A 257,306-nucleotide genomic window follows, 5' to 3' on the forward strand; every position below is an offset into this window, starting at 1 on the left:
TGGAGACCGATAAGAAGGGAGGAGCGAAGGAGTGAGCGAGCGTAAGAGCGAGAGAGATATAAGACGGGGCAAGTGGGTGCTCTTCAACGGCAGTGATTGTGAAGAGGGGGAGGAGGGGAGGGGGAAGAAAGGCTGGCGATAGGGAGTCAGTCACCAGGGGGATAGGGGGAGTTGCAGGAGCAGCAGAGATAGGTAGGTATCAGGTAATGACGGGCGAGAAGGTATTATAGAGACTGGCAGGGCAATAGGATTTCGGATAAAAATAACAGAAAGGAGATAGAACCAGAAAAGAAAAAGTTAAATGGCGATTTGAAGATCCGATATCTCGGCCAGAGACAGCGGCAACAGTAGTAGTAGTAGCAGGTTGGCAAGCGTTAAATGCAGAGTGGAACAAGGGGAAGAGAGAGAGACGCCCGACGGACAAGATTAAAACGCTTGACCTTTTCCCGCCAACGACGCCATCCAGAAAGAAAATGGGTCTGCAAGTCAGTTAACGGGGAGGGTGTGGGGTGGGCGTGTGGATGTGGACTAGACTAGACCGAACTAGACACTCAGACAGACAGAGAGACAAGAGAGACCGACAGACCGACAGACCCAGACAAGAGACGAGTCAAGAGGACATAGACATAGACACAGACACAGACACACAGACACACAGACACACAGACACACAGACACACAGACTGAGGGAGGAGGGAAATGCACCGGAAGGAGGATAATTCAAGCAGGACAAGAACCACCAGGGCGCAAGAGGAGTAAGTTACTGGATGTATGCAGGCTGGAGGCTGGCTGGGATCATGCGATGGCGTAAGAGAGCGAGAGAAAGAGAGAAAGACAGAGAGAAGAGGGTCAGGTGTAACTATTAGTCCCTGAACGGTTTAGTGTTGCTCAGGGAGGGCCCGAAGACTGCCAAGTCCAACTGCAACAGGGGCCACTCATGTTAATTTGTTGATTGGAACCTGATCTATGGAGAGCATCATTGGTATATGTGCTCTCTGAGTCTGAACATGTACAAGAAGCACTGTGCATGCACAGGTACAGTACAATATGTCCGTGTTTCGACTCATACGTATGTCCAGTACGCCTGAAATTCCGCTCCCTGCCTTCTTCTTCTTCTTCCTCTTCTCTTTCCCCCCTCCTTTTCTTCTGCCCCTGCTTGGTCCAATCGGTCCTTCTCCACCATGCGACTCGTCGTTTCCCATGCGCCTTGTCTGGAGGATGTGAACCCCTGCCTTCCCCACCCTACTTTTATGCATGCGACGCACCAAATACCAGCCAGAGGTAAATGCGATCTATCAGCCACCCATTACTAGAATGCTCAGATGAAGAATATGAACAACAGTTTATCACTCAAACGGCTTCCGCAAGGGCTGGCAGTGTCCCCTCTGCCGTTTGAATGTAAGTGAGAACAAGATGAACAAGATGAAGCTTCAACAACCTACCACCTCCGAAACAAAATCGATTTCGTCCAGAATCAGGGTGAAGATGATACCTCCCTGATTACAAATCCGCTCTCCTCACATCACCCCCCCCCCCCGGCCGCAACTTGCCTGCAGACAGGATGCGACCTCTCAGCGTTTAGAGAGATCAGGATAAGGGCATCTGATTAGAGATATGCTTTTGTCGAGCCCTTGGATGCAAGTCGGCAGGATCTGTCCTAACAAACCGTGGAATCGGGATCCCAAGCATGATGCGAACTTGCCGAAAGGTTTCATCACTTTCCCATCATACAAGGGGAAAGGCTGAACATGATTCCGGTTTCCGGGGGCCACCCCTCAGTAATTCCGGGACGATCTTGGTGCGTAATTGTGACCGCGTCCAGCTAACACATGCACTAATGACAACTACTATCGAAAAAATGTATACAAAGTGACGACACTCATATGCAAGGAAGAGAAGCGGGAAAATCGCAGCACCTTTTCTATACCAGAATATAGATCGCAAGCATATCGTAGCCTCGAATAAGGATACTCATCCCAGCAGCAACATAGTCTATAAAAGCAACACGACTCCCTCAGAGCAATAGGAGTATAGAGTTGTCTGCTCAGCAACGTCCTTTGTCGTCTGATCATGGGAAAATTCTTCAAACAAGATGGAACTGGCCAAAAATAACGCGCAATGAATGGACTCTGAGAAGTCTTTCTGACTAATGAGCGTGGCCTATTTGCAGGAATAGCGGCAAGATCATGCCCACAACAGAAGCTATAAGATCTCTCATAGACTTATCGTGCTTTGCTGGGAGATCTCGGGGATCACCATACCCATTCACGGGCGACTCGCGTGAATTGCTGGGGCTGTTCTCCTGCATCGTATGCATGGCAACATATCTGTAAAAAAGTTAATGCTTGTTCTAACCGGAGATCGCGCCCGCGAGGAAAGACTTACAAGAAGGTACCAGCAGAGAACAACAGCAGTACACCTGTTCTCCATCGAGTACTAACTTCGTCGCCGCTGGACCCCGACCCCATTATTTGCACAAATAAAAAAGTCATCAGAGCTCCCAAGGGGGCCGCCAGACTAAACACTAAGAGATGAGCTCTAGCCGTGCGGCTAGAAAGTCCTTGTTTTAGCAGCACAGAAGTAAGGCCGAAAGAAGCCGGTGCTTTATGGACCATGATCGCAAGAAATATAATAAAGCTTAGCCCAGAGTCGGAACTGGAAGCACCTAGAGCAATTCCGTCGGCGGCAGCATGGATGACAAGTCCGGTGGTTGTAGCGAAGCTGTGACTACTCTTGGGGACATTTCCAGCATCCAGGAGACCCCCCTCTCGAGAAGGAGATGAGTTGCGTCGCAGCCCCGATCCCAGGTTGTCTAGCGATATGTGGTAAGGGATCCTCTCCTGTTTGTGTGGTGATGCCAGGACAGGAAGTTTGTCAATCAGATACATCAGTATGAACCCACTAATCAAGGCAACTCCAATCCAAGCGTGAGGCGAGCTCTCTCCCTCGTGAGCTTCATGATCAGTGTCGCCTGACGCCTCCTCTTTCCGTTCGTACATCTCGTTTTGTCCATCGCGAGTAATATATAGCGTAGGTGAAGTCGATACAACATCCGAAATAGACGAGGACACCTCAGGCGTGTTTGCAAGGCCCAATGCTTCCCTCGACGCAATGAAATTGACCGCTGGAGATTCTTGAGTTTGCCACTTGCCAGTGGCTATATTTGATGACCGAGTGCTGATGCTGTTTCGGGCGGCAGGCAGGCTCGCGCTGTACAGGGTTTCCACCCCTTCTGGTATAATCACAATCAAAGATGTTCCAACTAATACTCCCATGCCAATGGAGGATATGAGCCTCAGCTGGGAAGGGGAAAGTGTGAAGGCGAGCGGTAATGAGCCCACGACAAAAGACCTGCAGGAGTAGCAGAGGAGCGGTTAGCGAGGGGGTTCGAGAAATTGAGCAATGCCTTTGTGAAGTGACAGAAACTCACGTAATTGCCATCACAATGCTCAAAACGAGCAAAGTCAATAGTCCCTCCATGGTTTTGTCTCCGCTCTAGTAGGTTTCAATCATGATGCCAATTGCGAAAGTGATATTCTCGGCTCGCCCCTGATCCTAAGTCAGTTCGCTGCGATGTGCGTATATACCCGACGACCAAGTGCGTGGGGGTGTCAGGGGACGAATGAGAAGAGAAACAGGGAGACAGGAGGGCAAGATCGGGGAGAGAGTGGAAGTGTGTATCTCCAAGGCGGTCGGAGGAGTTAGAGAACTGAAAACGTGGCGGAGGTGGACAGTCCTGGGTTAGGCCTAGTCTACTCCGGAGTTGACCGAGTTGGATTATTGCGATCCGCTGCCGCAGTGGGAAAAAAGAAACTTGAACCTTTCAACCTACTGGCTAGGAACGTCGGGCCCCAGTCACAGACACGGGAAGACCCACTGCCCAGGGATGGAATGACGGAATTGGATACGCTTTTTACGCTTTGGATATATTTGATCTTGAAGATACTTAGGCTTAGTTATACACAATACACATTAGGTCTGCGTGCTGTACGGAGTAGTGAACACAGTTCATCTGAGCTTTTTTTGAAGCACGTACTCTGTCAAGGCAATGGCCATGGAGTTTTTATCAATACGTCAGTTGAGCATAGATCAGTAAGCTATACTCCTTTCCCATGAGCTCCCATACCTTTGGGTCTGCGTCTGAAGCAGATCCTTCAAGCGTGCTTCCTTCTAGTGAGCTTATTCTGTAGTCAACACCCCATATGCCTGATTGACGTGAGAGATTACCTTTTCCTTTCACTCGGAACATTTTACTCTTCGCACATTAACCCGGCCCAATCCATCCCATATCTCCTGCATCGTCCCACCCAGCTGTCAAAAAAAGGCTCCAATGCCCCCTCACCACCTCCCTGCTGGTAGCTTTCGAAGACATCGTTCCCAGATCTAGGGCCTAGGCTGGCCATCTATATCGTGTCAAGATCCCACGCGTCAACGACATCTTCCTGCACGAGATAACATGCTTTGCGTAGTAGCGTTAATGCCAGTCGGTTACCCACAAAGCCCGGTATCTCTTTCCGAATCACCACTGGCCGATGTCTTGAATCAGACACAGAGAAATATGTGCGCGCGAACTCAATCCGCTCAGGCAAAGTGTCGGAAGCAGGGACGATCCCCAAGAGTGGCATAATGTGCGGGGGGTGGAAGGGGTGAACCACCAACAACCGAGTCTTATGTCGCATCTTGACTTGTTGAATAGACGCGGCGATGCCCGACGTGCTACTCAACAGGTGGGCGGAAGCTGGAGCCGCTGCTTCGACTTGAGCCCAGAGAGCCTGTTTGAACTCCACACTCTCTGGTCCTTGTACCTGAATGATGGAGGCTGAGGCGCATGCGCTTACGAGGAAGAATGGATTCGCAAGCGACCCCTGGAGATGAGCGACTCTACCACAGATGTCGAAGCCCTTTGCTCAGAGTCAGGCGGTTCAGCTGCGAGTGAGTGCTGGCTTAGATATCTATTCGAAGTCGGGCCTCGTATCAAATACATTGACCACTCTGTCTTCACGAGAGAGATGCAGAGCTGCCATGGAGTTACCAATAGTTCCGAGACCTATTAATGCGACTTGCTGAGGGTCGTGACGAGGAGACATTTTTGCCTGATGGTTCGTTCTTGAGCTTCTAATAGTCCTTCTTTCGAGACTCTATGACTCGCATAGTTTAAAGCTCTCAGATGAATTAGTATGAGGGGTGCAGCCTGCCAATGAATTATTTTGAGGCTGTTCCCCGCCAGCGCCACGATGGAGTATACCCGTAGAACAGTGGAAGCCGAGGTTGATCATTTTGGGCTATGATATTGATGAAATCGGATCTTCTCATTTGTGACGTTAGTATTGATGTGAGTCGGACGCACAATTCGACACTCTGCGACCCTGATCTCTTGGACAACTACTCCACACTGTACAACTTTTGCGATGCAGCAGTTGCAATCGAATTCACTTTGGCAGTGGACGCGCTAAACCAAAAGCGGTTATACCCAGCTGCGCCCGCGCAACGCGATCGATGTGAGCAACACGCGCCGCCTTCCAACGTAATTAATGAAGTCCTGCAAGAGACTGTTTCTATCACCCATCTCTTGAGCTCATCTCTTTTCGACAATCTTTCAACGGCGTATCTGTCATCATGGCGAGCGACGGCGACTGTAATGAATGCCCGCGGACCCCCTTTGCATCACATTTCACTCTACTGACACAAGCCGGCTTCTACAGGGACATGCGACGCCAACGACGCCCTCCACCTATCTATAGTCCAACCTGCCGAGGAAGCGAAGCTTAAGACTCTCTCCAGCTTTCAACCTCAATTCACATATCCCATCTTCGGAGATGAAGAGCAAATTTTCGGCTACAAAGGCCTAATTATCCGCATGCGATTTGCCGCCCACGACCTTCGCCCGCATATTCACATTTCTTACGATGAGAAATTCAAGCCGGTGGGAGATGTCGCGCCCGTTGATCTACTGAAGACTCTGAAACCATGGATTTCTGAAGGTACATGAGTTGCCAAAAAGCCCCTACCCCCGCGCTCACGGGTGTCGTAGCTGCCCATAACTCCATCGCTTTTGTCTAATCTGACTGGCGATTCTACAGAGGCATTCATTGTGCTCCCCGATTACGAGAAGGCAATTCTGGAGGACCAAGACGCCAAGGACTTTGTACCTCCAGGCAAACTCGTTCACAGCTACATCACCCAACAGAGAAAATATGAGGTTTGGGCAGGATCCTTAGCCAATCCAGAAGTTCGGCAACTATTGAATCGTGCGCAAATCTTTGTTTCACTTTTCATTGAAGCCGGAACACCGCTTGTCACGGATGACCCTGAATGGACGCTAGAGAGGTGGACCGTCTACTTTGTGTACGTTTGGCTTTCGATCTGTCATACGGTAAAAGCGACGCTGATCACATCGCAGATATGAGAAGGTTCAGCCACCGGTGCCCACTGCTTCACAGTATTCCATTGTCGGATATGCAACAACATATCGCTGGTGGTTCTATCAAAGGGACAAGTCCCAGAAACCCGCAATTCAAGATAGCCCGTTCCCCCCGCCTGAGGTGATAAGACCTGCTCAGCTTCCGTCGCGCTTGCGGATTGCTCAATTCCTGATACTTCCCCCTCATCAAGGCTCCGGCCACGGCATTCATCTGTACACGACTATTCATAATGCCTGCATCAGTGACCCGACGATCTCGGAATTGACAGTTGAGGACCCGAATGAGGCTTTTGACGCCCTTCGCGACACCGCAGACTATCACATCCTGCGCCCGGAGTTCCAAAAGCACGCATTGAACATAAATCCGGATCCTTATGGAGTACCGGCAAGGAAGCCCCGTCCTCGACGCGTGCCCACATCTGCCCTCATCCCAACCAAGCTGCTTCATGAAATTCGCTCGTCATTCAAGATTGACTCGACTCAATTTGCTCATATTTTGGAGATGTATCTTTTGAACCAAATCCCTCTCAAGAAACGGTCGGCTGGCGGGACCAACATGGCCCGACTCTTGGTCAAAAAGCACAATGCAGATGACCCCGATGATCGGCGGTACTACTGGTGGCGCATGCTCACCAAACAGCGTCTTTACAAACGCTCTCGGGATCTCTTGATCCAGCTGGATTCGAGCGATCGTATCGAGAAATTGGAGGAGACGGTCACCAATGTCGAGGAAGGTTATGAAGCCCTGCTCAAAGCATTCAACGCTCGCGAAGACGAATTGAAAGCTAGGGAGGAAGAGCTGGGTGACGCAGCAACCGCAGAGTCGACTGTTGTGCTGGATGAATCTAGCGGGAGCTCCAGGGAACAGCGTAATAAGCGAAAGCTCACGGTGGAAGATGATGAGGATGAGGAGGAGGGGGAGGAGACGGAGTCGCCAAACAAGCGCCCGAAGGCGTAAACAGCGGAGCGTCTGCGCACGACTGGATATCTGGTCGATACATGCGCAACAAAGTCAATGTACCAATAAGCTTTATGATCCATCCAAAACCATTTATGCAATGTGCTATTGCCAAGTACATGATCTGTCATTCCATCCTACTGTAGGTGCAAGGGACAAGTGCATGTCATGATGTGTAGCAAGGTGGAGGGCCCAAGTCCATTGTACCAAGTGATTTGACCGACTATGAGGACCCAGGTTCATGGCTCATTTGACTGCTAGTCGCCGTGAACGTAATGGTCGATAAGCCCACTGTCGACGTAGCGATAGTCCCGGAGGACATGCGTCGCTCACCATGCAGGCCTCCCACCTTATCACCGTCTACTCTGGCCGGATCCTGCTACGCTGCACCCTTCGCATTCTCCGATCCAACCAGTTCTCCGACGCATGCGAGCGTATCTCTTAAGTTCTGTAGCTCATCTCGCATAGCTCCGGGCAGGGAATTCCCGTCTGAGCCCACCTGCATCCGACACGGCTCCTCCGGCACGTCTATGACGAAGAGCTCATTGTCGCGTTCGAGGGCCTGTGGCACGGCATTAGAAGGCTTCTTTTCCCACCAGCGGTGCCATCTTAGCTGTCGTGCTGCAGCCTTGTAAGCCCGGCGGGCTTTCCTTTCTTCGGGACTGTGCGGCCCGATCCACCCGGCGGCGCTGACAACACATCGTCTTCAGACAGATCCTGTAGATCAGGGCGTATGCGGCAAGAATCACGGCGAGAATGACTAGCTTCGTCATGGAGACGTGCTGTTTGTATTCAGAGATCTTCCGGAGCAAGCCGCAGCTGCGGCCGGACTCTTCGTTCAGACATAGCGACCGGATCAAAATCTCGTCACGGCTTCGTTGTCTACGGGGCGATAATTCAGAGCCAGTTATGAGCGGCGCTGTTGTGGTGGTACGGACTACTGACTGAGATGTGGTGCAATGGGGTGGTCTGCGCGAAGCCGATCAATAGGCGCACCCTCCACTAACAGGTTGGAGATGAGGGCAAGTACTAATATCGGCCACAGGGAAATGTAGCCCACAATGAAGATACACCGCCTGACGCCCATGAAGTATTAAGAGTCGATGGTGGGAAACAAGTTCAAAGGTATTATATTCATAGAATGAGACGGGTGATATGAAAGAGCAATATCAACGGCCTTTCCACGGAGTATAAGCATCGCAGCTGATAAAAAAAAGTGCATCCTCTCCATAAATCGAGAATCGAGGGGGAAGATGAACTGAGTAAGGGCACAGACAATTAAGTCAAGCCAAGGTCACCGACACCGTCTAACTTACTGTGATCCATCAAGTTATTGTCGCCGACAAGGAGAAACACAGACTGGCCGGCCAATCGCGGGCCGATGTTTTCCCGCACATCCCCGGTGCTGCCATCACCGCCACAGCATGGAAGCTCATGCGGAGCCTCTTCCAGCCCGCGCTCATTACCACATCTTCCTTTCACGTCCTTGTTTGATTTTACTTCACGAATCCTTATTCTGCACCCTTGAACTGATCTGTTTCGGACTCCACGGTCTTAGAAAATTTCGGAGATATATTATCAGCGATTGCGCACCCGCATACTTCCTCCTACCTACCAAGCCAATATCTCACCTCGTTGATCAGTTCTCGGAAATGGTGAGCCCCTCCAGTCGCAATCAAATACCACGGCCTTTTCTGAACCATGCTCATTTTAAGAAATAGCTGCCTCTAGGTCTCTTGACGGCCGCGCAGGGCCATCCTATGCTTGTCGAGCTCAAGAACGGCGAGACGCTCAACGGACATCTTGCCAACTGCGACAACTGGATGAACCTCATACTCAAGGAAGTTGTCCAGACGAGTCCAGAGGGAGATAAGTTCTTCCGCCTACCCGAAGTCTATGTCAGAGGAAACAACGTGAGTTGCACATATGGGAGCCAAGCGGTCCCAATTTCTTTCCCGTGTTCTGCTTGTCTCTCTAACTAGGTTACCCCTGCAGATCAAATACCTACGAATTCCCGAGGAGATAGTAGAGATGGTAAAGGAACAACAGCAGAAGCAACCGCAGAACCGGAACCGTGGTCCTCGCGAAGGTGGCCGGGGCGATAGAGGTCGTGGTGGAGGCCGGGGACGTGGCCGCGGTCGCGGTCGGGGCGGTAATTAGAGATATTGATCCTCAATCCCCCTTATTTGCTCACGATAAGAATGAGAAGAGACATGAAAGATACCCCGGGGTTGAAGTTGTGGAGGAAGGTAGCTTATCGCTAGGGAAGTCCTTTTGGCGGATCAAGTCGAGCATGGCCTTGGCGTATCTGGTTGTATTTGTCAAATGGGAATTGCGCCGTCTGGGCTTCTTTTTCTTATTTCATTCCTGTCTAATTCCGAGCTTATCGGATTAGAGAGGTAGTAAAAAACCGAGTCTAAAAGGGAATAGCCCTCGTTTGTCTCTATCGTAAGTTGCCGCCTCATCGTCCGCATAGTATATGCGATTAATATTTGGATCACGTGCTCTCCCGTAATTTGTTTCTTGAGCTCGAGATTCGGATTCCACATGCCACTGCAAGCGCTCGAGATGTCACGAACGACACTTGTTCTGGATGGACTTTGGTTTTGCCTGTGTCCATCTTTCAGCATCAGTGCCCTCAATGGGGCAAGAACTGCTTTAGGAGGAGGATCCAGACGGTTTCCCAACCGAAGGTATTCATCATTCGGCCCCAAAACGATCACCACCCCGATTCGCCGAATTCTCAGCAAACCAGATGCCGACTCGAATGAACTTGATACGTCAACATTGCGGGAACATGTGAGCGACGGAGAAAGATCTCACTCGTCTGGCCCGCAAAGACCATCTCAGCAGCATCGAAATGACCGCCCCGAACAGCAGAGCGCAGGTCGCTCAATAGACCCGGCTACAACAATTGCATCCGACGATGCCCCCGAGAGCCTTACGGGTCAGAAAACCCAAACCCTGGAATCTAGACTACAAGAGATCACAGTCAACAATCCGAGAATTCAAAGCGCCACGCAGATACTACGCATACTCATTCGCGATCGGAAGATTCCACCCGAGACGCGGCACTACAGAGCTCTAGTCCTCGCCAACTCTGATGCGATGCGCGGATCGACGGAAACGGTCCGTAACTTACTCGAAGAGATGGAACTAAATGCAATACCAGCGGATTCGGGTACGCTTCATGCGGCGCTTCAGGTATGTTCCTGCAATACCGCGCAATGTCCAAGCGAACTCGTGCTGATGATTTCCGCTCTACGCTCAGGTATCCGCCGTTCACCCCGATTACATCATGCGTCAAGATATTTTGCGCACGCTTCGAGAACGATGGCTGCCGCTAAGTCCGAGTGGGTGGCACTTTGTGGTGGCTGGTCTGCTTCGAGAACACCAGTTCGAATTAGCGCTAGATCATTTGGATCAGATGAAGCTGAAGGGGGTACCAGTCGAGAACTGGCTGTTCAACATGCTCATCTACTATCTCTGTGATTTTCAGGAATTCGACGAGGTGCTTCGGCTGCTGCGCTCTCGGACAGATCAACATCTTGACATAAGATCGGAGCTGTCGATGTATGTCTTAGACGAAGCAAGCAGGGCTTTGCACTACGAGACTTGTCGGTTCATCTGGAGGACCATGGTGGAACTGCAATACTTGCATCCACCACATGACATTTGCAGCAAAGTCCTAGCGGTTGCGGCGCGCACCGGAGATGTCGCCCTTGGGACATCCGTATTTCGCTTCATGGTCGATTCCGAGTCGCCAATCACTCTTGCGAACTATGAAAGTATGGTGGAAGCATATGTGGTGTCCGGAGATCTTTATGCTGGGTTTGAAGTTCTTTGCAAGATGCACAAAGCAGGCGTTGCGCTAGAAAGAAGCTCTACCCGTGCAGTGCTCGATGCACTGATTCAGAGGGATATCAATCCTCGTGACGCTTGGACTATGCTCAAGAAACTCAAGGCTACAAAATTCGAGGTGCCCCTTGGCTGCGCGGCGGTGATCTTAGAGAAGTGCGAGCACGAGGCTCTCCACAATGCAACCGCCGTCGAAGACGGGGTCGCCCTTTACAACGAGTTGTATGACCTTTGCTCGGAGAAGGCGGATGTTTCTACATTCAACATGCTTATTAGCATGTGTCGGCGCGCGAAAGACAGTGACCACGGCATGTTTGTGGTCCACGAGATGGCAGCGCTGGGCGTAGTCCCTAACGGGTCCACTTTCGAGCACTTAATTATGATGTGTCTGGATGCGGGCAATTTCGAGTCAGGTTATATGTACTTCCAAGACCTACTCAATCGGGGTTTCAGCCCCAGCGAGGATACTCGCGCAGCCATCCGAGCGGTCTGCGCTGACTCTCGGGACCCGTATGCGACTCAGTTAAGGTACCATCCCCGCATTCAGGATGGTTCTGTCCGGTGCCTTGTTGATGAAATCACCTCTGTCCACGAATATGGCCGACGGCTCAAGGAAGATTCGACGACGGACGTGCCCTGGCGAGAATCCCCTCGGTATCCCACTCTGGCGTGGCAGCCCTCCTTTATTAGAGAAACTTGGTCCAAGAAGACGAAGGAATTGTACGCACAGGCGCGACGGCAAGCATCGAAGCAGGCACGTAAGAGAAAGAGAAGGGCGATTGCCATTCAACGAGGACAGGAGGAAGAGGGCTGGCTGGACTACGAGCCGGGAGGTCTCATACCTGAGGACCAGCTGTTAAGCAGAGGGGACGATTCAAAGTCGGATTAGGTTGGGTCTCTTTCGCGACTAACCCCAGAGGTGGATTGGCAACTCATTCTCTATGTACTTCTAGCTAGACATGCCATCCATGCACAATAGTAGGGAAGGCTTACTTGCTGGCCCCTTGAAAGATGACTTGATGTTCTCTGGTCTAGTTATATGCATTGATTATGAAGACCATTTGGGATAACAACCACAACAGTCCAAAATGCCATTGCATGCACGTAAGCACCGGCACGGTGCATGAGACAGGAGGTCAATTAGCTGACCACGCTAGGGGTTTTATCCAACATGAAGTTCCCGGAGACCCGAAGATTTAAGCTTGCATGTGAGACGGCGGGCGCTTCAGGGTCAAACCTCCATTGCTCGCGCCCGGAGTTCCCGCCGGGACCAGCAGTTTGAGGTTTGGCTGTCGACTCCGTGGTTGAGATCATGGGTAAGTTGGTCCAACCTTGTATGATGCTGGTAACTATGATTTTTAAGGCAATCGGCGTTAGATTGAGATCGGCTGACCACCTCATCATAGATTGTTTGTTTGTTTGTTCGCAACATGTGCACCACTCTAATCCACCTGTGTGCAGGACATACACAGTACATACAGGGGCCTCACCACCTCCACAACAACATCAGGATGGAGACATGATTCAAGCATAGTCTTCTCCCTCACCGTCTGTTGTGCAACCATGGTCCGTCACACGCTAATTGAAGTAGAGATTCTTGTTCTTCGATTCAGGTGGGCAGAGCAAAAAGTCCCAGGGGATCTTCGCTCAAATTCCGCGCGATCAGCCACCCTCGGGCCAATGAGTTGCTCCTGTTGCCAGTGTGGTTCGTTTCAACGTTGGCTTCGCTCCACTGTTGGGGTCGAAATGCTCCTCCCGCCGCATCAGGATTGCTTTATTTTTGCAGCAGCTTCTAAGAAAAGCAACAGCTCCAGACGGAGTCGAGGGTCCGTCCCATCTGTGCTTTCCCCCTGCTGGTGTCGTTGTCTACACCAGAATTGGGAAGTTATATCAAGTCGCCCATCGCTGCTCGCTACATTCCTCTTTCCCTCCCCTTTCTGCATCACGATTTCATCATCCGTTTCCTCTTTTGCCTTTTTGCCTCTGCGTGTCATCCCATTTCCTCAGTACTCTCTGATAATACTTAATATCCCCGGGCTTGGTGCTCGTCTTCTTCCTGTCGGACATATCATCACATCCCATCCCACGTGCGAACATACCATACATACCTCGTTGTCGCCAGGCTCCAAGGACACAACTCAATTCTATCTTATCAACCCTAATTTACCCGCTCAACCTTCTACTCTCATCAATATGCAACTCACGACTCTTTTCGGTCTTGCGCTCTCCACCCTGAGCCTCACCTCGGCTTCCCCCATGAATTATCCCAGCCGCCGTGACAGCGCGGCGTTGACCTGGCATGTGTCCAACTTCACCACCGGCTGCTCGCCGGGAGGCTGTGTCTACAACTTCAACATCCTGGGCATTGCCACCAAGTACACCCCTGGCTTCAATACCAGCTGCTCCGGTACCACTGAGAGCTCAGACGACCTCGTTTCCTGCCAGAACCCGTTGATCAAGTCTCGCGTCAAGGCCGAGCCGTATCCGCTATGGAATGTTCGCGTCGAGCACGAGTGGATTGAGACTGGCGACGCCGAGTTCTATGCTTTTGGAGAGACCAATGTCACTTCCTCCACGCCGCGGTTCACCATCCCCGTTACCGAGGAGTATGGCGTCGCCTAGAGGCTGTATCATATGATGAGCAAAGTTCACCGACTGTTTGATATTTGATAGGATGAAAACATCCCCAGGAGGGTAATGCAACAGACATGTGGGATACCGGGAATGCTTTTGTATCATATAATTACCATGTGTGCTTTTCTTCTTTTGTTATTGTGGATATGAATGGGGCCAGGATGACTATTCACTCGAACGGCTACTGTAAGTTATGGGGGTTTGTTTACCTAAATAATGTCTGGTTACATGATGGGCAACAAGTGGCTAGATGGTGACTGCAGGACAAGATTGATGACTAAATTACAAATACAAAATTTCCAACTTAAATTCACTTTGAACAAAGGGTTGACTGTGTGCAGTTTTGCATACAGTGCATATACTGATTGTTGATGGTGGCGGGAGTGACATCATCGCTCGCGTGGTTCTGATCACCGGCGTCTCTCTCTCTTTCTTTCACCACTTCTTCTACACCCAAATTGCACAGCCCCTTGTTGCTTCTACTGTGGCAATCTTCAATGGTTTGACTAGTTGTATGGACGCCGTCATAATTTGCAAATCTTTCTATCTCTTCTGGGTCGTGAGAGGATCCCCAGGTTGAGAGCCCGTGCGTGGTGCATCCCTCTCCCATTAATTACCGCGCTGCCAATGACGAGGTCAGTGGCGCGCGCATGTTCTCTTGATCATAGTCAGGAATCAATTTTCGAGCAAGAAGTTTCTCTTACAAGAGCATAGACATTTCTTTCGAACTCTCATGGTACGTCTCCAACCCGGACAATAGCTTTTCTCACCCCCTTGCGACTGTCAACACTGGACCCTGACATGACATAATTCCCCCGGCGCAGGCGTCGATCCTACGACAGATTGTTGCCGGTCCTCGACAGCAGCATCCTGAGGCAGGCCTGGATCTCTGTTATGTGACGGACAACTGTATGCTCTCCGACCCTGACTACTTCCACACTAACCACTAACCTTCACTTCGCTCCGCGCAGTGATTGCAACATCCGGTCCATCCTCCAATTACCCGCAACGCGCATACCGCAATCCCCTTGACGCACTTGTAAATTTCCTCGATTCCAAGCACGGTAGCGACTGGTGCATATGGGAGTTCCGTGCAGAGGGCACAGGATACCCGGACTCCGAAGTCTATGGCCGCATCCACCATTATCCATGGCCGGACCACCATCCACCCCCCTTTGCTCTGCTCCCTGCCATAACGGGGAGCATGCGCAATTATATCCACCGACTAGATGATCCCGAGTCCGCCAATAAATTGACAAGCGACAAGCCCGATCGAGTCGCCGTCGTTCACTGCAAGGCGGGCAAGGGCCGCAGCGGGACCGTCGCATGCAGCTACCTGATCAGTCAGGAGGGATGGAAGGCAGAAGACGCACTGCAGCGGTTCACGGAGCGCCGCATGAGGGTCGGTTTCGGTGCCGGGGTAAGCATACCCAGCCAGCTGCGCTGGGTGGGCTACGTGGATCGGTGGTCTAATCAGCTGGAGAAGAAGTACATTGAACGACCCGTCGAGATCCTCGAGGTGCATGTCTGGGGTCTAAGAGATGGGGTCAAAGTGGCCGTCGAGGGGTATGTGGACCAGGGGAAGAGGATTAAGCAATTCCATCGATTTCACAAGACTGAGCGCACGGTCGTCGACGATATGAACGTCTCGATCCCGGAGAGCAAGAATGAGAACGCGCATCCGCTGCAAGAGAAGGCGAACAACAGTAACAACAACAGCAGCAGCAGAAATAGTGGTAGTGGTCCGGAAGAATCGTCGAGATCGTCACCTACGGGCTCCTCCACCTCAGATATCCCGGTCTCCTCGGCCACGGTCGATTCGACGGCAACATCGCCACCATCATCTACACCCATATCGTCGACCAAACCCCAAAATAACCCTATCAAACACATTTCCAACGCCATCTTCCGGCCTCGACAGCCTATCATCGTCCCCACTTCCGACGTCAACATCGACTTCGAACGCCGCAGCAAGGCCGCCTACACGGGCTGGGCGATGGTCACCTCGATCGCCCACGTCTGGTTCAACGCCTACTTCGAAGGAGGCAACGAGCACGACTCCGGCGTCTTCTCCAGTGAATGGGACGCGTTAGACGGAATCAAAGGCACAACCCGCAAAGGCGTCAAGGCCCTCGACCGCGTCAAGGTCGTCTGGCGCTACGCCTCCTCCTCCTCCTCCACCACTAGTCCAGCCGGTGGTAATGCTAGCAAACAACAACAACATGACACCGAGAACAACGCGACCACCACCCTGCAAGAGGAAGGCCAACCCATCTTTGAGCCCAAACCAGGCGAACCAGCCCCAGAAATCCAGCCACCGGACTGGCACATTCACGCGACCGATTCCGATCAGCAGGAGAATCTAGATCCTTCAGAAGAGACCAGTAGGAACTTATCATCCTCATCGTCCCCTCTCAAGAAAGGACAGCACGGCCATATCAAGCACAAGCTGGGCAACGGCCACGGCCACAAATCCTCCACAGCATCAGACCACTCCATCGCCGCCGAGCTTACGGCCACGGCCGCAGCCTCGCTGCAGGACTGGGGTAAACATCTGGGGCTGCGGAAGCAGACGGACGAGAGCAAGGATGTGAGTTTGGCGGGTAGTGAGGATGAGTTGAAGACGGAGACGAAGAAGTAGAGATGTAGATGTGAATATTTTCCGTCGTCGTCTTTTTCTTGTTGTTATCATTATTCTTCCGTCTTCTGGTTTACATCATATATGTATACGAATTCCATACACGATGAATTTGTATGTAGTATGTATAGTTTGGGATGGATTAAGGAAGAGGAAAAGTGGGGGACGGGTGTTGTCCTGTATTTTCGGTGGACAGTTTTTCCTACTATTGGGATTTGGTTTCTTGTGAACAGAGATGAGGAAAAGAGTGGATAAGATGTGAGTATATGGATCCGGAGTTGGGGGGGGGGGCGGCGGTTAGTTCAGCTCGCCTTGTCGATCTGAAAACAGCGCATTCTTTTTCATAGAGCTTATTCTTGCGTCCAGGTTACTACGGTACTCTATCTTTTCTCTTTCTGTGAGGATAGATAGCAAATATCAAGTTATCCATGTCTGCCAACCGCAAGCAATGCACAGGGGAAAAGAAGTATATATGTCACTTATGTACACTTAAGCTACTAACAGGTATCTTTTCCAGAATAAAAAATATGTCAAGATGACTGATGTTTAGTAGAACCATATGCCTTCACTACATGCAACAGTCATTCAACGTCTGCGCACATTAACTCCGATTCCAACTCACCCTGTAAATGGTCTTCGTGGACCAACCATGCCGCGAGCGCTTTAACCAATATATTAGACGCAGCAAGTTTAGATCGGAACAAAGCCAGCCATGCGCTGTCGGTGCTCCTGCTCCTCCCGCCGAAGCCTGTCCGACTTCTTGCGCTCGTACACCGCGCGGACGACGCGTTTGACCTGGTCCTCGCCCTCGGCGAAATTGGCCTTGGCGAGGCCGACGACGGAGTCGATCTGTTCGGGCGTGTAGACGAAGTTCCAGGTAGAGAGGAAGTCATCGACTTCCGGGTTAATGGAGCCCGGGTACGGGGTCAAGGGTTTGGTGGGGTCGGAGACCTCGGTGGCGGATGTGGTGTTGGTGGACTCGCGGGCCGGGGTGCGCGAGGGGTTCAGCGAGGAGGAAGCGGGGAGGCGCGGGGCGGAGGGGTTGTGGAGGAGGGGGAAGTAGACGACGGCGATGCCTGCATCGGGCCGCATGAGGTGGAAGTCGGATTCGGAGTGGTCGCTGTCCGGGTGGCCCGGCTGGAAGAGCCGTTTGGATGGTGGGGGCTCGTGGTCCGATAACAGTTCCTGCTTCGTGCCGACCCAGACGTTGCAGTAGTCGAGGTCCGTGGTGGTTGGGGTGGTGGTTGTAGGGGTGTCTTGGTTGTTGGCAGCTGCTGGGTCGGCGGTGGAATCGGCGCTCTGCGCGAGCCCTGATTGGATTCTGTCCGACATGGAAGGAGAACCAGAGGGAGAAGAAGAAGACGGCTGACGGCTCTTGTCTTTGGCTTCGGCCATCCTCTTGTTGATCTCATTTTCGGAAATTTCTTGCGGCTCGCGGAGCGTCTCCTCGGTGATCTTGGGCTCTTCACTTTCGCGGGGCCAGCCGGCCCCAATCGGCCAGCCCTTGATGCCTCGTTGACGGGCGTAGCCGTCCACGACGGAGAGCCAGTTCTCACGCTTGATATCGGCGGAGGCGTCGAAGGCGATGATCACATCAACGTCTCGGCCGGGCCTGAGTAGCGGGTAGATGGGAAGGTTGTTGCTCATACCTGCATCCATGAGACGCAGGTGCTTGCTCTGAAAGATCGAATCGGGGCATGAAGCGGGCAGCTGGTCCTTCATTCCTAGGACATAGTTCGGAATCGCGGCTGGGTCAATGGGGTGAACACGGATGAGGTCTTTCGTCTTGCCCTGGATCAAGGAATCAATGCCGCCGAATCCAGTAATGCCCCTCACGACGGGTCTTATCTCTTTGTAGTAGTGGGACAGCGTAGCACAGAATGCGCTACCCCAGATCCCCATCAAGCCTGGAACACGGAGTTCAGGGATGGGCGAGATCTGTTCGCGCTTGACATTGGCTCCATTGTAGAAGTGTCTGCCCAGTGCCCAAGTGGGTATACCTGCACCGAGTTCCTCGCAGAAGAACTCGTATGGCGTGAATTCGAACCATTGGAACCAGGCTTCCTTTTTTGATTCTTGGATGAGGTCTTCGGCCTTGGAGAGTTTCCCATTCTCATCGTGGATATCAACCGTGGGGATTTCATGGCGAACAGCAGTGTAGATAGGAAGTGGATGGGCCCCATTGGTGAGATTGTACCTTTGATTGGACAATTTGAGGTCACGATCACAGACGCCCAGCTCGCCCTTCGGTACTAAGAGTCTTGCAGCCAATAGCATGCCGTATATATCGACCAGGCCGAAGTCGGCACCGGGGTCACCCTTGAGCTTCTCGACCAATCCGCTCAGAAGATATTTATTGGTGGGTGCGGTGGTGAGCAGCTTGAGAGCAGCGGGAGGAAATGCCAAGTGAATTCCCAACCGATTTTTCAGGTGGTCAACCTGTTTGTTGAAATTACGCCCTGTAATGGACGAATGGTACAATGTCTGTAGCCAGCAGCTTCCACTTACTCCAGCAGTGTAAGTCACGCAATCCCAAAGCCCGGCTTCCTGAGCAGCAAGATACGAGCCCGTGCCGGCCACTAGGGCACGGAGACCTCCCCCTGAGCCACACATAGCTATGACTGGGACATCGTCGGGATGAATGTCCTCTGCGTCGATATTGAGATAGGACGCAAGGGCTGTAACGGCATATTTCCGGCGTCTCTCTCTGTACGCCAATTCCTCATCACACAGAGTATCACCGACCCGGACTCTCGCTTTTCGTAAGATTTCAGGGTTGATGTCTGGATCGTGTGCTTCCTTCCAGATCTCGTCGGCAAGTGAGCCAGGGGCCATTGATAGCTCCCGTTGGAGTTTCTGTACCGATGCAGGCAGCAAACGGGTCCAATCGGGGATAATGTAGTTTTTCAGATTCTCTAACTCTATCCAATCCGGAGTGCCGACTGAGAGCTTGACGCCCTCAAACTTTCCCATGATGTTGGTCCAAATCGACCCTGCATCACTATGATGCGTATCTTGTTTCGAGCCATGTCCAGGCAGGTAATCGCTGAGTGACGAGGTCTTTTTTGAGTCCTTGTCCGAGAAGACGAAAGAGCTCGTAGAGAAAAGTGATTTCGGTTCCGCGTGCAGCAGGAGTTGCTTATTTGAGAGGGATCGGCCGCCAGCGACATAAAGCACCCCGCCGCCCAGGGCGATCAGGAAGGTAGGGGGAATTGTCCAGTGTAGGCGCGATGCCTTCGCAGCACCCATTGTGAGATGGGTACTCCGTAGGAGGTGAGGAACAGTGACGGGCAGCATGCAACGATAAAGTCCATAATGAGGGACAGGGCCAGACCGCGACGATCAGGTACTACTTAAGCAAATTCCGCTCTTGATTCCGACGGATTGCGCCGTTGGGCTGGTGGGAGGAAATGAAGTCGTTACATCATATCATGTGATCTTGTTCAGCTCCGGTATGCAGGACGGGCCGAGATTTCCACTTCGAGGCTAGCGCACATTGCGGACCCATCGCAGCAGCAAATGATAAGTTAGTAAGTAATAGCAGCAGGAAGTTTACCAGTTGGCAATTGCTCCCGCCCACCCAGTGTCCGGGGCAGATAAGTTAAGTTAGTTGGTTAGTGGAAGGGGCAACTTCCGATTAATCAATCAACTTCACAGTTCATCAATCCAACTGTCATGCTTGTTTCATGAGGCCAGGTGCCTCGCTGGCTAGCTCTGAATCTTCTGACGTGCGCCTAATCGTATTCCCCTTATCTTGTTGTTATCCTCCCCCTACCGTGTTGAATGAGCGAGGAATGACGTCTCTCTGTTATTGTCCAGTCCAGTTCATTTACGCATCCCTGATTGTCTGATGCTCTGTGGATCCGGCCGATCGAGTCCTCCTCTCTCACCATGGTTGCTCCTAGGAACGCCGCATACGCTGAGGAGAGTGCAGAGGTTGAGGTGCTTTACGCCAACCTCGAGAAGCTGAAGCTTCTCACGAAAAAAATTCAGGGCTCTTTAGTGCGCCTGGAGACGGGCGGAAATGTGGTCAAGCATGCCATCGGTCCTATCTACAGCAATACCCAATCCCTGCAGATCACCAATAGCAATATCGAGAAAGTCAATGAAGCCATCGAGCGCCTGCGCCAACCTCTCAGTGCCAAAGGTCAAGAAGAAGGCATTATTCGTTCTGAGTATGCACCCCCTCGCGGACCCCGCTGCCGCCTGCTGCCATCTTGCTGACCCCATACAAGTCCTCAGAGTGTCGGAGTCTCGCAGTATCTTTCGGCTGTAAGACGTGTGGAAAAGGCGCTAGAAGATTTGAACTCGACAAATCTGAGGTCCAACCAGAAAGCGATCACGGACTTCAACTCGTTACTAAGTATCGGTAATTCGCAACTTCAGGACTTGCTCCGCAGCAGGCTGGGCGAGAATGTCGGTGCTATTGAACCATTGCACTACTTAACAAAAGGTGAGCAATCATCCGATAAACTCGATGGATCAATCTGACATATCCTATTCTTTACGCGCAGAGCTCCCATTTCCTTCGCTGCCCGACGACGTCATTACTGAATTAGGACCCGTATGCGCCACCATTGCCTCTGCAGCAAGCTATGGACCCCAGCGAGACGGCGGAAACCCCGCGCTGAAGATCTATTCCGATATTCGCGGACCATATATAACGGCAAGCTTGCAGAACCTCGCCATAGCCTCTTTGAACACAGTCAAGCGCAGAGCTGCAGATGGTCCTTATCGACAAGGTACCAATGGTATCGGAATTTATTCAAACGCATTGGAGAGCTTCATATACACGGAACATGACATGATCGTGAGAATATTTACCGGAGGAGAACGCGGTCTGGCTTTGCAGGCGACATGTCGCTCGGCCTTAACTGAGTACTCACAAACACTTCGTGAGCTCAATCACTACATCCGAGCCAACTTGATGACGGACTGTTTCTTGGCTTTCGAAATTATCGAAATTGTCACTGCAATGTCGTATCGTGTCGACTCGAAGACAGGCGAGCTGAAGAGCTTGTTCATCGAAGCTCTCAGGCCAGTCCGTGAAACGGCCAAGTCATCCCTCTCGGAGCTCCTCGAAGAAACGAAGCGCAAGGCTGGAAGCATTTCTATGCTTCCTCCAGACGGTGGATCCGTACCTCTCGTGAATGAGGTGATGAGTTCATTAACTACATTGACTGGCTACTCCGGACCGCTTGCCTCGATTCTAACTTCTTTGGGTGACGGAAACTGGCATTCAACGGCAAACGCGGCGACTACCCCCTTGGATGTTAGTCCAGATAGTTCGACGCTCTTGTCGCATTTCATTCTTGACATGATCGAAGCCCTGATGATTGCGCTTGAGGCACGAGGTCGAGCGCTGCACCGCTCCAAGGCCGTACAGGGAGTGTTCTTGTCAAATGTCTTTTGCACCGTGGACCGCTCTATCAGGTCCAGCCCAGAGCTAGCAAGATATCTCGGTTCTGGAGACAGCATTGCACGGATCGACTCCTTCCGCAAACGGGCCACTTCAACATACCTCGATGCTTGGAAGGAAACTTCTCACTTTCTTCTCGACGTGCAGTACACTTCCCGTGGTTCCGGTAGACCAGCGTCTGGAGGTGCCGTTGACTCCAGCGCAATCGTCAAATCCCTGTCGTCCAAAGATAAGGATGCGATTAAAGACAAATTTAAGGCGTTCAACGCTAGCTTTGATGACCTGGTCGCTCGTCACAAGGCTCTTTACATGGAGCGTGAGGTGCGCGGCGTTCTGGCTCGGGAAGTGCAGGCAGTCCTAGAGCCTCTCTACGCGCGATTCTGGGACCGGTACCATGAGATAGATAAGGGGAGAGGCAAGTATGTCAAATACGACAAAGGAAGCTTGTCTGCGCAATTGGCAGCGCTGGCATGAATGCGGACAAAACCCGCATCGGTCACTGTGGGGTATGCCGTGCCGAATGCAGGAGACTGACAACATTGATGATCACGTCTGATCTGTCTGAGTGAGAAGGAGGGCGATTTGGCTGATATACACTTCTTCATAATGTCTTATTTTTAGATAGATTATCTCATGATCTGATGTCCTGAGATACTACCATTGTCAGTAACTAGCAGTTCATCGAAGTGTACATTGTAGACCAAAAGAATAAAAGGGGTCGTGCGTTTTCCCCCGCGCTGGGCTCGTCATGTGATGATTAGCCCCTCCTGATGATAACGTGACTGATAAGCGGAGACCCCGCTAAGAGTCATTCTGCCCGCTGTAAATTTTCCTGGCTTCACGCACACTTCTCTAGTCCCTTAAACCCTTTCACTTCTTCTCCACCTTTCAATTCCTGTGGAAACCATTTCGGTCCACTTCTGACAGGATGTCTTCCAGCAATGATGTCTACCAGACCCCTCTCAACTCGCGTTATGCGAGTAAGTCCCTCCCAACACCTCCTTGACGATACCCGCCAGCCGGAGCGATATCGGACTAATTGTTGTTTGGGTGTTCAGGCAATGAGATGAAGTACCTCTTCTCTCCCCGGAACCGCTTCTCTACCTGGAGACAGCTGTGGCTGTGGCTTGCCGAGTCGGAAAAAGGTGATTATCCTTTGCTGCTGTGCACAGCTCTCTCTCCATACCGCAGTCTGCGAGCTGCCGACTAATCGGAAGGCCCCTTCTCCCAGAACTCGGTTTGGCCATCTCGGATGAGGCCATTGAGCAGATGAAGGCTCACCTGGTCATTCAGGACGATGAATTCCAGGTTGCCGCGGAGGAGGAGAAGCGTCGGAGACACGACGTCATGGCCCACGTCCATGCCTATGGCCAGGTCGCTCCCGCTGCCGCTGGTATCATCCACTGGGGTGCTACTTCGTGCTACTGCACGGATAATGCTGACCTGATCTTCCTCCGCGACGGTCTCGATATCCTGATCCCCAAGCTTGCCGTCGTCATCGACAAGCTGTCTGCTTTCGCCAAGCAGTACAAGGATCTGCCCTGCCTGGGTTTCACCCACGGTCAGCCTGCTCAGCTCGTCACCGTTGGCAAGAGAGCTTGCTTGTGGATCCAGGACCTGCTCATGGACCTGCGCAACCTCGAGAGAGCCCGCGATGACTTGCGCTTCCGTGGTGTGAAGGGTACCACCGGTACTCAGGCCTCTTTCCTCCAGATCTTCAACGGAGACCACGACAAGGTCGAGCAGCTGGATGAGCTGGTCACCAAGAAGGCCGGGTTCGACTCTGCTTTCATCATCTCCAGTCAGACTTACTCCCGCAAGATCGACGTCGATGTGGGCAATGCCTTGGGCTCTTTCGGTGCCACTTGCGAGCGCATTGGTATCGATATCCGCCACTTGGCCATGCTCAAGGAGGTCGAAGAGCCCTTTGAGAAGGATCAGATTGGCAGCAGCGCGATGGTGAGCTACAGCATTCAATGTCGAGCTACTGAACAATGGCTAACCAGCTTGTCCTTTCACAGGCCTACAAGCGTAACCCCATGCGTTCTGAGCGCCTGTGCTCTCTCGGAAGACACCTTCAAAACCTCCCCAAGGACGGTTTGGACACCTACTCCGCCCAGTGGTTCGAGCGCTCGCTAGTAAGTTACAGTCCTTATTTCTACAACACGAAACCTCTCTAACAGCCAATGAACAGGACGATAGCGCCATCCGCCGTATCAGCATTCCCGAGCTCTACCTCTCCGCTGACGCCTGTCTCATCCTCCTGAGTAAGTTACAGGTTCCAGCCCCGACGACGTCAAGATGCTGACCAACAATCTTACAGACAACGTCACCTCCGGCTTCGTCGTCTACCCCGAGGTCATCAAGCGTCGTGTCAACGATGAGCTTCCTTTCATGGCCACGTAAGTCTTGTATTTTCTTACTCCCACAGTTGGAAAACCCCAGCTAACAAACCATCAACAGTGAGAACGTAAGACTCGCCCGACAAAACCAATTACCCTCACCCCAACACACTCCTCTCTTATCACAACAACAATAATACTAACAACACTTCAGATCATCATGGCCTGCGTCAAGAAGGGTCTTTCCCGCCAGGACGCCCACGAGGAAATCCGTACGTAACCTCTTTTTTACCCCATTTACACCTCCCCCTGCCCCTTCTCAATCTAACCCAATGGCCCCGCAGGCGTCCTTTCTCACCAAGCCGCCGACAACGTCAAGAAGCACGGCAAGGACAACGACCTCCTCGACCGCGTCCGCCGCACCGCCTTCTTCGCTCCCATCCTGGACGAGCTAGACCAGCTCCTCGACCCCAGCACCTTTGTCGGTCGTGCCCCGCAGCAGGTGGAGAAGTTCACCTCCACCGAGGTCAAGAAGGCCCTGCAGCCTTATGAGGCGCAGCTCGCTAAGGCGGAGACTGCTGCTTTGTATGTATAGATTGTTGACCGTATGGTTGTGAGTTGTTTACGGGGGTCGTCTCTGTGACGTGTAGACAAGGCAGCAAGAAAAGTTTCTTCTGGTTCTGGTAGCTTGTGCAGGATTTGCCGTCTTGATCTTAAAAAGAAAAACAAAGAAGAGGGAAGAAAGAAAGGCAGGGTCCGGATGTAGGGGTGGGTGTTCTAGCATGGATCAGAACTATGGAAGGATTGGAGGTCACGTTTCTGAAACGGGTTATGTATATACGTTTCAACCTTAATCATGATATGGAAGGAGTATTATCCGTTTGATTGTCGAGATGAGATATTGAGTTGAAAGAGCAGATTAGACTTTGTAATCTGTAGGAGCAGCGGGCCTTCCAGCAAAGAATTGAGATAGACACTAATTACACATTATATAATCCAAGAGTTGAGTAGATATGACCCCCCTGGACAAACCTTGAAAATAAGGCAAGCAGACGTTTAAACAAATAGAACGAGGAAGGGAAAAAAAAAAAGAAAAAAAAGAAAAAGTGAAGAAAAATAACAACTCGGAGAGAGAGAGGGAGAGAGCCCTTGTGAAACCTTCCCAGTGAGGAAAGAAAACCAACAAGCCCAGCCTGAGCCCAGTCTGGCACCCCCGAGACCCGGACCTGGACACGGGACCCGTGACCCGTGGACCTGACGCCAGGACGGGGCCTCGGGTGAACCGTGGACGGCACTGCAGTTGCCAGTAGATCAGTTTGAAAGTCGTAATGTCATAGTCTATCTATAAAATTCTTATCCGCCCACAAAGAAATTGCGCAACACGAAAATAAAACTGAACAGATGAAACAGATGAAACTAAACGAAACTGAACACAACAGAATAGACAGACAGTAAGCCGAACGCAAGGGTGGAGTATCAGCACAAAGGACTTTTTACCCCGAAGAATCATCCTACAAATGGGAAAGAGCAGGGAAATGGAGTCGAGATGTTTGCGAGTATGAACTTATGGAGAGGGTTTGAAAGAAGTGATCAGAGAACAGGGCAACTGGAGCGATGCCCTAGGATATGTCCGTGCTGGGGTGGAGCTACTGCTGGAATAAAAGCTCACGTTAGCAAAACGGCAGTGTCTGGTTAGGGTGTCAGGGAATGTAATAGGCCATGTGGTGAGGCGGGGATGACATGCATAATGGCATAAGTGGGTTAACATGCAGGGCAATCACGAACATGTAACATGAGGACTGTAAGAGAAACGCACCATGCCGTGGTCTTATATCATATGTATTTCCTTGCGTTCACTCAAGGTCATCCTCATCAGACCTTTTCACCAGATTGTGTCTCTCCCGCAGTCGAAAGTCGAATCAGTGCCACGGTTGGTGGATCCAGCAAATACTTGTTCAGAGAGTCGATAGCCAGTTGACAATCTTGTATCATTAGTTCCCAAGATTGTTCCAACCAAAAGTAGGAGCAGGGCGTGGCATACCATCATTGCTTGCACTAGTGCAACTTGCTCGCCATAGTGTTTTCCGTCCCAACTATCGGCCTGCAAGGTCGCATTATACACCCCTAAAGCATCCATGCCGCGAGCACGAGCTTCCTTGATAGTTTCTTGCGAGTATTGCCAGCTGGATGCGTAGATGTTGTCCCTGGCGTCCTTCCGGAGACCAGGAGCGGTGGGACCCACCCAGAGGAAAGGTGTGCTGTGTTTGGTTGCTTTGGCCATGGACATCCATTCGTCCATGCTCTTCTGGGCTGCTGGTAGAGAGTATGACGTTGCAAGCGAGAGACTCAGGATAACAGGGACAGGCTTGCTTCGGTCAGTCGCTCTTCCGGTCAGGCGGCGGAAGTGGTCGTGGGTGCTCTTGGAAGCCGTGGACCCATCAGCGGGGAGGAAAGCATGAGATACACCTAGAATTAATCCGATGTCAACATCTGAGCCCTAAATAGAGCCTGGAGCATCGCAAAACCAAGAGATTACTCACGGGAGGGGCACGAGTATGGAGTTCGCATGGCAGGGCCGCCGTTTTGTGCGTACACCTCCTCACTCGAGGTGATGCGCAGCGGTAGACAAGCAGCTTGAGTGAATTGAGACTCGCATCTACATTGCTGCCTCAAGTCCTTATCCATGTCCCAATCTTTCAGAGAGCCGGTCGCTAGGTTTTCTCGCAGAAGGATGTTGAACCCCGCATAGGCGTCGGCCAAGGCATCATCCCCCACAAATATAACTCCATCAAACCTGTGCAAGATCTCACACACCTCAAGGCTAGAGTACCAGTGATAGGCACAATCTAGATGATGTGAGTCAGCTAGAGGGTCCCGAAGGATAGGTTGCTGTCTGAAAGGATTTCCCGGACGGTTCCGCCTGACGGCGGGGTCACTGTAATCGGTTCACTTGCCTTGGGAGGTGTATGCAGCATCGAAACCATGACGACCCCCGTTGCTCATGGCACTGAGCAGTGCATCACGGGTGGAACAGTACAGGGGATGGGATGCACGGCCATCCCCGGTGGACGGGGTATTGTAGAGTGACTGCGAAGAGATGCCGCATTCTCGTCGACCCACATAATGCGCCAGTAAACTAAAGTATGTATCAGGACGGGCTGAATAAGTAACTCTGGCCATCAACTGACTCGCGGGAAGCCAGGGAAAAGGGACGGCAGGGCCCGAACTTACTCGGTCTGAGACTCGGGGTGGATGGGGCCCTTCGGCGAAGGAGTGAAAGGCAAATAGAAGATGTCTCGGATGAGCCAGACAATATAAAAGACACCCAACACCCATAGACATGCCATCAATTTGTATGTGGAGGATCGCCAGGTGACTCTACGAATCAACCTTCGTCCGTTGGGTCCCTCGATCGGACCCCGTCGTGGTGGAGCATTGTTCTGCTGCGTACCAGAGAACGGATAGGCAAACGCCTCATTCATCGCGGATGATAAGCCCATTGGTTCGCTATGAGAAGCACGTCGACGAGACATATTGGGGAAGGGGGAAACAGGATTTTCTTTACATGCACTTGCAGCTGGGGGGGAGGGATGGTAGTACAAGGAGAGGAGGGTTTAGGGAAGATGCATCTGCTGGGAAGGACAATGACTTTCTGGGGGAGGGGGGGTTTCCGTTTGCTTTAGGGTAACGAAAGACTGCGTGGCAGAACAGGAGACCGAGCAGACCATGAAGGCCCGCAACTTGAGGAGATGAGCCCCGCCAAACAGCCCGAGGGGTATCCGGAAGGAGGGGTGAGGTTTGATAGTCAAAGTACTGGAGACGAATCCAGGCGCGGCACAGAATGACGGCGATGCTGATGAGACCTGAGACCAAGGAGGGGCACAAAACGGTCAGGACGTCAGGCGCCTGTCTTTTCTTCGTCCTCCTTTTTGTGGCTTTTGATTCTGTGAATCCTCCGACTTTGTGACAGTCCCTCTTTTCCTTCTCACTCGATGTCCGTTCCCTTCTCCTCAGTTCTTGTCTCGCTCTGATGCGTTAGGCTTGTCTCTCTCTTTCTCGCTCTCTCTCTCTGTCTCTTTCTCTCTTTCTCTCTGTCAAAGGGCTGGCTGATAGACAGTCGTCGCACTCAATTGCCCCACGTGCAATTTCTTGTCCTCTATTTCTCTTCTCTCGTGACTTTTCCCTTGGGGGTCTTGCAATCTTCACAATGCCCCCTGCGAATTAACCAATACGAAGCCTCCAAGGTCTTAGCCACAGGCGCGCACAGTGGATGAACCGGGCAGAAATCGGCTTAAAAGGGAAAGATAGTAGTAATCATGGGAGGGGCTAATAGACTGGATCCGAGCCAGTTATGGGCTGAATTGCGGCATCAATGGTAGCATGAGCGCGGAAAAGGTAATGCTGGAGAAGTTGCGGATCCTCCCTATCGGGTCTTTGGCTGGTGATCAGTAAGTGCACGACCCAAGTTAAAAAGATTAGAGGCACAGCATTAACCATCAGAATGGAACGACAGTTGAAACCAAAACATTTTTCCACAGAAAGAAGATGGTGGGTAAAAAAAAAAATAGAGTGCAGTCCAGAACACCCAAACGAAATCTAGAAATTGAAGTAGAGGAACAACAAAAAGTGAAAGGCCAAAAAAAAAAAAAAAAAAAAAAAGACAAAAAAAAAATAAAAGCAAAATATTCGAAATAAAAAAATATTAGAAGAAAATACACCAATGGAGAAGGAAAAAACGAGGGTTCGATGTCATGCGGCGGCGCATTTTTGCATCATAGCCCACCCCATTTTTTCTTTTTTCCTTTTTCAAGTTTAAGATGTCAAGTCGCCCACCAGCCCGTCAAAATATGAAATGAACGACTAAAGTGGGCAAAGAAAAAGAAAACAGTCTAGGAAAAGATCCTCTGTAAGTCAACGAACTGGTTCGATGGGTCTCAAGATCCGTCCGCGTCCACAAACGGGTTAACTCATAATAACGGTAGATAATAAGAAATCCAATCCACCCACACACAAATAAACGGGCGCCTCGGAGTAAGAAATCGATCCGGCATATCAAATGGAGCCTCTCACTTACCTTGTATCAACAACGCAATCGGCCGGATGCGCGGAGCGCTCTAGGGTCGAGCAGATTGGTGTAGACTTGGAGTGCTTCAGACAGGAGAAAATCTTGCGAACAGGTCGGACGTTGAGAGCAAAGTAAAGATTATAAAGATTCCGGAGGAAGCTCCCCCTAATTGCTCCTTTTGTTGTTGCTCGAGTGCCCGAACGGTCAGTCCACCGCACGGTGCGGTGACAACCACTTATATGATCTGGCGGAATACTCTCAACGGACAATTGGTATCCTGGTTGGTGGGCCAGACAAGTGTCAAAAAGTTAACGAGACCTAACGAGACTCCACTATAAAAAAAAGGTTTTGGGTGGAAGCAAAACGAAGATTCATGGTCTGGTCTTGCTCAACCTTCTGCTGTAGTTATATGATGTCGTTCAGCGAGCGACGAGGAGTCTAGAGTCGGTCGTTGTCAGACCTATGCTAGGGGTGGTGGTGGTGGTAGTAGTAGTGGTGGTGAACAAGGATTGAGAGATCGCAGGGTTCCCTTTGCGTGGCCCTGCTTGCTCCAGGGACTTTTGTTCGACGGGTCTAAGGCATCAGTGCCGGCGTCGTCGAGCATGACGACGACATGATGAACTAGATCCAGTCGGAATAGAGGATCAGAGGTATGGTTGGGCATCGGCTTTAATCCTTCTTCTTTTTGTTTTGCCTTCCCAGCCCTATGCGACTGAGTGTGATGTCGTGGTATAGCTACCTCGATGCTGATCCTATCAACCCACCATTATTGGCACCCTGGCTAGATGTGATTGGCTCCAATCGAGGTCTTGAAAACTAAAGTAAGAACAGCAGTCCACGGTGATCACCGTTGCCGCGCCCTTTGTTTAAATAAATCCTTCGCTTGTTTTTTGCCATTGCTTTTTCCTGGTTCATATCGACCATCCGGGGAACGACAAATGTTCCTGTTACCGCGCGACGATCTCATCGGTGAGATCTCACCGCCGCGGTTACCGATAAATACTGGTTTTCTTGCCAGACGCGATTTAAAGTCGAGGGGAGTTACATGAGACTACGGTCATTGAACCGTTATTCCTTGGGGAGTTTTCCAGGTGGAGCGGAAATGCTTCATTCCCGGCAAGCTATCACCCGGGGATTCTAGACGATTGTTGTGTTTGTTTCGGAAACATGTGAGTTACTCAAAATAGAGATGACTTGGGAAGCGACCAACAGGGGGGAAAGGGAGGGGGGGTGGGGGGGAAGGTGGGAGGGTTAAAGGGGAAACCGGCTTCCAGTGTAGTGGTGACATTTGCATACTAAGAATCCGGGGGGACACGAGATGTACACAAGCTTGTCTTGAACCTTAAAGAACCGCGGGAAGCATGAACGAGAACCCCGGACGCAAGAAACCTAATCAGGTACCTCGACGGAGTGTGACGGAAGAAACCAGTGACCAGGGACACGGATCAGAATGAAGAATTAAAGAGAGGGCCGGGTGGTGGTGGACAGCGAGTCCTTCCTCTGTTTTTCCCTGAGAGTCAGCGTGGCTGACCAGTCGGAGTATGAGCGTCGTGCCGCGTCGAACCATCCTCGGACGAAGGGGAGATCCGGGACGTTGCAACGTGCAGCTCATTATTGCACCGGCAATTCCTCCGCACTGAGTGACAGGTCTTGGCGGTGGTGAATCGGTGGTGATGGTGGCGGTGGTTGTGGTGGTGTAAGCCTGTAAGGGAGTAACGTTTAACTCAAGCCAAGTCGAGAAATCGATAGAGCTAGCTTTGCATGGTTGAAATGTCAGACATGGTCTGACCATGGGGGGTGGTTGAAACTACTATACACAGTGGTAGATGAATTAGTTGGTTATCATCGGCTGATGACTCTTCCTCGGCCCATCACGGGACCGGAAGCGGTCTTTTCCCCCCACCATGACACGTGACTCCACCCCCCCGGGAATTGCACAGAATCTCCGCAACAACTGCTTGCTGGCAGTCCAGTCGTGCCGGAGCTTAGTTGACTAAACTGACTACTTACTTCCCTCTGCCCGCATTCTTCCTTTCCCTTTCCCTTCCCTCTCTTCTCCCCTCTCTTTTTCCCCAGACTGCTCGTGTGCGCACCTAGATCGATCTTCATCACCCCCCCATACATTCACAAATTCCTTGGGTTCTTGTGACTCATCGTCACCCCCCAAGGTACCATCCCACACTGAGATCCCACTCCGGGGCTTCTTACCGCCCGCCGTTCCGGAGCTCGCCTGCAAAACGGAGGGGATTCCCCAACCTCGGTAGTTCCCTTTACAGTCTTCTACATTCTTCTCAACTTTGCTTTTACTGACAACACCCTATTCTACTCGGTAGCTGTCATTGTGCGATAGTATTTTCCCTATCACATTGGTTTTGACCAGCGCAATCCCAGGCCTTCCGGCCTGATACCGTTACATCATGTGGAAGCCGTCGGAGAGACTGATGGACACCATCAGACACTATGCCAGCTTTCCAGCGACCGGCGTCTCTCTCCGACAAATGGTTCAATTTGGAGACAGACCTTCAGTAGGTGGGTATACATGTGCTCGCGCAGGCTGAGATGCTGTCCCGTTCTCACGACGCTGGAGAGATGACCGACATCGGCTGACCTCGTAATCGGCTACCCGCCTACAGGCACTCTGTTCCGCGCCTCGCAATTCCTCTCAGAAGAACTACCGATTCGCCTCGCACATCGGGTTCAAGATCTTGGAGAACTCCCTGACGGACTCAGTGAAATGCCCTCGATTAAAAAAGTTCAGGATTGGTACGCACAGTCGTTCGAGGTATGACTCACCCACCGCCTTCCGTAGTCCTGTCCGCCGGAGTTGTAGCTGACGTCCCCGGCAGGAAATCATTACGCTGCCGCGACCCACCCTCACCCAGGAAGTCAAGGCCCGCCTGCTGCGCCCGGGAAGACTGAATGGCGGGTCTTCGAGGATCCTCTCGGAAGTCACACAGAACCCCAGCATCCGCGAAGGACAGTACCGATCGTCCCCGTCATCTACGTCAAATGGAAATGGAAACGGCAAAGCTGCGGCCGCTCGAAGATATTATGCACCATCCGATGATCAAGGAAATTGGCCGCCGGAGCTAAATGACTACAACGAGCGATTCGCACAGACACTCAAGGAGATCAAGCGGAGACATGACAGCGTCGTGACGACGGTGGCCCAGGGCATTCTCGAATGGAAGCGAAAGCGCCAACGCCTGCAAATCGACTCGACTGTGCAATCCTTCCTCGATCGTTTCTACATGTCAAGGATCGGGATACGAATGTTAATCGGGCAGCATATTGCATTGACCGAACAGACTCACGTAAAACATCCACACTACGTCGGAATCATCTGCACGAAGACCAATGTACGGGAGATAGCCCTTGAGGCGATCGAAAACGCCCGGTTTGTCTGCCAGGACTACTACGGACTGTTTGACGCCCCCAAAGTGCAGCTTGTGTGCAAAGAGGACCTGAACTTCATGTATGTGCCGGGCCATCTGTCGCATATGCTCTTTGAGACCCTGAAGAACTCCCTGCGGGCGGTGGTGGAAGCCAACGGCGTGGACAGAGACACGTTCCCGGTCACCAAGGTCATCATCGCGGAAGGAAAGGAAGACATCACCATCAAGATCTCTGACGAAGGTGGTGGTATTCCCCGTTCTGCCATCCCCCTGGTCTGGACGTACATGTATACTACCGTCGAGCAAACGCCGAGTCTGGACCCCGATTTTGACAAGAGCGATTTCAAGGCCCCCATGGCTGGGTTCGGCTACGGTCTTCCGATCAGTCGTCTGTATGCTCGGTACTTTGGTGGTGATCTGAAGCTGATCAGCATGGAGGGGTGCGTACCAGATTTTCCGAGCCCAATGGAAGAGGGAGTCGAGATGATAACTGACAACATCACAGGTACGGGACAGACGTCTACCTCCACCTGAACCGCCTCTCCTCGAGCTCGGAACCCCTGCAATGACAATTACCAGTCATGAGGGATGGTCGTGTCCGGTTCTCTACTTCCCACAGACTGCATCCTTTCTACTCGGAACCGGATCCATCACCATCACCATCCCAAGGATTGACGCCCATGAACATCGAACGTGTCCGTGCCCGGATGCGCACTCGGGAAGTCTCCGAGCGCAAGCAAGTCGGCGACGCCGCGAGTTTACTGCACGCTGAAAAGCGGAGATAGCAGGATGAACGGCCTACGATGGATCCTCTTCTTCCAGCCATGTGCGCTGGGCGGGAATCAGACACCCATGGATTGCTTTGGGCATGCACTGCCACCCCTAGTTCTGCCTTTGAGCAAAATGTACTGGCTTCATCGGATTGAATCAAGCCGTACCCAACCGGAGAGCGACCAGACGCCCCCTCCCCAGCGAAAGAAACATAAGAAAAGCCGAAAAAAACAAAAACAAACAAATCATTATTATCGCATCTTTCTTCCGCGACGAACGGAAGAGATGAAATTCTTGATGCCGTCTAAGAAGAAAAGAACGGTTTTGGTCTATTAGATACCCCCTCCTTCATTGTCATGTTGGAAACTCGCCGGATTGTGGGTATACTTTAGATGATGGCCAGCAACCACCATATGGCCACTTGCGTTGATCACTTGCTTTGGGTTCGCCTAGTTCTGTGTGTGTGTGTATGTGTGTGTGTTTTTGTATGATAGTACGATTAACTTTTTTTCATGGAGTGATGGGTATCACGGGGATAGGTTTTTTCTTTCAGTTTGACTTTGGCAAAGCAATTGTATATGACGATCATTCTTTCACATCCTTCTCCTGGTGAACAAGGCATTCTATTCTGACTGATTCCCCAGGCTAAGGGGGTAAAAAAAGGTGGAGCGTATTATGGGATTGAATACTAGCTCCCTAGTACTAAATACTTCACTGAGTACGGGGTACGCAGTACGGAGTACATACATACACTTAGCCTACATGCAGTATACAGGACAAAGGATTCAGAGAATCGACCCCGCACCAACCAATCCCCTCCTCGTCCTCCCTCTCTCCCTTTCCCTCTCCCGCTGAGACCGCCCTTTAACCCTCCTCCCATTCCTCTCGGGCGTCGACCCCGCCGTAGCAGCAGCACTACTTCTTCCCCCGCCCTTGGCTCTCCCAGCCGACGAGGACGACAACGTCGACCCCGCCGGAGACCCCCGGTTCGTCCCTGCGCCTCCTCGATCTCGCTCCCGCTGATCAACAACAGGCCGCCTCCACCCCCCCTCATCCGTCTCACAGACGTCTTCGACGCGGCGCGGAACAATCAACCCCGTTGTCGTGATCGGTCCGCCAATTCCAATCCCCACTCCGATCCGGGATCGCCTTTCGTCTACCCCGGGAGTCGTAGCACCGGGCGTCGTAGCACCAGAGGGACCAGGGGTAGAAATGCCACCGGGAGTAATAGTAGTAGTAGTGGCCGATGCAGCGGCAGGGGACCCCGGAAGCGAAGCACCCACCGAGACAGAACCAGACCTTGACGGCGGTGAGTGGGATCGTGAGCGCGAGCTTCGCAGGGTCGGGTGCTGGATAATGAAGCGATCGGCTTGTAAGGTCGTGGCGGATTCGGGGTCTTCTGGGCTGAGAAGTTTGGCGAGGAAGCGGCGGCGGGTTTGGGGGATGGTCTGTTTGGTTTTGTGGGTGGGTTGGTGGTTAGTATGCAGGAGGAAAAGGGAATGAATGCATGGATGAATGGGGGGTTTGTGGAGCGATGACTGAGGACCCGGGACTGGGGACTGGAAGTACCTCATGCGCTGCTAATGCCTGAACAGTCAGTAGCTCCCTATCCATCAATACGCAGAGCGCGGCGTGGCGTTCTTCGCGGACTCGGCTGCGGTGCTTTTTGTCTTGCTCGAGGGAGGCGTGGTAGAGGGTTTGCGTTTCGGTGGTGGGATTGGTGTCGGTGGTTGTGCTCGTGGTGCGGGGTGGGTTGGGGGTGTTATTATTGTCGTTAGTTGTGGTGGTGATGGTAGTGGATTGGTTGGAGGGTCCTTGAGTTTGTGGTTTTAGTATGCATGTTGTGTGATGGGATTGGGAATGGCAAAAGGCAGACGAACTGTCATGTTGCGGCCATTGCAGCTGGGATAACTGCTGCTGTGCAAGGACATGCGCCGGCAGGCGGTTGCGGTCGTTTGGTCTGCTGCTGACCGATTCGGAGGAGTCGTCGGTGTCGGAGTCGAAGTGCGGCTCGAGATGGTTTCCTAGGTCTTCGTCTCCGTCGAGGACGATGGGGTCGTCTTGGTCGTGGCCGGGACGGGGGCCGTGGATGTTGGGGTTGAACATCATGAAGTGGTTCGCAATTCGTGGTTCGTGCTTCGAGGTAGGAAGAGAATAGTGGCTAGAAGCGAGTTGCGGTTGAGGCGCTGTAACCCAGTAGTTGATGCGACGAGTCAATCGGTCTGTCCACACTGAGATAGACCATATACCGAGGAGCCCGGTCTTTTTCCGTGTTGCGACCCACGAATAGAAACACCCGAAGCCAGAGGCACGACGGCGTTACGCGGTGAAAGGGGAAGAATGAAGCTGCAGAGCAGAGCAACGACTCGATATCTCAATCCCGACCAGCAGGATAGTCGTTGGATGCAACGAGTCGGAGGCAGATGGAGATAGCTTGAATGTGGGGGTGGATGAAGGGACGGGGATGCGGCGCTGGTTTGACTTGTTTGTTATGTTTGCAGACCAAACCGTCATCCCGTATTTAGTGAAGTAGCTGTAGCTCAAGTCTCATTCGTGCTATGCTATGTATGGTCTAGAAAGGTATCCTGGCAGCACTGGAGGCTCTCGACGTCTCATTCTCCTCCCCCATCTCCATCTAATGAGACCCAATATTAGAGATCAATATCCACACACAACCAATCACAGACGAAAAGAACAACAAAATCAATCTGCACAAAGATGCCAGCATGCGAGATTGGTTAGATGACAAAAGGTTAGAGACAAAATGACTCAACAGCAAATGGGGCAAGAGAAAAGAGAATCGAAAAGTACATCGAAAATATCTCTAAAGGAAATGAATGCAAATAGAAAATCCCAATAGCCCCTCCGTCCTATACCACAAACACAGATTCACAGAAGGAACGCCAGTAAACAACAATGCCGCTAAATAATCAGTCCGGGTTGCCCATAGGGCTAAGTTGACACGGCGGGGATTGGGTGAGGACTTATTATCATCAACTCAGGAGAAAAGAAGGTTCGTGGCGAGTGTGGTTGTCTAACATCCATGCATCAAGGTGTTCTTAGGCCAGTCATATCCGGCATCATGCCTGGGATAGGTCAGAAGGTGTCAATAAAGAGACAGGAGGTAATAACGTACCAAGTGGTTTTGTTCACGTTACGGTATGCTTCCGGGTGTCTTGCGATATAGTCCGTGGTCTCGTAGCCAGGTGGATCACAGGTTACGCTAGTGTGCTCTGGATCCTGGTAGATCCGGATATAGTCGAACCGCAGATAACCCGGCAGGTAGCTCATAATACTATCGTTAATCGGTGCAAAGTTCCATGCCATTCCCAGATTCGCGATAATCGACATCGGCTCGACAGGGACCAGTCTTTGGCCAACGTTCCCGTTGGGACCAATGGCTCGACCGTCTAGTGTCCAGGTTTTATCCTGACCCACAAACCAGGTAATGTCCCCCTCGGCGCCGGGCGTGTATTCGAAGGCGTATACCTGATACTCGGAGCCGTTGTACCAGTCGTTGTTGAGGTTGGTGAGGCCCGACATAGCCTGCTGATACGGGCCTCCACGGTAAGCGTTGAGCTGTGTGATTCTTGGATCATAGACAGCGGTGAAGTCTGCACCCAGTTAGAATGGTAGGGAATATTTGAGGGGGAGGGGGACTAACCATAATCAGGCATGTACCAGATGTCGAACGGCGCCATCTGCAAACTCTGAGACACCGAACCGATATACGCATTCTGATTACCATTTAAGGCAATAGTGTTGGCCTCAAGCACATCGATCTCAGGTGCACCGCGCGATCTCCCCGGGGAGGGATGATCTGAGCCGTCGCAGGTGCATGCAGGGAGACGCATCCCGGGCAGCCAATTGATACCATCCGGTGAACTTTGATTGGGCGTGATCCCAGCATCGCACTTGTCGTGGTAGCTGTACGGCCACATGCCCTCGGTTGTCGCAGCATACCCAGGTCGCCCGAGGTTTCCCATCGCCCAGAAACCAGGCCAGAACCCCGATACATCACCGGAGCCAGGTAGTGAGATACTTGCTTCCAAGCGACCGCCGGAGAAGCACAGCTTGTTCCAGCTCTGCAACATGCCCGAGCGGTATTTCACGTCGTGGTTGGAAAAGGCATCAAAGCGAATCTCCAGTACACCATCTCTAGTCGTGACTGCATCAGGGTCATACCACTATACGGCGAGTCAGTACGGTACCCAAGTTGGTCCTTCCGAGCAGTCAGCGAACCTACCTCCAAGTCCTGCGTGACACCATACCACAGGTCAACTGCTTGAAAGAAGGCATCATCATCATCGTAGAATGTTCGGCCCGGAGTGTTGAATTCATCCGAAAACTGCATAGCGAAGAATCAGCCACAATTCCAGAGGCCACGCCCGCGGTATGCTGGTGTGTTCTAGCCCCTTGGATATGCTTACCACCAACTGCCATTCCTTGCCGTTCGCCGCTTTTTTGCTCAAGGCAGACTTTGGCGTGTCTGGGTCTATCAACCCACTGCGAATATTGGCAAGTACCGGTTGCTCTCTGACATCGAGACACAGAGGATCTGTTTCGTGACATGATGGTCTCGACGGTTTTCTGAAGCTCTCTACCGCCATCCTGAGAAGAAAAAAAAGTAATCAGCATTCATTCTTCATACAAACAGTAAAAACAGTAGCGGGGGAGGGGGGGCTCTGGGTCTTTTTTCTTTTTTTTTTCCACCCCCTCCCCACGCAAATCAAAGTAGATTGCATCCATACATGACAGGGTAGCCGACAAACAACACCAAGAAGCCAATAGTGATCAGGATCAATCCCCCAACGTTCGCAATACCCCTCCTGTTCCAAATGTCGCACTCTGAATCCTTGTCGGCCGGGTCCGGGTTGTGCAGATAGTCATCCTTTTCGACATCCTCAGGGAACAGCAGCAGTCCCTCCGTGGGCATAATATTGTACTTCTCCGACACCGTCTGGGTGTTCACGTCCACTTCATCGCTACCCGCGCGTGACGGGGACCGTAGCTCTTCAAACGGTGTGTACACAAACCCTCGCGCGTCCGAGCTGGCGCCCTCGGAGCTCCAGCTTGTGCGCCGCGACGACCGGGTCGACAACCCCGCTGACCGCGTACTATCCATTTCCTCCCGGTGGCCACGGTAGGGCCGTGGCGGAATCAGAAACTCGGTAGATTCTTGGGGCGTGGGCGACCCCCACATCGTTTGCAGTGTGCCATCGGATGGGGACTGCACCATTCCCGGCGTCAACGCCCGTCCGATCTGAGGATGCGGCACTGATGCATAGGGGTCGTCGGAGTCTGCAAAGGGATCTTGACGTCCTGAGTTGAGCCGGATATGAGGAGTGCCACGCCCCGTGGATTTGAAGGACATGTTGTGCACTTTGGTCTTCTTTCCCAATCCCAGCGACTGTTCCTCCCGTTCTCTCACTGCACGCTCTCTAGAAGCCTGGTACGGGTCTATCGCTCCACTATCCGGGGGTTTAGTTCCTGGATTGGAATCTATTCGACTTGGTGCAAGGAGACGGAGGCTGATTCTCTAGCGGACAAGCTCTCTTCTGTTGTGGTTCCGCGCTCGCAGTAAAGACTAGGTCTCCATGAATCACTTAGCACGACCCTCTAGAGTGTTGTTTCGAGTCGTGTGGGTGTGTTGATCGGGCACGCAGTAACGACTGTAGTCGAGGCAAGGGCGAAGTAAAGAGCGGCAGTTTGACGCGTGGTGGATTATAAAAAGAACTGAAACCAACCGAAACCAAAGAGTGTAACCAATGCTCACAGACACAGATCCTATGACTGCGGCGACATGAAGAGATGCGCGCGCTGGGAAAGATTGGCAGGCTCACTCAGCAGTAGAGCTGAGATTAATGAAAGCGTGGTCGAGTCTGTCGCGCGCAGACAGTGCAGAAAGGAAGGGAAAGATGAACGAGCGATGGAGGGCAATCACAGAAGAATGGAGCAGGGAGACCAAAACAGGCCTTGGAGGGGAGGGCGCGAATGGAGGTCTTGGAAGCAATGCAGCCCGTCGCCCAAAGAAGGGGGTGGTAAGAGAAACGTGAAGAATAGAAGAGAGGGAAAGACAGACGAAGAGGGACAAGGGTACAGAAGATGATCACAGCCAATTCAAGCCTGGCTTTCTCAAACTTCTACCTACTGCTGGTTTGCTTTCCTTTGCCCACGTCCTGCAATAATGGCAATTGTTATTACATACATCGATACATGCATGCATACATACATGTTCAGCTAATATTACGGGACCCTGCCCCACTGCAGGTGCATACATACACTGCAGATTGACCTGACTGCTAGAGGGAGGAAGGACCTGGTCCGAACAATGATCAAGATGGAAGCGCAGGCATCCGTCGATCAAGGGACACTTTCTGGGCCGAAGAATGCTTCAATCCTGAACCCTGTGCACCCATTGGGTGGTGCAGTGGCAATGCTGGACCACAAATCGCAGTGCGTGCGACGCTTTGGAAAAAAGAAAGTGGCGTCTGCAGGAGAGTGCTTGCTGAAGCGAAATTGGGAGTTATACTTGGAGCTGATCGACTCTGCTGCTGCCAGGAACCATGTGATGGAGAACCACTTATGCATGACTAGCGTGCAGCCTCATTACTCTAGGTTGACAAGCAGCAGCAGCAGCAGCAGGAGTAGTTGGATTAGAGCAGCATGAACTCCGCAGTGCCTGCCTCCCATTTCGACTCCTTTTTTTTTTTTTTTTTTCCTTGGCTTGCAACATTATCAATCTCAGAAACAGGGAGCTGAATGCTGGAAGGAAGAAAGAATTTGGTTGCCCGCGACGATTCGGGAATGACCGCCTTGAACCATTGGGGGAGAGGCGGCAACCCTAGTCTATTTTCAGTATCGGCCAACCAGGCGGGCTGGAACGGCCACTAACCGGCCCCCGTCTAGCGTCGATCATCTTACAAATTGTTACAATACATACTGGCAGCATTCTTCCTGGCCTACAGTATTCTCCCTGCTACAACAACCACATTCCGTTTCAAACAGCTACTTACTGCTGATCCATTCTGTCCAATCCAAGTATTTATACCTACTCAGTCTTCCAGTTCCTCGTCCTCCTTCCTCTTGCCTGAGGGAGGAGAGCATGTCGCATCCCAGCACTCACCCTGCACTCGCCAAGCCTCCCTTCCCCCACCTGTAGATTCTAAGTTAGCTCCCTGCAATTCCAGAACTCTATAGCCTCCCCTGATCAGAGGCTAGAGATCCCGCACAGACAAGCGATGATTGTGTGTGCAATGCCAAAATCTCGCGCATGGTTCTACCGACTGCTCTTTCCCTTACCCCTAGGGTCCTAAGGTAGTGGCTGGTGATTCGTATTACAAGGTCCTGCCATACAAGTCAGGGGGGTGGGAGAGATGCAAAACCGCTTGACGTGCTTCATCTCGAACAACTCCCTCGAGTTGACTGCATTATGTATCGTAGATAACTTACTTGCAGTAAGTTCAGCTACTCTGGGCATCAACCAGTTCGTTCATCGGGAATCATGGGTACAGTCTATCGAGTAGTAATAACGTTCGCCACATTGAAGATCTACCGATTTCCCAAGATAGTAGTCTCATCCTACGATGACGAAGCCTGATGCTATGCTTATGAGGCAACTATCGATTATCTTCCTGACAGGTCCTATCTCACAATGACAGAGACCAGAATTGATGTACTAGCAAGGGACTAGGTAGTTAGCGTAGGGTGCGGATCTGCGAAACCAAAGGAGAAAAAACCCCCCAGTTCGCTTATCGGCCCTGACCACTCTATGCTCCCCCCTCCTTATCCGCGAAGGAACAAACCCCCAGCGGATAACCCAACGACCCATAGTACGGTAAGTTCGAGGGTTCACTATCTCAACCGAGCTGAGAGCAATAGTATTGCTAGTAGAGTAGGCTTCCTTGTCTTGGAGTATGTATGGGCGCTGGTTTGCCTCTTGACGATCCTCTATCTAGTGTGACGGGTCCATTTACCTCCCGCCGGCTGTAATTTGACTCAGTTCGATACTTTAGACTACGACATACATCAAAAGAGTGAGACATGATAGACCGGAGAAATATAGCTCGATGATTACGGAATAGCGAGTTACCGGTGTGTCTTGTATCGTTGGGTGGCAATTGCACCTCGGGTTGCTTTTACCGAGCGCGAAATACATTGATGTTCAAAAATATATATTAAACATATAGCAAAACGTATGTCTCGAACCAAGCAATCCATACCCTGCCATCAAGCTATAAACACACTGCAGCCATGGGCACTTCGTGTCTCTCGTCATAATATCGCATCGAAAGCTCGATTATATATCCTACGTCATGTACAATGCCTGGGTTCCTGGGGGTTGTATATCTATATCATACAGGCAAGATCTAGAGCTCTTCCGCGAATCCTATAGTATACAGATCTAAAGCTACATATTCCATTTTCATGCCATGCGATTGATATGGTGTTGACTCACCTCACTAGCGTCTCGGTTATAGGTGTGTATAGGCTATTCGTCGAGTGGTCCGCTGGAGATATACATTGATTAAGTTCCCCATCAGTACATCACCCAGCTGAACTCCACCCAAGCAAAATCACCCGCAAAATGTTCAAAATTCAACCGACCCACCACAAGAAGAAAGTAATCAGTAAAAAGTATTAATTCATCTCATCATAAAACACAAGACAAGAAAACTTAAGACTCAACCGCCTTAGCCCTCAACCCCACCAACAACCCTCCTTCAACATCCAACGCCAACACATAATACTCCACACGCGAGCTCCCCACCTCCACCCGATAGACTTTGACATCAACATCCGCCTCCTCGACGCCGGGCTCCCCGCCGCCCGACGCCTGGCTAGCGGCCGCCCGCACCGCGCGCAGGGCCGCCGCGTACTGATTCTTAGGGTCGAAGGAGGCTGCGGAGAGGGTTTCGATGCGCGAGGCGAGGTCGTCGGTAGAGGAGATGAGTCTGGAGAGGTGTGCTATATCGCCACCAGGATTGAGTTAGTGGGTGGATTGTTGATGGTGGTGGTGCTCAGTAACAAAAACAGCTGCGGGGTAGAAGAATGGTTTTAACTACGCACCAGCATCAGGCCAGACGCCCCGATTCGCGCCCTCCCATTGAAGCGTGACCGGCTCGAACGGCTCGTCGGTTTCGGAGATGTAGAAGGCATCGACGGAGGTGAGCGGCGCGGGGACGCGGACGCCGGCGTGAACGGTCTCGGTGCGGGCAGCGGCGCCCGAGGAGGTGCTGCTCGTCTGCGGGGCGTTTTTGGATTCGTTGAGGTCAGCGTTGGCCTTGTTCAAAAACGCCATGTAGGAGTCGTCGGACGACATGGTGCGGATTGTGGTTCTGGTGGTTGTGGTGGCGATACGGGCGGGTTTGCTGGAACGCGGAATGGGAGGGTTGGTCGCCAGGGAGGCTCGATAAAACTGCGATTGAAATATGTACCGTTGGTTATGAGATTGATGAGAAGTGGAGGAAACAGTAAGAAGTGTGGACACGGCGGAAGAAGGAAGTGAAGCCCAACGCGCGATGCCATCAATGACGCAATGGCCGCTGCGGCTGTGCGGCCACCGTCGCAGGGGGCCGCTCATCATCTGACCGGTGAGCCCAGGAAGAGGATTTTCCGAAAAAGCTTAGGGAGGTATGAGCTCGAAAAGGCAATCACACAAGAGCTGCAGCGGAGTATGTGTGATGAGAGTGCGGTTCTGGTGTCGTCGAGATGGTGTTGCAAGTCTGTTCGTGCGGATGGCAAAGTTTTCACGCACAAACCAATTGTGCATTGCATTACTCCGATATGCATCTTGAAATGCCCTTTACGATTGCTCAATACTGAAGAGTGACTGTTTCATCTACTGCTCGTGCAACATGTTCCAATGAGATGGGCATAAATTAACTTGTCATAAATGTGACGTCCGACTACGTAAACTAGACCAGAGGAGAGCCGGACTAAACTTTCCAGTCATAGGAGTAGACTTGAAAGGTATTCGCTTTTTATTGAAAGAAAATATAATTCGCACTACTCCATTCCATAACCCGCAACAACTTAAGCAGAGGTGACAAGGTCCTTCTTGAGAGTACCGAGGAAGGCGCGCTTCTCCTCGGCAGTCTGGAAAGCACCGTGACCGAACTTGGAGGAGGTATCGATCCACTTGAGCTCGACCTTCTCGGTGGCGCGGCGGTTGGTCTGGGGGTAGAGGGTCTTACGGAGGGTCATGACACGCTTCTTAACACCAGGGACGGAACCCTTGATGAGAAGGAAGTCGTTCTTGACCTCACCGTAGCGGACGAAACCACCAAGACTGTAAAAAGGCAAATTAGCTTGAAACGTCGGTGAATCACAGAATGTAACCAAAACTTACGGAGTGATCTGCTTCTTGGAGATATCGAACTCGGTGGAGGCGTTACCCTCATCGGAGCCCTTGCCAACACGGAAGACCTTGTGGTTGCAAGAGGTACGGTGGTGGTAACCCATCTGACCGGCACGGGCAACAGTCCACTGGACGTGGCTAGGGTGCCAGGCACCGATACAGGCGACCTTACGCAGACCCTTGTGGGTCTTACGGGGAAGCTTCTTGGTGCCCCAACGGCTGGTGACACCCTGGAAACCGTGACCCTTGGTGACGGCAATGACATCGATCATCTCATCCTTCTCGAAGATGCTGTCGATCTCAATGGGCTTCTCGAACAGGTTGCGGGCGAAGTCAACCTTGTCGGCAACGGAGCCACCGTTGACCTGGATCTCCATAAGGTGGGCCTTCTTCTGCTTGAGAGGGGTCTTGCGGATCTGAGTGTGGGCGAGGACACGGACGACAGTGCAGTACTTCTTGATGCGCTCGAGCTCGCGGGTGACGGAGGCACCGTTCTCCTCGGCGTGCTTCTTGGTGTACTTGGTGAAAGCCTTCTTCTTGCTCTTGTACCAGTTCTTGTAGAAGCGACGCTTGACCTCGTCGCTCAAGTGCTCAGCCCAGACGGTGGTGAGAGAGCGGAGACCACGGGGAGTCTCGATGTAACCGACAACACCGACGGCGACAAGAGGAGGAGTCTCGATAACGGTAGCGGCCTCAACAATCTCCTTCTTGTGCATCTTGGCACCAGGGCGGTCGAGGTCACGGACAACAGTGGTCATACCGGCCTTGTAACCCATGGAGGCGGTCAAGTGGACGGGCTTCTTGGGGTCATCCTTGGGGAAGCTGTCGCAATGAGAAAATTTTCAGTATACTGCCTCCCAAAAACATCGCGATTGCACGCAATGAAAAATTTTCTATCCTGGCGTGACTGACCTCTTGACCTTTCCACGGTGTCTGGCAGCGCGCTTGCGAGGCAAGTAGGCAAGGGAGCCTGTAGCGACGAGTATCAGTACCCAGATTCACGCAAAAAAAATCCTCATCATCTTCCAACGTCGAGCGAGTGGTGAAAAGCAAAGGTTGACGAACCGTGCCGAGGCGCTTCGTACTTCCGGTGACTCCTGTAAGATCAAAAAAAACATCAGCAATCGGATATCCTCTCAAATTGAGCAATATTACATGGCCGGTGAGGGCGACTTACATCTTGACCCTGTTGTCGTTAGTTCGTCGAAGTGGTGAGTGAGAGTGTCTATCTCTGAATTTGGCGGAAGTCGTATTTTGCACGCTTAACGAATGTGGGCTGATCTAAGCGAACTCTTGGCGTCGGCTTCCCAATGGGGCTAAGCGATTGATGGGTCCTAACCTGATTCTGGCCTCAGGCAGTAAAATGACCTTCCCGCCAATGCCGCCACACATGGATGGAGCATTGCGAGGCAGTGTGGCACATTATTATTCACCGTTTCTCTTCTTCCATCCGAGTCAAAAATTTACCGCAATCCACATCCTCCCATGTCTCCAGTCGGTGGGCCCTCCCCTTCCCCCCCCTTTCTTTTCCCCTTCGTTTTCTCCTTCACAGAAAGCATGACTGGGTCATACTATGTTCGGATGTGTCATCTCCTCCCCTCCCCCTTTTTCTATTAACAACGTGGGCCACACGGTCGCAATGCACAGAACAGAATATCAGTACTCGTACTCAGTGCCACGTCGCATTCCCTTCCAGCCCCAATTCATTCCACTAAGTAAAGTAACACTAAATAGTTCTCCACGCTGAAACGCACGGGGAGACTTGGCACGGTGTACTGTCCGAACCCCAGGCTTCTAGAACCACTCGGTGTGCTGCCGGGTCACTATGCTATATGTGCGGGTCTTCTCAAGTACTGGTTCTCGCACTGTTTGGTGATCCTACCAATGTTCTCTCAATGCCGAATGGCCTCCTACTTCTACCGATTTGGTATCAAGTAATATGGTGGATCAGGACTATTCGTTATGGATGGCTAAGATAGTAGAAATCAAGACAGAAACCGATGACCATCATACCGTCCCATGAACCGCCAAGACTACAATACAACAAGCTCTCGTGATAAAACAGATAGTGAACAGAATGGCCGGTGAGAATGGGAAGAAAATATATAGACGAAAACCAAGGAAAGGTGAGAAAGGAAGGGTAACGAGGGTGAAGAGACATCTCGGAGTAAAATAATTCATGGCGAACTAGTATTCTTAGTTTGGTGTCATATTCTGGTTGTCATTACCCTCAAAGGGCATGCAGGGACATCACACCACCAAGTTTTAAACTGCAGGAGTAGACTCGGATTTCGCTTGTGCAGGTTGACTGCCATTGCCCAGGACACCATTGCTGCTATTGTTGGCGCTAGCGGAGGGGCTCCCCTTGACTGCGGCAGACGCTCTCTTCTCATCATCACCGTCATCATCGTAGTTCTCATCCACGTCCATTTTGCGTGCAGCCGGCTCGTGGGCCGGGACTTGTTCGCTGCGAGCAGGCTCCTCTTTGACGGGTACTGTCGCGGACGGGGGTCCGGACTGGGGCCCGTTGGACACCGTGGCCGAGCTTTCCGACATGGGAGGGAGGCTAGGACCGCCAGAGGGGTGCGGGGGCATGTGCTGAATAGAGGGGAGCGTAGGAGGATGGTGAGCCGCCTCAGAAGGATGGTAATTTTCGTTAACCCTGCGCTGGTCCTCGCGACGAGCCTCTGAGGAGCTACGGCGCTGCATCTCCCCAGGGGAAGGCATGCGATTGGGAGGAGTAACGCGGCGAGTCATCTGCTCATCTAGGCGGGCACGGCTCTCCTCGCTGGCGATTTTCTTGGCAGGACCGGCCTCAGTATCCCACTCTCTGCCACGCTTCATCGCAGAGCCAGGGCGGTCCTCACGCTCGCGGGCAGCTGCTTCGGCAGCACTGATAGCAGAAGCAGGTGGAGGCGCGCCACCTGCGATACCGCTACCACTTGGCGGCACGCTGGGGCCATGGTGGAACTGTTGATGCGGGTAGGTGGAGCCAGGAGACGATGGCCGCTCGTCACGCAGAGGCCTGATTTCCGTTGGCGGGGTGAACGGGCGATGATAAGGAGGCAGAGTACCACCAGGGGTAGGAGCACCATTCGCGGCAGCAGGGGCGGGAGGCGCGGCAGGGGCGGGAGGCAATGGGCCGCGAGTCGCGGAAGAGAAGGCAGCAGAAGCACCAGGAGTGCGATCCGATGCAGGACCCGCCGGGTTACCAAGCTGAGGAAGAGTGTGACCACCAGGCCCGTAAGCACCTGGACCACCTGGCAAAGTGGTCTTAGGAGAGCGGACGGTCGGCTGAGGACGCACGGCATCGCCGAACACCCTGCCAGGCTCCTGTCGCGGGCTCGGTTGCTGCAGGGCGCCAGGAGCACGAAGAGCGTCGCGGTGATCGAATCCATTGGCGGCTTGGGCCTGAACTTGGGACTGGACTTCATTGATGCCACGGTTCCAGTCAGCAATCTGTCTCGGGGGAGCAGGAGCCTGCGGAGGTGGACCACCAGTGGGGGCTGGTGCACCCCATTGAGGCGCCGGAGGAGCTCCAACACCGGGTGCTTGATAAGCTTGAGGATGCACATCCTGAGGCTGAGGAGCTGGTCCGTTGTTTTGGCCGCCAGAACCTGACAACTGGCTTTGAAGGAGTTGCAAACGGGCTTTGATGTGGACGTTGGTCGGATCCAGGTCAGCGGCGCGACCGTAAGCATCGAGTGCATCCGCGATCTGGTTGTTGCACGATTCATACTGACGACATTGTTAAGAGCTTGACTTGAAAACACTTAAGACACTGCAACTTACTAGAGTACCCAGATCGTACCACACTTCGGAAATGTATGGGTTCAAACGGATCGCACGGGAATACGCATCCAGCGCATCGCGGTACTGATTGATCTGGTAATACAGAACACCAATGGAGCACCAGAAAGTCGGATTGCGTCCATCGCGATAAACGGCTTGTTGGTAAGCTTCGTACGCCTTGGGATACTTGGCTTGAGACATGTAGCAACGACCGAGCAGATACCAACTTTGCGCATCGGTATTATCTGTTGGAATTGGTCAGTATCGCATCGCGCGTAAGTCGAAACTTCGATGCTCACCTGCGCTGACAGATTTTTCCAAGTATTCAATCGCCTTCTCCTGACTAGCATAGTTGTTGCTTTGTTGGTGGTAGAGCCATCCGAGTTGCTGCAAAACCTTGGCGTGATTGGGGTCACGGTCAAGGACCCGTCTGTAGGCTTGTTGCGCAGCGTCGAACTGTACTTTGATTAGCTGCAAATTGATCTGTGCATATGGTGCATATTGTGGAAGACCTACATCTTTCTGCTGCTCGTGAACGTGGCCAATCTGGAACCAAATGTCCTCTTCGGTCAAGGGACGGGGAGGATCTGTCACGATGTATTTGAAGCACTGTGTATCGCTGGTCAGCACAAAATTTGACCCGGCCACACCCTTGCAACGCGGAATGCGATATACATACCTCGAGACTCTGGTTGAACTTCTGTTGTTGCTTGTATATTATACCCAGCCGGAAGTAGATTTCATTGGCCTTCTCAAAATCGGGCGCCATGCGCATGACCTGAGAAAAGGCTTCTTCGGCGTGGTCGAGAGAGCCATAACGATCATAGAGAATGCCAATTCCATACCACAGCTTGGGCTCCTGTATTGTCATTGAGGTTAGAGTCTGAAAACAACATATACTAACATATTACTAACCTTCGGATCGCGTAGGTGGTAGAGCGCTTGCTGATAGGAAGTGTACGCCTCCTGCAGGTTGTCCATCATGAGATGGCAGTGACCTGACGAGAATGTCAACTAACAGCAGATAGGATAAGCTGAAGGATTTATACACACCCAAACTGCCCCATGTTTCGCCATTGGTCGGGTCCAGCTTCAAGATGTTCTGCAGGTACTCGATCGCCTTGGGGAATTGCTCCTTGGTGCGTAGTATACAGGATATCGCATTCATGGCAGGGATAGACCATTGATTGTGTCGCAATGCTTGCTCGTAAGCATTCATAGCACCCTCGAGGTCGCCCATCAGTTCAGTAAGAGCTCCTTAAGGTGGACAGTTAGCGGTAGCCCAAGAGAGACAGCAACCGGCCCACTAGCCCTACAACATGAATGCCATTATAGATCTACGTACCGATTTGTAGCCAGACTTGTTCATTGAGTGCAGCAATCTTCTGCGCGGTAGTCAAGGGCGGGCCCTTTTGGCTCTGGGACTGCAGAGGGAGATGGCCATTGACCTGCGGATGAGCCGCGAGATGACCATGGTGCGGAGTAACACCACCCGTAGGGGATGGCTGTGTATGGGCCATAATGTTGATGGAGATTGAAGCCGAGACGCGACACAACCAAGTGATGCGGATGCTGACTTTTTATGATTCCATGCACTTTGCGACACGATGATGCAACGAGCGCCTGTGTCACTGCAAGGTCGCACAATCTAGCTGTAGGTGGTCGCGCAAATCAGAGCCAACCACCTTGAATCAGACCGCGACGGGATTCCGAGACAATACACGCAAGATGACTAGTACACAACCGAGAATTGTACTCAGGTCGGCGAAGGCGGGAGACGGTGATGGGAAGAGGCGGAATGGGCCGTGGCGCTGTCAAGCCAGACGTAGAAATGGAGTATGCAAGCGCTAAGGTGCTTGCACTGTCAATTCGAGTTCAGCACTGAGTAAAAGTACTGGATGTGATGAGTTGGTGAAGCGCGGGTAAGAAGGTAAATAGAAACACGTACGGCAAGGTGGAAAAAGGATCGAACGGCAGAACTGAACACCTTGGAACGATGAAGGCAAATGACACAAGCAAGGGATAGAAGGGGAGGGAAGAGAATTGAGGGATAAGGGAAAATAGATACAGCTGGGGTGAATTGGCAGGGGGGGAAGCAAGCCAAAGCAAAAGGGAAAAGGAGGAGAAAGAGAAGAGAAGAGGAAAGGAAGAGAGAGAGAGGAAGAAGAAGAGGAAGGGAAAGAGGGAAGGTCGAGGGGCTGGTGGTAGAGAGCGAAAAATGCCAAGAGACGCTAGTGGTTGTGCAGCTCAAGCAGTCAACGAAACCCGAGGAAAGCACGGAAAGCTGAGATGGCGGTCGTCCGGCGCCAAGCTGAAGACAGGCAGCTCGACATCCAGGAACGGTCTAGCGGGTGGAGACAATCTGGAGTCGTGTCCGCGGGTATTTACAGTTAATATTTTCCGGGCGCCGAACTTGAGGTCAGGACTGGAGGGGTTGCATTCGTCTCAACCCTATCAGTCCACCACCACTGTAATACTAGCCTGCATATATTTTGTGGGATTCTGCTGTGAGTGGTATTTGTAAGGGCAATCAATGATCAGAAATGCCGGAGGGTATACACCCTCCCCTTCAATCGACTACTCCAGTAGCTTAGACTATGTACTGTATTCCGTATTAACTGTAAATATATCTTCCCATCTTAAAGGCTTGCGCGCAACTAGCGACCGACTCTAGATGGGGGGTGAACTTACAGTAAGATTTGTATCGTCGCCGGGAGAAAGGGTTTGGTGTCAACTGTTGGCAGGCGGGGTGGAAATGTGATAGTGACTTACCAGTTACGGAGTACATAGTACCACTAAATAATCTGGGTCAAGTCAGACCAGAAACAGAATAATCAACAACGTTGATGTGCTAGGCTCAGCCTAACCGCATTGATTAATGAGTTAAGATCGTTAAGTGTTAACTAGAGGCTCCCCTCTAGACAGCAAGTGAACACTACCGAAAGAAACGGGGGGTGGACCTCGCGCATGGGGACGGGCGGAGTCAATGGGAAAGATTAAGTGGGTATGGAGTCGAACCGCCCCGAAACAGGGCAGTGTTTGACGAGGATGCAAGCGCCGGAGCCAAAAATGCACCTTCAGGGATGGAGGGGGAAAGTGGTAAGTCTAGCACGAACCCCCGGCTGTGACTCGCCGAAAGACTGCAGGTGGACCATGGTCAGCGAGACCCACTAAACCTCACTTCCCCGTGCCACTTTGCTATTCTATTTTCGAATAATCAGGAGGAATAAAGGAAAAAAAAAAAAAAAAAAAAAAAAAAAGGAAAAAAAGGTTTCCAATTTTCTTTTTGTTCCCAATAAATCAAGTGCATTATTAGCGGAGCGACGCCAATAATCTCTGCCCGCGTCTGTGGGGCTGCAACCAACATACATGACTGGCGTATGGCCACAAATGCATAAGCTCAACCACCTAAGCTCCCGGGCAGCCTAGTCAGGCATGAGGCATGAGGCGTACTCCGCACTCGGACCACCTGCAAAATCCTAAACCATCGCGCCCGCCTGCTGCCCGTCCCCCAATGGCCCAACGCAGTGCCATGCCAGGAGGGACAATACATATGCTACATATGAAGTAGCACCCGCTGTAGTCTGATCTTCATTCATGCTTGTCCATCCCCTCTTCCATGGCTCAACCTGAGTCCTCTGTAGTCTGTACCCTGGCAACGACTTATGAACGGTTGATCGGTCAGTCATCCCCCTCGAATGCAGGTAGTTAGGTCAACCCGCCAGATCCTCCCTTTTCAGCCTCTGGCCCCCTCTCCTATGTCAGACATGAAAGGTCAATCAGCGTCAGTGCGGCAATCTGGGACTGGCTGCAGAGTGCCGGCTATGCTCAGCCGTCTGACACATTGGCAAAGTCCGTGTTGACATACAGCTAGCTGTCTGCATGGGAGGGGGCGATGTGTCAATCTGAGGAGGCAAACATGACTGCAGTGCTATAGGTGCGTTACCTTCCGACAAACATCATCATCATCCAGAATCTGTAGCCGGTTCCATGTTCATGCCCCCTTCCGTCATGGACTGTAAGAGGCTTTCCAGTCGCGGGACCGCAGCAACGGGCTTACCTCAGCGCCATGATCCCAGATCCCATGCGTGGCTGCATGGTGTCTTAACTAATCACCAACTAATGGATGCCTCCGGCAACAGCCACGGATTCCTAACGGATTCTTTGGGGTGGGCCTTACCCGATGCTGATCCGTCGGCTTTTCTGTTGATGTCGATGATCTTGATACATCACCTCCAGCCTGGGTGTGGGCCGATCCTTTTTTCTGCTTCGAGCGCTTTTTCCCCCTTCGTCCCCCTCGTCTTTTCATCCCGTCTGTTTTCTCTTTTGGGACCTTTTTCCTTTTTTCTTTTTCCCTTCTTCAACCAGATGATTAAACATCCGGCCCTTTCTTCCTGATGACCTCACCACCCTTTCATTCCACTTTCGGAGCAGAATGCCACCTAGCACTTTGCTGATCTCCGAGCAATAACTAGTCCCCTTGGCTTATGCACACAGCTTCGGTCTGCGGGACATCTTAATTGTTGTTCCTACTCACCGCAGGGTCTTCCAAACCCACCCCAAATCCCCGACATACCAGTCTAGACTCGGAGCCAGCCGGTACGCACTGGGGATTTCGTTTTTCTACCTAAACCTCCTCCGGGTTGGTCGGGTTTTCCAGGCCCGGTCAAGAAAACGCCCCCTTCGTGACCATTACGTTAGGCCCCTTTTGTCGGCTCCGAGCATCGACCTTTTGGGTCTTTTAGTCTAGTTCGCACCTAATCGAATTCCTGATAGATCCCGTCCACAGATCGTGGCCATTGCCAACACGACTAAATCGGTATATCTCAGCCGCCGTCGGTCTGGGAAGAAAACTGGCATTGAATCTCAAACAGATCGAATCCCAATCAATCTGATGTTCAGCGGCACGGTAGCATGTCCGATGAAATTTGGCTGAATGAGGTGATAGATCCCGTAGTCTGTGGTGGAGCAAAACGACGGTGCGTGCCCTGAGAACTTCCTCCTGCACTCATTTTCTTCCAGCCCAGATCGAAGTACCCGACCGTCCGGAAGCTGCCAGTCAGAAGAATCCACCCACCCCCCCATTCTTCACACTTCATGTTCCCTACGTGCCCCAGTGCCCACTTAACCCACATACTGACTACGGGTCAAAAATTCCGCCCAACAATGCGAAGAGTATTTCAGGCACGAGAACAGGTGTGCGCACATTGCATCGGCAATCGGGTCGGTATGTGGTTTCTCTGAGAGTACAGAACAGAATAGTATCTGCAGAAGACACGAGTTCGTACTGACAAGCAGGTTCCTTCCGTGTGCCTTCGAGGGAAATTCCATTGTCTTACCGTGCAGATAGATACCTAAGCACAGGCATATGATTGTGGTGTGACGGCTGAACCATGGGACATGAACACACTGGGAGAGATGCGTTGCGTGCACAGTAGAGTTGGACAAGCATGGCAACCCTTCGAGATTGTTTATATTTATACTAACTCAAGTCATCCGGAGGGGAGGAGGGGCGACGAAATCTTCCTCATCATCCGAGTTTCCTGCTGAACAGATGCAACTCACCACCTCTGCACGGCGCCTATGGGGAAAACCATCCGGACAGATGTATTGTCCCTCACCCCTCATGTACTCGAGTTGTGACGGGGACAACACACAGACACGAAATCAGCCCAGCCCAGCCCAGCCCGGCTGGGCGGGCGGCGGGCGGGCGGGCGGCCAGCCAACCAGCCAACCATCCCCAAACCCTCCCTGTCAACTGTCCACAACCAACAACGATGAAGACAGACTGTCAATACTGTGATATTCGATCCAGCCCAGCCTTGACTTAACAATCTGGTTGTCTTCAGTTTCCCACAACCGCCAGGCTCCCTACTGTACTACCGTCTGAGTCCCTCCGCACAACGACTCCCGCGCCATCGCCCCCTGCGGTGTTCCCGCCTGTGCGACGAGGACCTATTCCTGACGGGCTGATCTGGTGACAGCAGCCCTGGGAGGGAGTTTTGTTGTGTACAATACTTCGTACTACGGAGTAACATGGGATGTGGTAGAATCTTGCACGCGTGCATAGCAACCAAGCGAGCAAGCAAGCAAGAGCCCTGTGTAGCATGCTGTAAGCTGTAAGCTGGAAGTGGTGTAACTACAAGGGGAGCGGAAGCAGGAGCAGAACGAAACAGCCTCCTGCCTCAACCCTGCTGTAGTGCACAGATGACCAGAGAAAGAACAAATCCAAGTAGACCAGTCACCAGCACTCGGGCGGGTGAGAATGTCTCGGTTTCAATAGACGGGCGGAAAGTGCTTTGTCCAACGCAAACTTTGGGTAACTATGATATGGTTGTGGTTTTATGTTATGCTGTTTTGTTGCTTCTCTCTCTAAAGGTTGAAGGCTTGTAGCCTAGATACAGGCAAAGGGTCAAGGGGGGTCCCGCCGAGGGTTACACAACATCATGCAATCCACCCTGTAGTCGGTAACCTTGTTTTGTTTCCAAGCCCCTTTGAGTAGAAAGAAAGCTGCCGGGCGGTGCGTGTCTCATTGTGGTATATATTGCAGCCCGTATTGTTTCCCCGTCTAGTATGGGGAATTGGATCATTGTTTGTTCTCTTAAGTTTATCTCCTGCTGCTGGGATTATGACAGCTGGTCAATCGCCGATATAAAACTAGAAGAACAAACAAAACCCGAAAGTCAGGTTAATAGTCAACTGCCCTAGCAAGCCAGCACTGCAGAAGGTGCACCATTGGTAGACGTGTAGCGCGTCACCCAGACGCCGCCGGCCCCGGCCGAGGAGGGGAAAGGGACGGCACACCCACATCCACACCGGGCACACCCACTGACAAGGAATCCCACACAAAAAACCCCTTCCATCATCCGCGTCGACTTTTTTCCACACATTCTTCCAGGAGAATTAATTGCCAGGTTCCCGAGGTCCTGTGGAGTGTTCCGGTTCGCTAGGCGGTTACTTGATTGCTGGCTTGCTTGCTTACTACTGTGTACTCTATAATTTATTGCGTGGTTGATTCGATTTGACTTTGCATGCGAAGTGCAGTGCTATTGCAGAGTACCGGTTTAAGTCAATCTATGACGGGACTTTGGTGGGAGGACGTTGTGGTCGGCCTGAGGCTGCGCTGCTCGAGCCGCGCTCGCTGCATACCCATTGCAAACCCGATCTAGTCGCCTTTGGTGAGAGAGGTGTTGCTGTTGATGTGATCGTGCTGTATGGGTCCTTCGTATTGTTCCTAATCTGGCTCTGAAGAGACAAGAAAGATAAACCGCGGCCGGCCAAGTTAACCTATCTCGTCGCTTACCTCCATAGAGCCAGCCATATTGAAGGCGTAATCGCGGGTAGTCTAGCCACATCCTTACCTAGTTGTACCCAACTACCGAAACATACCAAGCTGCTGAAGTAACAACAAACAGCCGGGTCTCTGAAAACCTGTTGCACAAATAGCCGCGACATGATTGGTCTTACCGTGATGCCGCAGCAAGAGCCGTGCTTGTGCTACCACTAGGTAGGTAAGTAGTTAGAGTACTAGTTAATGCACAGTACATATGTGCATAACCTGAGATAAGCGATTTATGCTGGGCTTTCTACCTTAAGGCATCAGCTAGGCAGCTAAGTGCAGTGCAGAGGACTGGGGAGCTGATACGCACGGGTCGGATTCTTGAGATTGCACTGTGATATAGCTTCGCACTGGAGTTGAGCTTGGAAATTGTTGTCAGACTTCTGAGTTGATGGAGAGGCAATATCAGTATATATCCGCGGCATTCCCAAACCAAATGAGACAACTTTTTAGCATTGAGGATCATTCACTCTATAAGCCTTGATTTACTTAATGTGAATGTATAAGATTAGCTTAGGCCGCCTGACACGTCAACCTCTTAAATTTGCAACCCAGAACTGGTGCATATCGATCCATAACATGATACAAAGGAATTATATTCCTTACTGGAAATAGCTTAGGACCTATATCGATGCCTAGTACAGGTCCATTCTTTGAGCATAGCGATGCATCATAATTAGGCTTGACATTCGTGCTCCGTTCATTGCCAGGTACTCCATGCAACCGCCGAAAGCTACGACGGGCCGGACCGTGATTGTCTGCTGGAGCCCGGGTCTTTGCGCTCTGGAGATATCTACAGCATTTAGCGTGTGCTACGTACCATCAGATATGCGAGGAGAAGGGGATTTTTTCTGAAGAAATCCAAGGTCAAGGACTAGGATACTGGGGTCTCTCCTTGCCCAGGAAGGAAGAACGAGGCGTGGTGCTTTCGCTTTTGGAAGTCGGGTGAGATTCAGTGGTCTACTCGAACAGAGTGAGCGATTGGGTCAGATTTTCCTGGTTGAGGAGGCGTTGAAGTTCAGTTTGGAGGCGGGAGGGTAGCTGATATGAACGTGCGAGGAAGGACTAGTGGTAAGTACAGTACTTTCTTCTTCCAGTAATTGAGATTGTAAGGTCATCTGACTTGGCTATTGATATATCGTGACAGTGGATCTGGTACTGAGAACAGGAACAGAACTGGAGAGACATCGACAACCGATCCTGCTAATGAGATATTATGAATAGTCTCTTGACGGTCGAGGTAGAGCAGAGGGTGTGCAAATGTATGGCCGTCGACGTGGATGGAGAAAGTTCGTACAAGTATCAAACTGGCCGTGTAAGCTGCTGTCCAAGCTAAGTTCAGCAATGTCCAATGGGTTACGACCTCTTCTGAATGGCCATCACAGAACATATCCCCAGAGGAATCCATTATATGACACCCTAATCTACCGCACAAGGGACCTTCCGAGAAGCCTACACCTCTACCTCAAAAAGCCATCCGGACCTCGAAGTGATCACTCACCCCACACACCCGAAGAAACACCCCAGCTGATTTCCAGATCGACGCATTTGAATCTCCAGACCAATGCAAACGAGGCAGTCCAGACGAGATGCACGCAAGTGCAACACTGGCTCGACCCTCCCCACCCAGTATCACAAAGTGACTCAAAAGACATGACCCAGCACGGTGATCCTTGTCCTTGCCATATGATCACGAGGATTCCTTGTGGCGTGGGACTTCATCCTGACCTCACGACACAACCCCGGCCTATTTCTCGTTCGCAGTGCTCCAGCTGGTTCTGGACTAGTGGAATCGAATAGTTAGATATCCTATGATGCCAATACCCCCTCACTGCTATGAAACTGAAGATGACACCATCTGCAGATGGCATAACCTCGAGAAGGATTATACCTCGTGGCCAGGGTCGGGAATCTGTGGTGTTGATGTGTCAGCCAAAGTCATATTTGGGTGATCCCGTGAGACTGTGCCTCTTGCGGCTGGGGGTTCTCTGTCCGAAGTCATGTGTGGCGGAGAGAGGGTGTTCTGGGTATCGCTGTATGCGAGGTAGTCTGTTGTAGCGAGAGGGCTGTTCGGGCTAGAATGTAGCTTCATGAGGTCGCGTTTGATGTCTTGTTTGAGGTGTTGGAGCTGGTGTGAGAGATATGCCTCAGGAGGATGCTCTCAGGCCGTAGTAAAAGGCTGTTGACAGTGTTGGGGTGAGTGGAAATCAAGATGCTCAGTCTGAGTGTACTTCAAGTGACTCTTTCGATTATGAACCGGTTGAGCGAGTCGGCAGACATATGAGGAAAACACAGAGATGTAGACAGAGGGTGAATCAATTGTTTCTTAGGATTGTCATATTCAGCGAGACTACATGCAATGAGACAAAGGTACGATATCAGATCACTTTCAATGAGAACAGAACACCAGGAGAAGACTCATGAGATCAGATAACCAAGGTAGTCAGATATCTGTGCTAAGATTCGAAACCATAAGGACTGTCACGAATAATGCCAAGACCGGACCATGTCAGAACAATGGATCAAGCACACCACAGTACCTGAAACCATGACTCAGACCGACAACGAATTTCCCCCTCCCAAGCACCAGCCAACCTCAATTGGAAGATTGCGTTCGCACCGGCAAACGCCCACTCGACGTAAACACTCAAATCACTGGCATGAATCCCCCGTGTCCTTCCAACTCGTCGCACACCAAGACACTCGATAGTTCAAAATTCGACCATTCGAAAAAGGGGGAGTCACCCACCCCGCCGGCGAGCTTCACATGCATGGCCTGCTGGGGCTTGATTCAGATTGCTGTATGAGCGATCCTACAAGGTGTGACGCAGATAGTCAGAGTGTGGCCCTCCCCCATGCAGCAGTTTTCCACCGGCGCACAGTAACACTCGAACAGCATCTTGTGCCCCCAGCATGGAAGCCACGCCCACCGCCAGACGGATCATCCTTCTGACCAGCAGAACAGTTTCGCAGGTTTCGCAGCCTAACGCTCTGGACATGGCAGCCAAGACTCGGTTGGATCTCCTGGCGGGCTTGGATGGACCAACAGGACTGCTTTGCCCAGGCCGTGATGCGCGGTGAAATTGTGCGACTTTTTTTGTTGGGGGAGGTCCATTTCTTGCTCTGTCGCTATTTCCCCTCCCTCGAAAAAAAAAACATCATCACGAGTACCCAGGATCCTGATACGGATGAGCCCTCGCCCAGACAACAATTTAACCCGGAGAGGCTCGGGATTGACGGATATATCCGCGCTGGTTTCCATCCGAGCTGGTTTCCATCGTTATCACCGAGGAAGAACGCGGTAGCCCAGTGAGGGGGATAAGTCGCTGGAATCTAGATTGAGGAAGTACCGTAAGCCAGATTGCGGTTGAGGAGAATGGAAGAATCGATCTCCGACCACCGCTGACAATCATAACAAAATACACGCTACTATAAGTAGGAAAAACGCCGCAAGGGCAGAAATAAGAATTGGTGGACCGCCACCAGGCGTCGGCGTTACCTAATTTATTGACAGATCGACCAAGCTGGACACGGCATTCCGGCAGCGACTGTGGCAGTTACTACCTACTCATCTACTACATTATTCTACTCTTCCATCCTGCCAATGCTCGGCAGAAGTCAATCCTCCCTCCCAATTTCCACGGATCAGAGCAAGGTCTAGGCTGAGAGGATCCCCCGGACGTCATCCTTATCTCTGTCTGGTTAATTATTTCTTGAAATTCTCCGCCTTCATCATTGACTGAACTTAGCCCAATCATCATGATGACCACCATCAGAAACTGCACAGAATCACACTCCCATCAATTTGGGCTGGAGGGGGGGGGGTGCCGCTGCAGGCGGTCGGGAGGTAAAAAAGAGCCCGGGCTCCGGCATTGAGACGATAAGTGCAGGGTGTCCTCGGAGTAGGGGGTAGTATTGGTTGATGGCCCCATTTCCCAGTCCAAGCTAAGCTGGAATCATCGCGCCAAGACCAACAATCCATCTCCGAATGCGGATCACGACCAAATGCCTCTCGGCCTGACTGGCCACCGCATCCCCCCGCAGAGCCTTGGCGTCTTGGCGGCTCAGGTGAAACGAAGAGAAGGGGGGGAGGGGGAATTATCTTCTACCATTGTTGTGTGTGAGAGAGAGAGAGAGAAAGAGAGAGAGTGAGAGTCAGTCACAGTGTCAGTGTGTACACACAGCACATGGTTGTGAATAGGAGACCAGACTCCGGTTTCTACCCGTTGTTGTATGGGGTGGATATGCTCGCTTGTTTCCTCTCTTCCTCTCTCTCTCTCTCTCTTCCCTCTTCCTTCTAGCTTGACCTACGGAGTATCCCGGTCATCCTTCGTCCTTCTCTGCTCACCTCCCCTAATCCATTTCTCATTCCTTTAATCTATCCCTCTTCCTCTCCGCGCTGTTGTCCGCTTCCGGGCTACACTGCACTCACTGCACAGCTTATCCCCCCCATCACCACTACCACATCTACCAAATTCCTCCTCCCTCCTCTTACTCCCTCCTCTTCCTCCCACCAACCACGCCATGCTGTTAGCCGTGACACACTTTTGACGTTGCTCATGCCAAGGGCTCGGCAGCTGGGCGTCTTGGCAGCAAAAAAAAAGAGTTGCTTTCAACCAGAACTACCTCCCTTTCCGCTGTTCCTGTTCGCCCTGGGAAGTTCGACATGATCATCTTTTCTTGTCGTTTCTTGGGAGGTTCCGCTCTGTAAACCTCGTTGTTGTCCATGGCATTCATATAAGTCGAAGGCCTTTTGTCTCCCTCTACTCCTCCTCTTTTCCCTCTATTCCGCTCTCCCTCCTCCCTCTCTCCCTCTCCCTCCTCCCTCTCTCCCTCTCCCTCCCTCCCTCTCTCTCTTTCTCTCTCTCTCTGTGTGTGTGTCTCCTCCTGGTACTCACATACTCTTTATCCGGCCAGATATACAAAGATCCCATACATCTTCTTCCCTCCCCATCCTCTCATTCCGCCGTGATCTCCCAACTGATAAGCCTCTTCCGTCTCTATACCCAAATCCAAGTGTCTCTCCACCCCCTTGCGCTGGAAGCCATGCGGTGAACTCATCCCTGTTGTTCTGTGTATGCCTTTGTACCACCCTGTGTTGCTGCCGCGGCATTCTGAGGGGTTCTCCCCGACCTCAATTGCGCCCTTGTTTATCATTGCCTGCCAATCACTCTCTCCTTGTCTCCCCTTGTTTGCAGTTGATAGCTAGCTACTCCTACTCCTACGTGTTCGCCCTTCCTTCCTCCCCTTCCTTCCCTCTTCTCCACCCACCATGAGGCAGCCAGAAATGTCCCATTCTGCTACCCACCACCAGGGGGACAACCCACTCATCACCGCTTATTTCCCCGATGCTATACCACCCGCCGCTCCTCCCGCTGCACACATCGTCTCGGACTCTCCTCCATTGTCGCCCACCCCGCGTCATCTCCACCACGCTGTGGAGAGCTCTCCACCGTCGGATCGCGACTCCGGCTACGACACTCTCCACCCTCAACCGTCAGATTCCCATACGCAACAGTCCCACCATTCTTCACGACGGCGGAGTATCCCTAGTCCGCACCAAGGGTCCGTGGACACGGGATATCCTTCCTCTGCGGAGCCCATCCTTGTGCCAGAGACGGTCGTTGCGGCGCCTTATTACGAGAACGCCTCTTTAGTGACCCGCGCTTCAATGACGAGCGAGGCCGTGCGCAAAGAAGGGCGTGGTTGGGGCAGTTGGACTGACCACTCCTCATACATGTCCGGTGACAATCACTTGAATGGCGCAACTACTCGAGTGCACAAACGAGCGATCGTGGAGGACATCACCCCGGAGGAGGAAGAGCCTGATGCGCTGCTGATGCTGGTATGTCGACTTCTGCCCCGACGCTACGTTGTATAGTCGCGCAACCGTGGCTGACCGCTTGCATGTATAGTTCCGACTCTCCGTCCCTGTTCCTATCTTCTCAGTTGTCGCATCCCTGTATACCATCTTCGGTCTGCTCTTCGTCCTCCTGGTGTCGCCCCTCCGTATCTGTTCCTGCATTCGATACCTGCGGAACACGTCTTTCCGTGCTCAACTGTGCGACCTCTTAGTACCGCAGCTACACATCCACGAGCGGATTATCTGCTTGCGCTGGTCATCCAAGCGATCGGCCTCCACCCAACCGATTTATGATCCGGAGGGTTCTTTCCTGGACGAGCCACTGGAATCATACACCATTGGCGGGTTGATCTCGGTGCTGCTCTTGTCGCCCTTCTTCTCGATCGCGATTTTGCTGCCAGCCTGGATCGCCGCTTTTTTCTGGATCTTCTCCATGGTCATGGGTAACCCGGACGGCACGGAGCGTAAAGACGACGGGCGGGCCGCGGTCCTCGGGGTCAGCCGCTGGTGGCACTTGTGGCTGGGGAAAGCCCGGAAGTCCCCTTCTTAAGGCTGCGTTCATGCTACCTCATGCTACCTGCAGATTGCGTCTTTGTTTTCTCTTCTGATTGTGTTCTACCAAGCGTCAACTCGTCTGGGCTGTTTCTTCGATGCATGCATGATACCAACGTTGGGATATGTGGAATGATTGTTTTTTTTTTTTTGGTGACTGGGCGCTTAGGATTAGGTTTCGCTTGATTCTCTCTTCAACAAGAAGCATACAATATTTACCTTGCTCAGCAGTCATGCTGGGATATTTGATTCAGTTGAGGGTCATCGTCATAGATGTCTAGGGTGTTCCTTCTGTAGATAGGGAGCGAAGTACAAAGGTACGAAGTACGCCAAAGAATTCGGGCTCGGAGTGGCAGAAAGAGGGGATAGGATGTCTCGGGAACAGGAGATGTCTTATACTCGTCGAGTACGTATTTGCTTTTTTGTTTGTCTGTTCAAAACCTTGCTTGCCTTAAGGTTCGTTGCCCCGCCCGCCCACCACTCCGAATTAGACGTGTGAGAGAGACGCCATCTTTCTTTGTTGATAAAATAGGTAGTAACTATACTATAGGTGGGAGAGGGTACCTTGTAGGTAGAAAAACTAACCCATCTTCGAGAGTGGTGGATAGTGTACCTTGTCTAATGTGTACTGTAGTTAGAGGATCAACCTGGAACAACCGATCTGCCGGGACTTGGGATTGATCAGCGTGGGGTAGGCACACACCACCACCTCCCCCGCGCCCGCCTGCCCGCCCGCCCGCCCCCCCGAATCCACCCACCACCCACCACCCACCACCCCCTCCTCCCTCTCGCCCTCCCTGCTGGAGCTGCCACTGCTGGTTTTTTATGCTACCAAACTTGAGTTGTAACGTATTCTGTATCTCTGCTCGCAGGATAGATAGTCAGTCACAGGGCAGTGGAAATGTTGACACTGTCACTGAACTCTTTCTCCGATGGATTTCGCTAGGGCTCTCTATCTATCTAGTATCTATCTAGTATCTATCCATACTAGGCATATGCAGGTAGACGGCCAGGGAATGAGTGTTATCAGAATGTTTGAAGTTTGATACAGTCCATTGAAGGCTATAATTCGGTGACTGAGGTCTGTGGGCACTAGTTGGAATCAAAGGATCGGATGGTTAAGTTATACACTAATCATTCCTATCGAGTATCTGATATCGATCCAACTTACTACTAATAACGACATTTACACAATCCGACCTCGAATAAGAGCAGGAAAACAAAACAGGAGAAAGGGTATACAAAAATACCTTCACAAAAAAACACAAAGCACAACACTAAACCAACAAACCAGACAAGACAATATAGATAGATAGATGTGCTTTTTGGGGTGGCATGAAAAGAACTGACACAAGTGAAAAGGGAAACTGGTTATGTGCTTTGGTTTGGTAAATGCCATATCAAAGATTTAGTTAGTTGGTGGTGAAGACGTGACATGACGAGCAATGATTCATCTCATTATGGAAAATAAGGGGAAAAAAAATTGAATGTCCTATCTCATATCGGACGTTATTTCCCACCCCATCGCCCCCTTGGCCTCCACCTGATTCGCGGGCATTATCCCATTCTGTTTTGTGCAATTGTCCACTAACCTATATATCATCTTCAAACAGCCTCAACTTTTTATCTTCTGCCACGGAACCCGCCACTGCCTCCACGGAATCCACCACTGCCACCACGGCCGCGGCCACCACCGCCGCCACGGCCGCGGCCACCGCCAGGTCGACCGCGACTGTCGCGACCGTCGCGACGCTTCTCGATACGACCACCGCCGCTGGGACCGTGCGCTTTGGGAACACCGAGACCGCGACGGCCGGGCCCGGGCCTCGAGCTGGTCGCCGCACCCACAGCGGCGGCATCATCGTCATCGAGATCCATGTCGTCGCCGCCGTGGGACTTCTTCTTCTGCGACTGGGCCATCTTGAGCTTGCCACGTTGGCCGCGGCGGACGGCGTCGGGCCCGCTGACGGCCTGGACGTAGGCGTTGATGCCGCTTTCGCCACCGCCGTTGTTGTTCTCATCCAAAGCAGTGGTGTTGTCCCCGTCGTCCTCCTCGCCCAGCAGCAGACGGCCGTCGGGGCCGAACTTGGCGTTCCGCTTCTTGCGCGAGCCAGGGCCCGTGTTGAGGAAGCGCACGCTGGGTTTCGTGGTCGAGATGCTGGCCAGGGCGTCGGGGGCGAGCAGGTCGAGCGGGTTGTCCTCGGGCGAGAGCTCGCGGATGTACTGCTCGCTCTGCTGGGATTTCCGGTTGTGGGTGGTGCTGCCGCCGCGGCCGCGGCCCTTGCGGGCATGCGTGCCGCCTTCTTCGTCGACATCGATCTCGCTGGCGTCGTCGTCCGAGTCCGAGAAGTCCGAGTCGTACACGGCCTTGTCGAAGGCGTTGCTGTAGGTGCGGCCGCTCTTAGCGTTGTCGGCCCCACCGGCGGGGCCGGCGTTGTCCTCGTCCTCGTCCTCGTCTCCCTGCTCGCCTTCCTTTCTCTTCTTCTTGCGGCGCTCGCGCAGCTTCCGGATGTTGACCACCAGTTTGCGGTCGGCCTCGCCGACGAGCTCTTCAATGGGAGCGGCGCCGAAGCGGCGAATCAGGCGGTCAAGGATGCCCTTGACCTTGCTGCGGAGACGGCCCTTGTGCTCCTTGCTCCAGACCATCAGGTTCGGAACCAGGTTGCTCAGGCGCGCGCGCAGATCCTCGTCAGAGAGCACCACAACCGCAACCTTGACGAAGCCAAGGACGGACCGGACGATCTCACGGTTGTTGCTGGTGAGGAAAAGCTCGACGGTCTGCACGAGATCGGTGCTCATGGAAGCCTGGAGCTGGGTGTGGAAGTCGAAGAACAGGCGGGAAAGAGCCGTGACAGATGCGGCAACCATGTGAGGAGAGCTACCGGCCAGACCAGCAGAAACCATGGTGAAGAACTCCTCAATGGTGGCCGGGGCATCGGGCGCGTTGTCCGGCATGTGCGGCACCAGAGAGTTGCGAATGACGGTGCCAGGTGGGTTGCGTTCCGAATCAATAGTCCGGTTCGCAAGGTGGATGAGCAAGTCGAAGGAGGCAGTCCGCGTCTTCTCGTTGCTCTCTTTGCAACCCAGAACCACCTCGGAGAGAACGGCGGGGATGAAGTGCAAGTCGGAAGTCGGCAGGTATGTAACAAGTTCGTGAACGGCCAGCATGCGGTCGCGGCGGGCGGACGAAGGAGTCTTGTCGGAGGTCGACAAGATCAGGGTCTGAAGCTCGGAGCTCCGCTCCTGAAGCGCGGCCTTGCCTGCATCGGTCGTAGCGAGACGGGGGATGAGCTTGTAAGCCTTCTTGATCAGTTGTTGATCGCCGGTCTGTCCGTTGAGGATGGCTGCAGCCATGGCGAACAAGCTGGCGAAGCTGGTGCGGGGCAGATAAATGGACATAGCAATGACTAGGTCAATCAAAGTGTGGGAGGTAGGGGGCATCTTGTTGCCAGAGGGGGGCTGCTGGTTGCCTTGCTTGGCTTCTTCCTGCTCAGAAACCACCGACTGTTCGAGCATGGAGGCAACACGCGTAAATGTCTCATTGAGCTCCTACAACATGGTCAGTCGACTTGTCGCAACGGATCCACAAGCATTCCTCTTACCTTCTCGGGTGTGATACTCAGATAAGCGTTGATGCACTGAAGAATGAAACCTCTGTAATGGGGCAGGGTTTGGCTGTACACGTTGAACAGGACCGCCAACAAGTTGCTGGCAAATCCGGCCAAATGGGCAATGTTCTTGGTAGCCGCAGCCTTGGTAATTCGGCGCTGGAGAATCAAGTCATCGCCCTCCTCTTCGAGAGACAAGATAGCCTGGTTAGACTCTACCAAGTTCTGCAAAGCCCGGCAGATGTCGACCCGCAGCTCGGTTTGCTTGTAAAGAACGTTGGAGAGAAGCTCTGCGAAGCTCTGGTCGAACGATTCGACCAGATCGAGAGGCAGCTCACAGTAACCGGGCAGGATAGCCCAAGTCTGCTGGACAAGAGTCTCGAAGATCTTCACTTCCACATCCTTCCCAGAGGAGCCGTAAGACATCACCTTCTGGTACAGAGCCTCACTGAGCGGAACGAACTCGGAGCGGAAGTGAGAAAGATTGGTGTTGGTGACGTTGTCGCGAAGGACAGGGAGGAGCCAGACACGACCGGGCTGACCGGCCTTCTGGACAATGATGTTCAGAGGCAGAATCTCCAGAACGGCAGCAGGACCCATAGCCTCAATAGCACTACCCAGGACATTGTCCGCCTCCTTCTTCCCGTGGAAAGACTCGTTGCTGCGGAGCTCACCAACCGTCTTGACAATGTCGTCGAGGTAGGGGCTTGAGCGCCACTTGTAGCTGTCGAACATGGCAGCGCAGACATTGAACACCTCCGCCCAGGCAGCCTGGTACTTCACGGAGAGGAGATCCAAGGCGGCCTTGGCGAGCTTTTCGAGTGTCTTCTCGTCGTAGATCGAGGGCTCGATGATAACGTTCTTGGGAATGCAGTTCGCAAGGAACGAGACCAAACACTCCGATGCCGACACACGGATGTTGCGTGAAGGAGAGGCGAGGTAGCCGGAAATCATGTTGAACAAGTCCGGGAGCTTCTCAAAGGTATCTTCGGGGCTGGTCTGGGCGGACACGTCGTAGCCGCGCGACAAGACGGCGATCCAGGGGGGCAGCAGCTGCGAGTCGTTCTGTGCGGGCTTGAGGTCGGTGATCGCCTCGAGAAGGCGAGGAAGCTTGGAGGACGAGAATTCGTTGGCCATGCTAGAGAAGATGACCTCAAAGACCTCGAAGGCGCCCATGGTGATATATTCGTTGGTCGACCGGGAAGCGTTCATCAAGAGCTCGCACAGCGGCTCAATCTTCTTGCTCGGCCAGCCGCCCGAAGCGACGGCAATCGTCTTAACTAGTTGCAAAGAGTGAATGACGAGAGGGTCGTGGCTGTCCCGATTCTGGGGGTCGTTACGGCCACGCTTCGACTTTGCTGCCGCCGTGATGCTGTCGCCCAGGGTGCGCAGAGCAGTCTCCGCACACATATCGGCAGCCGGGTGGTCCAAGGAGGGGCTGGGGGGAGGGGTCTTGAGGACCTTGATCAAGGCATCCTGAGCACGTCTCCGGACCTTGGGGCGGTGATCCACCGACAAACTCAGCAGACCAGCCATGGCCCGACGGGGACCGATCTGGGTGTGAGGGAGTTGCCAGGCCGCGACATCTTGGGCGACGAGAAGAGACTCGAGACAGCCGATGGACGGACGGAGGAGCGGGGCTTCGACTTCGGGCAGAGAGAGGGCGGGCGCGAGACTGGTCAGGATCTGCGAGAACTTGGAGCGAAGGATCGGCGCCGGGACATATGTAGCGGTGATGTCGAGCAGATACACGACGGAAGTAGCGAGGTCCTTGTTGACAATGCCTTGGGTAGCGGAGATGGACTGGCCCAGAAGCGCCAACAGCGCGGCGAAATATGCTGTGGAAGAGAAATCGGCTTTCTGATCGCGGAGGGTGTCTTCGACTGCAGAAAGCACAACAGCCGTCTATTGGGGTAATGGAGTGTCAATGAGGTTGTCGCAAAGAAGACTGGAGATGGGGTATCGCCCAATCGTGAAGCGGGAGAGATGAGAATTTGACGGGGGACTTACATGTTGCTGATTCTGCAGCTTGGGAGACTTGATCTTCTCCAGCTTCTCGGCCAGGGTCGCCATGGTGAAACGATCGACCAACAGGCAGGTGAGAAGACGGTCAGAGGATCTGGTTTGACTGGGAGGGGAGGGAAAGGTGAAAGAAGTCGGTGGATGCGGAGATTTTTTTTTGTGGTCCGGCGGGATCTTTGCGAAGGTGAAAAAAAGGTACGGGCAACTCTTGGCGCCGTTTATCGATAGAGACCGATAACAGATTCGCAGCGGAGAAATGCTCAGAGACCAGCTGCTTGATGGCTCTTTTCGACTTGTCTACACTGATTCTACCTGAATACTGCTTTCCTAATGTTTACAACCAAATTCCAGCGTGACACAAGTAGAGTAGCCACCGCGCCACTTTGCTTCGCTACGCGTGGGGCGACTCAACCGCATCACATCGCAAGAAATAACAAAATCGAAATAGTTAGGAAGTAGTTCTAGTAAAACATGAGATTCGTCAAAACATGACCTTCATCCACACTAGCTGACCGGAGTCAGAGACATTTCACTCCGTACTCGTCCGGTCTAACCCACACGCACGGCTGACGAGCCAGCCGACAGTCCTCGAACGTAGCAAATACCTCGCTCCGAGGCAGAGACCAGCCAGCTCCCACAACCCTGGAGTGACCCCTCCGTTGCCTTGGTATCTATTACAAAGAAAAAAAAATGGTTCAATCGCCAACCGGGCATCGGACCAGCAACAAGCGGCGGCTTGGTTTTTCCTGAAACGGTGTCTGAGGGGCAGCCGGGGGTCTCAACAGACCAAAAGCCAAGCCAGTGTTCGAGCTCCCCATTAAACTTCCCTCAGGATCAAATCTCATGTCGTGCTCTGATCTCTGGCGGACAGCATGGCAGACGCCGACCGCCACCCGATGCAATGCGATAAAACTGGCGGGAGTAGCACAAACATTCTAGAACAAAATCTCCCCGCTGTGCTCGGGCTCGAATCCCAAGGTTTGTAACTTGCCGTGTCGTTTCTTGTCACTAGATTTGCGCTTGATCTCCTCTTGCTTCTTGAGTTCGAACACTTCCTGGAACGACGCTCGTTGGAGGTGAGGGGGCACGTCGTCTTCTTTATCGAGATCCTGCGGCGATAAAACCTCTAGTCAGCGCACATGTCGAGATTGATAGATACCATCTTATCAGTGTAGCATTCCGAGCAACCAATGGAACAACAATGAGGCCCGTACAATTTCCCCGAGAAGCAATACGTTCTCGCCACGAACAAGAAAGATCCCGCGCGGGATATCGGCATATAGGTTTCCGGAGTAAAGGCGTTCGATGGTGTCCTGGAGAACGAGGTTGGCTGCGCGTGATGATAGTCAGAAAGCGCCATTCGCTACCATCATCCATTATTCAATGCATTCGCCGCCCCCGCCGAGTAAGCTCTGCATGCTCCGCCAATGAGCCCGAAAACATACCGAATTGATCCCAACTTCTCAACACACCGATCAATTTCCTTCCGTCACGCAGGACCAGTACGAGTTTCTCTGCCGCAGTTGTCAGTCGCTGTACACTCAATCCCCTCCCGAAATTTCTAATTTCTCTTTCAACGAAGCGCGGGATGTTCGAGTTGCGGGGCGCCATCAACATACTGTCGGTCAAATCCAATAACTGGGCCGCGGTGGTGAACATCTGCGGCGGCAACTGCGGGGGACCATGCGTCATGGGTCCGAGGGTGTTGTTCTGCTGCGGTGGGAACCCCTGCGGCGCATTGCCCTGCGGGCCACCAGGAGGAGCTTCGTTGAGCGAGAGGCGTTCCATTATTCTGAACTGTTACCGAAGTGATGAAATGAGGGGAAGGGTCGATGGGTTTGGGGGAGAGGTCAGGCCCGTCAATTGCGCGGTAGGCTCAACGTCGGAGATGTGGGCGCAAGAGGAATATCAATTCTCTTTGCACAAGCTCAGCAGAATAGATTGAAAGCTCTCATGCTGCGCTAGAAAAATATTCTCCAGTGTCGGAGTTGTAGACGTGGGGATGGAAAGCATGCAGCACTGCGTCGGCGAACTTGTTGGTGCGGTCGGGACGGAGGTGTTTGCTCTGTTTGCTCTTGATGCAATCGTCATGCGGAGTATACAGGGTGTGCGTGTTTGTAAGACAAAGGGGTTGCAACTTGTTGTTGTGAATCAAAATAATTTTTTCTTAGTGATGATTATTAGAATCTGACTACTCAAAGAGACCCCAGTCGCGTAGTCAAATCTTCATGCATTGTATGCTTGGGCAAATTACACTCATTGCTGGTCTACAAAGTAAAACAGTTGGGAGTACTATAGCACGGCCGACTACAACACCATTAGGGTATCATTAATCTCGCTGGAGTTCGTACATTACATCACCATCCATCTGTCCCCTAAAATCCAAAAGAACACAATTACAACCGTGGTATAGGCACAAGGCTTCATATGAAAAGAGGAAACGGGCACGCAGCTTCACGCCTCCTGTGCGGTTTCGACCTCTGCAGTCTCGGTAGACGACTCATCAGCCGCCGTCGACTCTGGTGTCGAGATCTCCTTCGTGGAAGCTTCCTCAACCTCTGACTTGGTCTCCACGTCGGCGCCAGCTGGCTGCTCTGGCCTCTCCTCAGATGTTGGTTCCGGAGCAGGAGCAGTATCCGCAGCAGCATCGGCCTTGCTCTCGGTCTCCATGGTCGTGACCTCAGCTTGGGGTTCCGCTACCGGCTCATCCTCGCGTACCTCAGCGACAGTGACTTGCGATTCAGGGCTACCGGGCGACGTCTGCTCAGCAGGCTGCTTGGGCTCCTCACTAGCCTGCGGTGCGGGTTGCGGCTTGCTCTGACCACCGGTAGCGGCATTGGAAGCGGCGGCAGCAGCCACTGCAGCCGTAGCCGCTGCCACAGCATGCTGCTTCGATTGGTCGTCATCCTCGGCACTTTCGCTAATCGAGCTGATCGACGAACTAGCCTTGTGGCGCCTCGTGGTGGCGGCCGTGCTGATCGACGGCGGCTCCATACCAGCAGAGAACGGCTCATTCTCCTTCCGCAGGATAGTCACCCTCCGTCCATCGCCATGATCAAAACCTGACGCTGCCGGCGCAGCTACCGATTGCTGCTGCTGTTGCTGCTGAACATTATCCAAGCCCTCCGCTTCTGCAGGCACCGTATAATTATCCTCCGGAATCAGACTGTACATGTCACAGACGGTCTTGAAGAAGATATAGAGTCCATCATGTCCCTCCACCTGCCAGAAGACCTCCCGGTGCTGGAACCAGGCATGCGCAAAGATGCGATACAGGCGACGGAAAATGTTGGTCAGGTGTCTCATGCTGGCCTGGGCGCCGCCCCCGCCCTCCGCGCCCAGCGTCAGTCGACTAGGAAAGTACTTGGGCGAGGTGAGAATGTTGGTGGCCCAGTCGAGGGTGTGGCAGCAGTAGTCGATGGCGCAGCAGGCCTTGGGTGGATCGTGGACGGCGCACAGATACTGCCACTCGGAGGCTCGCATTTCGGGACACGTTTGCGCGGAGCAAGGGGGGGAGTCGGCGAAGAAAGCGACGATGAGATTGTTAACTTTCATCGTCAGGAAACGGCAGAGCTCGTACAGCCAGAGCGAGCGGTCGATGCCGTCCGGGGGCTCCGCCAGCTGGATCGCGACATCGCGACTGATGGGGATAATGGTATCGGAGCCCTCGGGTCGCGTAAAGTGGTTGTAAAGAGCCTTTAAATGCTCCTGGAGTTGAAAGGGGGAATCGAGCTAGGACCGAAGGTAAAAGGGAGGCTGGGGGTCAGTGAGAGGGAAATAAGCAGATCGACCACGCGGCTCGCATTTATTGCATACCTGAGAAAGAGGAATCAACGGGGGACCAAACGCCATATCGATGGCTCGGGTGCCCGGACGAATGCGACGAGTTGAGCCATCTTCGGCGGCTTGCGAAGCGCCCAGCAGTTGCTCAGTTTCCGAGTCGAAGGACTCACCGACCGAGGGTGACTTGGGCCCAATTTGAACCTCAGTGAACGGGGGAGGACTGGGCAAACGCGGAGAGCTAGCTTGGGAAACTCCCGCAGCAGCCATGTCGAGGAAGGGCCAAAAGGAGCGAAATGAAGATATGGGGTCTTTTGAAGAAGAGAAGGAATGGACGGAGTTAGAAGAAAAGCGAATGAGGGAGTATTCCAGCCAGCTGGGAGGGAGGAGGAGGAGGAGGAGGAGGAGGAGGAGGAGGTTAGAGGTTAGGTAGACGTCGATAAACAAGCCGCTAGAGTACGTTTTAGATAAGATGCCGGGGCGGGAAAAAGAGAGGCCCAGCCAGCCGCCGCCGCCGCCGCCGCCCATGACCACCCCTTGCCCTAAGCCCTAAGGCCCAGCCTCAAAGGAGGAAACCCGTCATTCCCGGCGGGCTTCTTCAACGAAGTAGTTATGCCTGCCTAACATCTTTGAACTACATCCATCTCTGAAGTACTCCGTACCTTTATTATACCTCCTCAACAAATAAACAAACAGACGATCTTGACGACCATGGATGAGGAAGACGCCCCTCCCCAGCTGGTGGATGTATCCCAACTGCCGGATTCTGCGCCGTCGACGTCAGAGGACACTCCGGGTCAAGCCCGCGTGCCCATAACGCTTGTGACTGGTATGATGCGCGCGCTCACTCTTGTAAAGGAGGAGATGCGAACCAGAACTAGAACCCGTAGATTCTGATTGTTCCAAGGCTACCTCGGAGCGGGCAAAACGACCCTACTGAACTACATTCTTACCGAGAAGCATGGGAAGAAGATTGCCGTGATCATGAATGGTCAGTTGAAGTTGCCTTCTAGTTTTAGCTAGCGCGCATCATATACTAAAAAAGCTCGAGTAGAATTCGGAGATTGTAAGATCTAATCTTGACAGATGATGTGTCTTGTGTGCCCCATATGCTGCATCACATCTGTTTACCACCCCCTGTTTTGCTTTGAGGGCGTGAGATCCCCCCACCTCGCTAACATTGATGGATTCCAAAGCCACCGATATCGAGAAACCTCTCACAGTGAATCAGGATGGCCAGGAGGTGACCGAATGGATGGAAGTCGGCAATGGCTGCATTTGTTGCTCAGTAAAGTAAAACATTCATTCGACTCTTCCAGTATTCCACAGGCAACTGCCTGACGGATGGGTTGGCTGACCCATTCGGACCAGAGACTCCGGCGTCATGGCCATCGAATCCCTCATGGAACGCCGCGGCACCTTCGACTACATCCTGCTCGAAACCACCGGGCTGGCCGACCCGGGCAACATCGCCCCCATCTTCTGGGTTGACGATAACCTGGGCAGCAGCATCTACCTCGACGGGATCGTCACCCTCGTTGACGCCAAGAACATCCTGCACCTGCTGGACGAGCCCACGCCCGAAGAGACTGTCTCTAGCCACAGCGAAGCCAACCAGCACGACCACGACCACGATCACACCCATGCAGGTCCGGTCCTCTCCATGGCCCACATGCAAATATCCCATGCCGACGTGATCATCCTCAACAAAGTCGATCTGGTCACGCCCGGGGAGCTGGAGCGCGTCCGGGATCGCATCGTCTCCATCAATGGCGCCGCCAAGATCCATGTGACGGACCACAGCAAGACCCCGAAGATCGAGGGCGTGGTGTTGGATCTGCATGCGTACGATCACCTGGACGAGGCGGTTGACTTTGCGCAGAAGGGGCATAGTCATATTGATCCGGTCAGTTTTGTACCGTTTGGTGGATGCAAGAACCCACTAACCAAACCCACAGGCAATCTCAACCATTGCCCTCACCACCCCCCGCATCACCCCGGCGCAAGTCCCCCTCGTGGACGAATGGCTCCGCTCGCTTTTATGGGACTCCAAACTCCCCATCGTGGCCCAGAAGACAACGCAAGAAGACTCACCCTCCGCAAAGGAATTTGAGATCCATCGGCTGAAAGGCATCCTCGCCATTGAAGACGGTACATCGCGCATCATCCAGGCGGTGCGGGATGTGTTCGAGATCCGGGACCCCGAGCCCGCCGAGGACTCCAAGACCCAGTGTAAGATTGTGCTAATCGGGCGCGGACTGGGAGAAGATGCGCTTCCCTGGCAGCGTAACTTCGAGGCGTACATCTCCAGTGAGACTAGACACGGGGACAAGGTGTAAGATGGATAAGATGCTATCGGTGTGACGGCGGCGATACTTCAGCCCCAGTCGAGAGACTGTTTGTGCAGAGAGAGCAAGTGGCGGCAACCATGTACTGGATACACTCGAGGGTGAAGAGCCTAAGGCTTATAATGTCTAAAACAGATGAGCAATGATACTACGGAACCAAACCAGAAACAACACCAACGAATTTCATTTTCAGAATAATACAGTTGTAACCGAAGAGAGTATGAACAGCCAATGTACATGAATCGGCTTCCAATCCGCACAGAAAGAAAAAGTGATCCATCGCCCTTACCCCCTGATCGTTAGTCATGAGAAAATTTGGAACACATAGATATGAAAATCAAAGAAAAAGGAATAAAAAAAAATGCACGCAATGCCAAACGCCACCCAAAACCTGGAGCTGTCGTAAGTTCCTGTCGTATCTGATTGAGAGCCTCTTATGATCAAATGAGAAACCAGGCCAAGAGGGGCCAAGCCAGCGAGCGCTCATCACACAAGCAGCATGAAGAGGAATCGAAAAAAAACTTCGGTAGTAACAAAAATCACAGCGCAACGCCAGCTCGCCACGTGCCCGCTCAAGAAGAAAGGATAAAAGATCAAACCGTCGCTTGGAGGGAGGTGAATGTACTGTGCAAAACTACTAAGGGTATCGCGCGTTGGTGAGTCCCATGCCTGACCCACAAACATGAGTAGAAGCAAGTTGCGTCTTTTCTGTGAAGGGCTTATCTAGATGCATTTTACCACGTGTCAAACACACGCCGGAGTCTTTTCTTCGAGTGCTGGGTTGATTGGTAGATGGGAGTCACATAAATAATTCGTTGCTTCGTGAAGGCTCTGGCGGGGAGCATAACCTAAAGCGGACCGAATGCTGATGTGTGAGAATTGGTCAGCCTCGGCGTCTAGCTGCTTTTTCTCGCGAGAGGTGGCCGCAGGATTAATCGGTAGAATGGAATGCATGAGCGAAGAGACGGAACGCGAGGAGTCTTGCACGGACCAGTCTGTGTCATCCATGAAAGCACGACCAAGATCTGCCAATGGAGCCGGATACAGATCACTTGCTTGCGTTGCCGCCGAGGAGATTGGAGACTCCTGCAGCCTCCCGTTCTCAGAACAGGTGTTGACTGAAGGAGGCTTTAGCGAGTATGCCGAATGACCATCTCCATCTACCTCTTCGAGTTCGCGAAACAAGCGGGTCGTTTTCGAGGGCACATCATCCGCGTGGTCTGTAGCATATTTGGCATAGCCTTCGTCAATCCCTGCATCGAAGCCAACGTCGTTCTCATCAAGACTCCGAAGAGTGGTACCATAAGATTCTCGACCATTCTCCAAGGTCGTTGGGTAGAGAACACCTGCTGCAGTCGAACCCGAGTATGCATATCCACTTAGCCTCCGGTACTCTAACGGCACTGACCTGCCATCAGCAGCCACGCCCTCGTGCATTGAAGACTGCTCCCAATCTCTCATCTCGGCGTATGGCTCGCTGCGAGAAGGAGAGCCAAGAATTCTATTCTCATCTTGCGAGTAAGTGCGCCCTGATAATTGTTGGCTATCAGAGTTGTCTCTGCCACTATCCATCGGCAGACCTTGTCGGGAGAGAAAGGCCGCTCGAGCGTCGTACATCGGAAGAGCACTATTTGGGAATGCTACCCCGAAACCGGTGTGAGTCGGAGGTTTACGAGACACCGTCGAAGACACTGCTCCTCGCTCGCGAGGGAAAAGTCCCAGCAGCTCCTTTGCTGATAGTCGATGTCGAGGAACCGGACTCAGACAGATCGAAACTAGCCTGCGGTAGTAGTCAGGCACTTCCACATCCTCCCCTAGCATTAGAGGTCGTGGCTGACGCTCCGGCTCATCTTCCTCCGTGGCCAAGGCCCAGAGAGTCATTCCCAGCTGATAGATATCAGTCTTCACGCCAATATACATGGATATCCGCTGATTACTCTCGATCTTGGCTGCGATCTCTGGAGGCTCCCAGCCCACGGGGCAGCCTCGGCGATTGATATCAATGATCTTGGCATTGTCGTCCGCATCCACCACAATGTTGGACAGCGTGAAGTCTCCCTGCACGTAGCCAGCTTCGTGAATCTCGCATAGTCCACGGACGATTTGCCTTGCCCAGCGCTCTCGGCGTTCCCATGTTATTGTCCCCCGATTCTCATATAAAAGATCAACCAATGCTCCCTTCTCGGCGAACCCGATCAGCAACCCTTTTACAATTTCTTCATCATCATCCACCACCACCCCTTCCACCTGAACCACATCAGGGAATCCCTGCAATGCATGAAGTGCGTTGATCTCGTACAGGAATTCATCGACCGTGTCGGGTCCAGGAATCTCTTTCTTGATGTACGCTTTGCCATCTAGCTGCACATTATACACAAATCCAGATAGATGAGCCTCAAAATGGAGTTGATTCTCGGGCACGAGTCGTGCCTCTGGGAGGTGCCCAATACATGACACCGGCGGATAGGGAATTATCTCGTTGACATCCTCCGTGACATGCACATGCAGCCGACCGTCTCGAGTTTCCAGTTTCAAGTTGGTGACCGTGTCGTAGAACTGGATCTCGGGCAATGATTCGCGGAGAGATTCGTAAATGCGGGCACACTTGTCGCGTTGATAGCGTAATTCTCTAAGGTCGTGCTCCAGAGAATCGGGCGGCGCCCCGCGATAATCGCATGATATGGTGACTCTCCGCCAATGGTTGGGCGTCTCTGCATATGTGACGAAGAACTTTTCTCGTTCGGAGCGGTCCCGAAAGTGCATGCTCAAATTTAAAATCCAGCGCTTTTCTAGCTCCATCTCGAGCGAGTCGGCGGGTGGCTCCTCGGGGACATCTGGCACGTCAGGAGGAAAGGGGTTCCATTCGGAGCGGATCGCGTTACCCTCATTCGTCTCGGGAAGAAGGTCAACCGTGGGCTCGTCCGGGTCGACGCGCCACTGAACCTCGGGAGCGGACACTCTGGGGTTGAGGGTGGGCGGTGGAGATCGAGTAGTTCGTTGGGACTGAGAACTCAGGGGGCGACGTCGGTCGGCAGATACGGCGGATACTGTCCGACGGGGTTCAAGTTCCTCGGTGGGGGAGAGTCGGTCGCGTCGTTCGGAATTTTGTCGTTTGAATGTTGTTGCCCGCGGCAGTCCCACTCCGACTTTGCGAGACAGTCGACGGGTGAGATTATCATGAGGCCTGCTTGGATGAAGGGGAGAAGAAGATGACGATGCGTCATGGTGATTGTTGTTGTTGTGGTGACTATTATTGTGGGCGGTGGGTGAATTGGGTTGTGTGGTACTAGTAGTGGGGGGTCGTAGTCCCCCATGATGGTTGCCTGTGGGGGAATCTCGATCTTCGCGGCCCAGCCATCGACGAAGGCCCAGACGATGCCACATGCTCTGCTTAAGACGTGGGGGGTCGGCTTTTTCCTCCAACAAGAGTCCCAATGAACTCATCATTGGATTACAGGAACTGTCTGCAATCGAAATAGCCATCCGAAACGGTAGAGAACAACTGAGGCTCCCGAGAGGTGGTTGGGACGAAGCTGTCCATAAGATTTGCCGACAGGATCTTTAGCGACCAGCGGTGACGGTTCTCGACCACACTCACAGAATAAGTAGTTATGCACGGGCAATGAGTCAACAAATCAGAGCAGATACGGGGAGAGAGCGAACGAGATAGATGGAGAAAAAAAATAATTCCAACGGTCAATCTGTGGGTGTCAAGGCCGCAAGGGATTTAAGAATAGGAAACCAGGGGCCAAAAAGCAAAACCAGGGCGTTTGAAGGGGGACAAAACACCCACGGACTGCAGGGGATGACGATATGAAACGAGATGGACGAGAGAGGAGAAGACTCGGATGAATCAAATAAAGTGCCGGCAGTAGAGATGATAGATATGTAAATAAGTGAGAAAATCGATCACCCTGGAGAAGTCGGTGTGAATTTTGGGTTGCTGGCCAAGGTAGGCGCTGCCTTTGCCCAGTCCCACTGAGTGGTCACACAATGTCGTCGCTGGCGATCGTAACTACCTAGTGATGTTAAAAGTGGTTGCTGGTCCCTGTCGCGGTGGATTGATCAGCGAAGATCAACTGCACAAGGAGCGACAAGGCAATCAGAAACACCAAGCATAGGGAGGCGAGAAATAAATCGAAGATGAAAGGGAGAGGAGGGGGAGGGGAAGGAAGAACAACGAGGAGGAAGAGCAGAACAGACACAGCATGAGAGACTAGTCCGTCGTAGCTCGGCTGTCTAAGGCTGATCGGGCTGGGAATTAAGAGCAAAGGAAAAGAGATGAAAGGAAGACAGAAGGATTGGTTGAGTGATTGAACTATAGGAACTATGGAAACGCGTAGAGAGCTCATGAATCAGTTGATAAACAGATGAATAGCAAGTGATAGCATTATACAGAGCAAAATCATCACCTGCAGATGCATTAAACAAATTCGCCGCCTATAACTACTTAGGACTGGGGAAAATGCTAAGTTAAGTATGAAGACTGGTGGAGGAGGAGGAGGACTCGGCAAGTACGGAGCAGGCAAGTAGAAGAAGAAGGTTGATGGAACATCACATCGAACAACTTATCACTCGGTAACTTTCTCTACTTACTATGAAGTCACTCGACTACTACGGAGCACTCCTTACCAGGACCTGTTAGTACTAGTCATCAAACTAGGTAACTTACATACTAACTACTAATTCTTAATTTAGTTAATCTACTCCCGTACTAACAGAACAAATGCAACCATTCCAAGATCCAATGAACAACCTGAGGGAAAACGCATGGCGGCCTGACTTGACGGTGCCTGCCTGACTGATAAAGATTAGAATGAACCTGTACGGAGTACACAGGAAGTCAATCTCCACGGTAGCCTCAACCGATGATAGCCTCAAATCTTCATTCCATCGCACGGCATCCCACAAACTACTGCAGACGCACAGCCCAACTTCCTTCTCGAAGCCCGTCCCCGTTCGCTCGTCCATCGCCCGCGATTTCTCCGAAATTTCCCACACCAGACTGTTTAAGTACGGAGTACTCCGTATATGCCTCCCCCTCCTCCCGTCTCTAATCCCGGAAGGACTCATCTTCCCTCCCCCTCTTCTTTCCCCCTCCGGACTCAACAATTTCATTCGCAACTACAATGCCAGGCTTGGGTAGACACCATCGGGACTAATCGCAATGACGGAACAACGCGGATGTCCTTAGATTTGCAGCGTACCCGAGCGTATCGCGCAGGCACCAGCTCTGGGAACCAGCCACGCTGTACAAACAACCAACCGCCCCGGGGTGCAGGCCGAAGAAGAGCGAACATTTCCATCTATCTCACCTTGCGCCTGCTGGATGGTGTGTATGGGGTGTACACCTGGATCCAATCGCCTGGCCCAGATAAGTGACGGTGGTTCGTCTGTATAGTTCAAGCGGCCGGTTTCCCAACTTGAGTCTTCATCACCACCATTGTCGTCATCTACAGCAAACAAAGAAGCGCAGTGATCAACAACATCAGCCTCAGTGTGTTCAGTCCCCCACGCACGAACTATACTGCCTTGTTCTTGTTACTCTCAGACAAGCAACGAGACTTTCGACTTTTCCATCTTGATGTTGGAAAGTGAAGCTTCCACTCAGACGAGGAGAAACCCGAATCGAACCCTCCTGTTTGAATCGACGGGGCTGATGATGCAGCCAATCATGATCTTTACATTAGGGTCCCGGCAGTTCCATAACCTACTCCGTAGTCTCCGTAGTTATACATGGAATCTTGTTCAATAGTTGCCTGTGGACTAACTGGGTAACTATAGTACGGCAAGTAAAGCACCCATCTAGGAGTACGTACCATTACTGAGATGTTTTGCTGCAACTTAGTCCCGTTTGCTTGCCTTGTTAGTGCTTTGCAACGTCTATGAGGGCCTGATCGCGGGCGACGAACGATGATTGGTTAGCGCTTTGGAAGATACCTGTTTCTGAGTTCTGATTAGCTACTGCGAGTGACAGTAACGTGACTTGTAGTTAAACGAACCCACCCCCATATAGCCGCCCAAAGGGGTTAGTACACTTTGGAACACCTCTAGCTGAGGAAGACAGACACCCACAGACAAGGCCCTCGTGGCGGCTAATGCACTTCACAGGCAGATATCACCACTTTTTGTCAGAGCAGCACGTGAGAGCTTCTGTACTCCTGGGTACTCACTAGTCACTCACTCAACACGCACCAAGTGCTCTGACCACCTCCGAAATACACTAACTTAGAGAACTCACTGAGTAATCCCAGAATTCCAGAGTATTTTCTACGTCCACCATAGAGGCTGATACTAGTGTTAGGGGGGCGAGCGCCTCTAGAACAACTCGGCCTCAGGCACCGACCATGATGGCACCGACTTCACTCAAAGCAGGCCTCCTTCTGCGCCCACAGCTACACCTTGCATGGAGCATATATGGCCTTGGTCCCCTCGGCAGCAAGTCATTTGTAGCAGTACTGCCAGATCAGGAGATCTAATATCATCGTCATCATCTGCTTCATATCAACCGCAGCAAACGAGTACCGCCGCCAATTGCCGCCAATTCTGCCCTTTTTTTTTTGGGAATCGGGGACTCGTGCAGAAAAATTCAAGGCCCAGTTCGGTATCAGCACGACCCAGTTTCTTGAGTGGAATACACCGGTCAACTCTGGTAGGTTCTCCTTTCCATGGTGTCTGATCTGTGTCTGTGGAGCATGAAGCATAAACAGGGAAACAAATCAAAGACACCGCCCGACTGATGCCTGTAGCTGACCTCCAACATCCTGGCAGGAGAAGACTACTACTACTACTGTGTAGGTGACCGTCCCCAGCCTTTACTACTAACCGTTCCCGTGACCACAAACAGTCACGGCATCACCGTCGGTGATATTGAGCAGTGGAACCCTAAGGTCGGGTCCGCCTTGCACGGACGGATCTCTGGTCGGACGAGTCCTTTCGTGTTGGCGTCTGAGAAGAAAACGTATCATATCTGTAGGTGTTCAATCACCCTTTCTGGCCGTGTTCAACAATAATATGAACTCAACCCAGCCAGGGGCTACTTAATGCTTTGGAAGGCCACTCACGAATAACCTGGGGGGCGGGGGGGAATGCGGTGGAGTGTTGTAGACCCTGCATGCGATTTTGTCTTCTCGCCATTGTCACATCTACAACCACTGTTGATTTATGCAAATCTATGTTATGACCCGTGGGGTAATAGCATCCTGCGCTCCAGATCGTTACATAACATGGCCTACATATCACAGGGATAGAAAACTGGATACTAGCAGAATGAGATAGCCGACCGAAGACCCCACATAAGCAACACGACACGACACGACTCGTTTTACCAGGAAGAGTGACAACGAAGAATGAATTGAACAAATCGGAGCATACAATCAAGATTCATGTTGCACTAACAAACAACTAGACTGAAGAAAACGCCCTAATGCAAGATATTCAGTGATTCGTTCCATGCGTCTATCATACTTCATGATGACCCGTCCATCGAGATATCAACTAGGACACTGGGCAGGGCGTCTTATTTCCAGGCGTTGAGTCCGGCCCAGGGGTCGGTCGATGCGCTCGACTGGCCCTGTGACTGCGACGACTGAGACTGAGCCTTATGATGCTGACTCGTGCCGTATGGTCGCCCTTGAGCGTAGCCGCCAGGGCCGGAAGGGAAGGGCCCTGAAGCCGCAGGGTAGTTGGTCTGCTGGGGTCGAGGAGGCGGAGGAGGCGGGACGTAGCCCTGTGGTAGGAAGGCGGATGGAGTGGCAGAGGGTGTAGACCCGCTGTAGCTGCTGAACGGGGTAGGGGTAGATGAGTAAAACTGGGCCGGAGGCGGCGAAACAGCCGGGGGCACAGGGTACGCCATAGGGTTGTAACCGTCCGACAAGGGTGCTGCTGCCCCCTGCTGATATGGCTGTCCGGGGTGATAGGGCATGCCAGCGGCACCATGAGTCATATATTGCCCATAGGGTGCTGGCGAATGGGACAGAGGGACGCCATGCTGCTGTCCGGGTGGGAAAGCCGGTGAGTTCTTCGGAGAGGCAAGAGATGGGTTGTAGGCGGGAGTCTGCACCGCTGGAGGCGGCGACTTGGCTTTGGATGGGGGCGGGGGAGCCATTGCCCCTGCTGAAGGCGGTGCAGGTGTGGATGCCTTGGGCTCGGTCGACAGGCGTTCCATCAACTGCCGTAATTTCTCCCGCTCGCGGTCCTCCTGCTCGGTGGCACTGCTAGCGCGCTCGCGTTCAATCTGGCCTAGAAGCTGGGCACCTTCGGATCGACGGTTGTTGATGAAGGTTTCCACATTCTTCTTCAGGTTTTCCACCGTGTCGGCCATCTCAGTGTAGAATGTCCGAGCTTGTGTTGTTCCCGAGAGTAGACCATTGAAAGCATCATAGACTTTCTTGTACCGAGTCATGACTGTGTTGCGTTGACGTGTGATGGCTTCGTACTTCGTTTGTTCAGACCTCACTCTCTTGTCTTGGAGCAAATCCCCGTAGATCTTGGTCAGCTCTTTCATAAGTGAAGCTTGTTTATGGTTGGCCTGGAGCAGTCGATTCTGATGCGGGCGGAATTTCTCCAACTCAGCTTCGAAAAGCTGGGTTTCCTGCCCAGTGATCGATTTCTTGTTAAGGATCAAAACGTTGGAGATGTCATCGTTGTGAACCTGCATAACAATCTCAGCCCCAGCGCTTTGCTTTTATATTGATGATGACTTACCTTCTCTTTCAAATCCTTCAGAACTTGAGATCGCTCTCTCTTGACCAGATTCAGCTTCTTCAGGATGGCCTCCACCCGCGCGATCTGTTCCGATACGGAGGGGCTGCTTTCATCGTAGACATCATCCAGCAGGCTTCCCTCCTGCGTGGAGGCGTATGGGCTTCCCATTCCATTCTTTCCCTTGCTATGCTTTGACCCCGCTTTGATCATCGCTCGCTGAAAGAGCACGTCAGCTTCGTCGGTTTCTCCGGCAGATCGCATTTCATCGAAATCAGCCTCATACCGCCGCAGGGTAGACAGTAGTTGAGCGTCGCTTGCACTGGCCTCGTTGATGGTGTCCCGATATGATCGAATGTCTCCACGCAGGGTAGTGTTGAGCCTTGCACTCGGCTGCTGACTCCAATCGGCGCCATATTTGGAGCGCATCTTCTCGCAGACACTTTCTTCCAGGTCGAGTTTTTTCGAGCACTGGTCCAACTGCCCAAGAATCTCCGTCTTGCGGTCCTGTAGCTCGTCAAGTGCTTTGATGAAAGGCTGATGACCAGCAAGCTCTTGGCACCATCGCCTGAAATCCTCATCAACCTCCATCTCCTGATCCATTCCCCCTTTGAGAATGTTCAAGCTCCCGGGGAGTTTTAGATAATCCAAACTGGCAGCCATTTCTCCGTTCGCCATTTCGACCTTCTCGGTTTCGGCCCGAATCAATTTGGCTTTTTCTTCATCATAAAGGCTGGCTGTCTCGGTAACGGACATAGGCACCAGCTTTTGGAAGATATCCGGACCGATAATCCGTTGAATGTCTTGACCCTGATAGAGTTCGCTGACTGGGATGGCCTTTGCCGCTGGTAGTTTCGCGACCGCGGATAAGCCTGCCTCATTAGGAACGGGCTGGTGGTAAATGAAATCATTATCTTTCTTGAAGACCGCAAGCTTCGCCTGTACATTGGCTAGATGAAACTTGACCACCTCAAGCAGGTTGGTCCCGGACTCCGAACTTAAATTTGTGTTTGGCGAGACCGATGAGGGGAAGGACTTGGCCCACCCCAGAGCTGCTGTCGAGTTCTTCTCCGCGAATTGCAGACGAGCAATGGCCACGCCGTGGGAACCGCTTTCACTGTCCGCCAGAGCCTGGTAATACGACGCGACGGAGGCCATATGAGCGGCTTTGGTCTGGACAACGATGGACCAGACTTTGTCAAAGACCCCTTTGCAAAACTCTTGGATCGCTTCCGCTGCCTGGGCGTAGAGGTAGGCTGATTGACTGGCGAGCTTCGCCAGCAGCCCGGCCTTCTTGTCATCGGCGATCTGTTTCTCCAAGAAAACCTCCTGCCCCTGCGCGAGGGTAATATGGATCAAAGCCTTGACAGTTTCTCGGTTCAAGTCGGTTGAGGGTGCATGGAGGAAGTTCTCGTTGATATAGGTAAACATGCCAGCAGAGGCCTGGAAGGAGTGGTAGGCAGTCTTGAGGCCGGTATCTTCGGCGCGGTTCTGATTGGCTGCATGACAAGAGAGTACGGCGGAGATGTTGAAGATAATGGAGGCCTTCTCGTAGGCGAGGGAGTATTGAGAAGTGGGTTTGTGGGTGAAAGCGTCATACCTAATAAGCAATGCGGAGTTAACATCTTCAATAGTCGTTCACAAGGGATTTAGGGGGGGAACGTATGGCGGAGGGTCGCGATGCGTACCAGGTGAAAGAGATCTTTATATGGTTTTCATCGACTGGGAACCGCAGGTCCAGGAGCTCGAGTTGACCGTAGTAGCGATACAGCAAGTCGCGACCCGTCGCACTATCCTTCCCCGCGCCCCTCATATCCTGGCGCAACCGGTTGAGGGTGGCACATTCTTGACTGTAGCGATCGGGATCTTCACCATAACTTTGGCGAATGTAGTCCTTCAGGGGCCGAATCCAATCAATTTCATTGGTCTGCTTCAGCGGACACGAGATCATGGGCGACTGAACCATCTTGCATGTAGGGAGGAGCGGGGAGCTCCCATCCAAAGGCGGAGACGAAACGGGGAGCGAAAGGTAAGGGAAGGCAGCACAAGAAGAGTTAAAGGAGGTGTCTATCAATGATTGCGATGGAGAGGAAGGGGTATGGAGGAGTGGAGGAGTTGGAATGAGAGGCGAAAAAGGACGGGACTGTGGGGTACGTAGAATTCAGGATGTTCCTGTGGTGGCTGGTCGGGATTGTCGAGATGGTGGAATGGATGGATGGATTGGATGCCAGGCAGCACACGGCCGGGCAGTAACACCGCCCGATGACGACGGCGGTGAAGCCGCAGCGTTTACGCCCACCTGTCAATTGACCTGACAACAAATATGCACAGATACTCAGCTATAAGTATGAGAATAATCTGCTCGATATCGAGAATACTTCATATAAGACTAAAAACGATAATGAAAATACGCACTACTACTCCTCTCTTTCCAGGGCCCTGTTTGTTATGACTCAGATACTGATAGAGCGCTTCAAAGAGATGATGCCAGCGGAAATGATTGAAGTTGGTGTACTCCGTAGTCATACTTATATTGATACTAGATATCCTCCTCTTCCTTCACCACTACCTGTCTCTTACTAGTGATTTTTCCGAGCACAAATACAATACCTTAGGGGCTTGCTCAACCACTGCCTTGATTCTCAATTCCTGCGTTGCTCGTTTCAATCACTTTTCGATCACCGATGCTTCTATAGAGTCGAACTCTGTCCACTCTTCCACTGGGGATCAGAACTGGTAGTCGATGCATTGACTGCTCGCCAAAGCGCAGTGCTTTCCATTGAAGACCTCCCCATCCAGGCATTTGCTCCTTGATCAAGACACATTCATGCCCCGACTCATCCAGCTTGGTCCCATATGGACAGCGCGGCGGGCGATCGGCCACGAAGTGAGCACCGTCGAGTTTGAATCTGTTCTTGCACTGGGGCTCGGCTGATGATGCACCAGCCCTCCTTACTGGGGACCGCGTTATCGTGGCAATTAGGGCCCTTGGGCGAGAGACATTTGCCGCCATCGAAGGTCGTGTTGGACAGGCAGCTCGGCGGCGTCGTCGTGATACAGTCTTACCCCTTGAGCACGCCCGAATCGCACTGCCCGGAAGTTCTTAGCACGCAGCGCTATCCATCCCACTTAGCATGGTCTTTGCAGACAGGGGTTGTGACTCCGATGCAAAGGTCGCCCTCCAATCGCGTGTGAACCGGACACACCGGCTTCTCCCGGTAGACGCAATCGTCACCCACCACGATGCCGTTATCCGGGCACTTCCGGCTGATCTTCTTCACGCACTGGCCATCTTCATGATGCGTTGGGTCAGGACGTTGCGGTACCTCCTGCAGGACACATTGAGCTTTATCCAGCTTGTAATTTGGGGGGCAGTCGGACGGGGGGTTGGTCTGCTTGGTGCAAGGGCCGCGAAGAGCACGCTGTCCGTCGGGACACTTGCCATCCTTGTCCGGCGTCGAGGTGCACAACTCGCCGTCGAAGACCATGCGTTGCGGACAGTAGCGGACGGTGCCATTGCTGGGGGACCGCGAGACTTCGGTATTTTTGCTCGGACACACGGGGCCTTGGTCGAGTACGCACCGGTTGCCTTCCAGATGAGTCCCCTTAGGACACTCCCCGGGCTTGAATGTCCAGTCACAGGTTCGAGTGGTGGGGTTGAAGTACCTTGCTCGCAGCTCGAACCCTGCGTCGCCACGCAGGGACCACGGCGGTTGTCGTATTGGGTTCCCGGCTGACACTTAGGCGGCGCGTTTTGGATGCACGACCCGTTGTTCAATGTGCAATCATCCGGGCATTTTGGGGTACGATCACTAGCGCAGGCCCATCCGTTGAAATGCCCCCCGCTCTCACACTGATAGAGTTTCTTGAAGATGCAGATGTTGCCTTGCAGCTCGTAGCCCTCGCCGCACTTGGCTTCATCCTCGGTCCCGCAGTGATCGCCGCGGACGACAGTCCCATCCGGGCAGCTTGGGGGCTCCCGGCTTACACAGAAGCCGTCTTTATAGTTGTACCCGTGATTATAGTCCGGGGTCGATTCGAGGTGTACCGATCCCCGTGCCGTACGAACCCGTCCGGGCACTTGGATGCCGCAAAGACGCATTCTTCCCCGTCGTACTGGGTGCCTTCGTGGCAGCATCGGGTCTGTCCAGTCTTCTCGTCCGTGAAGGAGAGAATGTGGTCGAGAGTAAGGCTGTTACGGCCGCGACAGGAGGGAGCGAGGACCTCCTGGTCGGCCGCACAAATGACACCGAGCAGCAGTAGAGTCTGCGAGGGCTCTGTCATACTTGGGTTGCTTGGGTCGCCGATGTCATGCACACAGAGTCTGGGGCTTCCATTTCCGATGAAATCAGGTAGAGAACAGATGGGGAGAGGATCTCCTCAAATGCTACCTAACTTACCGTCTTGGTTCACCAGCATGTTAGGGATGTGTGTGTGATTCGGAGCCTACCCAAAATGCACGACTCGACGCTGACCGACGCCGCTGGCATTCTTACTTGCCTCGGGTTCGTCCCACTTCCAGACTACGTAACCTAAATGGTCTAATTCTTCTTGATCTTAGGGGAGAATATTCAGTTGTAAGCTTCCTTCTCGTATCAGCATTCGAATGCAGGCCTGTCCTACTCAGCACTTGGAAAGATTTCCAACAGATCTAAGGACATGGAAGAAACTGAAGTCGATTGAAGATTTGAAGGGTGTCAAAAGTGAATCTTCCCCGGGAACATCCACCCTCCCGGGACGTAGCCCTCAGCTTACAGCTTACTGTAGTAGAGCTATTAGTACTGGTTAGTAACCGCAGCTTAGCCGATTCAGCCCCCAATACATTCTTTTCCTGAAGATCCGCATTCGGGGCCGGACTTCCGTCTGGCTGTCATTGGTGAACTGTACGCAAGTATGGACCCACATATACCTTATTACCGTATGTTCGGTAACTGGAACAACGCCTCATGGTAGACGGTGGAAGCCGTAAGAAAGGTGGTGAGAACAAGAGTAGGCTTCATTTTTGCTGCACGACGTGTCTGAAGCACGGTCTGTCAGTCGAAAGAGGGAAACAGCCTCATAGGGGTTGCACAGCAAGATAGAAACTGACTGTAGGGCGGATAGAGTTGCACGCGTGCTTCAGATCTGAGAATATTCGAAGAGTTGCTGACTGGAAGGAGCTTTTGCACTGGGAGATCCCTCGTCCTGTATCCTTGTAGCCAAGCCTTCAGAGATACTGTGTCAGGGCTTGCGCAGTGACCTTTTCCTATAAGAGATGTGCTCTTCATCCATAGACTCTGCTGTTCTCAGTTCGCAACCTCGCAAACGATATGTCTAGTAGGAGGCTGATTTATTGTGTGTATTATAGCTTACCATCGAGCGTGCAGGACAATCTGCCGCAACTGTTCACCTCTTGAAAGGGCCTATATACTGTGATCTAAGATGAGGGACCTCGTCGTGGGGTGCATCCGCAGTGAGACTACCCGGACTCCTCTCAGGATTACTATGGGTGCTGTTCTGGGCTGTTTTCTACGGGTATTCCGGGATGTCCTTCTTGAGCACGCTGGTTCACTGGAGAGTAGTTTGGTATAAGTCTAACTACCACGGTATGACACCTGCATCGTATGTCTTGTTTGGATCTTGCCTTGTCTAGTCATTTGCGTTAGACAGCACAACCCATATACTTGGATTGTCACAGACCACATGCTTGCATGGCTAACAAAGAATACAATACTGGATCCTACGAAAAGCATCGACGGATTGCTCTGAAAATAAATCAGCGTTTACCTATCGGTGCTGTGATCCGTCAGAGATAGTATCAATCGCAATGAGCGACTCTAGAAAGGATCAATGAGGGTGAATCATTTGCCAGCAGAATGCATCAATATATTTTATCAGAAGCTCATTTCACGCCATGCTGTTTTATTTGCCTGGCGACATAATATTACTCTTCGGCTGTCCGAGTCTTCCTCGAGCTTCCCGTAAGAGTGCTTTGATGACAGGCCACGGGTCATATAACTGACTTCAAATTCGACCTTTTCAACTGCCAGCCCCGCCCCGTTGATCAGTCAATCATGGAGAAGGAGAGAGGGTCTGATATGATTTTTCTAGTCGTACAGTACAAATATATAATTACAGATCAGTGCGAAACGTGCTCTATCCACGTCCGCAACTGCAGCGCCACCATCCATAAAAGATGAAATAACAAAGAATCATCCCAAACATGCAGCATTGCTCATAAAACCCCAAATGTCGCCGGCGCTATGATGTCGTCCGAAATAAATACAAATAAGAAACGAAAGAGGTCGTCCGCGGGAGCACGACCTTCACCAATTGTGCAAGCGTTCAATTCGCATTGCGATTTCAGCTCGAGCCCGACTTCTTATCGCCATCGGTCTTGTTGCCGTCTTTGTTGTGGGTTGAGGACTCCTCTGATTTGGAGTGGTTCATAAGCTTCTGCCAAGCGGACTTGAGGAAGCCCGGGTGCTTGGAGTCGTCGGCCGAGCCGGTCGGGTTGGATGGGGCACTGAGAATCGGTCAGATGATACGAAACTAAAGACAATCAAGTCCGGCTGATATGCACTTACCCATCTTTATCCTTCGGGATATCCATGATGCGCTTGGCGGTGGTATCCCCCATTTCGTCCGCGAGCACCTCAAGGATCGTCCGCTGATTACTGGTCAAGTACTTAGGCATGAGAACCTTGAACTCGACTTTCAAGTCACCAGTGGGACTATAGTTGCGGCTGCGAGCACCCAGTTTCTTCATGCCCATACCAGACAGAGTAATGCGATCGCCAGTGCCAGTGCCAGTTCCGACCTTGACCTTGACCTCACCATCCAGGGTGGGCACCTTCACTTCACCACCCAGAAGAGCAGTGGTGAGGGGGATAGAAGCGGTGTAGAGGATATCGGATCCAGCGCGGCTGAACCGATGATCAGGAGAGACCCGGATTGAAACGTAGAGGTCACCGCGCTGCGTACGGGAGCCTGCGGGAGCTGCAGTACCGGTGGGTGGGGCATCGCCTTCCCCAGAGATCCTCAAACGCATACCATCCTCGACACCTCCCGGAATGTCTACCTGAACAGTCTTCTTGTCCCTGACCACACCGTTGCCCTTGCAGGTTCCGCACTCGGATCCTCGGGGCACGGTCATGCCCTGGCCACCGCAAGCGTCACATGTGGCTGCCACCTGGAAACCACCCTGCATCATGTGGACTCGTGTACCAGATCCATTGCATTGACGGCACTGGCTTCGTTTGGCGCCCTTCTTCAACCCTTCACCACTGCAGGTGTCGCACTCCTTCAGGGGTGTAATCACGATGTCCTTAGAAGTGCCCTTCGCAGCCTCCATGAAGGAGATGCTGGTTTGAACCTCAATGTCTTCACCGACAAGAACCTCCTGGAAAGGACCCCTACGACCCCGACCAGATCTGCGAGCACCGCCAGTGAATGCGCCAAAGAGATCTTCAAAGTTGATGTCGGCAGAGAACCCTCCACCAAAGCCGCCGCCGAAGCCATGGAAGCCTCCAGCGCCGGCGAAGGGGTTGCCGCCACCGAATGGGTTTCCGCCGCTGGGGTCGAAACCGCCATTCTGATCAAAGGCAGCGGAGCCGAACCGATCGTAGTTTTCGCGCTTCTTCGGATCAGACAATAGTTCGTATGCCGATTGCGCCTCGGCGAACTTCTCCTTTGCGTCGGCTTCCTTGTTCGTATCCGGGTGATATTTCTTCGCCATTCCATAGTAGGCTTTCTTGATTTCGGAAGCCGAAGCGCCTTTGTCAACTCCTAGGACTTTGTAAGGATCGGAAATGGCGAGCGGAGCAGTGGTATGGAAAACCTGCCATGGGAAGAGTTCCCGGTCAGTTCACAGTCCGCTTCACGAGAAGACTTCGCTGGTCAATGAAGGGACGACCTACCCTAGAAGAAAGAAATGCAGGCTGCTTCTTGCTAGAAACACCATCGCGCAGACGCTTGCTGCTGGAAGAAGCAGTCGAGACATGATAGGTCCGGGCGGGGGTTGAGGACCGAATGCTGGTGGACGGGTTCTGCTTGGAGTATTGCCGCGAAGTCCGCAGTAAACGAGCGGGGAAAGCCGCGGCTTTAGGCATGGCGGCAGATGTAGCGTTCATCGTGGGAGATAAGTGGGCATCAAATAAATATAAGGATGGTGAAATGAAGGTATGAGAAGGAGAAATTTGAAATCACGGAAGCTGATTTGAGAGAGAAGAAGAACCACCGGGGGAGACCTTTCTTGACTTGAAGCATCGACCGCCTCCTGATGGGGAAGACGTTTGGAAGCTTCGAGTCCTTCGGCTCGAAAAAGTTTCCCGACCGGAATAACTAAGATCCGATTGAGCATCGATGATGAAAGCTTGCTTCGGTAATCAATCACTCGATCATCGCCGCCGCCTCAGCTTCTCCCCCCCCCCTCATGCTTGCTACTACATCTTGCTACTTTTACCACCTTGCTCAACTGATTCTTTCCTTTCACTTTTCCCTGCCTCTAGCTCCACCTTCGACTAATCTCTCATTTGGTCAGCCTCAAGGCTACCGTACTTGAGCTTCCATTCTCATCTTTCCTTTCCCACTCCATCCCGTCTTCGTCGTCCGCGTCGACACAGTAGCATGCTCCGCGGCCAGACACTCCCCTGGAGAGCCGCGCTCCACCAAACGCCGCGTCCTATACTCCTTCGCCCTCTGCTCGCCTCCCCTAGACACAATGCCAGTGCTCGTTTGGTCCTGAATGCCGCCCGCTCCGGTCGCACCCTCCCGTCCGCCACTCGTCCTTTCTCATCGAGCCCGCTCCGCCTGAAAGAGAAGCCCCCACAGAACAATGACACGGAGGACACGTCGCAGAAAGAGCAGAAGGAAGTCAAGGAGGAGAAGGACTCTGGACGACGCGCCGATGCTCGACGAAAGGCGACTGATTCCTCCAACAGGCAGGGATCGTCACTAGAACCCGGAGCTCCGACATCGGGGCCGTCGCGACGGAAAGAGAAGACTGCGGTGGACAAGGAGCAACGTAGCTTGGAAGATGATTCGAAGAAGAGCGGCAAAGTGGTAGAGAGCAAAGAGGCCTCTGCCGATGAACCCTCCCCTATACCGGTCAGTGGTGGGCCCTCGGATTCCAGGCCTAGCGGCGCGAGCAACGGGGACAACGACGATGGCGGTAAGAAGGGCAAGAAGAGTAGTAGCGAGAAGGCTTTACAGAAGCCAACTGTCCCGGATATCTATCCTCAGGTCATGGCCATCCCTATCGCCAAGCGACCACTCTATCCGGGCTTCTACAAAGCTATTACTATCAAGGACCCCAACGTGGCGAGCGCTATCCAAGATATGATGAAGCGAGGTCAACCTTACGTAGGTGCCTTCCTGTTCAAGGATGAGAATGCGGATGGTGACGTGATTGAAAACCTCGATGATGTCTATGATGTCGGGGTGTTCGCTCAGATCACCGCCGCCTATCCTCTTCGTGGCGACACGGGCGGCGTGACAGCCGTCCTTTACCCCCACCGTCGCATCAAGATCTCGTCCTTGATTCCACCGAACGACCCAGCCAGGTCAGGCACAGCCGAGGGACAGGAGGAAAAGGTCCAGGAAAAGCGCGGAGATGTCGTGGCCAGTTTTGAAGAGGGTGGCGCCGAAGTTGCCCCCAAGGACCATTACGAACCAACCTCGTTCTTACGAAAGTACCTTGTCAGCCTTGTCAATGTGGAGAACATGGCTGAGCAAGCCTATGATAAGAAAAGCGCCATCATTCGTGCCGTAACCAGCGAGATTGTCAACGTCTGCAAGGAAATCGCTAGCTTGAACCCTCTTTTCCGTGATCAAATCTCTGCCTTCTATACCGACCAATTTCCCGGCAACCTTAGCGATGATCCTGCCAAACTGGCTGACTTCGCCGCTGCTGTCTCCGCCGGCGAGCTCAATGAAATGCAAGAGGTTTTGGAGCTGATGAATATCGAAGAACGACTTCCCAAAGCTCTCGTTGTTCTGAAGAAGGAACTCATGAATGCTCAACTCCAGTCCAAGATCTCCAAGGATGTGGAAGCCAAGATTCAGAAGCGTCAGCGCGAGTACTGGCTCATGGAACAGATGAAGGGCATTAAGAGGGAGTTGGGCATTGAATCTGACGGTAAGGACAAGCTGGTCGAGAAGTTCAAGGACAAGGCAGAGAAGCTTGCCATGCCGGAAGCCATCAAGAAAGTGTTTGATGAGGAGCTCAACAAGCTGGCCCACCTTGAGCCTGCTGCATCCGAGTTCAACGTGACCCGGAATTATTTGGACTGGTTGACTCAGATTCCCTGGGGTCAGAAGAGCGTGGAGAACTTCAGTATCAAGAACGCGATGGCAGTCCTGGATGAAGATCACCACGGACTTAAGGACGTCAAGGACCGCATTCTCGAGTTCATTGCCGTTGGAAAGCTTCGCGGAACTGTCGAGGGCAAAATCCTGTGTCTGGTAGGCCCCCCTGGTGTGGGTAAGACCAGCATTGGAAAGTCCATCGCGCGTGCCCTGAACAGGCAGTACTACCGCTTCTCTGTCGGTGGACTGACAGATGTTGCTGAGGTCAAGGGTCACCGTCGGACGTATGTTGGTGCTCTTCCTGGTCGTATCATCCAGGCCCTCAAGAAATGCCAGACAGAAAACCCTCTGATCCTGATTGATGAGATCGACAAAATTGGCCATGGTCACCAAGGAGATCCCTCTTCTGCTCTGCTTGAACTTCTCGACCCTGAACAGAACTCCTCATTCTTGGACCACTACATGGACGTTCCAGTTGATCTATCGAAGGTCCTGTTTGTCTGCACCGCAAACGTCACCGATACTATCCCTCGACCTCTTCTGGATCGCATGGAACTAATTGAGCTATCCGGCTATGTTGCGGATGAAAAGATGGCGATCGCTCAACGGTATCTCGCACCTGCGGCGAAAGAGTTGACTGGTCTCAAAGAGGTGGACGTTACCCTGACGGAGGATGCAGTCGAGGAGCTCATCAAGTCGTACTGCCGCGAAAGTGGAGTACGTAACTTGAAGAAGCAGATCGAGAAGGTGTATCGGAAGGCCGCCTTCAACATCGTCCGTGATCTTGGAGAGGAGGTTCTTGCTGAAGAAAAGGCGATCACCGACGAGGGTAAGGCCGTGCAAGCGGAGATGCAGAAGGAGGGCGAGTCGACAGACCCCGCAGAGACTCCTGTGGACCCAGAGAAAGCCACTACAGAAACTCCCCGGGTGGCATTGAAGGTCCCCGAGAGCGTGCGTGTCAGCATCGACAAGGACAGCTTGACTGACTACGTTGGACCCCCCGTTTTCAGGGCCGACCGTCTGTACGAGACTTTCCCGGCCGGTGTCACCATGGGTCTTGCCTGGACGAGCATGGGCGGCGCTGCCCTGTATGTCGAATCTATCCTCGAAAACGCTCTGACACCCGAGTCTCGACCTGGTATCGACATCACCGGAAACCTACAAAACGTTATGAAGGAATCAAGCCACATTGCGTACTCGTTCGCCAAGTCGGTGATGGCCAAGCAGTTCCCGGAGAACCGTTTCTTCGAGAAGGCGAAGTTGCACATGCACTGCCCTGAGGGCGCGGTGCCCAAGGACGGGCCGTCCGCTGGTATCACGATGGCGACGTCTTTGTTGTCCCTCGCTTTGAACCACCCTCTCGACCCGACCATCGCCATGACCGGTGAACTCACAGTTACTGGCAAGGTCTTGCGCATTGGAGGTTTGCGGGAGAAGACTGTGGCCGCTCGCCGTGCTGGAGCGAAGAAGATCATCTTCCCTGCGGACAACATGTCCGACTGGCTGGAGCTACCCGAGGTAAGTTCACACGCGTCACTCAACTATATCAACTATACTAATTCACTTGCTCTTGCAGAACATCAAGAAGGGTATCGAAGGTCACGCAGTTGGATGGTACTCAGAAGTCTTCGACATCTTGTTCGCTGATCTCGACAAGACTGCGGCCAACCATATCTGGCAGAAGGAGCTTACGGCCCAGCCCAAGAACAAGTCCGAAGCGGCAAGCGAAGAGGATGAGTGAACGAACTGAATACTCGTGCCATAATGTGGCATGTACTTCAGAATGAGACTCACTGTATTGGGTCAGGTATAGGGCGTTTCATTGGGGACAGCATGGGATTGGAGTCGGCTTCTCTCTTCTACTTACTTGACGAACTTTTCTCTGGATTTAGCAATTGACATTGAGTTGTGGTTGAGACCACAACCAGGGCTAGTGTCGTCGGTCTTTTAGGGACTCCGATTTCGATTTGGAACCTTATGGAAGCAAGCGGCGATACTCAAGCTCATCGTACAACACCACTCCGCTCTCGGAAAACAGGATGGACATCGGTCCATTCGACTGGCACTAGACGTGTGTTTGGAGGTTTGCAGACGAGCGGGACTTAGAGCGGTGGCAGCACTTTAGTTTTGGTGGCAGCCGGAGCAACAGCCTGCGGTCAGTCCTTGCATGTATGTATATACGAAGACTATGCCTGTATAACTTGGATAATAGAGGCTATCGCCTGTGCTATACTTATTTTTATGTATGACGTACGCTGCCTGTTGAAAACAGCTTCGGTTCCTCGACGACATCACTGCTTATTTCCCATCTCATCTCCCATGCAGGTGAATCATTCACTGGAATGGTTTTTTTGTGGTGATAACTTCACGGTGATCACTTATTTGCCTCCCAGCTCCTGGCTATAAAATCCTTCTCATCTTTCCTTCCTCTCTCTTCCCCTCTCTTCTTTCCATCTCTCACCCTCATTTACCTTTCCATCTCTACCTCTTTCCATGCTCATTGATCCAACTTCAACAGCTTCCACACTCTTTATCATCAGTCAACCACTTCTACTCTGTCTTTGACAAGATGAAGTTCCATCCTCTTTGGCTCCTGACCGTGATGGTCACCCTGGTGGCCTCGATCACCATCCCGGACGGCTGCAAGTGTAAGCCTCCTGACAACGATCAGCTCTCCCGCGAAACTGTCCTGGCTTATCTCAAGTGCATGCACGGCTGTAATCATCATCCCCCTGTGAAGGACTTGCTAGCCGATTACATCGATCTGTACTCTCACGGTATGTACTTGTGCTCGTTATCATCCACCATGAACCAATCTAAACCCTCACCCTCATGTCCAGACAACGTCACCGACCCGAGCATTTCTTCTGCGGGTGCTGATGGTGATGCTGGTGCTGATGCCAACGCCGACGCAACCTTCATCGACGACTACCTCGACAACGACGAGGACATCTCCGAGAACGACACCGCCGCCTCGGACACCACCGCTGCCGAAAACAACCCCAACGACCTGACCACCAGAGACCGCAAGTGTCACCGTCGCTGCCGTCAGACCAGCGACTGCTGCCACACCGACATCTGCTTCGCCCATGTGTGTCTGGGTCCGCAAAAGGGGCCTTAAGCAGGTTTTTTTCGGCTGTCTTGTCCAACAAACCCCTCCGATTCCTACCTTGTTGTGTGACCTTCCTTGCCATCATGCTGGTGGAAGCCTCTTGCGAAGGGGGTGGTGAAGGGTGCTTGGCATGTGTGTTACAGTATGATTATTCCCCACACCCTTCAGAGAACCTTCCTTGCTAATATTGATCCAATAAGGGAAGCTATCTAGCTGTGGTTCGAGGATGATGGATGAGCAACCATTGACAAGCCTGATAGGAATCAATGGCGGGGAGGGCCGGGGTCTCTCCTACTCCCGCTGCTTTTTCCTTTCCAGGATTTTTCTTTTCTTGCTGTGTGATTTGTGCTTTTGCTTTGCTTTGCTTTGCTTGTGTTACTTACCCTTCCTGGCTAAACTCGTCTCTTCTTCCCTTTCGGATGATCATGAACTGCTTACCGTGCTCCGGCTGGCTCTGGGGAATGACCGACCTCCCTTACTCTCCAAGTGGTTCTCTTTCTCTAGGATTCCTGGTTGTGGGAGGCCTTGATTGGACTGTTTGGTCCTCTGTTGAGGGGTTTGTTTCTCCTCTCAGGTTGGTAGGCTAGTTTAGTTATCTGTATAGGGAATTGAGATCTTGCTGCTTGCTGCTTGCTTGCTTGCTCACTTACCTGCTCACTCGCTCCAAAACATCCTCTAGAATCACCGGACATTGAGAGGGTGTTCGGGCTTTAACTTGCTCGCGTTGTAGTCAATGCATTCTTTTACCGGGGTGGGATTCAATTAATGGTTAGATGAGGCTCGTACTCTCCTCGCCATGACCAATTGTCTATGCTACGGTAAGTCTCCTGGGTAGGGACAGGACAGGACTTGACCCCCAAAGCTCGATGAGACTCATGAATCCCAGCTTGCATTAAACAACACTCCGTTCGGTTTCGATATATGGCAGATTCTATACACCGCCGTCTACGTTCTTGCATGTACATCTATATCAGGTTTGTACTCCATATTTTGATTAATACTTAATATACAGAAAATGTAGGCTAGCTAGGTTATGAGGAAGAATTCCAGCAAGGCAAGACACCGAGAATGAAACAAAGAGAAAATTAGTAGCAAGTCGAACCGGTCTATCGTGATTGCGCCAGATGATGTGTGGGGAGTGGAAGCGGATGAGCCAAAGAAGCAAAAGCGAAGCGAAATGGAGGTGATATGAATAGCAATGTAGGCAGTACCGGCGAGGATGGGGTGACGGTGTTGGTGACGGTCCTCTGGTAGAGCTCGAACTCGCATATAGGACACTCTATTTGATTGGGTAGTGTGAGGGGATTAGAAGATAGGTGAGGGAGGGGAGGAGAAACGAAGAGCGCAGTGGGCAAATGTCGCACTGATGGGTATCATGAGAGAACAAGAGGAACAACTGAGCTTCTGGTTGCCCGGTTTCGACAAGAAGAGAAGAATCTGTATGTGGTGTGTGCATCGGGTCGGGGGGGCGGAGGAGTGGAAGAAGGGAGGTGAATTGACGGTTGAGCACAGAAAAGCTCCTGTGACCAACCACTCAATGCGTCCCAAATAATGATCCCAGAACGCCGAGTATAAACAAGGACAAAGCACGGCAAAGTCGACCGGATACCGTACTCCTAAAGGTTGTATATAGCAAGGTAGATGTTCCGCAACGCATCGCAAGATCCGCGGAAATAGGAGAAGGGTTCAGGACGCGCGAACCATTAAAACATAACCACCAGCAGCTGTCTAAGGTTGAAACCTCAATCGGAAATGTCGCCCTCTTCCTTCTTCCCGAACTTTGTACAGGAAACGAGCGATGGCCTCCTGTTCCGCCAGGCCGGCGCTGTTGAAGTGCTTGCGGACCGACATCGCCAGTTGATTCTTGCTCACGCGATCCTGACCGATAATGTGCTGCAGAGCGTTCTTCCCGTTCACGGTATTCAAACCCTTCTTCTGAGTTTGGCGGTCTCTGTGTTTCGAGCTAATGCCATTCGGGACCGGGGTGGAATTGCTGGGCAGAGCTTTTCTCGCGGCCACGGCAGCGACGGTAGGTGTATTCGTAGCGGTGCTCGATTGTTGTGAAGTGCCGTTTGTCATCTGATTCTGTCGGTGAAGGTGAGCGCGCTGGGCGGCAATTGCTGTCGGGGATCGCAAGCCAATGCCCCTGGAGAGGAGGAGGTGGGAGTATTCGCTGGTGAAGGCACTGGGGGAGGAGAGTTTGTAGGCGTGTCGGTAGGAGTGGAGGAGGTCAAGGGGCATCTCGTTCCAGGGAATCTGCAGTTTGGACGATAGAATCAGCTTTCCTGGCCTTGAAAAGTAAATCTCAAGCAGGAGGTCCCAGATCGTATTGTCGGCGAGGACTTGAGACGAGATCGCAGGCCTACCTTCGGCACATCCAGAGCGTTTCCCCCAGCGGGGGCACTGGTCACATTAGCGAGATTCCCAGATACCTTGACCTCTCGACTAGTGACTGATGTCACTAGAGATCCATTGGCACCTTTCCGGGACTTCACGCTCGTAGTTTTGTGTTCTCTGGTAGTACTAGAGCCCTCCGATCGAGAGTCATCCTGAACGGCTGCCGTCCGTTGCCGCGGGGGAGCCATTGAGGTTTTGAGGACAGAAATTTGCGCAGGATCTGATGTGGGGTGTCAAAGACAAAAATGTATAGAATCCCTGGTAGTAAGCGAGCGATAATCTCTCCTCCAGACGCTAACGTTGGTTTGAACGGACTGTGAACGAAAGGCAGGCTGCTTTGTCAAAGAACATGTCTGATTGAACTTTTGCTTCGGCCGGCCTAGAGCGGCCAGACGCGGCAGAATACTGAAGGCGCGACATCATCGCGCCCGCATTGGGTAATATTGCCGAATATCCTGACGTGAGGAGATCAGAGCTTGGAATGTCGAGTACGACCCCTTGGTCTGTTCGGCGGGCAAGACTCGAAGACTGCGGACTGCTGTAAGATTGTCTTGGAATTAGATCACAGTGGCTCTGGTTTCAGTGAGCTCTTTTTTTCGTTCCAGCTGCAGACAATGTTGTGGTTGATCGACAGCAGCGCTGAGTTCAAGTTTCTGAAGTAAACAGCTTTGGATTAGCTTTTGACGGAATAAAAGAACACAGCACCACTAGTTCTAATAAGAGTGGCTCAAGGGTCTAAGACCTTATTCAGCTATGCAACCCTTCGACTGTTGAATACACCACATGGATGACAGAGCGAGAGCCATGCTGCTCAAGGGCCGCCTTTCACGGATACATAGTGCGACACAGGCATCACATCACCTAATTCACTTGGGCACTATCATATCGACTTACCTTGTCAGGCTTCTCGTTGTTCCTGCATATTTGGTGTTGTCATCGGATGCATCCATGTGTTGTTTTGATCTAGTAGCCTCCGAATTATATACTCGGGAGCTCGGGTGATCGCGAACTCTACTGATATTGGCATGAACTACGGAGTACATAATTATTAAACCTCAGCTGACCTATAAATTTTCCATAAAGAGCTTGGAATTGGCATCATCCCAATGCCACCAGAAGATTTGTACTCAACATATGGTCTATTTCATTTGTGCACATGAAACCACCATCACGAAGCCATTACACCCACATACCGCCCTCGCGAGTACCTCGGCCCTTATTAAACCGTCCCGCGAATCCCCAGGTCCAAATGGACAAAATCCACAGACCATTCGGCCAATGGTTAGCCCAGAGACCATCCGATCGGACTAAAGCGAGTGCTCACAGACGATTGGGGCCGGACTGAAGCTATGTCCTTTGAAGGATTTCCCCTCCAATACCGGGGAAGGACCAGGGGCGGAGGGGGGGGGAAAGCATTTCCCCCACAAAGAAGCATCAATATATACACAACTGTCTTATGCTACTAGTAAGTACCTAAGCAGTACCGGATATTGTAGGAACTTGATAAGCAACTCCACTAGTCAACGATCCCACAAGAGAAGAAGACCTTTGGGAAATATCATGTGAGCAGTAAAGACTGCATCCGAAGGCGGGGGAGAGGAAGGAGGGAGTTCGGCAAATTATCTCCATGACAAATCCCCACACGGAAAAGCAGCCCCTCCTCCTTTCCTCTGGCCGGGCCTCCCCCTCATTCACTGGCGGAAGAAAAATCAGCCGTGGAATCCCTCCGCATGGAGAAATATTTACCACTCCGTATGGTGCAACCCCGGTCACGTGGGGTTTCAGAGAAAAAAAGGCTTATCTCAGCTGTCATCCCCTGTTTGTCTTATCTACTGGGGATTACTGGTTATCATTGGTGGTACGGAGAAGGGAGAGGGGTTATTTCCACCAATTGAGACGCGGTCGCATACCTTAATCGTATGGTCTGGAGGGTGAATCTATATTGATAGTGAGGAGAAAGGAATATTACCTTGTTGTACCTTACTATGTGGTCTGTAGTAGATAACTGGTGATACAGTAATCCGTACTCCGTACTCCGTAACCTAAGGCAAATACTGCTTCGAGTGAGAACCGAGCCTGGAGATCGGGTAACTACACGTAAACTCGCTTATCGAACTAGGAAAAGGAAAAGCAAAAGTGAAGATGAGGCGGAGGTGGGTTCTGTGCCTGGCTGGAGAATGGAAATGGATCCTCGGCAAGCAGGCAAGCAGAACCTGAAGATTTTTCTGTAGCGGCTCACCGCTACAGTCAAGATGACAACTCAAAAATGCAACATATGGTGTGTGTGGCAGATGATCGGTAATGAAGAGCAGGAAAATCGGGTGGGCAGAGCAGAATTTTTCCTTCCCCCTCCGTATTCCATACTCGCCGTTTCAAGCGTACAGTACTCCGTACAACTTCCCACCAATGTCCCCTTGGCGATCCCCAGTTTTGAAGATGGTAAACTAGGTACACCCCTAAACCCGACCACTGCCAGAAGTGTCAAATGAGCCTGACCAATAGAGCTCCTGCACTCGCATGGAAATTGGCCGAGGTGGAAATTGCCGAGAGAGGGAGCTCAGCTCGTTCCTGAACCCTGACCTGGCCACCAACACATCACGACATGATAAGAATAGTTCTATAATTTCCCGGAAGGGTAAGCCAGTCAAGCCACCACCGAACCTGGGCACTTGCACGGCAGACACAGCAGGTTCAACCAACCGGGATACCTTCTGCCGAAGACTGAGAGCTGGAGGCAACCGCCCAGTGAGGACGGCTCAGACCACCACGGGATCGGGATAGATTCGGCGTAGAGACAGAGTAGAGCAGGACTCGGGACGGACATCCCGATAACTAGCCGGAAGAAAAATTGCCTCAGACCGAGAGGCTAGGCTAGCCTAGAGAAGACGGCGGGGAGAGGGGAAAAAGTCAAACCATGGCCACTAACCGGGAGCAAAGTCAGCGAGCGAGCAAAGAGGAGGGGAGGGGGTGGAGGGGGAAGGGGGAAAGTCCCGGGGGGAGAAAAGACCCAACCAAGGCCAGAACAGGCTCCAACGACGATGTCTGCTTCACCGGAACACCCCTTGGGGATGCGAGCCCGTGTGCTGGCCAGAGACTGGAGAGGAAGGGAAAAGTCGGGTTAGGTAAGAAAATTTTCTCTCTTTCTCCGCATCAATTGCCCGCCCTGTTTGGAGAATTGGGACTCGCAAGCCCTCCCCCAGGAAAGGAACAATTGGTTCAAGGGTAGTAGAAAGCCCGGGATTCTCCCGACATCACCCGATACCTCTCACACACACACATACATACATCCTCCGTACACCAAAGTTTTCGGTCACCCTGCACACCGTCTCAATCTTGTGGTTGCAGAGTTTTACTCTGGGGTCTGAAAATTTTTTTTTCGTTCTTCCTCCCATCTTCCCTGCTCATCCCGTTTTGGGGATGTTTGTCGTGGAGTTGTCTAGCCTGGATCATTGTACTCAGTGGATGAGTTTTCGGGACTTGGATGATGACAACGTTGAACAGATCTTAGGTTTTGATCCGCCAGGCTCTAAATTCATTTTTAATTTTGCTCTGTGCTGATTATTGTTTCCTGCCGAATCACAGCATGTGGAAGACAGTACCCCGGCCTCGGCCCGGTACTACCTCAAACTACTAGTAATCAGATGGATGTCTGCCTCACGCAGACAGTTGAAACCCACATTGCCCTCCCACATTCCCTCCCACATACAGCCCGATGTGACCAAGGAGGTAATGATGGCGACAATGATCAAATCATGAGGTCGACAGCATTACCTCCTAGTAGTCACGGCCGGAAGCACGGGTTTGTAGCAGCTTATCAACCATTGACGTGGCCGGCAATCAGAGCTGAGCTGAGCTATTCAGCCTGAAATACTACGTTGCATCTACTCTACAGAGAGGGTATCTTACCTCTATAGTGCACACTCTATTTCATCGAGGAGACGATCGAAAAATCTCAATCCAGGAACCTTCCCCTCAATCCTCAAGTCCAAACCATCGGCGAGAGAACTATCTACCGACCCACGAGTCACAATGCCTCCAGACACGGGAGATTGTCATCTACTCCGTAGAAGGCCGCGCACTAGAAGGCGATTGCCCAATGAAGGGAATCCTTCATCGAATCTTTGCCCTAAGGCATCAGACTCTAGCAGAACTTAACAGTAGCTGCAAATCATTTTGCTTTTCATGACGCAATGCCGACTATCTTCCGTTCAAATGGCTCGCCCTCTCCTTCTCCCGGGTTCCCCACTCCTTCACCCCCTTTCCCCCTCTCCCTGCCTCGTCCATTCTCAGTCGGCTCGGCGTTGGTCCCTTCTTTTGTTTTTTTTTTTTTTTTTTTTTTTTTCTCTTTTCTTCCCTTTTTTTCTTTTTTTCCTTTTTTCTTTTTTTTACACGCACACAGTATTTTCTTTTCTAGGTTTTCTTCCCTCTTTCGGACGAGAGACTCGTACTCTCTGCCCCAGCCTCCCCCAAGTCTGCCCCAGCCAGCCCTTACAGTAGGAAAGACGTGAGAGGAGGGCAAGGACAAACTGGGGCCAAGAATAAAAAAAACTCGATTGAGAGGGAAAAGGTTCGGTGAATCCTCGTTGCCTTGGGGGTAAATTTCCCCTTTTGGGAGCCTTCTTCTACACCAGCTGTTTCGGTTGCACGAGTATTATTCGCTCAATTAGTGTTGTGAAGTACAATGTCAGCAAGTAAAGCCTCTGGGTTTGTTGTTTTCTACTACTACATCTTCGTCTATATGTAAACCAGATCCATTGTACTACCACCACCACACACACACACACACATGCCAGTGATTGCGTATTCGTATACTCATCATGTTATTTGTTTAGAATACTAAGGCAGATCGGGGATAATCCGATTAGTTAGCAGGATATCCGGAACAACCATAGATCGGACTCAATTTACACCCGCAGCTCAACTTCTAAAGGTGGGTTGGATGGGGTGGTTTATTTGAAGTAGGTACAGGAGCAGCAGCAACAGCACGGAGTACATGCGGCAGATGAGCAGCGCGCACCCACCCCCATTCTCCGTTCCCATGTCCCTCCTCAACATTCCCCTGCTAGCTCCTGAATTTTTCTGTTATGCTACACTATGTACTCCGTACACTACTACGAGAGTAAATGTCCTATACAGTATACACTGATCCTCAAACAGGAGGCCCTCCCCCCAGGGCCAGAACTGAGGGAGGACAGGGGGGGGGCCGGCCGCGGGGTGGGATGTTTGTTCGTCTGATTCTCAATCGCAATGTCTTTGTGGTAATGTACATAATCCAGCCGACATTGCGTGATAGAGGGGTCGGGGCTAGAGCGAGGCCATCATATACTCATTGCAGACTAGACAAGCCAGGCACCGGGAACTCCGGAGGGGAAAACCCCCAAAAACCTCATAGCTTCAACTCCAAGGGAGCTATGACTGGGACGGGGGGCGGAGGAAGTAGGAGGGGGAGGGGGAAAGATAGGGGATGAATGAGGATGAAAGACGGGGCGGGATACGGACTAGAGGGGTTTTGTACTGTAAATAGTTAAAATGAAAGAGGGGGCAATTAGCATGTGCCTGATGCCTATAACTACTACGCAGTAACTTAATTATACTGCTCATATTGACCAACCGGTATAGACATGAGGATCGGTGGGCAGATTGCCTTAGCACCTGAACTTGGTTCAATTCTTTAGGCACCGGCGGAGGGGAACAGAACTGAAGAAGATGGCATGACAAGGCACCCACGGCTCAAGCAAGGCCCTCATCTCTGCTTTCTCCTGTCCCTCCAAGCTTCGCTCACAGTGCACTAGTACCTCACTAAGGCAGATAGGCAACCCTTAGTCTGGCCCGTAGTGAGGACATGGACAGGACCACGTCCCCCTTCGCCGAGTCGATCCTCCTGAACTAAGAGCCATAGTACGAGACTACGAGTATCAAAGCGACCTCCAGGGTCCACCACCAGATGTTTACCATGTCTTACCAAACTCCCGTATAATTATAGATACGGGGATGGGAAGATTCCCCCATCGGGCACCGACCCGACCTTGACCTATAGTGATTCCAGTCAGATAGTTAGTTGCGATTTGCAAGAGTTGAACTTTTGAAAATGGTGCCCCTGACTTCAGCCGGACCTTCCGGCCCCCCCCCAATTCTTTCGGGCGACGTGTCATGGTGGCCGTTTTTGCCCTGCGCCTTCTTCCATAAGTCCTCTCCCCGCAGGTACTTATGAGAGTTAGGAGCACTAGTTAACCGGGCAAATGCTATGGAGAATTACACGTTGTGGGGATTTGCCCCTATTGACCGCCACACCGAGCCTCTAGAAAGAGGTCAATGATCTGACTAGAGGGGCAGAGAGTGAGGCATTGCGGGGTGGCCAGAGGACAAACCTCGGGGATATCGCTTCCACTCGAAGAAATGGGGATCCGTGATACACGTAGGCCAGAAGAGTGATGCGACGAAGACAAGGAAGGGGACTGGCATTTGGTGATGCTGTAAAATGCTTCTTCAGATCGCTTTGGGGCTGCGCAAGCGCGGCGCTTTTCCCTTTACACTCCCTTCACTGGCAAGGCTGGCAGAGGTCTGTGGGAGATGTCTGGCTGATGCTATCTGGTGCCTGATAATGAGTGAGACGGTGAGACCAAATGATCATTCCACATATCCACGCACGCTGACAGAGACTCTGAGACAGCCACGCAGTACCTGCTTGCCTGCGTGTCTGCCTGCGTGTCTGCCTTCCCCGGCAGTACAGCAGGTACTGTACGTACATACGTACTCCGTACTAAATATGAATGCGTCCGGGTTCCGGAAGCGCGGCCCCGCATAACCTGGGGGCAGCGGGCTGTGACGCCTGTGAATCGACGACATCACCGTGAGACGATTCCTTCACCCTGATTGGCCAAGATGCTTCCGTTCCAGAAGCATGTGGATCTTCGGATCGCGCCTTGCGGAGGGGCGCTTGCAATGTGCGTGGCTTTAACTACCCACAGGGACGTGGCGTTTGTGCCCGACCGCAGTCGGTTACAAACCATACCACTGCCGTTGTACAATACACATACCAGGCGATGCGGGTGGGTGGGTGTGTCTGGGCATGGAATCTTGTTGCACCGGATGAGTCTTCTGTTGAGTTCGACTGATAAGCACCGCTTGCGCATTACTGGTAGACCGGGGATGAGCAGTGCTCGCTTCTTCAACATCGCCCAGAATTGTGTCTTCTATGGCGAGTCTGATAGGACAGAGTATCTCCGTGATGCTATGTAACTCTAGACGAAGTTCTCTGGAGATTCCCCAGGTTTCATCCCCGCATATTGCTGCCAAGCAACGGGGGTCGCCACCGGCCAGGATCGGCCAAAAGATAGCAGCACCCTGGAGAGTAATCCGACAGAATCCTCTTGCGTAAAAGATTGGACTTCTCACGAGCGGTACGAGCGCACTCCGACAATCGACTGACTTATTGGCCGTTTTGGAGAAAATCAGGGATCATGGCAATTCCAAGATAGCACTGAGTAAGTTAACCCTGCTCGAAAGGCTGAGTAATCGGCCGCTTGGCAGTAAGTACCGAACAGGACACACAATGGGCAGAGCATTCGGATGTATCATGCGCACTTCCCCGGATTGCCAGATTCAGGCTATTTCAGTCATATTTTTAACATATTTGCCTCTGGCACGTCATATCTCATCACCGCCAGTTTGACCAGAGGTGATAGAATGGTATTGGATGGGAACCAGATAAGGAGAGCTTTTCTGTCATTGGTGGCGAATCGAAAAACTCTACTCACGTAGCTTGTGTCATAGCCTTTTTATTCGCTGGAATGCTGAAGCGAAAGAGCAGTGTAATGTACATCACCCGATATCAATCATTCGAATTGATAATGAAGTTGATTTACTATGACTGAGAGCGCGCTGTGGTTGGTTCTTAATGGTTGTTGAAGGTAGCGCAGGGTTTCACATGTGAAACGCCTCCCGCAAGGCAGAGACGGAGTCTCGAACTGTCCGTCCGCCTGTCTGTCTACTAGTTGTAGTCAGTGCATCCTGCAGAGATGTCTTTCTGCAGCCAATGCAGAATATTATTCCCCACCTCCAATCGTGATCTTTCTGCTCCTCGACCCATGTGATAGAAGGGCAATGGGCGGATCTTGCCGCGCGTCGGTACTGAGCAGAATCCAACACCATAAGATTGGGAAGCGAGGCGAATCAATGTAATTGTCCACTTGGGCTATACCCCAATCCAAGAAGGAGGATAATCATCTCTGTGAATGAACCAACGATAAGGATATGCGTGTGCGTTGGCGGATTGTCTTACTCGTCTTACTCCAGACAATATGAGTATGAACCCCACATTAAAAAGATTAGGCAACACGAAAAGCGACAGCGCGGCTAAGTTAGTCAAGGAGTCCATGGCTGCAGGCGCCATGTATACAATGCGCGTTGATTGGCCTGAAATGGACGCCCTTGTGCAACAAGTACACCCTATGCTTGACTCAGGATTACCTCAATTTCAACTGTGTGATCGGTGCGTGATAGATGACCTTGCCGCTGTTTCAGTTGTTTTGAAGTGTTGCCCTTTCGAGTCTACTAAAATGTGTTGAACTTGGTCTAAGTTGCCCAGTGCGCGACATCTGTCTGTTGTGATTAGGAACGATGGAGCCACAGTCGACGTCTTCCAAATCGAGCATGCAAAAGTCGAAAGCGGAGGCGCCGATAGCCAAATGGGGCCGTGGCACTGACAACAGAGCATAAACAGCCAGTCCTCTGAACTAAGCATGGCAATGATCGTCCACCACATTGCCTATAGTACTGTACCTACTCCGTCCCTTCCCTGTCTGGCTTTGCAACAGCGCTTGCCGCCGATAGTTACCGCAGCGATTGCATGACCACAGCACAAACTGTAGTTTCGCGAGACGCCAATCTGAGCCTTTCTACGCCCGCGACAGAAACGAGGCGTGCTTCTGCATGCTTTTTGGCCTGGGAGCGGGCCAGGATTGACCTGCAACTAAATGATTATTGTTCTGCGCTAGAAGAATGCTTCCGCTATTAACTCCATCGCATTAATGCGACATCGGGTCCTTCGAGCAGCTGGTTTCTTATCCGAGGGATGACCTTTTCCGGATAGAGAACCTACCGAATGCGAGTGTAGATCATATCCCGCGATGATCGCGGGGAAGATCTTCCGTCATTCGAGGATGTGCAAGTGGAGGGCTGGTGCCGGGCGCGACAAGATCATGGGGTCTGATCTTGCTTTTTGGTTTTCCTGATCGAGTATCTTGAAAATGATTTCATGCTGAGGAGTGGACTTGGATCTATGTGAAAACCTTACTGCACCGTCCACCATCTTCAGAAGGTTTATGTTGATGGAAAAGTATGATTAGTCATGGAAGGTCAGTGAGCTTTGCTAGAGCATACTCCGGTGTACAGGACAGCCCTATCTTTTGGGGCCAGTAATCCTGTTCTGTCTCACCAATGTCTAGTCGGCGAAATACGGAAATTCATTATCACAATGAGATGATGATTGACCATATGAGGAGGTGACTAGCAACTATTGATTGTGTGATTGACTAGGTAGTATGAACGATAAGCAGTTCTGCGACCAGTTGGGGGCGAGTTACGTAGTCCTGGCGCTGTACCTGCGTACCACCCTCCGGTTCTGCTCCCCCATTTGTTCCACCAACCCATGTTGGAGCCTGGAGAATAATCACTGGGGGTGGGGTGGGGTTTTTTTTGCTGATTGTCAGAGACTCACCGGGGGCCTCAGGTTGCATACTTCGCCCTATTTGGTGCCGTCCTTGTGGCCGGCAAAGCGCCGGCAATCGGCCCGGCATCAAGCCATTTCAGCCATGAAAGACGTTCAGCTGAGAATTTGCAGCTGATCTCATCTCACCCCCTCCAACTGTATGATGAGCAAGGACAAAGCAAGGAAATTTCCTCATGCCAAACGAGGCCGAGCAGATGACCGACACATTGCTAGAGCATTGATCTAGACTCTCCAAACTATAGCCCTGTGACCCCGTGTTCGAAACTCCAGCGATCTTGTAGAGGGTGTATAGTGTATATATCGGACTGTACTTTTGCTGTCTTATCGCACGGATTTCACTCGTGATTTACCCTTACATTACTGCCCTGGTCTGAGCAAAATTCTTCCGGGTCGCCATTCCTTCCTCTCTAGGCGGATAAACCTTCAGGTCGTGGGGGTGGGTTCCAGATCACAGACCAGCCGAGTTTATCCTATCAGAGCTGGGGGAACCGCCACGATATCAACCGCGGGGTGGTTTTCTCCGTCGGCTCTACCGGCCACCCCCCTGCCCTTGCCCTTGCCCTATCTCTGTCTTGCCATACTTGCAATAAAGCCATTCTGCTTCGAGGCAAGCTATACATGTGACTCGGGAGGTCGTTGGAGCCTGTTCGAAGATCTGAGTTTACGTGCAATGCACTCTGTATTCAGTTGTTATTATCATTGAGGTGACAACGGAGCTTTGAAAGGTGTTATCAGGACCCATTTTATCTATTCAGCAGTGTGACTGTGATATTTTTTTTTCAGTGGACCTGATTGGGGTCGAACAGCCCCCATGTCTCTCCCCGGACCCCTCGGGGTTGGGGCTATCTGCGATCTACAGAATTGCCCAGACGGCTCGATGCATGGATGTGTTCCGATTTCCCGGATATTCATGCTAATTACATATCGTGCTGTTTGAGTTTTTTCAGTCGCCGTGAGCATAAGTATTCCGTTTTGACCTTGTGGTTGCGTTTGCCCGCTTTCTTATCGTAACTTGTATCCATGACCTTAGTCCAGTGCATTCCTTGCCCAGCAATGCGCACACTCCCAGGGGCCCTTGCGTCCGAATGAATACACACGGATATGAATGCAATCAGTCCGCCGGTAATTGCGTCAACAAGCATGATGATAAGATCAACCGCTGTCCAGTGACATGTGATCGTCTATGATTTGATTACTTTCCAGCTTCATATACGGAGTAAAAGCATGATACAATGCGCCGAGTGGTTCGTGGTTGGTTTAGTCATGGCTGGCTGGAGTTGCCGAAATCCGTATCTTACTTTATCCCTTCCAGGTCTCATTATCCATTCCAATCGTCTAGTAGCATCATGCGACAATCAGGCAATATCATTAGTCAAGCTCTCGATGGTGGTGGGCTTCTTAGACGCCTATTTACTCGCTCCTCTCAGCAAGCAGTGTTCCCGCACGGGGATTTCCCTTCTGAGAAAAGCCCCTCTCCCCGGCCTTCTCCTCCCAACCCCCTTCGTTCGTCCCCCCGGGGAAATTCACTCCGTCCACGGCGGACAGAGCTTTAGAGATTAGCAGTGGCCTGAGACCGGGGGATAATCAAATGCGGATTTCAATTTCCGGACTTTATTCTATTCGCAGTAGTCTGCGCGTCGGATCAACCATTAGTTCGGTCGCCTTTTGGCTCCCTAAGTCACCTTCCCCCTGTCAATATCACCGCTGGAAAGACGCCTGGCCCTGATGAAACGATGCAGGGTCCCCTCCGATGCGGTGGGAATAGTAAGCGCTAGGCCAGGGGGTTGGTGGTGAGAGGAATAAATTCCGGCTACCTGGGGGAATGCGTGCGTCACAAACTGGTGAATCGCACATGGGAAGCTTGACAGTCGGTTAATTAGGAAGAGATCCCATTGATGGTCGTCCTTATCTGGGGGAATACATGAATAGCAGAGTATGATGTGCTATTGCGAGTGGGCGCCGACCACATGATTTAGCGCATACCTGGCGGTGCACCACTCACGTAGCCATCATGCCAGCCTGCCAGCCTAGTCTGGACGCCTTGAGCACCAAGCGACTCAAGCGAACATCAGAGAAAGAACGCAGGCTGAGTTTACCCCGTATTCTATAGTTAATCCAATCTACACTGTCAGTTTAAATCCGGGGACAGCTGAGCTGGGGGATGTATTTCGCCTCATCCCGTGTCTGTTCTGACTCAGATGGGAGGGAAAAGGCTGAGGCAGAGCCATGGTTGATGTCTGATGCAATGCTATTCATTTTTGATTTTCCCCCACAATGAATGCCGACGGATGGCTGTTTTCTTCCTCTTCGTCGTCGTCGCCGCCGCCATTTTACCCGCATGGCGTGTCATCCCGGCTCTTTTTCGTGTCCGCCAGTTCGCCCTGTGGCTGCCGTCGCCAACAATCCAACAGCCTCATCAAGAACTTCCTTTCCACCCTCGCCCCCCTCACCGGTGATGATGTTGTCGTCAGTGATGATGATGATGAGGAGGAGGATGATGATGATGATGTATTGAAACTCGCCCATCGTATGACTTTTTGACTCGGGGTACCGCTCTGCCTTACCCCAGCCCTTTTCGACATGATCACCGCTTCCGTCACAGAGAGATGTCATTGGGAAACTTTCATTCGACCCCAGACCGTTCCCTCTGCTTGGCTATAGAACTTATCTTAGATTCCCTGTATCCAACCCTCGCCTGAAAGACGGTCGATCAGCTGGTCTAGGCTGGGCCGTCCTGAAGATCTGTCGAACAATCTTTTTTTCTATTTCTATTTTCCCTGTTCTTTTTGATTTTTTTCCTTTCTGCTTTCTCCTTCTCTCCCCGGCTATGCCCCGGGACTAGTTTGGGGAAAAGAAGGGTTTGGCCCAAAACCCAAAATACAAAGCAAAATCCCAAAAAAAGAAACTCCTGTAGTCAACAAATAACATCCACGCCCATCAAGACAGGCAAAGAACGGAGTATTTACTGGATGATCCCCCTTCGCAGCGCCAATCACCTCATCTTTTCATCATCTAACAACTTGGAACTCTTCGTCACCGTAGGATGGCATCATCTGGGGGGCGGAGGACCCCGGGGGGGGGGGGGGGGGATAGTCGTCTGGGGCAGGGCGGCGAGTTTGGGAAACTGATTGGGGATCATCTACTCGAGTACGTTCTTCTGACCGTATCACGCACAGCTGCTTGAGTTCCAACACAGCATCACACCCTTCTAGAAGTCTATATCATGGTGGGCGATAAGGGGGTGGGAAGCACCCACCTTTCTAAGTATCTCAATAGTAGGTAGCTATCACATGGAAGGGAAAAATGTTGGCTGAATAGCTACCCATCATTGTGTGCATTATTCGACTTTGCGGGGACACAATCACGCAATTGACCTCTCCTTTGATCACCACCTGGACTCATTGCCCCGGATGATGGAGAGGAAGACTGAAAGAGAGGTTAAGAGGGCGAGGATGAGGGTATCTGAGATGGAGAGAGGGGCCGTACTCTCTCTTTCTTTCTCTCTCTCTCTCTCTCTCCGCCCCCCCTTGTACAACAAGAATATCTTATCATAGTCTCGTTTACTTCCCCAGAGGTCATCCGCGATAGCCGGTTTATGACTGTATCTTGAGCAGTGTGTGGTGTGGGTGCAGAGCTGAGTGAGGGTTACCTTTACATTTACCATACAGACAGTCGACAACACCCGACAATACCGGACACGCACTTCTCCAGGCCACACAGCCACTTCTGCAGTTCCAGTTTCTACTCCGTAATCTCTATCGACTCTAGGCTGTGTCCCACATTCTTTTTCTACTTTTCTCTTCGTTTCTTACTCACCTTTTCTTACTTACTCTTTTCGTCTCCCCAGCTGTTCTGAGCGTCCCCTTTCCCGGTTGGTCATAGTGGATATTTTTTTTTCTCTAACACACCGTGCGTGGTCCGGAAACTAGACAACGGAAGAACGCCCGCGATAGGCAACATATGGTAGACTGCTCGAGGAACTATGTAGTGGTTGATAGACAATAGGAAAAGAAACACCTATTCATGGCACTGAAACAGGCAGGAAGACAGATCAAAGACCATCACACCGAGTTACTATTCGTTCGATATGCAAAGATCCAAACTGAAACAGGTGTCCCATCAGGGTGGTAGAGTGACCGGTTGAATGCTCTAAAGGACAGAAGCCGATCAGGTTTGGCCGGCGAGCACGTTCTTATTTCCCTTTTCATTCAACTACTAGTCTCCAGAGCCTGCTTTTTTTTTTTTTGCCCCCCCGATATTTATCCCCACACAATCTTTTCCTTTTTTTTTTTTTCTTTCTTTTTTTCTTTTCCTTTTTGATTATTTTTTTTACATTTTTTTTTCTTTGCCCTTTTTTTTCACTCTTACCCATTCTTCCCCTTCTTGTCCTCCGATTCCGATAAACCCACCCCTCTACGACACACTCTCTCCCTTCCCTCCTCCCCTCCCCCGAGCTCCGTTTCTTTCTTCTTCCCCTCCATTCCTCCTTCTCACTCTTCCCGATTCTCCTTTCTTATATCACCTTCTCCCCAGATCCCTTTCTCCAGATTTCTGCCTCTTTCCCCCCTTCTTTGAGACTCATCATTCAGCTCTCGCCTCTTTCGGCTCGCTATACATCACCGGGGTGCATTTCCGAACCCGGTCTACCACCACACCATCATTGTCACCACTCATCACTCTCCACATCTTCACCCACCACCACCACCACCACCACCACCACATTCCGTACCCCTGCCATTGCAGTACGATCACTCCATCTAGAAGCGTCCTGAGTAGGATTAGTACACGCTTATCAAAGATTGTACCTACTTGTCGCCCTGTCGCGTCACAAGGACTGGATCATTCCTTGCGACTTTTCACTACTCAGCTGTTTCTTGGCAACACTAGGCCTGGGAGGTGATCGACTCGCCGATATAAGCTCCTTGTTCCCCCCCGCCCCCCTGGTTGCGACACACGGCATATCGTCTCGGCTCCTCATCCCTTCCGCACGGGTCTCCAAATTCCGGCCCTGTCCTACAGCTTACTACTTTCTCTCTGTCTTAAGACAAGCTTCACATGCCGCCATCAGCGTCTTCCGTGGATTTCTCCAATCTGCTCAATCCTCAGAGCACCGCGACTGATTCTACTCCATCTTCGCCTGCCACTCCGGTAGATAGCTCCAAGGGACCTTCTACCCCCTCCAGCACTCAGTCAACATCCACGATGGCTTCGTCTGTGAGTCTTCTGCCTCCGTTGATGAAGGGTAGCCGTCCTGCGACCGAAGAGGTGCGCCAAGATCTGCCGCGGCCGTACAAGTGCCCTCTTTGTGACCGTGCCTTCCACCGTCTGGAGCACCAGACGAGACATATCCGCACCCACACGGGCGAAAAGCCCCATGCGTGCCAGTTTCCGGGCTGCACCAAGCGTTTCAGTCGCTCCGATGAACTGACGCGCCACTCGCGAATCCACAACAACCCAAACTCGAGGCGCAGTAACAAGGCTCAGCACCTCGCTGCGGCTGCGGCGGCCGCGGCCGGTCAGGACAATGCGATGCCCAACAATGCAGGGGCCCTGATGCCCCCTCCCAGCAAGCCTATGACTCGTTCTGCGCCTGTCTCGCAAGTTGGCTCTCCCGACGTCTCCCCGCCTCACTCCTTCTCCAACTATGCCAACCACATGCGCTCCAATTTGGGGCCCTACGCCCGCAACACTGAGCGCGCCTCCTCTGGCATGGACATCAACCTCCTTGCCACGGCTGCCTCGCAGGTGGAGCGGGACGACCACTTCAGCTTCCATGCCGGACCTCGCAACCACCACCTGTTCAGCAGCTCGCGCCACCACGGCAGCGGTCGTTTGCCCTCCCTTTCGGCTTACGCGATCTCGCACAACATGAGCCGGTCGCACTCGCATGAAGAGGACGATAGCTATTCGCATCGTGTCAAGCGGTCCAGGCCCAACTCACCCAACTCCACTGCCCCCTCTTCGCCCACCTTTTCGCACGACTCCCTCTCGCCTACCCCTGACCACACTCCCTTGGCCACTCCGGCTCACTCGCCGCGGCTGCGACCATTGGGCTCGAGCGACTTGCACCTCCCGTCGATTCGTCACTTGTCGCTTCACCACACGCCTGCACTCGCTCCAATGGAGCCACAACCGGAAGGTCCCGCCTACTACAGCCCCAGCCAAAGTCATGGGCCGAGCATCACGGACATCATGTCCAAACCGGATGGAACGCAGCGCAAGCTTCCCGTTCCACAGGTACCGAAAGTGGCCGTCCAGGACATGTTGAATCCGGGCAGCGGGTTCTCCTCGGTCACCTCGTCCACCGCGAATTCTGTTGCGGGCGGGGATCTTCTGGATCGTGCCTTCTAGGGCGTGGTTTGTAAGATTGATTTCCCAAAAGCATTATATCTTCATGCGTGCTACGACCGAATAGACTTGTGCATTTACAAAGGTTCATGGGCATCATCGGTGTCGGTTGGGTGATTTTCTTTTTTTGACTGTTTGGTTTTTTTTTTTTTATTTTTTTTTTCTACATTTCGTTGTACTCTTTTTGCGAGGCGTCACTACCAATAGATGGATGGGATCTTGTGAATTGTTGTCCTGAAGTCTGGGTTTCCTCTGCCTTTCGGAACCTCTCCTATCTGTTATCATCAAACATAACCGGCGAATCCCGCTTTTTTTTATTTTCGATTCTCATGGGTTTTACATCTGGTGTGTCTAGACATGGCTTGATCCATTTTCCTTTCGATTGTTACTATAGACCTCGAGCAGGACGAGAGGATTACAATATTATACATTACCTTAATTGGAACTACACAAACTGGGCCTACTTGGTAGGATTCTATCTTTTTCTGTAGACTTGTGATTCCATCCGGCAGAGAACATAGAACCTAGAAGATGAGGAATGAAAGGGCTGGCCCGTGTCAGTGGGTAGAGGATGCCGACGGGGGCGAGCTGGGGAGGGGGGGGGGGAAGGCTGATTGGCGACTTCAATAGGAGATGTACCTGAAGGTTGGCAGTGGTGGTGAGAGAGGTCCACATCAGTTCAGCTGCTAGAGATATGCGCTCGAGCTGGGATTGGCCCCTGCCAGACTCACCAAGGTATGTATGGGCCGGCATCGTCCGATAGTGAATCAGGGAAGTAGATGATTAGCAGTTGAGCTACCCAGTACCTCATACCTAGTATCTCATAGCTCGTCCCTCGTACCTAGTACCTACTAGGAGAAGGGGTAGGTTACTATTGACAAGATGCTGATGATGCAATCTAGTCCACCCCTCAGTCAGTCGATTCTTCACCGGGAACCCTCATACATGCATGCCCCGGAGCACACTGCCCCAGGACCCAGACAGAAAGAAGCCAACCTTATGGTGCTGTTGATTCAGTTGTGGCACTCCTGCCCCCCGTGGTGGCTTGTCTCCAGTACTGCCCTGTACAGTATACAAATTGTCCTGCACCTGACATGGACTCAACTCAGTGTCGTGGTGTGGTCCTTCTAGAATCCCGGACGCTGACTGGACCCCCGCTTTTCCTGCCGAACAGAGCAGAGCAGAGAGCAATGCCCAAACTTGTTGAATATCTTGAGCCATAGCATAGCCATGCGGCGACATTCAACTCACTCAGATCGGTGTGGATAGCGGAGATCTCTGAGTCTGATGAAGGTAAATGCTTTCGAGTTTTGGTTTCTTGCTTCCCTTACCTGGCAGTCTACGCTCCTTTTTGGTCTGGAGATTTGGTCGCGACTCCGACCCCGACCCCGCTTAGGCGGCGGGACGGCCAGGACACTAAGTATGATATTATATGGCCTGGCATCTATGATCGTTTCCCCAGATTCTGTAGGATTTGACTTGTGGTTCCTTGAACATAAGGTGACCATGTATGAACAGGATTGCTTTTCTACCTTTGGTCTAATAGCATAGGCTCGCAGCAGTTGAATCTGTTCTGTTCTCGAGTGCTTTAAGCCTGCGCAAGTCGGTTCGGTTCGATGGTGATCGTGATTCCCGACGGGCTGTACAGTGCAGTGAATGAGCATCAGGCGAAGTCCACAACCAAGCATCCCGAACCCACTTTGATCGAGTTAAGAACCACGAAAAAGAAAAGCAAATATGTCGATCGTCGCCCCATCCCTCCTCGACGACACCCCCTCCTCATCCTCGTCCGACAACACCTCGCTCGACACGCGGTGGGCAGAAAGTCAGACTGCGCCGCTGCTGCTTGAAGATGACGGCACGGGGGCCCTTGTCCTTCCTGCTGGGTATGATCAGGACGATCCTTACCCTTACAGGGATCACCAGGACGACCCTTATGGGAATCCGCCCGCCTACGATCAGGAATCCCCTTATAGGAACAGTCGGCGCTACCCCTACCTCTGCCTCTTCCACATCCTAGACTGCCACCTCGCATTCGACAATGCAGCCGACTGGCGCACCCACATCGCAAGCCACTTCCGGACGCACCCGCCGCCTAAGACGGCACGGTGTCCATTGTGTCCTGGTGTGAGATTTGGGCAGGACGACGCAGCAGCAGCAGCAGCAACAGCCCCAGCAACAGAATCAGCAGCAACTCCCTCAGCCTGGGACGCAATGCTCTCCCACGTCGAGGCCGCGCACTACCAACAAGGCCAGACGCTGGCGGGGAGCCGGCCGGACTTCGGGTTGATGCAGTACCTGTACGGGCTGCGGGTCATCAGCGCGGAGCAGTTCAAGGCGGTGCAGCTGCCGCCGGCGGCGTCGAGCCCGGCGTATCGGCCGGGGCAGGAGGCGGTGCGGGCGGTGGTGGGGTCGGCGGACGAGCCTTATTGCGCGGTGTATAGTCGGAGGAGGGAGGAGAGGGTCCGAAGGGTCAGGGGGTTGTCTCTGGGGGTATCTATATAGGGTGGAATTGGCTTGGGAGGTGAAGGGAGGGGGTCCGGGTTTGGAGATCTCAGCCGGATATTCATTTAGTTATAGGGTTGAGTGTAGCTGGGAAGCTGAAAGAAAAGGGGGGTCCGGGGGTTCTCCCCCGGAATAGTTTGCGAAAGTGCTGAGCTAGCTGTCATTCAGAGAGAAAGACAAGTCACTTTAACTAATTAATGAATGTGTTAAATACCGGTGGTTACTTGTAGTGAGAGGAAACTAGTACTGTAGTCAACAAACGCACTAACTCCGTCTAAGTCCGAGGCGGAGAATGTTCGTAGACGTTCAGCCAACTATGACGATCAGTGTCTCCACCAACAACAAACCTTCCATACTGTGTACCATTCATTCATCCTCAATCCACATCTCTGCAGAAAAGCACAACCCACAAATCAAATCAACACACAATAACAGTCACCACCACCGATGCCAACGCACCCCCCAACCCTCACGAAACCGCACTCCCCCTCCTCCACCACCTCCTCCACCCCGCTTCCCACAGAGTCCGAATCCACCACGAAAATGTCCATGCAATCCCTCATCCTGAAATCCGCCCCCATCCACTTCGGCCCCTTCACGGTGACCACGCAAGTCTTCCACCTCACGCCGCACAGCTTCGCGCTGGTGAACCTGAAACCGATCCTGCCGGGCCACGTGCTGGTCTCGCCGCGGCGCGTCGTGCCCCGCATCGCCGACCTGACGCCGACCGAGACCTCAGATCTGTTCCTGACGGTGCGCCGGGTCGCCCGCATGGTGGAGCGCGTGTACGGCGCCTCCAGTCTGAACATCGCCGTGCAGGATGGGGTGGATGCCGGCCAGAGTGTGCCGCATGTGCACGCGCATGTGATTCCGCGGAGACACCAGGATCTGGAGGAGAAGGGGGGCACGGATGCGGTTTATGGGCTGTTGGAAGGGGAGGAGGGGGATATGGGGAGGATTCTGTCGGAGGATGCTGAGAAGAGGGGGAGGGGGAGGAGGAAGTTCCCGCGGGTGGATGATGCGGAGAGGAAACCGAGGGGGTTGGAGGAGATGGAGGAGGAGGCGAGGGTTTTGATGACGGAGATGGAGAAGGAGCCTATTGATTGAATAGGATTGTGTAATTAGTGGATTGTACTAAGTATATGTGTGGTAGAGATAGAGAGGTTGTATTAAGAGCTGCAGTGTTTGAAAGTAACTGTCATGCGGATTTCTCATTCATGCTAAAAATTCTATAATAATCGAATCGAATCGAACCTCTATCCGTTAATGTCCCCATAAGTGAAACGCCTCGAAACAACGCCGGATATGTCATTGAGTGAACCACGCCGACTTCAAACAGCCTCGGTCTGCTGCTGCTACTGCTGCTGCTGCTGCTGCTTCTTCCAAAATGCCTCCCGCTCTTGCATCACCGTCGCCGCCCACTCCTTCACCTCCGGCAACTGAATCCGCCCCGCCACATGGCAGAACTCGGTCAGATCCACCCCGTTGGCCCGCTCGTACTCGACCATCTGCAGCAGCAGCTCCATCTTGTCGACGTCGTGCACGAACCGCGCCTCCAGCGTCTCGTTGGCCTCGTACTCGTGGAACACCTCCAGGATCCCCTCACCAGCCATCAGCCCGCCCGGCGCCGCCCCCAGCAGCGTCTTCGCGATGTAGTCCATCACCTCCGCCTCGCGCCGCGCCTTCTCCGTCTTGTCCACCTTGTCCACCGGCGTGATGTCGCCCACCAGCGACTCCGCCATGTCGTGCACCAGCGCCATCTTCATGCAGTGTGCCAGGTTCAGCTGCGCCGCCAGCGCCGGCGGCGCCAGCATCGTCATGATCGACATCCGATACATGTGGTCCGAAATTGACTCGCCCGCGTTGATCCCGAAGCGCCGCCAGCCCTCGCGCTTGGTGGTCTTGAGGCGTTCGAGGAGGTGGAAGAAGGGGATCGGGGTGGCGGCGTTTTCTTCAGGCGGGTGGGGGAGGGTGGATAGAACTGTTGTTGGGTCAATTGTGAACGTGGTGAAGCGGGTCTTTTGGAAGTAGGTTACGTACCGGACTGGGTGGTCCAGAGGGCGTTGGAGGGGGTTTCGGAGCCCATTTTGACACAAGGGGATATGTGAGCTGGATGAAGGATGTACAGGGAGGGAGGGGGGCAGCTCGGAGTGTCGCTTGTCTAAGACACACAGGAGAAGAGAAGATGCAGGATGGAAGTGGGGAAGAAGAGAGAAGAATCGGATCTTGAAGAAAGATCAAACGCGGGGGAGAAAAAGCGGTGTTTGCCTGATTTGCCTGATTGGATCTGGCCCCCCGCCGGGTGGTTGTTGGCCCATCGGGGAGGAGAGGCTGGAGACGGATTCATTCAAGTGAACTCTCCTGTATTCCACTTCAGTGAGAATGTTTCTCTCCTTGGACCAGCTGTGTTTGTCCTCACAGCACCTGCAGGCCATCTCGACAGCTGGACAGGTCTGACCGCGAGGTCACCTGCCAAGACACCCCATTGCTTCTTTGGGCGCTTGGTTGACGCCTCATATTTCTCCCGGCTGTGCTCCGACCATCTCTCCGCTTCACCTGCTCTACCGGCTGTTTGGTACGTTGCTGTCTTCTAATGCTCGCACTGAGTACTCACGGTCTAGAGGAAGGAACAACATGCAAGCCCGAACCCCCCGTCCAAAGCCCCCGAATTGGACGCCGCCGCCTCCCCTCCTCGTGTTTGTCCGCAACCTCCGGCTGCTTCAACTGGATGCTCACCGTGACTGGCCCAACATCACCCTCCAATCGCTAGCCGATACCTCGCAGAATCAGCGCCAACGCCTCAAGGCGGTCGAATGGGCTCTCTACCACCTCGTCACCATTTGGGACCCGGACACTGCACGCGAAGTATGTTGTAACAGCGCCAACATGGCCGCTGATGGCCCGCTGATCGAGGTCTAGAAACTCCGTCCCTTCTTCCCTCCGCTCGAACCGCTGCAGTCCGTCAATCTACGCGCCGCATTGTTTCGCGTACTGTCCGAGTTGAAAAAGCAAGGCGATCTGGGCAGGGAGATTATCCTTCGAAAGTCAATGCTCGATGACTGCAGAGGCGAGAAATGCGACGAGCTCCTTGCGGTCTTCTCCACGGCCGTCCTGCGCAAATCGCTGGCTGCCTCATCAGATCCCCGGCTTCAGAATGTTTCGATCAATCTGTCACTGGCCCAGGGTCTTACCGTCGAGGAGTATCAACTGTTGCTTCCGCTGATCATCGCACATCGGGTCTCCCTCAACCAGATCGAAACCGACTACGACCGAGCAAGAGAGACTCAGGCGAAGTTTTCGGAGCTGCTGGACCTCAAGCGGCGACAGCTGGCTGAGCGATCTACGGAACAGCCGCCATCAATACCTGACGATGATGTTGACATTGATGCGTTGGCTAGCGAGCTCCGAGCCAGCTGGCGTGGCCGTGAGCAATGGATCGACACACTGCTACATTCGGGTGCACAGAGCTCTAAGGATGCATTCCTGGATCAGTCCTTTGAGTCAGCCTGGGCGAAAGCAAAGGAGTCGAGCGTCGACGATCTTACCGCGGACACTACCCCGGATCTACTAGTAGACTTGGAGTCGCGGGTCGTTCGTCAGCGCGCCCGCGTGCAGCACTGGCGTCAATACAGCGCTGGTATGCAAAAGCATAATCGCATCGACTCGACGGCCTCTGAAACGACGCAGACGCCGCTGATGTTTAACGATCATCAAACCCTTACTGTCGCGAGCATCTCCCGAGCCGTGCGACAGCCTGTCGAACGGGCTTCCCTGAAAGCCGAGGACCGGGCCCTGCTGTTCTCCATGACAGAGGCCATTGCGCGCATCAATGGGCGGCCTGCCACGCACCGTCGCCAGGTTAGCGAATCGAGACCACCCCGCGACTTGCCTGTCATCGTGCCCTCTGCGCCAGAAAGCAGCATACCGTCGCCCGTCGTAGAGCCGGCCCAATCGGCCCAACCGGCCCCGGCGAAGAAGGAGAACATCCCACTCCAGCAGCTTGAAGACGAAAAAAGCGCGACTCTAGAAAAAGACCCCGAGCTCGAAACAGCTAGAAGCAACAGGTCCACCCTCGTTGAACGAACCCGCAAGTCCATGTCGCTCGTCCCACCCCCTCCGCAGCCCAATCCTCGGGACAGGGTCCGCTCACATCGACCCAGACCTTCGTTTCCTGTTAATCAGTTCGAGACGCCGCGCAAACAACCCTCGCCGAGCCGGGCCTCCACCCCACGCGACAAGCTGTTTGACGAGGAAGCCGACTATGCCAGCGTGTTCAAGTCCCGGCCGCGCGTCGCGCACAGCCCTATCGCGTCGCCGGCGGTACATATCAGTCCTATCGGAGATTTCGACCTGGACGGACCCGGTGATGGAGATGTTGATGTGGATGAGATGGGCGGAGGATACCCCGATCGGCCGCCGTTGTTCTCGAGACGAAGATGATGATCATGCGTGATAGATGTACGACGCCATGCTTATGTCGATAATATGCACCTTATACCCATTATAGTAAAGCCCAAAGCATACACCATTAATTAAATTCTGTTCAGCCTTTACACCATACATCCTTTGCCTTGTACTCTCTACATGATCCAACCAAACGCCTCTAATGAATAAGCAATGAACCGGCAAGTTGAAGGGGGGTGGGCAGCTCATCCTCTGCCTCTCCCTTTACTTCTCCCTCTCCCTCTGCCTGATCCCTCTCCTCCACCTCCCTCCCCGCGTGTCCGCCTCCGTGTAGCCGGCGGTTTATACTCCGCCACAAATTCCTCGTCTTCTGTATCGGGAATCTCCTCCGGCGGAGAAGACAACGAGTCCGAATCGGATGAGGAGCTGAGCGAGATGGCGTCCTCTTGGTATCTGCCTCTGCGAATGCTCGCCCTTTTGTGGCTGGGTGCATCGGCGGTATCGGCGGCATCATTGGTAGCACCGGTAGCACTGGCGTGAGCATCAGTATCGGATTCAGTATCAGCATCACTGTCTACCATGGCAGGAGGCGAAGTCGCGCGTTTGCGTCGTTGGTGGACGATGATTAGCTTCTCTTCATCGTCGTCGTCGTCGTCCTCTTGGCCCGGGAGGAGGAAACCGCCGCCTCGGTCTGAGGGTTCGTCGTTGATCTCGTCCTCGGGAAGTAAGAAGCCACCGCCACCGCCACCGGATGGTTCGTCGTTGTCGTCGCCAGGGAGGAGGAAGCCGCCGCCGCGATCAGAGGCCTCATCACCGTCCTCGCCAGGGAGGAGGAAGCCACCGCCACCACCACCCCCATGCCCATTCCCATCTCCAGCAGCACCCCCATCCTCACCCCCAACCCTCCTCGTAAAAGGATTCACCTCCTCCCTGACCTCGTCCCCCTCCGCCTCCCCACCCCCATACTCCTCCCTGACCCTCTGCTGAATCCGCAACCCAAACAGAAACTTGCGCCACGTCTGCAGAATCCTTGCCTCGGCCTTCCTCGCCTCCTTGCGCCGTTTCTCCTCATCCTCCACACGCCATGCATCCTTAACGAGCTCCTCATTCTCCGCCGCAACCACCACCCCCTGAATCACCGGGACCGCCATCTTCGACCCAAACTCAAACCCGGTCACCGCCTCCGCGTAATCGATCCCCAGCTTCTTGCAGATGCGCACCGTGCCGGACCACGGGATATGCGCGGCGCCCGCGGGCACCATACTCGGCACGAAGCAGTCGATGTTCCCGTAGTCATTTTTCGGAATGACTCCGTCGACGATGGGCGGCGGGATGATGTATTCGGTCTGATACTTGGCGTAGAGCCCCTGCTTGGGCTTCTCGCCGTGGTCGCGCTCGTACTCGTCGACTTCACGTTTGCGCTGCAGGGTGACGGCGCGGATGGGGACGTGTTTGAGGGGGAGCTGGGCGGGTTGTATCTGTCGGCCCTCTTTGTGCCAGCTCTCCGCCGATTGGCACTTCACGACGTCCGCGCGGCGGTATACGTTTTCGGTTTTGGTCTTGAGGCCCTTGCCGGAGACAAAGGTGCGAGCGGGTTGGGCGGAGGGCAGGAGAGCTTCTTCGCGGCGGAGGAAGCGTTCCAGCACGAACTCGGTGGAAGTGCGCAGGCTTTGGAGGGTGTCGGGTGGGTTGTCCGGGGCTGGTTTGCGGTCCGGTTGTTTAGGGACTAGGTCTTTGGTGTCTTCGAGGGCGTCGATTGGGGTTTGGGTGTGCGGAGACCGGGTGTAGATGCGGAGTACGACGCGCGCCCAGTCGTAGGTGATGGTGGTTTTGGCGGCGGCGGCGGCTTTGCCCTTTCCGTGGCGGTTGGGGATGGCGATCTTCTCGACGGGGATCCGGTAGCCTTTGGTTTTGCCGGGCCAGGTCCGTCGGCGGAGGTACCGCGTCGTCACGTCTTTGGCGGTCTTGTCGGCGGAGTAGGCGATCACGTAGCTGATCACTTGTTTGGCCTTTTCGGCTTTGGCGCCCCGCGGCTCGAAGGCGGCTTGTAGCTCCGGCGTCGTGGCGACCGCGTTGGGGAGGACGAGCGCGTCCACGGGGATGATCTCGTGCGTGATCGGCGACGCGGCTTCGGTCCAGTAGATCGGGAATGGGAGGTCTTTGTCGTAGCCCTTGGGGTTGTTGTTGCGGCCGCGCGACGGTGCGGTTTCCGCGTCGCTGCTGTTGCTACTGCTGCTACTGCTGAAGGAGTCCAGGCCGACAACCGGGTCGGTCTCGACTGCTGTGGTGGGCTTAGGCGTGTACGTCTCGGCTTTGGTCCAGCCAAACCCTAAAGGCTGCAGACTGGCCACGAGTCGGGCCTCGATGCCCAGGGCGCGCAGCAGCGCAGTGAACAGCTGCGCGCCCAGATCGCGAGAACCCTGCATGCGCTCGGCCGCCTGCCGGAACTCGTTGATGTCCGCGACTCGCTCGCCGTGCACGGCGGGATCGTGCTCGTCCTTGTGGAAGGAGGCGATCTGCGCCTCCAGCTGCACCATCGGCCGATACCCCTGCTTGCGCAGCCCCGGGGCGGTGATCGTGAACTGCTTCTTCCAGTAGGCGGCCAGAACCTTGAGCAGCGGGATGATTGGGTCCCCGCGACTCATGTCCGGCTGGCCCGGTTCCAGACGCTCCGAGCCCTCAGTCCAGTCCCGCTCCGTCGGACGGTGGCGCGACTGCTGCTTTCCCTTGCCCTTCCTGGCTGATTTCTTCGACGGCGGCGGCGGTGGCGGCTTCTCCGGAAGCTCGAGTCCGGACGAGATGCGCCATTTCTTGACTTCCTTGTGCAGGGCGGGCGGGAGCTTGCGCCGCAGGATCTCGTGGAGTTTCTCGTCGTTGGCCCAGGCGTTGCGCAGGGCGTTGTGGTAGAGCAGGAAGCGCACGTGTAGACAATGCGTGTTCAGGCGGATCTGGCGCTCGATCTTGGAGGGGGCCTTTTTGCCCTCGACGATGTCGGCCAGGTGGACTTCGTTCTTGTCGAGAGTCAATTCCAGGTCTTGGTGTTGGTGGTCCGAGGCGAGGATTGAGGGCGTCATCGGGGTGGTGGCGCTGGCGCTGGCCGGCTCCGACTCGAAGGCATCCTCCCAATCAACCTCCTCGGACTCGCTGCTGCTGCTGCTGCTGTCTGAGTCGGAGTCATTGGTGTTGTCTGGTTTGAGCGTGTCTTGTAGGTCTTCGGGGACGTCGCTTAGAGATGAATCGGTGGAGGAGGAATCGAAGCCGTCGTCGTGGTGGTGAACGGTGGCGGCGACGGTGGGCGTCGCATTATGACGTTTGGGCGCGGGCGGATCCTCGTCGGAGACGCGCTTGCGCGAGACGAAGGGGGGCATGCACGCAATTGATGGGGATACTTGGAGGGGATGTGGATTGGTATATTGAAACAGAGGTAGGCAGTGAATTGAAGTCGAAGGGTGTGTGGGTGTGTTGAAGTTGATTGAGGGTGAGTTGTGTTGCAATCAAGGCGGAACAAAAGAGAAAATGATTTCCCCTCACTGACTCTCATTATCGATTCTCCACTTCCCCAGACCTTTTCCTTATCACCTTTTCTCCTCAAACATCCATCCCTTCAACAGTATCAGTCACTCTGTCTACTGCGAGCTATAGTTAATCAAAACCCCAATAAAGAAGCTCAGCGCAATGTCTGCTACGATGGAAGCCGTCAAACTCTTCTTCAGCTCGCCGCGATTCGCTGTCGCAGGCGCCAGCAATGACCCGGCCAAGTTCGGCCATCGGAGTAAGTTCTGATCGATCCGATCCCTCTCTGCTCGATAAGAATGAAGTCATATCTGACGTTGCAACCTAGTCCTGGCCTGGTATCATCACCATTCCCTACCTGTCACACCCCTCAATCCGCGCGCTTCCTCCATCCAACTACAATCGACGAGTCTGCCGGCGGTCGCCTCGGTGGGCGACTTGCCTGCGCCTACGGAAACCTCGCTCTCAGTGGTGACGCCGCCTGCGGTGACCCTCGGCCTTCTCCGCGAAGCCCATGCGGTGGGCATCCCAGCTGTGTTCCTGCAACCGGGCACCTACGATCAAGCGGTGCTGGACTATGCGGAGAAGCATTTTGCGGCAGCAGTAGTGGGCGGTGGGGGCCGAGGTTCGGAGGGATGGTGTGTTCTGGTGGATGGAGAGGATGGGTTGAGGGCTGCGGGGAGAGAGTGGAAGAGTCAGCTGTAGTTAGTGCATTCGTTCCATCCTTATGAGGAAGATCAGTAATGTCTCAAATCCACCTAATCCAAGGGTTAAATCAAACAACAGATCATAAAAACAAAGAAATGAAAATCAGTAAATAAGAGAGGCTGGGTTGAGGAGGATGTTTCTCATTCACCTCGGATTCGCCTTTTTTTTCCTCTTTCCCTCTCCGCCTCTCCGCCTCTCCGCCTTTCCTTCTCTTCATTCTTTCATTCTTTCATCTCTCCATCTTCTCAACTCAACTCAACCCACATCCAACTTTTCAACCATACCCCCTCCTGTCGTGTTGTATCATCTGGCCTCATTCTTCTATGGTTCATCCCGATCGCTTGATCCTCCAACAGTGATTGCTGCTCCAGAAGGATGCCCACCAGTCCGATCACTCTTGACTCGCCCATTCCTCCTCATCTCGATCTGGCTGGGGCGCCTTCGCAGCTTTTCCAAGTCCCTCCATCTCCCTCTGCCTCGTCGGCCTTGTATCGCTCCATCGCAGTTCCTCGCAAAAGGGCTCGTCTTCAGCTCGATCAACGCTCCTCCTGGCTGCAGGTCGATGGCACCTCCAGTCCTCTCGTTCCCTCGCTGACCGGCCCCGATGACCTCCCGCATGGAGTCGATGGGATCGTTGACTTCGACTATCGGCCCAGTCGGTATCCGCCACCTCAACCCTTTCCTCTCGATACCAGCGTGGACTCTCTCAGCGAGGCCGGCGGTTGTCGCAAACGCAGCCGTCGGGACCCCTCTCTGATTGCTGTGTCCCCCACTGGCTCCGACGAGAAGACGATCTCTCCGAACGTCCCATCACACCCCTCCGCCGCACCCGTCCGCTGGAGCAAGGCTGTCCTGGGCGTTGTCGGCAAGGTCTGGGATTTCTGCTGGTCAGGAGCCTTCCGCGGATTCTATGCCGGCGGCGGTCGCGGTTACAACCTGAGCGGCGAGGAGGATGCCGCGCTGACGTTCTCTGCCCCGGCCAGTGAGAAGGAGACTATGGCCGTCACTCCCACCGCGCCGGCCCTTCAGCGTGGACCGTCCACCCCTCTGCCTGGCGGCTTCCCTGCGGAAGACGATCTGCAGCGCAGCTGGGTGATGGTCCCATCCGTCAACCCGTCCCCTGCGTCGTCTCACTCCACCCACCGCAGCTCTACCCGGCGGGTCCCCCGACGCACAACCACTGCCTATCACGCCTCGCGCCGCGGTCGATCTCACCATCAGCGGGGGTTGATGTCGCATGCGGGGTCTCTCCCGCGTCAGCCTTTCTTCTCCTCCCCGGCCCTGCCGCGCGAGAGCCCCGTCTCGGTCGACACGCAGCGTCACATGGCGGATGTGTGCCGCATCGAGCGCGAGGGCGACGAAAGTATGCGCAGGATGGGCAAAATGGGCATCAAGCTTCAGGCATTGATTCGCGAGGGCAGGCAAGCGCTGGGCACCCAGGTGGAGGTCAGCGACCTGGTCATGGATGATTGTGCAAACTGATACCCTTCTTTCACGTGTGTTTACGAGGCGACACATGCTTTACGACCCTCGACACGCTCATTACGATCGACACGACAGCGATGAGTACCATGATTACACGGCATTCTATTGGACAACAACCCACTCCACAGATTTTGGTTCTGTGTCACGGCCTACTGTTACGAGAACGATTCCAGCTTATCCTTATCCTTATTCCATTCCAATATTGAGCGTTTGCCAGTCCTACTAGCCTAGCAGTTTACCCTAGTCCACTTAAAATGACATACCTCCTTGGAGACTCCTGATCAGTCACTTCCGTAAACTTCATGATCGATTCATCTGATTCATTTGATTCCTTGGGTTGTTGTTGTTCTTCTGGATCCGTCCAACTCCTGCTCTCTCACCCCCCTTCTAGTTCCCTCGGAACGAAGAGAAATAGAAAACGCTTTTACTCAGCCAGAGGATCAGCCAATGGATTGCCCACGGGGCTACTAATTTGGATACTCTTGAGCACCCCGTCCAGCCCGCCCATGCTGGCAATCGCGCTGAAGAGATCCGCCCCGTCCATGCGGGGTGCCTTGCTGGTGGACTTTTTTTTGGGGGGATTGTTAGTCTTCGTCGTCCACTAACTTGTAGCTGGGCTTAGGCTTAGGCCTAGGCTTGTAGGGACTGGGGTTCCTTGTGGATGTGATGTGCTGGGGGCGAAGTCCATTGCGTATGGTCAAGTTGGGAAGGGAAAGAGTAGAGAAACGTACAGGAATCGGCATCGCCATGCCTGTGGCGATGAAGAGGGAGGTGGCCATGACTGCGAGGGAGAACTTCATGTTGAATCTGTTTCTGTTGGGGCGAGGGGGGGGGTCGTGTTTAGTGATGGGTTCGTTGTAATGAGTGTGGTTGTGTGGGGATGGAAATCCTACTCTTTTTGCGGAGGGGTGAGTGGTTGTGTTTCGTAGGGGCTGGTGATGCTGGTAAGTCGTAGTGGTGATGTCGTCGTCTGGATGGAGGAGAGATCCTACACGAGAGGGAAGAAAAAAAGAAGAGCACGAACGCACAGCACAGGGCGAGGGCGAGGGATTTGAGGGATTCGAGGCCGGGGGAAGGGAGGATGGGGGTTCGTGTATGCTATGCTGCTGGGTTGGTATGTTTTGGATGGTTGATCTTTCACTTCAATGGTGAGGTTCGTGTTGAAGTCAAGGGGGTGGCTTGGAAGGGATGGGGAGAGAGATGTCTTACATTCTTGGGTCTTGGGCGTTGTTTTGAGGTGGATATTCTGTTTCGTATGAATTGAGAGGAATATACTTCCAAAGAAGGGATAATCGTGTGTGGGTGTTTCTGTAGAATCATTGTGCTAGTTTCTTTGGGTGTGGTTGTGGTTGTTGTTGCGGTTCTATGCGATGATGCTGGGATGAGTGGCAGATGATGCGACAGACCGGTTGGAATGCCGGGTTCGCGATGGGGCATGGAAATGCCCAAGTGGCTTGCTGGAGCTGTGACTGGGTTCATGCATGGGTGGACGGCAATGCAGTGCAGATTGCGGAGTAGACTGTGTACATACAGAGTAGAGTGTATGATTGTAGCTCTGTGCTTTGCTGCTGCAGGTTCCATCCCGGTCGTAAGTACGTAAGCCTCGCTTAGCCAGTAGAGAGTCTTATTCTGCCAGCTGGAGATCTGTATGCCAATTGCTAATGTGCTGACCATCCAGATGTTTGTTCAATGTTAAATATTCAGAGTAGCTGTGATCTACTCTTATGTTGACAGGCAACTGCAACTCGTTGCTAATATTTCTTTTCCATCCGCACAAGCAGTGAGAAAGTCTTAATCACACGAGCTAGAAGATTATCCCCGGAAAAAAGTATTGATCTGTGGCACCAAGTGTACGAATTACTGGACCTGGATGAACAAGAGCTCATTCAGTCGATTCTAATTACTGTGTTTTCTGTCAAAAATCTCGTTGACGATCAAGTCAAGACTAGTGTGCTTGAAAGCCTTAGAGTTTTGAATGGCTTGGTGAGCACTTTAAAGAAGCACGACGAGACTGATTCAAAATGATTTATACTCAAGGAGCCGGCGCGAAAAGGTGCTTTCTGCTGCATTGTTCTTCCAAGATGTTATCTCTGCGGCTGTAGTGTTTGATTCACGGGCCATGCGTCAAATGCTTGTGCTGTAGTGGTACTAAGAATAATGGTAAGCAACCTTGCGACACTGTATACTAGATCGAGCGCTGATTTTGCTTCCAGGCTACGAACAATTACACACGGCTTTACACCACTAAGATCAAACAGTTAGTGGACAAGACTTCCACTGCTTAAATCCTTGGTTAAGATGGCGTTCGAGAGCAATCCACGTATCAATACTGTACACGCAAAGGAACAGTCTGAATATCTCCTCTTCCAGCCCCTTAGCAGTTTTGATCGCAACTTGGATTCCGCCTTGGTCCTGGTTCTTCACCAGTATACCAGACTTGCCAATAGTAAAGGGATTTAAACCTATTGAGCATCACACAGAATTCATTCTGCACAAGATCGAAACGCCTATAATCAAGCACGGCATTTCGACTTCCCTACATTAAGAATCTGGGCTATTGCGCAGGGAGCGAGGCTAACCCGACACCTGGCCTTGCATAAGCACCATGCAGGACTTGGAAGATTAGGCGGTCCCGCTGTTCATCTTTGCAGCTACAATCTGCCGGTATAACTATTGGGGATCCAGAAGAAAACCCGGTCACGTCTCGGGGAGATTAAGGCCTCAGCGGGAGACAAGGCAACTCAAGAGACTGACAGCGCACATAAATATTATGATTATTTTTTAAATTAGCTGTAATTATCATTATCTAAATATTTACTCAATAATATTCTAGAGATAATAGGATAGACATATATTTATGAGTATGAAATATTAATATATCTATGATTCTTTTATATTCTTTTACCAAGTAGTCAACCATCTACAGCGAACATGTAACATGTAATTGCGCAGTCTCCTGCCTAGAATCTTGGTTTCGCGATTAATTATGTGGGATAAAATGCAACTAACTTGACAAGCTCTTTATCTGTTCAGACAGTACAGTATATCCACCCCAATATATGTCTCATGGCAAATAGCAGAGCTGGCATTATCGAAAATCAAATCATCGGACACTCACCATGTGCACTTTCCGATACTCGTATTCAGACCTGGATGAGGTAATCGTCTGTAGTGTCTGATGTCGCATCCAAATCCTGATTCGATGTTTGATAGATGAATACCGTAGATAGACCGAACAGTCGCTTGAGGCAGCAAGCAGAGTTTCTCAGACATTAAACCCTTCAGGAAATGTGCACCAGGAAGGGTATGAGGTCGTCAATTCCCTGAAATTCTGCTGAGTCAAAGATTATTTAAGGTATGAGGCCGTCATTCTCTCAACACGTAGATATTTCATTCTTGGCTCTAAATACTTTTGAGCTGATTTTTCTCCATCTTAACTCCTGTCTCGATCATAACCAACAGCCTGACCTATGCGTAAAACATTGAACTAGGACCGATTGCATCAGTTTCAGAAGAGCTTGATATCATCTTGATCCTGACTTGGATCAACACTGATACCACTCATGGTTCTATCATCCTTGCCTTGACCACCTTGGCCACCGGAGCCAACATGGATATCACCCTGGTCACCTTGATCGCCTTGGTCTGTGCCGCGGTTGGTATCGACACTACCCGTTGAGTCTTGCTGGCCTTGGGTACTCTGTTGGTTCGGACAGAACTCATAATCCACGCAGCTGCGCGAGCGGAGCGCGCAACGACCTCCGACGAAGATTTCGCCGTCGGGACAGCGTGGCTCGTCGTTTAGGACACAAAGCTCAGCGTCGGGATGCGTTCTGTGTTCTCCACGCGGGGGACAACTGGAATCCGCAGGAGGTCAAGGACCTGTTCCAGTGCAGCGTGAATTTGATGGACGGCTACGACCGAGGGAATACTGGAAACAAGGCTTCCTGCAACATGTTTCGCTACCTGCAGAACTATGGTAACACTCACAGCCGCGGCGGTATCTATGAGAAGGTCTCCCAGGTCCTGGATGTGATCTGCTTCATCTAGGGCCATTGGAACCGGTTCGTTTTCTCGTTGCCTTTATCTTATAAATAGAATAAAGAAAAGAAGTACCCCCGAGAGCAGATTCATGCATCATCATTGGGCCATAGCACGGATCCTTGCAGGCTGACTTTTTCCCAACTCATACTAAGGTACTTAGTCACTTACACACGCACGAATCAATCGAGTCTCGCCAGAATTTATGGGCTACATTTGGTCAATCGGGGGATGGAAGGGGCAAGGAGTGTGATATGGATGGATTAATTCGATGACATTAATTCCAATGCTGTATCGGGGTTTCTCAGGCGTTGGACCAGGTGGTGGGCAGAAGCTTGAGAACATTAAGATGGTGGAATTATGTTAAAGTGATTGATACAGACGAATCAAGAAAATTGTTGTTGTCGATTCCGCGGAGATACAGTATGCGTACCTAACTAACTTCCAACTGTTGATGTTACATTCAAAGGTTTGGGTTTGGGCGTAGGTCGCATTTACTTTACTCTCCGGGCGAAACGGGCCGCTCCCAAAGACTCGGTAACTAATGTATGTATGTCATCTAGTGGAAATGCGGGGTAGAAGCGAGCAGTACTTAAACCATTACAGGAACATACAAGGCATGCTGACAGCTCGTGACAGCTGTGTGGTTACGGAAGTATGGCGCTCTCGGTCTAAGATTCCTGATTCCATTCCAGTTTTGAATGCTACCTACCCAGCAATGATGACCGAGAGAGAGAGAGAGAGAGAGAGAGAGAGAGAGAGAGAGAGAGAGAGAAGGGAGGGAAAGAAGGTCCATACTTCAAGATTTAGAGAAAATATTTGAATCGACAGCACTTTTTCCCGTGATTATCCGTCTAGTATACCTAGCTTGAGCGGGCTTCGCCATTCCACTTTCAGTTTCTTAGTCCCTCGAAACACTAAGTAACTATGTACTTCACTCGGGTCAGATCACTGTCGGTGCAGTAACTGGGCCGTTAAAGTAAAGAATGGACGTGATTAGCCAGCCAGTTTCTGGGAACCCCAGGTGGACCCATGGCCTCTCGATTCGAACTGTTATAGTACAGTACCGGGACCACCCGGGGCGCTGGCTGTTCCCGCCTACTCGGTAGTATCATTTTGCTATAGTTAACCAACCTCAAGTCAATATTGTATGTGTCCATCCATATCCATGACACATTTGACAAACTCCAATGTTACTATTCATCTGGAGTATTTCAGCTGAGAAGCTGAAAAAATACCGGACACACATAAATGCTGCTCAAATGACTACTGTATACATGAAAATTCCTCTAACCACTTTGATATATGCAGTATCTGACCACTTAGATTTATTTTCAGTTTTAGGGATTACGTCCTGCCAGCTGTTGGAGCAAGGGCATACTACTTACGTCTCCTGCTCCAACCTATCCAAAAATGATAGCGACCAAAAAGCGGTCGATGAAAGGTAGAAGACGGTAGCATTTGAGATCAGTGGACCCTAGAAATCTCCACCCGCCCAGTCTCATACAGACATGTGCTCTTTAAGCCAGCAATGCATAATAGCATTTCCCGGGGTGTACCGACAAGTAACTTTACGAATCCATCCTGAACTACAGTATGTCCGCTGGAACCTGTGTGGGGGGAAAGGGCTCGCCTCGAATCCGTCCAAAACCGTCTAATTGTAACTATGCCTCGTTGCTTGGATTATTAAGCACAAGAGCTCAATGACCGCCTCGTTCACCAGCCTGTACATGCACAAGTAAGTGTGGGTCACAGTATCATCCTGGTGCTTTAAAAGAAGAACAAAAAGAACAAACATACTTGCACGGGTAGCTGACGGGTTTGTTGGTTTAGCTTGCGTGTTAAACATTCATAAGGAAAAAAGTCCCTTGCCGCACTGGTCACTTTTCTGACAGAAGGACCGTGGTGGTTTTTCTCTCTATCCCGTGGACCTGAGGATGATGGGGGACCTGGCCTTATTAGGAGCAACTGTGGTATTATCTGGGCTACTGTCCGGATTGCTATGGGCACTGTTCTGGGCTGTTTTCTATGGGGTACTGTGGGATGTCTTCCTCGAGCATGCCGGCTTGCTGGATAGGCAGCCGTTGAGTAGGTAGTATAATCCCCACGGTGTGACGCTTGCCTGCCTGTCTGATATCAGATTATTCCATGACCCTGCTTCTGTCCGACATGGTTGTTTTGTATGTGGGTACCGTGCCGATGTCTGCTATTTGGTATGGGTTACTACAAGGTCTCCTCTTGGTGGGAACTGTTACCTGCGTCCCCCCATCTTACCCTAGCCACCGAGCAATCATGTGTCTGATCATGCTGCTTAGTTCGGGTAAGCTACGTGTGTATAGAGTCAGATGGCAGTTCAACGTTCAGGAACATCTAAAATAATTTCTATAATCTAGTATATCTATCTACCTTATAGATATTCTGATGCTGATTTGATAATATCATAATCTCTATTACATGGGATCGAGAATCTATACAGTCATTGGAGATCAGGTTAGATATAGATACACTTCTATTTTAGAAGAGGTATAGTTTTCGAGAAATAAATTTCTTTGAACAACTAATGCAGTGGGGGCGTTCGGTTCGTATAGTATCTAAGGTAGAGGGTGATTGGGGTACCTTAGTGTATGTATTGACCTCTGGGCTGTGGAGGGTTCAAATGCTGATGCTTTTTCCAATCAGGACTTGTGATGTGTACAGGTAGTTCTTAGCTCCGTGATTGCTGCTGTCAACTTGGGGAAGTATGAAAGTCAGAGCAAGAGCTACATGCGTGTGCCCGCCTGCCTGCCTTGTAAATCAGGTACTCGATGGCCGTTCCTACCCTTGGAGCCTGGAGCCCTCGCCACATTTCCCAGGCTGCAAAGGATTCAACCCAGCCTCACCACCACTCTCCATCTGTCTTCTCTGAAAACCCCATCAAATCGCATATCAAAAGCCTCAGAATCACGAACCCGTCCTCCTCAAATCACCATAGACCAGCCATCGTGGTGAATAAATCCGTTCGCAGAAGCGTTGCCCGTCCCCTGTCGAGCTTATAGTCCAAACGAAGGGATTCTCAATCAGTGGATGGAGTGGATGGGTGGGAACCCCCTTCTACCCATCTGCTCCAACCACGATAATGTTTTTTTTTTCATCGAGAGGTGAGCGGTTCGAGTTGGTGACTGCGCGCTCGGTCTCCCTTTTTTTTATTTCACTTGCTCGACTGGGGATACTGGCTGTAGTTTATGGGCCGTTCGAAAGGAAGAGCAGACGGCATAACTCAACGGGGTGCGGTGGGGACAAAACTCTGCCGGACGCCGTTGAGTTATGCTAATCTTTTTGCGCATTGCGGGTTGGCGGTTCGATTCTTGGGGCGTGCGCAGTGCGCTCTTTTTTCTTGCTGCTTGATGAAGCTGGGTTTGCTTTAAGTATGGGTTGTTGTTCGTGGTGGTGGTGGGGGGTTGTGGTATACTGTTTGATAGCGGTGGTTCGCCTCTTTCTAAGGATCTGAGGATCGAAGATGGGATTTATTGTTGAACATGTCTTTTTGATGGTTTTGAATGGCTTCTTCAAGGTAATCTCGTGTTCTTGGGGATTTCGAACGTATATGTCAGTCTTACATATACAATGGGGGGCCTTGAAACTGAGGTTTCTTTTCCTCGAGGAGGAGATGACATCGGCTGCTCGGTCGATCCGCGGCGGCCCCCGCAACTTCTCCACCTCCCCATCAGCCACCCGTACACCCACAATCAACCCACCCCAACAAGACACATCAATAAGCTAAGCCAAATCCGCCCTTAACCACCATCAGATCCCAAAAGACTTTGGATACTAACTCTGCCAAACTCTCCTTGGTGCAACAGTTGCCGGCCACGGTGCACAGGAGATTCCGCTACCACGATGACCTTAATATCCTCAGCTCGTCCCAGAAGACTCAGCACCGAACAAAGTGTGTTCCCCGTGGTCAGCACATCGTCGCCCACCACTGATGCGCCTTAAGGCACCCCTCCCTCCTCCATCTCCAGTCGTTCCTTGCTAGACTCGAGTGAAGCCACAGACCGGATGTCTTATGGGAACTCGCGCCCAGAAACAGTCAGAGGAGATAGCTTCCCAAAATTATCTGATGAACACGAAAGAGCCAGCGCTAGAACAGCTGTCAGCAAGTGTTGGAATACCAGAGATAACGTGTGTCAAACTGCGACATTTCTACTAAGGCTCTGGACCCTGCTCAGGCCTCTACGAAGTACCGCAGATACAGCACTACTCCAGACAGATCCAGAGACAAGCTTTACCTTACAGAACAGCTGTCTCTGGGTCTATCATCTCCAGCATCACATCCTGGGTGGTTGGGCTTAGTGGAGCATCTAAGCACCACTGTCGTCATATCAAGCTTTCACATCGTTTGCGGGACCGAGAGAGGTTCTCGTCCGCGGAGCATACAGTACCTTATAAACTAACGTAAGCTCTTTCTTCTCATAGTAAATCATACAGATAAAGCAGCCCTGCCAACTGCAGTTCCACCAGTGGTGATAACAGCTAATGGCTCCTGCATGAAGGCCCTACCATCTTCTTCATATGACAATGGGAATAACTATACCAGAAAGAGCTGAATCCTTGGCTATGTTTCCAGTGAGCATATGGAATATTCAGTTTAAAGATGGACCAATTATTCCGTCCCTACCGGGTGTTGACCATACAGAAATATGGATCTTGCTCTACTTCCTCTAGCCGGACATCAACACTCCACTGTTTTCTAACTCGACAGACTTGGTGAATCAGCGTATATTCTGCACCTCTTGCTTTTGACTTATGATCTACAGTATACAAAGAGACCAGCCACACCCTGCCAGGAAAATGTACACATTGAATCTACTAAAGAAACACCTCTTTAGGAAATCATCAAAGCACTTTTTTTCTTTTTCTATTAGCACACCTAGCCGGTAAGTTAGAGAGACACCAAGCCAGTCGCAGTCCCCTTCTCCGGATTAACAAACCTTTTAGGACTTCATCACCACTACCTGCCGCAGGTCGCCGGTAACTTGGCGAGAGGCGCAGGAGTCTGCGGAGCAGTAGTAGCCGGGATTTTACCACATCTAGTAACATACCTAGTATTATTTGCTAATAAGCACTCTGCCGACAATTCCGACACTTATGCGGCGTACTGATGGTCTCAACATACCGGATCCGATGGCCGGGACACCGCAGGTCATCGGTGCGGGCGTGGGCGGCGCACGGGATGAAGTTATTGCTCAGCGAGTGGCCACAAGAGTAGCGGGTTTGCTCTTGGGTGCAGACTTCTGGGGAAGAGGGCATTTTGCTAGGCTTACGATAGGGGAGGAGTTTTACCGGGGTAGGTAATGGGTAGGTAGGTGATAGGTGGTAGTGCGGGAGGGGGGTCGAGACTACGACCTGGGTCTACTCTAGCTTACCTTTGGTGTGCCTGACGGGCTTTAGAGGGAAAAGGAATGAGTGGTATTCTTATAGTCTACCTGTATAAAGGGATGAAGATGAGGTTTCTTTGATGGTGTTATGTGATGGGAGACGGGGATGGGTTGCTTTGTGGTGGTGCATTGCTTTCAGGCAGTGTGTGTGTTGATTGTTTGGTGGCTTTGTGTTGGATTATTGTTTGTTCTTTATATTTCTGTCTAGAATTGATTGAAAGGGATAGGAGTGTGTCTGATGATGTTTGCTTTTCCTGCTTTGTTTGCTGTAGCTGTATTGGGCATTCAATAATTGTTTGTTGAGGGTGGCTTGGCACAGTTGACCCTCGGTGATCCCCGCCACAAACACCGAGTCTGAGCCCTATGTATCTTTAGTTGACGCAGCCACTGCCTACCCACGACCCTTGTTAGAACTTAGCTCTGTCTGCAAGGGACAAGCAAGCAGACTTAGTCACCTTGTAGAGCACTTCGGGTGAAGCCGAAGCAACAGCAAGCTCATTCCCGCCTCTGCCGTTATCCAGCCACGAATCCCCCGTCCCATCACCCATCACTTAGGGCTAGATCCTTCTCGGCGCCACGACTCGTCGGATACGAGGCTGGCTGAGGCGCATCCGGCAATTCTTTCCGACTCATTCGCAGCACTCCACAGAATACGAACTACAGCACCGAGAAGTGCAGGAAAATCAATAATCACCAATAGATTGTCAGGGGTCTCTAATTCCCATCCGATCGTAGCTCACTCGACGCATTCCAGGTGCAGCACATACATTCCTGAGCCCTTCGAGCATTCTACCCAGCCGTCAGTCCATCAGCGCCACTGACTCGGTGTCCTCGGTGTCTCGCGGGAGTAAAAGTCAGCTGGACGAGCAAAGCCAGCCAGAAGGTCGAGTGCCCCTCGTATTGACATGCCGAACAGAAGCAATATGAGGTAGCATCGTGACTGTGGCTGCCTGACCTGTCAAGCGGGAGTGGCCAAGCGATTGGGATCGACAAACCGCAAAAAAAGCAATCCATCCCCACTAGCAGAGAAAAACAGATATAAATCCTCGCCTTCTCGCAGTTGTACTTGGCCACTTTGCTCCTCTGCTAGCTTCACCCTCATACCCTCCCCACCCTCCCCCACCATGCATATCCCATGGTCTGGCGTCGTAGCAGCGACGCTGCTCACGCCGACCCCCAGCGTCCTCGCGAAAAACTCGCCCAAGTACTCGGTCAAAGAGCTCTGGAACCTGGAGAAGACCTTCTGGGATAACTTCCTGTACCCGGCCAACCTGGCGCAAACCCAGTCGATTAACTCGACGCTGTTTGCGGACGATGTACGCTCTCTCTCTCTCTCTTCCCTTTTATGGCATAAAGCCCAGCACCCCGTTTAACCAACCTCATCCAGATCCAAGGCCGCGTCGACATCACGCGCGTCTTCAACGGCAGCACGCTCAACACGGAATACCTCTTCGGTCTCTTCTCCGACCCAGCCCACCTCAGTCTCGTCGGCGTCCCCGTCTCCTACAGCATCACGCAGTTCACCGCCGCCCCCGACACCAACATCGCCTCTGCCACCACCGTCGTGACCTTCAACGCCACCTCCTTCAACAACCTGCTGCTGCCCGTCACCATCGACACGTGGATCATGTGGAACGCCGAGGGCAAGATCGTGCAGTACGACGCCACCTTCCGCTGGTTCGGCTTTCTCATCGACACCCTGGTCGGGGCGCTCGCGACGCAGCTCAACGCCACCACCACGACGGCAACCACCTACCTCACCGACCTTCTGGCGAAGCAGATCTGCGAGACACATGCGCAGTACTGCACGGGGAGCAACCAGCAGTACACGGACTCGGAGACGTGCTACGCGTTCCTGACCCAGGATATCCCGCTGGGAAAGGACTACGAGCTCGGCCGCGATACCCTGCTGTGTCGCGAGGTGCACGAGCATATGGTGCAGTATGATCCGACGATGCATTGTCCGCATATCGGGCCCACGGGGGGCGCATACTGCGTCAACGACCAGACGTATGCGCAGAAGGTGCTGGAGAAGTATTTCCGGGAGAGTTGGTTGATCGCAGAGGTGGAGGGGGAGAGGCAGGATGTGTGGTTGTAGTAGCTGCAGCAGTTCCCTCAATTAATTAATGTCAGATGTTCCATCCACCCAGAAATCTAATTTCCATAATCAATCTTCCCCCCAAACCAGATAGAAATATATACACCCCACCGAAAAGATAGAGGGAAATCATCAATTATCAAACTCCAACCCACTCTCCTTCCTCACCGCCCCATACACGGCCGCAATATCCCCCTGCTCGCCTTTCTCCTTCTTCACCACCTCCAAATACCCATCCGTAACCTCCGCACTGCGCAACCGCATCTCCGCACTCCGCGCCAGACTGGCCGCATGCCGCAGGTCCTTGCGCGCGAGATCCACCGCAAACAACGGCTCCGCGCGCTGCCAATAATCCCCCGAGCACATGCGGTCCGCATACGCCGCCACGGGGCCGGGGAACATCCGATGGATGAACTCCCGATAGACCTCTGCCCCGAGCCCCGACTTCTCCGCCGCCACCAGCGCCTCCGCCAGACTCTCCACCATGTTCAGAATAAACGTGTTGCCCAGCACCTTCAGCGTCGACGCCCGTCCGACATCCTCCCCGGGCATCGCCACCACCGCTTTCGCTACCACCCCCTCCAGGAAAGGGGTGATGCGGCGGATCGCCTCCGCGGGTCCCGCCGGCACCACGACGAGCTGTCCGGCGTCGGCGGCGGCGGGGGCGCCGAAGACCGGGCAGGCGATGAAGGAGGCCCCCTGGGCGGTTAGGGCGGCGGCGGTGCGGCGCGAGGTGTCTGGGTGGACGGTGCTGCAGTCGACGATGATCTTCGCGCTGAGATCGACTTCAGGGGAGGAGGTGAGGGTGTTGATGATGGCGTCGATGGCCGGGTCGTCGCCCACGCAGATGAAGATGATGGAGGCGGCGGCGGCGGCGGTGGTGAGGGAGGTCGAGACGGTGGCTTTGTTCGCGGGGAGGGTTGCGGCGAAGCTCTCGGCGCGGCTGGCGGTGCGGTTGTAGAGGGTGAGAGGGTGGTTTTGGGGGCCTTTGCTGGCAATGTTACGGGACATGCCCTGTTGGATTCCAGGGGGGGTGGTTAGTTTGTGGTGTGGTTATGGTGTTAGGAGAGGGGGGAGGGGAGAGTGATGGGTGAGGGGCAGGAGAGGGAGGGGGGATTGTTTAGCTGGAACTCACGCGGCCGATATTGCCCAGACCGATCCAGGTGATGCGTTCGTCAGCCATTGTGTTTGTATGTGTTGAATTTGATATCGATACGCAAGATGCAGCTCTCTCTGAGGATGTGTCTGAATTCGAATGCAAAGAAGTGGGATGCAGCGGACATTAAATGCGGGGAAGATCTGGGTAGAGCCTCGGATGCCCACTTGTGGGTGTCCCGGTTTCTGCCCACCCGAACGCCCACTAATTTCTTAGCCGGGTTCTCCGGCTCGGTTTTAGGCAGAACTCGGGGCTGGAATTCGCGCTGCAATCATTGTCAGTCTATGATTGTCAGTCTACGAACACCGGATGTGTGGTGTGAGGTGCGTCAAGATGGATTAGACCATTCACGTACCGCTTACAGAGCGCCACTGCGGAGTACGGTAAGTCGCGCAGATATTAGCTGAAGACAACCAGCTTGGACACCACCACCAGACAGAGAAGAGAACTGCATCATGCAAAGTGCGAGCACATCCAGTCCAGGCAATAGGTAGAGTGAGTCCAACAATTATCATTAAGTCTATATCTATCTATGCTTTTGTCTGGTATCACAGGTAAGAAAACAAAAACCAGTATTCATGTTGAGAGCCCGAAGTCAAGAGGTATGCAACGCTTGATGCAAGTATGACTGACGCAGCGCGCGCTCTGCCTGGGCATGTGGCTGCACCTTCACGGCACCTCACGATACGTGGTTGCAATGGCCCGCAATGGGGAATCATCGAGATCGCTTCATGTCTGGATGATGTGGAGGTGAATTTGCCCTTTCTTCTCAACCCCACAAAGGGAGAAGAACGGTACAACCACCACACCCTCTCTAAGCCCTCCTCGGTCGCCCGCTCGTCGAGTTGCAGGTATTCACCCGATCAATATCATACGGGTTCTCCTCGTACGTCACCGTCCGCGCCAACGACCGCGTCGACTTGCGCGAGGTCCGCGACGCCCGCGACGCCCGCCGCTCAATCGCCGTCCGCGACGGGATGCTCGACAGACTCTCGTTGTCGCTGTCGCCGTCACTTTCCCCTCCACCGACAACAGCGGCCACTTTCTCCAGATCCTGCTTCTCCGTCTCCTGCGGACCAGCGGCAGGTGGCGTCTGCTGCTGCGCAGCCGCCAATTTCTGCATAAAAGCCTCCGCCTGCGCCGCGTACGGACAGTGCTTGCGGATGCGGGCGCCATACAAATAGAAAATCACGGGGAAGGGAATGCAAGCGACCGCCAGGAAGGCCGGGATGGACGAAGCCCAGTGGATCCCGAGATTGTCGTACATATAGGTGGTGAACAGCGGGAACGCAAAGCCGAAGAGCGAGCGCAGGGCGGAGTTGGCGGCGAGCACGGAGGCGGCGAAGATGGTGTATGCGTCGATGAGGTAATTGAACACGCTGAGGAAGACAAGCACCAGGCCAAACCCAAAAGGCGCGCCCGCGGCCACCGAGGCCATCCAGTGGATCGAGGGGTAGTTGGTCCAAGCAAACCAGAACAGACCGATGGGCAAGGCGATGCCGCCGATGATGCTGGGCGGGAGGCGCACCTCGGGCGCCAGTCGCGTGCCGGCGGGGGCTTCGCGGCAGCGCCGGGCGTACGTCATGTTGTCCGGGAAGGTGTAGGCGACGCCCAGCACCATCCCGACCAGGATCCCCAGAAAGGCCAGGCCGCCGATGCCTTCGCTCCAGCCGCGAGTCTGCTGGAAGACGATCGGGTAGGCGGCGAAGAGCATGTACAGGGTGCCGTAGATGATGGCCATGTAGATGCAGAAGAGGAGGACGATGGGTTCCTTGAAGAGGAGGATCCAGGGCCGTGAGAGCGCCGTCTGGAGCGTTTGCCCGAGCGAGACCCGGCCGCGCTCGATGTCGAGCTTGCTGCGATACACATGGCCGCTCAGCTGCGACAAATGCGCCGCGCGCTGGCGCAGGAGCACGGGCGCGTAGGTCTCCGGCAGCAGGAACACCAGCGACAGCCACACCACTCCCGAGAAGATGGCCATGAAGCCTTCCACCCAGCGCCAGCCGGCGCTGGCCCCCAAGAAGCCGCCGATCACGGGCCCAATGGTCGGTCCGCAGAGGGGCGCCGCCGCGAACAGGCTGATGGCGATGCCGCGCTTGGACGCTGGGAACATGTCGGCGATCGTGCCGCCCGAGTTGCCAAAGGGCGACGACCCAAAGAAGCCGGCAAAAAACCGAAGAATGACCAGCGTCTGAATGTTCTGGGCGCCGGCCGCGCCCGCGTTAAAGGCTGTCAGGATGGCAAAGGTGATGGTGAAGACGTTCCGACGACCAAACACCTCGCTCATGGGCGCCCACAGCAGGGGCCCAAAGGCGAATCCCAGCACGAACAGCGAGATGCCCAGAATCGCAATCTCCTCCTCGCACTGAAACTCCAGCACCACCTGGCCCATGCCTCCCGAGTAGACCGACGACACCAGAGCTACCGTCAGCGTGACAAAGGACACTTGCACCGTGTAGAGCCATTTGGTCAGATCCTTGAAGTTCATGGGATTGCGCGGATCATTGGGGATCCAGGTGACCACGTAGGGTGATTCTTCCGTGCCGGCGCCATCATAGGGATAATCGACAATCTCCGGCGTGACGACCTTCTGGTCGAAAACGAGGCGCCAGTACGGGATTTTCGAGGGTGTGCCCATGGTCAGATGTGGCGAAAGGGCGGGAAAGCGGTGGTTTGAATGCTCGGGGTCTTCTCTAAGCATGTATGAAGATAGTCTTGTGAGATTCCGGCAGCATCTTCCACCACGCTGGCCAACTATCAAGTCGAGTAGAATCGATGAAGCCTTGGAGATGGTAAAAACCTGCGTGAATGAACCATGCACGTCGAAATATTTCAGGGTGGAAATTCATGTTGTTCGGCACCTCCTATCCGATTGCAGACAGGCACCGACCAATCAGCGACGCGGGAGCTGAAAATGTGCCGAGGTTCGATTACCGTATGTGGACTAGTGCGCATCGCTTATCTCCAGGCGGTTTCGTTTTGCCCTTCGGCTTTGTTGCCTCTTTTGCCCGATAATCTGCAATGTGTTGACAGTCTACAGCCAGACGTACGCTATGGAGTGGTGTTATACTGCATCCCATGGAACTCATACTATGTACCGACCATCAGCGCATCTTGGTCTATCACCCTCCATCCTCATGGATCATACACTACGCGGGAAGATCATCGCTTTCGGGTGGTTCTCCTGTTCCTCCTGGGATTTCTCCAACGTCATCAAAAGACTCGTCGTGCGGATGTGTAGTTCTAGCTCCATCAGCAAGTATGTCAGAACCCGATCCAAGCGGCAATTGACCTACCCTCGATGTCGAGCTCATACGTCACCGACGGCTCCTCGTCGTGAAGGACAAATAACGGCATCTGCTGGTTGAGATAATGCCTGCCTCGAACCCGGACCTTGATGCCGACCTTGCGGGCGGGATCAATCCACAGTATGCTGGCATTGTCCCGTTCCTTTCTATCCGAAGTATCATCGGGGGAATCATCGCCGTGGTCCTGAGCACGGGTCCATCTTTCGCGTTCCTGCAGCCAGTCCCGAAACACTCGAACCACTCGATCCTCGACCGTCTGGTTACTAAGCAAGAGATTGCTACCCAGCCGGACTTTGACCACCTTGACCACCGCACAGAGCTGATAGAAGTCCTCAAAGTTCTCGAAGCTGATGAGTCGCGTCACGGTCCGCTCATCTTGGTCGGGCTCCAGCTCTTCGTCTATCCGCAGAGTCAGCCCCAAAATGCATGCACCGCATGAATATTGATATTCCGGGGTCAAACTGCCTACCCGTGCCAAAGGAATCCCATCGCGTTGCGGGCGGTGTCGCATTCTCGGGGATCCGCTCCGGGCGAAACCGCGAGTATACCGAGCTGAGTCGGCCTAGGCGCTCCGCTGGGTCGACATTCTCATATAACGAGCCCTTCCCGTCGAATTGACTGCTCAGATCATCCGTGCCAATATAAGTGCAGAAGACGTAGGACTCATAGTATTTGTTGCTGGGAGGGAAGCATTTGAGGATGAGCTTGTATTCCGGCAGGGAGGCGGCGATGCGGAGCCGGTAGTGCAGGATGCGTAGGATCAAGGCATGGAAGCGGTGGGAAACGGCTGTCCAGGGGAGGAGGGAGCGGGTCGAAAAACTGGAGAGGATCTGGGCTAGGACCTAGGGGTGCTCGATGAACAGATGGATGGTGATTAGCAAGGCCAAGTGGGGATGAGGCGGGATAGACGTAGATTAGGTTAGTAGGGGTTGAACGTACTTCGTTTGGGAGAGAGAAGAGGTGGCATGTGTTGAAGGTATCGTTGTCACTGGCCATGCTAATGACATTGCTCGTGCAGGGGTCGGAGGCTGTGTAAGGATGCAGTGTCCGTTTGGCTGTAGCATATCTGTAGTTGCTGTTTGGTTGATAACAGACCATGTGATGCTGATTGAGGGGGGGACAGTTGATGTGGATGACGTCAGCCAGTCGGGCCGACCTGCCACTCCACTCCACTTTCAATCGGCTAACCGCGGGGAAGCTGAGGCCGAGAAGGGGTTCAACCTGTATACTTCCTCCCTTTCTATGGCAAGAATCCTTATTCCCGGGTTCCAAAACACCTGGATTAACTCCGGAAAATTATTGCGAAGCCGGTCAATGGTTAGAGTTCAATGTGAAAAGGCCCCCTGATCTCGCATGGCAGGGTCAGGGACCATCGCCTATTAACCGAGTGGCTTTTAATCTACCCCGTGGTGGGCATAATTTCCGGAGCCCCGCGACGGACGGCCCCGCCAGCCCAGGTTTTTCTTCTCTCGCTGTCTTTGGTCTTCTCTATTGTTTCTCTCTCTCTTTCTCTCTCTTCCTTTTTCTTTCTTACACTCCTGGCTTCCTCTCTTTTGTATCCAATTCAGCGCATTCTCCCGCAACAATGGTTGAAAAGGTTCTCGACGACATCTCCCACCGCAGATATAACCCTCTGCGCGGGTCGTCCATCTTGGTCTCCCCTCACCGGACCAAGCGTCCCTGGCAGTAAGTGTGATGGCTGCGTGGCTGGATATTTTGAGTCTCGAACCGGACGCTATCACGTCAAACTTGCTCAGGATACATGAACATCTCAGCTAATATTGATTCGCTCCTAGAGGTCAGCAGGAGAGTCCGTCTAAGACCACGTTGCCCTCGTATGATCCTGCCTGCTATCTCTGCCCGGGCAACAAGCGCGCTCAGGGCGACTCCAACCCCAAGTATGACAAGACTTTCGTCTTCGTGAACGATTACAGCGCAGTCAAGGAGGAGCAAGCCCCGTATACGCCGGAGAGCACTGAAGGTATAGTTGGCAACGCTCTCACACAGCAGAATCATCCCACTCACAACTGTCTCGTTCAGAAGCCGAGTCCTTCTTCCTCAAGGCAGAGCCTGTCACCGGAAAATGCTACGTGCTCACTTTCTCGGCGGCCCACAACCTGACCCTTGCGGACCTGTCCCCCGCCGAGATCATCCCCGTCATTGACGCTTGGACCCAGCTGTACACGGCGCATCTGTCGCCCAAGTCTCCGCTGGCAGCGATCGCCCCCGCGACCACGCTGCCCCCCGATGCGCCGACGGCCAGCCAGACGGCACCCAAGCAGCAGTACCGCTACATGCAGATCTTCGAGAACAAGGGCGCCGCCATGGGATGCTCGAACCCGCACCCGCACGGCCAGGTGTGGACCACCAGCTCGCTGCCCGAAGAGCCCGCCATGGAGCTGGAGCAGCTGCAGAAGTACCGTCGCGAACACGGCGGCAAGCACATGCTAGAGGACTATGCCGCGCTGGAGTCCCGCAAGCAGGAGCGCGTCGTCTTTGAGAACGACAGCTTTCTCGTCGTGTGTCCCTGGTGGGCCGTCTGGCCCTTTGAGACCATGGTCGTCAGCAAGAAGCACAAGCGCGCGCTAGTGGACCTCAACGACACCGAAAAGGCCCACCTGGCTGAGGCCATCGCCGAGGTCACTCGTCGGTACGATAACCTGTTCGAGACGCACTTCCCCTACAGCATGGGTATCCATCAGGCGCCGCTGGAGGGCACCGCAGAGGAGGTCGAGGCCTCGTACCTGCACCTGCACTTTTATCCTCCGCTGTTGCGCAGTGCTACCGTGCGCAAGTTCTTGGTCGGGTAAGTTTGTCATTATGCCATCGTTGCTGGTAGCGGGCTGACCATGTTTTTTTTTCGTTTCTAGATATGAGATGCTCGGCGAGCCTCAACGTGACATCACTCCGGAGCAGGCGGCGGCTAGACTCCGTGGCTGCGGCGGAGAATTGTACCGCAAGAAGATGGATGCAAGTTCTTGATATAGGCTCTTTGCCGACAGATTGGTAATAGCCGAAGCACGCGGGTCATTTCATTCACAATCGCAGTAGCTAGATCAGTACCGTTCTGTTCTTGTTTTGTAAATAGCATTAATAGTAAGTCTGCAGTGACCAACTAGACCTTTAGGAGGGCGGTGGCGGAACTGGATGTGCGAGTGGCCTGGTCGGTCTGTGAGTAGCCGCCTGGGTGTGCGGGGAGCGGCTCGAGTTCCAAGTTCATCTTTCTCATGTAAATATTGTCGCCCTCGCTCTCTTTTGCCTCGAATCTCAAAAACAGATTTTGATAGCCTTGCGAAAGAACAATCGGATGGAATCTCCCAAGTATTGGTACAAAGTCTGCTCAGAAACTCTCCAGAGGAGTTGGCAGGCAAGCTTGCTTCTCAGCAATGTCCCGGCACGCCTGTCACGGCCGAGCGCCTCCCAGTAGGCGCCTTTAATGTGTGCTATCGAGTCACCTACCAAGATAGCCGTCGTGTTGCGGTTTGCTTTACGACCCTCGGTCGGGAAGTTGCACGCAATGAAAAGGTGGAGGATGAGGTCTCTATAATGAGCTACCTTGGTCAGCATACAGCGATTCCTGTCCCCAAGGTCGTGGGCTATGGCACATGCGCGGTTGGGCCGTATATTGTTATATCCTTCATCGAAGGAGAGTCGTTGAGTACATATCTCAGAGACTCGGCCCAGTAGACCACCACGTTGAGTGCGAACATCTCGATAGCAATCTTGAGGAGAGCTTGGACTGTGAGACGAGGAACACCAAAGATGGATTCTTATCGCAAGGCCAGCGTCTGTCGACTGCTATGGAGAACTCACTCCGCAGTGGTCTGTTTTGGATATGGCTTGCCTCAAGGCACAGCTCCATGTTTGATGAGATCTATGGGTAAATTATTGATCCAACGTTTCTTGGACAGTAATATCAACACCCTATGATGATAGCCTGACGAGTGGTGTTGAGCGCGGGGTTTGTGCTGCGGATATACCTATATATATTTTCGAGTGGAGCCGATGATCGACCGACGCAGTCATAAAGCAGGCTGTTATCGACCCCACATTTCTCCAGCAAGGTTTAGTACGGAGTATGTAATAGCACCAACCCTACTGACCGCCAGCCAAACTCGACTTGGAACTTATTATCATTGGTGTTATATATATGAACATCACTGAAAATGTGCCCGAATCCATCAAGACTCCTCACCCCGACCCGCCGAACAACGCTTGAACGAGACCCAACCGAACCGAACAAGATAAGCACCCCTCCCCCGGGCCAAATAACCCACCACAACAACCGTATAGGATCAAGCGCCCTTAAACGGACAGGTAATACTGTCTCTGCCAGAACATCCAGGTCAAGGTCGACAAAGCGACCAGCAGCGGGCTGACGAACCGCCCCCGCAGCCGGGCGCTCCCCTTGATCAGCTCTCCGACAAAGTGCGTCAGAGCGATTCCGAACGTCCACAGGGCCAAATCATACACGGCGGGATTGTTGATGTTGTAGGCGGCGTAGAAGCGGATGACGGCCGACAGAAAAGTCCAGGTGCCGAAGGTGCGCGAGGAGAGCGCGTTGGTGAAGGTGCAGCCGTCCGGAAATCTGCCATTGTAGAGCTCGGCAGCGTAGGTTTCAGAGCGGTAGGCTTGGATGCTGTTGGCAGCGGAGACCACTGAGACCTGTTTGTGTGGTTCTAGAGGTCAGTTCTGCAGGTGCTGAAGGAGTGAAGTGCGAGGCCAAAAGAGCGGTGTAGGAGTGAAGACGGACCAGGACAAGCCATTGAGGGAGGAAACCCTCGAAAGGAGGTAGGGAGAGCATCTCTGGAGGCGAGGCTGGCTGTTTCCGAGGGTCAGATAGCCCAGAAAAGGAAATATGGAGGGGATGCGGAGCTGATATTTAGGAGAGATGCAGCTTTGCAGCTGAAAGACAACGGTGGTTGGTGTTTGTTGGTGGTGAGCTGCGAAAAGGAAGTTGCCGGCTTGGCAAACCCCAACAAATAATTCCCATCCGCGTCAATCCACCCGCGTCCTCTTTTTTGGATCTCACCTCCTCCGCAGTTCGATTGTTTCAGGGACCAGGCTGAGCTAAGCCCAAAGCTGCACTGCACGCACTGCACTGCAATTGCAATCATGGAGTTCTTTACCAAGCATCTCGACTGCCTCTCAAACTGGCACCTCCACCTGCAGCCGGGATGGCAGACTGTCGGCGCCTCCGTTCTGCTGGCTGCGGGAAGCTTGTTCGTCGTCTCTCGCGCCCTGCTCTTCGTGAGGGTCCTCTTGAGCTTGTTTGTGCTCCCTGGCAAGCCGGTATGTTGCTCCTGGATTTCTACTGTTACAAGCTGTGGCTACCCCTGCGCGAAGCACACTGACAGTTTCCTTGTCAGCTTCGCTCTTTCGGCCCCAAGGGTAGTTGGGCCGTGGTGACCGGTGCCTCGGATGGTCTGGGCAAGGAATTCGCCCTCCAGCTCGCCAAAGCAGACTTCAACATCGTTCTCGTCTCGCGGACCGCTTCCAAGCTCGACGCTCTTCGCGATGAACTCAAGGCCAAGTACCCCGCCGTGCAGACCCGGACCCTGGCGATGGACTTTGCCCGCAATCAGGACAGCGACTACGAGAAGCTGATGCAGATTGTGTCTGAGCTGGATGTGGCGGTGCTGATCAACAACGTGGGCAAGAGCCACAACATCCCGACGCCGTTCGCGCAGACCCCGGAGGACGAGCTGGCGGACATCGTGACCATTAACTGCTTGGGCACCCTGCGGGCGACCCAGCTGATCGTCCCCGGCATGATCCAGCGCAAGAGCGGTCTGATCCTGACCATGGGCTCCTTCGGCGGACTCCTCCCGACCCCGCTATTGGCGACTTACTCCGGCAGCAAGGCGTTCCTGCAGCAATGGTCGACCTCGCTGGGCGCCGAGCTCGAGCCGCACGGGATTACGGTCGAGCTGGTCCAGGCCTACTTGATTACTTCTGCCATGTCGAAGATCCGCCGCACCAGCGCCACGATTCCCGACCCGCGCTCGTTCGTCAAGGCGGTTCTGTCCAAGATCGGCCGCAACGGCGGCTCCCCGACCTACGCGTACAGCTCCTCCCCGTACTGGAGCCACGGCTTGATGGCCTATTTCCTGACCTGCGTGACTGGCACCATGGGCAAATTCGTGGTTGGCCAGAACAAGGGGATGCATGAGGCTATTCGCAAGCGCGCGTTGCGCAAGGCTGAGCGGGAGAAGGGGAAGAAGAGCACCTAAGCCGGGCGACCGGGGGGCCTTTTTCTATTATTAGAGCCGATCCGCACGACCACGTGCGTGGTGACTCAGGGATGGCAGGGAGCAACGGTTCACGGCCGGGGAGAGTTTCTACGCGGGGGATGAGCAGGGGAGGTGGAGTTCGGATGGAATGCCGCAGTGGTGGGAGGGGGATGGCTCGGTGTGGGAATCTGTCAGTCGGCAAGCCGAGAGCCGAACGGAGCTGGGGAGGCCGAGAGGGTGCTCCGTCGGCTTCGGTTTGCCGAAGGGTCCTTTTTTTAGCTTTATCTATCACCAGCAGGGGACGAAACCGGCTGGACCTCGCCTTCCGAAACCTACACGTGGTGAAGTTGAGCCAATCAGGGTGCCGGAGGGTATTTGCAGATCGCCAGATAGGGAATCTGATTATGATCACCTCTTTGCACTTACTGTTTGCAGGTAGCATACGGAGTATTTCTTAAAATTTGGGGGCAGGTGGCTGCGTATTCCCAGGCCCTTAGCGTCCGCTGTCAACACCCATTGAAGTTGACCGGCTGTATGCACGTCAGATGAAGCACAATGCAAAGACCGGAGGAGGGCCATGCTGGCAAGATTCTGGGAGCGTTGATGCAGGGGCTGGTTGCTAAATAAGACGCAGGGTCTGCGGGACTGCAGGGATCTCCTTGTCTTTCAGGATGCTCGACAAGAGATGAGGATATTTGATGTCGTCAGGAAGAGGTGTATACGGTATATCCTACTCCAGGACGGTAAATCCCGCAACATCGTTGTTCTTTTCGATTCTCTTGATGCTTTTTGTTGGCAGTGGGACGCCACTTCATCATTCGGAAGTGACGAAGTCAAACCCTGCCCCTCAAACCTTGGTTTGAATGGTTTGGTGGTGCAAGATGACGCTCTATTCCCGACGTTCAGATTGGCATCCCTGACCACTGCACGTATACACAGTCAATAAAGCCCTTCGGCTCCTCCCACTGGTCCTGACAGCCGAGGGGCCGTTGGCTGGCGAACTGCCTTACTGGCTATGATCTCATCTGGTTGGCGGTCTAGCCCTGAATGGTCTAGACAGCGAGTCTCTTCATCATTGCTATGCTATCACTAAACCGGAATTGCTTCCTTTTCTGATCGGCCGAGCACTCTGGCTTGTTCCGAGTTTCGCAGTCGCTAGTTATTGTGTGAGAGACTGGACATTATGCAACAGATTCAGCTAGGTACTGTGTTGTAATGTAGTTGTTGCCGAAACAGATGGAAACTTCACCTGTGACACTCCACTGCAAGGACCGGCAAATGCCAGACAGGGCAAACAACTCATCCACCCCGCCATGCTGTCTTATGGAGTACGTAGAATTCTCCATAGTAGGTAAATGGCCTGTTGGGCAAGTTTCTACCCACTCGAAAATGATGGGTCAGACATTAACTACGCTTTCGCTTACGCAGCACCACAAACCACTAACCACAAACTACTAACTATGAGTTACGCAGTCAAGAAAATTCTTTCTTACTCAAAGCGCAATAAAAAAAAGAAATCCACTGACAAACACCACAAGGAAAGTTTCCAAGCACGGTCAGGTTAATTTGAGTTTTAGATCGTGGATTCTGAGACATGGAAACACTCTGCTCAGTAGGGTTTTACCCGAAGGAAAAATGAAAAAAAAAAAAAACCCCTTGGGTGGGTTCGGGTTGCCGCTTGTGCCTTGTGCCTGGAACTGGTTGCTTGGCCGGTGGGCGGTGTCCCTGGATGCCTGAGGTGTCTGTTCACTTGCCTTTCAACTGTGAGGGGGAGGTATTGTTGTGCTCCCACTTACAGAGTGTCTCTATAATGACAGTATACTGGGGTAGTTTGTATAAGCTACGCAGCCCAACCTCAGCTACACTCTATAAACATCAGTACATTCCTTCAGCCGAAGTACTCCGTAGGTAGACGCATGCATTGTGTGATGTTTGTTTTGGCGCTGCGATCGGGTGAAACATCAGGCTACCTACCATCACAAAAGACCTACGCAGAATACAAGGCTAGACCGCATGCGGAACGGCTGAAGGAAGTGGGGCCCGAGCATTCCTTGATGTGGCCGACCCACTCCACTTCCGCTTCCGGTGCCTTGCTGCTTACGGAGAACATGGTACTCCGTAGTGAAGGCAAAGCCAAGCCGAGCCGGGTGGTTGCCGGTGGTGGGTTGATTTATTCAGTGATGTTGTTGTTGTTAGTGGTGGTGGTGGTGGTGGTGGTGGTATCGTGGTGAGATGTTGGATGGGATAGTTGCAGATAACTGCCTAGACAGATTACTTGAGCACTACTCGCAGGTAGAACACCTTGAAGATGAGTGAGGATCGGAAAGCAGTGTGTATGAGTACACGTACCTCACGGCATCAACCGTGACTGTGTCGGCCGAACCGAACCCAGCAGAAATTTCCCTCCTCCCTCCTCCGTAGCAGCACGGGCAAGAGCCGAAACCAACTTGGTTGGGCCACTCATTTCCCTCCGGCATGCCGAGTTCAACCGCAGCGACTGTTTGCTGATTGCATGTGCTGTGCTGTTCACCGGACCACCGAAATCAGTCGCGCGGTCCAGATCGGCCAACTTCCGGCGATGAAAAAATCTCACCGGTGGCGGGGTGGGACCCATCTGCCTTGGCTAGTGCTGGTTAGTGCTGGGCTAGCCGCCTCGTCTAGTGGGCTTAGGGGCTGGTTTCTTGCTGCTTCGGCACACCGAAAGGGCTTTCTGATGAGATCAGATGCCGATGCCGAGGGATTTTTGGGTCGCTTCGGGTGGCCGAGGGGAGATGGGTTTGTTCGGGTGGGTTGTGTGGGAGGAGGTGATGTTAGTGGTGCGGCGGTGTTAAGTTGTTGTTGTGTGAAATTATCTTTGATGACTTGACTTTTGATGTGTAGTCTGCACTCAGACAAAATCACATTCACTTTCTTGTCTACCTGGTAGACAGTCAGTATCAGTCAGTATTAGTCAACATCAGGTGTGGTGGTGGTGTTGTTCCTGGCTTCACGGCCTTGGTTCGGGATCGGCACGGGAATTCCTTTGCAAACAGAAAAATTCTGTTTGTGGGCCCCACTTGGCGCCCGAGGATCTCCCTGCTTTGGTGCCGCAAACGGCAACTTTACTACGACTCGCTCGCTCGTCGATTTTCGTCGATGCTCTGCCAATTCTTCTGACACAGAGAAAAGAAAGAGTATGATGCAGTGGACAGTTCAGTGGCCTGTGTCTGTTCCATTGTTCCAGTAGTCTCAGACTCAGCCAGCAAGTGGCCGATGGATCATGCGCCGCCCTCTGCTCGGCCCTCTTGAGGACCAGACTTCCACAACAGCCCATCTGTAACACCGCTGAAGCTGTCACGGCAGCACGGCACGATGTAGTGGCAAACCCAGAATCAACATACAGGCCGATTGGTGGTGATAGTGGTGAGAGATGAGATGGTGGTGGTGTTGTTGTTGTTGTTGTTGTTGAGTATGTGTACAAGAGGAATCCTCTGTATATTGCAACTTAAGCATCATCATGATGACGAGGACCACGAGGCCGAAACGGGAGTCACTGCCGAGAAATCAAATAGATCACTGTTACTTAGATGTAGTTACTGTGTAGATGCTGTCAACGACGGCTATACGTAGTAGTTCAATTAATTGACAGACAGAGCATATGGAATGCAATCAATGCATAAGATGCAAATAAACCGCATTGGGAAGGGAGGAACAGCCCACGAACTCGTGACTCAGCCTTTTTCCAGAAGGGTTCGATTTTTTCCACCTGACCCCATCATTTTTTACATTCCGGGCCAGTTTCTCTTCGGTCTCCCCCTCAATCTCTCCTCACTCTCTCTCTCCCACTTTTTCCTTCTCTCCCCCAAATTCTTCTCCCCCATTCACTCCGCCCCGTCTGCAGGTGCTTTTCAGCCTACTCACGCTAGTCAGGCACCTTTCTCCGGCTTAGTGCCGCTTTCTGTCGCTTTTCTCCACTGTCCACCTCCAATTATCTGCCCGGATTCTCTTCCCATCTCTGCCCACCCACCCACCCCTAGCTTTGCAATCTTCCCGAATTCTCCCTCCCCTCGTTCCTCCCGACTCTGTTTTCGGGGGAAATCCCGGCCCTTTTCCCAACTGGATTAATTAACACAAAATACCAAACTGAGACGCTGAGATCTGGGCCCCCGTTTTTTCCTTGCCCATGCCCGTGGTCCTACCCCGACAAGAATGGGCCGTGGGGTGCTCCTCCAATCCCTGGGATGGAGGCGAATTGCCGACGCATCGAGTCGGTTCAAAAATTCTTTTCCCTTGCCTTTTTCGATTTCTCTTGTTGATGACGCCGCCGTCATCCTTACCGAGTCCGTTCGGCTGTGTCTTCTCCCATCTCTCCATATATAACTCCTCCACCTCCCCCAGCTTCGGTCTCTTGATATCTTCCTCTTCCCATCAACCTCACTTCCAATCAAAACCTCATCTCTCATCTGTCATCAGGGTCAACTGCTATAGTGTCTGTGAACCCAACCGGCAACATGGGTGTCCACAACATCATGTCTCGCTTCAAGCCTTCGACTGAGCACTCGGAGGCTTCCACTCCTGCTCGCTCCGATTCCTATGCGGAGAAGGACCACACCATCGTCGATGACACTCCCGTCAAGTACCTCACGTGGCGCACCTTCATCCTCGGTCTCTGTGTCTCCATGGGTGGTTTCATCTTCGGTTACTCGACCGGTATGCTGGACATGACCTCTATCCTATCCCGAACGGCCCACTAACGCTCACAGGTCAAATTTCCGGTTTTGAGACCATGGAAGATTTCCTGATGCGCTTCGGTCAGAAGCAGTCAGACGGAACCTATGCTTTCAGCAACGTCCGTTCCGGTCTGATCGTCGGTCTGGTATGTGGTCATCCCCGGCTCGGGTATGAGATCGCCCTCCACTAACTGTCTGTCAGCTCTCGATCGGTACGATGATTGGTGCCCTCACTGCTGCTCCCATTGCCGACCGTTTCGGCCGCAAGCTGTCCATCTCCTTCTGGTCTCTCATCCACATTGTCGGTATCATCATTCAGATTGCTACCTCCACCAGCTGGGTCCAGGTTGCTATGGGCCGTTGGGTCGCCGGTCTGGGTGTCGGCGCTCTCTCCAGCGTCGTCCCCATGTACCAGAGTGAGTCTGCCCCCGTGCAGGTTCGTGGCGCCATGGTCAGTGCCTTCCAGCTGTTCGTCGCCTTCGGTATCTTCATCTCCTACATCGTCAACTTCGGTACCGAGAGAATCCACTCCACTGCCTCCTGGCGTATCACCATGGGCATTGGTTTTGCCTGGCCCTTGATCCTGGGTATCGGTACCCTCTTCCTGCCCGAGTCCCCCCGTTACGCCTACCGCCAGGGCCGCGTTGAGGAAGCCCGGGATGTCATGTGCAAGCTTTACGGTGTTGGCCCCAACCACGCCATCATCCTCCGCGAGATGAAGGAGATGAAGGACAAGCTCGACGAGGAGAAGAATGCCGGCACTGCCAAGTGGCACGAGCTCTTCACCGGTCCCCGCATGTTCTACCGTACCATGCTGGGTATCGCTCTCCAGTCTCTGCAGCAGCTCACCGGTGCCAACTTCATCTTCTACTACGGAAACACCATCTTCAAGTCCACCGGTATCTCCAACGAATACATCACCCAGATCATTCTCGGTGCCGTCAACTTCGGCATGACCCTGCCGGGTCTGTACATTGTCGAGCACTACGGTCGTCGCAAGTCCCTGATGTACGGTGCCGCCTGGATGTTTATCTGCTTCATGATCTGGGCCTCCGTGGGTAACTTCGCGCTGGACCTGGACAACCCCGAGAACACTCCCGCTGCCGGCAAGGCCATGATTGTCTTCACCTGCTTCTTCATCGTCGGTTTCGCTACCACCTGGGGTCCCATCGTCTGGGCCATCTGTGGTGAGATGTACCCCGCCCGCTACCGTGCGGCCTGTATCGGTATGGCCACCGCGGCCAACTGGACCTGGAACTTCCTCATCTCCTTCTTCACCCCCTTCATCAACTCCGCCATCCACTTTGCTTATGGTTATGTGTTCGCGGGCTGCTGTTTCGCCGCCATCTTCGTCGTGTTCTTCTTCGTCATCGAGAGCAAGGGCCGCAGTCTCGAGGAGGTCGACAGCATGTACGTGCTCCACGTCCTGCCCTGGAAGAGCGAGAGCTGGGTTCCTCCCGAGGGCATTGTCGATGACATGCACCACCCTCCCTCCTCCCCCAAGGCCGAGGGCCAGGCGGAGCACAGCGAGCCCACCGAGCTCCGCGAGTAAACGGGGGCTCCTGGCTGATCCGCTTCTGATTCTGCGCTCTGTATATTGACTATCTCCTCTACATCGCTTTTAATGGCTCGCATTTTTTTTTAATTCTGTTGCTGGTACGAATGCATACGGTATGGTTGTTATGACCTGACCTGGACTGGGATCTGATGTTCGGCGTTTGGTGATACCTCTCAGCACGATTTGATTTTATTAATTTAAAGAAGCATATGAATGAAATCAATAAGGAATCCAATTTCCACTTCCACTTTTAAACTCAGTACAGTGTAAGGATTGGTAGTGGTGGCCACCATGTCCGGTGTCATTGCATTGCAGTGTAAGACTGACCCCGTAAACATCGTAAACACCGTACACACCGTCAAAAGAATGGGGAGGCAGGGATGGCTGGCCCTTCTTGTGGCTCCATATTTCTTGCTTCTGCATGTCTGGGATTAAGCTTTGCAACCCGCCCCTGTCACGCATATTTGATCCGATGCGGTTATTTGTATACAAACCACCACCACAACATCCTTGTCCGGATTATTTGCTTGTCTGGTGACTGTCTGCCGCGCGCTGGTTGGGCACCATTCTTGTCTGGTAGTCTGCAATGCTACGGTTGCTGATTTATGGGGTGATTGACTGATGCTTATTCTTTTTTTCCAACGAGGGATGCAGTGTGAACTTTTATCATGTGTTTTACTGGATAGAGTGTCAATTCATGTCTTACCGCAGATGTGTAAGGGTCAACTTCTCATTGTTTTGACAGAATAGAGCGTCAACCTCATTTTGCCGCCCGCCTGTTTCTTCATCCCCGGCCCATTTAAATGAATCTGAATGGAAATGGCTCCGTGAGATGAGCTGCACACCTGATCATGCTATGCACAATACGCTGCATCCCAACCTCGCACACACACACACACACACACACACACCTTGACTCCCTATCTTTATTTCATTTAACGACTCTCTGATATGATGTGCAACACCGACACAGCATATAACATATAATATCTACTACACCTATATAGATTGCACTAGCATTGCAGCATTGCATCTGATCAGAATCGGAGGGGTGCATCCGCCAATTGGCTCAAGTCAATTTCTCGTCCTACTTATCTAAGTTAGTAAGATCTTGGACGGTGTTGATACTCGCGCAGGTGACGGGCCTCTTGCCGGGTCAGGGACTGGCTGGGTTAAGGGTTGTGACTTTGGGCTCCCTGCTGGGCTGCTTCCCTGCTTCCCTGCTTCCCCCTGCCTGTCTATCTTGAGTACGTTGATACTCTTATACTCAAGTTAGCTCGGGGTGGAGGTGCAAGGGTGTGTAGATTAAGGGTTGTGTTCGGGAGGGTTGCTTAAGTCGCATAGTAGATGGTTTGTATGCTCAAATTAGTGTACAGATAACCTTGAGCTGCAGATTCAGACGGTGTATATACTCCAGTTGATCTACAGATAAGATGCTTGGCAAAGATGAGTGAAGATGTGCTTGTTTGTTTGTATGTGTGGTCATTGATCTCTCGTCCCACATCTAAATCTTCCATCCTACCTCACATTACCACGTCGCTTTACTCCACCTACAACCAAATCATATGCGAAATGGCACGAAGTGATCAGAAGAGCCAGGGGTTGCGACAGCCACTGTGCTCAGTGTAGACGGTACAGTACTGTAGAAGCCAAGATCAGCCAGCCAGCCAGCCAGCCAGCCAGCCAACAGAACTGGGATCGAGAGAATGAAAGTGGAAAGTGTATATCTATGGCTCGGTCATCCGATTCACATACCGTTGCTTCGACTCCAGGTTACTAGCTAGTAGGATTGATATCCCGGCGTGATACGGGTTAGGTTACCACCTTTCCCCACTCGCATACCCATATCCCGTAGTGGTTTTGCAGTACACTTCGCCTCAAATATCTATCCCAGTTAGATTCCACCTCCACTGCAACCGTCGGTGAACAACCCAATCTAAGTAATGAATGTGGTAGACAATCACACAGCAGAAACCTAAACCCAGCACCGAGCACCAACACCAACACCAGCGTAACAGCTGCCTGTACTTTAGACGATCCGATGGTAGTTGGAACGTTCCTGCACACGGACCGGACAGACACTGCCTGGCGGATTGTGATCGGTAGAACCGGGCAGAGGGAGTTGAATCACAGAGCCCGTGCGTGGTAAAGTAGTATAGCAGTGAGATATGCACACTTAGCTGGAGATATGCACAGATCTAACACAGTACGTCGAGGTGGGAGTATGGTTGTGGTTGTTATGAGCAGGTTTGTATGTTGTATGTATGTATGTACAATTGACTCGGGCGATCAACGGGTCTTACTCGTTCTGAGGTCTCAGCTGCGCAGATTTACACGAAGAGAGAGAGAGACGAAGGTCAATGCGCTAGGGTCGGCAGACTAACGAATAGTCAAAGATAGGAAAAAGAAAGGAAACAGAGGTGAAGAGCGGTTCGCGAGGCTGACTCTCCCCATATCAGCTGGAGACTTCATCCCAAATCTAGATGAACATCTTGTGGGATTCTTATGAGGGGTGTGGGCGAAGCAGAAGCACAATGTCAGGGATAGACACCACGCATGACCCCGAATGGTGTTGTCGGGTTTGTGTTCGACGCTGTGGCGAGCCATGCGCTTCATGCCGGGTATAATAGAAGGTGGATGTTGGTCAGAGGGATGACTGTGTGGCAGGACTGGCAACAGTAAGCAGGAGAGGTTGATTCACTATTCCCTGTGCGCTGCTCGTATTTGATACATATCTACACATGGTCTTGTATCAAAGTCGGTTCTGGAGAATAGAGACATCCAGAGATAAACGAGGGCCAAGATCACGTACGAATGCAAGCTGTAAATAATGCCTAGTCTCCATACAGAAGGAATCGACCCAAATCTACAACCATAGTCAGGCAAGGCATCACAATTCAATTCAAACTGGGCACAACCCAGGTATCTAGCAGAACATCCAATATCAACAGCTCTTCTACTCAGATCACACAAAGACAAAGACAACAACACCCCAAACGCCCCGAGAAATTTTTTAATCACCCTGTTCAAATCATGACCACTGATGTTGTTGTAACGAGGATTGAAGCGTCGGACGTTGTACGCAATGGGTAGGTGTATTAAGGAAGAGGAGGAACTTCGTCTCGTCATCGACCAGCCATCTGCCGCAGCAGCGCATGGTCCATCTAACGACGCTGGGTCTTGCCGATGGTACGCTTGCCGGTGAACTGCACATCCTGTTAGTACAAGTAGTCTATATGAGACATCAACAACACTTACCAAGTGCTTGGGCAAGGAGGCGGTCGTGTGTCGATCGGCCTCTCCCTGGCGGGCCATGCGGTTCATCTTCTTCTGGCCCAGCTTGGCCAACCGCTCCGCCTTGGTGCGCGCCTTCTCGTCCGTCACACCGTCGTGCAGACGATCCGTGGCCGCCTGGCTGCGGGCGCGGCTCTTGGCCCGCGCGATCGCCTGGCGCGGGTCCGACGGGTCGATGTCCATGGCATCGTCCATGCCCGTGTCGCGCGTCAGCGGGCGGCCACGTACCTGGCTCTGCGACCGGGCACGGCTGGCAGCGGCATCCACGTCGTAGCCGGCCGAGTCCAGCGCCTCCTCCATCTGCGACAGCTTCTTGGCCTTGGCGCTGCGCGGGATGGCCGCCCGGTTCTTCAGCGACTTGCGCAGCTTGGCGTCGTTCTTCATGAGCGCCCGCTTCTCGCGGATCAGGTCCGCCTTCATGCGGGTGTCGGCGTCCTCGGCGTCTTCCACACTCTCGTCCGACTCGTAGTAGCCGTCCGCCTCGAGCTTCTCCTCCTCCTCCTCCAGCGCAGCCAGCTTGGCCTCGATATCCGGGTCCACGTAATCGTAGATGTTCTTGCCGTTCCACACCTCGGGGATCTTGTCGTGCTTCCACTCGTCGTTGGCCAGGTCGTACGTCTTCTTGAGGTCGATGTTGTAGACACCAGCACCGCCGTTCTCCTCCTCGAGGTCTCTCTCCAGCTTCTTCCGGTTGGGGTCGTTCTTGTCGTACTTCTTAAGCGACTTGACCGCCTCGGGAATGAAGGTCTCGCGCGTCACACCACCCATGGGCTGTGCAACGTGAATACGGGCGAGGACATCGCCCAAGCGACCGCCGGGGGTCCCGGCGTTGTTGGAGCCGGACTTGAGCTTCTGAGCCACACGCTCGGCGAGGAGTTTGTCGCAAGCGGCGTTCTTCACATTGGTAACACCCTCGGTGGTGGTGCAGGACAGCTGCAGGAGCTCGACATCCCCGGACTTGAGGATGGCCTCGAGCTGCTGCTGGTACTCGGGCTCCAAGTCCTCGGGGCGGCGCACATCGATCTTGTTGACCACCAGGAAGACAATCTTATTCGCGAAAAGGGGCTTGATGCTGTGGAAGAGCTTGATCTGGTCTCCGACGGAGTAACCGCACTGCTCGGACAGATCCATAAAGTAGAGCACGGCGGAGCGCAAGTGGGCAATGGCCGTGATGGACTGCATTTCAATGGTGTTCATCTCCTCGAGGGGGTGATCCAGAATACCAGGAGTGTCGATGGCCTGGAAACGAAGGTACTTGTAGTCGAAGTGGCCGACGAACAAACTCTTCGTGGTGAAAGCGTAGGGCTGGACATCGACATCCGCGCGGGTGATGCTGCGCAAGAAGCTGGACTTGCCGACGTTGGGGTAACCGCAGATCAGGAGGGTGCGGGTGTTGGGGTCGATGGCAGGCAGACGACCCAAGTGCTGACGCACCTGCTCAAGGTAGACGAGGGGGTCCTTGAGACGCTTGCAGATGGTGGCCATGCGACCGAGAGCAGCGCGCTTGAGCTGCTTGCACTGGAAGAGCGACTGCGCATACTTGATCAAACGGACATAGTCGCGGGACACAGTTTCGATAAGATGCTTGGCGGTCGAGATCTGACCCAGGGCGATTCTGAAGTGATCGGCATCGTAGAGGGTATTCATCAAATCCTTGTCTGGAGAGAGTTAGAACTGCCTGGCCGAGTCTCTCCATTGCCGAGGGGCAAATTTTCTAGCAGTGTTGGGTAGCTAAACTTACGGAAAGGGTGAATGTCCTGCAGTCTGGGGAAGCCATCAAGAATAGCCTGGAACTTTTCGCAGAAAGTCTCCTGTGTGTATTTGACCTTTCGAGTGTAGAAGCCTAGTGGTAGGAAGAAAATTCCGTCAGCTAAAATTCCATCTTTCCCAACGGCTGCAGCCCGCCAAAACAGCGGCTCCAATATCCACACCGCAGCAACAAGGAAAAGGTATACGAACCTCGAATACGGCTGATGTTGAAGCCTGCACGAATCTGAGTGGGCAGCTGTCTCTGAGTGCGACTGAGGACGATGTCCAAGAATTCCTGGTGCGTAGGCACCGGAGCAATCTAATCAAGCGGTGAAAATGAGGTGTCAGTTGGGGCGGGTTCTTGAGCGATCGACGCCGGATTTCGAGGGTGATCTTAAAGCTTACATCTTTCCACGTCGTCTTCATGATGGGCACCTGTGATATAGAGTCGAAACAGCAAGCGACTCGTCCAAGGAACCCGGGGATGAAATTGCAAGAGTTGGTAGCCTCCGGAATCAAGACCAAACGAAAAAAAAATATTGCGGGCGGTCGGAGGGCAAATTCTGGCGGGCGGTGAGCCGCTGATTGGGTGGTGATTTTTCATGTGTTTTGCGTTTTGGGTTGGAATTTATGTGGGGAAAAGAGGAGAGGGTCTCCGGCGGCCGTTAGACCCCAACAGTGCAAGTTTGATTGATGATTTTTCTTATTGAAGCTGGCCAGTACTGTTGGTTATGGGTTCTTCATTTACATTGACTATCGGGAAAAAGAATATGATACATCAACATGTGTGTCCTGATAAAACCAACCGTGGTGTTTCAATTCGGCCATTGTATCATCATCATCCCGTCCCTGAAACCCCATCGTAGCCCGACAGAACGCCTTGCTTTTATCAGAAACCCCACCAGGAAGACTGAAATCCCGTGTAATCAAGCCATAAAGATGCATCAAAAAACCGTCATCGAGAGAATGGGTACTAATATCCGAGTCAAAGAATTCATAAAAAGATGATTGCACGGCCGTCCACCACTAGATCATCATCATCGACGAGAAACCCGCCTGAACACGGGTTCACTCCCTGGTCAAATCAAACACCTGCACCACATCTATTAGTCGAGAAACACAGCAACAACAACCCAGACCAAACACTTACCAAATCCACCCAGCCACCACCACCAAATTGGCACTTGCTAGGGCCGCGGTTCTCAAAGCCGAACGATTCATAGAAGGGGATCAGATGGCCGTGTGCAATGATGGCAAGGCGATCGGCGATCTGCGCGTCCTTGATGCGCTGGATATACGACTTCATCAGAGTGCTGCCCACCGTCTTGCCCTGGTGCTCGGGCAACACGGCCAGCGAGTGGATAGCGATTGTGCTGCCGTACTCATCGTGACCCACGGTCTCGCCGTTCTCCACGGTCGTGCGCTCGGTCTGCCAGTTGGGCGGGAGTTGCATCGACTTGTCCGTCACCACCTGGTTCGAGGTTCTCGTGGCGATGACATGTCCGACCAGGGTGGGGCGAGGCTTGGGTTCACCCTCGCGAAGGATGGGGAGAGTGAAGAGACCGAGACAGAGTTCGGGACACCGGCTTAAACGGTAGCGGAACTGTCCTTCGCGTTAGTGACCGGAGCGAGAAGAAATCAAAAGACATGATCCCCCGCAATAGAATGGGTGTACCTTCTCGCTCGTACAGCGCTCGTGCTGAGGAAAGGCCGCTTCGACCTGGACACAGTCCTCGACATTGGATTCAGTCAGAACCTGCACAAAGGGGTGCAGTTCGTCCAACTTGGTCCGCTGGTGCATCGGCGGGCGGCGAAACCAGTAGGGATATTCGTTGATATCGTCGTGATCCACTGCGACATACTCTCCATCGACCTCCTCTTCCCCCTCTTCCTCGTCATCCTCATCGATGTCGGCATCTTCCAGAGGAAGGCCATTGGCCCGAGCAGCCTCTACCCGCTCCGAATGGTTGGAAAACTCGCGCGCGGTGGCGGGCAGCGAAAACGAGTCTGCGTTGGACAAGGGCCGGAGCCCGTTGACTGGCTCTTCATAGTGGTTGGACTGGTCGGACATGGTTGCGAGCCGGGGGGGCAGGCGCGCGAGGCAATGAGGGGGTGACACTTGAGTGGAGAATTGGCGCTGTGAGAAAGACGCGATCGACCAGCAACAGGGTGATGGAGGATGCAGACAGGCCAAGGGTTGGGACTGGGGCTGAGCAAGGCAGAGCTAAGTTGGTGAAAGTCGGGATGAGATTCGAGGGGTAGGAAAGACGCGGGAAAGGCCTAGAGAAAGAAAGAGTGGGGATCAGTTTTAGCTCAATGCGGACGATAAGCCTCGGACGGACGATTTCCAGAAGCTCGATCCGGAGGTGAACCTTATGATGCTGGAGGAATGCGCCTGGAGAACTGCTTACTTCGATATACGGTCCGAAGGGGCGGACTTGGGGGAACAGGTATAACCAACTGGTCGGGTGATTGCGAAGCTACACCAACATGAGGATTTGCAGGGAGGAGCACAAAGGGAAGAAAGAGAGAGATTGAGAGTCGCTGCAGAGTTTGTGTGTGCGGGCGGAGAAACCGATAACGGAAGAAATGGCCACCACATGTAACAACCGGTTGCAAGCAGTGGTCAAAGTGGAGGAAACAAGGACAGTAACCACTGGAAACTCGGTCTAAAAAATGAAAGCTAGCTATTACTCTATAACTGCACTTCTATTCTATCCAAATGGTTTCTTCCCACGAGTCTCATCACCCTTCCTCGCCCTTCATAGATACACTAACTGATAATTCCGGTGAGATGGAAATTGCGACAAAAAACCCGAGCTATACAGTAGATTACTAGGCGGGAAGTACTGGCTCCAAATCTCCCCCAGAGATTCTCCGCTTTGCAGTCGGTGGATCAATGAAAACCACCCAACTGGTATTTAATGGGGTTCCGGTATGGTCACTCGCCCCTCCCGGCTGCCTTGGAGTCTCATCCAATTTCCGACTCCGGGCTCTTTGTTCCTGAGATTGCAGGAAAGGGTTGGTAGTAGCTGGCATGTATCGCAATTCAAGTCTTGGGTTCGACGAACGGAAGCTTACGCACAGATCAATGCCTGGGCAGCTGAATGTGCCATGATTCTGGCACGAGCATGAACTGTACCTGACAGCAATGACGTAGTTGCAATGATAGACACATGACTCAATTGCGCATTAGTGCCGTCCATGCTAGTCAGCCCTGAAAGAATTTATTCTAAGGATATCGTAGTAGATAACACCCTGCAAATAACTACTATGCAACCCAGCTTCGCTCGCTCACGCTATCTCTTCTGCTTGGCGCCGCAAGTACGCAGCAACACAATCTGGGTCCGCCAACCACGGCGTGTGGCCCCGTCTTGACCTTCTCAGTCTCAAATCGAGCCCCCTTGGCCCGGGCCCGCTCCACAAACATCTCTTGCACAAACAAGGGAATGTCTCAATCTTCCTCGCAGAGGAGATCGCTGCTAGGAATATGCAAATAGGCTGAGCTGGTTGCGGGAAGCGTCATCGTCACATAGGCGTGAGAGCCTAGAGCCTGCGCCCATCTGTCGCCGTCGGGGACATCGTGGCCCTTATCAGCCTCTTGCTGCACGAGACTCCAAACGGTGTCAATGTCTGCCTGAAAATCTTGGACCGTAGTTGCCTGTTGTATGGAAGGGTAGGCCAGAGTCTGACAGTGGTAGCCTGGCAGTTTGTTGATGACAGGGTCGAAGGCTGTTGAGGGGTACCAGGCGCCTGGGAAAAAGATCAGGTGGGCTTAGCCATCTGAGGTCAATTCGAGATACGAACTTAGTCCATCGCGTTCAAATGTTTGTTTTAGAAGATTTGGCAAGCAAAACACAGTCACCCGGACACAGATCGATTTTTATGGTCCGGTGCAAAGCCCGCAATGCGCCGAGAGCAGCAGCCGGTAGATCCAGCCATGAGTGTGACGTTGCAAAATGATATCCAACGATGAGATCGGGATCTAAGCTTTATATCCCGGGGCCAATCCCCCGAACCAACCCTGTCGATCAAATCCCGCCTGAGAAGCCAGCTGCCCATGTCTGATCCTCATCTATGCATACGGACAGTGTAGGCATCGCTTATCGTGTGATGCCAAGAACTGGCTGGCCAAAACCGGACAGGAATGCGGGGAAAGCACGCCAGGATTCTGGAAATCCAATTCATTCCACCTTGTCCTTTTCTTCCTTTTCGATGCTTGCAGCTGGCTCTGCTTGACTTGGCTACATGTATCTCAATAGACAGACTGTCAGACTGGTCGTCCTCTATCGTTCCTAGATTGGTCTCTCTCTTCTTTTACGCATCAGCGGGGCACATATCCCATCATCATTATGGGCGACTACGGACGAAGAGCGACATCGCTCGAGACGCAAGCACTGGCAATCCCTTCATTGACCACGACTGAACCCGATGAGATGTCAGTGTTAGTGACAGGTTTTGGGGTAGGTTCGGAATCTGTTGTCGCGATCCGGTCTGATGTGATGCTCTTTATGTAGCCATTCAAAACGAACCTGGTCAACGCCTCTTATCTTATTGCCTCATCCCTCCCTCCCTCCTTCATCTTCTCCTCCCCCACCCCCGGCTCAGCACCCTGTCGCGTCTCCATTCATGTCCATCCCTCTCCAATTCCGGTTGCTTATTCCACGGTGCGAACCACATTACCTGTGATTCTCGACGATTTCGCGAAAGCCCACGGTGGCCGACGCCCGGACATCGTTATCCATATGGGCATAGCTGCAACCAGAAACTACTACTCTGTGGAGACCCAGGCTCACCGCGACGCATATCTCGGGTCAGATATCAAGGGTCGATTAGGCTACGAGGACGGAGAGCGTATCTGGAGGGAGCTGAACTTGCCGGCTGTTCTCACCGCCGGCCGCGCAAACGCATCGCCGCCAGGCTCGTCGGAGCTATCAGCGAAGAGATACCTCAACCCTCATCCGCCGGACACCCAGTTTCTGAACGCGTGGCAATCATTTGCCCGGCCTGGCATGGACTTGCGGATCTCGAACGATGCGGGACGGTACCTCTGCGAGTTCATCTTCTATTCGAGTCTATCGCTGGCATATCAGGCGGGCCAGGATCGCAATGTGGTTTTCTTCCACGTGCCAAGGTCCTGTACTGATGAGGACATCGCGGCCGGGAAGGAGGCCGCCATTGCGCTGATCAAGGCTTTGGTAACGAGCTGGGTGGTCAGTGGCAGCGCTGCCTAGGGGAGGTGCTTGCATGCTCGCAGGTGTAAAGAGGAGGCTCTGTGGCACTTAGCATAGCTTGATCTTTGCTTTATCATGAAGTGAGAAGCATTGAGTCATGTATGATAGTCACAGATGGCGTCGTTAAAGGAAATACATTCATTGTTGCTTGAGCTGCGATCAACTGGTTCAATCAGGACTCTGCATTGTGCAGAGGGCGGCAAATATTCTCCGCGACCCAAGTCATATAGTAACCAGCACCTAAATCATTGAAAGTGTTTGTAAAAACTCAAGCAGACTTGCTTGCACGGAACATCATTGCGCATAATGACTGCATGAGTCATATCTCACTTAATCGCGATAAGTATGATTCTCCGCAGGACCCTCGGGATTTGCTTAACGCAACTACATCTACACCTCTTCTGCATGAGTCATATCTCACTTAATCGCGATAAGAATGATTCTCCGCAGGATCCTCGGGATTTGCTTATCGCAACTACATCTACACCTCCTGCGCACCTTTCTCTGATCCTATCCCTCTCAATACTCCACAATCATGACTCCCTAGATTTCGAAACAATTGTTTTAACTCTTGCTAAAATGCCCAGCCTGATTCTCGTTGCAATAATTCTTCTCCCCCTCCTCCTCCTCGCTCCAATCCCCCACCTCCAAACCTGGCTCGCAACCCACCTCTCCCACGCCCTCACCCTCCTGACGCACCGGCGCAACCAGCCCAAACAATCCCACGAAATTGTCTCCTTACGAGTCTACCCCATCAAATCCTGCCGGGGCCTCACCCTCCCGCGCACCAAGCTCCTGCAGCATGGCCTCGACCTCGACCGCCGGTGGATGATCGTCGACGCCACGACGCACACCTTCCTCACCATCCGCCAAAACCCGCGCATGACACTCATCACAACCGCCTTAACCCCAGACACCACCGAGGCCACCGAGACCCTCCACCTCAGCATCACCGTCCCCGCCGCCTCCTCCTCATCCTCCCGCACAACCACCATCACCATCCCCGCGCACCCCACCCCCGCCTGGCTCGCTGCGCACACAACCTTAGCCACGGACATCCGCATCTGGGACACCACGACCGACGGGCATATCTACGATGCGGCGATCAACGCGCCCCTAAGCAACTTCCTCGGCCGCGACGTCGCGCTGGTCTACAAGGGCCCCACCCCGCGCATCCTGCAGGGGAACGGCGCGCCCCGGCGGCTGGGCCGCGAGCAAGCGACCAACTTCCCGGACGTGCATCCCGTGCTGCTCGCGTCGGAGGCGTCGCTGGCGGAGTTGAACGGGCGGTTGGTCGCGCAGGGCGAGGAGAAGATCACCGTGGAGCGGTTCCGGCCCAATGTGGTGGTGCGCGGGGAGGTGGCGTGGGAGGAGGATACGTGGAAGACGGTCCGGATCGTGGGGGTGTCCGAGAGCGGAAAAGCGGAAGGGGCAAGGGAGGGTGGGACGAAGCTGGAGTTGGATGTCGTGGCGCGCTGCGCTCGGTGCCAGGTGCCGAATGTGGAGCCGGCGACGGCAGTCAAACACAAAAAGCAGCCGTGGGATACGCTCATGGCGTATCGGCGCGTCGATGAGGGGATGAAGTATAAGCCGTGTTTTGGAATGTTGAGTGCCCCGCGGCAGGAGGGGGAGATTGCGGTGGGGATGCGGTTGGAGGTGTTGGAGGAGACGACGAAGCATCGGTATATTGCTGGATTCTAAAGGGCTTGGATGGTACTGATTCATAAGAGGAGTCCGTAGCGAGGGACTGGGTTTCTACATCCGGTTCATGACAGGATAGTAATGAGTCAGACTCCGCTACTACATGCATGTCATGATGAAGTGAGTCTTTCGGCTACTACTGTCTTGTTCACAGTCAAATCTCATTGCGAGACAGACGCAGATTTGAGAGGAAAGCCAAGTCAAACATAAGAGCCTACAAGCCATCCCACACAGCGGGCGTAGCTTGTTACGTACCGTCTACAAACGGAAAGAGGGTCAATAGATGCAGTGTAAACCGACCACACCTCGAGCGAGACGTAGCCAGACAAACAAATTACTTTCAAGCAATGGTACCGTTAACTCGCTCAACTCCTGGCAAGGCCAGCAAGCAAGCAAGAAGGGAATCTTTTTTTATCGCTCCACTAGCTCAGATCCAGTCGGATATCCGCCTCAAACTCCAGATGTTCTATCGAGATTCTGGTGTCCAGCACCAATGGCATAATGTCAGAAGCTTTCTCGTCTGAGATGCAAGATGGGCTGTCTTTTAGTCTTCTTTTAGGCCCCGGTTCTCGTCAGTCGCGATAGACGTATGCGAGACCAGTGCGAGAGGGGCCTCTGCCCACTCCATGCCCGGTCTCACACGCCACCGCACCAATTAGTTTGGAAGAAGTGTTGGGGAGTTGGGTGGAGGTGGAGGAGATGACTTAGATGGCTGAGAGGGAGGAGGCGTGGGGGGAGGCGTGGGAGGGGGAGTGGGAGGAGGAGTAGGAGGGGGAGTGGGAAGAGGAGTGAAAGGAGGGGTGGGAGGAGGGGTGAGTAGTCCTGTTGGTGTTGGTGTTGGTGGTGGAGTCGGAAGTCCACCAGGCCATGGGCCTGACATGGTTGCGCTTGGGGAGTTGTTCTGTACTTGGGAGGTTTTGGCAATGGTGGCATGTAATTGGAGTGGTAGGATGGTTGTGGATGGTTAAGGAGGATTAGACATGCCCTGGGGGAACTCCAGGTTAAGTAGTCCATGATGCTGGCTACAGAGGGTGGTCTCGAGGACGCAGGTTGGGGACCAGCTCTCTAAAGAACCTTGGCGTGATGGTGGTGCATGACCGTAAAAAGATGGCTGCATCTGATTCTCGAGTCTCTTTAGTCTCCTTGTGCTGCGGCTTTGGACTAGGCAGCTGCTGAATGGAGAGTCTCGCATATGGCGAAGTTACGGGATCTTACTCCTTGAAGGAGGTCGAGGCAGGAACATTGACGTTGCTGATTGGGTTTTCTCCTTGACCTTAAGAAGCCCAAAGAACCGAAATGTTATATATGATACTGTATGTGAGTACTAGGTAGGTAGTTTCGAACAACCCTTGCTATTAGTGGCTAGCTGTTGATATGGTGTCTTTGGGATTAGTAGTGCTTTTTCTCCTTGAAGGGCCAACCAGATTGTAAATAAAGGTTTTTATTCGTAGTGAGCTGTGGATTTGATGTTTTATTAGGATTGTTTTCTCGACAATGCGGAATGTCTTTCAGAGCTCGTAGTGGCAAAAGTGATCAAAGGGTGGTGAATGAATATCTTTTTCACTGACCTTGTGAAGAGATTTTAATTCTTTGTCCAAATCTGTCTAAGATGCCGGATGAGTTGCAGGTTTGCCCTGTGATAATATTATTGTCGAAGTTAAAAGACAGTTGTGAATTTAATTGTAAACAAGCAGTTTGCTGGTTATTCACTGCATGCAAGAGATGTCCAAAATCCATGCAGGTACGGGTGGAGAGTGGGTTTGACCATGGTTATTCTATTGGCACAGAGAGGCTGGCTGCAGTTCGATGACATGATTAGGCTTATGTGGAAGACGCAGCTTCTTTGATGCTAACTTGAAAATAGAACGGCAGAAAGAAGGTTTTCAACATAATACAAAAGGAGTGCCTCGTTCTGTCAGAGCCGCTCGCAGCAAAAATAGTCATAACTATGTGGTCCCTTGGAGCGTACAAAGATCTCGAATATGACGAAGCTTGATTGGCGAGGCATAGACCAAAACCGCCGGGAAATTGAGCCAAATACTTGTCACGTTACCTCCAATAAGGTCAATATGGTCGACTCTCTTGGCTATATCATCTGGTGAGATGCTGGGTGTAGTAGGACAGAGCACCTTGCATTCTCCTGCTTCCAACGCGAGAAAACACTGCATTTCTTAGGAAGCTCACTGCGATGGATAAGCTGGCCTGATAGGAGAAAGTCACGGGGCCTCGCCGGCGTCTTTAGCTGCGACGCCACTTCCGCCGTCAGTGCAACAACTTCCCCACTGCTGGAAAAAAAAATGTCCAGTGATTGTGCCTCTGAGCCTCCAGATGATACCTGTCTTCTCTCTCGCTTGGATATGTCATGAATTCCGACTACGAGAAGGACTACATAACACCGGTCTCGACCATATGTGTGGAGATCGTGGTCCTTCGAGGTGCTCTCGCGACCACCACTACCTCCACTACCACCTCACTCATTGCATGAGCCATTTTCGCATCCTCTCAAGTCATCAAACAACCAAGTTGGCAACAACAGGGCGACTCAAAAATGAGACTCGGAGCTTTGAAATAAGCTTCTAACCTCCGCCAGCCCGTTGTACGCCACGCGTCCGCACTGAGCTCGCCGAGACCGGTGGACACACCCCCAAGACCCTTGCCTGTTTCCCCGGTCCAGAACAACGTCCCTGGCTCCGGCTACCCGACATTGTCCGTTAAGCTCAAACTCTCGGGGCTGAAGCTCCTTGTAGTTGCGGATCCGGCTGCAGATCGGGTCCCATTATATTGGCGGACTGGTGGGTCGCGAAGATCACCATCAGCCGCTCTACCTGCCATGATTATGAGCCAATTGCAATGGAGTGCAGCTTCACGCGCTAGAGCAATGCTCCCTATTATTCTTTCAACCAAGAAGATACATCTACCGCATGTTTGATCAAATCCACGGGATCGAATTTCTTAGTATGCGCAACCCAAAGTGTCAGTTGGTTCTTTGCTCCGGGAAGATCTCCCGGGCGCCGCCCAATAGTGTAGGGTTGGATGCTAACCCGTGCGGTACAATCAAGCATGTCTTATTGCCACTCCAGATTGCTCCGATCTGCATTCACGCCTGCACACCACTCATCCCACCATGTGCTCTTTCTGCCATGGAATGATGGCGTCAACTGCTGCACCAGGCGTACAAATCTTCAGAGGGCTATCGTGGTGTTCATAACATAAGCAGGCTTCGACAGGGTTCACACTAACATATTTTGACAGCTAAGATCGTTGCTTGCAATAGGCCGTGGATAAATCACATGTATCCATCTGCTAAAGCTGAAGGTCCTGGTCATGAGTTCGCCGGGTCGAAGCATCAAATGTGTCACGCCTTTATCTCAATCTACATATGAGTTCCCGGGTTTCTAACGATAATCCCCTCTGTCGTTTCACTCGGGTTAGACTTGCATTCCCGAGGTCGGACATGGCGGGTGACCACGTCAACATTCAAGCAGAGACTAGGAACACTATTGAATCGCCTTTAGCTTCATTGTAATTATCGACTCCCATCTTTGAGTTCGCCTTAACGGAAAAAAGGGTCCTCAGCTCACCCAGGCCCTGTAGATCGGTGGAGAAGTTTCAATGGCCGCCCAGGGGTTCACCCGAGTGGAGCGGAACCCGAAACCAATGAGTGAGCCAACTGCCCGATAACACGCATGGAACGAGTGATCATGCAAGGGGTCTACCACCGTCGTCATACATACAGCGTGTATCTACCACACTGTCAGGACCCATCGGAGCACATGAGGTAGGTTCGGCGACTAGGGAGGCCAGAGACCACCGAGGAGCTTCCCGGAAAACCAGTCAATTGCACAGCAAGGGCCACATACCAGGGAGATCCGCCTTGTGGACGCGCGTTGCTTCTCAGACCGCGGAGATTATCCACAGATCTGCTTGACCGAGTTTCTTCCATTGTGCCTTCTCAGTTGGCTATCAGATTATTTATTCCCTTGATCACCTTCATCAAGCCATGGCTGCTTTCCTTTGTGTATCCCATCCGTCTTCCCTATCCCCCTCCACATCGCCGGGGTCAGCATGCCGGAAGATCTTCAAACTAGCCTCGAGTATTCCCATACTTTGAAATTGGAATCCAGCCTTGAGAGTGCAGACACCATCTTTGCTGAAAAGCAAGCTATCCACGTCGAAGCTCAAGCGATCTACTCGGCCGACAGCAGTGATTTCTCTCACAATGAAGGTGGAAACTTGGTGCATTGGGACGGGCCCTACGATCCTCAAAACCCAATGAACTGGGCGAGTTGGCGGAAATGGGTTATTATAGGACTGATCTCCGCGAGCAGTTTTAATGTGTAGGTTCCTGTCTCTCTGTGCACATATCGGGAAACTGGACTAACAGTATTCAGCTCAATGGTCTCCACAGTATTTTCGCCGGGCGTGCCGGACGTCATGAAAGAGTTTCACGTCACCAGCTCGTCGATTCAGTCCCTCATGACCACGATTTATGTGATGGGAGCTGCCATCGGTCCCATCATCCTCACACCGATTACTGAGATGACTGGGCGGCTGCCCATGACGCACACGGCAAATATACTGTTCACAGCAGCAGCGGCGGTCTGCGCGGCCAGTGTCAATATGCCGATGCTAATTGTGTCGCGTATGATCATGGGGGTCGCTAGTTCGGTGCCTGTGACTGTTGGGGGAGGGTTCGTTGCAGATATGATGCCTATGGAAAAACGCGGAACAGCCATGACCATCTGGACAGTGGGGCCACTTATGGTATGCAACGATTCGAAAAGTTATATTTTAGAAGCTAATCGACATACAGGGGATGGTAACTGGACCGATCTATGGAGGATACATGGTGCAGAACATTGGGTGGAGATGGACAATCTGGCTAGAGGTCATTTTGGTGAGTCGGCTCTATGCATTCTCTGACCATGCCCCTAACAGACATAGGGTGCGGCGATTGCCGTCGCCTCATTGCTCTTGCTCCGTGAGACATACGCCCCTACCATCCTACAGCGCAAAGCCATGAAGCTGCACAAAGAGACCGGCCGTCCCTACCGGACGAAATACGACACCGATAAAACTGCTGGCCAGCTTCTCTGGATTTCCCTGTCGCGACCGATCAAATTCCTCGTGCTGTCACCCGTTGTCTTGATTGTGACGCTGTACAGCTCCGTCACGTATAGCTACATGTACATTCTCTTCACCACATTCACCGAGGTGTTCGAGAACGTGTACGGCTTTGGCCCCGGCGAGGCGGGACTCGCCTACCTCGGGCTTGGCCTTGGCTTCTGCTTTGGACAGGTGACGGTCGGATACTACTCCGACCGCTATCTGAAAAGGCAGGAGAGGATCCACGGCCAAATGAAGCCCGAGGATCGCCTCCCGCCACTCGTGCTGGGATGCTGTCTGGTCCCGGTCGGCCTGTTTTGGTATGGCTGGACCGCCGAGTACCGCTTTCACTACATGATCCCGATCGTCGGGACATTCTTCGTGGGCGCGGGCATCTACTATGTTCACCTGGTGACGCAGGTCTACTTGATTGATTCATACACGCTGTACGCCGCCAGCGCGGTGTCGGCCGAGCTCGCGCTGCGGTCGATCTTCGGGGCGACGATCCCGCTGGGCGGGGGTCCGTTGTATGACAAGCTGGGCTTGGGCTGGGGCAATAGTCTGCTGGCGTTCATCGCGGTCGCGTTTGCGCCAACCTCGCTATTCTTGCTGAAGTATGGGGAGAGAATCCGGACGAATCCGAAGTTCCAGCCCCGTATGACATAGGCGGGGTTTTCTCTTTTGGGCGGGGGGTTAGGTGTTGCATAGCGATTTGATTGGCGGATGAGATTCCAAATGCATGTACATATACTTTGGTCTGGACTAGATTGGTTCTGGACGTTCATAATGAGGATATTTGACTCGAGGACTCACCTGTCATGGTTGTCTGTGCTCTAGAAGTAGGAATAATAAGAGATAAAGATATAGCTGTAATTTATAATAAGAAAAAAAGAAGAGAAGTAGCATAGTAGAGAAGATAGAAGATAGTAAGATCTTTTTTATTGCGAACGGGTGAGTACAGATTATAGAAGAAGAGAATTGAGGGAATAAATTAGAGGGTAGGAGGTTCTTATACACTGGGAGGAGGTAATGGGTAATGATGATAGTACAGTATATCGGGTGACTAACAGTAATACTAACTACAATAGAAGATTCCCAGGTCCTAGAATTACAGTATCCATTATCTCATACAGAGGATAGGTAGGAACATGATAACTACCAGATTCATGATTATCTCATAAAGAGTCTAGAAAAAAAAAAAAGCCAAAACTTCAACAATAATTCTCATCCAACCTCACCGGAAGAGACACGACCAAGGCCAATGGCAAAACCCTTACAGAAGAACCAGTTAGCACGACCCAAAGACTAACGACACCCAGGTAACTCAAGAACCCAAGCTACTACCTACCTATCCCACCACACCCAGCCAGCATCCTGACAGCTAAACTACTGCACTAACCAATCTGCACCCCCGGCACCGTCACCTCCCAAACCGCCCGCCGATTCAAATACCACTTCCACTGCCGACGGGGATAGTGCTCTGCATAGAACTGCGATAAGTTCTTCGCAGGCGCAGGCCTGGCTGTTGGCGTGGCTGCCGCTGCGACTGCCCCTGCATTCCCAGAATCGAAGCTAGACTCGTACTCTGGCTCCACGTAGTTCATGGCGGCGTGAAAAAGCGGAGGGATCTCGGCAATGTCTTGCGTGACGTGGAAGAGGTGGCTTCCTCCGGGCTGGTAGCGGATGAATCTCCCCCAATCCGCAGCGTGGGTGCTGCTGAGGTCGGGGAAGGTGGTGGGGTGGAGTTCGGTGAAGAGTTGAACGAAGGGGGGGCATTTGATGAGAGCGTGGAGGGGTGTCGTCGTGGTGGTAAACGACTCTGGTGGCTTCTTGAGTTGCTCCATGGGAGTGTTCTTGCGCTTCTTGGGGCATGGGGAGCGCGAACTCCATGGGATCGAATGACTTTGCTGCCGCCGCCGCTGCTTCTTCTGCTCGATGCTGCACCATTGCAACAGATTGGCAGTCACTTTATCCCAGTCTAAATCGCCGACGTGGCAGTGGTAGATGTGGGTGATGAAGCGGGCTGTTGCGGTGGCTTGGGTGTGCATGTCGTCAGGGAAGCTGATGACGGTGGTGTCAGCCGGGGTGAAATCTATAGGGGCGCTCCACTCTTCCGGGTTGAAGTTTGTGACGGTGGATATACCAGCAGCTGGAGACGCCGATCTGGAGGGATATGGGTCTGGCGATCGAGGAAACGATCCTGGAACTGTCGTTGTCGCTGACTGCGATGTGGGCGAGGATGCAGCGTTGGCGGATGCTTCTGTGCCGTGTGCTTCCCCGGATCCCGCAATGGACTCCCTTTGCTCGCTGGCTGTGCGGCTGGTTGAATCCATGTGGTATTGCGCATACATCTGAGGGACGATGGAGTCACAAACATATTTGAGAAACATAGGGAGACTGGTGGACAAAGAGCTGAGATTTATACCTGGCAACTTCATGGCTGCTAGATGGCTTGCGACTGAGTTGTGGTAGGAGAGAGCGTCTTGGACAATCGCAGATCTCTTTGTCTGATTTGTGCTTTGCCATGGTGTCGACTTGGGCCTTTTGTTTGCGGCACAATGGTTGTCATTATGGGTTTGGCGGTGATTTCCATCATGATGATGCTGGAATGCGGAATTGTACATACAAGGCTGAATCTGGGGAGGCTTGAGCCTTGATGCCTTAATGCCGTAATGCCTTAGTGTCTTAGTGCCTGACTGCCTGGGGCAGATGCTGTTCCGATGGGAAACTCATCTGGTCTTGCAGCCAACACACACACTCATCAAACAGTTATCAGGGATGCGCATCTCACAACTGCCGAAAGAGGGGACTCTAGGCCTTGGCTTTGGCCCCAGACTGTCAATCTCTGAAACATGATCGAACAGGGTCGACAGTTATGAAGCGCACTTCGAGCACAGCCCTCGGGTGTGATAAATGTCGCACCGGCCGCATCGCCCCCAAATAAGATCGACAGGGTCAATGGCTTGACTCTGGATAAGATCTCGCCCACTTATATGAACTGACGTGTATCTGATTGAGTTCGACTGAACGCTTGTCTCTTTGCAAGCAGAAAGCTTTACTTATCTCACGATGTCCACTAAGTTAGTGCTCACAGGTCTACATGATGCTAAAGTTTCCAAGCCTGTTTTTATGGTCCGTTCCTCCCATCTTCTCATACTGTACAGCCTCTAAGTAATATCACAGGGAGTTCTATGGACTTTTACTGCGACGTCGACGGTTTTCGTCGCAGCCCGCGTCATCGTCCGGTTGAAGACCTTTCGACGGCTCTTCGTCGACGACTTCCTCGTGCTGCTTGCATGGGTGCTTTCCGTCATCACAGGCATTGTTTGGCGAGTAGAATCACCAACACTCTACGAGCTGTATGCACTCGGCGCCGGCACAGCGGCCTTTATGCCGGACGTTATACCACGGTTGAATACGGTGATGCGATATGAAGCCCCCTTCATGTTTCTCTTTTACACCACCCTTTGGTGTGTCAAGTTTTCTTTTCTGGTGTTCTTCTACAAGCTGGGATCGAAGATCCACAACCATCGTGTTTGGTGGTGGGTCGTCTCGGCGACTACCCTGGCGGTTTGGGTAGTCTCGGTGGGGGATATCGATTACCAGTGTAGTTTGGGCGGCGTGGAATTTATTTTCGGTAATACTCAGCAGCTCGCAGACGAGAGAGACTCGCTAACTTTGGGTGCTAGAACAATGTAACAAGCCGTACCACATTCGGTGGCAGAATGGGACTTTCTGGGCCAACTGCGCGGGGGACGTCGTCACCGATCTTCTCAGTGAGCTCCACTGTCCAGGATTATTTGTTTGGCTGCAGCTAATCTGCGGACGCAGTCCTTTCTATTCCCATTCTCATTCTCTGGAATGTCCGCATCTCCTTGACCAAAAAGATCATTCTCCTCGGCATCTTTGCCGCGACGATCATCGTCGTAGCCGTGGCGATTATCCGCGTGGTCACCAATCACGCACTCAATCACAATATGGATATGACCTGGCTGTGGATGTGGAGTTTTATTGAGATGGGGACGGGTAGGTCTCGCTAGCCCTAGATCTTTAAGTTGCATCCCTACCCCTCTTTAGCGTACTGTACTTACAGGCACTAGCGATAATGATCTCCTGCGTCGCCTCCTTCCGCCAACTCTTCGTTAACTCGCAGAACCAGCACCTTTACGGCCAAGCAGTATATCACTCGCCGGCTAGTACTTTGCTTACTGCCTTGCGGCTGAGACAGACAGAGTCTCAGGAGGACAACAGTAAGCCGTGGCGGGAGTATGAAGACAGTTCGCAGAAGAGCGATACGGCTTTTTTTACCGTTACTCATGCGCATTCGCAGGAGCACGTCGAGGCTGAGAGCATAATCACGGACGGCGTCAGTGGTAAAGGGCGCTTTGTCGAGCATGTCGGCGTGTGATCTTGTTCAGCTCCTCGAATTTGGGGTAAGCCAGAGAAGACGCTGGTTGCGTTGTGATTAAATGTTTTGGGTGATAGGAAGCGACGAAATGGAAGTATGAGTGATATTTGTGCTCGAGAGCACCCAGAGTCTGGTATAGTGGTGCAGTACTTGAAGATTTCTCTTGATGACAGAATCGACTCTCGCGAAGTGTTTCATTGTGACCTCTCTATCCCTCCTGCAAGGATTGACCTGATATCAGCTCCCTTGCTGGAGCTCTGCAGCTCGGGATGATAGGGTCAAAGTGACGCAGCTCATGTCATGCGTCTATTAATCGAAGCCAATCGAGACCGTGCCAGGCAGTGCCAACAGTACCTCCACTGAGCAATCGGATATCAAAACCTGGTTGACTATAGCTCTTGGATCCACCAATAGACTTCTGAGCCCATTACTGTGGGTTTTTAGATATATCATCTAGCCCGTCGACTGGAGAAAGTCAGTCAGTCTTTAAGAGTTGACCTAATATCACCAACCGACTCATTATCCAGTGAAGGCCCTGTTGCCCTAATCTACGGGTATCTGGCGGCGTGGATTGCCTTTTCCAGCATCTTCATCACGATGGGAAACTTGCCAGCATGAGACAGGTGGTGGGGCTTTCGTTGCTTTACGCGTGGCCTCTTGACTGAATAAAGAGATTGACACGAGTGCTCAAGGCAGGTGGATAATATCACTGGACAAGTATCCTTGCGGCCGCATCAGCGAGACGATTCCTCAGTTATGTTACTGGTATGAGCATCAAATGAAACCCTGCACAATCACCCAGCCTAACAGTCCGGCTCCATCTCCGTCATCGCGTAGACGGCGAGAGAGGATGGGGTTTTTTCCTACTGCGTAAAACCATTTACGATGGCTTTTACAACCTTCTTAGAGTCAAGAGAACCACATCAACTTGAACAAGACGACTGAATTATGCACATAAAACCCCAATTAGTCAAGCAGGATCCCTGCATTGGAAAGAGTTCTAGCCCTGAGCCGGCCATCCAGCATCCCGCAGGGCACATCGCATCACTTTTTCCGCGGCACAGCCAATCTAATCTGCCCTTTCCAGCCACACAGCCCCACCTTTACTATAAAAAACACACAGTCAAACCCCACACACCCCCGCCACATCACGTGTTTATCCGCCTTATGTTATCATCGGCTGTCGATCAATTGTACGGAGAGTTAAAGTTCAGTTCCTGACGGAAGAAACAAACAACTTAATTCTTTCCTCCATAAAACATCCCAGCCACTCACAATTACTGAAATCAACCACACAAACACACAGAGTCTCATCAAACATCATACACATCAAAATGCCCCCTCACGAAGGCCTCGTCCACCCCCCCGAATACAACCTCAAAGACAGCAACGTCGAACTCATCAACAGCGCCCTCGACCACCAAGTCAAATACAACTCCGCCACCACCGAGCCCGCCTGGCGCGAGCCGGACACCCTCGGCCGCGCCCCGGGCCTACACGTGTGGCGCATCGAGCAATTCGAGGTGGTGGCGTGGCCGAAGGAGCGCTACGGGGAGTTCTACGATGGGGATAGTTATATCGTGCTGCATAGCACCAAAGTCGACCATGCGGATTCTTCTGACGAACAAGAAAAAGAAGCGGGGCACGAGCAGCAACTCCACCACGACATCTACTTCTGGCTCGGCAGCAAAACCACCCAAGACGAAGCCGGCACCGCCGCGTACAAGACGGTCGAGCTGGATGAGTATCTCCACGGGGCGGCGACGCAGCACCGCGAGGTGCAGGCGCATCCCTCGCCGGAGTTTGTGGGTCTGTTTCCGCGGCTGACGGTGCGGGCGGGCGGGGTGCGGTCCGGGTTCCGGCATGTGGTCGCGACGGACGGGGAGAAAGAGGAGCAGAGGAAGACGCTGTTGCGCGTCTTCAAGCATCCTGGCTCTGGACGGTCCGGGTCGGTGATTGTGCATGAGGTGGAGCCCGACTGGCGCAGTTTGGATGATCGGGATGTCTTTGTGCTGGATGCCACCCAGAAGATCTGGGTCTGGCAGGGGAGGCGCTGCAGTCCGATGGAGAAGGGGAAGGCGGCGCAGGTGGTGCATGATCTGACCCAGGCGAAGCATGTCGAGGTCGAGGTGCTGTCGCAGCTTGAGGCCCGGTCGAAGGTCGTTGTGGATATGTTGGGGGGGAAGGAGGTCGAGCAATTGTCGTTCACCTGTCCCCGGCCCTTGTCGTCGCGGAAGCGCGCGGTGGCTGAGGAGGAGGAGGAGGACGGGGAGGGGGAGGGAGAGAGTCCCCGGCAGCGCAAGTTGTTCAGGCTCAGTGATGCGCATGGCTCGTTGTCGTTTGATCTGGTCAAGGAGGGCGATCGCATTGGCAAGTCGGATCTCGATGGCAAGGATGTCTTTCTGTTCGATGCAGGAGATCGCTTGTGGGTGTGGCAGGGCTTGGAGGCGAGTGCGACGGAGAGGGCGCTGTGGTTGCGCGTCACACAGCGCTATGTTCGGTGGTTGCAGGAGAGTCCGGAGGGCTCTGCGGCGCATCTCATCCCGATCTCGAAGGTCGTGCAGGGCCATGAGAGTCCGGCCTTCATGCGGGCGATTGCTGCTGTCGCTTAGCGGAGGAGTGGATTGTACTATACTCCGGGTGGTATGCTGGCTGTAGTGATCGAGTCATAAGTAGCAATCATTGATCTAGCATACTATCCCGCAGACGACTTGGTTTCATTGCTGTACTCAGCGAACTAATCAGTATGCTCGACACGTTGTCTGGTGGTGAAGAAACCAATGTAGTGCTCATCATCAATGGCCTTCACACCCGAGCCTTTAGGGCTAAACGAGAATGTCATTCTTTCCAATAGGTTGTGTTTCCGTGCAAAATGAGGGGAGCAGTGACTGTGGATAGTGTGCAGCTCAGCTAGTCGCCTTGAATTTGCTTCATGTGTCTATTGAAGCGGTCGTTTTGTGGTTCTTTTATTCGTGGTGGGCCCTATGTCCATTACACACCACAAACATTCCTGTCGAGACCCTTCCAACATGCAAGTCTTTTTACACCCTTTAACCGGAGCACAGCAGCTTCCCACCAGTATGAACCATCCAGCCCCTCTATCATAGTTCCCCGCAGACAACCCCTCTAGAAGAGCAATCGCAATCAATCCATATCCTCCCCACCTTTTCCAATCGCGTTCTCTGGATCCGCAGCACCGATGCCGTGGTAATATCCATCGGGGAAGGGCACGCCTATCATCGTTGCATCGTTAGCCCCAACCCACCAAAGAGTCTTGGGCAGACTCAACACATACCAAGGTAAGGATGGACCAAGAAGCCCGGCTTCATCATATCGACCGACCGTTGCTTCTGCCATTCGTACAGCACGTCCCAGTTCTTGCATTCGTGGACGTTCTGGAAGTCCGCCGCGGGGTATTTGCTGGTGGGTTCCCAGGTCATGGTGATCATCGAGATGTCGGCATGGCACATGACGCTCTGTCGGAGGATCTCCAGGCAGTGGTCTGGATGATGGTCGTCTATTAGTGTCTAGATTTCTTTTCGGGGAGAGGGGGAAAGCGTCAGAGGGGTAGCGTACCTGTATGAAGGTCATTCAGGCGACGGTCCTCGGCGGAGATGTTGGCGAAATAGTAATCGGAGTGGATGTATTGACGAAGACGTTTCTGCGATCAGGAGAGTTCGGATGAGTCTGAGTCTAAGGAAAGAGGAGGAAGACCGCCGCGCTTCTTTTCTGGTTGGAAACAGGGAATCTTACAATGCAATGTAGCTCGTGCACCACACTGAGCTCTACCCAATACTTGTCCTCCTCCCCGGGGACGGGGATCGAGGTCTTGTTGATCTTGGATAACTCTTCCCCCGTCACCCAGATGTTTGAGTCTAGTCACGGTGTTTAGCTCGAGGTATGCGAAAAGTGTGGGAAGGTTGGCGCACAACCCGGACGTACATTGCAGAAGTTCCTTCCAGGCCTGATCCAATTCAGGACTCGGGTCACCCTGGTAGGGGCTGATGATTCGAAGCTGTCCCTCTTGAGGCCTGTTAGTCCGTATGACTCACGGGATGAGGGGGCAGGGCGCACGAACGGAACTCCATTGCCTCCAACTTGACAGCCTCCTGGGCAGGTGCTAGAAGAGAGTCAGCGGACAGAAGTCGGGGGAGGGGCGTGTATCCGGGGCAGGACTATACAGTAGACGACGTGCTCATTGCGCTTCTCGATTCTGCGTGCATGTCGCATCAAAACAAAGAAGATCAGGCTGTATAGTGATAAAAGGGCAAGGTGTCCGGCAGGCATGATCCATCTTCTCCAAGCAGACTTTCTCTTCGGGATCGGGGCATCTTTCTCCAAGAGGCCTCCGGATTCCGAGTAGAGACTGGTCGAGTCCGAGTGGCTCTCGTCGTATTGGGGCAACTTCTCGAACTTGGTCTCCATGATGGCTGGATTGTGACTCTGTCAAGGGTGAGTAAATGAGGGAGGGCGGGATGAAGTACATTCTAGCTCATCTTGGGGCCCCATGTGGTATTTATTGGACAGATCGTCCTCAACCGCGGATGATTGGATGGGTACATGCAAGGTATGATATGATATAAACCTGTAATCCGATGCAAAGGCGGGGATGTCCGAAGGCCAGGCCGTGCAGAAAAGCACAGGCCCTAACCCCGAAAGCTTAAGCCGCTTCTGCGCAATCAAAGCCCGACCCCTCCCCGCGGCTCCGCTGTCCGAGCTCACGCATCCCACTTCTTCAGCCGTTGCCCGGAGTTAAGAGACTCACAAGATATCATCTCACCATGATCAACATGCAGGATCACTTGAGGCATATTTGCCATCGGTCTCTCAATTCATAGATTCGTATAGAAAGATTGCGAAATATTGCTTCAGAAAGCCAATGCTCAACCCAGTGTCTGCGATCCCACCTGAAGAATCCTGTGATTCGTGGACTCGCGTAGCTGTGAAGCTGTCAGATTGCCTACTAAGTCATCTGGATGACCCCAATCTTCATGAAGACGCATCTATCTCTATGCATAAACAAGGTAGATAGATGAGGCATATTTGCCATTGGCCTTGTCCAGCTGCCGTGCATGCACAACAGCCCGGCCGAGAATCAGTTCAAAGGGTCTGAAGAACAGATTCTGCAACGGCTAGTGTCTGCAATAGACAAGCGCCAATGATTAGATCAGGCTTGGTGGGTTGTAATTGCTTAGTTGCAGAAGTGAGATTAGTTGAGGTTGACTATACGCTAATGCGAGCCTCCAGTCACTGTGCGTGCCGGCCAGATTGGAAGCACCGAATACTTTACTGCGGGCGTGGGCGAGTGTATAAAAACGCTCGTGTGTGTGCTCTCGACAAGTAAATCGTACGTTCCTCCATTTCATAGACTCCTTCATCCTGTCAGAGATTGAAAATGAAGCTTTACCTTGTCACCCTGGCCTTGCTGGCCGGAAACGTTGCTGCGGCTCCAGTTCCGTCAAAGGGTATGTGATCTGTCCCAGTTCAGATTGCAGTGCTCACGGTTGTTAGATGGTCTCACCGTTCATGCAGCCCGGTCAGAAGCTGCTGAGATGATGGGTATCGCAGCGCGAGGTGATGATGCGGATGATGCCTACCACACCATCACGCCTCACAAGCGAGGTGATGATGCGGATGATGCCTACCACACCATCACGCCTCACAAGCGTGGCGATGATGCGGATGATGCTTATCATACCATCACTCCTCACAAACGTGGTGATGATGCGGATGATGCCTATCATACTATCACGCCTCACAAGCGCGGCGACGATGCCGACGACGCTTATCACACCATTACTCCCCATAAGCGTGGCGACGACGCTGACGATGCTTATCATACCATCACACCTCACAAGCGCGGCGATGATGCGGATGATGCCTACCACACCATCACGCCTCACAAGCGAGGTGATGATGCAGATGATGCCTACCACACCATTACTCCCCATAAGCGCGGAGACGACGCCGATGATGCCTATCATACTATTACCCCCCACAAACGCGGCGACGACGCTGACGATGCCTACCATACTATTACCCCCCACAAACGCGGCGACGACGCTGACGATGCCTACCATACTATTACCCCCCACAAGCGCGGCGATGATGCTGACGATGCTTATCACACCATCACGCCTCACAAGCGTGGCGACGACGCTGACGATGCTTACCACACCATCACTCCCCACGACCATTAAAAGTCAAAATCGATGTTTACGAAGCCTAAAGCAGTGAACAGCACTGAGTTCCGCTGGAATTGATGGCCACGACAACGACAAAAGGGACGAGGGGTCGAGCAAGATGTGATTAGACAGTGGATGTAGTGGGGAATCATGTACGGAGACATAGGCCCAATACACTAGATTTGGGACTGGCATGTGTTGTAACTGGCCCCTGACCGAATTAGTCTCATGCCTGCCCCACACCTTAAACTGCTTTTTGGAATTGGCGCTATGCATAAGTAGAGCCTGCGACTCTTGGATCGAGTTTTCAGGTGTAATTCGAAGATAATCATTCAAGAATACCCTGCATGCAGGCAACGCACGGTGACTATGGCTGCTGCTGAAACATACACCAAGCATACCCACGTCTACAAGACCCATCATGCCACAGACATTCATCTCGACGTAATCGTCTCTTCAGGAAACAAGGAGTTGTCACGCACTGCTAAGCCTGTTTTACTCTGGTTTCATGGTGGTTACCTCGTAAGTCAACCTTTCGGGTAGAAAAGCCCTAATTGCTTTCCAGCCGCAACGTCCGTCAAATAAAAAGAAAAAAACAAGGCACTTCAACCACTAACCATCCCCCCAAAAGGTAACAGGAAGTCGAAACGCCATTCCCGGCTGGCTGCTCCACTACGCTCTGTCGCACAGCTGGACTGTGGTCTCCGCGGACTACAGGGTCCTGCCTGAATCCACCGCACTCGCCACTCGCGAAGACGTGATCGCAGCCTATGAATGGGTCGCTGGGGGATCCCTCAGCCGCCTCCACCCGGGATGCAATGCAGACTTGGACCAGATAATTCTCGGCGGGGCCAGCGCCGGGGGATGGTGTGCGTTGGTCACTGCGCTGCACTTTTCCACTCGACCCTCCGACCACGACCAGCAGACAGACGAGAGAACCCTCCCGCCGCGTCCCCGGGCGCTCTGGCTTCTCTACCCATGGATTGACCTCGGTAGCTCGAAGTGGGCGCAGAGCGTCACGCTGCCGAGTGCAGCGCCGGTGGACCCAGCCACAAGGCAATCCCTGCTGGCTGCGATCCCTCGTCAGATCGCACGAGGCGAGACGAGCGTGGGCGAGGACTTTCCCGCATCGGAGGCAGAGCTTCGAACGAGAAAACGCCTCCCCTTGCTCTACGCGATGCTGGAAGGAGGGGCGTTTCTGGATTATCTGACGGGAGTGTCGGGTTTCAGTGAGCGGGTGGTGCAGGTGGGGCTGGACCGTGCAGTCGACGGGGATAGTCGTCTGAGGGCCCTTTTCCCGCTATCGTGGGGCTCGTTTACTTCTGCCTTTCCAGCAACGTGCCTCGTGCATGGCACGGCGGACCGTGAGGTCCCTTGTGGCGAGAGTGAACGGCTCGTGGCCAAGCTACGGAGGCGGGGGCTGGAAGTACAGTATTTTCCCGTTCAGGGAGCGGATCACGTTTTCGACCTCGAGTTGCCGTGGAGTCTGCAGGACGCTGGTGAGGGGCATCAGCCCAGCGCGACTCTTGTGCGGGCATTGCGGGCGTTGCAGGGATTTCTCAAGGAAGTAAATGGGGTGGATCGTTGAGGATAACCTCAGCTGGCTTGTTTCTCCGCGGCAGCACCGAGATTTGCCACTAGGAAGTTTGAAGAATGCGAGATCGACTTTGTAGTTTTCACAGTATTCCCTGTCTATTCTCTAGCCCCTCATCCATTCACTTGACCGTTGAGAGATCGACACTGCGAGCACTAACCCTAATGGGGGAGCAGCAGGAGTCTTGCAGGAGGCGAAGGCCCAAGCACGGTGTCAGATTCTACTTGACCCCGCAGTCAGCAGGACCGTACTGCACATCTCCTCAAGTCCAGAATCAAGATTTGACCAAGCATTCGCTGGTTTGCCCGGCATTCTTGGCCGTCTACTGCAGGCTGGTGGAGCCGCAAGTAAGCCTTAACTTATTGCCGCCGGCCCCCCGACGGCCCCAGTTTAATCGTTTCGTCGATGACTACTGTACGTTTATCTGCTTATCTTTTTAGATGCACTTGGTACCGTGTCGGGGGCCATTCAGTCTCCGACTCCGTTAACACGAGGGGTTGTGAAGAACCCACAGATAACGTAGCCGTCAGGCAGAAATGCAAATGCCCGGAACATGAGACCCCACAAGTGCTTATTGCCTCTGCTAATATGATTTTAGAATGACGAAGAAAGCAATTCTCTTGGCGGCATGATTGGTCGAAAGAGAGAGCGAAATCATGTACCTAATACGAAAGATGCAATCGCTTTCCAGTTGGGGCACACCGATCAACAGAGGAACAATGCTTTCGAGGATCTACCCTACCGTCCTGTCTCGACTTGGTGGGATTTTTTCCTGCCCAAGCGATCGGGAATTTAGGAAAACGTTCTATCTGGCAAGATATAGCCCGCAAATGCATTCAGTGTCGGCGTGGTTGTCATCCGGCTACGTGGTACAGGCAAGTCCCGACGGAGATACTGTAGGTCATGTAGATTTCGACCATCAGATGCTGCCGTGATTCAGAATAAGTCTCCCTCAATTTCCTTTGTCTGCTCAGATCCTGACAATCAATGACACTAGTAATGAGTAGATAGTTAGGCATAATGCCAAGTCAGGTGAGAGCAACGCCCTTCATCTGGGGAAGCCTGTGTCGCAAATGCTGTCTACCTTCTAAATCGCACTTCTGATATCTTCATCATCCATATTTTAAGATACGTGATAATAACGTCTATCTGTTCGTTCTCCAAGCAGTAGTTTACAGGGAACTGTAACCCTCATGGGAACGCAGGACAGGGCGGACAAATAGTACGATGGTCAGGGTGGTGAATTCAAGAGGCCATTATACCATGTCTGACTCCGCATCTCAGCAACGTCATTGAGCCTGCCCCGGACTGCACAATAGTGTACAAATGCAGAATTCAAGTTATGATTACAAACAATGTACAACCCCCTTGTAAACCTCCGCTCACCGCACCCCCCCCCCCCCCCCGGTTCCCTTCCCATGCGCTTCAACACCAACACATCAGATCCTAGTCCAAACGATAATAATCCAGCCTTGAGTGCAGATGAACCACGCCGATACCAGCATCGGGTTGGTGATAGCATCCACCGCGAGAGACCAGGAAGCTAACGCAGACCGGTCAAATTGTTATCAACAGATTTGTACTCTGCTCCAAGGCGGGTAGTGGATGTCCGATTGAGGGGGCCGCGGCACACTCGGGCTCAGTCCGGTAGAAGAAGAGGACGGTGGCGCAGGTGTGGAAGAGGGTCATGGCCCAGATGTCGTGGGTTCTGCACTCGGAAAGGGCGTCGTTGACATTGTGCCTGTACGACGATGGTCGAGTGAGAAGACACATCAGACTGCCGCCTGCATGTTTCTGAGTACGTTCTCCTGTCGTGGGAATGTTCGTCTTCGTGGTTGAGGTCGGACTAGACTCTTCACATACCTTGGCAGGGGGCTTTGAGTAAGCGCAGCAACTACCATTCGCAGAAACACCCGTGACTAAGAACTTAAGATATTCGTTCGTCCTGGTCACTGTTGCCGATCTGGCAACGAGAGACCTATCGAGGGGGTCCCACTGTCGACGGATAGGCCGAGAAGGTCTCGCGGTGTATGCAAGGCAGGAGATGGTGACATTGCTTGATGAACTGAGTAATCTGCGGTTGGGATCCCATTGAATCGTTTGAGACGGTAGACGGTGTATTGAACACGGGACTGTAGACATCTGGTGGTGCTAGGCTGGGAAATGAGATTTCGACCCAGCTCGGCAGTGGAGGGGATCGAGGGAAGTGCAGAGGCGAGATGGGTGGAATGTCTTGCAAAGAGGGAAACTGAAGTCGATGTGGCAGGAATTGATGCAGCATACTGTAGATGCACTCTGCATTCCAAGCCCTACAGGCTCTATTGTACCAGGCGGGGTCGGGGACCAACTGGGTCTCGCCGCCCTTTACGAATGTCCAACAGAGGATAGCCTCTTCCGCATGAATCTGGGCGTACATGTTCGCGATAGAGCAAGCACTGTAGCCTAATGCGGGTATATCCAATCATATCCCGAAACATCAACAGTGCACATATGCGCATATGTCCAGTTGCGGTTCAACCCCGCCCTGGAATGCCGCTTGGAGGGCTCTTCCGGACCGGGAGGTACCTGTTGAGGCTACACTCGTTCGCTGTCTCGATCGAAGGCCAACCCCAGGCATCCAGACACCTGGAGTTCCGCAGCCTCAGGCAGAAAAAAAGCGGGTCTATCTCCAAGTTCCTGTTACACACCACCAACAATCGCCGCGGTGGTGTAGTGGTATTAACATTGCAGAGCCCCCGACTTCGAGAGCGGGTGGAGTGCAGATTCTGGGTTCGAGTCCCAGTCGCGGCAATCTTTTTTTCTTTTTTTGCTCGTTTCTCACTGGGTAGGCGTCATGCAGATGTCATCTGGAATGAAGTTCCGGGATGAGGTGATGAGAGGGCATTCATAGCACGGGACGGGGCTGTGGTTGGTTGGCCTGAGGTGTCTGGGGGTCAATGGGGCCCGCACGGCAGCAGTGAGTGGAAGTACTACACGGTTTAGAGAACCTTAGTAACTAGGCTGATAAGTAGTAATAGGAGAAGATGGCCTGTCGCACGTGAGATATGTCTGAGGATTATCTACATGGGATTTTCGGCACGCATTGGTGGTGAGCTAGGCTAGGCTACCCGGAGAGGTACTTGATGGTATAAGGTACAAATCATGAATAAAGGAAGGTGTCCCCTGACTCCAATTGGAAGATTGTGTTCGACACTCCGCCGGGATAGTTATCCTGTATACAAGAGTGTCGAGAGTGGATCTACATGTCCCCCTCGCAGGCTAAAGGATCGCGAACGGATCGTTCCGTCCCGCCCCGCCCCGCCCCCCCCACCGTAAGTTGAGAACATCAAAAGATCATTTGAGCTGGTCATCGAATTGAATCCATAACCACGAAAGGAGTCATATTTCCCGCCCTCTTCAAGCAAACTTGCTCTGCCGTTACACACACAGATACTCTAGAGAGCCGGACAAAGCCCACCTAGCCATCTGCTCGAGCTTCCTTCAAACAACCACAACCCTCACTTCCTTCGAACTTGGTTTGGGTGAAGATCCTCTGCAAATTACAACGCGGGCCCCGGGGGAGCCAGCTTTCAAATTCGAGCTCTCAGAGAGTTGAGTAGCCAGTCGCTTGATCTCGGGCTCAAGACGGGCAATCTGCGCACGCGAGAAGTACTTGTTCATCGCGCTGCGTCGCACGCGGTGATGGCGGTGGCCAACGGTGGCGACCATCGTCTGTTATTCGTGCTTGGTACATTGTTGGGCAGAATCGTAGATAAGCTCGGCATGAGTAAGTGCTATCGACATTCTGCCTCGCTAGGCTTCTCTGCATAGCAAGGCATAAGTGTGTGCAAAGGTCTTATTTGCCAGTAATAAGTGTAGCATCTTCGGAGTATTTGGCAGATCACATTCTATTGTCATTTTTTTTTTCACATTTCTGCAGACCAGCCTGGGAGACAGTAAGAACAGACATCCACGTACTTCTTAGTTGGAGATTGGTGTAACAAACGAAGAGGTTGCAAGTACCGCAAGTGATACCATCACGGGCCTTGGGTTCATATCTTGTCTCGGTAGGGCACATGAATCAATGCTAACCTATATAATCTTCAAATGCCACCCAGTAAGTCAAAAACAAACAACAACTGACCTCAACCCGCCAGGTCCTGCTCCCTTGCTTCATCATCTGCTCATCCGCTCATAACCTCTTCAGCCTCTCAGCATGCGTACAACCCTCAATCTTCAATTCCTCGCCGTGCTTGCCCTTGCTCTGGGTCTTTTCGGACAACCTATTACGGAACTCAACTCACCGTCAACCACGAATAGCCATCTCGCCGTCTCCGGCCCAAACTTTGCGGCACCCGAACCGGAGGTCGATGCGTTGATTGTTTCCCTTCTTCGAATCGGCGCCAATGTCATTGCTCTCGATAAGACCATTTCCACGCTTCAACTCCACGAAGACAGCGTCTCGCTTATGCAGGCCCAAATGGAGGCCATCAACCGCTCCATCGAGGACATGAACGCTCAAGCGCTCGCTCTCGACTATCTCGACCCGGTGCAGAGCAAGCGTGTGACAAGTAATACTGTCATCCTGAAACCGACGTACACCCATCTACTGAAGGTCATTGCGGAACAGGTAGGCGACCTTACTTGACTGATCCGTTCTTACTGACCGTTGGTGGGTTGTTAGAAAGGAGCGATATGGGTGCTACAGTTTGGCAAGCCGATGCATGACTGGCTGGGCGACTTTCGAACCCTGTTACTGGTGGGAAACGTGGTTCTCAACGCCATTCTCACCATCCCCGATGGGGCGCTGATTGAGGCAGCGTGGGCACTTCAGGATCGGGAGTTTCCCCCCGTTCAGGCGCTCTTTCATGGTCCTTATCCGGAACTATAGATAGTGATGCCTAGCGGTGCGGAAGGAGAGGAGATCTGGGGGAAGCAGCAAGCAGTAATCTGAGTAAATGGAATCATTTGTTCGATCATTTATGCGTGTATAAATCCGGGCTCCCTTCGCATCCCATTTCTCAAGAACCCATGCATACCCAGTCTCGCACGCAGACTCCTCTCGCATGTGACTCATGCTACCCTAAAAAGGTGGTTGAGCCAGAATCAAACACCTACTTTGGTCTGTGTGACGACGTATAGTTGAGAGAAGCAGCACGACCGATTGCATTCCGACACAGATGTATCTACAAGAGTATCCAATGACTCCAGTCCACCAAAGTCAATCAGCTTCTCTGGTCACCGTACCGCAACAGCATGCACCTATACACATCCATCATACCTCAGCCAACCGACTATTGACCGCCACACACCTCCCCTCATACCCCGGGGCCTGATCCAGCGCCTCCCCCACAAACGCCTCGAACCGCAACTTCACCCCTGGCTCAAACAGCAAGCAAAACGAGCTCCCCCCGTAATGAAAACTGCCAATCTCCTGACCCTTGACCACCCGCTCCCCTTCCCGCACCGTCGCCACGCAGCTCGACACATCCGCCATCCCAATCGCCAAGAACCCCACCGTCCCCAGCGCGGGGTTGTCCGCCTGCAGCAGCACCGCCGTCCGGGTCGCCATCGAGGAGATCATCGTCAACGAGAGGTCGGGCGCCTGGCGGTCGGGACAAGACCGCCCCGTGGCGGGATCGCGGTGCTCGAACCCCCGGGCTGGATCGGCGGCGAAGTACGTGCCGCGGAGCTGGCGGACGCTGACGACGGTGCCGGTGCAGGGGGCGTGCCAGCGGTGGTAGCTGAAGGCAGAGAGCCAGGCCTGAAAGACGGTGCCGCCGGCGAAGAGGCGCGCCGTCTGGCGCTGGGTCTCCGGGGTGTCGCCGAGCATCTCCTGCAGCGCGTAGACGGTGCCCTTGAGCGAGAAGGGGGCGGTGGCCGGGACCTGGTGCACGAGGGCGTGGGGCTGCGATTCGCAGGGGTTGGTGAGGACGCGGTCGTCGGCCGGGCTGGCGACGGGGCGCACTCCGGGCCGGAAGCGTCGCGTGAAGAAGTCGTCCCAGGAGCGGAAGCCGTAGTTGGGGAGGGCGGGGTCGCAGAGGAAGGCTTGCTCGAAGCGGGTGGGCCGGAAGGTCGTGTTGTGCGCGTTGGCCACGACCTCGAGGAGCTCCGAGAGGGCACCGGCGGACACCCACCCCCCCTTCCCGGGGTGGATTGCCTGCGCGGACGCCGGGGAGGTGAGGTACTGCCCCCATGTCTCGAGGATGGCGTGGAAGTGCGCGTTAATGTCCTGCCGCGCGAGGATCTCGGACCCGGTTCGCGTGTTCATGAACCATATCTGTCGGGGTTAGCCATGATGTTGTTGTTGTTGTCTGGTGGGATTGATCGCTTGTCGGGCATCCAGAAACAGGGGTAGGGAGTTGCTTACCAGGACTTCGTTCATGGGACAGGCAATTACGCACTGCTTCTCAACAACCGACGTCCATGCGGGCACCGTCCGGATCACCTGGTCGATCGCATCGATCAAGGTCTTGTAATCCCGGATATGGGCCGGCCCCGCGTGGCTGGACGCTCCCAGGAACTCCTCGGGGATCTCACTGAAGGCCTGCGCAAACAGCTCCAGCAACTCGACATCGCTCTCGATGTGGCTCCGTAGCCCCTGCACCGTCGGGTCCTGCTGTCGGTGGTCGAGACAAAACATGCTTGAGAGTGTTGCCGGGGCGAGAGGAGAACTGGTGGATGCACTGCACTCGAGGAAGATTCAACGCAGGCTCATGGAAGGCACACTCCGTGGTTTAAAAAGAAGTTGGGAGGGCTTGAGTCAACCCATCCTATGCGCAATGCCTCATCGCTCAGCGAGAAGACCGCAAAGTGTCGCAACGCTGGCTGTCATATGCCCCGGCCGATGGAATGAGGGCAGGATGGTGTCTTTAGCCCTCTTGTTGGCGGGACCAACGGCCCCAGCAGAGCGCAACGGTCTTTGCAGACCCAGAACCAAAGCATGATCTGCTCCTCGCCTTGATCGGCAAGGGATGCGTGGGTGAAACCTGGTAATTGATTGATCGAGTCAGTAAGGGGAAGAGGGGGTTTCTTCCGGATCGGAAATTGGCATGTCCTGGAAGAATGTTGGTAGGGGTCCTCCGTATGTTCTCAACAAAGCGACCTCAAATAACCCTTCCCCCCTTGCGTTGCTGCGTGCGTGGAGATCTTCCCCCAACCACGCATATATCGCTCACTGGCTCTTTCATCTGACGAACGGATGTCCTCTACGCGGCTTTGGCCTTGGAAATAACGTTATTTCGAGTATGTAGTACGTAATCCGGGGTAAATGCTACTGAATTCTCCGAGGGAAGAGAATTCCAAGGCGTCATTTTCGGCTCCGTGGTGACATCAAATCGTCTCTGACCGCTAAGTTCTGGCCCTGCACGAGGCGTCTGCTTCAACAACATGCGTTGCTTGGTGTTGTGGAACGAAACTGATTCAGGATGTCGCCTGGTCCGAGAAACCGCATTATACAAGGGCGTTTCCCATCCATAATCATGTCTTCAAAGCGCATGCTACTGGTTGCTACCATCGTGCTTGAGGCTTGTTGAGTAGCACTGCTGTTGATACTTCGCGGTAAAAAAAGAAACACGTTGTCCTGGCTGATCCATTGAATGATTTGTCCAATGACCTGGCATACAATTGGCGCATTGTCTTGGGGGGCCCTGAATATGACTTGACTGATGACTCGGGTATCCAACTCTTTGGATCCGCGTGTTGGCCTGTGGTGATGAGGCGAGCGAGTCTGACGACGAGTTCTGGTATTTGAGAAATTGCCATCTTCGACAAACCTCTTCAGCGTCGCATTAGTTCCTGTCAAAACTGCTCATACCGTCTTGTATCATGTTCTTCTCTGTAATGGATCATACCTCCATGGAAAGTTAGAAACCTTTGGTGTATGGCGATTGATGATCCTGTTGGTGTCAGGTGATTTCCCCTCGTGCCCTAACTTGGTATAGCTTCACAATGGGTCATCTCTTTGGTTTAGCCCTACCTCGATATGTAGAACCCACTGTGTCCAGCAACACTAAGCTTAACCTTGGATCAGTCTGTGCTCGCAGATCATTGTCTTCTGAATTAGTTGGGCAATCAGACACTTACAGCTTACCCCGCTCGCAAACCCCAACTTCGCCTCGCTGACATCCACGATCCCACCGCGGTCTTCCTCGCATTAAACCCCCTCGCAACAGCCGCAACCAACAGTCTCATACTCCCCGCCCCCTGCACTAGAACCGTCTGGCCTGGCCGCACAACATCCGCCAGCCGCAAACCGCATGCACCGCCACAGCCAGGGGCTCGACCAGCAACGCTTCCTGCAGCATCTGCAACAACCCCTCATCTGGCGCGCAGATCCTGGAGCCAGCCTTGTGCGGGGTAATGCAGTTCATGATATCGAGCAGCGTGGCTTCGAAGGGAGTGGACAGGACTTGGTTCACCAGCCACGGACTTCGGATACGCATCACCGCAGATCTACACTTCATGCTATGGCGATCATGACAATTTGTACTCTCCTCAGATCTTCCCTAAGCTTTGCGAACTGATTTGATAGACCTTCCACAGGTAGCGCAAGCTCAGTCTTGAGCGAACAGTGAGCTAACATCTAGCTCAACTCTCAATTGCTTGGAAGCTCCCGATCCACTGAGGACAAATCGCGTGTCCATTTGCATTATACAGCCTGGCCATGGGATTCTGCATATAGCCCTTCTGAATAGCACGGTGGGTTTGCTCGATCATACACCACATAGCCACCGTTGAGCGATATTCTGTCGACTGTTCCTTCATGACGGAATGCATCGTATTTCATCTCAAGACTTCTGGCTTGGGGAACAAGTTCTCGGGCACGCCGGGCCTGCTGTACCGGGGTTTGGGAACTATCCATCGTTCTTCTGGCGAGATGGATAGAATCTGATTCTCGGAAGCGTCGGCTATAATCATTTGCACTGGAAGGGGGAACTTTCGAAGCCCATTGACCATGGTAACTGCGAGACAGCTGCTGGCTTATGGGTCTGGTCTGCAATCCAAACTAGCCGGCTGTGCGAGTCACCTAGAGGCAGTACAACGGCAAATGAACGATTGCCACTACGTTCACTGACTACTAGACTAGGGTTCTGAGATGACTTAAGAGCCCAGGAACCAGCCCTCTCGGAATTGAACAATTCTTTAGATAGGTATCTTCTTTTACGCCTTACATCTAATGGTCTTACGCGCAAATACTAGAAGTAAGTCCGTCCGATCAAATCCAAGACTTAGGCCAGCTATCTCGAACGGATGAGGTTCGTGGGATCCAACAAGTTGAGCATCGTCCTGTGACGGATTCGGACGACTTTGACTCTGTATCGCCCTGGTAAGGGTAGGCCCGCCACACAATTCACCATGGCTAAGTGGCAGCAAATCTCCATCATCTCGTTCAACAACATGATCTTCCGGGGCCGGCTGTGGAATCCACCAACCAGTGGTGGTCTGTTCCCGACAACCCCATATCATACAAGAACTGGTGCATCAGACTTGAGGGAGATTCTCATCATGGGTTACGCAATCCATGAGCCGCTATCATGGACGATGGCGAGGGCGGCTCGAACCGTCACCAGAGACCGACGTGAAGTTGGACTGTGCTATAGGGAGAAATGCAGTCATGCGACGATTCCCAATAGGCAAGAGTAGAGACAACAGTTTACCAGATCGATCTCAATCTCGGAGTCCGGATGATACAACAACCCTTTGTTCTCAAGTATGATGTCATGACTTTTGCCCTAACTTGGCCGGCGGAACGACTTTCCTTCTAAAAACAGTTGCGCTGTTTCCAGCTGCCAGAGCAGCTAACAACTGTCTCACCATTATGTAAAGCTTTTCAGCACAACTGAATGATTGCGCATGAGAATTGTCGACGTGGTCCGCGTTCAGAAAGGTGGATTAGGTTCAGGCGGTGCATATACGGACGGATGGCTGTCAATTCCCTGGACAAACCCCTCCCTTAATAAGCTATGCATCCAACAACACGAGGCTCTGCTCGTAATTGACTCAGGTCTGCTGGGGAGCGAGACATGGTCCGGCCACCGGGGCAGGGAGTCGTGTGATAATTTTAGTACCGTAAGCTGAGCTTAAACCGGGGAGATACATGGGATTTCTTGGTCTCCCGAGCGCAGCCGGGTACGAGAAGCGGAGTAGTTATCCTTCCCTGGGCTGTCCGGTATAGTTCTATTTCTGGTAATATCTCAACGCGGATCACACTGCAGATGGGGCCTGTATAGCTTCCCCAGATGTCTATAAAACCCTCCCAAGTGTCCCCTCATCCTGGGGTCGAAATCATCAGCAGCATCCAACACACTTCCAAATCAGCCAGCATTCTTACTCTCACTAGCTATACTTGCATTCCAAGACATCCTTAAAGATCCAGTTGCAGTTGCCAGACTAGACCGTCTTCACAATGCATCTCATCTCCCAGTCCGCTCTTCTCTTTGTCCTCGCCTCCGCCGTCTCCGGTGCTCCTCTGGCGGTTCGCACCGACAACGAAGTCTCAATCACCTTCATCGGCGCAGCCAATGCTCAATTCACTCAGAGCTTCCCTACCGATGGCTCCACTGTCGCTATCAGTAAGTCTTCGTCCCAGTCAAGATGGCCTCCTCGATGGCTAACAGCCCCGTCTCCAGCCAATCCCCTCAGCATCTCCCACATCGCCTCCAGCACAGCCGGCGTCACCTGCACCTTCGCGGGCATCGACCACTCCACCACGACCGTCTCCGGCGCCGTGACCGTGGATGTCGGTCCCCCTCAGACCCAGATTCAGGGATCCTGCACGGCGGCGGGCTCCCCGGCGCCGCCGCCCTCGACCCCGAGCACCCCCTCCTCCGGAGGCCAGGGATCCGTTGCCATCACCTTCCAAGGAGCTGCCAACGCCCAATTCACCCAGTCGTTCCCGCTCGACGGCACCTCGACGGTCATTAGTATGTCACACATTCTTTGCCTTGAGGTGTTTACTCAGAAACTAACCATTGTCTCTCCAGCCAACCCCCTCAGCATCTCGCACATCGTCTCCAGCACTGGCAACGTCCGCTGCACGTTCAACGGCATTGACCACAGCGTCACGACCGTCTCGGGGGTCCAGACGGTTGATGTCGGTCCGCCCCAGACTCAGGTGAATGGAGCTTGCACTGCTGCTTAGACGGAAATCGAGGCGGTGGTGGTGGAATGAAGAAGGACGTCTGCGGACCAAGGTGGGAGCGGTGTTGGGGTTATTCAATGCCGGGTTGCTATCATTGATCTCTCTTTTTGTTCTAATCAAAGTAGTCGGGTTCTTGACATTCGAAGCGGTTTCCTGAGTTCATGTGGTGTGGCCTGAGATATGTGTGGCCTAGTTATGGTTATTAATACTATCCTTAATCATACACCAAACTGTCTGTTGATGTGAAAAAGTATGACACCAAGCATAACGATTATTATCTGATAATTGGATGGCATCGCTAGCATTGACCACGTAAGAATGTGTGAACATGCAATAGCATGGAAAAGTTCTAGTCAAGGGGCCTACTTCAGCTTGAACCATTCTGAAGGTTAGAACTGATCAACGTGGATTCTACACGACTCCCCGGAGATTCTATCACAGCAAGCAGCGGCTGAATGATTCCTGTCTGGACAGACCATGCGCACCACGAGCACCTCGCAGGAGTCCATATTTTATGGTCCCTTTTCCCGGCTAGCAACATCGTTCATATGGAGAGCCATTCCTCCAGGCGATGCTCTCATACATTTCCGCAAAGATACTCTCATCTTTTCTGTCGAGGGAGGGGATATAAGTTTACAAGGAGGGCCTGTTAATCTACAATTCTCAAGCTGTGCTTGAACCTTACGATGAATGCACTAAAAGTAGAGACAAAAAAACAAAATCCTTCAACTTTCACTATGGTATTCGCGATATCATCAACGTTGCCTGAGAGACGCACAACCACGACAGATCTCAAACATGATACTCATTATACCTTTAATCCAGTTTTCCATCCGACACACAGAATACGCACCCCCACCCATCCACCTGCCACAGGACCGTCAAAAAGTCCGCCGACGGAATGAAATCGTAACCCCAGACCCTAATAACACATCAACGACTCCCGGCAGGATCCAGCGGGCGAGATCATACAGCGTCAACACAGCGAGCGACGACGAATACATTACCCAGCATACCACGCCGCAGACCTGGCCCACCTCCAAGCTTCGCACCCGGTCGCCCACCCCGTCATACAGATCGACGATCGCACCGATGATCCCGGCATTGATCATCGTCGTGAATCCAGTCAGCACGTCCCAGACGTGGACGTGCCGCGAGACCGCTTCCCTCGTCACGCCCTCCGGCGCCACGATCAGGAAGAGCAGATAGTTACTCCAGACCCCCACCACGCAGGCGAGGGCGAGATGCCAGCCCCACCCGGTCAGCAGATCGGTGTAGCGCAGTCGCAGCGCCCAGCCGTCGCGGGAGGTGGCGGGGCAGTTATCATCGGGGGTGAGCTTCAGCGCCCAGGATAAGTGAATCGCGGCTCGCATGTAGGCGATCCACCCCCCGGTGTTGATCCAGTTAACCATCGTGTCCAATGCTCGTCGCATTCGGGGTTCCAGTTGCGGGGGTTGAAACTCCCACTTGATTTCAAGTTTACACTCCGTACGGGCGTGGTGGTGGTGGTTGTCATGATCATGAAGCACAAGTGCTTGGTGGTTACTGTCTTCATCAGCAGCATCAGCAGCATCAGCATAATCATCATCATCATCATCATCATCATCATCATCATCATCAGCATCAGCATAATCATCACCAGCAGCATCAGCAGCATCAGCAGCATCAGCAGCATCAGCATAATCATCGTCATCATCAACAGCATCAGCATCAAGCACAAACCCGCGTTCATAGTCCGCAAGCGGCCCGAGATATCGAGCAACCACATCCGAAACCGAGGTGTGATCATCCACCTGTTCATTAATAAAGTCAATCACCTCGTTAAACACTGCATCACTCAGCAGGTAATCATCAAGATCGCTCAGGTCGTCATCAGGACAGTCTGCTCGAAGACGAGCGACATAACATCCATCCATTTGGTCATCGAGATCGTCAATCAGTCGATTACTGCGAAGATTGTCAGCAACCTTCTGGTCCTCGTCAGCTTGACGTGCAGCAGGATTGCGCGCCCTCAGGCTATCAAGATCGCCAATAAATTGGCTAATGGCTTGATGGTCGTCAACGACTCGGTTGTCGTCATCCTCGTCATCTTCTCGTTGGTCGTCCCAGTATCGGTCGCCGGCCGACGTGAAGGGACTCGGATCGTTAGCGACTTGCTGATCGTCAGCATATAAATGGGGAAAGAATCGCTGGCCCAGATTGGGCTGATCGTCGGAGTCTTCTCCACCCTCCTCCTCGTCCACATTGACATAGTCTTCGTCGTGGTCATCTTGCTGCTGCTGCTGCTGCCAGCCAAAGTCTTGGTAGCCACCACCGACTGACGGATTGTCAGGGTCTTGCTGGTGGTGGTCCAAGTTCTGGGGAGTGTCAATCTTCGGAGGTCTGTCAACATCCTCAGCACGGTCCATCATACCTTGCTGGGTCTCCCCCAGACTATTGTTCATAGCCTGCATGATCGACTCCGGGAGGGAGTTACTGGGAGACATGGCGGAGAACGCTTGAGATCACTGCCAGTGGATGAAGAGCACAAGACACAAGCGTTGCGAGACACGATGTCATTGCTCTTAACGCAGCTTAGTAGTCCCCGGGGTCAGTGTCCAGCTTATTTATAAGTACATGACGCCCAGCGGGGGGAGTTTCTGGGTCATTTTCTTCCTCATCTGATGCTTGAGGATTACTGGAGAATCCCCTTGTTTGGATCGGAGCTTGTCGAGAAGATTGAGACCAGATGGAGCCATGACCAGGAGATCGTATCTCTGTTTACTGGTTTATTTCGTTATTTCTATCGCTCTACTCCGCTCCACCAAGCCTAGCGCTGCACCCCGTACAGCGCAGGCACTTTTCAGTAGGAACCCATCAGACTCCGGAAGATCTCGCTCCATTCAGTGCCGGTCAAGCTACGAAGCCCTCCTGTACACCACCCCATCCACCCTCTCCATACATTCCCCCAAAGTACTATAACCGATTCCCTCTGTCTTGTCTGGTGTATGTGGCTGTGACGGAGCAGAGGCACATTCGATGTCTGCAGTAGAACTTGTCTTCAAGGTAGGAATGGGAGTCGTGGAGAGGGCAGTGGTAGCCCTACTGAACTGCTTTTACGCCTACGTACCCCACCCACAATGATCGATCTACCAAGCATCGACGGCATCTCAACAAGCCAACAGAAAACACAATGGATATCTTTAATCAAAATCGCACACAGCAGCAGCCCGATCTATGTACTGTATGTAACTTTTCCCCAAACCAGAACAACACAACCCCAGCTACTAATTCTTCTGCTTCCCAAACGACACACACCAGTTATTCCAATCCGTGAAGAACGAGGGCGGCACATGACACTTGCGACTCAGCAACTGCATCTTGCGCGTCTCGCTATACACATCCACCACGCGGGCCACATGCTCCCTGTTCTGCGCGACCAGCACCTTGACCACCAACAGACTCGCCTGGCTACACGCCGCCGCGTGCGCCGGGGGCCCACTGTGCGCCGCCTCCGCATGGATCGACTGCAGCAGCGCCCACACGGCCTCCCGCGACTCCTCATCCTCATCCTCACGGATCGTCGGCAGCCCCGTGGAGCCCTTGCACTGCTTGGTGAACTCGCGCAGCACATGGCCAGCCTTGGTGGAGATCTGCTTGTTGGTGGAACGACGCGTGAGCCGCAGCAGGGGCAGCAGCAGATCCAGCGCCAGCAGCTTGGCGTGGCATTTCTTGACGTAAATCTCCAGCAGATCGAGCACGCGGTTCTTGAAGTGCACCATGTTCTCGCGCGCGTCCTTCTTGTCCTTCTTCTGGCCCAGCGCGTCGCGCCGCGCCCGGAACACCTTGACCAGCTGCTCGTCCAGCTCCTCCATCTCGTCGTCGTTCATGTCCGCGTCGTCGTCGGAGGTGTCGGCTTCGCCGACGTCCGCGTCGGCGCGGTGCGTGCCTAGCGCGGCGGCCAGCTTGGCTTCGAAGATGGCCTCTTCGTCGTCATCACCAGATGATTCTTCGTCATCTTCCTCGTCGGATTCCTCTTCCTCCTCCTCATCTTCCTCGTCATCATCCCCCGCCTCAACAACCTCCACATCACTGTCCTCCTCATCTACATCCACATCCACATCCATCATCTCCGCATCACCCTCCTCGTCCTGCTGATCAAACATCTCCTGCTGCCCCGCCAGACTCTCCTTGGCCTCCAGGATGGCCGTCAGCGACTCCAGCCCATTCTCGGTGATGCTGTCGGCAAAGGCCCCAAAGACCTGCTCGCTCATGCGGCGGAACAGCGGGGACTGCTTGGAGGCGAAACTGAGCAGGATCTCGACCAACGCGTCCGCAGCGGAGGTCTCCTCATCCTCGTGGTCCTCGGCGGTCGTTTTCTTGTCCTTCTTCTTGTCCTTCTTCGTCTTCTTCTCCGCCGCACCGAAAATCTTCGTGTAGCAGAAATCCAGCTCCTCCAGCATAGACGCCGCGTCCGCGTCCCCGTTGTACACCTGCAGAATAGTCAGGGAGTAGAGGAGACGGAACGCGTCGACGCTGGCAGCGTTGTCTTGCTTTTCCTAGACAACAAATGTGAGCGGTTGCACATGACCAGTGTTTTGTTTTCACAAACAGGGAACAAGTGAGAAAAAAAAAATTGACTAAACTCACCATGCTGGCTAACTTCTTCAACGACTTGAACGCATTTTTGACCGCCTCATCAATCATCGCATCCATATTGACAATGAACTTGCCGTGCGCCTCCGATTGGGCCGAGTCGCGGATCTTGCGCACAACCGCAGACGGCACCGACGCATACCTCGCATTGGCGATCAGACTGTTGATGCACGAGCCAATGCGGTTCCGGAACAGCTCCTGCGTCTGCTCGCTGAGCGGCGGGCTGACCGAGGTGGAACCTGCATCGCCCTTGAAGTAGGCGAACCGGACCAAGACGAACAGGATCTGCTCGAGCACGGCCTGCGCGTCGTCTTCGGCGGGGGCGCGAGCGCGCACAATGGCGAGAAGCAAGCCCGCCAGGTATTGGCGGCTGGAGGCCGCGGCCTTGGTGTCGTCCGCGGCGCAGGGCGAGGCGATCAGCTTCTCGAAGAGCGGGACGATCTCGGTCAGCGCGGTCACGTCGGCCTCGACGACGATCTTCTCGACGGTTTTGGTCTTGGTGGCCTGGTCGAAGGTGACGGAGCCGGTGGACGGGCTGAGCAGGCCGCGCACCGCGGCGGCGGCGAAGGCGGGCTCCCGGGCCACGCGCGTCTGCAGCGACTTGGCCGCCTTGACGGCCATGCGGTGCAGGTAGCGGTCCTCAACGGCCAGCTGGTTCATGAGGCACCGGATCAGGTTGCGGGTGAAGACCTGGGCGGCGCCGGGCAGGGGAGTCTCGGTGACGACCTTGATGAAGAGGGAGAAGCCCCAGTACTTGCGTTCCTCGGACGAGGCGGCCGCAAACAAGCCATCTAGAGCAAGTTAGCCATCAGCCATGAGCCATCAGCCTTCTCCCATTCCCACCCCGGACACATTAAGAGAACAGGAAGAAACATACTATCAACAACATCCCCCCAAAACTCCGAAAAGCCCAGCCTCGAAGCCCCCTTGGACTTAGACTCCTGACCCACCGGCAACCGACTCAAAACCAGCTCCCAGGCGAAATGCAACTTGGAATTCCACACCCCAGAAGAAGCAGCCCCCTTCTTCTTTTCCGGCAGCGCCTCACCCGCCTCCTCAACCTTCCCATCCGACGAATCCTTCATCACCTTTGCCAACGAATTCCTCTCGCGCGCATCCAACGGATCGTCATGCTTCCACACCTTCCCCGGAAACCTAGCGTGGGGGAACGCCTCCTTGGCCAGCACCCAGACGGCCACGCCCTCGGGGGTTTTGGCCAGCTCGTGCGCGCAGAGCCGCTCGAGCGCGACCTCCACACATTTGGCGGCCGCGGAGTTGTTAGCCTGGAGTTTCTGCAACTGCTGCACAGCCGAGGAGACGACCCAGCCGCACTCCTCGCGCAGCCAGGGCTTCTTCTTGGCCAGCTCGAACACCAGATCCAACAGCCGGGTCCATTCTTTATGCATGGGTGGAGCGGACTGAAACAACACCCCGGATTTGATGATCGCTTCGGCGCCGAAGAGGCGGCCGAAGTGGTGGTCGCGTTGTTCCTGGAATAGAAATTGAAATTAGCATAGGTACAGTCATACGCAGCGCTCCCCCCAAAAGACACAGAAAACATACCTGTCCACTCTCCCCTCCAACAGCATTACTCAACCTCTCCCAAACATCCAAAACCCCAGCCACCCCACCGGCTGCTGCTGCAGTACCATTCCCAAACACCTGAGCAAGCACCTCCGTCAACGCAATCGAAAACCCCACGCGCGCCGCCTTGCGACTACTACACAGACCCCGAAACAATCGTCCCAAAACCTTGGTGATCTGCTCCTCACTGGGGTTCTTGTCCGGCGTGAACTGCGAGACCAGCGCCGAGGCGGCCTTCAAACGGATCTCGTCCTTCTCGGACGCCAGGTCTTCGTAGATTTCCACTTGCTTGATGTCGACGTTGAAGGGTTCGCGGCGGCGTTTCTTGGAGGCCGACGCCGAGGCGGGGGTGGGGTTGGGATGGTTGGCGTGAGGCGCCATTTCTAGGGTTGTGTTGCTACCCCGTATGTCTGTCCGGTGGTGCTGAATGTTGACGCACAGTAAACAGTATGAATCAGGGGCAGAAGAAGTGGTGCTGTAGAGGTAAATACAACCACCAGTGGTTGGTGTTGCAGCTTCTGAAAATTTGATGGATGTCGCCCTGTCGCCGAATCCGGTTAGCCTTATCTGTTATCAGCAACTAACCCAAAGCGGTGATATGGGGCCTCAGGCTGCAATGAGTACTCCATACTAGGTTCGACTCCGAGGGAGGCAGCTCTGCAAGGGCATAGATACTAGTTAAGGATATTTTTCATATTTCCTGGAGGACACCACTACCACACCATAGTACTCCGTAGTTGAAAATGTCTTATATTTTCCTGTAAGAATACCACACATCAGGGAGACCGGCCCCCAACCACCCACCATAGTTACCACTACTTCAATCCAAATCCCTCACTGTTCAATACCGCATCCCAAAGCACCCGCTCCAGCTTGTCCCGGGTCTCATACCGATACAGACCCAACTGGTTGAAACACGTTCGCGCCGTCGGGAATCGTGACGTGTCGTCTCCCAGACACGCCAGCCGGATCGACAGACTCGTCGCCCCCATCGCCGGAATCCGATCGCTGCCCGTGATGAACGACAGGATCTTGCGCTGGGATTGCGGAGCTGCCTGCCCAAAGATCTCCCAAAACCAGCGCACCACCGGCACCGCTTCCGGCCGCGGTACGGACCAGTTTTCATACGTAGCCACGGCCCGTAGTGATGCCACATCCAACGCTTCATCCGAGCCGCGCACCAGCAGCTCAATCTCCTCCGGCCGGAACAGAGACAGGGCGTTGCCGCCGCACACGGTGAAAAATCCCCGCTTGAAGGGCTCAAACTGTCGCGTGACTGCCGTGTCCAGCAGGTACTGCACGTACAGATCCACAAACTCCCGCCGGTTGGCGTTCGTCACGGGCCGATCCTCACCTCCAGCGCACAGAGGTACGGATACCGCCTCGCCATACCGATCCACCTGCGCGACGAAGTCATAGCAGAAGGTCTCGGTAACATCCCCCTCGAACTCAAGCAATGCCCGCAGGCCTTTCGCAAGGGCGGGTCGGAACTCCGCCAAATCCTCCAGCGTGGCCTTGTACACGGATCGACTGGTGGACCACTGCGGGGCTGCAGCTAAAAGCTTCTTAAAGGCGAAAGGGGGCAGCGCAATATCTAGAATCGTCGAGTTATAGATGGCGAGGCCTAACAAAACCCCAACCAAGAAGAACTGCTCCGACGACTCGAAGCAGTATGGGTTGAAGTAGCAATAGCGCGAGTCTTCGTCGTAGACAAACAATCCTAAGCATACAAAGTCAGCCGTGTATCAACCGCTCTGAGAATGCAGACAATACCATGATGGGGATCGAAGACTTCTCGGACAAGCAGCAAGAACCACTCCTTCCGCAGTCCACCCGCGTCCACTCCCTCTTCGCCCACAAACTCGATCCGCAGCCCCTTCTTGATTTCCTCGTGGCTGGACCCAACCACCTCACTGACTCTGCGAAGGCTGTCCTCCACCAAACAGTCGCGCCGAACCTTGAAGACAAGATACTGGCTGATCGCCTTCCGGCTCAAGATGCTGTTGAAGAACGCCTCCCGCGCCTTGACCTCCATCTGTCGACGAGCGTCATGCTCCAGAATATGGATCTTGGCCCAGATACTCAGAAAGAACGGATATTGACAAAACGAAAACTTGCTCGACTTGGACTCCCAGGCCTCAAAGTCCGCCACAAGATCGGAATAGTCGAGCAAGGTGTTGTAAAAGGAGCTAATCGGTACCATATGGCCTCGTCGATCACTCTGCGGCCGGCTCGTACTCCCAAGTCCATCAGGCTTGCGGGAAACAGTGGCGTTGTTGGCCGTAAAGAGCAGCGACATCACCCGGGCAGCAGCTCGAATCTGCCAGTCGTCGGTGTAGACCACAGGCTGCTCCCCATCGTCCTTGGCCGACTTGTTCGGGCTCCGGCCATTGATGGCAGCATGCAACTCGGCGGGTGTATTCCCAGCCGCGCTAGAGAAGCTAGGTATCAGACTATCCTCGGGTTGCGCCGTCTCACTGCGTTTCCGCCCATGCTGCCGCATCAGACGATACGTCACGAAGCTGCCCACAATCTCAACAATCTTCTCAAACTGTCCGGTGGAATAGCGTGAGAACCAAGAAACCAAGTAATGGTGACAGTCATTCGGCAAATTGGCGAGCAGACCCATGATCCGTTTGACAATACCCGCGTGGTGACCGGGTCCTCCGCTTCGTATTCGACTGAGTGGTTTAATATCTCGAGGCGCTGGTCTTGAGTTGCCAAGAATGGGATGAGAGGGTCGTCTATCACCACGGGGAGCGGACGGAGCCAGGGTATAAGACGCCAGTGATGTGTTCGAGGGGTTGAGCAATGGGTTGGCCAGGAGCATCAGGAGAAACCTGATGTCTTCCGGCTTCTTGAGTGGCCGTCGCGGCCGTTTAAGGAGGTTTTCCGTCGCTTTGAGCAATGTTCGTTGCAGATGCAAGCGCGACTCGACCACCTCCTTTTCGACCATGGCCAAATCCGTGGAATCCCACCGCTGAGCAGTCATAATGTCCTCGTCGGTCCGTAGCTCTGCTGGCTTCATTGTTGACCACAACTCAACCCAGGAGGTGCCGGCCGTCATGATCAAGTGGTACCATCGGGCGAGCACTGCCCAGTCAATACGTGGGCTGCGAGAGGAGACGGCTCGAGACCCTGGGGATTTCTCCCGATGGTCCCTGGAATGGGATTGCACGGTAGGGTCCACCTCGTTCATCCACCAGGACGAGTTCTCTGCTATGTCGCCCAGGAGGAGAAGCTTGGCATCAGGTTCAAATACATGTTCCGCGGATGCTGCCACCGCGCTAGTACTCTTGTCCTCTTTCTGCTCGGGAGGAGTGCTATTCTCGGTACTTCGTGGCGCGGCCTGTACGGTGGTGAACGAGCTATTTAAGCAATCACAGCCCTTGAATGAATTTATTATGTAGTCTTCCACCAGCCAAAAAATATGCGGGCGGCGCGACAGTTCTTTAGTGTCTGACAGATTCCCTTGACCAGCATCTCGAGGCGAGCGATCCTGCCGGGGCATGGTTTGAGTATCTCTGCTTTGAGCATCTCGACTCTTCATTGGAGAGCTCTTCCCTTCTCCCTGGGAGGAGTACGGGCTGAGATTAGGCTTGGAGAAGTTTGGCGGACCATCCAACTTCCCGGATCTCGAGGCCGAGTAGCCACGGCCGCGCGAGTCGACGGTCGCCCTAGGATCACACAAGTAATCACCGGTCGGGCCAGGAGTGTGAACCAAATTCTCATCCTGCGCGATATGCTGGGGCTTATCGGGTTGGCCACCTGAGAGTGTGGCTCGCGGTCCGGTTCCGTGTAAAACTTGCCGAAGGTATTCCGTGATGCAGTCGTCGAGGAGCCCCTTCGTTCGCTCTAGAGACAGTGGTAACGCTATATGGAACACCCGTCAGTTTGCCGTACACATCACACCCGGCCAACCCTCCGCCAACACATACCTTTCCGTGGAACCATGGGTGTGCGCGACTTCCCATCGACACCCGCATTGCCATGGCCGCCCGCTTTGGCGGTTGCCAAGTACGGCTCCAAATCATTGACCGTCAAGCATTCCGTGCACCGAAACACCTTGAGATCGCGGGGCCAGCGCACAGTGCAGTTGCAGGCCATGCACTTGCCGGCGGCCATCGCGCCGTGCTGCGGGGGTCGATTGCGCGGGGAGGATGAGGCTGGGTCCGGCATGTAGCCTAAGAAGTCGTCATCATCTGAGTCCAGCGCCGGCCGACTGGGCTTCTTCTTCGAAATCGAGGGTCGCCGTTTGCCCCCGGCGGCCGTGAAGGGCGAGGGGAATGGGTGGCTGATGGACCGGGAATGGCCGCGCCGGGTTGGGGGCGAAGTAGCTGTGAGTCCAGTCATGGCGGACAGGTCGGGTGCATTGTGGACAATCTCAGCAGGTGCGCTTCGCTCGTCATTCGCATGGAAGGGCACCAGAGAAGGATAGGGATGGCCCGCGGCTGGAGTGAGGGAGGGGTTACGTAGGAACCGCGACGGCATATGGGCGCATCGGTTTGGGTTGATCCCGAGCGATCGTGGAGATGGCGGGGAATCACACGGCTTTGATGTCTCTGAAAAGTGAGATTTCGAGGATCTGATCTTTCGGAGGATTGACGAGCAATGGGGTATTTTAGGGGGATGAACGGCGGAGTGAGTGACTCGTGCACCAAGCGGCGACAACGAGGGACGATCCTGCCGCAAGGCCCTTCTTCTAAGCCAGGATCAACCGGGGGGGGGGATTTTGCCGACGGGTACGAAGCGAGAGGAAGAGAGACAGAGTTCCCCTTAGAATAGGAATGTAAGGATCCGAGGAAGCAAGTGAAATCAGGTTAGGTGCAACCAAGGTGAAGGGAATCGCCTAAACTGGCGGGGGATGAGGTAGGGTGAGTTGGAGTAGTAGATGAGGTTGAATATGTAACGTGAGGGGGTAACGTGGGGTGGGTATGTACTGGATGGACACTGCAAGTTTACTAAGGGTACCAGGAAAGGGGAACAAACACAACCGGTGTGTAAATAGACAGCAGGGTCAAAAGAGAGAAAACAGAAAGGAGTGCGCTGTTTGCAAGTCTGGATGAGGATCTTGAATGTGTAGAAATAAAAAAGGAGAGAGAGAGAGAGAGAGGGAAAGGAAGAGGGGGAGAATAGGAGGGAGGGAGGGAGGGGGGAAAGTCGCAAAGAGGATGCGGCAACACCCCATAATCAAAAGTCACCGCCTGCCTCAGGCTACAACCACCTACAACTTGGGAACTTGGCACCAACAGATTCCATCATCCAGGAACCAACTTTTCTATTCTCATTTCCTGTGTATGGTGGACTGCGTAGTATTGTCTCATTGACATCCCTCACCTCAATGCCACCTCCCACATCTGTGACGTCCATGACATGATCGAAGTCAATCCACCGTCTACCCAATACTAGGCACCGGATGGGGTTTCGACACGGGGTGATACTATTTTTACTACTACTATTACTGATTGTTCCAACTGTCCGAGCTCTTGTCTTAGACCTGTCAATGGCAACACGGGATAGACGCTGCCTCACGGTGCTGATAGTAAAATTCAGTATGTTATGAACCATGATGCCTGTGAACGTCTGGGTAGATAAAAAAGAAACAAAGAAAGAGTACAACGGACGAAGGATTGATTGCCTGGCCTTGTTTACCCTTCTCAAAGCTGTTGCGGTACCTGCATTGAGATATATTTCCAGGCACAAACCACAATCACGACGGTTCAGGGACCTTGTCCACTTCTTACCGTTGCAAGCCGGCGCGATGATGTATGCACGACTATGCAGTAAAATCCGCAAAAGAGTGCATCGTAATGAAGTCATCCTGGTGGCCGCAAGTTTGACCCTGAGTGGGGGCGTTGCCGGGGCGGTGCGCACAGCCAGCATTGAGATCGACGGCGTCTCACTTGATTCTCACTGAGATGACGCCTGTTTCGATTCAAGCCTTGGATGATGATGATGATGATGATGATGATGATGATGATGATGATGATGATGATGATGATGATGATGATGATGATGATGATGATGATGATGATGCTCAATAAATCTCTGTGGCTGTGATATTTCCAACTAGAGCTGCTGAGACGGCTCCTGCGTGATAGAGGAACAAGCACTGCACTCCAGACCAAGCAGCGACTGCAGGCGATCTCCAGCATAGTACACGCTAGTAGTAGTGCTATTCAATCCTTTCATAGCTTTAATCATGCAATCAAACACGAGTTGCAAGTCCCAATCCCCCACTAGTCCCGTACTGTGATCTACAATCTACACTACGAGCCGCCAGAAGCACACAGAGAAGTCAAAAACAAAAAGCCGTACTTCGTTGGGGGAATCAAGATGAACCAGAAGAAAAGAAAAATTTTTGCTAACATCCGACCATGAAGATCTGTTGCATTGTTCTCGCACCACGACAGTTGATAGACCGGCACGCAGAAACGAGTTTTGATTGGAGTAAACACATCCACAAGCATTCCAGCATGCGTTTTCCATTGCCCACAACTCCAACACTCCCACTCAGCAGCCCCGGGGCTACATCTAGCGGTAACGCCAGTAGCTCTGGGTGTTCTGGAGCTTCCAGGTGTGGCGACGGCCAGCCTTGGTGTTGTTGTAGCGGTGGCCCTTGTTGATACCACGGGACTTCTTGCCGGTGGCGGTGAGACCACGGGACTCGCGGTGCTAGAGGACTCGGGTTAGCACATGCGAGGACCGGACCGGATCGGAGAGAACATACCTTGTGGACGGGGTTGCAGATCCAGTTGATGCGGGCATCGCGGCGGATAGCCTTGTGCTGGGGGTCAACAAGGATGACCTCGAAGTACTTGTAGGTGGAGTCCTGGTTGATCCAGTAGGAGTTCAGGACGCGCAGGTTAGCGCAGCGGCGGCCGACACGCTCTTCAGCGGTGGCACGGAGAGCGCGCTGGTACTTGAGCTGGTTGACACCCTGGTTGGTGGGCTTGCCTGTATACCACTCAATTAGTCCTGTCCCTCAAAACGTTCAAGTCTATTATTATCGAAATAGCATACCGTAGGTGGCACCCTTGGGGACGGGGCGCTTGCGGCCACCGCGTCTCACGCGGATACGGTAGACAACATAGCCCTGCTTGGCCTTGTAGCCGAGACGACGAGCCTTGTCGGGGCGAGAAGGACGGGAAGCACGGTGGATGGCGTTCAGTTGACGGAGCTATATTGATGCACTCTCAGCAAAGTTCAACGAGTGTATAGCAAGACACACAGAGGCTCTTTTCCAGGCTTCTGGTTTGTGCCACATCCATCGCCCGCCGGCGAACGAAGAAAAAAAAAATTTTCATCTCTCGAGGGTCGTTTTTCGAGCCGCCCGGCAAACACCTTGAGGTGATGTTCCTATGGCATAGCAAAAGACCACCCTCCGGCGGTGGAAGATGTTTCAAATCATCGACATTTGGGGGGGAATTCTCACCTCCCAGCAACGGACACGCAGCAGGAAGCGGATCACGTCGGACTGCTTCTTCTTCTGGATCTCTTCCACGTACTTGAGGGCACCCATCTGGACGGATCGTTAGTTTCGAATTCGAATTGTTTTTCTTTTTTTTTTGTTTGCGATCTGAATATCGATTCTGTCGGTCGCAACGAAATTCGGACGGGATTGAGGCGTAACGTACCTTGTCGGCGTGGCAGGTCGTCGATTGTCGTCTGTTGTCACGAGTGAGAAGTTCGAGAAGCAAGATCTCTTCAACGAGCTTGTGTGTGGGACGCTAGGAGATTAGGCGAGCCCCACCCGGTCACCTGGATTGGTCGGGGCTGCGGACACCTGAGGCAGATAAGTCACGGGACTCCATCGAGATTTTCCACTCTCAGGCAACAAGGCAGCCAGCATTGAATAGTAACCGTGGCTCAAATCAATGAAGTGTACATCAACAAAATGAAGCAACATCCATAATTACATCCAGCCCCGACTCCGCAATTGAGCACTGGTTTGATGCATCAACCTTGCGTGCCCGCCATCTTGCATTGACAGCATGTTAGGATTTCGCATGCGAATGACTGTCTGTCTCGTGTACTGTACTACTTTTCGAACTGGTGTATATAGTATCCTGTATCAATGGAAAAATCCACAAAGTACCGGTACTTCGGGTTAAAATGCATAGTGATGATACCAAGACAAGCCATACATGATATACAAGTACATGCATGCTAAGGACTTTATCGGAATCTAGAAGCACGCAACTTAGCTGCTCTGTTCAATTCAACTGAGCTCGCAGCCCCTCATCCATGCTGAAGGGCGAACTGGATTACCGAGTCTCTGAGCGTTCCGGCGTGCACGCCGAGCAATTGACTACAGGCTCTACCTCTCTGCCAAAACATTTGATCACGCAATCACAACATCAATCAATTTAAGTCTTCGAAGAATCATAGTCTAACTCGAGCAATCGAGGAACGATAAACACCCTTCTCTTCTCTCTCATAACATGCTGAATGCATCCCATCCGGAGGAAAGAGACGTCTCCACAAAGCATAAATCACATAAGACAGGAAATTATGAAAGAGGAAATTCCTTGACAAAGAAAAACAGTCAACTGGCTCCCCTTGGTTTCTTTGCTGGCGAAGGCCAATGCGGTAGGGACAGGATGAAAAAGCAGAAACAACAGATAATACAAGGAACAAGGAAAAAACCGCCCGAGCAGCCTTATTTGACATGATGTCGGAAAACAGGGTCCGACCTCTCTTGCTGCCGGGTTAAGCCCAGTCTATTATTAGGTATCCGCACTAACGATATGTCATGACTCTTTCTTTTGGTCCGTTGCGCATGAATTTCTATCTCTTGTAAAAACGCGTCAGGAAACGAATGTAAAATCCAGGGGAATAGTGCGGGCGAAAGGAAAAAGTAGATCGGTTCGAGAGTCTGAGCTTCGAATTGAGTACATGACAGCTCTGAATAGGTAGTCTCGAAGCAGAATTGCGCATAGCGGGCCTCAACGACCACGGTGAAAATCAAAATAAGGACCGAGCAAATTGTTCTGCAGTGTATTGCAACAATTCAACAATTTGATTTTGAGCAAGTTGGATCGCACTGTCAAGAGTTGAGCGACAAGCCTTGGAAACGACTCGTCCACTCATTCTGGGGATGCATACGGGCGGACCCAGCGCTGGCGCCAGAGCCTGCCGCGTAGTCGACATACCCCGAATCCAAGGGGGTATATCCGCTAGGAGAGTAAGGCGAGAAAGGATCCGCAGAAGCGAGGCCCCCAAGACCTGACTCGGCTGCCCGGGAAGACGGGCCGAAAGATTGATAGGGCTCTGCATACGCACTGCGCAACACGCCCAGCTGACCATCTCGCCCGGCATCGTGGCCATCTCGAGCAGGGCTATACAATCGACCGTCGTGCTGGTGCGAGCGATCGACCTGCGCGTCGTGATTGTAAGCTAAAGGGTTTGGTGCCTGCAGGCCTGCACTAGGAGGCGTAACAAAGGACGCAGGATTAATGGCCGACATCCAAATCCGTGTTTTGTAAATCTTGAATAGATCGGTTACCAACGAGTTGAAGTTGATGTAAGAGTCGGCGAAATAGTAGAAGGTGAGTTTCTTCCAATCCCTATAGGCCATGTTGATTAGCATCAGAACACAGTATTGTGAATAAGAACCCACTCACATCTGGAATTCAGCATCCAGAATCTCCATGTTGAGCCGGTGCTCTGCAACTTTCTGCTGGCAGACCCGCTTAGCCTTGGCCTCATTCCCTTCCTTGTCCCGCAACGTCAAAATCTCGTGGTTTTGAGCAAGCCTTTTGATCAGCTTAGGCTTGATATCGACCGTGGAGTCTTGAATTCCATGCGGGCCATGAGGTCCCATACCACCGATGGCGCTTCTATTGTTCAAGCCTGGAACGCTTCCAGTGGTATTGACCACGGTCGCCGCTCCGTTCTGGCCCTGCCGAGAGAACATCATCAACCACTTATAGTGCTCCTCCGCATACTGTTGTTTCAGCTCACGAGCCTTTTGCATCGACACATTGGCATGTTGAATGGTACCAAGGTCTGTGCCGCGATCGGCCTCGACAATGACGAGATCGCCCGGCTTCACCTGAAGTCCGGTGTCTTCCTGAATATAGAAGACGTCCGCCCGATGACACTTGAAGGTGACAATATACAGAAGCTGATTTTGGTGCGCAAGACCCGGCTGGTGGCGACCGTAGGTATTCGGCATGCTGTACGCCTGATGAAGAGAAGTAGCCATGGAAGGACCATCGGCACTGCGGAAAGCCTGGTCGCGAGCAAAATAGGATTCTGCAAGTCGACGAGCTCGTAAATGTTCTGTCTCCATTTCATGCTCCTCGGGGCGAGGGGCCGCATGAAAGGGTGAATACTCACGGTTCTGACCCTGTAGATTCGACAGAGGACCATCAAAGTCCTCCTCCCGATCTCCTAGTCCTGGCCTTGTGCTTGGGCCTGCCTGTGGCTCGCCCGAGATGGAGGGATGCCGAATAGGTATATCCGCAAACGAATGGCGTCGGCTCTGAGATATATCGGAAATACCACCAAACCCGAGAGAAGTCTGCCAATGAGCCTTGCGAACATTCTCCAGAGCCCGGTTTTCGTAGTTGGGGTACTGTTTCTCTAGATTGACGGAATGCTCGGAAAGTCTCCGGCGAGGGCCACCAAGAAGACTATTGTAGCCAGGAATATCCCCGACTTCGTCCAGGTCCTCCACTGCAAGGTCAGTCTCTTCCGGGACACTGCCGCGAATACGATGCAAGTTATGGAGGCCACTTCCGATTGCATATCCGCCAGCTGCGGATGTTGTGGACATGGCACGGTCTCTGAGCGTGTTGTCAATTTGGCCAGCTGCTTGCTGACGCAGATATGCATTCTCCCTCGCAAGCTGTTCGATAGTGCGAGCTTGGTTGGCGGCGTAGTTGCTCAAGCTACCGTCGGAGCCATCCGGACTTCCAGCCTCGTCGTCTTCGTCTTCGCGCACGCGTCCAAGTGTAGCCGAGTCGTGACCGAGCTCACCAAGGAGGCTTGGGCGGGACGACCGATGCTGAAGAGAGGTGTATTGGCCACCGTTACGGGCTCGACCGGCAGCGTACGGCGAGGCAGACTTGTTCGCCATGAAACTCAGAAATTCAGGATCTAGCTGGCCGACGGAGTATGACTGTGAGCGATACGTCTTGGGGGTCGGGTGGAGAGGGATCGAAAATGGGATTGCAGGCTCCCCGGCGGTAGCACGAGTCGTAGGACTTAGTAGTTCCTCCGGGAAGTAGTTACTGGCGGTTGATGGATTAGACATGGTTGGAGAAGGAATTATCTCGGAAAGGCGAGGAGGTGGCTCTTTGCGAGACTCGGTATTCCAGATACCAGTACCCCAGGCGAAGGAGGTGTTTCCCACATTGTTCCAGCCCATGGAGCTGCCAATGCCAGGACTCGTGCTGGGCCATCCCGCATGGTCGGTAGCCGGGCTGCTAGGGTTGGAGGCGCCCGAAGACAGCGGAAGGCCGGTCAGGGAAGCTTTGCGAGGTGCGATAGCGGGGACCTCATTGAGCCAAGAGGTGCGACGAGCAGGTTTCGCTGTTGGTGCAGTCGTAGGCACAATGATGTGCTGAGAATGATCTCCATCGTCATCTGAAGAAGCCAAAGCTTCGGAGTCCGGAGTCGAGCGACGGACACCAGGATGAGTCTTTTCCAGTCTAGCGGTGGCATTGTGTGTCGGTGTAGGAGAGGCGACCGACTTAGGAGTCTGGGGAGTGGGTTTGGTGGTCGGTGCAGCCATGATTTCTCTTCACCCGCTGGGGCTGGGGCGCAGGATCCAGCCGTTTATTGAGCGATGGTTGCGAGCGGATCGAAAGAGTGCTGTGTATCATACTACTGTTAGTGATCGAAGCAACACCTTATAGGATTGTGAAGCGCAACGTGTGGGTTGAATAAGGTAGACAGGGTCAGTGATGGGACGATAAAAGTAGTGAATAAATATCATTTAAAATCCTCTAAAAAACCACCGGCCACGAAAAGTGAATAAACCCAAATCAACGCAACTTACCTAAGTTAATGAGGTTGACGTCAGAGAGCAAGGGATATTGGTCCCCGCAATCAGAAACTGTGGGGTACTTCACTAAGCAAGCGTTAGAGGCGAACTGAAAGGGTATGGAATTATAGTCACCTTTTTCGGCCGGCACTTCTCGAGGAAAATCAAATACAAATTCGTCAAGTCTATTAGGAGCTCAAATATTTTGCCCGAAAATAATGGCCCTCGCGTAGGATTCACGGCAAGGATAACCTCCTGTTCTGTCGGACGATCAATTAGTTAAGCCTGTTTCGATATGGATCTGTGGGAGGTTGATGTCTGGCGGGACGCATGGTGAATAAAGAAATCAGAGTATTGAGAAAAAGAAATTATCTAGAAAGGCAAAAGCGACATGAATGGGAGTCGAAAGTAAAATGAGGGTGAGGCTCATGTAAGCTGGGAGCAGCTGCCGGTGACGACTCCAGAACCCGCATGAATAGGGATACCACCTCGAGGAAGTCCCCACATCATACGATCGGCCGAATAGCCTCGAAAGCAAGCGCAATTCCCAGCTCACTTGTAGATGGATCCAAACCATAAGCCCAGCGACTGCGGAGCGAACATATTTCATCGAAATATTCAGACCGAGCTAAATGATGCACAGTTGGCGAGAACTGCCTACACTGGAAGCGAAATACTTCTAGTGTTGAATACGCGCAAAGTGAATCGTCCATCGAACGCCACAACCTCTTTTTCTCGAAGGAAAAGCATCGCAAGCATCATCAAGGCAATCGTGACAAAAATGGTGCATGGAAAGTGAATAGTGTCTTGGGCGCAGATGGCACGCAATTGGCAGGTTCCCCCACTGTCGGCAACATACCTTGAAGTTCGATTGGCCCAGATGTGATTCAAGGCCGAAATCCGGATCGCTGACTATCCCAGACAGAGTCAAGCGCAGGGTTCGTGATCGCGTCTGTTGGCGCATGCCGCACGATGAGCAAGTGTCCGAAACTTTGAAAGAACCCATATCCGACTTACCAGTCTATGTAGGAAACGAAACTTTTTCTTTTATGGTCTATTCAATGAAAATAGCGCAGCGATTTCCAGTTTGAGATATTGTTTCAATGTAGGATGTAATAATCGATTTTCGTAGGAAGCGACCAGGCTTCTGTCTAGACGAAGAGGACAATGGGTGAATCGGCGCTGTGCGACCGGTTCTAGGCGCAGGGAGGGTGTATGGCGCAAGTCGCACGGGGCGGCTCGACGGTGGTTGTTGTTTGATTATGTTCTGATCTGCTGTGGGTGATGCAGTCGCGATCTGAGGTGGAGCTATAACTCTGGCCGTGGCGCGAATCTGGTCTATGTTGAGAGTGAGCCTCGATTCGCGACTAAAAAGACCACCAGGCGCGCGAATTCGGGGGCGGGTAGTATGACCATAGACGAATGACGTTGAAAAGCAGACTGTCTCCAATAAATATAGGCAGATTGCCTTACGAGCAGCGCATTTTGGGACAGAAAAGTGGCAATCACGGGTAGCGATGGGAAAGGCAAGTGTAAAGATATCGCAAGGATACTGCGTTCTGAATTCGCTGTGAATTAGCACTTTTTGCAAGAATCTTTGCGGTGTCTAAGGATAATGCGCGGAGACAGAGAGTAACGTGACGGGGGGGAAAGGCGATGGTGAACGACGTACCAAGCGCGGAATGGGGTAAATTGCACAGACGTTTGGAGGGGACAAAGTGGGAAAGCGGGCTTCTGCAACGTTGCTTGATCGATGACGATCTGTCGGAGGGGGGAAAGTAGTATGTGGAGTGAGGGTGGTGTGATCGGGAGGTACCTTATCGTTCAGGGCGGGTAAGGAAAGCAAAAGGGAAATGAGTTTCAGAAAATAGTTCAGACGGAGAAGGGGGGAAGAAGCAGAGGAGGAGGAGGAAAGATGTAAGAAGAAAAAGAAATAGAAGGAAAGTTGGGAATGATCAGGGTAGAAAAAAAAAAAAGAGGAGAAGAGAGGTTGTACAGTCAGTCGTAAGTTACGTTAGTTAATTGCGAGTGGATGCGCAGGAGAAGATGAGTTAATGCAAGCTAAAGGGGAAGAGAGAAAGAGGGAGCGAGCTTTCGATCGGGTAAAATGAACCTCAGGCCACTGGGACTGGAACACGAAAGGAGGAGGCGACGAGCGGAGAGAGGAAGAAGAGCGAGGGAAGAGGAGCAGCAGAAGAGGACGAGCCACGGGTCGGGGGGGAACAGCCCAGTCGAAAGTGGCGTAAAGTGTTTAGTTACTACTAAGTTGTTGCTAGTAAGGTAGTTATGATGACTGGAGGGAGTTTAGTTCGTTCGTTCAAGAGGTCGATTGAATTGATGGATGGATGGATGGATGGATGGATGTATGATGGGGGGACATGGATGTATGTTTGTCTGTATTTCTGTATTTCTGTCTATCTATCTTCTAGGTATCTAGCTAGCTAATTATCTTTCTATCCATCTGTCTCTTCTTCTTATTCTTTACATCTACATCTCGTTCTCCCACTGTCGTCATTCTGCAACGAAGATCTGGTTCCATCGTTTGATACACCCTTTCTTATCACTGCTGCCTCGGGTCACGATCTTAATTAGTTGGACCCAGCTCCCAGTCCGTTCAAGGCCTGGTACGGTTTGCCTACTGCTCTTTGAGACTAACCACGGCTAAGGGGTAACGAGCTCGCTTTGAGGCGGGGTAGAAAAATCGACGGGAGTCTAGATACCTTCTGGAGCCAAGGTCCGCACGGGAGGGGAAAGATTAATGGGCTGAAGTTATGACCGATGCACTTTGAGTGAGTACGGAGTATACGAAGAAAAGTAGAAAGGTAGAAAGGTAGAAAGTAGGGCAACAGAAGACAGAGTAAAAAAAAAAAAGAAAAAGGAAAAACAAGAAGAAGGAAAAAAAGAAAGGAAGAAAAAAGGACCAAAAACGAAGTGCCAATTACATACTGCCAAAGGCAAAGGTAACATGACAGGCAGGCCGAGGAGAATCAGAGCAGGAACCGGTCGAGCATCGATGGAATGATGCCCGCAAAGTGGGCCGGGCGGGTACAATCCCCAGTCAATGCCCATCGATCGCCAAAATGCTCCGGCCATTAATTCTGCTTTGTATCCCCCGGTTGCCTTTCGGGAACTTCTCTCGCTACCTACTATTCTCTGGCTTCATCGCGAACTGTCAGAGCATTTGTTTGGCTTCAATTGGTTCCACCCAAACAGCACCAGCAGGCTATTGTTCTTGAAGCATTCATCAATGGGTCTTCTTCCATCGCCCTTGGACTATTGAGCGGAACGAGTGAGCTTGCGAAATGATTGAGTCTGGACTGCAGGATGAAAGGATGAAAGTACACAGATGACACGGTGGACCAAACTGTCATACACAAACTGGGTTTCATGCGGACAAAGAAGCTGTCCCGTGCTTATGCCACCACCAACAAGTTACCACCAACCCAAACCGCATCTGACTTCGGTAAGGAAGATGAGAATAAATGACATTGTGCAGCGTGCAGACTCCTCATGCATGCAATAACAACTCCACCAGATACCGTACTACGTACTGTGTACTGTATGTTCCGCTCCGTCTGTCCAGGGGGTTCAGGATCGGTTGGGTGTCATCAGGGGACAACTCGTCAACGTCATTCTGTCGTCGCGTTTCACAGAGAGGGAGTCTGAGAGGATAGATGAAGAAAAAAACGAAGAATGGTGGGTAATGGAACCAGGAGAATCAGCGATCATTGAGGGAGCTCCCTGCCCCTGGGTCAAGACTGCTGCTCTGCTGGTACTAGGTACTAGGTACCTCATGTACAGACATGAGCCGTGCCTGCGTTACATAATAACCAGCCTACCGACGCCATGCGTCGGATTGCGGGGGAAAAGTCGTCCATTCTCAAGCGTACTCAGTGCCGCACAAGTGCCCGGACGTCCCTAGATGGAGAAGCGCAAGTAAGGGAGACAGCGAGAGGGAGAGGAGAGGAGGGGTGGGGAGTGGCAATTCATTGGTCTCTCCATGGCCCATGCAGGATCGCCTCCGCCCGAAATTGCGGAGAGAGCTTTCCCGCTTTGAGAGATTCCCTTCCGCGGAGTCAGCCCTTTTTTCTTTTTGCCCCAGCGTGAGCAGCGTCACCTTTCGCGAATTATCACACACCCTTGATTCCAACTCGGGATCACAGACAGAAAATGATTCATGGACTGTAGTCATGGCTGGTGGTGGTGATGATGATGATGATGATGATGATGATGATAGATGATGATGATGACAGTGGTGGAACAGAGTTCACGCAAGTTGAAAGAGAAACTGATAGTGAACTGGCCTCAGTCCATGGTTCAGGATCTCGGACTTGTTAGCATTTCTTGACCCAGCCTCTCAGACGCGATGTGCTTGTTAGACCCCCGGTCATCCCCCCGTCCAAGCCAACTGGTTACACGCCAGAAAGCAAGTCTAACTTGACCCCACTCGGGCAAGATGGAAATCAAACAATCTGAGCTTGCTTTCCTGTTCATCCAACAGGTTCGGAGTATCAGAAAAGCGTGCCCCTCCTCTCTCGCCCTCTAAGGGGGGGGTTTACGTGCCAATCCGCACCTACAATCCCCAGCCCCAAGTCAAATAGGAAGGGAAACTCGCCACACCCTCCCCCATCGCATGTGTGGCTTTCTTACCTTTCCATGGCTCAGTAGCAATAGAGAACTATACTGTGACTCAATCCGCCAGGTACCACTTCGAGTACAGCACGAAAGAGGTAAAAAATAAGATCTTAAGGTTGTTATTGCAACATCACCCCTCATGCCCCTCCGGCTCCGAAGCGTGGCAAGTTGCAACATCCCTCTTCAGGCAACATCCGGGGGGAGTGCTGTCTGGATCTAGACCCATTGGCTGACACTTCGTGGAATTTTGCTGACCGAGGAAGCATGAGGACACAAATCTCTCACCGACCACCAAGCTGAGATTCATTGGCGAACAGCTTGACTAAACTCTCGCAACCCAGGTGCTATATCCTATGGTCCTCCGTACGATTTTTCGGTTGTCTTCCTCTTCCTAGGAGCAACAATGGCAAGGGTGATCCTGACCTCATCCAATCGCATCTCAGTGATGCGCTGAGGCCGTCAATTAAAACCTATAGAATTTACCACCTACTTACTGCAGCACGCAACCCCTCCAACCATATCCCCTTGATCACCCTTTGAGCATGATGTCATGAAGAAGTTCTCACCTTCCCATGTCGACGTAGATGGCTGCTGCTGTTTCTCAGAAGTGCATGCATGCACATGCTTCCGCTTCTAATTCTACTTCACATCTGCACATGCTTCTGCTCACACTTCTGCTTACACTTCTGCTTATACTTCTGCTTACACTTCTGCTTACACTTCTGCTTCTATGTCAGTCCCAGTATTAGATATACCTTTGCTAGTCTCAGAAGCTACCAGGGTACACGTTGGCAAAAAGGCTGTTAGTCGAAGCTTAGCTACTAGCTATATAGCAACTACCCGTAGACACGAAATACGTCAGTAGATCCATACCTAGTAAAAGCAGTGGCCGGAACTACTTCCCCTCCTTTGCCCCTCCATCATGTGAAATTATGGGTGGAGGTTTGCTGGGAATAGCAGAGGGGGCTCTGGGTTGAGCTGCACTACTAGGTAGTTGGCGACATGCATTGGGGATTAGATTGGTTGGTTGGGATGGTTACACAACAAGTGGAGGGGGAGGGGAGTGGATGACGTCTTGGGTTTGGCTACAGTCTGTAGCGTTGACCAGCTGTTGGGGATGACAGTTGAAGCTCTTTGTGCAGGTAAGAGGCTTGAGTTGGATGCATTGGCTTAGTAGCATAGCATCACGACGGATCTATCTCGCTAAGAGTCATAGGTTACTATGCTACCTATCGGGTAACAAGACAGCAAGAGCCGAGTGACTCTGTCTGCGTACAGAATTCACAAGTTGCCCTATCTGCATACTAGACCCTTAGACTGGCAGTCCGAAAGTGCATTCCATCTATCTAGGTCATGTAAAGAGTAAAACGTACCCACAATATATCCAATACCCACTAAGCGTACAAACACCACCTAACTTTCCCCAACGAAGCCAAACCTCCTAAGCAGCCGAGTCCAGCGTCCCCTTACCCCCCGTCGAGGCCGTCGCCTCCGGCCCCTTCTGCTGGCGCAACTTCTCCTCGAACTTGGCGAATTCGTGCATGGAGATCTCCTCCTCGGGATCCATCACCTGCTCGACACCCTGGACTTCTTCGATCTGTTTCGAGTGTATATTAGCCAGGGGTATAATTATAACACATCCGCGTGGGAAAAGATGGGAGGGAACGGACATAATGCATCAACATCGACTCAATCCCGTTCTTCAACGTCACCGTGCTGGAGTCGCACGTCCGGCACGCGCCCCGCAGCTTCAGCAGCACGACCCCGTTCTCGAACCCGCGAAACTCGATGTCGCCCCCGTCCTCCTGAATGGCCGGGCGGATGCGCGTGTCCAGCAGCTCCTTGATCATGCCGACCACCTCGTCGTCCTCCTCATTAAAGCGCAGCGAGTCCTCCTCCCCGCCTTCCTGGCCCTCGCCGCCGGCCTTGGCGACCGTGTTGACGATCGACTCGCCCGACGTGACCGCCTGGGTGATCAGGCTGAAGACCTCGGGCTTGATGTGCGCCCAGTTCGAATCCACCGCCTTGGTGACGGTGATGAAGTCGGGGCCGTAGAAGACCGAAGTGACGCCCTCAACGTTGAGGAGCTGTGCGGCCAGCGGCGAGGGGTGCGGGGGTGCCAGCGTTGAGCGCGGCGAGAGGTATTCCAGGAAGGTGGTGGGGAAGTTTTCGGGGAGGATGCGGTGGTTGGGGATGAATTTGAGGGCCTGTTTTTTTTTTAATTCATCCGTTAGTTGTATGGTTCGTGCGAAATTGTTGGAGGATGGGCTGGAGAGGGGGCAAATGCTGCCTACATCAGGGTTCGGGGTGTTCTCCGTCTGAATGAATATCGTGCGCTTGCTCGTCGGCGCCGGGCCGTTCACCCGCGCCTGCACGAGCGAGTGGTGATGAGGCTGCAACGTCGGCCGTCGACGGGTCTCCGAGGGGGTAATGGCGGGCAATCGTGCGGAACGGTGGACGCTGCGGTAGGAGCCAAACACGGCCGGTCGGGCGAAGCGCGAGGCCTCGAGACCGCCGCCAGCGCTCGTGGTCAATGTGCTGCCGAAGAGGGCGGTGCGCCGAAGCATGGTTCTTCCGGAGGTGGAGCTGACAGACATGATTATGGGGGTGGTGATTGTCGAACTGCAGGAAAGAAGTTGAGAGAGGAAATGTAGTGATCGATAATACTTTCTCCCGTCGGCACTCGGCCTCTGACGCAATGAGCAGCACGTGACCTTTGACAGAGACTAGATGACAAATGCGGGATTCGCGGTGGCCAATCATGTTCGCACTGTTTGACATCTTCTGCCGATGCCGGATGTTCCATTCCAACCTCGAATCCATCAATGATTACCCAGTCAAGTATAGGTTCAATAGGTGACTTCGTATTGGCTGGGATCCCCCACCGCATTGATACTGTACTATTTGTAACTTGAGCTTGTTGATATTGGCTGGAGGTGGTTGAGCAGTGATTGGGACAACTACATGGATACGAGCATTATGTTCGCGCGAGTTTGCTTGCATCTAGACACAGACGCTATAAGTATCTATCATCGTCGGCACCATAGCAGAGAAATACCCGAATCACTCATCGCACGACAGCTTTGCTCAAATCATTCTACCTCAAAGTGCTATTTTATGCTAAAGTAGATCACTCAAGCTGTTCCTAGTGTGAAAGATTATTCTGACTACGCCCGACCATTACGGAAAGAAACAACCCTGGCGATACGGTGACGATATTTGCCACGACGAAAAGCGACGTTGTGGTCATATCAGGTTCTCCAATCAGGAAATATTGCTAAGTCTAGTGTCGATAGCAGCATCTAAATGTCACACTCAGTTTTGAAGAATCAGGTGTTGCCACACCACTCTGATAGTTAAAAGGGCATTCAGTATACATCCGCTTCAACAGCAGCCTCGTTGTCATCGTGGAATACAAACGCTGTCAAGTCGGCAGCCATACTGAGATAGGTCGATTCGTCGTGGTTTCCGACTGCCAAACCGAGACCATCAGGTTGAGCTAACATCTGTTCAACCGTAAGACGACTGGCAATCTCAACAAGCTGAACAACCAGTACACAGCCCAGAGAAAATCTAGCCAATTCTGTCCAGATGGTGCAAACTGCGGACCTTGAAAACGAACTCACAAATTCTCCAGAGATGACCCCGGCTGCGAGATGCATATCAAGATCTGCGCGTCGAGAGTACATTTACCCCCGAGCCCCTTTTTAAATCTCCAGACCACTTTTAGTGAACTTACAGTCCGGTTCAATGCCATGCAGAAGGACAGCAACTGTACGCCCCCAGCTGGCTGTCGCTCATGGTACTGCTTGTAGCTAGCCACCTAATCACTATTAGTCGAACATTCTGCCAACCTGTCGGTAACTTTTCTCCACGGGCTCAGGTCGCACAACTCCATACGACAGGTCTATTTGCAGAGTCGTCACGCAATCACATCACTTTGTTCAACATCAGCCGCTCGAAGCTTGCACGACGCCAGGCGGCCAGCCAGTCATTCTCTGGTGTCCAAGAGAACTGACATGTCAAGACAGTAGCACGGCTCTCCGATCACAATGACTTCGCTGTGCCCGACACACCGATTAGATTTTGCATTACGGCCCTTACACATGTGCAATCCATGCCATGGATCCTGGTGGCGACGAGTGTGTCGATTTGTGTTCCCATCAGGCTGTGCAGGGTGTAGTGGCATACCGGGGCCAGAAGTGATCGCTCTTGGTGGGTAGAGGAACTCTCAGCATGGACTCTACCCCTTGATATTAGGCAAACATTAAGCTATGTACAGTGAATCTCCGTTACGACGAGTGAAAGCAGACAGCCCGGGGAATCGTACAAAGCCAGAAATCAGTGTCACCTAAAGGTGATAATCTATAGTTCAGCCAATTAAAGGACTGAATTCTATAAGATCAAACTGATAGTTCATTCATAATGCCGTGATTATCACTTTTGATCAATTTGCCTAATATCTTCTCTTAGTTGAAAACACGTGCTCGCTCCTCAATATAGCAATATTTCTATAGGGGAAAGCCTTTATCTTACGTTGATATTTATATCACGAAAATAACCATCTCCGTATGGTGGCCGGAATTTCAATGGTAGAACTATCGTCAAAAGCAGGAAAATCATTGATTCAGGAATTGTCATAACGGAGGTTCACTGTAGTTCGAAGACTCAATGATGCGAGGGTGACCGCCTTGCCGAGAACCACGCTAAACCCAATGCGAACCTCTGACATGCAACCCGGAGCGGAGCCAATCGTCGAATCTTTCCCCGCGGATTATCGATCCAGCGAGGCACTCTGATCTAGTTCACTTTACGCAGTAACCAGCTATTGCAGAACGATGATCATCGCGATCTGATCACCAGCGCTACTAGCACGCCTCGGGACAGGGAATCAGACTGGCGATAAAATGCCCGGCACATGCGAAGTCTGCGAGTCAGAGCCGTCCAAATACCGATGCCCGACCTGCGGCTTGATGAGGTATGTGAGCACGTTCTATCTTGTGCTGTCTTAGAGCGAGGCAGAGTAGCCACGACTAAGACGCCTTCTGGATGAGACGCATACTTATCGCGGTTTTGTCTTTAGTTGCTCCCTCGCGTGCACTCAATCTCATAAGATCTATTGTGCCCCGAAGGCACCGTCGTCGAAACCGTCGGAAGACCAAGCACTTCCCACCGATGCTGTCAATGGTCATGCACTCGAGGCTGGAATGCCTCAGTCCGAGACCGGGCTCGATATCAAGTCTCTCGGGTCTTCACCGCAGCTGAAAGAACTCCTCGAGCGCTTCCCGTCGCTCCGAGATCAGCTTCGCGATATCTACCAGGCTACATTGGAGGAGGAATGGCAGGAGACCCTGCCGTACGCCGGTCGGTCACGGGGGTTTGGTAGGGGTAGGGCGACCCACCGTCATCGAGGACCGTGGACGCGGGAGAAAGGGTTTAACCGAGGAGTGGGCAAGGTCAGAAAGCTCCGAGAACGATGTGAAGAGGGCGATGAGGTAGGCAAGAAAGCAGAAGGCTATATGCGATTCATGGCCCTGATTACTGGGAGCGAACTACCTGAGGCGGTCTGAGTTTTGCGGATGTGGCAAATTACGCCCCTTTCACCGGAGAGTTGCCAAGGCTGCACGCCGCGCAGGTGGGAGCTTGACCAGCCGACCAGCTCGATGCTGTTTCACTCAACAGCCCGCCGCCTTGCGTTCACAGCCCTGGGGCCACGTATGAAGCATTAGTTGGAATGACGGTAATGTCCGAATAGTTGCCGACGATCCCCCATAGAGGATGCATGAATATGAACAGCAAGTGAGTACGGAGTAGACTTGCAAGCTATCAGCCGGCATGGAAAGATGAGAAGACACCACGTGTACACACTACACAGTATAGCGTAGCGTAGCTCAGCTCCGAGCCGGGGGGAAGCTACAACAGCCGAAGGTGTCGACCAGATAAGCTGTTTTGCCGCCACGCAGGCGGATCGCCGTGGATGGAGCACTTTGGGTCAAATGATCATACCCAGTAGGTGATTCCAGACTCTGGGGAAATCAGAGGGACCAATCACTGCCCGTATTGCGCGGATAATCTGGGGTCAGCCTACCAATAGCATAATTAGAATCACCCGCGTTGCTGGTTCGCATTTCTGGGGATTTGAAGATCAGTTGGACTGTCGACTTTTCTCGAGTGGGAGCGGGGGCAGTGACTGAGTGAGCATTTGCGAAGAGTCATTTGCAGGGATTGTCTGCCGCGGCTGTTCTTCCCACTGTTAATCGAGAGAGAGAGAGAGAGCAAGATAGAGAATCTTACGGGGGGTGTGATGTAAATTGTGGCTGATCCTTGGCTCATGCCGCGTACCTTGATGGGAATATGTTGGAGAGGAGAGGGGGATGTGATAGTGGGATGGGATGGGATGGGATGGGATGGGATGGGATGGGATGATTCAATCGCTTTGTCGTTAACTTACGGGAGGGAAAACTTCCCGTACCTCACAACTTTACTATTACATCTTTGACGACAACCTTACTCTACTCTTTAATCTCTACTCTTCCTTATTGAATTTCTCTCTCGTTCTTTCTTTCTTCCTTCTTCTGTCTCCCCCTTCATTTCTTTCCTCCCTTATCTCTTGTCTGGCCCCTGTCTGACCGTCAGGAGTAGTGGATGACCGAGTCCGGAGCGTCAGTTCATGTACTGCCTCGTGTTGCTAATTTTAATCGCAATCCTCCGCAGTCACAATCTACTCCTACAGTCCGACCGAGTTAGCCAGGACTAGGCCCTCTGCCTACTCGGCCCCCAGTTGTCACTGCGATCTTTGTCTCTCCAGACTCTCTCACCTTTCTTCTCCGATTCATTGCACTGCACCCTTGACCGACCTGTTCCGCTCTCCCCTCTGTCTCCTCCTCCTCCTCCATAGCCCGTTCCTCCTTGTCCCATTCGATTCTTGCAACAGAACTCTCGTCTGCCTGTCCGACCTCCCTCTGGAATCGCTCATCATATTCTTACGAGGGGTTCAGCTGGATTACTAGGTCTCTTGTTACGGCTGCGGGAGAGACCAATCAGAAACGGAAGAGAAAAAAAGAACAACCTCGCGGGCCAGACAACGGGCGGCGGAAATTCGACCAAACAAAAGATTCCTCACCCCCCTTCAACTGAACCGGCCCTAACTACTCCTCGTCTTTGATCTGACGCTTTTTTTTTTTTTTTTTATTATCTCATTTTAATTGCCCCTGTCTGATCAATTAACTGCGGTACATCACGAATTCCAATTGCTGCACTATCCTCCGTCACCCTTCTGCAAGCGACAATGGATGAGCTGTTGTGTCCGCTTCCCTCACTTACCTAGCCGTTGAAACCTCACGCTGTCGCACCTTGTGTGTTTGCTCGATCGGACCCTCATCTGCCCCGCGGCCACTGTCCACCCGTTCGCGCATCGTCCTTGCCCCTCCTATAACAATCCTTCATGAATTCCCAATTTCCGAACAGAGAGCGAGCGGTGTCCAGCGACAGAGCCGAGGCTGCGCCCGTCCCGCAGAGACCGGGGCTCCTGAACCGCACCATCTCCGCTCCCGCTGGGGGCCTGTATAAGCTCGATCCGGCCAGAGTGACTTACAGTTCAGTCAAACCGGATCGGACTCTGATGGAGGAAGATGAATTGTCGCCAACGGCGGGAAGGAACAAGAGCTTGTCCGCTGCTCCGGGTGACGAAGTGAGCTAGTCCTTCCTTATGGTCTTTTCCCAGAATATATTATCTGGCTTGGTAGATTGACAGCTAGCCTTGTGGCAGGTGAAGCAGCAACTGTCCAACCAAAGCGGAGAAAATGGCACCCCATCAGCATACGTCAGCAACGAGGTGAGCTCTATCTTGCAACATAACGCGTACCTGTCTGATCATGGTTCTTGACGCAGCCCGCACCGAAACCGAACTTCCCCCATGTGAGCATCGCTGTGGTTGGGCCAGACCATGTGGGGAAATCAACCTTCATCGAAAGCGCACTGGATATGAAACATTCTCTCGCGTCCCGCACAACTACAAAGAAGATGTCCCTTGATGGCACAGTCTACCTCGTTCGGTTACTGGAGATTGATACCCTTGAGATCTCGATCGGAAGTAATGGCGAGGTCCAGTGGCCACGGTTAGGCGGCGATACACCCCCTTCCGTGGACGGTGTGCTTGTTCTCCACGACGTGACGCAGCCTGGGAGCCTTTCTACCATTAAGGAACTACTAGGTTTGTTTCCTTTTTCCGAGTGACAGGTCTATCGATCGTGATGGAGAGTGGTATTCTGACGTCTGTAGCCTCCTTGGACGCCTCTTCCATACCTTTTCGACTGGTCGCAAGTAAATGCGACATTCAACCACCCAACAGCCCAATTGAGCCAGTTCTGGATGGCTATGAGATTCTCCGGACCTCACCCGATTCGCCACGGTCGCAGAAGATGTGCATCGCACTGGTTCTGCGATCGGTCATTAGCGACAGAAATGGTAAGTTTACTGGACTTCTCTTGCCCATTTCCTTGAATTCAGATCGAGTCTACGTTACGGACGGTGCGCACAAGAAATGCCTTGTGTGCACCGTCAGTGTCTCGGAGTATGTTTGCCATAGTCATGAAATATCCACAATTGCCTCTGTGATGTCGGTGTCGGCTGTGGTCCGTCCAGAGCACTCCACCGTATGTCGCGCTAGTCCGCGGCTCGGCCGACGGCAAGCGTTCACCGGCGGACTTCGGAGACCCGCCTCGTCCCCAGAATGCAGGCGCAGCAGCAACAACGCCACCCAGATTTTTCTTGGCTTTTGCGACGGACTAGGACCTTCGGTATGGATGCTAACTGCTTGCTATAGCTGAGGAGCGCTCCTCTGGCAGGACTGTCACACCAGGCTGGCGTCATAGTCGGGCCAACTCAGAAAACCCCACAACCGTGTTCTCGGGAGCCGCAGGCGGCCCAATAGCAGGAGCTCTGGACTCGGGGATCGATGGGTACGGTATAGATCGCCAACTGACCGACTCACCCACCTCTAATGGACAGGGCCCGCGCTATGCCCGAAGCAATTCTCACCCCCTTCGACCACACACGCCTCCCTCAGGACGACTGAACCAGCGCAAGCCGTCCATTGCGGGAGAGTCATCCCCCGGAAAGGATTTCAATCGACAGCATCGGCTTCATGCCGCCTGGCGCAACAGTGGCGGGTCGGACGCCTTCAGTAGCTTCATTGAAATGGGGGAAGAGATGGACGGGCCTCGAAGTATCCCTTCAAGTCCTGGAAGCAAAGATAAAACGCCGAGTGAGAGCTCTTCCCATGAGAATGGCTTCACCTTCGATGAGCTCGTGGATCGGTTGGTTGCGCAGCCAATGTCGAAGCACGACTCTAAGTTTGCGTCGATCTTCCTGTGCTTGTACCGCAAATTCGCCGCCCCTTCGTCCTTGCTGACCGCTCTGATCAATCGGTTCGAACGCAACGAGCGAGAGATTTCGGATCAGCTCACGCGCATCGCTGACCAACTAAGACTTTTGACTGTCCTGGCTCAGTGGGTATCGGAGTATCCGGGCGACTTGGCGTATCCCAAGACGCAGAGACTAATCACCGAGTTTGTTGCCAACCTTGAAAAGAGCCATTTCTATATGTTTGCTGCCAAGGAAATCTCGTCATATCTCGAGGCCAGTACGGAAGATGATAATATTGGGTGGCCGTTCAGAGATGGTGAGGTGCCAGAGATGGATGCCACCGAGCCCGCTCTTCAATACTCAGGTCGAAGCTCGCCGTCGATCTTCCTCGGACCCCCTCCGCTGAGCGATGAGGGTGATGAAGAGGAGGAGGATCCTATCTACAGTATGAGTGCATTAGACCTTAGCGAGGGTGCACTGGAGTCCGGTTCGAGGCTGTCGGCGTCGATGTCGAATTCGTTCACCGCTGAGAAGCCCGGGACAGTTGCAAGCCAGTCATTCACAGCCCTCAACATCGATTCGGCCCAGAAAGAGGCCCGACTTTTGGACCTGACGCCCCGCGTGCCGCTGACAAAGGTGCAATGGCGACAGTTCATGGAAATACCCGATGAAGATTTCGCTCGCGAACTGACGCGCATTGACTGGATCATGTTCAATTCCTTTCGCCCACGGGACCTCGTCAGACATGTCAGCATCACGGGTGCCGACAAGGACAAGATTCAGAGTCTCAAGCATGTCAATCGGATGATCAAACAATTCAACCACGTGGCGTTCTTCGTGGCGAGTGTCATACTCCTGCGGGACAAGCCGAAACACCGGGCCAAGGCGCTGGAGAAGTTTATGAATATTGCATTTGTGAGTGTTTGCCATAGAAGGTTTGCCGTGTGTGCTGCGTCTAATGCTCAACAGAAACTCCGACGACTGAACAACTACAATTCGCTTGGGGCTCTGATTGCTGGAATTAATGGAACGCCGGTGCACCGACTCTCGCAGACGCGAGAGCTAGTGCCGATGCAGACGCAGAAGGACTTCATGAGGCTGGTCATCCTCATGGGCACACAAAAGAGCCACTTTGCATACCGCCTGGCGTGGGACAACTCATTCGCAGAGCGAATCCCGTTCCTGCCGCTGCACCGCCGCGATCTGGTGTCCGCCGAGGAGGGCAACCGGACCTTTGTGGGCGACACGAAGACCCGAATCAACTGGCGCAAATTCGAGGTGATGGGCGAGGTCGTGCTGGGCATCCAACGGAGCCAGAAGACGCCATACCCACACCTTGCCAAGTTCGACGAAGTGACGCGGCTGATCTTGGACATCAAGCTGTCTGGTGATGAAGAGGTACGTCCTTTTTTTTTTTTTAGGGGATATGAGCGCCATCTGACGATTACAGGACCTGTATGCACGCAGTATGCAGGTAGAACCCTCCGCTGGCGGTGAACCCGGACGAAAGAAGTTTGGCTGGTTGCGGTCCTAAGGACAGGCCCCGGGGCGTATAATGACCACTACGGAGATACAGCAGGCGCAGACGCAGGCTGACGAGACATGAATGTAACGATCGTCGTTTGATGATGTACATACATACATCCATACATACATACATACATACATACATACACTGAGACATGTAGTTATAACACTTCAGTAGCTAGATAGCTAGCTACTAGCTACTAGCTAGTCAGGTTCGCCAGATTCTAGAAATAGTAGTTTGAATCGATCGGTGGATCGGTGGATTGGTGGGTTTGGGGAGTATCACGTGAGACATCGTCCACATTGCCTCCGAAGCCGATAAGTCAAGTGAGCGAGCGACTCGGCAGGCCTTCGCGCAAACTATACCTCCATCCACATCTACCTCCTGTTTGCGCAAACAAAGTCCACGAGCTACGCAGCTACCCTCACGACAAACAACTAACATTAACAACCGAACTTCCTCTCAAAACACCACACATCACAACCACCCACCCACCCAAAAACCAGCGACCCCCACCCTCAAAATGTCCACACCAGTGATCCCCTCCATAAAAACTACCTACCGCGCCATCCTCCGCGAACTCCCCCGCCGGACGTTGAACAAGTCCACCCCCTTGCACGCCAGCGTGCGCGCTCTGTACAAGAACCCCGCTTCGGAGTCGTCTGCGTCATCATCGAATGACTCGGAATCCGAGATCATCCTCCACAGCCGCCTCCAGGAGGCAGAGCAATTCGCGCAGTACGCGCGCGCCCAACGGCAGTACGCCGCGTTGATTGAGCGGTACAATCCGGGAAGTTGGTTGGATGAGGAGGAGAGGATCCGGTTGACGGCGAGAAGGGTGGGGTTGGATTTGCCGGTTGAGGGGGAGGGGAAGGCGAATTGAAGAGGTTTTTTTCATTTTTGGTGGAGGAAAGAGACCGGAAGGATGTTATGGCGTGGATGTGAGATGGCCTGGGCTGGGCTAGCTGGGCTGGGCTGGGGGAATAGGGATAAGTTGGATGATTGGGGTTGGATTGGGTTGTCCCCCGGGTATCGGTTGGGATTATCCCCAGGACATGGGATTGAGTTGGGAGGGGATTTGGACAGTTGAAGAGCGTAGGGGTTGTATTTGTATAAACAGGTGGTTTTGGAGTGGGAATCTGTTTGAGCTGGAGATGGGGGTGTACTATATAGTATATTATGTGATTTGCATGAGGGAATGGAGTTTGGGTGGGTTTCATTTGAATTTGTCTATATCTGGTTTTTGGGTTGATGTTTTTGGTACTGAACTAAAAAAGGATGAATAGCTCTCGAGAATACTTCGTACTTCGTACTATAGTTCATGCCAAAGTAGCTAAGTGAGTGTCTATGTCGGTAAATTTATGCTCCGGGTGGAGGTCGGATATATATATTACTACTTAAGGTGCAACTGCTGGGAGCAAGCATGGCGGATGTGGTTGGTGTTATCTTTAGAATGCGCACATGATGCACCTGATTCATGTCTCGTCTCTCATACCTCATGATTCGGCCTAGTATTGCGCCTATCCTCCCAGCTCGACCTTTTCCAGCCGCCGCAGCGTCGAACTGCTCTCCTCCAAGCTCTCCTCCATCTCAATCGCCGTGCGCGGCCGGTTCTTATTCAACCCCTCCAGCAGAGTACACGCCTTGCACACGCGCTGACTGGAGATATACCCACAGCGCTCACACTTGCCCAGGACCTGTGACTTGACTGCGTTCTTCTTGCGCCGGGCAGCCGGCGCCGTAGCCAGCGTCACCTCCGTCTCGCGGTCCGCGGCCGCCTCATCCTCGGCCAGCTTCCTCTCCATCTCCGCCATCTCGCCGCCCCTCGTCCGGCCACTCCCTCCCTGACTCCCACACCCGGTCGTCTCCGCCGCCTCCTCATCCGCCGCCGCGCCGCCGCGCACCTCACTTGGCACCAGCTCGGCCATCTCCTCACCGCTGCGCACGATATCCAGAATCGAGCTCGGGCGGATCTTCTCGAGATCCTTGATCAGCGTGCGCGCACTGCCCCGGAACGCCTCGGGCGAGTAGATGCACTCGGTGCTGAAATAATCCAGCTGCTTGTGGTGGGCGTACAGCACGATCTCCTTCTCGTAGGCATACTTGAGCGGCTTGCTGCGCTTGATCTCGCTGGCCGCGGAGCCCGTCACGATACTCGTGCCGCGCGCCAGCCGCGGCAGGTCCCCGCGCAGCAGGTTCATCATGACCGTCTCCGCGACATCGTCCGCGTTGTGGCCCGTCACCACGTGCTTGATGCCCAGCCGCTCCGCACCGCGGTCCAGCGCCTGCCGCCGAAACACGCCGCAGTACGTGCAGTTGCCCTTCTTGCCCACCTGCGCCACCACCTGGTCCATCGTCCAGCCGTACAGCTCGCCGTAGCCCAAAATCACCAGCGGCATCGCGTACTGCTCCGCGTTCCGCTTCACCGTTTCCAGACTGTCGTCGCGGTAGCCCTTGATGCCCTCGTCGATCGAAAGCAGCGTCAGCTGCAGCCCGTAGTCGTACCGCTCGTTCAACGTCTTCAGCACCGACGCCAGCACCGTGCTGTCCTTGCCGCCGCTGGCGCCGATCGCCACCCGCTCGCCCCGCTGGAAAAGTTTTGTGGCCGTGATCGTCTCGTGCACTTCCGTCTCGAAGATGTTGAGGAAGCACTGCCGGCACAGCTTCTGGCGGTTCTTCGGGCGGATGATCACCGCGCGGTCCGCGTGGCAGTTCGCGCACGGGGTGGGGGGCATGTTGCTTTCTTCCGGCTTGCCTCGCTTGCCAATGAGATTGAACGCGTGAAGTTCGGGAGTGAGCAGGGTTTCTTATTGTTTCGCTGAATGTCGATCGAGGAAGAAGAGCATTTGAAAAAGTGGGGAGGCAATTTTCTGGAGGCGGACACACACGCTGGAGGGATGGAATTTCTTATCGATAAGAGGCGTGGAGGGCGGAGATTAGTCAGAATGCGTTTGCTTTGTTTGGTTTGTTCAACCGCCATAATTACTGCTCATCTCTCGAAGTACCTCCTGGAATATTCATAACTATCGAGTCATACATTAAAAGTTTACTTATGAACATTGATCGGCCAAACTCCAAGCCCCGACTGGAAAAGAAAGGTCCACCGACCACCAGTCTATTCTAGACACTCCAAGAAGACACATCATACCCATTTTGTTTCTGCCCTCATCGTACAATCGCTCCAGGGTGTCTTTGACTGCTGCAGTCACCAGGGTTTACATCTTTCCCTTCAACAGGTTGGAAATCATCTCCCGCCCGGTGATGCGCGAGGTGGCCCACAGCGTCGGGAAGTCGAGCGTGCTGGAGAAGGTGTCGGCATACCCGAAGAACAGCATGGGCGGGATCCAGCCGCGGGCGTACTCGAGCGCGAAGCACGAGGCGTCCATCTTGTACTGCTTGACCTCGCCGCGGCGCAGGTGGTGCACGCTGCCCTGCGGGTAGACCTCGGGTTCGTAGGAGCCGGGCACGTAGGCGAGCTGCGTGCCCTGGAGGATGTTGAAGTAGTCGTCGGCTGTGTGGCGGCCGGTGTGGCCCTCTGTGCCAATGGCGGTTCCTTCCATGGTGTTAGTTTATGACTGTGTGACTACTGATGATGCCAGCCAGGAGATACGAGGGGAGTGGAGGGGGTGGAGATCCTCCGGACGGGTGAGATTACCGAAAATGATCAGGTACTCCGTGATACCTATCAAGCAAGAGGGTTAGTCGGCATGCTGGTAAATATAGCTCCCGGGAAGAATACGCACTAGCATGGATGATGTACATGGCGCCCATGGCACCGCCCGCGTTGTTGAAGACCCATTCCTCATCGTGGTTGATGTGCGTGCCGGGAATCTTCTCATCCAACTCGGAGACGATGTAGTTAACCACGGCGCGGGTGTCGTTACCGTGAGCGGCAATGGCGCGCGTGGAGAGGTCGTGCAGGTGGGTTGGGTCGAAGATGTAGAATTGCTCCAGCCGGGCGTTCAGGTAGTTGTACAGGCCGGAGAAGAGGGCCAGGAGGGCCACGGCGAAGCTGATGGCGCGCATGGTGGGGGGGGGGGGGAAGAGGCAAATTGCTGTCTCACACGAGCGCAATTGACCGGGTGGAGTGCGTGGGAGAAGAGATAGGAACCAGGGAGTTATTCAGGGAACTGAAGAGTGATGGGCCGATGGATAGGATTGTTTTTCTGCTCCCACCCCCTGCGATTCCTGATTGGGTTTAGTGAAGATGGGATGGAGCTGGGGATGCACGGCTTAGTCAGGACGCGCTTATCCGTCTGAGGTAATCCTGCAGCCTGAGGTGTCAACTGCTCGAGACACTGCATTGACTCTTTTGTTCCTTGAAATCCCCTTCTCATCAACTTCAGTGGATACCTACCTACACCTTCAGGCCCCAAAGCGATAGCAAGCGGTACCAAGCTCTCGACCCCGTTGCTTCGATGAGGGTCCAATTTAATTCGGTTGTCTTTGCCCACCCACCGAACCTCCGAACTCGCGGTGGAGATTGAAGGATTTCAATGCATGTGAATGACATGTCACTCATCGCTAACTAAGCAGTAAACATGGATGAGAGACTGGGGTCGAACTGCGCTAGAAGCTGTGCAGTCTCCGGCTAAATGACCCGGAATGCTTGTAAACACCTACACCGTATGTAGATAGCCAGGTAGTGCCACTGTACGGTGTATGTTCTTCTTCCCGGAAGAACCTATGGATGGTGGGATGTACGGAGTATCTTGGATGTCTCTCCAATTTGCCCCCCCCCCCCCCCCGAACCAATCTAGACCTCACGGAGAAGCTACTCCGACTAGCTTCGGTTGTCCTGTTAATGCTTAGCTTTAGCCATCGTGAGACAGGAGACTAGGTAGTTATTAGCCTCTCTGCAAGAATCGAGGCGGATCTTGGCCACTGCCATTAAACTACACGTCAGTCGGAACCTTGTTACGACTGAGTGGGTTTCATCGCTATATTCCGCGAGTATTCGATCTGATGTCTCCAGGAGATACAATGCTGTCATCTTGAATTGCTGGATTTACTGACTTGCTAGATTTTTTTTCCATCCATTGATAGTTATCCTTGTATCCTTGAGAGTGGTGAAAATCCCATCAGAATGGATCCCCTCTCCGTCCCACCGCACCTGGTGCACGGGCAGACATCCTCTTTTCTCCGACCCCATCCAAACCCATCCAAACCCATCAATATCCATTCCACATAATATGAGCATGAAATATTAACCCCTCCTATCCGGTTTTTCCGTCCATAAAAATAGCATTGGTTCGAGGTCGGGCCTTGGATCGACTTCGATTACGCCCCGTTCTGGACGAGGGGCGGACGTCGGTCGCCGAGACGCAATTTATCCGGCCTCTCCCCTTATCGAATGCGAAACGGACCAGGGAAATGAAAGGTGACGAATCCACTTGTCTCCCCTGATTTCACCCCGTTCTTGACGTTCTTTGACTGGATGTGTCGACCGTTGGCTGCTTCTCTTTGCACGGAGCATCCTGTGGAACCGTTTCATATCCAGACATGACTCGATAATTGACCCTATCGGTCTCCGCCCTCGTGGTCCACCAGCTGGAAGGCTTCACTCACTCATGCTGACTGCTCAGGTCTCAATGCTTTTCCCAGGTGGAGGGACTAATTCCCCCTCCCCCCCTCCCTGAGTGTTTCTGCTCGATTGACCTCACGGCCCAGACGAACCGGCTATTCAGCCATCTCATCTCGGGGTGGTGCCATGTGGGATTTGTATTTAAAGAGAACCTCGTCTACCTGGCATCCGGTCAGAAATCATTCATTCTTGAACAGTGGACGTTGATCGCACATTTGAATCTTACCAACCGACCGATTGTCTTTCCTTATTCCACCATCTCTTCAACATGAAGCTTTCCCTTCTTTCTCTCGCCACTCTGGCCTCGGCTGCTACCCTCCAGCGCCGCAGTGACTTCTGCGAGCAGTACGGATCCGTCACCGCCGGTGACTTCACCCTGTACAACGATCTCTGGGGTGAGAGCTCCGGTACCGGCTCCCAGTGCACTGGAGTCGACTCGGCCAGCGGCGACACCATCGCCTGGCACACCAGCTGGTCCTGGTCCGGTGGCAGCTCAAGCGTCAAGAGCTATGCCAACGCCGCTCTGACCTTCACTCCTCAGACCCTGAAGAGTATCTCCAGCATTCCTACCAGCTGGAAGTGGTCGTAAGTGGCTTGTTTTTTATGTGCCGGGCGGGGAGACGGCAACTGACCCGAATGGATAGATACTCCGGCTCGAGCATCGTCGCCGACGTCTCTTACGACACATTCCTGGCCGAATCGGCCAGCGGCTCGAACAAGTACGAGATCATGATCTGGCTTGCTGCCCTGGGCGGTGCTGGCCCCATCTCGTCGACTGGCTCGACCGTCGCCACCCCGACGCTGTCCGGCGTCACCTGGGATCTGTACTCCGGCCCCAACGGGGACACCACCGTCTACAGCTTCGTCGCCAGCTCGACCACCGAGGACTTCTGCGGTGACCTCATGGACTTCTACAACTACCTGGTCGAGTACGAGGGTCTCTCTGACAGCCTCTACCTGACCACCCTTGAGGCCGGTACCGAGCCCTTCACTGGCTCCGACGCCAAGTTGACCGTCTCCGAGTACTCCGTCTCTATTGCGTAAATCAGACGTTGAGTGTTACGAAAGATCTCCAACCGTGGTGCGTGGACGGACGGAGCTTGACAGGAGGCGGCGGTGGTGGGGTGGGGAGGAGGGGAGAATGTAGGCGCTGTGTTTCAGCTCCTAGATAGGATACCAGACGAGGGCCAGAGTAGGAGTTTATACTAGGGCTCCCGAAGATGTTCTACTCACTACGCTCCTTCTCTCCCTCTCATTATCTGTTTATTAATTTGTCCTGGACATACATTCAATGCATCTGAATATAACATCCTACTACTATTGCAGTTGAAACAAACTATACAGTAAGCTACTAGTTTGGCGGTTAGATGAGTAGTTAAAGTACTTATCATCAATCAATCAATTCTGTTCCTCTAAATATAACTTTCCCCAGCTGGAAATCCGGACAAGAATAGCAGCATCAGCGATGGTGCGGGCGCTTAAGTACGGCAAGTGCAGCAGCTAAATTAGTGTAGCCGGCGGCGTCATCTCCTCCCTTGCCCCCATGCCCCAACCCTACAGTACAAGCCGCAATTGGCAGTTCAATGAATGAATGCCCCGACTGGACTGGCAAGATCGCAAGACGGGTAACCCTGCGTTGAGCGCGCATTGGAATGACAGCCCTTGGTTGGCGTCGACTCTCGACCATTCTCGACATTTCCCAGGCACTGGACTCCCTCGACTCTCCACCAGTCAGTTGGTCCTTCACGCGTGCCAGGATCGTGGCGTCGACGCGCTGACCTGCCAACCCTTGATTCCTGCATCTCGTGGCTGCTCCAATCACTGCCGCATCTCAGGCTGGCGCGCGCCAAATCCCCGACGATCGGCCCTGCGTGAGCCATGCAGCCCATGCAGCCCCCTGCAGCCCGTGACCACTCACTGGGGGTTTGTAGCATGTTGCAGCAGCAAAGAGAAACAGTTTGGAGTCAGTCTGCCCCTCATGCATACTCTGCGCGTCTCCGTCCTTGCAGCACCAGCCTTTTTTTGTGTGTTGCGCGCAGGCGCCCTCCTAACTAGGGCTTTGTCACTTATATCAAGCTCTCTTCGCTGGCTGGTGGTACACTCTCTTCATCAATATCATCAATATCGTCAACAGTTCCATTCCTTTCTTTCCTAACGGGGTTCCACCACTACCAGCTTAATCGGCCTCCTCGTCTCAGAACGGTCTCTCTCTCTCCCTCTCTCTCTTTTTTTTACACCTCTCTGGCCCGACTTCCGGCATCCACTCCGTGTCTCAAATCCCGTCTCACGGCATCCCCATAGCGATCGCATCCCCGACTACAGTTGACTCGACAACCACGCATTCCTCTCCTGCTGGCAGGACTGACGTATACTCCTTCACCTACTTTAATATCGCCTCCACGACAGCCAGTCTACAGAGTAGCTTTCCCACACTTGGGTGGTGTTCTCGTTTCACTCCCTACTATCTTGTGCACGATGACTGTTCAACCCCACCTCCACTACTCCAGCAGCACCCCCAATATGGCGTCCGCTGCAACGCCAACGCTGGATCTGCACCGGGCAGCGCTGCATGAATTTGTCATGCAGCCAGTGTCGCGAGGGATGGTAGCGCACCTGGCCGAGCAGGCCTCACAGGTCATCCGCTGCGAGCCGCATGTGACGGCACAACAAGCCCACGGCCAGCCCACTCCTCCCAGCACACCCCCCATGGATGCGAGCTTACCCCCTCTGCCCTCCGTCGAAACGTTTATCGCTTCATTGGTTGCTCGATCACAGGTGCAGGTGCCCACCTTGATGACCTCCCTGGTGTATCTGGCCCGGTTGCGTTCCCGTCTGCCCCCCGTAGCCAAGGGCATGCGCTGCACCGTCCACCGCATCTTCCTCGCGTCGCTCATCCTTGCAGCCAAGAATTTGAACGACTCGAGCCCGAAGAACAAGCACTGGGCGCGGTACACCGCCGTCAAGGGCTATGACGGATTCGCCTTTCCCCTGCCTGAGGTCAACCTCATGGAGCGCCAGCTGCTTTTCCTGCTCGACTGGGACACTCGCGTCACCGAGGCCGATCTGCTGCAGCACCTGGAGCCATTCCTGGCCCCGATCCGCCACCGCTACCAGCAACAACAGCAGCAGCAGCAGCAGCGTGAAGCAGATCGCCGCCACTCGCGAGACTGGCGTCGCTTCCACTCCTCCACGGATCTCCTGAGCTCCCGACTTCGGCGTCAGAAACTGGACGCCCGTCGACAGATGCCGGATGCTGGGTACCAGCCAGCTGAGCGACGGATGCTGCCAGCCAGCCCTACCTCATCTTTGTCTCTGTCCTCCCTGTCGTCTGTCTCGTCCGTTTCAAGCTCCCAGAGCTCACCCGCGCCATCCTTGGCGGAGGCCGGGGCCGACCGCTACCACCCCTACCCGACCGGCCGGCGACGTCCTACATCGCGCGGTCGCATGTCCGGTTCTCCTCCGGCGGTGCAGGATGTACCGGGGTTGTCCCGCACGGAGACGGCGACATCCTTGAGCTCGCGGGCGTCCAGCCTGGCGCCCAGTTCGCGGGCTGGCACTCCGGCAAGTCTGCGGACCTCCAGCTCAATCACCAGCTTTGAAGACGCCGGGCCTGTGCGCGTGGTGGACGATGGATTTCTGGGGGATCGATTGCCCCTGGAGGAGGGTCTGGCGCCGACGCAGTCCAGCAAGAAGATGCGTCTCGGGTATTCTGGCCACGGCGCGCATCCCCACGGCCCCGCTCACCCGGTCGCGAGCGGCGGTCATGGCTTCGTGGCGCGTTTCCTCGCCACCGCCGCTGGGTCCTACATGGGCGGTCGTCGACACTAAGTATAGATCATGGAGCTGGTCTCGTGATCAAGCGTTTGTGGCATGATGATATTTTAATGTTTTTTTTTTTCTGCTCCTTCAAGGTTATGCATTGATTTTGCAAAAAGCACGGTGGTGTTGCGCTCACCCGCCAATTACGAACAATCTTTCAATACCCCGACACTCGCTACTGTCTGCATTCCGCTGGCGTTGATGTTTTTTTCCCCCCTGATTCGGACGTGGTTCTGGCAATTATTGTATTTTTTGGGTATTTATATTTGGATCTGGGTGTTTCAGAATGGATGGAGGGCTGGATGGATATATACTCTGATGGGGAATCAGTTATGTAGTCAATTAGTTCGAAGTACACTTAGTTGTCAGGTACGATGATCATAATGGAAGAAATTGATGATAGACACAGGTGACTACGTAGTAGGTACTTATCCAATACTCCGCAATTATCCTCGTATTCTCGCCAAGGCAGGCAACCGTGGAGCGAGGCCGGAAATAGCAGTGCGCGGGCCAATGAACTCAGGTCCGACCGAGTTCGGCCAAGAGACCCGGGGTCGGATCGGCTTGGCGGTGACTCGGAGATGTTGTGTTCCCCTCAATGTACCCAATGTCCCTTCAACCATTTATTTTCTGGAGACAATGAGTATGGGTCTTTTGATCAGATCAATCCCTTTCCTACTCCTCGGGCGCATGATCTATCGCATCGCCATCTCAAGCAGATTTTCGACGCTTTGATCGGCTGCACGACGCCAATCCGCAGCCGGAGGTGGGCCGCCGAGCAACTGGGCTGGCGTCATCGCCTCCGTCCGCCGAGACAAGGCTGATCCAATCCAATCCACCTGCTTCCGGCCCCGGTGTCAACATCCATGCTTTGATCTTCTCTTCTCATTCAATAAACTTCCATCCTTCTCTAAAAACTTCTTTCCTCTCCTTCTCCTCAATCAATCATCCTTGCGAAATATCTCTCCCATCTCTCCCACCGGCCCAACTCTTAATCTCTCATTTATTCCTCCCTCCTCCCCCGCACCCCCTCCCTCCCTTCCTCTTTGTCCTTTGTCGCCGAAGAATCCTTATCTTATCAGCCGATCATTGACTCAAACCCACTATGCCCCTCACCATCCTCTCCCAAGAACAACTCCGCTCCCTCCTCCTTTCGCTCTCCCGCGACCAGATCGTTTCGCTGCAAGAGAACCTTGCCCGGGCCCTTCGCGATTATTCTACCGGTAGCCAAGAGAAGGGCTGTGCTGCTACATATCAACCTCAACGCACTGCCATCACCCGTCCCGATGGCTGCACCACCGTGTTCATGCCCGCGAGTACGGGCCCTACCCTGGGCATGAAGGTGATTTCGCTACAAGATAAGAATGCTCCCGTGGGCTGCTCCGTCGACGCCGCCGCCAAGGTCTCCCCGAGCGACCGGACGGGAGTCTCCCAAGTCGACAAGCGCAAATCCATGGCCTCGATTGCCTCGGACGTCAGCGAACTCTCCCTCTCCTCACAAGAAGGCACCTCCACCAGCAACTCCTTGACCATGACGAGTAGCGGAGGCAGTGGAAGTGGCAGCAGTCGCAGCCAGTCGCTGGCGGTGGGCTGCGTCAATCAACAACCGGTCGCGGGCGGCTTATCCCAAACGATGGGCGCCTGGCCGGCGGCGGGGGCCCGCGATACCTCCCCACAGGGCAGCGTCACGCTGCTGGACAGCAACAGCCTGCCCTTCGGGTTGATCAACGCGCATGAACTCACGCCCTTCCGCACCGCCCTGACCTCCCTCATGACGCTCAACAAGCGCAAGCGGGTGCGCACGATCGTGGTGTTTGGCGCGGGGAAGCAGGCCTACTGGCACATCCGGCTAGCGCTGGTGCTCCGCAGCGCGGACATCAAACGGGTCTACATCATCAATCGATCGTTCGACCGAGCGGCGCAGTTGCTCCGGGATATCTACGCCCCGGAGAACGCGAGCTGGCGCGGCAATGTGAAATTTTCCGCCGTCAGCTCCGACTTTGTGGAGTACCCCCGCATCCGGCATGACGCGCTGCGCAAAGCCGACGCAATCTTCTGCTGCACCCCGGCCATCGATCCGCTGTTCCCCGCCGAGATCCTGACCGACCGTGAAGGCCGCCAGAAGGGCCGGCTGATCAGCGCAATTGGATCCTACAAACCACACATGACGGAACTGCCCCCGGATCTGCTGCGCGACGAAGTGAACGTGCACCCCCCGGGCCACCGCCACTTCCACAAGCACATTAAACGCAGTGGGGTGGTGGTGGTCGACAGCCTCGACGCCGCCCTCCAGGAGGCGGGCGAGATCGTCCAGGCGGGGATCAAGCCGCACCAGGTGGTCGAAATTGGCGAGCTATTGATCGTGCGCGAGTCTTCGCACGGGGACGCGGACAGCGACGACCATCAAAGCCTGCGTGAGTGGGTGGAACGGGGCAACGTGATCTTCAAGAGCGTGGGGATGGGGTTGATGGACTTGGTGACCGGCGGGGATCTGATCCAGTTGGCACGGGAGAAGAACATTGGCACGACAATTGCGGAATTTTAGCTGAGATATTCGGGCGGCTTTTCCTACAGTACTGCTTTGATTCGGCGTGGGTGCATCTTGTTTTCCGAAGGTCTTCTTCGGACTTTACTTCTTGGGCATCATGATGTTTGCGAGACAGACCTGGGGTTTTTATCACTTCTCTGTTTCATATTATTATTATTATAACTAAATGGGATAGGTAATATACTTTGACGCTGACTTTAAAAGGCGTTCTACTGGTCAAGGACTGTGGTTTACAGAGTAATACGTACCTCTACTCGAGAAATAGACTTGGAGTGGATCATTGTAACCAAGCGCATTGGTAATCCGCGGACTGTCATACGGTGGAGGCGGGCACTGGCCCCCCCCCCTCCCCCCCCGCCCCCTCCCAAGCTCCCAAGCCCTGGTCAATCAGGTTAGATTCGTAATTCTGGCTGTATTGTAATTCCGCCCATGACATCAACCAGTCGGCCAATTCTTATCGTCTCTCTGTCTCTCCATCTTTGTCTTCTTCTACGCTCCCCCTCACTGTCCCTCACCTCAATTCGACACCCACAGCTCATTGTGCCTCCACTTGTGCAACGACCTCTACTTCGACTGGATCATGTCGCAGCGAGACTATCCGCAGCCGTGATTGGGACGCAGTTGGGCCCAGAACCAGCCAGCCTGATAGCGGCCGTTCACCGACGACGGCGCGATCGCCAGCGGGGGGAGGGGCAGACACATCATCCCACCGTCCGCCTTAGTTCCCCTCAGTCTCGTGCTGGTATTTTATTCCTTTGACCTTTTTTTAATTTCGTCCGAAACCCTTCCTCTCCCCCTTTTCTGGACATCCTCCTCTCTGCAGGTCGGTCGTGTTCACAGGCTCTTGCGATGCGCCATCACATGTGCCATCTGCCCAACGGGCAGACCTTCACTGTGTCACCCGTCTTCGGTGGGGTCAGCTTCAAGTCGAACGACCTCCATGGGAGTCAACATGTGGTACTTCCCGGCTGGAGCGTCGTGCTGAACACCAGCAAACCCGTCGAACAGGCCGATACCCCCGTGGCCGATGAGGAGGAAAACCGCGGCCGGGGTCGGGAATCGACAAGCCATCCGGCCCGGATGGTCAACGCCCGCTTCACGACGCCCACTCTGCGCAGTGACTCGCTCTATATTTCGTACATCGTCGACAGCAGTGACTACAAGCCCGTCAACTCGCCGACGCGCCAGATCGCGATGATGCTGTGGGTGACCCTCTGGTGGTACTTCCACGAAGCCGAGCCCGAGCGGTACCTGACCACCGATGCCTGCGCCAACACTCCGCGCACGGGCCGGCCCCAGGGGGACTGGCGGATCTCCATCCGGCGCGAAGGGTTCTTCCAGGGTCGCATACTGCTGCAGAAGCTCGAGCGCATGGGGCTGATCGCCTCGGAGGACTCGTCGGTCGGCACGGAGCCCTACGACCCCGAGGCGTGGGCGCACATGTTTGTGAGCCGTCGCAGTTTCTGGCAAATCGATCCCCGGCTTTTTGTCTTCTCGTTGACGCCCCAGATGAATATCCCGCCGGCGATTTCGGGGTCGCCCTTCGTCCAGCGGGTCGCGTCGCCGTCGCGTGCAAGCATGTACCTCAGTAACCCGGCCGGCCAGGAGACCGCCCACTATATCCCGAACGAGGGCCCGTTTGCTTCGACCAGCCATCTCCCCACCTACTTCCCGCCGCCCCCGACGCAGTACACCTTCACCAATGGCATCCGCCATCCGATCCGGCCGAAGCCCCCGCACCAGGGCGGGGTGTTCTACATCCGCTACATTCCGAGTCTCCAGCAGTACCTGTCCTTCCGCGTCGCATACTTGGGGCGCTCGGCGCCCGACGCGCTGGGCGCGAAGCATGCGCATAGCTCGTCGAATAGTGGTATGGACCAGTCGATGACCCCGGTACCCGGGCCGTCGGATGTGGAGCTGCTGCACAAATGGATGAACGAACCGCGGGTCAATGCTGCGTGGGGCGAGGCCGGTCCAGTCAGCCATCAGGAGGAGTTCCTCCGGAACAATCTCCGCAGTCGACACAGTTTCCCGGTTATTGGCTGCTGGGATGGCAAGCCGTTCGGCTACTTCGAGATCTACTGGGTCAAGGAGGATCGACTGGGCCCGTTGATCCCGGGGGGCGCGGACAACTACGACCGGGGGCTGCATGTGTTGGTGGGCGAGCAGGAGTTCCGCGGGCCGCACCGCGTGGCAATTTGGCTAAGTGCCTTGGTGCATTACTGTTGGTTGGCAGATTCCCGGACGCAGACGGTGATGCTGGAGCCACGAGTGGACAATGAGAAGTAAGTCTGCGTTGCTGTGGTGGTTGAGAGGATGATGCTAATGTGAAGTCTAGGCTTATTGAATATTTGCAGCGCGCGGGATTTTACAAGGAAGGCGAGGTGACGTTCCCGCACAAGCAGTCGGCTTTGATGAAGATCAGGCGGGATTCGTGGGAGAGTCCTGCTACTTAGGTGAATACATAGAGAGTTTATTTTTTACGATACCTGATGCATGGCAAGAATACTACCATTCACAATTTCAACTAAGCTACTAGCCTGATCTGAAACGTAGACCCGTGATACATCTTCACCTTGCATGATTTTAGTGTCCGGCAATTCTAACTAAGCTTTGACGACAGCCAGTCGCTCGGGCTCACTCTGCAACCGTGTTTCTTATCATGGAGACAAAAGTCTGAGACTGCAGCCATCACGCCAGTCACTTGCCCGCTCACGCGCCGACTGTGACTGGTTGGTGGTGAATGTGCCGGGGGCTGCAGGCGGGCGCGTATGCGGCCAACGATAGCGGGGGAATTGCCCTCCGCCCATCACTCTTCACCACTTGGCGTCACCATCACTGCGATGCTTCATCCATCACACCCAATCACTTGGGGAACATGGCAAAAGCCCCATGGCTGTTTCCTGCCGCGTTTGGGGGGGAGGTAAGATGGCGGTCTGATCAGTGTGACTGCGTCGCTGTCTGAGTCTGAGTCTCCTCCTGGCGACGATCCATCCAGTACATGATCCGCATCTCTCTCTCCCCCTCCCCCCCGGCTGCGCATCACATTCAGACTTCAAATAACCCCAATCCCCGTGGGATTGCTTCAGGATAGCGGCGAAAGAATGCTCCTGCTTCATTTGCTGTTGTTGTTGCATCGTGTGTCTGCAGCTGCTGGTTCAGCATCGCTTCTCCCCCCCAAACGAGACATCCGATCGCAAGACACCACCTCTTCCCTCGACGAACCCCTCCTCGCCGTCCAAATCGGCGGAATCATCGCCGCCTACCTCTTCACCGTCATCTTCTTATTGAGTCTGCTGCTAGTGGTCGGCCGCCGTCTGCGCCGCGCCGTCCTCTCCTCCAACTACTCCTTGCAAGTGCAGATGCTGCAGCCCATGAAACCGCCGCCGAGTATGGATCCGAGTCCTGTCACCCCGATTAGCATCCACCTCCCTAGCCCGGGGGGCGGGGACGGAGGCATCCCCGCGACCGTTGACTCCTTGCCAGTCGCTGCCCGCACCAACCGCACCTGGAGTCGGAACAGAAGCACCAGCACCTTCAGCAAACACAGCTCCTCCTCCCACCACCACCACCACCACCAGCATCAGCACCAAAAATCGAACCCCAGCAGCAACATCAGTCTCGCGACCTTCGACGAGGGCGTCGTCGCCTCAGACCGCCGCAAAGCCCAAGAGGATCTCGAGATGTTGTACGCGGCGGTGCTCGAGCACGATGAGATGAAAGCCGGCGGTGGTGGGACCCAGACCGGGCTGGGTATCTCCCCGACGGATACGCTGAATAGTAGTAATCCGTTCAAAGATCCGCCTGCTCCGGCGCAGCTGCCGACGTCGCCGCGTACCCCGTCCCGGTTGTCGCGGATCTCATCTTCCTTGTCGCTGTTTGCGAAGGGAGAACGAGATAGGTCGGAGGGGTCCGCCGGTGCGTCGAGGGGTGGTGGTGGTGGTGGTGGCAGTGGCGGAGGAGGAGGACTGCGCTCGCCGCGTCTGGCGCTGCCGTTGCGCAAAAAGATGTCGATTTCTTCGCCAATCACCTCGCCCCGGGGGCGGGGACCGGTGGGAGAGTACGAGGGCCAAGGGGAGGGGATGGGGGATCCGTATGCGCATGAGCCGTTGACACCGAGGGTGTATCATCCTGCGCCGCCGCCGCCGGTTCCGCCGGTGGTTCCGTCGGTGGTTCCGTTGGTGCAACAGCAGCAGCAGCAGCAGCAGCAGCAGCAGCCATATACCTACCAACCCACCGAAGGAACCACGGAAGAAATGAGGACACAGAGAGAGAGAGCACTTCCCACCCCGCGCGGCATTTTCACTCCCCCCACCACGACTACCACGCCTGGAACAGAAAGAGATAGGGAGAGGGAAAGGAGAATCCCCCCACCACTATCCCTCACCCACCCCGCCGCCACCACCACCAGCGCCGGAGGAGCAGGTGGGCGAAGTCTCCCCCTCCGCGATGCCTACCCACTGCAAAGCGCCCCGGCGACCAAACTGACGGTGCTGGAACGTCCGGTTAAGCATCCGGGAGGGGCCGGTCCCCGCACCGGCATCCCCACGCCGTACAGCCCGTACATGCCGTTCACGCCCGTGACACCCCTTACGCCGAGTCGGATGGTCACGAAGCGGCAGCGGCGGCGCGAGGGCAGGGAGAATGGGTTGCATGTGTTGAATGAGGATGATTTGGTGAGGGGTGGGGGCGATTTGTGGGGTTATTAGGGGGGTCTTCCCCCGGGTTATGTCTGTCTGTTCTATTTGCGATGGAAGAGAAAGGGAGTATGGAGTACGGAATACTACTTTATGAAGGACCGTTTCTGGATGGGGATAGTGAGTCGGGAGTAGACACTATAGGACTGTTGAAGGATACCGTTCAGGGTTGATTTTTGAAGGGCCCTACGTAGATACTCCGTCCTCGTCGTGCTCTTATCAGTGTACAGGTTGCGATTGGCATCTATGCTATCATTCTCGCTCCGATAATGCTTCCCCAGCTAATCCCCAGTCTTGGTCCGATACCAGAAAAGGCATATTCCTCCACATAATCCATTCGAATATCCTTCTTTCATCGGGCTGATCCAGATTCGCAGCTCCGGCAGTGAAGCTGGGTATTATTTCATGACTCAAAACCTGCAGAGTAACCCGCACCCGGCTTGGTTGTCTGGCTCATCGCACTTGGCGCAACCCGGCCACAGATGGTGCTATGTAGGGCACTTGAGTTGTGCTAGTATCCAACAATGTAGAAACCGTGCATCACACCTCCGGTGGCTTCCTTCCCTTGGATGGGTGATCCGATTCTTCCATCCTTGCAACCAACTCACTCATCTCATGACATAGTCAGCATCCCTAAGTCTTCAATGTAGATGTCCACGCGGGGTTTCTTTCCCATCAGGAGAGGCCAGGAGCAGCGACGAGTACTCTGGACAGAGTCGCACCAAGATGGAGGAACTTGTTTTACGCCCCAGGTGGTGCGCTTGGCTCGAATCTGGTCCAGTGCATGGATAGTCAAGCCGTCTGACATCGTGGCCCCGAGGTGGCGATCAAGAAACGATGAGTCCAAGCTTATACCATCAGGTCGTGGCGTCCGGCACGCGCCTGGCAGGTTGATCATGCTCACTAGGCACAACCGCAAATTACAATGCCATCGGGCAATCATAACGTGGCGCAGCAAAACCCTCAATGGCCTAATGTGTAATCCGGGGCAGGAAACCGTTCCACTGGCAGCACGCTCGTCTTGCACAACGGACACAGGCTGCTGGACTGCGTCAATGCAATGTCAATACATTCAGGATGGAAAATATGTCCGCAGGGTAGCTCCCGCACGGTGGTTTCGCCCGGGACGTAGTCGTCCAGACAGATCGCGCACGTCGTCTGTGACCGGCTCAATCGATTCTCGCGCCATCTACCACTCATTCGTCCCGAGAACCCGCTGTCCCGGGTGGAGTGGATGGATGCTCTGTCTTCTTGCTTGACTCTGGCCGGCTCCGGTTTGATGATGATCGTTTCGGAGGAGTATTGCGGGGGAGTGTCTGGATGTTCGGCTTTGACGACGATCGTCTCCGCGGACCCCATTGTTGCCGAATGAGCATGCGAGGCTGGGTGTTCCTGGATCTCGTGATTATCGGCACCCTCGATTCTATAGACATAAATCGGCATCGAATTCAGATAGTCCTGCGGAACTCGAAGCTGATGCATTGCCACCTGTTCTGGGTCGATATCCCCGTTCTCCAGCCGCCGCTGGAGGGTCTGTCGATGTCGCCGTTGCACGAGCTGGTAAAACAACAACAGAATCACACTCAATACGAGGATCGTGCCTAAGATGGCAAGAATAAAGCCCCACAAACTAGGCATGGTCTGGCTGGAGTTTTCTGTTCATTGCCATCAGTAACCCGCCCCGCCAAAAACTCTCCCTAAGAACTTACCTATATCAATGACAGACACCAACTGGTAATCAGACTGGAACCCCCCAGCAGGGTCGTTCACAGTCCCGTACAACGATAGCTTCTCCATCAGGGTGACACCCGCCGGCCCGGGTATCGCATACACCGGATACTTGTTTGTGCCCTTCCAGTCGTCTCCATCGCCTAACGACCATACTTGATCGCTTGGCGGTGGCGGTTCAGAGTCGTCACTGTGAGGCTGGTAGAATACCAGCGCATCCGTTCCCGCTTCTCGAGAGGCGCTCAAGAACGCCTGCGTGCAGTCAACGCTGATCCAGGGCGCCAGGCCGATCTTGCGGTTTCCGAGCGCGGTGATCTCGTCGAGCCGGGTCACATTGGCGGGGACGTATTTCGCGGTGGCATTGTTGCACGGATCGGCAGCGTCGAGACTCGGAACGAAGAGAAACCCTTCAATTGGGCCTTTGCTAGGGGCGCCTTTGCTCGACAGCGTTTGCACGGTATGGTCAAGCTTCAAGGAGAAGGCGGCACTGTCCTAGAAGCGCGCCGACGTTCTGTCAGTCCTACGCCGTTGTGCTCGAGACTCGAACGAAACATACATTGACTGACGGTGTCGCATTACTCGCTTGGCCCGGATTGGCAAAAAATACCTCCGTGAACGTGGTCAATGATTTCGCAGCTATTTGCAAGATGCGTTAGTAGTAGCCCTCACGCAGCACGCATAGCTATGCTTGCAGCAGACACACTCACTCATGATGATGGGCTTGCATGGGGGTCTACCGCCCCCTCGAAGGGGAGAGCAGCGACTTAAAACACAGCCAGCACAGCCGCATGGTGCGCCGGGTTTGGCTAGGCAAGCCGTACCAGAGTCAAGCCCATTTGGCCACTGAAAGAGGAAGAATGCGAGCAGTGTCCAGGCCGATAGCGCAGAGGAATGCTGACAGTAGGGCAACTGGGGGAAATGGGCCGGCCGGACTTGCCCGTCAGTGTCAGGATGGCTGGTAAAATTACGGAATACTGCATTGAACATGGAGCTGCAGGGGCAGATCCTGCAGAGCTCGGAGATGCCTCGTCTGTCTCAGCCCTCAGCTGGGCGTGTGAGTGTTCATGGCGCGGTTGTTTGGGTGACCGTTGTTGCCGATCGGTCCTGTTTGCAGCCGCCAGAGACGTTTGCGGAGGGTGCGGCTACTCATAGCTGGGAGAGCTGATGTGTGCTTGGGAAGGAACTTTCTAAGGGGGGCTGCAACCATCCATGGGAAATAGGGTGAGGCTTTTATGATATGATATGATATGATATGATATGATAATTCGTACGGATGACTTAGTGTTGACTGAAGGTTGACTCCACCTCTTTTGCTCCTCGCAATCAACCTTAAATCTCGGGATCCACCACTCGACAAACTGCACAAACATACAACTATAGTAACTTACATACGGAAGAGGAACGTGATGTGCAATTGCTTAGCCATCACGATCGAATTGCTTTGCAGGCATGTGATGACAACTTGATGAATGGATTGCTCGAACCGGCCAAGGCTATACGAGCAATGATCATTGGGAGGGTGGAGGCAGATCTTTACATACTTGATCGAGCAACTCCTTCATGACTCGATAGACGGAGTTTGGTCGTCATGTGGAAAACCGACCTCAACTAAAGGCACTAACAATTCAAAGAAATTCAGAGAGAGGGGCCCAGGCAGTAGAGCAAGCACATGGCAGTCAAATGAATCCAGCTGCTGAGAGGAGGAGATGGGTCCTCCTACTTAGTGACCACAGTGACTGGCGCATACAGTCAGTCCTACTGTCCTATGGAGGGATAACAAATGCCGAGTCCACGTGACTCGGTGTTATCTCACGTGACAATATCCAGTCCCCTTACGTAATATCAACACCCCCCTCAGGAACGATGGAGCGGGCACAGCTACTCCGTACAACAGATCAACTTCAGCTCTCCCCGATATTATCCCATATCGCTGCTCCACACTCAGAATCTACCCTCAACTTGTGCGTGGCCTACTCCGACGCTTTCACAGCCCGCAGAAACGCTATGGACCACTAGCTCCCCGACTCGGACCATCTCATCTCATCATCTACCCCAGCTTTCCACCTCGAACCGTCATACCTCCCACTATGCCCGCAGCCAACAAAGGCAAAGGAAAAGGCCGTGACCGCGATCGCGATCGCGACCGAGATCGTGATCGAGATCGAGATCGTGATCGCGACGTACGCCCCTCGCGCAGTCGCAACACCACTCCAAGTTCCAGTTTCAGTGCTGGCCCGACCGCCGCCCCGGTCCACAGTTACCTCGACAACGATGCATCCAAGCTGATGATGAACGCCTCCATACAATACGGGGAGCTGCTCGAGCGTATGGGCGGCGTGGGTCCGATTCCGGACTCCAAATCCCTGGAAATGCTGATGGAGCATCTGAAGACGCTCGGCCAGCTGGCCGAGACCCGCCACGACGTCTGCAATGCCGGCATCCGGGAGCTATCGCAGAAGCGCAAGGAAGTCGTGGACGAACCTGAACACGGCGACCGGGACGGCGGCGATCGACTCAAGATGAAGCGCGAAGCGGACGAGGAGGACGAAGAAAAGGTGTTCAAGGGCGGCAAGCTGAAGAAGCGCAAGGAGCGCGGCAGCAGCTCCCGGGAGGATCGACCTCTGGCTCATGGAGCACATGGCCTGGCACGGCAGGATGGTGCAGAAACTAAAGTGGAGGGAGGTGAGTTTTGTTCCCCCGCAATTCCTCTGGTGGCATACAACAGACATCACTGACTGGGCCAGCCGCATCCCCAGCTTCCAAAAAATCCAAGAATGCCGCCGCCGAAGACACCTCGCTCTCCCCGAAGTCCCCCCGCGAGGCCGCAGAGGCAGCCAAGGGCTCTCAAGACGAAGACTCCAATAGCGACTCAGACGATAGCTCCGACTCGCACCAGCCCGAGCCGGCCCCGGCCGTGCCTCAAGTGCAGGTGTTCGGCCCCAACCCGCTCAAATTCGATGACCCGACCATCTACCACATTCGCGAGGTCACGCCGAATATGACCGATGAGGAGAAGAAGTTTATCTACAGCGTCAACCGCTTCCCGCGCAGCGATTTGAGCCACATGATGGCGGGCGTCCCGCCCGACCGCGACTTCAGCAACTCCAAGCCCACCAACCAAGTCAGTGCCAACACGTTCCTCGCCTACATTGACCCATACGTGCGCCCCATGACGGAGGAGGATATGGCATTCTTGAAGGAAAAGGTACGCTCCGACTACAACATACCACGACACGGGCCGTCAACTAAACCGTACCAGGGCGACCGCGCGACCCCGTTCATCATGCCCCGCCGCGGCAAGAAGCACTACACCGAGATTTGGGCCGAGGAAGACGGACTCAACAACTCCGACCAAGCCAACGGCGATAAAGAGCGTCTGCCACTGAACCAAGGCCGCGGCAACATTGACCAAATCACCGACGAGACGGTCGAGACCGCCAAAGTCTCCGTGGGCCCCCTACTCAGCCGACTCTACTCTCTCTTGCGCTACGAGCACCGCACAAATCCCGACGACACAGCTCCCAACGGAGACGGACTGGGTCCGACCACGACCAACGGCCTCAACGGCTTTGACTCGATGGACCTCGACCACCCTCAGCTCCCGCCACCGGGTCTCCCAAACGGCAGCACCAACGAGGCCTCCGACACCAAGCCCCTCGCATCGGCGACGAGCTTCCCCGACGCGTCCCCCAACGGCTTCAAAGCCGCTGCGGCCAAACTCGACCACGCGCAGCTCGACGAACGCCTCAAGGCCGAGCTCCGCCACGTCGGGTTCCTGGGCCCGGACGACAACCCGGACTACGACGCGCACTACGACGACGACATCGCGCAGCGGCTGCGCCTGCTGCAGAGCGAGCTCAAGAAGCAGATGATCATCAACAGCGCGCGCAAGGCCCGCCTCTTCGACATCGCGCGCGAGCGCATGGCCCATCAGGAGTACATGACCATCCACGACGACCTCGACTCGCAGGTCCAGCAGGCCTACCTCAAGCGCAGCCGCACCCTCGGCAAGAGCAAGAAGGGCTCCCAGGCCAAGCACCGTCCCGGTGGCGGCGCCGGGGGTGTCGGTGGTGCCGGCGGGTCGGGCGGGTCGGGCGTCGGCCGCCCCGCTATCGGCGACGTCGCGCGCACCCTGATGGATCGCCGCAAGCGCTGGCGCGACTGCATCGGCCCTGTCTTCCGCGAGAGCAAGACGAGCGTCCCCGGGAAGAACGAGACGGTCTTCGAGCCGGCGACCATGGCGGAACTGGAGAAGGCGGAGCTGGAGGGGTGGGATGAGGAGCAGGAGTGATCCTCACACTTATCGCCCTTATTTCCTCCTTCATCTTACAGTATCCGTGCTGTGTGTACTTGTTCAATGTACATCTTCTCTTCCCCCTTTTTTTTTCTTTATTTTGGGTCTTGAGTGTTTTTGATTTGGACTGCCCGTTCTTTGTCCGCGCTGAGCGCATCACATCATAAGGGTCTTTGTTTCCTGTCGGCTGATGAAACTTTTTTATGGGTTTGATCTTTTCGGGCGGAGAGTGGGGTCATGGGGTGTCGGGTGTCGGGCGTCGGGATTTAGGCGTTACAAAGTCATGGATGGATGGATGGATGGATGGATGAAATGAATGGTTGGCCGGTTTGGCTTCTCTTATCTCTCTATGTACGGGTACATAGTACGCTACATACAAACGACTATTGGTGACTGCTGCAATTCCACTTACAATCAACTAAGAGCTACGTCATTCAAATCACACGTTGCTCGAACTCGTATTTGCTTACTGTGTCGGTGTCGGGGGGTAACTCTTGAAAGGGATTGGTTGACTCTGTGAGTGAGCATACATGGAAAATACCTAGAAGTTACAGTCTACATACATCCACTCCTGTTTCCGACCCTCACCATATCTAGAACCACCCCCCAAAAGCAGAAAAGATACGTCTATCATTGATGGAGTGTTGGCAAAAGGATCTAAGCCAAGACGAAAAAAAAAAAAAAAAACCTGCAGGGTATCAAAATCACCGCCCAGCCAGCAACAATACAAAACCCCGTTCACCGATGGATAATCAGCACCTCGCCAGGGAACCGCTTCAACCGCGCCGTCAGCTCGCGCTCGCTGATCTCCAGCTCGGTGCAGATCTGATCGAAACAATGCATGCCATCCAGATACTTCGATAACGTCCTGTCGTCGATCTCGTCTTCCTCATCCTCCTCGTCCTCGTTGTCCAGCGTCACCACCGTCCCGGGACGACTTCCGCTGTGCACGGAGGTCGAGTGGTCCCGCCCATCCTGATGATGATGCTGCTGCTGCTGCTGGTGGCGGGCGATTGGCGCCGGTTCGTCACCTGCGCTCGACGCATACGGGGAGTTTGTTCCCGTGCCGGGCCCGCGCGAGGAGGGTCCGCTGGAGATGGGGATCTGGAGGGTGCCCCCGCCTACGGGTGTGGCCGCCGGAGTGCTTGGATGATGGTTGTGGTGTTGGTAGTGGTAATTGTGGGAGAGCGCGGAGGCCTTGAGGGGCGGGGCCGGCTGGCCCGTGGCGATCGCGTATTTGTGGACTCGGTAGAGGAAGCCCTTGATGATGCCGAAGGTGATGAAGCGACGGATATCGATATGCGCTAGCTGTCGGCTGTGGTGCAGGTACCATTGTTTGACACTTTGGCCTTGCTTGAGGCTCGCGTAGAGTGAGACCAGGCCGACGCCGTCGACGACGGGGCGGCTATCGTAGGGTCCGCGCGCTGAGGCGGTGGTCGGGTTGGGTTCGGAGGAGACAGAGGTGGCGGCTGCAGCTAGAGCGGCCGGACTTGGTGTAGCGGTGACGCTAGACGAGGTGGCTACTATGGTGTTGGAGAGGAGGGTTGGGCTTGGGGTCCGGCTAGGGCCGGTCACGCTGGCGCTGCTGGTAGTGAGTACATCACCCAGTGGCGGCCAGACAGCATCGGGGCCAGAGCCCGCGGCGAGCGCCGCGGATGCAGCAGTGACGGGCGAGGCAAAAGAGGTGTTGACGTAACGCGCACATTCATGTTGCATGTCTTCGTCCATAGCAATAGTAGAGCTGAATTGCGCGGTAGGCGCATAGATAGCAGAGAAGGAAAAGATATCAAGGAGAAACAAACACCCATAGTAAAGGAGGTGCCGGATGGCTCGACACGTCAGGGAGAAGTCGGTGTCGGCCAGAATCGAGATGATCCGTACGCTGTTAACCCCATTGATGTGGGGCACAATCTGGAAGGATGATGTTAGCGCGACACTTGGACATTGAAATGCTGGTGGCAAGGTTTTACGACGTACGCGTTGCATGGTTAAATCCCAATTCTCGTCCATGAAAGTCTGATATCGGACCGTGAACAGAGGGACCTGCCAGGCTTTGACTGGCGGCGGAGCAGGATAAATCGGAAAAAGTTTGATGTTGAGGGTATTGAGCTCATCTGGGTTTCTGTCAGTATATCTGGGCTGTATGAGGGAGGCAGACGGTGTGATGCGCTGCGCCGGGCAGAATTACCGATTGGGATCATGCACTCGCAATAGTTGTTCAAGTCCTCCATCAACGTCTCACACAGGCTGTAGACCTTGCCCTCGCCGGATTTGGAATGGTCTCTGGACAGGAATCCGCTCTGTTCCTCCAGTCCATGCATCAAATCAGCGAGTTTCTGTACAACGCTCTTGTATGTGCTAAAGTCCTCCTCTTCCGCCAAGACGACACAGAAGTTGAAGATGAACTCGTTACGATCATATCGCAGTGACTTCATGCAGATCGGGTAGCCCAGAATACGATAGCCGTTAGTGCAGACCTGGATCAAGTTTCCGCAAAGTTCTTGACGAGGGATCACGAAGAAGGAAATGTCGGAGAAGGTCAGAAAGGGGGGCTGCGAGGGCGCTGTGGAGGAGGGAACAATGGCACCGTCCGGGACCTGGTGAACGACCTTGGGACCTAGAATAATTTAGCTGTTGCCTGCGAATCTTGATCCCGGGATATCGTACCCTCTTGGGTGTCGAACTTGCTATAGAAGATAGCTTTGATCATGATGGGAGCCGGAGGCGGAGAGATTAGGGGTGGTAGGATGAGGTAAAGAGAGAAGAGCTATCTAGCAAAAGCTATGTAGGATGCCAGCCCATCTTGCGCAGCTTGGGAGGTGCCTCTCAATGAGCGAATGCCCGTAAAGGATGGATGTGGGATGGCATCTTTGCCAAAGAGCTGGGGAAACGGAGAAAGGTGGGAGAGGGAGAAGTTCGGTGGTCGCGGGGAAGTTCAGGCGCAGCGCGGAGAACCTTTCCGCCCGACTGACACTCGACCATCAAAGAGTCTTCGTGTAATTCACTATATTGTAATTATCTAACTCTCAACAACGAGCTGCTATCTATGCCAATATTGATCGCACCAGTCGGTCGGGGTATTACAGATCGCTGGGGCCAGTTCCACACCAAGAAAAACCAAGGAAATCTATTATGACCAGCACCGAGAAAAACCACGCTTCAAAGACACCAGTCCACCGGATCGCTGAAAATGCATTGATCAGAGAAGCCAAGCCCATTCGCTAATCCGACGAAAACAAAACAACATATGAAGATCTAACGTGCAGCCCGAGACGGTGAAGGCCCTGCTCGTCGAGCAGGAAGCAAAGTCGATGGAGAAGGTAATATGAAGGGTTCTGATAGTGAGGAGGACGATCGAGTGCCTGCTCGACTCGGTTGGGCGGGTGGGTCGTATAGATACCCCAAGGGCTGACCCATTCGAATGGCATTTACCACATCAGTGTAGCTTCCCCGTTCTCCAGCTTCCTTGAGCCACTGCTCCCAATCCTCGTCCAACGGCACGTTAGCCCCTTGTTCACGAGCGGCACTTGCTGCCAGGAGACGATGGTTCAGTTCCACCCCGCAGCTTTCCATGTCATCCTCACTGTATTCTTCCTCGACTGTCTCTTCGAGAATACAGTCGATGCCGCGATCGTCAATGAGGTCGCGCGGGGTGCGGACTTCTATGCATGGGGTCTCTGTCCGGCGGTCCGATTCTTTCGGAAGTTCGGGACCATCCTCGTAGTGCACCTCGACGGATGGTAGTGGCGAGGGGGATGCAGGTCGAATAACGTCGGCAGTCGTATCGCGTACCTTCACCCCCTCTTCGATCTCATACCGCTCGCGCGCGGATTTAGTCCCCTCCCAGCGACAAAGGGACGAAATCTCCGCTTCCGTGAGGCCCAACTCATCAAATGCCCTGAACAGTCTGCGGTGCCAGGGGAAGCGGCTGAGCCTCATGCGGTGAGGACCGTATGAGTAATCTAGTCCCGGGTACTGAGCTTCGATGCAGTCGAGCTGTCCATAGAAGGTGGAGGTTTCGACGCGGACTTCAGGGACTAGATTGCGGGTGATATGAGCCGAGAAGGTGGCCGGATCGCTTGCCCGCGGCCGTGGGAACAGTGCGCTGTGCACGATTTGAGCCAGCGATGGTTTGTGCATAGCGGAATTGATCACTAGATTCCGAGTTTGATGGCCAAAAGTGAGTTGGAAGTAAAAGTGTAGGGAGCAAATGGTGGGGGAGAATTGCGGTGACGGTTGGGAAGAAAGTGGCAAAGGTCGTGAGTATATGGGAGATAATCGTGAGGACAGATATGGGGGCAACCAAGTGCACAAGTGAGAATGAAGAATGAGAGCAAGAAAGGGGAATGTTTAGACGGTGAGGAAGATACCAGAGGTGTATCTGGTTGCGGAAGGGGGCAGCCGGAGATTGTCGATCAAACAATAGTAATGGTCGGAATGAACAGTGGAAGATGCGCTGGAAAGGCTAGAAAGCCTAGAATAGGAGGCAGGAGGCGCTTGGATGCAGCCGGACTTGGGGCAGGGTTTCAGCCACGGATGGGGAGTCGATCATCTATTACATCTATTAAGGGAGAACAATGCAAGCCGGCATGTCTCTCCGCGATGGTCGCATGGACTCCCTTCCCACACACGTGGATTGGAGGCGTCGCAGTCGAGGCGTTGAGGGGTGAATTGAACAGAAACGAAGTCAACTCGCTTTTCTCCCTCTTTGCCGTTTGTCCCTTCTCGTATCTGTCGGAGAGATTGTTTCCCAACTGACAAGGGAACTCCTGGAGGCGAATAGTAATGGTAGTAATGTGACGTACCACCCGACGCCTTGGCTTCAGGTACCGTTAGAACCAGGAAGCCTAAACCGTCCCGCTTGTCGATCAAAAGCACTGGGGAATCGGGCCCATTCTGGTGGAATGCGGTCTAATTGTGGGTTATCCCGATTGGGATGCAGAGACAAAAAGAGCAGCCTGCCGGTCGAAGAGAAAGAGAAAATTTCTCGAGAAAAGGTGACTGTGTGATCGGGTTGAGCTTCTTATACTTATCGGCCGTTCAACGCTGAATAGTAGTCGGCTGACTCTGGGATCGACGAAACCACGCAGGCAAATGACCAGCGCATCACATCGGAGACCGACTGCGTGGAGTTTGTAACCAACCTGAGCCGAGGGATTTGGGTAAGACAGACTAGACACTCTGGCCGCCTCACAATAATGGTGGTGGTGATGGTGGTGATGATGATGATGATGATGATGGGATAGGATGGCATGGCATCCACACCCACCCTGCGTTGGCGGGCGGGTCCTTTTGGCCGCAATCTCGTTGCCCACTCGCCTCACAGCTGCTGCACGGCCACTTGGACGGTCTGGGGAGATGTAGGTACTTGAATCGGGAGAGGTTCTGAGCCGGCCAGCGTCATGAACTTTTTTCCTTTTACTTTCTTTTTTTCCGTTTGTTGTTTTCTTTGGTCTATCAGTCGTTCTGGTGGGGTTTTTTTTTTTTTTTTTTTTTTTTTTTTTTTTTTTTTTTTTTTTTTTTTCTTTTTTGGTGGGTGCATAAAAGACGGTGGTGGACAAGGGAGGGGCCAGACAAAGTCCGGAAAAGTTCAATCGAAAAAGCGGTATGATCTGGACTAATC

General features: G+C 53.3%; 86 protein-coding genes and 1 non-coding gene across 87 annotated transcripts; 45 read left to right on the forward strand and 42 right to left on the reverse strand.

Annotated features, from left to right (window-relative positions):
- Positions 1–2,146: 2,146 nt before the first annotated feature.
- On the reverse strand, positions 2,147–3,480 carry BP01DRAFT_299183 (Mn(2+) transporter ATX2; the record flags this gene model as incomplete). The annotated part of the gene is made up of 3 exons (XM_025571946.1): positions 2,147–2,327; positions 2,386–3,351; positions 3,431–3,480. 3 exons carry the CDS (start codon positions 3,478–3,480, stop codon positions 2,147–2,149), a joined length of 1,197 nt encoding a protein of 398 aa, XP_025430229.1.
- An 803-nt stretch (positions 3,481–4,283) lies between these two features.
- On the reverse strand, positions 4,284–5,087 carry BP01DRAFT_392775 (NAD(P)-binding protein; the record flags this gene model as incomplete). Its single annotated transcript, XM_025578171.1, has 2 exons — positions 4,284–4,901; positions 4,983–5,087. The coding sequence occupies 2 exons, from the start codon at positions 5,085–5,087 to the stop codon at positions 4,404–4,406; spliced, it is 603 nt and encodes a 200-aa protein (XP_025430230.1). The 3' UTR covers positions 4,284–4,403.
- A 439-nt stretch (positions 5,088–5,526) lies between these two features.
- hat1 (histone acetyltransferase catalytic subunit HAT1) lies at positions 5,527–7,492 on the forward strand. The gene is made up of 4 exons (XM_025573503.1): positions 5,527–5,635; positions 5,703–5,981; positions 6,081–6,345; positions 6,401–7,492. Exons 1-4 carry the CDS (start codon positions 5,617–5,619, stop codon positions 7,377–7,379), a joined length of 1,542 nt encoding a protein of 513 aa, XP_025430231.1. The 5' UTR covers positions 5,527–5,616; the 3' UTR covers positions 7,380–7,492.
- A 28-nt stretch (positions 7,493–7,520) lies between these two features.
- Positions 7,521–8,455, forward strand: BP01DRAFT_357866 (uncharacterized protein). Its single transcript, XM_025575295.1, has 2 exons — positions 7,521–8,348; positions 8,410–8,455. Exon 1 carries the CDS (start codon positions 7,655–7,657, stop codon positions 8,012–8,014), a length of 360 nt encoding a protein of 119 aa, XP_025430232.1. The 5' UTR covers positions 7,521–7,654; the 3' UTR covers positions 8,015–8,348; positions 8,410–8,455.
- A 516-nt stretch (positions 8,456–8,971) lies between these two features.
- On the forward strand, positions 8,972–9,821 carry BP01DRAFT_321649 (U6 snRNA-associated Sm-like protein LSm4). Its single transcript, XM_025572739.1, has 3 exons — positions 8,972–9,034; positions 9,101–9,292; positions 9,375–9,821. The coding sequence occupies exons 1-3, from the start codon at positions 9,032–9,034 to the stop codon at positions 9,537–9,539; spliced, it is 360 nt and encodes a 119-aa protein (XP_025430233.1). The 5' UTR covers positions 8,972–9,031; the 3' UTR covers positions 9,540–9,821.
- A 126-nt stretch (positions 9,822–9,947) lies between these two features.
- BP01DRAFT_416743 (pentatricopeptide repeat protein) lies at positions 9,948–12,201 on the forward strand (the record flags this gene model as incomplete). Its single annotated transcript, XM_025579216.1, has 2 exons — positions 9,948–10,583; positions 10,651–12,201. The coding sequence occupies 2 exons, from the start codon at positions 9,948–9,950 to the stop codon at positions 12,124–12,126; spliced, it is 2,112 nt and encodes a 703-aa protein (XP_025430234.1). The 3' UTR covers positions 12,127–12,201.
- Positions 12,202–13,430: 1,229 nt separating this feature from the next.
- BP01DRAFT_374834 (uncharacterized protein) lies at positions 13,431–13,859 on the forward strand (the record flags this gene model as incomplete). Its single annotated transcript, XM_025576856.1, has 1 exon — positions 13,431–13,859. One exon carries the CDS (start codon positions 13,431–13,433, stop codon positions 13,857–13,859), a length of 429 nt encoding a protein of 142 aa, XP_025430235.1.
- Positions 13,860–14,322: 463 nt separating this feature from the next.
- On the forward strand, positions 14,323–16,793 carry BP01DRAFT_357871 (putative phosphatidylinositol-3,4,5-trisphosphate 3-phosphatase). The gene is made up of 3 exons (XM_025575296.1): positions 14,323–14,607; positions 14,696–14,780; positions 14,843–16,793. The coding sequence occupies exons 1-3, from the start codon at positions 14,605–14,607 to the stop codon at positions 16,510–16,512; spliced, it is 1,758 nt and encodes a 585-aa protein (XP_025430236.1). The 5' UTR covers positions 14,323–14,604; the 3' UTR covers positions 16,513–16,793.
- Positions 16,794–16,987: 194 nt separating this feature from the next.
- BP01DRAFT_357872 (putative phospholipase A2 (PlaA)) lies at positions 16,988–19,877 on the reverse strand. Its single transcript, XM_025575297.1, has one exon. The coding sequence runs from the start codon at positions 19,756–19,758 to the stop codon at positions 17,200–17,202; it is 2,559 nt and encodes an 852-aa protein (XP_025430237.1). The 5' UTR covers positions 19,759–19,877; the 3' UTR covers positions 16,988–17,199.
- A 215-nt stretch (positions 19,878–20,092) lies between these two features.
- On the forward strand, positions 20,093–22,605 carry BP01DRAFT_357873 (EXO70 family protein). The gene is made up of 3 exons (XM_025575298.1): positions 20,093–20,684; positions 20,745–20,962; positions 21,024–22,605. Exons 1-3 carry the CDS (start codon positions 20,401–20,403, stop codon positions 22,400–22,402), a joined length of 1,881 nt encoding a protein of 626 aa, XP_025430238.1. The 5' UTR covers positions 20,093–20,400; the 3' UTR covers positions 22,403–22,605.
- A 251-nt stretch (positions 22,606–22,856) lies between these two features.
- ade13 (adenylosuccinase ADE13) lies at positions 22,857–25,138 on the forward strand (the record flags this gene model as incomplete). Its single annotated transcript, XM_025578172.1, has 9 exons — positions 22,857–22,908; positions 22,987–23,073; positions 23,160–23,887; positions 23,950–24,066; positions 24,123–24,195; positions 24,252–24,330; positions 24,392–24,398; positions 24,485–24,542; positions 24,615–25,138. The coding sequence occupies 9 exons, from the start codon at positions 22,857–22,859 to the stop codon at positions 24,863–24,865; spliced, it is 1,452 nt and encodes a 483-aa protein (XP_025430239.1). The 3' UTR covers positions 24,866–25,138.
- A 1,087-nt stretch (positions 25,139–26,225) lies between these two features.
- Positions 26,226–27,803, reverse strand: BP01DRAFT_383748 (uncharacterized protein; the record flags this gene model as incomplete). Its single annotated transcript, XM_025577441.1, has 5 exons — positions 26,226–26,252; positions 26,312–26,736; positions 26,811–27,091; positions 27,221–27,406; positions 27,502–27,803. 5 exons carry the CDS (start codon positions 27,801–27,803, stop codon positions 26,226–26,228), a joined length of 1,221 nt encoding a protein of 406 aa, XP_025430240.1.
- A 3,766-nt stretch (positions 27,804–31,569) lies between these two features.
- BP01DRAFT_85857 (PDK/BCKDK family protein kinase) lies at positions 31,570–33,409 on the forward strand. Its single transcript, XM_025580178.1, has 5 exons — positions 31,570–31,595; positions 31,669–31,864; positions 31,969–32,117; positions 32,182–33,170; positions 33,236–33,409. The coding sequence occupies exons 2-5, from the start codon at positions 31,753–31,755 to the stop codon at positions 33,297–33,299; spliced, it is 1,314 nt and encodes a 437-aa protein (XP_025430241.1). The 5' UTR covers positions 31,570–31,595; positions 31,669–31,752; the 3' UTR covers positions 33,300–33,409.
- Positions 33,410–34,286: 877 nt separating this feature from the next.
- Positions 34,287–35,917, reverse strand: BP01DRAFT_424313 (uncharacterized protein; the record flags this gene model as incomplete). Its single annotated transcript, XM_025579690.1, has 3 exons — positions 35,382–35,917; positions 35,071–35,315; positions 34,287–34,949 (listed from the first exon to the last, which is right to left on the reverse strand). The coding sequence occupies exons 1-3, from the start codon at positions 35,608–35,610 to the stop codon at positions 34,287–34,289; spliced, it is 1,137 nt and encodes a 378-aa protein (XP_025430242.1). The 5' UTR covers positions 35,611–35,917.
- A 618-nt stretch (positions 35,918–36,535) lies between these two features.
- On the reverse strand, positions 36,536–38,875 carry BP01DRAFT_298984 (SKN1/KRE6 family beta-glucan synthesis-associated protein; the record flags this gene model as incomplete). The annotated part of the gene is made up of 6 exons (XM_025571933.1): positions 36,536–36,587; positions 36,638–37,115; positions 37,166–37,688; positions 37,748–37,849; positions 37,932–38,112; positions 38,253–38,875. The coding sequence occupies 6 exons, from the start codon at positions 38,873–38,875 to the stop codon at positions 36,536–36,538; spliced, it is 1,959 nt and encodes a 652-aa protein (XP_025430243.1).
- A 3,051-nt stretch (positions 38,876–41,926) lies between these two features.
- BP01DRAFT_321678 (uncharacterized protein) lies at positions 41,927–42,829 on the reverse strand. Its single transcript, XM_025572740.1, has 2 exons — positions 42,571–42,829; positions 41,927–42,468 (listed from the first exon to the last, which is right to left on the reverse strand). The coding sequence occupies exons 1-2, from the start codon at positions 42,821–42,823 to the stop codon at positions 42,179–42,181; spliced, it is 543 nt and encodes a 180-aa protein (XP_025430244.1). The 5' UTR covers positions 42,824–42,829; the 3' UTR covers positions 41,927–42,178.
- A 534-nt stretch (positions 42,830–43,363) lies between these two features.
- On the reverse strand, positions 43,364–45,253 carry rpL3 (60S ribosomal protein uL3; the record flags this gene model as incomplete). The annotated part of the gene is made up of 5 exons (XM_025579217.1): positions 43,364–43,792; positions 43,853–44,683; positions 44,774–44,831; positions 44,927–44,955; positions 45,201–45,253. 5 exons carry the CDS (start codon positions 45,251–45,253, stop codon positions 43,537–43,539), a joined length of 1,227 nt encoding a protein of 408 aa, XP_025430245.1. The 3' UTR covers positions 43,364–43,536.
- An 873-nt stretch (positions 45,254–46,126) lies between these two features.
- On the reverse strand, positions 46,127–49,173 carry cyc8 (putative transcriptional corepressor Cyc8; the record flags this gene model as incomplete). Its single annotated transcript, XM_025571938.1, has 8 exons — positions 46,127–47,599; positions 47,654–47,898; positions 47,953–48,109; positions 48,170–48,262; positions 48,333–48,512; positions 48,569–48,651; positions 48,707–48,910; positions 48,999–49,173. The coding sequence occupies 8 exons, from the start codon at positions 49,171–49,173 to the stop codon at positions 46,127–46,129; spliced, it is 2,610 nt and encodes an 869-aa protein (XP_025430246.1).
- An 11,490-nt stretch (positions 49,174–60,663) lies between these two features.
- Positions 60,664–61,405, forward strand: BP01DRAFT_299243 (uncharacterized protein; the record flags this gene model as incomplete). Its single annotated transcript, XM_025571948.1, has 2 exons — positions 60,664–60,837; positions 60,908–61,405. 2 exons carry the CDS (start codon positions 60,664–60,666, stop codon positions 61,403–61,405), a joined length of 672 nt encoding a protein of 223 aa, XP_025430247.1.
- A 1,156-nt stretch (positions 61,406–62,561) lies between these two features.
- BP01DRAFT_392793 (mRNA-binding protein RRP12) lies at positions 62,562–67,175 on the reverse strand. Its single transcript, XM_025578173.1, has 3 exons — positions 67,026–67,175; positions 65,010–66,920; positions 62,562–64,956 (listed from the first exon to the last, which is right to left on the reverse strand). Exons 1-3 carry the CDS (start codon positions 67,086–67,088, stop codon positions 63,031–63,033), a joined length of 3,900 nt encoding a protein of 1,299 aa, XP_025430248.1. The 5' UTR covers positions 67,089–67,175; the 3' UTR covers positions 62,562–63,030.
- Positions 67,176–67,488: 313 nt separating this feature from the next.
- Positions 67,489–69,030, reverse strand: BP01DRAFT_357888 (U6 snRNA-associated Sm-like protein LSm1). Its single transcript, XM_025575299.1, has 4 exons — positions 68,657–69,030; positions 68,483–68,551; positions 68,252–68,367; positions 67,489–68,146 (listed from the first exon to the last, which is right to left on the reverse strand). Exons 1-4 carry the CDS (start codon positions 68,823–68,825, stop codon positions 67,973–67,975), a joined length of 528 nt encoding a protein of 175 aa, XP_025430249.1. The 5' UTR covers positions 68,826–69,030; the 3' UTR covers positions 67,489–67,972.
- A 461-nt stretch (positions 69,031–69,491) lies between these two features.
- On the reverse strand, positions 69,492–71,087 carry BP01DRAFT_299057 (Mob1 family protein; the record flags this gene model as incomplete). The annotated part of the gene is made up of 2 exons (XM_025571936.1): positions 69,492–70,769; positions 70,854–71,087. The coding sequence occupies 2 exons, from the start codon at positions 71,085–71,087 to the stop codon at positions 69,492–69,494; spliced, it is 1,512 nt and encodes a 503-aa protein (XP_025430250.1).
- Positions 71,088–71,430: 343 nt separating this feature from the next.
- On the forward strand, positions 71,431–73,340 carry BP01DRAFT_357890 (CobW family GTP-binding protein). The gene is made up of 6 exons (XM_025575300.1): positions 71,431–71,646; positions 71,725–71,808; positions 71,872–71,883; positions 72,014–72,110; positions 72,189–72,723; positions 72,776–73,340. The coding sequence occupies exons 1-6, from the start codon at positions 71,529–71,531 to the stop codon at positions 73,154–73,156; spliced, it is 1,227 nt and encodes a 408-aa protein (XP_025430251.1). The 5' UTR covers positions 71,431–71,528; the 3' UTR covers positions 73,157–73,340.
- Positions 73,341–73,909: 569 nt separating this feature from the next.
- On the reverse strand, positions 73,910–76,609 carry BP01DRAFT_383761 (uncharacterized protein; the record flags this gene model as incomplete). Its single annotated transcript, XM_025577442.1, has 1 exon — positions 73,910–76,609. The coding sequence occupies one exon, from the start codon at positions 76,607–76,609 to the stop codon at positions 73,910–73,912; it is 2,700 nt and encodes an 899-aa protein (XP_025430252.1).
- Positions 76,610–80,349: 3,740 nt separating this feature from the next.
- BP01DRAFT_416761 (BRO1-domain-containing protein) lies at positions 80,350–90,120 on the reverse strand. Its single transcript, XM_025579219.1, has 6 exons — positions 89,767–90,120; positions 88,435–89,687; positions 88,227–88,373; positions 83,557–83,859; positions 81,872–83,468; positions 80,350–81,818 (listed from the first exon to the last, which is right to left on the reverse strand). The coding sequence occupies exons 1-6, from the start codon at positions 89,977–89,979 to the stop codon at positions 80,685–80,687; spliced, it is 4,647 nt and encodes a 1,548-aa protein (XP_025430253.1). The 5' UTR covers positions 89,980–90,120; the 3' UTR covers positions 80,350–80,684.
- Positions 90,121–90,259: 139 nt separating this feature from the next.
- Positions 90,260–94,377, forward strand: BP01DRAFT_357894 (endopeptidase La). The gene is made up of 2 exons (XM_025575301.1): positions 90,260–93,673; positions 93,732–94,377. Exons 1-2 carry the CDS (start codon positions 90,476–90,478, stop codon positions 93,894–93,896), a joined length of 3,363 nt encoding a protein of 1,120 aa, XP_025430254.1. The 5' UTR covers positions 90,260–90,475; the 3' UTR covers positions 93,897–94,377.
- Positions 94,378–94,724: 347 nt separating this feature from the next.
- Positions 94,725–95,276, forward strand: BP01DRAFT_383766 (uncharacterized protein; the record flags this gene model as incomplete). The annotated part of the gene is made up of 2 exons (XM_025577443.1): positions 94,725–94,932; positions 94,996–95,276. 2 exons carry the CDS (start codon positions 94,725–94,727, stop codon positions 95,274–95,276), a joined length of 489 nt encoding a protein of 162 aa, XP_025430255.1.
- Positions 95,277–96,995: 1,719 nt separating this feature from the next.
- Positions 96,996–97,852, reverse strand: BP01DRAFT_299127 (uncharacterized protein; the record flags this gene model as incomplete). The annotated part of the gene is made up of 2 exons (XM_025571940.1): positions 96,996–97,523; positions 97,634–97,852. The coding sequence occupies 2 exons, from the start codon at positions 97,850–97,852 to the stop codon at positions 96,996–96,998; spliced, it is 747 nt and encodes a 248-aa protein (XP_025430256.1).
- Positions 97,853–101,692: 3,840 nt separating this feature from the next.
- BP01DRAFT_86324 (uncharacterized protein) lies at positions 101,693–102,229 on the forward strand. The gene has a single exon (XM_025580179.1). The coding sequence runs from the start codon at positions 101,855–101,857 to the stop codon at positions 102,170–102,172; it is 318 nt and encodes a 105-aa protein (XP_025430257.1). The 5' UTR covers positions 101,693–101,854; the 3' UTR covers positions 102,173–102,229.
- Positions 102,230–102,660: 431 nt separating this feature from the next.
- Positions 102,661–103,271, forward strand: BP01DRAFT_86352 (uncharacterized protein). Its single transcript, XM_025580180.1, has one exon. The coding sequence runs from the start codon at positions 102,788–102,790 to the stop codon at positions 103,130–103,132; it is 345 nt and encodes a 114-aa protein (XP_025430258.1). The 5' UTR covers positions 102,661–102,787; the 3' UTR covers positions 103,133–103,271.
- Positions 103,272–112,366: 9,095 nt separating this feature from the next.
- On the forward strand, positions 112,367–113,939 carry BP01DRAFT_357904 (C2H2-type zinc finger protein). The gene has a single exon (XM_025575302.1). It carries the CDS (start codon positions 112,450–112,452, stop codon positions 113,743–113,745), a length of 1,296 nt encoding a protein of 431 aa, XP_025430259.1. The 5' UTR covers positions 112,367–112,449; the 3' UTR covers positions 113,746–113,939.
- A 1,540-nt stretch (positions 113,940–115,479) lies between these two features.
- On the forward strand, positions 115,480–116,247 carry BP01DRAFT_299046 (uncharacterized protein; the record flags this gene model as incomplete). Its single annotated transcript, XM_025571935.1, has 2 exons — positions 115,480–115,628; positions 115,719–116,247. The coding sequence occupies 2 exons, from the start codon at positions 115,480–115,482 to the stop codon at positions 116,245–116,247; spliced, it is 678 nt and encodes a 225-aa protein (XP_025430260.1).
- A 549-nt stretch (positions 116,248–116,796) lies between these two features.
- Positions 116,797–117,354, forward strand: BP01DRAFT_299100 (HIT family protein; the record flags this gene model as incomplete). Its single annotated transcript, XM_025571939.1, has 1 exon — positions 116,797–117,354. One exon carries the CDS (start codon positions 116,797–116,799, stop codon positions 117,352–117,354), a length of 558 nt encoding a protein of 185 aa, XP_025430261.1.
- Positions 117,355–117,434: 80 nt separating this feature from the next.
- BP01DRAFT_321727 (HD domain-containing protein) lies at positions 117,435–118,636 on the reverse strand. The gene is made up of 2 exons (XM_025572741.1): positions 118,288–118,636; positions 117,435–118,228 (listed from the first exon to the last, which is right to left on the reverse strand). Exons 1-2 carry the CDS (start codon positions 118,331–118,333, stop codon positions 117,603–117,605), a joined length of 672 nt encoding a protein of 223 aa, XP_025430262.1. The 5' UTR covers positions 118,334–118,636; the 3' UTR covers positions 117,435–117,602.
- BP01DRAFT_392808 (uncharacterized protein) lies at positions 118,617–120,696 on the forward strand. The gene is made up of 3 exons (XM_025578174.1): positions 118,617–118,822; positions 118,869–119,112; positions 119,167–120,696. The coding sequence occupies exons 2-3, from the start codon at positions 118,882–118,884 to the stop codon at positions 120,685–120,687; spliced, it is 1,752 nt and encodes a 583-aa protein (XP_025430263.1). The 5' UTR covers positions 118,617–118,822; positions 118,869–118,881; the 3' UTR covers positions 120,688–120,696.
- A 695-nt stretch (positions 120,697–121,391) lies between these two features.
- BP01DRAFT_279610 (Rad4 family protein) lies at positions 121,392–124,019 on the reverse strand (the record flags this gene model as incomplete). The annotated part of the gene is made up of 1 exon (XM_025571434.1): positions 121,392–124,019. A coding segment is annotated over one exon (2,628 nt), but the record flags the coding sequence as incomplete, so codon positions are not given.
- A 319-nt stretch (positions 124,020–124,338) lies between these two features.
- On the forward strand, positions 124,339–124,869 carry BP01DRAFT_298947 (CoA-binding protein; the record flags this gene model as incomplete). Its single annotated transcript, XM_025571931.1, has 2 exons — positions 124,339–124,423; positions 124,493–124,869. 2 exons carry the CDS (start codon positions 124,339–124,341, stop codon positions 124,867–124,869), a joined length of 462 nt encoding a protein of 153 aa, XP_025430265.1.
- A 165-nt stretch (positions 124,870–125,034) lies between these two features.
- On the forward strand, positions 125,035–126,693 carry BP01DRAFT_357909 (uncharacterized protein). Its single transcript, XM_025575303.1, has one exon. It carries the CDS (start codon positions 125,248–125,250, stop codon positions 126,352–126,354), a length of 1,107 nt encoding a protein of 368 aa, XP_025430266.1. The 5' UTR covers positions 125,035–125,247; the 3' UTR covers positions 126,355–126,693.
- Positions 126,694–126,781: 88 nt separating this feature from the next.
- Positions 126,782–127,157, reverse strand: BP01DRAFT_383777 (uncharacterized protein; the record flags this gene model as incomplete). The annotated part of the gene is made up of 2 exons (XM_025577444.1): positions 126,782–126,922; positions 127,089–127,157. 2 exons carry the CDS (start codon positions 127,155–127,157, stop codon positions 126,782–126,784), a joined length of 210 nt encoding a protein of 69 aa, XP_025430267.1.
- A 2,810-nt stretch (positions 127,158–129,967) lies between these two features.
- BP01DRAFT_383778 (uncharacterized protein) lies at positions 129,968–130,407 on the forward strand (the record flags this gene model as incomplete). Its single annotated transcript, XM_025577445.1, has 2 exons — positions 129,968–130,016; positions 130,106–130,407. 2 exons carry the CDS (start codon positions 129,968–129,970, stop codon positions 130,405–130,407), a joined length of 351 nt encoding a protein of 116 aa, XP_025430268.1.
- Positions 130,408–135,921: 5,514 nt separating this feature from the next.
- On the forward strand, positions 135,922–137,913 carry BP01DRAFT_374860 (uncharacterized protein; the record flags this gene model as incomplete). Its single annotated transcript, XM_025576857.1, has 3 exons — positions 135,922–135,998; positions 136,996–137,131; positions 137,203–137,913. 3 exons carry the CDS (start codon positions 135,922–135,924, stop codon positions 137,911–137,913), a joined length of 924 nt encoding a protein of 307 aa, XP_025430269.1.
- Positions 137,914–138,045: 132 nt separating this feature from the next.
- On the reverse strand, positions 138,046–139,096 carry BP01DRAFT_374861 (NAD(P)-dependent oxidoreductase; the record flags this gene model as incomplete). Its single annotated transcript, XM_025576858.1, has 2 exons — positions 138,046–138,927; positions 139,049–139,096. The coding sequence occupies 2 exons, from the start codon at positions 139,094–139,096 to the stop codon at positions 138,046–138,048; spliced, it is 930 nt and encodes a 309-aa protein (XP_025430270.1).
- Positions 139,097–139,883: 787 nt separating this feature from the next.
- On the reverse strand, positions 139,884–141,707 carry BP01DRAFT_298901 (MFS transporter; the record flags this gene model as incomplete). The annotated part of the gene is made up of 1 exon (XM_025571929.1): positions 139,884–141,707. One exon carries the CDS (start codon positions 141,705–141,707, stop codon positions 139,884–139,886), a length of 1,824 nt encoding a protein of 607 aa, XP_025430271.1.
- Positions 141,708–142,130: 423 nt separating this feature from the next.
- On the reverse strand, positions 142,131–143,439 carry BP01DRAFT_357915 (F-box protein). Its single transcript, XM_025575304.1, has 4 exons — positions 143,317–143,439; positions 142,847–143,219; positions 142,366–142,776; positions 142,131–142,312 (listed from the first exon to the last, which is right to left on the reverse strand). The coding sequence occupies exons 1-4, from the start codon at positions 143,371–143,373 to the stop codon at positions 142,212–142,214; spliced, it is 942 nt and encodes a 313-aa protein (XP_025430272.1). The 5' UTR covers positions 143,374–143,439; the 3' UTR covers positions 142,131–142,211.
- Positions 143,440–143,962: 523 nt separating this feature from the next.
- On the forward strand, positions 143,963–145,359 carry BP01DRAFT_299171 (UDP-glucose:hexose-1-phosphate uridylyltransferase; the record flags this gene model as incomplete). The annotated part of the gene is made up of 4 exons (XM_025571944.1): positions 143,963–144,063; positions 144,174–144,358; positions 144,418–145,183; positions 145,248–145,359. 4 exons carry the CDS (start codon positions 143,963–143,965, stop codon positions 145,357–145,359), a joined length of 1,164 nt encoding a protein of 387 aa, XP_025430273.1.
- Positions 145,360–146,602: 1,243 nt separating this feature from the next.
- On the reverse strand, positions 146,603–147,299 carry BP01DRAFT_357919 (Erg28 family protein). The gene is made up of 2 exons (XM_025575305.1): positions 147,131–147,299; positions 146,603–147,042 (listed from the first exon to the last, which is right to left on the reverse strand). The coding sequence occupies exons 1-2, from the start codon at positions 147,179–147,181 to the stop codon at positions 146,683–146,685; spliced, it is 411 nt and encodes a 136-aa protein (XP_025430274.1). The 5' UTR covers positions 147,182–147,299; the 3' UTR covers positions 146,603–146,682.
- A 193-nt stretch (positions 147,300–147,492) lies between these two features.
- BP01DRAFT_298902 (ketoreductase) lies at positions 147,493–148,610 on the forward strand (the record flags this gene model as incomplete). Its single annotated transcript, XM_025571930.1, has 2 exons — positions 147,493–147,669; positions 147,747–148,610. 2 exons carry the CDS (start codon positions 147,493–147,495, stop codon positions 148,608–148,610), a joined length of 1,041 nt encoding a protein of 346 aa, XP_025430275.1.
- Positions 148,611–151,743: 3,133 nt separating this feature from the next.
- Positions 151,744–152,128, reverse strand: BP01DRAFT_357922 (uncharacterized protein). Its single transcript, XM_025575306.1, has one exon. The coding sequence runs from the start codon at positions 152,106–152,108 to the stop codon at positions 151,944–151,946; it is 165 nt and encodes a 54-aa protein (XP_025430276.1). The 5' UTR covers positions 152,109–152,128; the 3' UTR covers positions 151,744–151,943.
- Positions 152,129–153,100: 972 nt separating this feature from the next.
- Positions 153,101–154,871, forward strand: BP01DRAFT_366723 (sugar porter family MFS transporter; the record flags this gene model as incomplete). The annotated part of the gene is made up of 3 exons (XM_025576420.1): positions 153,101–153,299; positions 153,353–153,465; positions 153,522–154,871. The coding sequence occupies 3 exons, from the start codon at positions 153,101–153,103 to the stop codon at positions 154,869–154,871; spliced, it is 1,662 nt and encodes a 553-aa protein (XP_025430277.1).
- Positions 154,872–157,716: 2,845 nt separating this feature from the next.
- On the reverse strand, positions 157,717–160,424 carry BP01DRAFT_321764 (putative GTPase NOG1). Its single transcript, XM_025572742.1, has 5 exons — positions 160,326–160,424; positions 160,131–160,239; positions 159,913–160,014; positions 158,136–159,829; positions 157,717–158,083 (listed from the first exon to the last, which is right to left on the reverse strand). Exons 1-5 carry the CDS (start codon positions 160,344–160,346, stop codon positions 158,042–158,044), a joined length of 1,968 nt encoding a protein of 655 aa, XP_025430278.1. The 5' UTR covers positions 160,347–160,424; the 3' UTR covers positions 157,717–158,041.
- Positions 160,425–160,933: 509 nt separating this feature from the next.
- BP01DRAFT_357926 (polyamine acetyltransferase) lies at positions 160,934–162,411 on the reverse strand. Its single transcript, XM_025575307.1, has 3 exons — positions 161,596–162,411; positions 161,071–161,523; positions 160,934–161,012 (listed from the first exon to the last, which is right to left on the reverse strand). The coding sequence occupies exons 1-3, from the start codon at positions 161,989–161,991 to the stop codon at positions 160,989–160,991; spliced, it is 873 nt and encodes a 290-aa protein (XP_025430279.1). The 5' UTR covers positions 161,992–162,411; the 3' UTR covers positions 160,934–160,988.
- Positions 162,412–163,199: 788 nt separating this feature from the next.
- BP01DRAFT_392823 (uncharacterized protein) lies at positions 163,200–163,982 on the reverse strand (the record flags this gene model as incomplete). Its single annotated transcript, XM_025578175.1, has 2 exons — positions 163,200–163,673; positions 163,940–163,982. 2 exons carry the CDS (start codon positions 163,980–163,982, stop codon positions 163,375–163,377), a joined length of 342 nt encoding a protein of 113 aa, XP_025430280.1. The 3' UTR covers positions 163,200–163,374.
- A 290-nt stretch (positions 163,983–164,272) lies between these two features.
- BP01DRAFT_374871 (putative pyroglutamyl peptidase type I) lies at positions 164,273–165,248 on the forward strand (the record flags this gene model as incomplete). The annotated part of the gene is made up of 3 exons (XM_025576859.1): positions 164,273–164,383; positions 164,438–165,133; positions 165,240–165,248. The coding sequence occupies 3 exons, from the start codon at positions 164,273–164,275 to the stop codon at positions 165,246–165,248; spliced, it is 816 nt and encodes a 271-aa protein (XP_025430281.1).
- Positions 165,249–165,641: 393 nt separating this feature from the next.
- BP01DRAFT_343191 (MOSC domain-containing protein) lies at positions 165,642–167,180 on the forward strand. Its single transcript, XM_025573504.1, has 2 exons — positions 165,642–166,552; positions 166,595–167,180. The coding sequence occupies exons 1-2, from the start codon at positions 165,734–165,736 to the stop codon at positions 166,853–166,855; spliced, it is 1,080 nt and encodes a 359-aa protein (XP_025430282.1). The 5' UTR covers positions 165,642–165,733; the 3' UTR covers positions 166,856–167,180.
- A 3,295-nt stretch (positions 167,181–170,475) lies between these two features.
- Positions 170,476–172,718, forward strand: BP01DRAFT_343195 (MFS transporter). Its single transcript, XM_025573505.1, has 4 exons — positions 170,476–171,192; positions 171,247–171,619; positions 171,669–171,752; positions 171,800–172,718. Exons 1-4 carry the CDS (start codon positions 170,921–170,923, stop codon positions 172,625–172,627), a joined length of 1,557 nt encoding a protein of 518 aa, XP_025430283.1. The 5' UTR covers positions 170,476–170,920; the 3' UTR covers positions 172,628–172,718.
- A 637-nt stretch (positions 172,719–173,355) lies between these two features.
- BP01DRAFT_383794 (uncharacterized protein) lies at positions 173,356–174,399 on the reverse strand (the record flags this gene model as incomplete). Its single annotated transcript, XM_025577446.1, has 1 exon — positions 173,356–174,399. The coding sequence occupies one exon, from the start codon at positions 174,397–174,399 to the stop codon at positions 173,356–173,358; it is 1,044 nt and encodes a 347-aa protein (XP_025430284.1).
- Positions 174,400–175,030: 631 nt separating this feature from the next.
- BP01DRAFT_401389 (uncharacterized protein) lies at positions 175,031–176,469 on the forward strand (the record flags this gene model as incomplete). The annotated part of the gene is made up of 6 exons (XM_025578607.1): positions 175,031–175,055; positions 175,191–175,598; positions 175,651–175,737; positions 175,793–175,987; positions 176,062–176,211; positions 176,447–176,469. 6 exons carry the CDS (start codon positions 175,031–175,033, stop codon positions 176,467–176,469), a joined length of 888 nt encoding a protein of 295 aa, XP_025430285.1.
- A 1,091-nt stretch (positions 176,470–177,560) lies between these two features.
- On the forward strand, positions 177,561–179,134 carry BP01DRAFT_357929 (gelsolin/scinderin family protein). Its single transcript, XM_025575308.1, has one exon. It carries the CDS (start codon positions 177,704–177,706, stop codon positions 178,979–178,981), a length of 1,278 nt encoding a protein of 425 aa, XP_025430286.1. The 5' UTR covers positions 177,561–177,703; the 3' UTR covers positions 178,982–179,134.
- A 229-nt stretch (positions 179,135–179,363) lies between these two features.
- On the reverse strand, positions 179,364–180,902 carry BP01DRAFT_392828 (oxidase ustYa family protein). The gene is made up of 7 exons (XM_025578176.1): positions 180,551–180,902; positions 180,448–180,489; positions 180,312–180,392; positions 180,123–180,244; positions 179,946–180,030; positions 179,665–179,871; positions 179,364–179,602 (listed from the first exon to the last, which is right to left on the reverse strand). The coding sequence occupies exons 1-7, from the start codon at positions 180,792–180,794 to the stop codon at positions 179,514–179,516; spliced, it is 870 nt and encodes a 289-aa protein (XP_025430287.1). The 5' UTR covers positions 180,795–180,902; the 3' UTR covers positions 179,364–179,513.
- An 862-nt stretch (positions 180,903–181,764) lies between these two features.
- Positions 181,765–182,569, forward strand: BP01DRAFT_424351 (uncharacterized protein; the record flags this gene model as incomplete). Its single annotated transcript, XM_025579691.1, has 2 exons — positions 181,765–181,834; positions 181,881–182,569. The coding sequence occupies 2 exons, from the start codon at positions 181,765–181,767 to the stop codon at positions 182,567–182,569; spliced, it is 759 nt and encodes a 252-aa protein (XP_025430288.1).
- A 354-nt stretch (positions 182,570–182,923) lies between these two features.
- BP01DRAFT_383799 (alpha/beta-hydrolase) lies at positions 182,924–184,142 on the forward strand (the record flags this gene model as incomplete). The annotated part of the gene is made up of 2 exons (XM_025577447.1): positions 182,924–183,076; positions 183,186–184,142. 2 exons carry the CDS (start codon positions 182,924–182,926, stop codon positions 184,140–184,142), a joined length of 1,110 nt encoding a protein of 369 aa, XP_025430289.1.
- Positions 184,143–185,705: 1,563 nt separating this feature from the next.
- On the reverse strand, positions 185,706–187,856 carry BP01DRAFT_383800 (uncharacterized protein; the record flags this gene model as incomplete). Its single annotated transcript, XM_025577448.1, has 2 exons — positions 185,706–186,011; positions 187,692–187,856. The coding sequence occupies 2 exons, from the start codon at positions 187,854–187,856 to the stop codon at positions 185,706–185,708; spliced, it is 471 nt and encodes a 156-aa protein (XP_025430290.1).
- On the forward strand, positions 186,847–186,938 carry BP01DRAFT_t197. Its single transcript has one exon. It is a non-coding gene; the product is annotated as a tRNA-Arg (tRNA).
- Positions 187,857–188,343: 487 nt separating the features above from the next.
- Positions 188,344–189,018, forward strand: BP01DRAFT_383801 (uncharacterized protein; the record flags this gene model as incomplete). The annotated part of the gene is made up of 2 exons (XM_025577449.1): positions 188,344–188,757; positions 188,812–189,018. 2 exons carry the CDS (start codon positions 188,344–188,346, stop codon positions 189,016–189,018), a joined length of 621 nt encoding a protein of 206 aa, XP_025430291.1.
- A 384-nt stretch (positions 189,019–189,402) lies between these two features.
- Positions 189,403–190,770, reverse strand: BP01DRAFT_392830 (phosphatidylserine decarboxylase family protein; the record flags this gene model as incomplete). The annotated part of the gene is made up of 2 exons (XM_025578177.1): positions 189,403–190,407; positions 190,498–190,770. 2 exons carry the CDS (start codon positions 190,768–190,770, stop codon positions 189,403–189,405), a joined length of 1,278 nt encoding a protein of 425 aa, XP_025430292.1.
- Positions 190,771–194,433: 3,663 nt separating this feature from the next.
- Positions 194,434–195,339, forward strand: BP01DRAFT_86823 (uncharacterized protein). Its single transcript, XM_025580183.1, has 3 exons — positions 194,434–194,701; positions 194,759–195,052; positions 195,113–195,339. The coding sequence occupies exons 1-3, from the start codon at positions 194,536–194,538 to the stop codon at positions 195,268–195,270; spliced, it is 618 nt and encodes a 205-aa protein (XP_025430293.1). The 5' UTR covers positions 194,434–194,535; the 3' UTR covers positions 195,271–195,339.
- A 747-nt stretch (positions 195,340–196,086) lies between these two features.
- Positions 196,087–197,756, reverse strand: BP01DRAFT_383804 (uncharacterized protein; the record flags this gene model as incomplete). The annotated part of the gene is made up of 2 exons (XM_025577450.1): positions 196,087–196,192; positions 196,243–197,756. The coding sequence occupies 2 exons, from the start codon at positions 197,754–197,756 to the stop codon at positions 196,087–196,089; spliced, it is 1,620 nt and encodes a 539-aa protein (XP_025430294.1).
- Positions 197,757–198,450: 694 nt separating this feature from the next.
- On the reverse strand, positions 198,451–201,978 carry BP01DRAFT_357931 (DNA-directed DNA polymerase POL5). The gene is made up of 4 exons (XM_025575309.1): positions 201,469–201,978; positions 200,783–201,395; positions 199,900–200,696; positions 198,451–199,808 (listed from the first exon to the last, which is right to left on the reverse strand). The coding sequence occupies exons 1-4, from the start codon at positions 201,868–201,870 to the stop codon at positions 198,537–198,539; spliced, it is 3,084 nt and encodes a 1,027-aa protein (XP_025430295.1). The 5' UTR covers positions 201,871–201,978; the 3' UTR covers positions 198,451–198,536.
- Positions 201,979–202,304: 326 nt separating this feature from the next.
- On the reverse strand, positions 202,305–205,980 carry BP01DRAFT_299152 (E3 ubiquitin protein ligase; the record flags this gene model as incomplete). The annotated part of the gene is made up of 3 exons (XM_025571943.1): positions 202,305–203,209; positions 203,263–205,362; positions 205,428–205,980. The coding sequence occupies 3 exons, from the start codon at positions 205,978–205,980 to the stop codon at positions 202,305–202,307; spliced, it is 3,558 nt and encodes a 1,185-aa protein (XP_025430296.1).
- A 1,717-nt stretch (positions 205,981–207,697) lies between these two features.
- On the reverse strand, positions 207,698–209,201 carry BP01DRAFT_86852 (60S ribosomal protein eL15). Its single transcript, XM_025580184.1, has 5 exons — positions 209,127–209,201; positions 208,925–209,011; positions 208,513–208,669; positions 208,220–208,446; positions 207,698–208,164 (listed from the first exon to the last, which is right to left on the reverse strand). The coding sequence occupies exons 2-5, from the start codon at positions 209,009–209,011 to the stop codon at positions 208,024–208,026; spliced, it is 612 nt and encodes a 203-aa protein (XP_025430297.1). The 5' UTR covers positions 209,127–209,201; the 3' UTR covers positions 207,698–208,023.
- A 627-nt stretch (positions 209,202–209,828) lies between these two features.
- BP01DRAFT_86903 (uncharacterized protein) lies at positions 209,829–210,350 on the reverse strand. Its single transcript, XM_025580185.1, has one exon. The coding sequence runs from the start codon at positions 210,160–210,162 to the stop codon at positions 209,875–209,877; it is 288 nt and encodes a 95-aa protein (XP_025430298.1). The 5' UTR covers positions 210,163–210,350; the 3' UTR covers positions 209,829–209,874.
- Positions 210,351–210,538: 188 nt separating this feature from the next.
- BP01DRAFT_299142 (PSP1 family protein) lies at positions 210,539–213,232 on the reverse strand (the record flags this gene model as incomplete). Its single annotated transcript, XM_025571942.1, has 2 exons — positions 210,539–211,058; positions 211,116–213,232. The coding sequence occupies 2 exons, from the start codon at positions 213,230–213,232 to the stop codon at positions 210,539–210,541; spliced, it is 2,637 nt and encodes an 878-aa protein (XP_025430299.1).
- A 6,328-nt stretch (positions 213,233–219,560) lies between these two features.
- Positions 219,561–220,763, reverse strand: BP01DRAFT_424355 (NifU family protein; the record flags this gene model as incomplete). The annotated part of the gene is made up of 3 exons (XM_025579692.1): positions 220,414–220,763; positions 219,790–220,326; positions 219,561–219,716 (listed from the first exon to the last, which is right to left on the reverse strand). The coding sequence occupies exons 1-3, from the start codon at positions 220,714–220,716 to the stop codon at positions 219,561–219,563; spliced, it is 996 nt and encodes a 331-aa protein (XP_025430300.1). The 5' UTR covers positions 220,717–220,763.
- A 2,136-nt stretch (positions 220,764–222,899) lies between these two features.
- On the forward strand, positions 222,900–223,962 carry BP01DRAFT_357937 (uncharacterized protein). The gene is made up of 2 exons (XM_025575310.1): positions 222,900–223,088; positions 223,182–223,962. Exon 2 carries the CDS (start codon positions 223,327–223,329, stop codon positions 223,687–223,689), a length of 363 nt encoding a protein of 120 aa, XP_025430301.1. The 5' UTR covers positions 222,900–223,088; positions 223,182–223,326; the 3' UTR covers positions 223,690–223,962.
- A 128-nt stretch (positions 223,963–224,090) lies between these two features.
- BP01DRAFT_87219 (uncharacterized protein) lies at positions 224,091–224,505 on the reverse strand. Its single transcript, XM_025580187.1, has one exon. The coding sequence runs from the start codon at positions 224,450–224,452 to the stop codon at positions 224,225–224,227; it is 228 nt and encodes a 75-aa protein (XP_025430302.1). The 5' UTR covers positions 224,453–224,505; the 3' UTR covers positions 224,091–224,224.
- A 1,058-nt stretch (positions 224,506–225,563) lies between these two features.
- Positions 225,564–229,896, forward strand: BP01DRAFT_299030 (putative Ras guanyl-nucleotide exchange factor RasGEF; the record flags this gene model as incomplete). Its single annotated transcript, XM_025571934.1, has 8 exons — positions 225,564–225,809; positions 226,010–226,331; positions 226,400–226,589; positions 226,966–228,400; positions 228,455–228,883; positions 228,936–229,012; positions 229,062–229,115; positions 229,341–229,896. 8 exons carry the CDS (start codon positions 225,564–225,566, stop codon positions 229,894–229,896), a joined length of 3,309 nt encoding a protein of 1,102 aa, XP_025430303.1.
- Positions 229,897–230,377: 481 nt separating this feature from the next.
- Positions 230,378–231,878, reverse strand: BP01DRAFT_357942 (putative PP-loop ATPase superfamily protein). Its single transcript, XM_025575311.1, has one exon. It carries the CDS (start codon positions 231,746–231,748, stop codon positions 230,534–230,536), a length of 1,215 nt encoding a protein of 404 aa, XP_025430304.1. The 5' UTR covers positions 231,749–231,878; the 3' UTR covers positions 230,378–230,533.
- A 122-nt stretch (positions 231,879–232,000) lies between these two features.
- Positions 232,001–233,055, reverse strand: erg2 (C-8 sterol isomerase ERG2). The gene is made up of 3 exons (XM_025572743.1): positions 232,757–233,055; positions 232,669–232,695; positions 232,001–232,566 (listed from the first exon to the last, which is right to left on the reverse strand). The coding sequence occupies exons 1-3, from the start codon at positions 233,037–233,039 to the stop codon at positions 232,229–232,231; spliced, it is 648 nt and encodes a 215-aa protein (XP_025430305.1). The 5' UTR covers positions 233,040–233,055; the 3' UTR covers positions 232,001–232,228.
- Positions 233,056–234,393: 1,338 nt separating this feature from the next.
- xgeA (putative endoglucanase) lies at positions 234,394–235,777 on the forward strand. Its single transcript, XM_025573506.1, has 2 exons — positions 234,394–235,182; positions 235,242–235,777. Exons 1-2 carry the CDS (start codon positions 234,866–234,868, stop codon positions 235,639–235,641), a joined length of 717 nt encoding a protein of 238 aa, XP_025430306.1. The 5' UTR covers positions 234,394–234,865; the 3' UTR covers positions 235,642–235,777.
- A 225-nt stretch (positions 235,778–236,002) lies between these two features.
- BP01DRAFT_87327 (uncharacterized protein) lies at positions 236,003–236,912 on the forward strand. The gene has a single exon (XM_025580189.1). It carries the CDS (start codon positions 236,189–236,191, stop codon positions 236,750–236,752), a length of 564 nt encoding a protein of 187 aa, XP_025430307.1. The 5' UTR covers positions 236,003–236,188; the 3' UTR covers positions 236,753–236,912.
- BP01DRAFT_87328 (cyclin family protein) lies at positions 236,913–238,521 on the forward strand. The gene has a single exon (XM_025580190.1). It carries the CDS (start codon positions 237,073–237,075, stop codon positions 238,423–238,425), a length of 1,353 nt encoding a protein of 450 aa, XP_025430308.1. The 5' UTR covers positions 236,913–237,072; the 3' UTR covers positions 238,426–238,521.
- Positions 238,522–239,347: 826 nt separating this feature from the next.
- BP01DRAFT_357946 (putative proline utilization protein PrnX-like) lies at positions 239,348–241,158 on the forward strand. The gene has a single exon (XM_025575312.1). It carries the CDS (start codon positions 239,522–239,524, stop codon positions 240,959–240,961), a length of 1,440 nt encoding a protein of 479 aa, XP_025430309.1. The 5' UTR covers positions 239,348–239,521; the 3' UTR covers positions 240,962–241,158.
- A 293-nt stretch (positions 241,159–241,451) lies between these two features.
- BP01DRAFT_424363 (GNAT family N-acetyltransferase) lies at positions 241,452–243,474 on the forward strand. Its single transcript, XM_025579693.1, has 2 exons — positions 241,452–243,249; positions 243,303–243,474. The coding sequence occupies exons 1-2, from the start codon at positions 241,814–241,816 to the stop codon at positions 243,418–243,420; spliced, it is 1,554 nt and encodes a 517-aa protein (XP_025430310.1). The 5' UTR covers positions 241,452–241,813; the 3' UTR covers positions 243,421–243,474.
- Positions 243,475–243,913: 439 nt separating this feature from the next.
- BP01DRAFT_357949 (uncharacterized protein) lies at positions 243,914–245,993 on the forward strand. Its single transcript, XM_025575313.1, has one exon. It carries the CDS (start codon positions 244,069–244,071, stop codon positions 245,671–245,673), a length of 1,605 nt encoding a protein of 534 aa, XP_025430311.1. The 5' UTR covers positions 243,914–244,068; the 3' UTR covers positions 245,674–245,993.
- A 631-nt stretch (positions 245,994–246,624) lies between these two features.
- Positions 246,625–248,539, reverse strand: BP01DRAFT_383819 (RING-H2 finger protein; the record flags this gene model as incomplete). Its single annotated transcript, XM_025577451.1, has 4 exons — positions 246,625–247,316; positions 247,371–247,881; positions 247,946–248,025; positions 248,476–248,539. 4 exons carry the CDS (start codon positions 248,537–248,539, stop codon positions 246,625–246,627), a joined length of 1,347 nt encoding a protein of 448 aa, XP_025430312.1.
- A 750-nt stretch (positions 248,540–249,289) lies between these two features.
- Positions 249,290–252,017, forward strand: BP01DRAFT_416802 (histone acetyltransferase NGG1). Its single transcript, XM_025579220.1, has 3 exons — positions 249,290–250,071; positions 250,134–250,594; positions 250,649–252,017. The coding sequence occupies exons 1-3, from the start codon at positions 249,477–249,479 to the stop codon at positions 251,678–251,680; spliced, it is 2,088 nt and encodes a 695-aa protein (XP_025430313.1). The 5' UTR covers positions 249,290–249,476; the 3' UTR covers positions 251,681–252,017.
- A 404-nt stretch (positions 252,018–252,421) lies between these two features.
- BP01DRAFT_374898 (nitrogen permease regulating protein NPR2) lies at positions 252,422–255,823 on the reverse strand (the record flags this gene model as incomplete). The annotated part of the gene is made up of 6 exons (XM_025576860.1): positions 252,422–253,594; positions 253,661–253,797; positions 253,872–254,300; positions 254,351–254,450; position 254,656; positions 255,036–255,823. The coding sequence occupies 6 exons, from the start codon at positions 255,821–255,823 to the stop codon at positions 252,422–252,424; spliced, it is 2,628 nt and encodes an 875-aa protein (XP_025430314.1).
- Positions 255,824–257,306: the final 1,483 nt, after the last annotated feature.

The sequence above is a fragment of the Aspergillus saccharolyticus genome (assembly GCF_003184585.1).
Source record: "Aspergillus saccharolyticus JOP 1030-1 unplaced genomic scaffold BP01scaffold_21, whole genome shotgun sequence".
In the NCBI taxonomy this organism is placed as follows: Eukaryota; Fungi; Ascomycota; class Eurotiomycetes; order Eurotiales; family Aspergillaceae; genus Aspergillus; species Aspergillus saccharolyticus.

Coding starts and splice junctions, on each gene's coding strand:
- hat1 (XM_025573503.1), top strand. Junction 5,982..6,080: donor GAAACCATGGATTTCTGAAG/GTACATGAGTTG, acceptor GCGATTCTACAG/AGGCATTCATTGTGCTCCCC. Junction 6,346..6,400: donor AGGTGGACCGTCTACTTTGT/GTACGTTTGGCT, acceptor ATCACATCGCAG/ATATGAGAAGGTTCAGCCAC.
- BP01DRAFT_357866 (XM_025575295.1), top strand. CDS start 7,655: ATGGTCGATAAGCCCACTGTCGACGTAGCGATAGTCCCGGAGGACATG.
- BP01DRAFT_321649 (XM_025572739.1), top strand. Junction 9,293..9,374: donor TCTATGTCAGAGGAAACAAC/GTGAGTTGCACA, acceptor TTACCCCTGCAG/ATCAAATACCTACGAATTCC.
- BP01DRAFT_357871 (XM_025575296.1), top strand. Junction 14,781..14,842: donor CTGTTATGTGACGGACAACT/GTATGCTCTCCG, acceptor CGCTCCGCGCAG/TGATTGCAACATCCGGTCCA.
- BP01DRAFT_357872 (XM_025575297.1), bottom strand. CDS start 19,758: ATGGGTGCTGCGAAGGCATCGCGCCTACACTGGACAATTCCCCCTACC.
- BP01DRAFT_357873 (XM_025575298.1), top strand. CDS start 20,401: ATGGTTGCTCCTAGGAACGCCGCATACGCTGAGGAGAGTGCAGAGGTT. Junction 20,685..20,744: donor GAAGGCATTATTCGTTCTGA/GTATGCACCCCC, acceptor ACCCCATACAAG/TCCTCAGAGTGTCGGAGTCT. Junction 20,963..21,023: donor ATTGCACTACTTAACAAAAG/GTGAGCAATCAT, acceptor CTTTACGCGCAG/AGCTCCCATTTCCTTCGCTG.
- BP01DRAFT_85857 (XM_025580178.1), top strand. CDS start 31,753: ATGTGGAAGCCGTCGGAGAGACTGATGGACACCATCAGACACTATGCC. Junction 31,865..31,968: donor TGGAGACAGACCTTCAGTAG/GTGGGTATACAT, acceptor ACCCGCCTACAG/GCACTCTGTTCCGCGCCTCG. Junction 33,171..33,235: donor AAGCTGATCAGCATGGAGGG/GTGCGTACCAGA, acceptor ACAACATCACAG/GTACGGGACAGACGTCTACC.
- BP01DRAFT_321678 (XM_025572740.1), bottom strand. CDS start 42,823: ATGTCGTCCGACGACTCCTACATGGCGTTTTTGAACAAGGCCAACGCT. Junction 42,469..42,570: donor GGGCGTCTGGCCTGATGCTG/GTGCGTAGTTAA, acceptor GTGGCGATATAG/CACACCTCTCCAGACTCATC.
- BP01DRAFT_392793 (XM_025578173.1), bottom strand. CDS start 67,088: ATGGCGACCCTGGCCGAGAAGCTGGAGAAGATCAAGTCTCCCAAGCTG. Junction 66,921..67,025: donor AGCTGCAGAATCAGCAACAT/GTAAGTCCCCCG, acceptor TTACCCCAATAG/ACGGCTGTTGTGCTTTCTGC. Junction 64,957..65,009: donor TGAGTATCACACCCGAGAAG/GTAAGAGGAATG, acceptor ACCATGTTGTAG/GAGCTCAATGAGACATTTAC.
- BP01DRAFT_357888 (XM_025575299.1), bottom strand. CDS start 68,825: ATGGAACGCCTCTCGCTCAACGAAGCTCCTCCTGGTGGCCCGCAGGGC. Junction 68,552..68,656: donor GTTATTGGATTTGACCGACA/GTATGTTGATGG, acceptor CAACTGCGGCAG/AGAAACTCGTACTGGTCCTG. Junction 68,147..68,251: donor TATTGCTTCTCGGGGAAATT/GTACGGGCCTCA, acceptor TTATCGCCGCAG/GATCTCGATAAAGAAGACGA.
- BP01DRAFT_357890 (XM_025575300.1), top strand. CDS start 71,529: ATGGATGAGGAAGACGCCCCTCCCCAGCTGGTGGATGTATCCCAACTG. Junction 71,647..71,724: donor GCCCATAACGCTTGTGACTG/GTATGATGCGCG, acceptor GATTGTTCCAAG/GCTACCTCGGAGCGGGCAAA. Junction 72,111..72,188: donor TGCATTTGTTGCTCAGTAAA/GTAAAACATTCA, acceptor CATTCGGACCAG/AGACTCCGGCGTCATGGCCA.
- BP01DRAFT_416761 (XM_025579219.1), bottom strand. CDS start 89,979: ATGAACGCTACATCTGCCGCCATGCCTAAAGCCGCGGCTTTCCCCGCT. Junction 88,374..88,434: donor ATCCCGAAGGATAAAGATGG/GTAAGTGCATAT, acceptor ACCGATTCTCAG/TGCCCCATCCAACCCGACCG. Junction 81,819..81,871: donor TGAAGGATTTGAAAGAGAAG/GTAAGTCATCAT, acceptor ATTGTTATGCAG/GTTCACAACGATGACATCTC.
- BP01DRAFT_357894 (XM_025575301.1), top strand. CDS start 90,476: ATGCTCCGCGGCCAGACACTCCCCTGGAGAGCCGCGCTCCACCAAACG. Junction 93,674..93,731: donor ACTGGCTGGAGCTACCCGAG/GTAAGTTCACAC, acceptor TTGCTCTTGCAG/AACATCAAGAAGGGTATCGA.
- BP01DRAFT_86324 (XM_025580179.1), top strand. CDS start 101,855: ATGCCGACTATCTTCCGTTCAAATGGCTCGCCCTCTCCTTCTCCCGGG.
- BP01DRAFT_86352 (XM_025580180.1), top strand. CDS start 102,788: ATGTCCTATACAGTATACACTGATCCTCAAACAGGAGGCCCTCCCCCC.
- BP01DRAFT_357904 (XM_025575302.1), top strand. CDS start 112,450: ATGCCGCCATCAGCGTCTTCCGTGGATTTCTCCAATCTGCTCAATCCT.
- BP01DRAFT_321727 (XM_025572741.1), bottom strand. CDS start 118,333: ATGGGCTCCGAAACCCCCTCCAACGCCCTCTGGACCACCCAGTCCG. Junction 118,229..118,287: donor CCTCTGGACCACCCAGTCCG/GTACGTAACCTA, acceptor ACCCAACAACAG/TTCTATCCACCCTCCCCCAC.
- BP01DRAFT_392808 (XM_025578174.1), top strand. CDS start 118,882: ATGCAAGCCCGAACCCCCCGTCCAAAGCCCCCGAATTGGACGCCGCCG. Junction 119,113..119,166: donor ACCCGGACACTGCACGCGAA/GTATGTTGTAAC, acceptor ATCGAGGTCTAG/AAACTCCGTCCCTTCTTCCC.
- BP01DRAFT_357909 (XM_025575303.1), top strand. CDS start 125,248: ATGCCCACCAGTCCGATCACTCTTGACTCGCCCATTCCTCCTCATCTC.
- BP01DRAFT_357915 (XM_025575304.1), bottom strand. CDS start 143,373: ATGGCCAGTGACAACGATACCTTCAACACATGCCACCTCTTCTCTCTC. Junction 143,220..143,316: donor TCTTCTCTCTCCCAAACGAA/GTACGTTCAACC, acceptor GAGCACCCCTAG/GTCCTAGCCCAGATCCTCTC. Junction 142,313..142,365: donor GTATGAGCTCGACATCGAGG/GTAGGTCAATTG, acceptor TGATGGAGCTAG/AACTACACATCCGCACGACG.
- BP01DRAFT_357919 (XM_025575305.1), bottom strand. CDS start 147,181: ATGCTCTCCCTACCTCCTTTCGAGGGTTTCCTCCCTCAATGGCTTGTC. Junction 147,043..147,130: donor TCCCTCAATGGCTTGTCCTG/GTCCGTCTTCAC, acceptor CCACACAAACAG/GTCTCAGTGGTCTCCGCTGC.
- BP01DRAFT_357922 (XM_025575306.1), bottom strand. CDS start 152,108: ATGATGATGCTTAAGTTGCAATATACAGAGGATTCCTCTTGTACACAT.
- BP01DRAFT_321764 (XM_025572742.1), bottom strand. CDS start 160,346: ATGAAGACGACGTGGAAAGAT. Junction 160,015..160,130: donor CAACATCAGCCGTATTCGAG/GTTCGTATACCT, acceptor TCCTACCACTAG/GCTTCTACACTCGAAAGGTC. Junction 158,084..158,135: donor CCTCCTTGCCCAAGCACTTG/GTAAGTGTTGTT, acceptor CAGGATGTGCAG/TTCACCGGCAAGCGTACCAT.
- BP01DRAFT_357926 (XM_025575307.1), bottom strand. CDS start 161,991: ATGTCCGACCAGTCCAACCACTATGAAGAGCCAGTCAACGGGCTCCGG. Junction 161,524..161,595: donor AGCGCTGTACGAGCGAGAAG/GTACACCCATTC, acceptor CGCGAAGGACAG/TTCCGCTACCGTTTAAGCCG. Junction 161,013..161,070: donor GTGGTGGCTGGGTGGATTTG/GTAAGTGTTTGG, acceptor GATGTGGTGCAG/GTGTTTGATTTGACCAGGGA.
- BP01DRAFT_343191 (XM_025573504.1), top strand. CDS start 165,734: ATGCCCAGCCTGATTCTCGTTGCAATAATTCTTCTCCCCCTCCTCCTC. Junction 166,553..166,594: donor CGTGGAAGACGGTCCGGATC/GTGGGGGTGTCC, acceptor GGGGCAAGGGAG/GGTGGGACGAAGCTGGAGTT.
- BP01DRAFT_343195 (XM_025573505.1), top strand. CDS start 170,921: ATGCCGGAAGATCTTCAAACTAGCCTCGAGTATTCCCATACTTTGAAA. Junction 171,620..171,668: donor GGACAGTGGGGCCACTTATG/GTATGCAACGAT, acceptor ATCGACATACAG/GGGATGGTAACTGGACCGAT. Junction 171,753..171,799: donor TCTGGCTAGAGGTCATTTTG/GTGAGTCGGCTC, acceptor TAACAGACATAG/GGTGCGGCGATTGCCGTCGC.
- BP01DRAFT_357929 (XM_025575308.1), top strand. CDS start 177,704: ATGCCCCCTCACGAAGGCCTCGTCCACCCCCCCGAATACAACCTCAAA.
- BP01DRAFT_392828 (XM_025578176.1), bottom strand. CDS start 180,794: ATGGAGACCAAGTTCGAGAAGTTGCCCCAATACGACGAGAGCCACTCG. Junction 180,393..180,447: donor GTTGGAGGCAATGGAGTTCC/GTTCGTGCGCCC, acceptor ACAGGCCTCAAG/AGGGACAGCTTCGAATCATC. Junction 180,031..180,122: donor TGCACGAGCTACATTGCATT/GTAAGATTCCCT, acceptor TCCTGATCGCAG/AAACGTCTTCGTCAATACAT.
- BP01DRAFT_86823 (XM_025580183.1), top strand. CDS start 194,536: ATGCATCTCATCTCCCAGTCCGCTCTTCTCTTTGTCCTCGCCTCCGCC. Junction 194,702..194,758: donor TGGCTCCACTGTCGCTATCA/GTAAGTCTTCGT, acceptor CCCCGTCTCCAG/CCAATCCCCTCAGCATCTCC. Junction 195,053..195,112: donor CGGCACCTCGACGGTCATTA/GTATGTCACACA, acceptor TTGTCTCTCCAG/CCAACCCCCTCAGCATCTCG.
- BP01DRAFT_357931 (XM_025575309.1), bottom strand. CDS start 201,870: ATGGCGCCTCACGCCAACCATCCCAACCCCACCCCCGCCTCGGCGTCG. Junction 200,697..200,782: donor TTGGGGGGATGTTGTTGATA/GTATGTTTCTTC, acceptor AACTTGCTCTAG/ATGGCTTGTTTGCGGCCGCC. Junction 199,809..199,899: donor TGAAGAAGTTAGCCAGCATG/GTGAGTTTAGTC, acceptor TTTGTTGTCTAG/GAAAAGCAAGACAACGCTGC.
- BP01DRAFT_86852 (XM_025580184.1), bottom strand. CDS start 209,011: ATGGGTGCCCTCAAGTACGTGGAAGAGATCCAGAAGAAGAAGCAGTCC. Junction 208,670..208,924: donor TGCGTGTCCGTTGCTGGGAG/GTGAGAATTCCC, acceptor GCATCAATATAG/CTCCGTCAACTGAACGCCAT. Junction 208,447..208,512: donor CCCCAAGGGTGCCACCTACG/GTATGCTATTTC, acceptor AGTGGTATACAG/GCAAGCCCACCAACCAGGGT.
- BP01DRAFT_86903 (XM_025580185.1), bottom strand. CDS start 210,162: ATGTCAAATAAGGCTGCTCGGGCGGTTTTTTCCTTGTTCCTTGTATTA.
- BP01DRAFT_357937 (XM_025575310.1), top strand. CDS start 223,327: ATGCCTCAGTCCGAGACCGGGCTCGATATCAAGTCTCTCGGGTCTTCA.
- BP01DRAFT_87219 (XM_025580187.1), bottom strand. CDS start 224,452: ATGAGCCAAGGATCAGCCACAATTTACATCACACCCCCCGTAAGATTC.
- BP01DRAFT_357942 (XM_025575311.1), bottom strand. CDS start 231,748: ATGCCCCCCACCCCGTGCGCGAACTGCCACGCGGACCGCGCGGTGATC.
- erg2 (XM_025572743.1), bottom strand. CDS start 233,039: ATGCGCGCCATCAGCTTCGCCGTGGCCCTCCTGGCCCTCTTCTCCGGC. Junction 232,696..232,756: donor CATGTACATCATCCATGCTA/GTGCGTATTCTT, acceptor CTTGCTTGATAG/GTATCACGGAGTACCTGATC. Junction 232,567..232,668: donor GGAGTACCTGATCATTTTCG/GTAATCTCACCC, acceptor ACACCATGGAAG/GAACCGCCATTGGCACAGAG.
- xgeA (XM_025573506.1), top strand. CDS start 234,866: ATGAAGCTTTCCCTTCTTTCTCTCGCCACTCTGGCCTCGGCTGCTACC. Junction 235,183..235,241: donor CCTACCAGCTGGAAGTGGTC/GTAAGTGGCTTG, acceptor CCGAATGGATAG/ATACTCCGGCTCGAGCATCG.
- BP01DRAFT_87327 (XM_025580189.1), top strand. CDS start 236,189: ATGCCCCGACTGGACTGGCAAGATCGCAAGACGGGTAACCCTGCGTTG.
- BP01DRAFT_87328 (XM_025580190.1), top strand. CDS start 237,073: ATGACTGTTCAACCCCACCTCCACTACTCCAGCAGCACCCCCAATATG.
- BP01DRAFT_357946 (XM_025575312.1), top strand. CDS start 239,522: ATGCCCCTCACCATCCTCTCCCAAGAACAACTCCGCTCCCTCCTCCTT.
- BP01DRAFT_424363 (XM_025579693.1), top strand. CDS start 241,814: ATGCGCCATCACATGTGCCATCTGCCCAACGGGCAGACCTTCACTGTG. Junction 243,250..243,302: donor CCACGAGTGGACAATGAGAA/GTAAGTCTGCGT, acceptor TGTGAAGTCTAG/GCTTATTGAATATTTGCAGC.
- BP01DRAFT_357949 (XM_025575313.1), top strand. CDS start 244,069: ATGCTCCTGCTTCATTTGCTGTTGTTGTTGCATCGTGTGTCTGCAGCT.
- BP01DRAFT_416802 (XM_025579220.1), top strand. CDS start 249,477: ATGCCCGCAGCCAACAAAGGCAAAGGAAAAGGCCGTGACCGCGATCGC. Junction 250,072..250,133: donor AGAAACTAAAGTGGAGGGAG/GTGAGTTTTGTT, acceptor TGACTGGGCCAG/CCGCATCCCCAGCTTCCAAA. Junction 250,595..250,648: donor TGGCATTCTTGAAGGAAAAG/GTACGCTCCGAC, acceptor AAACCGTACCAG/GGCGACCGCGCGACCCCGTT.